Source organism: Silurus meridionalis, chromosome 11 (assembly GCF_014805685.1).
Source record: "Silurus meridionalis isolate SWU-2019-XX chromosome 11, ASM1480568v1, whole genome shotgun sequence".
In the NCBI taxonomy this organism is placed as follows: Eukaryota; Metazoa; Chordata; class Actinopteri; order Siluriformes; family Siluridae; genus Silurus; species Silurus meridionalis.
Genome location: NC_060894.1, coordinates 18,812,127 through 19,100,484, shown reverse-complemented (window position 1 = coordinate 19,100,484; position 288,358 = coordinate 18,812,127). Strand labels below are relative to the sequence as shown.

The following is a 288,358-nucleotide window of genomic DNA, read 5'->3' as shown; positions in this document are numbered from 1 at the left end:
AAGCCCTGGAGGCCATGCTAGCAGAATTGCAATCCCAGATCCAGGAGGTACACGTCTCCTCTTAAATATTGAATTTTTCTAGCAAGTAATGTAATTTTGGTCAAAAGCTCCTGCTAATGGTACTTTCACCTCTGTATTTAGCTGGAGGCAGGACTGGTCTCTGCTAAGAAGCAGCTGGGAGATGAGACTCTCTTGAGAGTGGATGTGGAGAACCGCTGCCAGAGCCTGGTGGAGGAGCTTGACTTCCGCAAAAACATGTTTGAAGAGGTAAACGGCACAATCCCCATTTATTGAATTTAGTTCTAAGGTTTAAAGAGGCTTTTTTTCCTTCCTTAATTTTTCACATTTGTATCATTACTTCTAGTTTAATATGTACTAGAAATTTTGCCTTCATATTTAGTCAAAACCAAGAATCAAAATAGTTATGACTTTCATTGTAATTCCACACTTGTGCACTTTGATATTCATTTGGTTTGTAATGTACTGTTGAGGTTAAGTATGAATAGTAAAGTAGAAGCAGCCAGGTTGCACATGGTCCTGGACATGTTCGATGGTGCAGGCGGATTACGTCGACAAAGTGAATTAAAAGGAGTTAACAGATTGTTACTGCCCCCGCGTTGTATTGTTAAAAGCTACCTGATAAAGCTGTCTGAATGATTGCTCTTATCGGCTCGATCATGAAACGCATCAGAACACGTCAAAAAAACCCAAACTGTATCGTGGATGATGTGGTTCATGATCATGGGTGGGACACATTCTTTTGCTTGTGTAGTCACTTTCTACAGAACGTGGGTTTGAATTTCTTGTGAATTCCTACTGGGGAATTTTTTCCTATAATGAAAAGAAACAGAAATTTTTCAGAATAAGATATTTTAGTTTCACTTGCAGCGAGCACCAAAATGAATAACAGTGATTTGTAAATATGCACAAATAGGATTCTACATTCTGCTCTTGTGTGCACTGCTTTAATTAAATACAGAGGCAGGTCTCTAATACAAGGTAAATAAATATTCATGTCTAAACGTGCATGTTTGATATCCATACACAAGGGTTTCGTTCCTTGCCTGACACACATATTAAAATTTTATTGATTTTGTATGTAAAATATGAAAAAACTTGCACACAGCCCTCATTTTATTTGCCTCACTTGCAGGAAATTAAGGACACCCGCCACAGGCATGAGACTCGTATGGTGGAAGTGGACTCCGGTCGCCAGATGGAGTACGAGTTCAAGCTGGCCCAGGCCCTGACCGACATGAGACAGCAACATGACGAACAAGTCAAAATCTACAAGGAAGAGATGGAGCAGACCTACCTCGCAAAGGTGAGTGTAACGTGTAGAGAATTTTTAATAAAACATACAATTAATTGGCTTTCTCAAGCTCTGTAACTATCCATTATGAATTTATTTGGTGTTTTATTCGAGTTGATGTGAATGATTTATCAGAGCAAGTAGCATTGCTTTTTGAATCGTTCCTCCCTGCTTGTGCCATTTACTTCCAACAATTTGTATTGGAGGATTTTTACTTAATCGCTGTGATGCGATCATGTGGCGAGAAGCAGATAGTGAGGCTCGGAAATTTTAGTTGAGCGCAATTAAGGATGTTAAGTGTTGCACAGTTTTTGCTTGCAGCAGAAATATGTGGCAGAAGCATTTCCACTTTAACCTTACACATCTCTGCCAACCCTCCTAATTTGTAAGCATGTAATAAATCTGACCCTATTATGAAAATAATTTAAATTGTTGGTTACTTAAAATTAAATGTTGTGTATTTGTTTTATTATAAAAATAACGATGGAGAGCGCAAGTGTGTTCAAGCATATTTCGTCTGTACATACTGTGAACTAAATTTGCCCCCTGACTACTTTACTTTTTTTTTTCTTCTTCTCGTTTTAACACCTCATCTGCAGTGCCAGTGCTTCACTTCCTTCCAGCCTCTCAGAAGGCACTTTTCGTTCCTCTTTGCGTTAATTTCAAGCTCCGTTTCTTGCAAGCTGGTCGTATTGAGCCATCTCTCGTTTGCGTTTTAGGTGGAGAACATTCGTCTGTCTTCAGAGATGAACAGCAGTTCAGCAAGCATGGCACGGGAAGAGCTCAGGGAGTCTGCTATGAGAGTCGAGAGTCTGGCAGCTCAGCTGGCCAATATGCAGAAGGAGGTAGGATTTCTATAACAAACACGCATACGTGCGCACAGCCTTCCTACTGTTCCTAAAAGGAAGTTCTGTTATATTGATATTACACTACATTATATTTGTAGGACACATTTTGAAATGTTTGGTGTGACAGACGGTCAGCGGGGGGGAATCTAGCAAAGCAAAGTGTGCAGCAGTGTGTCACTCTTTTGCAGCTTGAGTAAACTTCCTGTTTAAAATGTACAGCTGATGCAGATTCTCAGGTCTGTTAGTCTTGTGAGAAGTCTTTCATTACACACTGTCGTTCATTGTTTGACGTTTGAAATATTGGAGGATTTATTTTGGACTTTTTGTTTTAACATTTTTTTCAAACCGTGACACAACTAAACTTTTTTTTTTTTTTAACAAAATGATTTTGAAGCCATGTGCCAGAAGGGCTAAAAATTGCAAAGTGCTTCATTTTCTTCCTCCTTTACAATTTATATTGACACCTGGTTAATAAAATGTCTGTCTAATGTGCTTTAGCACTGTAGGGTTTATTGTACTAGGCAGGAAAGAAAGGCAGCATCTGCACTGTAGGAGGAGTGGAACAGGAGCAGATAAACACGAGAGTGGACAGAAGAGCAGTGTCAAAATGGGAGGTAGATGAAAGATGAAAAGGACAGGAATGTGTTTATAGGCAGGCTAAACATGGTCACTAATCATGGGGGTTTGATTTTATATTCTTTATTGCTCACTTTTTTTATCCACTCGTACTTTGTACTTGCGTGAACAGACTCGAGGCTGGCAGGATCGCATCAGTGAATTGGAGGCTGCTCTGGCTCAAGAGAAGGATCTGAGTCGTAGGATGCTAGCTGAAAAAGAGCGTGAGCTCGCGGAGATCCGGGCCAAGATGCAGCAGCAGCTGGACGAGTATGAACAGCTGCTGGATGTCAAACTGGCCTTAGACATGGAAATCAATGCCTATAGGAAGCTCCTGGAGGGCGAGGAGGAGAGGTAAAACTCTCTTGCGCTTATTCCTTTGGTGCTAGTGTTACTGGCTGAGCTGCAACAAACATGAAAGTTAAGCACTAACGCTCCAACACTTTACTCTTCGGACTTATTCGATTTTTAGATTAAAGCTGTCTCCCAGCCCGTCGTCTCGTGTGACCGTGTCTCGAGCCTCGTCCAGCCGCAGCGTCCGCACTACACGTGGGAAGAGAAAGCGCGTGGACGTGGAGGAGTCCGAGGCCAGCAGCAGTGTCAGCATTGCTCACTCAGCCTCTGCCACTGGGAACGTTTGCATCGATGAGCTCGATGTGGACGGCAAGTTCATCCGGCTGCACAACAACTCCGATCAGGTCCGAGGCCAAGTTGTGTAAACATTACGTTTAAACCGAAATACATTTATGATGCTAATGCAATATAAATGGGATCTTTTTTAGGACCAGGCAATGGTCGGTTTTGAGCTGAAAAGAATTATTGGCGAAACTTCTGCTACCTACAAGTTCACTCCAAAGTATGTCTTAAAGGCTGGACAGAAAGTTGCAGTAAGTGCTTGGCTCTGCCTTTTAACAGTCATGGAGTAGTTATTTTACTAGATGTAGTTTGTGGAGCTGTTTCTGAAACTTCTTAAGTGTAACTGTCTGTTGTAGATCTGGGCATCTAACGCCGGTGTGAGCTCCAACCCACCCACTGATCTCATTTGGAAGAGCCAGAGCTCCTGGGGCACTGGTGAGGACATCAAGGTGGTCCTGACCAACCCAGAGGGAGAAGTAAGAAATGATTGATGGAAAAATTGCCTAGCCACCTTTTGCTTTGTTTGTAACATTAACGTGTGTCCGTGTCATGCTGTTTGCAGGAGGTCGCTGTAAGGTGTACAGTGTTCAAAGCCACAGTAGTGGAGGAAGATGATGGAGTGGAGGAAATTGAAGAAGAACTCTTCCTTCAGCAGGTGAGCTGCACCTTGATGACCTAAGAAAACACGATTTACTCAAGGCCAGATTTATGGGGACATTTTTGCCCAGCTTTGCTTTCTTTTCGGTAGAATTATTTCCTCACAATTTCAGGCTCCCCTGATTCAATCCTGAGCTAATGTTGCTGTCTGGATGAAGTTCTGTCTGCGTGGTTTATTCCCACCTGACAAACACATGCCAGTTGCCTGCAGTAGGATTTGGTTATGCTAAATGGTTGTTAGTGTGTACATTGTGCTCTGTGAAGGGTGTAATTTTCTGAGAGATTTCCCAGGATAGGAGCCAAACCCACAACCCTCACCAGGGCTCAAACGGATGAATGAATGAATTCATTAGGAAATAGGAAATTAAAACAAAAGTTAGAATGTACATATTTTACCTTTACCTGGTCTGTATTGTTAAAAGTCCCCTTGTAGAAAAACCCATCACTCCATGATTAGTGTGATTTTTGCTCTTTTTTTCCCTTTTTGAAATATGGAAATGCACATTTTAGTTTAATTGTTTAATTTAGTGTAAGAAATTTCTATGTCTGAAGAATTTCTAGCCCTACTCTGTGTACTGATCTTTTGCCCTAATGCCCTGACAGGGAGAACTGCCAAGAGAGGGCGCCAAGAGAGGCTGCTCGATCATGTGAGGGCAGTTACACTACACACCACTGATCTCTTCCACTACAGCCAGGTTCAGCTGCCAACTCTACAACAACCTCAGAACTATTTTTGTATCTTTTTTTTTTGTTTGTTTTTTTAAAGATAGGTAAATTGCTTGTAAACCTTTTTTGGTACATTTTTAATTTTTTATTCTTCATGTGAATTAATTAAAAATGCCTCATTTTTTTTTTTCTATGAACCAAAATTGAGCAATCAGTGGAGGACTGTAGAGAGACCGGAAGCTCAGTGACGAGTAGGCAGCTTTTGCGCTATCAGTCCTCCAGGTGCTGTGATTTTTACCTTATTTGTGTATCTTTTTTTTAAATTTTATTTTATTTTTTAAACATAACATTTTAAGGGTCTCTTTATAGAAAAGTTATAATTTTATACTAGTTTTGTAGTTTTTAGCCAGACATGTTGTGTATTATGGAATGTAGATTAAATTCACATATTGAAGGTATAAAACAAATCAGACTGCTGTTTCAAATACAATTTTGAAGAAAGGGCTTTTGAATATTCTCATGTTTACTCAATGACTGATTGAACTGCAAAGTACCACAAGGTGGCAGTGTAAACACTTTCATTGGATTCTTTTGATTCTTGGTTGATCAACATATTCTGTGCTTGTTTTTGTTTTCTCGTACATCCCAGCATGCTCACTTAAACGGGGGGGGGGGGACTTCCTGTCCAATTATGTTTAATTGACCAGTCTATGAGAAGTGGGGGTTAGCATAATTTTCTTGATCTGTACTTTGCCAGCAGTTTGAAAAAATTGGCTATACAATATCTCATTATGAAGAGACACGAAAGCAGTGGGATGAAATTGTCATTTATATCTAATTACCTCTTCAGAATTAGCCTTGGTGGATTGCTTGTCATTTTGTCCATTTGTCCTTATCTAACAATAGTCTTATACCTATGTTTTGATTTTGATCCTAACCTTGAATAAAATTGTGGGTTCTTTTGTCACTTGCATGCTTTTGCTCTTACCTTTTACAGTTTGTAAGACAAAATAAAAATTGTTGTATTTTCTATCCACTCTGGCTCTGCCTTTTTTTTTTTTTTTTTCCATTTTGTTTGGAAGATAGGTTTTTAAGCCTCTCATTTACTCACTTATAATTCATGATGCATAATTATCTAACTGCTGGTTTGAGTAGTTTTTACAGGCTGCTTTTTCATGAGTCATAAAACTCAAATTATGCAGTGTTCGACCTGTAGGTGGTGGAGTTTCGCTTGTCTATGTAAGAACATCACGACAGCCTGTGTGTGAAATTTTCATACCATCCATCAAGAACAAGTGTTCAATGTATATGGAACTGATGCGCCTAACAGATGAAGTAATTTAGATTCTTGCATTGATCAAAACAGGAGCAAGGTGACCACAAGGTCACATTATTAATATTCTAACATTGGCAGGAGAGGCTGAAGAGTTTTCATCCACGATGCTGGTGATATTGCAACTGTCCATAATGTAAGATTGAGATCCTGTTGCTCTTCACCACTAACCGTAGGGTCTTGTGATCCAAGACCAGGCAGTTGCTCAGGAGTATCACGTTTTACTTGTTGATTTTAGAATGCCATCATTTGGATGGTTTCGGTTGTGCTAAATTGCCTTGTTGGAACAAAGTGGTCATGTTTACCTAATTTTTTTAAACTAGTAAGTAATGTTTGTTTGGATTGTTTAATACAAACTTTGCAGAATGTAACTTAATGCCAGGATAGGAGTTCTTTTAAAAGCTTATAGAACGTCTTTGTGCTACGTGTTTTACACTTTATATTAATTATTTTGCAAGATCACTTCTCAAGGACAAATATATGAAGGCCAAACGTCAACCAGTGGGGGGAAGAGTCAAAACATTGCAGTCTGAACAGAGCTGAATACCCTCGCTACTGCTTTTAATGGACAGGACATGTTGCACTGCAGCTGATCTGAGCAGGTGGCACATTCCTGAGTTTAACGAAGGGTGTTTGGTCTCCTTGAGAGTCTCATTAGCGATTTCAAGGCAATACAGGCTTTTTTTGGGGCACAGAACCAGAGCTGATTTCCGAGCTGGTGTTGCGTTTTAATTATGGATAAAATTCATTATCGATCCTTGATGATTAGTTGAAACTGCACTTCTTACAGCAGTTTTGAGCGCATTAACCCTTAAAGTAATGGAGAAGTGTAGTGTTGAAAGCATTAAAATAATAGATTTACATCTTACACTTGCATTCCTGGTAAAAACTTTAACAAGAATTTATTTCAGCACATTAACTACTTGTACCCAAGTACCTAATGCACTTGGTACTGTTTTGAATTGATACTGTACAGCTGAAGAAGAGTAATTATTTATGATGCAACTATCCGATGACACACAGAGGAGGAGGAGTTTTCCTTTTGAGTTCCTCTCAAGGTTTCCTAATGTAGTCTCAGATGTTTTTATTTTATTTTTTTATATAAATTCACCACTGTCTCTGGATCTACAGCTGGATTTCTGTAGTGCCACTTTGTGATAGTGGAAATAATTAAAAAGTGCAGCACAAATTCTAAGTAAAGTAATTGAATTTCTGTGAAGGAAAAAGCAGCAAACTGAAACTGGGTTCATATCCATTAAGAGAGTTAATGTATTTGATGTTTTCTTCCCAGAAATCCCAAGACATCCGTTAAATTTTCTATATTACTCTTCAAAAGTAATTTTGTTGCCCATTTTTCAATTGATTGAACTGAAACTGATAAATTTCTCCGTAACTCTAAAAACACTACAGCTGAAATTCTATTTATAGCCTCAAAAAACCATATTCTAAGACTTATATTAAACATTTTGTAATTTTTTTTACACTTTACATTAAATTAAGTCTTATTAAAAATATATACATTTTCTTTACATGGCAGTTTCTCTGTATTCCTGATAACCTCTGTTTTAAGAGCATCCTGAGGAGAAAACGACCGAAAGTGAACGAGCAGTTTCAGAAATTGTTTATACTGACACATTTTGTATAAAATCTCCTTCCATCTGCTATTATTTAAGCCTATTTGACAGTCTTAAAAAGAAAATGACAGAATATGGTAGTCAGCTTGCCTTGTATGAATTAAAATTAGCAACATGCATAGCTTAGTCATTCCAGAAACTAACGTGATTTTTATTATCCATTTCATCTTCAGCTTCCTTTCTTTATCAGTAACTGCAAGGAAACATGATTCTGGATAAAATTTACATGAAATAGTGGCCTTTTGTGATAGAAGAGTATCTGTGAGAGTGAAAGGGAAAGTTTATAGGACTGTGGTGAGACCTGCGATGTTGTATGGATTAGAGACAGTGGCATTGAGTAAACGACGATGGACAGGATTAGAACGAGTTTATAAGTGGGACTGTGCATGTAGGACGTTTTGGAGAGAAGGTGAGGGGTTGAGATTGAGATGGTTTGGACATGTGCAGAAGAGGGAAATGGGGTATATCGGTAGGAGAATGCTGAGGATGGAGCCACCAGGAAGGAGGAAACGAGGAAGGCCAAGGAGGAGGTTTATGGATGTGGTGAAGGAAAACATGCAGGTAGTTGGTTTGAAAGAGGCAGATGTAGAGGACAGGGGGGTATGGAGACGGATGATCCGCTGTGGCGACCCTAATGGGAGAAGCTTAAAGAAGAAGAAGAAGACATTAAATAGTGGTCTTTTAAGCACTAACATAGTTGCTAATGTTGGTGATCAGCATGTAAAACTCCCATACACAGCTGATTTCAGTTGAAATGTAACTTCTTAATTTATAATGAAGGATTTTTATTTCTTGAATTTAACCTACTGTCTGTGAATGTTACTAATGAAAGGTGATTATCATCAGAACATTTTCTAAACATATTAAACAATGACAAAGAATTTAAGGTTAATTAAAAATGTCTCTTGATAGTCTTTCTCTTTTATTGAGCTTGAGGTACTTCAACACAAATGACAACTTGGAAATAATAATAACTTGTACATTTACAATGGAAAAAGCAGAGAAAGTACCTATATTGCAGATTCCCTGACTCAGAATCCTTATCTAAAACACTACATGTATTTCATTTACAAATTCCAAAGTCTCCTTCTGTGTGAGAAAAAAAAATTATTAAAAAAAAAGAATGACAGTGGGACATTCATAGACATGTCAACACACCAAATATATATTTATATATAATTATGTCAAAGTATGGATCCATAATGTATAAAATAGTCCTTAATGTCCATCCACAGGTAATGTAAGCAACTTGCTACAATAAAGTCCATAGGCAGCTGGTTCCCTTCAAAGCTCTTGAAACACATCCATGGTTCCTTCAGTAGCTTTATTTTTTAGAATTAAACAGCAGTCAGTGTCGTCAGTGTCACTGTTTCTTCTTAGTCTTTGCTCCTTCCTTTTTGAACAATCCTCCTCTTTTAGAGTTCATGTAGTCTGTAAAATGCAGTCACACTATAGATTCTTTGGATGGTCGTTTCACGCTCAGCAGGCCTGTCACTGACGGATTTCCCAGGGAATCCCTGTGCGACTTGGGAAGCAGAAGCACCACCCTTTGATTAGTCTGACGCCATTCATTATACAGACGGCAGTGGTACCGGAGAGACACCTGTAACAGAAGGGCATGAAACGATGTTAGATCTATTACATTGTCTAAGCATGATAAGCCAAAGACTTAATGAGGTCCGTGGTGCTCCATTCTGTACATAAATGATATACATTCTTATTGCATGTATTACCTTTAACACAACCAGCAATCAGCCACTGCAACCATCAGTCTGTAAGTAAACAGCTGCAGCAACCTTTGTTTATTTGCCCATTGGTAAGCACTAATAAGCAAGATCTAATTTCAGAGACATTTGGGCATGCTGGCAGCTTCACATGCGGAAAATTTCTCTCAAGGGCTCTTCAACTATGCTTGAACATCTGATTGCAATCTAAAAATATGGTGTGACAAGATTGACTTGGGATTAAAGAACGACATGGGCTGAACTTTTGTGGGCTGAAAAAATAAGAACTTTTCTTCCTCATGTGGGAGACCAGATGTGAAGATTTTAAATAAAAACTGCCAAAATATACAGGGCATTTTAATCAGCCTTTAAACACCAAGAGTTTTTACTTTATAAGTATAAAACAGTATAGACCTTTAGAGATGTTTTCTAGTTTCCTACCCCCGACTTCAAGAAAAAATTAAGTAAACAGAGTACAATGAAGCCCATACACACACCACAACCTCAACATTTTGTGTAGTATTAACCAGAAAAGAGATAAAGTCCTGGAGTTCTGAGCACAGTTTGCTGATGTCCATGCTTAGACATACCAGATATAACTATTATAAGTATCTACCAAATTTATCAGGTATAACAGGGCAGAAATGATATTACCAAACTATGCAATTTGAATGATGAGGTTTCTTGTAATAAAGAGAAATTTGATACTATAATGTACAAAGACCCAGCCAGACTGAACAGTTAGAGACTGGAATTTTATTTATTATTTTATTTTTTATCTTTATCTGACCAGTTTGTGTGTGCCTATGTCTATGATGGCTTCAGATTCCTGTTTTTAGCCAAGAGGAGTGGGATCTGATGTTTAGTTTTAGTTTATAATTTAAAGTTTTTATTCTACACCACTAGAATTCTCCAGCCAGAGCATTCAGTCCATGGGCTTAGAAAATCGAATTTCCCCATTTTATTTGCAGGCAACTCATGCAAGAAAGGAACAAAACTCAAATCTGCTTTACTGTTGCCTTTTCCTTGTCAACTATAAATTGGCAGAGATTAGCGCCCACTCAAGTGCCAAATTTCTATGCCGAATAAGGGGTCTCATGACAGTAGCTGCTGCTTGCCCACTGGTTTTTATATTAGAATTGATCCCAAACCTTGCAAAACGCAAGAACATTATTCAGTAAAACTTGTCTAAATTGCTCGATTTTAATTGGGGCTAAACCTTCGGGCCAATTAGAGGTAGACACAAAATATCTGATCTAATTCATAAAGTGCTTGATCTATATATTTATTAATTAGGTGCAGTGCAGCTAGCAAAAAATAAATAAAAAATCTAAACGGGATAAAATTATTGCACTTCATGTTCTGCAGATAATACCAATTTCTTGCATCCTCTTTTCCATTTTTGACTGTGTATTTTCCATTAGCACAATCCCATGTGCACAAGTGCAGCCTGGCTGAATTCTTGGCAACAGGAATAAACACCAGCAAAAAAAAAACCCATTCAATGGAGGTACAATGTCCGCAAGCTATAATGTAAATGTGCCATTAAAGGCTTGTGAATTCTCTTATTTACAACACACTTTCTACGATAAGGGTTTTCTTTTCTACTCTTTTCAAAATTGTTTCCACTGGATAAAAGGTCATCACCTTTTATGGCTATAAGTTAAAATGGAAAAAAAAACTTCTCTTAAAGTAAAGTGGACCCAGAGTGATTAGAAGTCATCTTGTTATGTTTTCGAATTATTTACTTGAGTGATGTTCCTCTAAAATAAATAAAGGTACACAGACATACCTTGGGGTACCACCCCACTGGCTTGTGGTTGCACCTTAAAGCCCTAATTTAGACCCTAAGCACTAAAGTGATCTTGAATCTGTTTTGCTGCTAAATTGGCAGATGTCCAAGGTTAACTCTTGGGGACAGGTCTGACTCTTCCACTTTCTCCTTGTCCTCAACTACCCTGATCCAGTGACATATTGCTGCAAGGTCTTTTCATGGAAGTCATTTTTCTTTCAGACACTAATGTGCAATACCCTGTAGGAGTGTGCTTGGCCTGAGATGGCTATTTAATAAGTGGTAGACCCTAGCTACTTAGCGGTTGCAAATGGCCCTTGGCCAAGACCTTATTCTCTTCAGCCAGAACCATGACTTTCTTCTTTTTGTTTTCCTGGTTCAAAAGAATGCTTTTGAGCCTTTGTTTTTTCCTAACATTTCACTGATGACTCAAGGACACAAGGCGACAGGTTTTATTAGAAATAAAGTTTTGCTTCCTTAAAACATTTCATTTCCAGCAATTGTTAATCATTTTTCCTGCACAGGGTCATTGTGGATCTGCTGCCTATCCCAAAAAAATATGGGATGTGAGGCTGGAATACACAGTGCATTCATATTTACACATTCATTCACACTCTTTGGGCAATTGAGACCAACCAATCCAACTACTACTTGGTTTCTGTGAAAGAGCAAACATGGACAGCAACCCAAGTCCAGGAATCAAGGGAAAAACACACTGTGAAATCCAAGCCCTAAATCAACAGGAAATTCTTACATAACTAAACTGTACATGACGTTTTCATTTGCACACGTTTTTGGTCATTTGTTGACTATTCTCACCAGGGTCCAGAAGAGGTAAATGGTGAAGAGAGCTACAGTGAGAGCAATCAGGCCCACAGCCTCCAGTCTACTGGAGAAGTGAAGGTGGTCCACAGCTCCTCGAAGACACAGCCAGCCTGAGATTGTTGCAAGTGGCGTGATGAGCAGGAAACACACCATGTCTCCGAACAGCGTGCGCTTCTCCTGACGGAGCCCGGGATTACGAAGCCACTAGAAATGTTGCAATTGAGACAGTTTGTTAGGAAATATGTAACAGCAAGATCTCTGCAATGGCAAATTGTGTAATATCTCATCAACTGATTCTATAAGATGTTTCATTTCCACACAAAAACATTGGAGGAGGATTATGAATTTTGAATGTCATGTTTCACAGCTAATGCAATATAAAACTATTACCTGAGCTTTCTAAAAATAAAAAAATGAAAGCAGACACTGTCCACTGTCAGAATTACATTTAGAGCCACAGGACTGCATAACTAATCAGACCCTGCACATCACATTGCTCATTCCTGTCAACCTTGTATTTAACTCTCAGCTTGCAACTCACAGTTTGACTCACGTATGCCGTTTTTTTTTATAGTCGTTGTGTTTCAAAATAAGGTTACAGTCTCATCGTTTTGTGTTTGTTTCCATTTGGTTTATTTTCTACTTTTGCATTTAAACTAAAGAAATTATCTTTGGTGCACTTGCATCCACTTTACTCGTTATTACTCGAAACACACCCATTTAAAAGTGCCGTATGATGTTTGCGATGTTTCATTCACGGAGGTCACATTATCATTCAAACCCTCAAATTATCATTTAAAATTAGCGACGTGCTTTTAGCCAGCGAGCGCATGCTGTACTGCACAAAGAAGGATAGTCTCGTCAGAGATTTGTCTAGTTCAGAGAGTCCTAGCTGAGATACATGGCAGCAGTTTGTGCGGTTGGAAAACGATTCCTGCACTTTCCTAAAAGTGTAAAATTAAGAATTTATGCAAAATGCTGCTTCGGGTTGCCTTCTGTCACTGTGGGTGTAATTAGTGCCATGCAAATATGCAGAGACTAGGAAGCAGATGCTTAACAAATAGGCAGAGCAGAGAGCCTGCTGTATTGCAATTATGCATTCTGGTAACCTGACACAGACACGCAGCAGGGAGATGCTAGCGAGCCTCAGCTATTAGTCCTGTGCCTCTCATTTAGGCTTTGCCCACCAGACAATTCTTTTTATTTCGCCTAAATGGAAATGGGGACTTAATGAGCACATTATGCGTTCAAATCGGAGAAAGCTTTTATCTTAGCTTTGGGATCTTTAACACCAGTATGTTAATCAGCATATTAGGCTTCTCATTACACTGGAAATCTTTCTGTGGGAGGCTTGATCATTTACATATTCCCGGAAGTGGGGGCTAGTTGGCATGGCGGGTTCCGAAGTGCTATCGAATATGAATAGATTATTATAATATTATAATAAAAATCAATCTTCACCAAAGTCCTGATGATCCGTGACCCTGCTAGTGAAATGTTTTATGTTGATTTTCAACTTCTATTCTCTCCCTTGCTGTCTCTGCACACAACATCACATTCCATCTGTGCATTACAGAGACTCTAGTCTCACTCTGAAACACATAACAAAGACATGCATTCTTTTCATTCACGCCTCATACTCACACACAAGCAGACGCAGACGCACACATACACAAACACACACTGTGCATTGTAACTAGTGAAACAACTTGCTGGAAAGAATAGCTGGTATTTCTCTCCCTTCATACCCCAGAACACTTTTTTGTCACAGGCAGAGGAAAAGCAGTGTCATCCTGTTAACAACAAATCTACGCAGCCTTTGCAGAAGTGAGAGTGTTACTATAGTGAGCATACCTCGAGGAGAGGTCGTGCCTTGCGCTGCACACTGAACTGGAAATGGCAGAGCTCACAGAAGCTGGTGCTGGAGGCTGAGAGCCAGTGCTCCAAGCAGCTGCGGTGGATGGTGCCCAGCGTTCCTGCACACTCACATGGGGACAGCAGCTCCTCCTGTCCCCCTCCATCATGGCAGATCCTACACATTGGTCTCTCCACTAGAGCACTGCACAGAGAAAGACATGTGGATGCTTTAAACATCAACTATGACCATGTAAATACAGTCGATGAGTGTTTTGTGGTTAACTTGATTTATACCACAGTATCTTTGAATTCTTGATTCTGAAGGTTTAAAAGGTCTTCATTAATTTAACAGCAGCTATGACTGGACCGCTGGCTGCAATTCTAATCATATAAATGAGCACTTAAATTTGTCAATTATTATATCATGAATTATTTAACAAATAAAATTATTGTAAAAGTCCGATCATCAAAAATGTTCGTTAAATCATGGTGTAATTGGTGCTTACTCTGGTGATATTTAAAGAAAGTAATGTGACTAGGCAGAATTCAATTCAATTTTATTTGTATAGCACTGAAAAACAACTATTTAGAGCTGCTATAGTGTAAATGATAACAGGAACAAACTTGTTTTACAAAACATGTGGATATAAACTGTGTAAAAGTGTATTATTGTACACAGCATAATGTCTCAATAGAAATTCAATTAAATTATTTTCCTACTGCAGCTCACTTTGTCAAGTCTTATTCCTCTCTTAACTAGAATTTGCTAGAATTTAAAGAAATGTTTCTATAATACTATAGAAGTAAAAGTATTTTATATAACTCTCATACCTATAAACAGTCAGAATATTAAAAGGACATTTGTGATTTTAAGTTCTTTACACGCACTGAAATCATATATAACAAAAAATCTGGATTCATTCGTCAGATTCACTGCTCCGATAAATCGTAATCCTTTTCCATTTTAGACAATGTTAGATACTCTTACAACACCAATAAGGACAAGTGTGTAAGTGTGTTGTAACTTAAACAGTAAGTGTGAGAGTCATACAAACGCCTACACCCTCAATATCCTCATCAATGACTTTTATTAAAGGACCTAGATGTTGCATTCTCCTTTAATGTCCTGCCATTGAAGATTGTAATGATAATTTTTTTTTTCAATTAATATCTTTTTAAAAGTCTGGCAATCACAGATTTCAGACTTCCTTGAATATTTCATGTAAACCGAGCCATAAGTGTTGCACAAGCCAGTGCACTCATAGTGCCGGTCCAAAGCCCGTATAAATGGGGAGGGTTGCGTTAGGAAGGGCATCCAGCGTATAACGTGTGCCAAATCACATATGTGTATCACAAACCTGAATTCTTTAAATATTTTATGAACTGGAGAACTTATCTGGTTGCTTACTATGGTGATATTTAAAGAAAGTAATTTGACGGCACAATTCAATTTAGATTTATTTGTATAGCGCTTTTAACAATGCACATTGTCCCAAAGCAGCTTTACAGAGATAAATATGTTACAAATAAAAATTTTTAATTAATGAATAAGTCCCTTTAAGTTTATCCTTAATGAGCAAGGCGAGTGGCGACAGTAGCAACAAAAAACTCATTGATATGGTATGAGGAAAAAACCTTGAGAGGACTAGACCCAAAAGAAACCCATCGTCATTTACGTGATACAGAATGTCCATTCATTATAGTTCAGTCATTGTTGATGATATCAACTGTTTACTGATGTGAACGTGAAGGCAAAACTGTTCATGACAACTACAGTCCTGAGTCATTGTAGCAGACTGATTATATTAATTTACAATCAAAATCCATCCTCATAGTTCTTAAGTTTAACACTGCTCGGTAACTTAATGGATCTTTAGATTGTTTTTATGGAACTAGCTTCAGCAACAGTGATTAGTTGAGCGATTAATTTAAAGGAAATCCAGGTAGGGCTTTAGGATGAATCAAGCAGGTTCAGAAAGAAGAAAGGGACATGATCATTGGTACTTTCAGGAACATGTATAACTTGATAAATAGAGGTGGAGAAGGAGGGGAGTCACTTTAAAAAGCAGTCGTATTACTGTTTAAAAAAAACAACGATATTCCCACAGATTAAATGCAATATTTTTACATCGCAAAATGCACAAAAAGTTTTTCATTTGAAGCCCAAAATCGATGATTTTGATTTAAATAAAACCTGAAGTTATAGATTATGTGAAGGTATTGATCTTCACAGCAGCTCAAAAGTCATGTGTACTTCAAAAATGCATTCAGAGTTTGATGTTTGAAAACCAGAAAATATACTTTGTTCTCTACATACTAGTGAAAGTCAGGATTTCTCCGAAACACAGTGAATTTTTTCTTCATCTCTTTTTTTTCCTGTATAATTTGCATAATCTTTGATCATATTTTATCAGTCCGTGTGTAATATTTTCTCTATTCATCACGGTAACTACTGTGCATACGAAATGACAAACATTTAAACCCTTCACAACTGCAGACAGACACAAGGCACATTTATTTTTTATTTTTTTTTATCAGGACTGACCCTTCTCAGCTGTGGCTGATTGAGGACACTGGTGTGTTTGATGCATGTGCTAGGCTTGTTCATCACAAAGCGGCTGTCAGACGTGTTAATCAAAGATCTAAATTTAGAAGCTGTGAGCTTATTTATTGAGCTCTTATGGTCAGATATCTATGGACTCTGAGAGCATGTGCCACTTTGAGATAAAGCTCCCAAAATGTCAACTCTGTTGAAAAACTAAAGAGAGGAAGGCTGTTCAACCATATCATTCCTCACAGAATTTGATCATTTCTATTTAAAACTAGACTCTTTTCTCATGTGGCACCATGATAGTGATTCAAAGTACAATTCCAAAACGGTGTGTTTTTCTCATATGCTGATGGATCATAAAATGCACACTTGTTTTTTTTTTCTTGTGTGTGAGCTTGTACTTTTCCATATCACTGTCACTGTGCCACCAAGGACACATCTTTTGTATGTTCCGTATGTATCTTTCCACTGGAAACATGAATATAGTTTAAAAATACATTATGCTGCATTGGGGACTGACTGGATCTGGATATAACAACGTCCATATTTACTGACTGGTCAGGGTCGATGTGGTTTAAATGAGGCTAATAGTATTTATCGTGATGGTATCACTCAGTGACAAGAAAAGAGTCAGACTGGTACCTGTGTATATTTCTCTGTGAGTTTATAGTACCTATGTTCCTAAAGAAGCAATGCATTTTTTTCATTCTAAAATTACTCGTCATTGTTACCATTTGACATTATTTTCCATAAAATGTACAAATAGCTTTCCATACCTCTGTTTGGCTAATACTGCACTGTTCATAAGTTGTCCATCCTTCAGGGCCATATGTTTCCAGTACTGGGCCTCCTCACTCGATGGATTCGTCTCAGAGTCCATAGCTTTCCCTGGAAGGGCGGGTTCACAGCATTCTGAGCTCTCCACTGGAACAGACTCATGTCCAGTAGAGCTTCGGAGAGGCGTAGTATCTGAATGGTCCATTAACACCTCGGGAAAGTGGCTGCAGCAGCCTGTTGTCATGGCAGCAGACAGATGATGCTGATGTTCTTATAGAGCGTTTCCCATCTGGCTGAAATAGGAGACAAGAGACGGCCTTCACAATCATATTTGGTAAATGCCTTTAATTTGCAAAAATACATTTAAGGTTAAGAGACATTAGACTGAGATTTGATATGCTTGATAAAAAAATATTGTAGGGGTGATCAAGTGTTCATGTATGACGTGACTATGAATAGAGATATACTATTTTTTTTCTGAGGCCTACGTACTTTTCTGTAGAAATAGCAGATTTTAATAAAAATGAGTATGTAATAAAGACGTAAAACAAATTTCAGTTCATTCATTCTACCATGAATGATTTATCCTGGTCAGGGTTATAGTCAAACTAGAATTTATTTCAGGAACACTGTGCACGTGGACGCTTATCTACCTACTCTCATTTTTGGACAGAAAAGAAACCTGGAGGAAACCTATTAGTAATGTGACCCAAAGTGTGAACCCATGACTGGTTGAAGATAGTTGTGTTTAATTACACACACAGCCACAGTCACTTTTCAGAGGGCTTTGTGTCAATTATTACATTGGGAAGTATACGCCCAGTGGCACATATAATCTCTGTCGATATCAGGCTTTTCGCTTTTTCTCATTTTCTTGCCTGCTCTAGTTTACTGATTCCCTAACCGCTGTCTGTTTTTTGGATTTGGTTTTCGATTTGGATTTGCCATATCTCATGTTATTTCTTTAATAACATGACAGCTCTAGGTTTCAGGTTATAGGTTTATATTATAAAGTTATAACTTATAGGTTTATATTATAATATAAAAATAAGAAATAATAGCTAAAGTTGATAATACACAAGATATTTCACTTGACATGATGACTTGCAGTGTAAAGACAACTCAAAATTAGGATTGACCTAAGAATAAAAATGCCTAGTCTACCGAACAGTCTGAGAATGCAGAAAAAACAAATAGATTCATTCAGAAATATGATTACAAGAACACTAATAAACCTATAATACAGCTCAGCAACATGTCTCCGAACAGTACACAAGTGAATCAGGAAACACGGTTTTGCAGTAAAACCAGTACATTAACAGTGGTTTTATTATGTCCCTACTCATTCATGGAGACAGAGTGAGCTCACCACTAAGTTACTGAGTTGCATTGTTGCAAGCTCACATCACACTACAGAGGGTCAACACAAACCCAGTGCTTTGCTCCGGTTTTCCCCACACCATGCAAACAGATGTGAATTCACTACACAGAGCTATCTTTCAGGCCAGTGAAGAAGTCTTAATTCGACTTCTAATAATAACAAGTGGCAAGACAAATGCGCCTTTTCAATAATTTACATTAACTACAGGCTTTTGCAATACTCCGGACAGGCTGGGTGTTAGTAAAAATAACAGCGATGGTGCTACTGGAAGTGAATGCATTGTCGTGACAGGAAAGAGATGTCTTTCACTAGTGCATAGACAATGTACAAATAGTAGGTGGGGCCTTCCTGAAAAAAATCACTGGACAAGGAAAGGTATTTTCCAGCAGCCTATATCCAGAGTAAGTATTTATGCCAAAGCTTCAGTTTAAAATTTAGATCTTACAATGCAATGACAACAAAGTGTTTGTCTGCATGCTGCAGGTGTCATGTATAGGCAAATGTGTTTCTTTTGCATGCTAGGGTTCATTTGACACACAATCCAAAGAGACAAATATAACTTAGAAGAGTTGTAATTCTGTGGTTTGTTTCTTCATTTCAGACGGTTTCGATTTTTCTGGGCCAGAAATTGGTTCCACCTTGGGCAGGACAAGACAAGTTGAAGACAAACAATTTTTTACTTGAACTCATTGTTTCACAACTGTGAACGTGAGTGCTTTTAATAACACCTGCATGTGAACTATTAATGTGAACGTAATACAGTGTAAATTACATTTCAGACATAATATGCTGAAATGTTTTGGAATTATTGCTCAGTGCAATTTGTTCAGAATAAAGCCATATTTCATTGACATACCAACACAAGGTCCTACTGACAGCCTGTAGTGAGTGTAGTAATGATTTGATCAAACTATTACTACAACTGGATTTTCAATCTATGAACACAAAACGAAATGATACACACAGAAAAAAAATTCACAGTAAAATCCTGTAATATGATGATTAAAGGTACGTTCAACAATCTTGCAACATGTAGTTTCACCATAGAAAGGGAATGGTTTCTTAATAGTTTAACTGCAGTTTAAAACCTAGACTCCGAAAATGGGAAGCTGCTGCTTAATAAGACAAAATGAAAAGAAAAAGAGAAATGAGAGAAAGAAAGAAAGACTAGAGAAAATAACATAAAGAGACAAAAAAATCCAAAGTACAAACAAGCCAGATGAGACCACATGAAATATTAGATGTGCAACTGCTCTCTGCCTGTAACAGGGCAACTACAGATACAAACTTAGAGAAACCACAAGAGCAATGCACGCGACTTTTTACCAGTACGAGGACCTCGGAGGAAGTTGCCTTCAAGCAATGTAAAAGAGAGCTGCAGCATCTCAAACATATTGACATATTAAATAAAGTGCAACTGTAGTGCCTTTATACCAGCTTATGCTGTTCCCAGTGATAAAGGAACACCATGCGGGATAACACTCAGCATATAATGGACAGAAAAGATAGATAGATAGATAGATAGATAGATAGATAGATAGATAGATAGATAGATAGATAGATAGATAGATAGATAGATAGATAGATAGATAGATAGATAGATAGACAGACAGACAGACAGACAGACAGACAGACAGATAGATCTAGCACAGCACAGAGAGTAAAAGGTATATTCAAAGCATTTTACATTATAGATGAAGTAAAACGAAATAATGCATATATAGATATAAAAGAATATGTACAAGAATATCTATAAAAAAGAAACAGATGCAATGCATATATATAGTGTACATAAAATGTGATTAGATGAATTAAAGAAGCTGTGTTAAAGTGAACATTGCAACCCGTGTAACAGCAGAAGAGTGAACGGCATCCAAGTGGCAGTGTGTATGGTTGTAAATAATGACAAGTTGACTGCACATTCTTCATGTAATCATTCATGACTAATTCAACAGTGCATTTAGTAATATGTAGAATGCTCAATTTAACCAGTATTACCTATTGAAACAAGCCTATCACGAATACACGATAGTTTAATTTACTATTGAAAAAAAAAAGCTTAAAAGGTTTCGCCATCAGTGTAATCGCATATGCAGTGTAAGTTCACAAGGAAATGACTGACAAATGTATTGCAGTTTTCGACTGGAGGCAGAGCTGAAAAAAATACTCAGAGAATGTGGGAAGTCTGTGTGCTTTAGATAAGATGCTTAACCAACCATGATAAATAGGGAGAAGCCCGTTGGCCTTGAACTATTCCGTCATACATATATATACACACTCTCTCACACCCACTAAGTACTTTTACACCCACGCACGTAAACGCTGACAGTGCAAAAAAAGACGAGCCACTTTAGCAGTGTAGAGCGGTTTGAACTTCTGTACTCTAGTCCATTTATGGTATAATGGTTCATTGATGGTTTTGGTGTATTTAGACAGCTACAGATTTTTTTTCTCCACAAAATACAAATGAATTTCCCCCCACATCTTTTTGCTGCATGGTAAGGCTTTTAAAAGGCTGAGAAGCAAAGAAGAGACAGAGGACTAATGATGTACATAAATGAAGCCCTTTGCCAGGTGAATACAAATTTGAATCCTGACAATGCCATGTTTACCCAGGAGTCCAGGAAAACAAAAGTGGCTGTGGTCTCCTGAAAGAATGATGTTACAGTAAGAGGGCACTTAGTGTTTTCATCTGAGTGTGTGGCTGCTCTATGTTGTAGCATGCTATAGTGGATTCACATATCTTGGAGGAAGCACATGTTGGTTGGTGGCTGCTAAGAGATAAGCAGGAACTATCAAGTATAAAATAAAATTGGGCAAATTACCAATATATGTATAGATTATTTTGTGTTACATCCTGACCAGTATGAGTATCTACTTCGGTTCTTTGTGTCCAGTGACGCATCAAATCTCTTTTAAAATAGCATTATATCTCTTTTAAAATAGCAATATACCAGGAACTATATTTACACTTACCAATTAAGTTCATCAATAGAAATGTCATTATTTACACAGCACAAAAGGAAGGATCGTTTCAGATCAGTCCGAATTGAAAGTCACTGATATGTCACATAACTAACAGTGACACAACAGCCAGGACTGCAACAGTGTGTGCATGATTGTGTGCAAGTGTGGCTGAGTGGGTGTTAGAAGTGCTGTCAGTGTGAATTCCATCCACTGTCATGGCCTGAAGTGTTGTGCAATGCCAGAGTTGTGTGCCTGTCACAGCTGTGAAACTCCTGAGGGCCAGCTGGTCGCACAGAGATGATCCACACTGACAGCAAGCTTCTATCTTTCATCTATATGCTATGTGTCAGCCTCTACCAGCATGGCAGCTCTTGTAAAAGGTTGACACACAAAGGAACGGGCTATTTTCTATGCACATAATACACACGTGGGTGACTAGCTTAAAAAAAGGCAACGAGATGCAAGCGTCAACATTGAATAATTAAAATAATCGTGTTCTATCTGAACGGCTTTAAACTATTCAGTGTCCAAGAACTGACCATCATAATTCAGATATACACATCAAACATATAAATCTTTCACATTTTTCATCTGTTTAAAAGAGTAAGAGAGTAAAAGAGTCCCCGAGGCTGTCCACATTTTTCAATCTTCCCAATACACAACAATGTAGATAGTCTCTGACTGGTTTGAACCACCACCACTATAAACAACATATTTACAACTCAACATATCACTTTGTTAAAACAGCTATGCTAAAAAAAATTATTTAATTGAACCGACATTCATTTCAGGGTCATAGTTTTTATAAAGGAACTCACGCTGAATGCTGACAGGAAATTCATTCCTTTTATGGTCATCTCAATCACTTCTCGTGACCAAACAGCATGTATACTGTAAATTGGCTAGTAACGCTCAAAGTGTACTGTTTTCATGCCATTATTTTGATGTGCAGCCAGATAAGAAAATGTACCTCTTAGTGATTATTCCAAAGTGGCCAATAAGTCTAAGTGAGCAATCAAGGCTGAAATCACTACTCAATTTCCCTTCTATGCAAGTCTCTCAAAATAAAGCAGCAGAGCAGGAGTGACAACATTCTCAAAGCAGTGACTTAAGCTAGGTCATTACTACTTTTGTCTGTACATTCAAAGGTTGACATAAAATCTTTTTCATCTCTGAACACATCTAATGATAGCGCTTTATATAAAAAAAAAAAAGAAGCCATTTTTAATAATGGTTTATTACCAAAAATGTAATTCATGTTTATGTAAATTTTGATCCAATGGTGAGCGTATCACACCTATTTCTGTTTAAATTAAACACAAGATCTCTATCTTACATTCCTGACTCCATACAAGTATGGGAAAGGGAGCGAACAGACTTAAAAATAGCAGCACCCCCCACCCTGAGACAAGTCTTTTCCACAACCCCACTGACCACATCTAATAACTTCAGCCCAGTTCTCAGTGCTGCTCTCAGGACCCTCCTCTTTAGCAAATTAGCCATAATTCCTACCCCATGTAGTGCTTGTTTTAAAATTAGGACATTGCTAAACACCAGGAACATCGAAATACATGATCAGACAAATGTTTAGAAGGGTTTTTATCCCTATAGATTTTTGTTTATAAAAATAAAAATATAGTTACACTAAAAAGAATAATACAAATATAACTTGGTTCAACTGGATGTGTACTTTTTATTACTTCTTTTGAATAAAAACAAGTTGCTTTGAATAAAAAAATCTACTTACCAAAATGTAATGAAATATTTTAACTACAAGACTTTATGAAAATAGCTAATATTAAAATTTTTGACTGGTAATGTATTTTGACTTGCTGTCTTTTGTTATGTTCCACTAGTTACACAGCCATTTTTCAAAGTCATCAGTTCATACCACTGTGAAAACACATGTCATGCAACACAGTTTCCTGTCCACTGATACTCCCACATGAGTAAGGAGACAAACATTACTTGTAGATGTGAAAATGGGTGCCTATATTTAGGTTTAAAAACATGCCCAGACATATTTTTTTGTCTAGTACCCCATTGCCCACATTAATGGCGGTGTAATGCCTTTTTTGGAAAACACTGGCGCTATACTGTCAAAAGCTTGCATTTAAGATTAGTTGAGCTGAGGTGTGGCAGTTGTTCTTGTACGGTTCATCTCTAGCAATTATGCACATACCGGATAAATATAACAACGATGAACATCTAAACCACAAAATGTTTAAAACCCTAAATGGCAGTCTATCATTACTTTCACAGTGTCCATGATGTCTACCAGTCTAATCAATAACCACTGCAAATATCATAGACTAGTATAAGTAATAAAAAAAGTTAAATGAATCTTTTTCTTTTTATGTCAATATAGAATTTGGCACTGTGAACCTCAATGCACAGACGCTGATCTGTATCACATTGTGTGGTTTCTTGCGAATACGGGCTCTGGCAATGTCTGATAAGGGCTCTGGAGAAAAAAATACAAATAAACCAATGAACAAATAAATGTATATGTCATCCGGTGCACTTAGATAAAACAAGAATTCATGTTTAAAAGCAATTTTATGTGTAGCAATTTAATGTATAGCATGAAATTTTTATTCTGGAGAGCAATTGCTGAAATGTCTGCCAATTTGTAGGCCGCCTACAAACACCCACCTACTTAGTTGTCTATAACGACTTCCAGTGCATGATGTTGAACGGATAAAAAATATGGCCGAGATAAAACACATTCATACTAAATACTGGATACCTGCCTGGTTTTATGTTGGAGCAATGTTTTAGAGCTGAAAGCTTGTTAGATCTGGTCTGGGTTCAATTGCTCTCGGATTTTTCTATGAATGTGAACAGAACGCGTACTCAGGTCTGCACATGTTCAGACTTATGTATGTGTTTTAGCAGATGATAATGATTTTTATAATATAATATAATGCTATATTAATTACTATATTATTACATCATTATATATAATTATATTATATTATATTACATTATATTATATTACACACTATTTTAAAAATGGTGAGTCATGTCGTGTTCTCAGTGTGTGTTGGTGATGAGAAAGAAGATGAATCACATAAACCTAAATGCTTCAGGGTTTCATATACTCAAGAGTGTCTGAAACCAGACCCATACAATGCTGCGGGTGACACCACGAATGTTGGCACTCGGATTCAGACAGCAGCAAACATGCCCGTTGTGAAATGCACAGAGGATGGATTTCAAGCCTAGGCCTCCACAACCAAAAAATATCAAAGTGGAAGTAATTCCCAGAAAAGTGGAGGTTATTATAATAAAAAGAGGACGTAAATATAGAATGGATGCTGGTCAGGTGTCCCCAAACATTTGACCAAATAGTATATATAGTTATATAGTATCCTGGGATTAGAGGGGTTAAAGACAAGTGTCAGAAATATTTTAATGATTTAAGCACACGTATCATATTTGTTTATTATTTGTGGTATTATATTACCAGCCCTGAATCCGATAGGTTGAACTTCTACCAGCAACAGGACCTCACAGAAATGAATGCGCTTCATTATTCACAGTTTCCAGCAGACAAGTACTCAAAAAGTACATCTTGAAGGACAAAGTAAGGTTAGGTGAAATTCAAACATTTCTGAAGCTAGGAAAATATTCACAAAGAATTGTATGCCTCCCTTCCTTTCTTGCGCAACGAACTGAATGTACTTCTTTATATTCTTCTGGCGAGGTCATCGCATACTATATTAGCGCATGTGGCATTCCTAGTCTTTTTACAGACTGCTGAAAATAGGTGCTCTTGAATTAGAATCTAAAAGCTGAAAATATACAATAAATTTTAGCATTAAGAAAATATATCATATCATATCCATATATAAAAAGTACATTTTAGATAATGAATTGAAAAAAATTGATGGCACTCTAATTAAAGTTGTTAATGCAACAAGCTAAACTTTAGTTCTTTTTCGTATAGTTTTTGAAAAGGAACCTTTTAAAATAAAACCATTAGCAACAATTTCAGGAATTAGAGATTAACTTTTGACTCTACTACACATTCAGCACTCCAGCATTTTCTACAGTTGAGGGTCTAGAAAAAGACAACTCGGTATTTACAGTTTTTTAAATTTTGTTTGCACTGCGAGCCACGTCCCTGACAGTACGGGCGTTTTTTTCTTGCTTCAGCCTCTGTATGGTACAGTGGTACGTGCCGCTCCGAATGCTTTTGTTCACAGCTCTTTTCAGCCACCGTGATCAATCCGTCCATGACACATCAGTGCGTACCAACACATTATTTTCACAGCAAGTCTATGATTATGCATGACTAGCTGTTTGCAAAAAGGCTCTCGGCTAACCAACAGCAGAAACAGTCTGGAAGGAAAATACAGTATGCCTATTTAAGAAGTCTGGTGTATGGTGGTAGGATGTGCTTGTGTTTCCTTTTTCTCTTTCTTTTTCTCTTTCTTGTCTTTTTTTTTCATTTACAGGAAGTGTGTTCAATCATAGAGAAAAAGAGGAAGATACACCTTACAGGATGAGTGCACACTTGAAAACCAGAATTGTACAACAGCAAATCGCTCAAGTATTTCTTCATCATTTTACATCGACAAAGAAATGTTGGTGAAAAAAAATATACAAAAATAAATAACATAATAACATAACATAATAACTGTACTTAAGTAGATTTTTCTGGTATCATGACTTTACATCAATATTCATTTTTCGGACAACATTGACTCATTACATTTGTACACAAACGTGTACTTTCTACTTTTAAAAACAGGCTCGTTACTTTAGTTTTATTCAATTTGGTGACATGATCAATATTTTTTTTTTTTCTGGCATCACTGGTGCAACACTTCATAGCTTTCACACACCACAGATGTGGTCTAGTTTTAATATAAAGATAACCAGAGCAAGGCAGAAGGCGACAAGAAGTATGGGGTTAGCATGGATGAGACAGAGGGACTCAGACTGAGAACAGAGACATTCCTGATCATCATCATCTTTTCTGCTCTGCTTGTGTTCTATATGGTAGATGTTCAACCTGGATATATTCAAAAAGTAACAAAATTTGAAATTAGTTTTGTATAAATATATTAATTAGGGCTGTCAAAATGCAAATCCATTTTAACGACACTAATTTTATTAACGCGGGATTAATCCAAAGCGCATTTCTGTTTGACCATTTTTTATTAAAAATATAAATAAATTAATACCTTCAGCACAATACATGTTTATTTACAACATCCTTTCTTTACTCAGATATAAAAAAATCAATAAATAACCTCCACTGTTAACATTTTTTACTGATGCGCCAAGTCTAAATCAGCACCAAAAGCCGCCATAGTGCGCACATTCGCAATAAACCCTCTGGGGTCCTCAAACGCACAGGCGCGTTTTGTGGCATTTTGTCCTCATGACGCCAAAACGAACTTGAATTACTCTTTTTTGATCGTACAGATAAGAGCAATACATAATTCGAATATGTAAAGGGTCTACTTTTATTTTTATACACTCATAATAACAACAAAACGCTGTGCTTTTGTAAAATTAAATAGAAAACAGACAGGGGGCGCTCTCTGCCGTTTTGGTTATCTCTCTTATCAGACATAAATAAAACAACCTGAATCTCAGTGAATACTTGCCTCACAGACATAATAAAATAGATGAATAGAAAGCTCAAAATATCTACTTCCAAATGAACCAATTCACATCGAATACAAATATTCTCTGATTATGTAATCCGTATGAAAGTTAGAAGAGGTACAGTTTCTTCGGAATCACCTTATTAACCGTCCGTGTGGAAACATAGCAAAGGTTCCGTTTGAGCCTTAATTACTTTGAAACGTTTACAAGAATATTTTGTATTCTTGCTCTATGTTGAGTTTGGTTTCACTAATAATAATAATACATTTGATTGGAGTATAAAAAATTTGAAATATGTGAGTTAACTCATTACAATTATGCAATTAATCGCGATTAAATATGTAATGAATTGACAACCCTAATATTAATATGATGTAAAGTCCAGTTACCAGTGTGACACTAAAACATGTAGAAATAATGGCTACTTTTTACTTAACTACATGTCAGGGCCCAAACATTTTTACTTTAACTTGGGTAAAAAAGTATGGTCAATTTACCAGAGTCTTTTAAACCATGAGTATCTCTACTTCTACTTGGGTGATGGATGTGTGTATTTTTGCAACCTCTGCTTTGTTACAAAATTTAATGGTTTCATACCATAATCATTAATATTCTTAGTGTATTAATACTTATTAGCATATAGATAATATAAAAAAAGTTCCAGCTTGAGTGATCCATATGTTGCTGCCTTTCACACTTAAATATGTAGAATCATCTAATTGTGAAAAGATTTCATATTTAATGTATTAATGAGGTCCAAATTAAAAAACTTTATGTCAATACCATGCAAACTTCATGAATAAAACTCATGCTTCATTGCACTACTGACAAAGAACATCACAAATTGAGTATTTTAACCAAAACATATCACTGTTGTAATTTTTTAAGAGGGTCAAATAGGTAAAAAGGTGCATTTAACACAAAATACTCTACATGCAGCAGCTACACATGGGACTGTGTAGTGCTTGTGAAATGAACAACTCATAAAGTAAAATAATACTAATTTAATATAAAAAAAAGGTCACACGAAAAGTGCAGCCTACAGCAGAATGCATTGCTCAAATGACAGATTCGTAAAAACTAAGAATTCAGAACAAGTGTTGATTTATAGATAAGAACAAGTATGATTTTTTGTATTGCACACTATTGCTTTACATGGAAAAAAATCTAAATGTCGATTTTTGTTTTAATAAAAAAATCCATGATTACGACAATACAAACAAAAAACTATTTGTACTAAGATTTTCCATTAAACTTATTGTGTAGAGGTATAATTTATATAATTCCTATCAATGTTATTGCACTAATATTGCAATATTCCATTACACACATTCATATATGATTCAGGAAACATAACACTACAGTTTTGCTATTACGTATATTTACATTATACCAGCAAACAGCAAAAGCAGTTTAACATAAACAGTAATAGTGAAACTGATACCACTGCTATTAGATGTTACTCAGTGTTCACACATGCTTTTAAGGCACAGTTTCCATTTAACTATGGCTGGTATTTAATGTTCCTCAGAGCGAAAAAAGAACACAAAATACATGTGTTACAAAGCAGATATCACAATAATTTGAATGCTAATATGCTGAAGAGCATTGTCGGTATTATTTCCCCCAAAAATGCTACATTTGCTTACATAAGTATCATACAGGTTTTATATTTGTGAACGCGTAATAACACCAAAAAACGGTGCATTGTTAACCAAAAAAGCTAATAATATCCTTAACCTGAAAAATGTTTTATTGTGTTTATTAAATTGTACATAAATTATTATTATAACCATATATAATTATTTCTCAATCTCTTTAGTAGAATACAAACACAATACAAAAATGTGTATGCAGTATTAAAAACAGGACAGAGCCAGAAACAAAACAGCTTCTATTGGCTATACTATTTTATAGCAAGTATTTAGTGTGACCTCCACTTACACATGCAAATTAACAGGAATTACATCAATCTATTCAAAATGCCAAAGATCACAGATGCTGAAAAACATAAAATCAGTCTTTTGAATCAGCAAAGCCACTCTTAAAGGTAAATCAACAAACAATTTGGATACTCAAGATATGCTATTCAAGCTAATATAAACAATTGTAAAAAATCACATAAGGCCGAGGACTGGAAGGCCATGAAGATTTTCAAAATCCAATAAGAAATTTATCAAAGTCTTTTCTTTGAGAGCTGAGAAGACGTCCTAAAAGGACCTGCCTCAACACACGTAGTCTGAAGAAGCTTGATCAAAAATGGTCTTTGTGGAAGGGAAGTTTCTAAGAAACCACTTTTTAGGAAGGGGAACAGGGTGAAAAGGCTAAGATATGCTAAAGCTCACAAAGATTTGAATGAAGATCAGTGAAAATGAGTATTATGGAGTGACGAATACAAATTTAAAATGTATAAGGCCATTTTATTAGAATACGTGAGAGGAAGAGTTGAAAAGTGATGGAAGAATAATGCTAATAACTTCGGGTTCAAGATGTGCTTAGTGAAAAAGGATATAATGACTTACGGCTGAAGTGTTTTTTATTGTCATATTATATACTATACTACAGAAATGAAACTCAACATACAGCCATTATAGTCAAAATAGCTGGCAACAAAAGTTAGTACACCCTAAGTGCTAAGAGCTGTATGGCTTTTAACCATGCAAAGTCACATCTCTTATTTATGATGTTCATGTTTTCTTCCTGCTTGAAAGGACCATACAAATTTGTGTATCTTTTATTAGTAGTTAAAATTGGTTGCTTTAAATACAATTCTCTCATACTGACCACTAGACATTAAGCATGGCACCTCATGGTAAAGAACTCTCTGAGGATTTAAAAATATATATATACATTTCAAAAACACTTAGTGATTCTACTCTAGTTATTGAGCTTCATATGGAAATTTGGGTGTGTGTGTGGATGTGCGTGCATGGAAACCACCCATTTTTTAAGTGATCAGAAGGTGTGTCCTATTTCCTAGGTGTGCCCTGATAGATTGATTATTGTTCAAACAATCAGCATCTCTGATTATCTACTCTGTGCACTTCGTTTCTCCTGGGAAGACTGTAATTACCGTTAAACCACTATGAAGACCACAGTGCTGTCTACGGGGGAAAAGCAAGCAATATTAAAACTGTGTAAAGAGCGAAAATGCATTACAGCCTCCTACCAGAGCACTTTTGAACATATTACTGCTGAGTTTGGATCACTTTAGTGTTATGGTTAAAGAGAAGACGTGTAATCGATGCGATTTTATCCATAGAGCTTTAAAGATGTCTGAAATAAAGCACGGTGTTTTATAGGATGTAGTTTGGCAAGCAATTCGATAACATAATATGATGTATTTCTATAGCGATAATCAAAGGAATGTGGTCGTCTACACAACTGTGGTACTCAAAATACGATTCTAATTAGTTTGTGTGAATGATGAGAAGAAAAGGTGTGTTTCCTCGGAGTGTGACAAGTAACACAGTTGCACAATGTTACCATCAGCCCTAGGTTTCCTGGAAGTGATGTTGCTGCGACTTTTTTTTTCACATTAAGCGTTTCACATTAAAAAAAAACACTGTATGGCATGAGTCAAGAGGAAAAACACAAAAAGGAAAATGATCATTACAACACTACAATAAAGCTCATGCAAAATGGACATGCCTCAACATGACTATTTCTGATAATGCCACTTGGAGTTTCCCAACTAGTGTTTGTTTCTCAGGCTGGGCATTTAGGGCACAAGCTCCCTGGTGGTCATGAAGAGATCAAGGAAATGAAGGGAATGCTCAAGCAGCTGACAGAGGCAGTCGCAGGTATGCATGGAGTTTGCTGAACAAATGGGGGACACCAGCAGCTTTTACAAACTTAAGACCGAGGAAGTGCAAGAAGTTTACAGTGTAGTAGTGCACATAGGCTGCAGTTGCATCCTTCTGAGATGCATCATGCATTTATTTGTTTGTTTGTTTGTTTGTTTAAGATATTAAATAGCATATGCATGACTGTCTAGGGAAATGAGGCTCAAAGCCTTTATAATCCACTTTTCCTGAGTTTTCGTTCTTGTTCAGTTCTAAAACATCATCTGCACAAACAAATCGACACACTCCTGTCTTGGGAACATCCATCATCCCGACAAAAATAAATACACCACCACAGCGCATGACCTCGGACGAGCTCGTGACTTACCGTAATAACGGTTTAATTGGCGTCTCCGGTGAGGACCGTGCGGTCTTGTCCTGAGTCGGTAAGACAAAGCGGACTCGGCGGCTCTGTGTGCAGACGCGCAGGACTCGCGCTCCGGCTCGCGCTCAGCTGTTCACTACACGCCTACGATGACACAGTGTGTGACGTCATAAAGCTTCACAACCAATCACCGTCTCCCGAGCAGCTGACAGACACAGTGTGTGTGTGTGTGTGTGTGTGTGTGTGTGTGTGTGTGTGTGTGTGTGTGTGTGTGTGTGAGAGGCCTGCGGGATCTGCTGTGCGTGTTTCGCGTGAGAGGCTGCTTTCAGGTTTCGCAAATAAGTTGGATGTTGTAGGTGTGCTTTCGGTTGATCAAGTTGTTGTTGTTTGAAAGACTATATAAGAAGTGGAAAAGCATGCAGGGGATATACTAAAATTGCCAGCTCAAGTTACACACGATCTTTTCATTTTCCGTACTTCACTTCTGTTTTTAATATATTCATCATTTTAACCTACTACCTCTAATCTACATGCTGCCCTCATCAAAAATTCCTGTCTGTGTTGTGTGTGTGTGTGTGTGAGTTTCTGTGTGTGTGCGAGAAGTTAAAATTAGGTGCAAACTAGTTTCAACTAGTTATCTACTAGTTATATACATTATATATACTATACTAGTTATATAACATGTTTTAGTTATATACCTTATATACACTATACTAGTTATATACATTATATACACTATACTAGTTCTATACATTATATACACTATACTAGTTATATACAAAATTCTAGTTATATACACTATATACAATATACACCGACCAGGCATAACTTTATGACCACCTGCCTAATATGTGTGTTGGTCCCCCTTTTGCTGCCAAAACACTCCTGAAACTTCGAGCATTAACAGCATTAACTTTTTCTGCAATCTGAACTACAGGAGATCTGTAGTATCAGACCACACGGGCCAGCCTTCGCTCCCCACCTGTATCAGTGAGCCGTGGCCACAATTTACAGTACAGACCAAAAGTTTGGACACACCTTCTCATTCAAAGAGTTTTCTTTATTTTCATGACTATGAAAATTGTAGATTCACACTGAAGGCATCAAAACTATGAATTAACACATGTGGAATTATATATGAAATTATATACATAACAAAAAAGTGTAAAACAACTGAAAAATGTCATATTCTAGGTTCTTCAAAGTAGCCACCTTTTGCTTTGATTACTGCTTTGCACACTCTTGGCATTCTCTTGATGAGCTTCAAGAGGTAGTCACCTGAAATGGTCTTCCAACAGTCTTGAAGGAGTTCCCCGAGAGATGCTTGGCACTTGTTGGCCCTTTTGCCTTCACTCTGCGGTCCAGCTCACCCCTAAACCATCTCGATTGGGTTCAGGTCCGGTGACTGTGGAGGCCAGGTCATCTGGTGCAGCACCCCATCACTCTCCTTCTTGGTCAAATAGCCCTTGATGCCTTCAGTGTGACTCTACAATTTTCATAGTCATGAAAATAAAGAAAACTCTTTGAATGAGAAGGTGTGTCCAAACTTTTGGTCTGTACTGTATATACATTATATTCTAGCTATATAGATGGTTGTAGCTCATCTCAGTTACTGATTGGAAGGGTTTAAGCTCTTTGTGCCCCTGAGCAAGGCCCTTAACCATCAGTGCTCTAGCAATGCTGTATCATGGCTGACCCTGCAGTCTGACACCAGTTTCCTAACAGCACTGGGATATGCAAAGAAATATTTTTTTCATATACTAGCGATATGCAATATACTAGTTGTATACACTATAATAGTTATATACATTGCACTAATAATATGCAATATACTAGTTATATACTGTATATCACGGCTACACCAAGCTGCCGCTACTGGGCCTCTAGCAAGGGCCTTAACCCCATAGCTGCTTAACTGTATCACTGGATTAGGGCATCTGCCAAATGCTATAAATGTAAAATGTATATACATTATACTAATTATACAGTTATATACTAGCTGTATGCACTTATAATAGTAGAATTACTATTTTAATAGTATACATCATACAACTTATATACATTATACTAGTTACATACATTAAATGCTTATTGTCTATTATTTTATGTAAAAAAAAAATGTATGTGTATCCATCCATAGTCGCTGAAGGCTGATTCTAAAGTTGTTTTGGGTTGAGCAGAAAATGTGCATCTAAATTTCAGTGTTCCTGTATTACATTTAATGCATTCTTAACATATACTCTACTCCAGAAATGTGTGGACATTCACACCCCCTTATGTGTTCCTTCCCCAAACTGTTGCCAGAAACACACAACTGTATTGTCTTTGTTTTGTATGGTACAGCATTTAAATTTACCTTCACTAAAGCTAAGAGGTATAAAATCTGTTTATAAGCCATGACTTGCTCGGATTGAAGGCTGTTATAATAGAAAAGAAAGAAAAAATCTGGAATTTGGACGTTCAAGTCACATAAGGGTGTTATGATCATGTGTTCACACACTTTTTTTCCATTTACTGTACATTTTTAAATTTCAGTCGTGTGCTTTTTCTTTTGTGGTTGCCATATTTGCACTATGCAAATGCAATAATAAGTGTCAGTTAACTCAAATTATTCACTTTCCTGTGGAATAGAACAGAGTACGAAGCCAGTATAAGAAAAATCTGTATCTGATTGCGTTTTCTCTAAAATGTCTAATTTTAACCTACGTTGTTTGTATATTCTTACAGCATCCAGACACATTCTCACGGTATAAGCTTCATAGAAGTACAGAATCTTGAATTTTTCCTCCCTGCTCAGATAAACTTCTCAAGTTCCATAAAATAGCTACAAGGCAGCATGATATACATATCCACTGCATTGATGCTTGTTGAGGCTGCACATAAAAAAAATTAATGTTAATAAATAACAAACACAAAAACTTCAATGCAATTTCAGTTCCTTATTAGCTCTCATAAATGACATCACATGAAACGCAGGGATGATGAATGTTAAAGACCGAGTCTTTTCGATACTTTTCAGAGACGATTTTCGTAAAGATGGTAAATGAACATGATAGTTACAACTAAAATTATTCACGTTTATAAACCTCAATAAATCATTAGGTGTAAATATTAATCTGCCCTCTCATATTTATATGTAGATATTCATTCATTGATCTTCAGGAACCATTTTATTATTTAACTTGCTAAAACAAACATTTTCTTCCCACTTGACCAACCTTTTCTATGCTTTTTTTTTTTTGTAGAAATTCTAAAATACCCCTCAGAACAAATATACAAATTGAATTATTCCTGAGGCAGCAGTTTAAAATTATATTGTACAAAATGCCTTCTTTCCATAACCTTTCAATCACTACCTGGATACATCTTATGCTTCATTTCTAAACCTTCATGTATACTATTCACATTATTTTACGTATTATGGCGCCTCCTAGTGGCTTTCCTCCCCATTACATATGTAGCAATAAAACCTGTTGTTACAGAGCTGCACAGAATTAGGAGATTTTTCAAATATACAGCACTTCACATACAAACTATCAAATAAATTTAAGATGTTAAATATCAAAATCTGTAAATAAATGCTAATCTGCTTAGCATGATGAATATTTGTATTACTGATAATAGGGATTTTTTTGATTTTGGAATTTAAAATTAGAAATAAACCAAAGGTTTCAAAATGTTTAAAACAAAGAAAACAAATATTTAATATCTAATTAATATTCAAGATTTTTCACTATTTCTACATCTGTAAAAATTTAAATGTTTGATATTGAACTGCTTTGTACTGTACAAAGGTCAGATTTTCCTCAGGTTTAATATCTTCTAATGAAGAGTGTGTTTAGACTGGTGCATAATCAAGAGAGTTATTGATGCATCGGATAGAAAAAAGTGTGCATCGGATACATTCATTTATATCCCGATGCATCGTTTTTAGCATATTTGCATTGGTAAAAATTATTTGTATATACAGTAATTATTAGTAGATAATAATAAGGCCTGTTTATGAAAGGGGAATTCTTTAGAAGTCAGAAGGCACTTAAAGTAAATTGATGATTTGCTATTTGTCCGATCCAAAGAAATAAAAGTGAACTATCTGTACCTTATTAAATTGCATAGCAAATTCTTTCTATTGCATTGAGTGCAATACCGATTAAGATGCTAATTACATTGGCCTCAGTTATGGAGATGCACATCCCTAATTCAGACACATGGCACCCTGAGGGATTTGATCTAAAACAGACCATAAAGTTTTGCACAAACTTGTGGACATACCAGAATATGTACTCTGAATGGTATGTAGTCAATTTTATTTTGTAATGATAACTGTTTTATTAGAAAAAGATGCAAAATAGATGTACATTTTAACTAATACCTTCAGACTTTTCCAGTCTCCAGTCCCACTATATATTGTCCTTTTACTACTTGGTATCTTGTAAGCTCAAAAACCTTTGAAAAAAACATTATGACCACTGTGGGGTATATTTATAGACACATCATATGGATAACAAGTACATGATGACATTATTGGTATTCCTCATCCTTCACCAGTACCCACAACTCACCATTTTAATTTCCATACATATTTATTAATATTCAATTGTACTAAGTTCTCTACAAGCACAAAAACTGAGATAAAACAGTAAAAAAAAGTCACAGTATATTAGTTTTATGTAACTTTGAGTATTTAGACTGTTTTTTTCTCGGATTTGGCCAGTTGCTTTTCCAGGACTGTTGTGTTTACTTGATGCATCATCAAAAACTGTCCATTCAGATGAAACACTGGGATGTCGTACTTATACCGGTCATACCATACACTGTTCTCAGGAAGAGTAATGTCCACCTCCTGCAATACAAACTTAAAAGAAGGCAACAAACAGCGTGAAATTGATATTGACTATATTTATATATTGTCCTACAATGTAAAACTAATGGGGTGAAACTGGCTTTATGGATCAGTGTTATTATCTTACCCTGTGTTTATATGGTTCAAGCATTTCTTTCGCTTCCTCACACAAGGGACATGGATCCTATTAAGGAAAATGGTAATAATGTTGCACTGAATTCTTGTAGAACAAATCAGATACTCTAATCATGAACATGTTGGTTTACCTTTGTGAAAAGAGTTAAAACAGGTAAAACCCTCTGTGAACAGGACGTCCTGATGATCCGTGGAGAAGTCTTTATGTAGCAAAGAAGCTTTGGAAATAGGTTGAGCATGTCTGTAAAATAAATCAGATCCCTTTACAGATCTTTGTGTATTACTCAGGTGAACCCTGCCAATGCAATGCATGTCCATGATGTGATATATAAATATTATATAATACACCAACTAGGCATAGTATTATGACATTATAACATTATAACTGGTACATGAATAATATTGATTATCTCTTCCTCTTAGCACCTGTTAGTAAGTGGGACATCAGACAGCAAGTGAATATTTTGTCCTCCAATTTGATGTTTAATAAGCAGGATAAATTCGGTTTTGTGCTAGTTTGACAATGGCCAAATTGTGACGTCTAGACGACTGGGTAAGAGCATCTCCAAAACTGCAGCTCTTGTGTCATGTTCATTGTCTGCAGTGGTCTGAATCTACCAAAACTGGTCCAAGGTAGGAACATTGGTGAACCGCTGACAGGGTTATGGGTGGCCAAGGCTCATAGATGCATGTGGGGAGCGAAGGCCCATGTAGTCTGATCCAACAGACGAGCTCCTGTAGCTCAAATTGCTGAAGAAGTTAATGCTGTAGATGCTTAACAAGTCAGGACTGTTTTTGCAGCAGAAGAGGGACCAACACAATATTAGGCAGGCGGTCATAATGTTATGTAATGTATAATGGGGACATTTCAACATGGGGCTTGAGACCTTCTTAGAGCAGGAATACATACGTTTAAAACCTGTTAAAACGTTTAGGAAACGTTTTACAAACCATCACTGGTTTATGGAAGGATATGGTGACAGGTCATGGGAATGTTTTCTGAACCACAAAGTGCCAGGAAATCATGCACATTCTTTAACGTTGTGTCTGTAAGGAAACCTCTCCAAGAAACTATATAGGAACTAAATAAGTTCTGATTTTATACCAAAAACAAACATTTTAGCAAACAATAAACGTTACATATGCATCATAAACAGTGCACTCTGCTCCCCCACGTGCATTCACAAACACTTCCGGGTCGAATGAGTTACTTATTTTTTATGACAATATGATATACCATATTTCTTTTTTTTTAAATATATATATATATATAAAACATGCCAATATCTTCAGTGAAAGCCCCGTCTCTGATACTCTTACCTTTAAAACACAGGAACAAGTAGTACAGGAACTGAAAGGCGGGGCTTGCTGCAAAAAAACAGTGCTTCCTGTTAACATTTAGTAGCTCATTGGACAAGAAGGCTGCCAGTCTTAAGCAATAACCATCTAGTGAAAGCTGTGCATCATCAGAATCAGAATCAGACTCAGAAAAATATTTATCTCAAAATACTTTTTATGTAACATATCTATGAAGAGAAACAATGCTTGTAGGCTTAAAAACGTTTTACAATTCCATGTTTGACGCCAAAATGCAGAATAAAATAAAAACTATTCGCTATTTGAACAATAGATGTCGCCATTTCTCTCTTTTCTATCAAACATTTTAGCGCACAGTTCCAGACACTGAAATGATTTGTAAAAACCCTGTAAAGAAACAGTAGTTAAAATGTATAAAAGAGTTGTATTTTTTATTTAATGGCATTTAAATGCATATAAACCCACATCCTTAGCTCGTATATTAACGACAATGTTAGAAAATGTAGATAAAAGTGGTTGTTAGATAAAACATGTTTTTTTGTGTTTTTTTTTTCATAAATTATATTATATATATTAGCTGGAATATAGAATTATGACTTGTTCTGTTTGGAAAAGCTAAACAACACCAGGCTTTTCAGTGTCTGCTCTCCCCCATAGTTCTCCAAGTTTGAAGTGTTTCTCCTCCTCTCCATTGCTATGTTAATGAGAAGAGCTGTTTGGAGCTCCACACTGCACCTCACGCGCTCTGTCCCGTCTCTGGTTTAGAGATGCTCAGTGTCTTTACTGGGAAAAACACGTCCATGTCTCGCCTGAGTAAACCTGCGACCTCCTAACACAACTTCAGCTGAAACCTTTGGAAGTATTTTGAGTTGCATCTGAACTGAGTGTCTTGGTGTTTTTCTTTTTTCTTTTTGAGGAAACTTTCATCTAAAACAAACAACAAACAAAAAACTTGTATCCGAGTGCGCGCGCATCTAAGCGGATCCATGAGTTTGGACCGAGTTGGTACCTGGACATAGAACTGGTGAGATAAATGTTTAAATGTCTTAAGAAAAAGTGGTTTATAGTGAATTTCTGTAATTTGCATGCATCTAATTATGCAGTTTTTACATTAGTCGTTTGTTTGTTTGTTTGTTTGCACTAAATAAGATGTGTGCTTGTTTGATGTTTGAAGAAAGCTTCAATTCTTCAGTCATTTTTGGGAACTATTTAATTAAGTTAATTATAAAATCATAAAAGTTTTAATTGAAAAGTCATCTAGTGTCTATAATGCTATTATTAAAACTATATTATATATTTATGCACCTTTCTTTTTTTTTTGTTTTCATTTGACAAAATCCAAAGTAAGCAAACACAAGAAAAAATCTAAATCTAATAAATGTTTGGTGTAACCACCCTTTGGCTTTCAGTTCTTACACCTGCACACGTTGTACACTTGCACTAAATCAGGAATATGGTGAGATTGGAGTCAGATGTATAATTAACCAATTACATCGACCAGGAGCTAATGATCATCAATTTCATATGTAGGTTGAATCACAGTCATTAACTGAAACAGCTGTGTAGCAGGTTTAAAACCTTGTGAGGAACAGAAATACTACTAAGGTGAGGGTATGGACAGTAACATGTCATGGGATATGCAACATGTCAAGACCGAGCAGAGCAACAAGACACAAAGTAGCTTTACTGCATCAGCAAGGTCTCTTCCAGGCAAAGAATTTAAAGCAGACTGGGGTTTTAAGATTTGCTGTTCAAGCTATTTTGAAAAAGCACAAATAAACGGGCAATGTTGAGGACCGCAGACACAGAAGTTGGCCAAGAAAACTGCAGCTGATGAAAGACGCATCATGCTTACTTTCCTTCAACATCGTAAGATGTCTATAGTGCTGTCAACAAAGAACAGGCAGAAACTAGTGGGACTCAAGTACACCTATTTACTGTACAGAGAATTCTGGCCAGAAGTGGACATCATGGAAGAAGTGCAGCCAAAAAACAACAACCCTGTCATGAAAACAATGCAAAGTGACTTAACTACACACAGAATCGACATCTGAAATATTTGGTTGTAGCAAAAGAGATGTTTGGTGAAGGGCTGAAGAGTGGTACAGTAATGAGTGTCTGCAGGCAACAATGAAGGATGGTGAGGTTTCTTACAAGTTTGGGGTTTTGTTTCTCCAATTGGAGTTGGAGATTTGATCAGGATTAATGGTTTCCACAATGCTGACAAAACTGGCATGTACTTCAGATCATTTAATACCATTAGGCAGACATTGGACCCAAATTTATTCTGCAGAAGGACAACGATCACAAACGTACATCCAATGTCAGTAAGAATTATCTTCAGTGTAGAGATGAACAATGAGTCATGGAAATAATAGTTTTGGCCCCTGATCTCAATGTCATCGAGTCTGAGATTACATTAAGAGACAGAAGATTATGAGGCAGCCTACATCCACAGAAAACTTGTGGTTAGTTCTCCAGGATATTTGGAAGAGCCCACCTGACGAATTCCATCAGAAACTATGCAACTGTGTACCTAGAAGAATTGATGCCGTTTTGCAGGCAAAGTGTGGTCCAAATATTGATTTCTATTGGATTTATCTTCTGTTAAATCATTTTCCGTTTTCTTAATTAAAAAAAAAAAATAAAAATAACACTTGAATGCTTTCTGAATTTCGATTTTTTTTCACAAGAGTTTAATGTTCCTGGTTCTTGGAGGCATCTTAAAGTTTGCATCAGTCACAACCCTGAAGAACTCTTTAAAGATCTTCCAGTAGCCTTTTGTTTTTGCAAATTATTTTAGTGCATCACATGCTGTGATTGTCAGTTGCACTGAAATAATTTTAGTCAAAATTGTGCTTTCTTTCCTTTCTGTATGTGGAACAATGGATTTGCACCAGTGAAGTTTTCTAATAAAAAGAAAAATTGCTATAACAGTATTTCTCTCCTGCGCTAAATAATCATCTTGTTATTAGTCTTGGAGTCTTCTCTTGTTGTTCTTGTTATGAGTACTTTCCACAGTACTGCTCGGTTCCCTCTAGTGAAACCTTTACAAGTATGCATTCAGAGATGTCCTGTTCTAGAACTTGTCACAGATAAATACTGTTGAATTAAAAGCTAAAATGTGTGACACATCAGTGAGTTAAGCAATGCCAGGCAGTCCTCTAGGGCAGGACTGTTTACATGCAGGAAGTTTTGCCAATGTCCTTAGGGCTTGGCTTTAGAAGTGAAAAGCTCCTGCTGTGGTGCGCTTTGTCCCTCTGTGGGATCCTCAGTCATGTGACTGGTTTGAATGGACAAGTGGACTGTCTGTCGACAGGCGAACGCTCATGCTGTTTGATTTGACTTCGGGGTGCAAGACGGAAACATGCTCAAGCTACATTTTAAAGTATATTCTTTCTGTGGCTGTCGAGTAATCAGTGCAGTCATACTTATAATCTAGCTATGAGCAAGTCATCGTTATTTTAAGCATGCACTTTTTTTGGAAACAAACGTGGTGCAATTTTCTAACCAAGTGCATTTAAACAAGTGCGGCAAGATGATCTTTCATCAACGGTTGCTGTGCTCTTTAATCAGTTCGCCTTGCTTACTTTCAGCTTGGATTTTTTTTTTTATCTGTTTTGAAAAAACTGCACTGGATTGTATCGAGTGCAGGACTGAATATGTACAATTTTAAAAACAGATTTGTATTGGATCTGAGGGTAGGAATATTGTTGACTGGATAAAGGGAATCTTGCTTAGAAAGGAATTTGGGAAAATGTACTATATTGACATTATAAATAGCTTAATGCAATGAAAAATATGTTGTGTATGACTTCAGGTATGATTGCAAACAACTGCTTCCTGGGTTTTTTTTTTTACGTACTTAGAAATGCCGGCTGGAATAGGATGTTGTGTTTTTGTTCTAATAATGTGGCCATTTTATTATTGCAGTATGATTGTTTTAGGGAGTGGTACATTGCTCCAGATGGCTGCAATAAAACCAGAAGTATTCTATGGTATAATTAAAGGGCTTCCCATTATGGAGCGTCAGTTTACCATCTTCCTGGAGATAAAAATACGCCAAAACCATTGCAAATGTTATAATTTTGTTTGCTTCTTATTTTAAAGTTGCAGAATTCTACAGAAAATGCTTCTCTCAGCGCTTCATGAAGCACACACTGTTTATGCATCATAAAACAAGTGGAAGGAGCAAGTTATTTGTTCTCTTATCCAGTAAGACAGTGATTCTAAACAGAGAAGAAGTACAGTATTGAAGTATAGTATTAACCAAATACTTCAAATACTTACTACACTTTGGCAAAATGACTAATTTTGAGTCACAGAATAGTTAGCTAGAGACTTATATGTAGTTCTATTGAGTGACTATGGACAGCTGTGAACTGTGAATAGTGTGGAATGCAGTGCATGGCAGCTCAAGCGCTCTCACTTCATTCACACACAGTTTTGGATCTGAAAATTCTGTAGAAATTTTGTTGTCTCTTTAACTTAACAAAGACAGATGTGTTTTGGGAGGGCTCAGTGGGAACGGCTCACAGGGATGTCGTCTGACTGACAGGCACATATTGCTGCATTTACTGGCTGCTTTAGTAAGCGGTGTGGGAAATCAGCAACCTCTAGTGCCATGAGTCTCTCACTGGATAAAAAAATACAAGTTGGTTAGCAAGTTCGAGCTTTGGTGGTTTGATGCTTCACTGATGTTATGGGGAAGAGTTTTAGTCTGTATTTAAGCCAGTCAACCACGCTCCAGTTTTTTCTAAGGGAAAGTCTGAATGATTTCCTCAGCGCTGTCCTCCCAAAACAACAGTGTCTCTCCCAACACAACAGCTTGAAAACTAGCTGAATCTACTCAAACTATTCTGAGGACCAAACTGTAAAAAACGGACACAAGATGGACGATTATGCCATTTTTTTAAAAGTCATTTAAAAGGCTTTTTTCAACTGGTTAATATTTCAGATGTAGACAGACATAAAGAAGGATTCTAACTCTATATCAGAAACAAGATATTTACTCCATAATGCAAAAGTGCAAATATGACCTGTCGTGACCATCTTATGTAATGAAAGTAGTCACTTGTAAACGACTCATTCATAAGTTTTTTATGTGCTTAATTTTTGGATAAAATTGCCAAACCCAAGTGCCCAGAAATATGAGTCCCATACTCTTGTTCAATGGACAAAGGAAATGGTGCGATTGTATTTTTGTCTAGAAAGATGATCCTTGTTTTTTGAGACATTTCTATGGCATCTTACACCCATATAATTTCTCTGATTAGTTCATTGTTTTATTAAAGCTAAGAATTATCCAAAGAATCAGTAAGAAGCTATTTTATTGGCCTTTAATTTCATCGTCTTTGTGTATGTGTGTCTAGAAAAATAGTTAATGCTTCCAGAGTTTATGTCCATAGGGACACTGTAATGGAAAAAAACAGAGATAGGAGGAACATTTCAATGCCTTTGGGTTCGCTCGCAAAACTTTTGCATTCTGCAAAGTTCAATCTTCACTTGTGTGAAAACCACACCTTGAACTAACCACTGACTTTATTTCTTTATACTTGTGTCCAAGCTCCAAAATAACTCTATGATCCTCTCTACTGTATGTGTGTTTGGTTACCACAGCTAGACAGTAAACCAGAAGTACTATTTGTGCAAACATACTGAAAAGAGTACAAAATAGATTTGATATAGATTTGAAATTACATATCTTTGTCATAAAACGCAAGCAATTTGTGAACAAATGGAAAAGCATAAAAATATTTTTTCCTTCCAGCTCATATTGTTTCAATCACCATGTCCCTTCACAGAGTTTGTGATTAGATTACCAGTGGATGCCATCATTCCTTTTTGTATTGTCTCATTCTATAAACCGAATAATAATCAAGATTAAAAAATTATAAAAATATAGTAGGGACCAGGTGTTAGATAGACATCACAGTTCAGTGAAACCTTATGAAAGTGTGCTTGTCCTGAATTAATTAATTAATTACTGTCTGAATATATGAGTTTTGGAGGAGGCTGTTAAATATTGTGTTACAATGTCACCCTGGCAAAAAAGACCCTAATAGACATGTATAACTTGGAGTGAGAAGAAACAAGCTCTCACAGAAGCCACTTACGTGTAAAGTGGATAATCCTGTATTTCCTTAAGGGTATAAGCCATGCTTTATATGGTAGACACAATACTCATTTCAACACACTTACATTGTCTGGAGGCCCTGGACTCCCTCAGTCTGGGGCCAATAGACATCTGCGAGCATAACATTTGGTAAAACCATATCCTCATGCTAGCATCAATAAAGCGCATGTGCATGAAATTTGAGATTGGTTTCAGAGCGGAAGCACAGATCACAGAGCAGAATTAATTCAAATAATCATTTGGAGTATTGTTAAGGTGGGCTGATTGTAGCTGTTGGTTGTAAACCCAAAATTAACACCCGAAAGTTTCAAATGGTTCAGCCAAGTTTGAAAAAAGGAAGATTTGATGGCATTGGAAGGAACGTATCCCATCTCACGACACATGCCTGGGGCACCACCTGTCTCCATAAAAAGTGAACCGAGGACAGTTTGGAGAGAGAGCAGTTTAATGCACCGTTCTGTTGAGTTTTTAATTAGCCCCCTGAGTGGCTTTGCCCATGGACAACCCCCTTCATTGCCTGCATGCTCTGAAAAGCTCAGGCAGAGAGCAGCCTGTGACTTGAAAACTAATTATTTTGGGTGAATTTTTTGGAGCAGAAATGTGGCTCGGGGTTACACCTGCTACTGTTACCAACATGCCGAACAAATGTTTAACAGGACTATTTACGTTGTTGTTTTACCCAGAGCAGATTGCACAGATTCCCACTGGAGTGATGTGTAAACTTTCTAATCAACAGTCCCAATTGTTTTTGATCAATAAACTTTTTTTTAAACCATTGCATCAAGGCTAGTAAAGTATGTAATGGAATCCTCACTCTGTATACAATACAGTTATATACAGTGTGTTTATAGTGTGGTGATGATCAGCTCATACATTACAGCAGGTAAATTTCACTGTGGTCAGCTGTACTTGGGGCATGCTGTTATAGTGAAATAATCAAGGATGTAATGATGCCATATGGCATATGGAAATTTTATGTATGTTTCATATTGGTTATATTTAAAGTTGTGGAAGATTTGCAAAACAAGCTTGTTTCTGTTATCACTCCTATAAGCTAGAAGCACCCATTCCCTCAGTCTCTTTTTTCTCTTTCTTGAAGTTTTTACAACTCGAAAATGTAATCTCCTTGGTCCTTTAACAGATTACAGTTTCAAAGCATTACTGTTACAAATCACTGACAATGGAGACTCCTTCCTTAATTGTTAAATCAACATCTCATGTTAACACTACTAGGATTGTCTTTACTAAATATTAGATTTAGCTTTAGAAAAGTGTGAAAACTCGGGTGAAAGAGCAGCAGTATGAGGGCATTAGTAAAAAAAAAAGGTTATACACCTTTGACAACACATTTGTCAAGGTTTAATAGAAAATCAACACCTTTCATAATAATCAGATTCCAAAATTCAACAGCTCATTTAACAACTTCTGTTGTACAGGTTACATATTTGTGAAATGTAGATGAAGAATTGGTGCCTTTTTTTTCAGGCCTTTGGCTTTTTTTTTTTAGAGTTCTATGCTAGTATGGAATATAAAAATGTTTTGATTGGACCGAACTTTGCCACTGGGCTTTAAATGAGCATTCCTGAATGAATCCTGTAATGTTCGGAGATCTTTAAAACAGATGTGAGAAGGCATTGTTGTATGGGGTGCACCAGCAGCTATACATTGCATTATTTAAAAGATTCCATGCACCGCATGTTTTCTTGTTTCCTGTAGAATGTCTTAAAAAAAAAAAAGAACCGTTAACAATCTAAAGAGCCTTTGAGGAACCTTCGGTTGTTCTTGAGGGTTCTTTGGGCCATTCATGCTTCTATTTTGGAACAGGGCTCCACTTGAAATAAACAACCCTTAATTGTAGGGTTCCACATTAAACAAAGATTCTTCCAGAAGAACCCCTTAGAGTTTACCCTTTTTAAAAAAATATTAGTATTCAAGATACCCAAGAAAATACTGTACAAATACAAGAGAAAACAAAACAGTGTTTGCACCATTAAGGATGTTAAATCTGCCCACTGGCTTGAGCTTGGAAACACTTCAGAGTGTTCTGCTCATAAAATTGACCTTGGGTAGATTTAGGGCTTCAGTTCTGCGTATCTAAGTCCCAAAATCCCTTTCTCCAGGCGACCAGTGTACATGGGCCTTTTCAGACACCACAGCAGCACCCTTGTTTGTGTGACCCCCCAGTTGTTGGAGAGCTTGAGTCTGCAGCTGTGGCCAGCCAGTTAGGTGAAACCAGAGCAGGGCAAGTGCTGTTGCTTCCATTCACGCTGTTGAGAAGAGAACAGTCTTCACTCTTTCTTTTTCACAAGGATGTCTATTAGGCCCACTCAGAGACTCGCGCTGTAAAAACGTTACTACTTTGAAGTGTCACAGGGTCACCGCTATTGTAGTAACATGAAACCAAAGATAAGAGGAAACCTGACTGGTACAGTTTTGCATGCTAAGCAGATACCATGCCCGAGGAACAGTTGTTGTAGTGAATGTGTTTGAAAGTTAATCTAAAATGCTGGGGAAGTTTTACAGAGTCCTTGTTGTACATAGTAATTGATTTTTGGATGACCATTGCCCATTAATTTAGTTAAGTATTCCTTTTCACATGAGACTTCTACATTAGCTTGGAATGCTAGTTTTCTGTTCCTTGCATTGTTGTCCTAAAAGGTTTGGCTAAGGCCTCAGCATGGTAAATGCTCTTTGCTGATTTAAAGCTGAATGAATGCTGTTTTTAAGCAATATACATTATTTATAGGAGCATGATCATAACAACTGACTTCAGCATATTGTAAATGGCTGCAAACATGTAAATCCTGTGCACAACAGTGTGTTGCTAATGATTAGAGTTTAGCATTCAGCTAAGTCTAATGGCTGGTAGTTATGTTTTAATGTAATCAGGGCCCAGGGTCCAAAGGAATAATGATTTTAGGCTTTCTGAATACTATGTTTCATACAATTTAGATTAATTACCTAGTTATGGATTTAAAACCGAAAAATAAACAAACAAATGAATATTGAGTAATTATATCAAAGAATATTTTCAGCCACATTTTGGAATTCTTATTTTCATTCTCTAATTTGATCTCATCCAAGCTGTTTTTCTGCCTCTAGCATAGCCGGGTGAGGTGTGACATGACTGTTGATGTTAGAGTTGCTTTGTCCGAGCTCTATCAGTCCAACAGGCAAAATTTGTTCAGCAGGAGACAGCCGCTTGGTTTCCGCATTGGCATTAGCTGGTAGAGAGCTGGGAGTTTTTTCGAGACAAAACAGTGGCAGTGTCTTAATAACATGTGGCTCGGCTGGCAGCAGAGCAGCCATTTTCAACACAGTCTGCCACACTGTCCTGTCAGTCACAAAAGAATCATGCATCCAACCACATACTTTTACTTGCAAATATATATAAGAATATCATTACTACTGACTTCAACGTGCTGGATATGTTTTTCTATGTTTTGATATCACAATTTAGGAAACCCATAATGAGATGGTGTATTTTAAGACATTTTTGGGGGATCCCACAGCTAGGAAATTCGGGAAAAAGCATGGGAAGTTGGAAGCAACTAAGTCTGTCTCTTCAGAGGTTACTTAACAACAGGGCTTCCTGCCTTTTTTGGGTGAAGTTGTAACCTTCTGGCAGAGACTGTGGTTTTTGTTCACACCGAAAATGCCAGTGCTTTGAAAAGCACAATAAAAATAAAATTCTAGTTCTAATAACAACTGGTTTAGTTCTATAACACATTTTTATACATATACAATTTATATACAACATTAAACAAGTTACAAAACTGTAGTGCAATACATTTAGATATAATTACATATAAATATATTATATTTTAATATAGTAACCTATTAGTAAGGGCTGTAGACAAAGTCTCTTTGACAAACTGTAGTTTCTGAACTAAACCAAATATAATTGAAATTACAAATGGAAATAAACTTCAGGTGCATTTAAAGCATTGCTTGGTGTAAATGGAGGACTCATAACAGAAAAGTTTCCAAACTGACAGTAAATATGGATGTGGAGTGTTGTTTCGTGTCTACTGGTCCACAGGCTTCATTTACGATAAAGGCATAATGCATTTGTATAAGGGCCTCTGCTAAATGCCATACATGTAAATGTAATTTATATCTAAGAATAAAAGTTTGAATTTCAATCATCTGTGCACAGGAGTACAAGGGACCATATTTGACTGTTAGGAATGGCATAATTCTCTTTTTCCTGTCAATCACAGGGACAATAGTTAGGTGTGGGCATCTCTGAGTTCATGTATGCAGAAGGGGGCTGATAGAACTGTCCTCTGTGTCTGTTACATGGCCTTGTGACGTAGAATGAACAGTAGTTGCACGTCTCGAAGGTGACAAAGAGCTGGTTTGTACTTAGGAACTGGTCAAAGTAAAGTGAAGTGGCATCACTAAAACCTTTGCAAGAGGTTAACACGTTATAAATGGACCTTTCAAATGATAGACAGCAAACAAGATTTCAACCCAAAATCAGTGTTAAGCTTTGGGCATCACAATCCCTGAATTTGCATCTGAGTTCTGAATGGCAGAAGGAAGTCCACATGGGAAGTCTAGTATAAATTAGATTAAAGTGTAGTGGTCTGGTGTTAATAATCTTGCAAAACAATACAGGCTGTGTGATGTTATTCTTATAATCAAATAATGATTATTGAGTGTTAATATTGAGTGTTAATAATTTTGAAATCACTGTTTCATAAAAGAAATACACAAAAAAACAACAACCCAGAAAACCCATGTTTAGTACAGTAAGTCCAAATGCTGAAGAAAAAACTGCACTTATTAAATATTTCGTTCATTTTAATTTTTAATTATATACCAGTAATTGTATAGTGGTAATACCTTAAATACTTATACACAGATTCCTCCAGTGTTATACCTGTGTATAAGGAGCATTAAATCCAGTCTTTTTTTAGACAGATAACCTGCAAAAACTTTAAACATGGCAGTCTGGCTCAGGTTCTGGTTCGGGTTTATATTAATAACAAGCAGATGCTTAAAGTTCTTTGCCCTTCAGTACAGAAGTTAAATTCCATAATTCATAGAGGGATTTAAGGTCTTGAATGTTGAATTGATGGAGGGACGCTGCTCTAGCAGAAACCAGATGCTGGTAAAGAATCAAAACATGGAGTCTAAGGAAGAATTACACATGCATAGACTAGATGTGTACTTTTTAATAAAGCAATAGCTAAAAACAAAACTGTTTATTCAGTTTAACTTTTAAATTATAAGAAATGTTTAACCAACATGGCTACCATTCCATATTTCAATGCCATGCAATTCCATCTGGACTGCAGCTAATTGCAACTAATTTCACAATACAATATGGTAATGAGCTGAACCATACACCCTATGCATTATTTAGAAAGCAGACAGTCGGCTTAAGTGTTAAATATCATGGAATGGCCTGCCCAGTCACTGTACCTAAATCCTATTGAACTCTTCTGGGATAAACTGGATTGCAAGGTCAAGTAGAAATATCCAATAGTGAAGAACAACCGTGGCAAGTTGACAATATGGCAATATTTCTATATTTGTTTGGTCAAACTAAATTCTACCCCGAAAATAAGACCAGGTTGTATATTAATTTTTTCTCCAAAAGTTGCTGTAGGGCTTATCTTCAGGAGATGTCTTATATTTCCATGTACAACAATCTACCGGCACTTCATATTGCAACCTGTACTCTGATTGGTCATCTGTTTACTGTACAAAGACATCAAGGTAGCACATCAAGTTTTTATAATATAATATATTTCTATACTGGTGACACATTGGAGCGGATTTGATATTTGCAGTATATGGCAAATGTGCTTTGTTGGTATGTGTGTTTGTGTGTAGAGAACTTTCAGGAACATTCAGCAAATGCTTTTTGTTGGTCTTATGTGTTTTAATGTTTCTTGCTTAAAGGTATTTCCATAACAATGCTCCCCCTCCTGTGGCGCTGTGCCTCTGTCCTACTGGGCCTGTCATGCTTCCTTATGGGAGTGACATCATCGCTGAACCTGGAGGATCCTAATGTCTGCAGCCACTGGGAGAGGTACACCACCCTAATCCAACCCACCCAAACACACCCACAAACACACACGCAAGCACAGACGAAAATATAGACTTTAATGCAGCATGCATAAAAATTACTGCACTAATTACTATCTGTATTGTTGAGTAGGATCTGTAATATGTCAAAAAACTTCACTTACAAAGGAAAACTTGTTTCTATCTATGTGAACCGTGACAAAACTTTGATCTTAGAGCCAAAAAAGCATACAATCTACAGAAAAGAACAGTATGTGACTTGCACACTGTTGTGTTTGGTCAGTGTTTTGCCAAAGGCACAACAGAATTTAACATGCTGAGACTTTTCAAAAATAATTCTTTTCCATCGCACTTGTGACATGGGACTTTTTTGTCATCTGTTCTTGATTATTCAGTGATATATCTGGTTGTTGACATGTTTTTCTTAGTAAGTTTTGAATAGGCCTGGGGAATTTGATTAAAAGAACCCATAAAAATACTGTTCTAGAATAAAGTTAATAATGATCAATCAACATTACATTTAAAGAGAATTAATTAATAGTACATAATGTTTTACCAAAGTTGTGGAATTAGATGTAGATTGCGAACTTTAGATTTTTTTATTTTTTATGATTATGATTTGTTTCTTATAAGTGAGCTTAAAATATTCAAGAAGAAACTACTGTCAACTGTTTGATAATTTCATAGTGTTTAGTGGTTGCTGATCCTGCAGACCCATAGCACAGATCTGTAGGTTTGAATTGCCTTGAATTGCCTGGTCAGTGAAATGTAAAATACTATATGGACAAAGTTATCTGACCGTAAGATTAGAATATGCTACTTGAACATCCAATTCCATATTTTGTCTCCATTTGCTTTTATAATAACCTCCACTCTTCTGGGAAGATGTTCCACTAGATGTGTGCTTGTGGGGATTTGTGATCATTCATCCACAAGGGTGTAAAATCAGGTATTGATGTAAATCCGGTGTGCATTCCAATTGATCCCAAAGGTGTTCAGTAGTATTGAGGTCAGAACTCTATAGAAGGCCACTCAAGATCTGCTGCTCCAATCCATGTAACGCATATCTTCATGGAGCTGGGTTTGTGCACTGGGGAATTGTCATGCTGGAACTGGTTTGGGTCTCCTAGTTCAAGTGAATGGGAAATCAAATTCTACCACATCCAAAAACATTCTCTACCATTATGTTCCTCCAACTATATAGTGACAATTTGGGGAAGAACATACTGTATTGCTCGAAAAGTCAGTTGTCTTTATACTTTCGTCCTGTTACTTGTCCAGGAGTTAGCATGTAGCAGATAATTATATATAGCTAAAAAGAGAAAGTTACACTGCTCAAAGCAAGTAAAGAGAAATAAACCTCTGTTAGCCATAACAAAGAAACAGAGAAACTGACATTTTAGCAATAGCATTAGATTAGCAAGATAACATGATCTAACGTCAAGGTTTTTGTAAGAATGTCCGAATCAGGTAAATTGTCTGAACCTTCATGAAATGTTTGTACCGGTTAAATATTTAGACTTAAGATGTAAGAAATTTGCCTTCAAAACAGACAAGAGGCCACATGCATGCCCTCATACAGTCAAGTCTTCCTCTTTGACACATACGCACAAAGTTTTAATAGGCAGAATACTTCCTCAGCGTGATTAAGGAACGAGTCAAGAATCCATTAATGCAGATTGAAAAAGAACAAAGGTGGAGGCTGCTTTCCCAGATAGATTTACTTTCATTGAGTAATGCGTGGTAACAGCTGCAATGCTCTGAGCAGCCATGAAGAGGGAGGTGGTTCAACAGCGCCTGCAGAGACACAGTGTGAGTGCGAGTGCGGTCTGGGCTCGTTTCCTAACGGATGGTATTTACCGACTCTTAGTCACCACAGTTCAGGCCTGTTGGGGATTTTTTAAAATGTCACAGAAACCAGTAATAGTGAAATAGGCAATCATAAGAATTGAAGTAACTTTCAAACAATTGTAAAACTTAAATACTGTAAAAGTTTGTAGTTTTTTAAACCATCACTGAAGCTTCAGTTTTAAAACATGTGACTTCATAATATCCTCTTTTACATTCATCCAATTGTGCATAAATCAATCCCTGCTGTCAATTCCTGTAAAGGATTTCTTACACAAAAGTGTAATTCTTTTTATTTTATTGTTCCGAAAAATGACCCTTATTATAAAGCAAGTAAATTTTTTATCCAAGAATTCTGTACCTGTCCAATATCCATCATTTAGTTTGTATTTGCTGAGAAATCCTGCAAGTCCATAAGCTCCTGTGTTGAAATTCAAGACGCTATAATACTGTAATATTATATATAAACAGTACATATGCTATTTAAGCAAATAATAGAATTGTGTGTGGGTTTGTCATAAAATTAGGAATACTTGCAAGACGTTATGTTAAATTACAAACACAGGGCCCTTTATCCAATTTACAATTCACATAAACAGTGCCATGAGGCAAAATATGGTTCGGATTCGCAAGGAGTCAAAAATAAGAATCTGACAATAATATGTTAAACAGAGCGGTTTCTGTATCTGACTCAGCAATGTGTAACGTTTCAAAGACTAGGATACAAATGTGAGAATGGATAGAATGATGAGAAAGACACTGAGAGTAAAAAACACGAGTAATTAGTTTAAATGCACTAGTTTATAGCTCTGATCCTTCACCAAAAATAAAAATTACCTAAAATATATATTTCTTTAATCTCTAAAGCATCAGGCAATGTGTTATGAATTCATTTTGTCATCTCTTTCAATGGATGTGGTTGTTGATGTGAAGAAATTGAAACTATTCAGTTTCTATACACTAATACGTTTTTATTATATTTCTTTTTCAAATTTTCACAGATCAGTCAAACATTGTTTTAAGACCACAATGCACTTGTGGCTTCGGTGTTATTAAAATATAGCTTTGGCAACAAATGTAAGTCTTATGACACCACAGTTTAGTCAAATGTCACTAATTTATCCCTCTTCTATTAATATTTGCACTGAATTTAATTGGAGGCCACCCATGTACAGTGAGCAGTGTTTGAAAGCTGAGACATTGCACTGATACCTTCATTATGGCCTATTAACATACTCAACACTTGTGCTAGAGACGACCACACAGGATCATAAACCAGTCGCAGGTTGTGAGGGCTAATATTAACACATGCTTTCTGTATTGTGCTTGTCTTTGCAGTTATTCGGTCACGGTGCAGGAATCGTACGCACACCCGTATGACCAGGTTTATTACACCAGCTGCACTGACATCCTCACATGGTTCAAGTGCACACGGCACAGGTAAGGACGCACTGTGTTACGCATGTAGGAATTACATATAATTACTTTTAGTGATTCAGAATTTAAGTTATTTCATTAAAAACCTGAATGTATTGTTCGCTTATTACTATGTACACCAGCAAATTGTGTACAGTTTTAAAAATAGTTTATTAATATTTACTTGAAATCAAATAAACAGCAGTGCCAATAAAGCTGAGGAATTTAGTGGCACTGTATTTTAACTAATAATACACAATATAGATTCACAATATTTCATTTAAACAGTGCATTAATTACAATGTTTTGCATTAGGTATTTATATATCGTAGCATTTAGAAATTTACCAGTATAGTAATTGAATCTTTCTTTATCATAATAATGATCCAAACTGGTGGATTCAGGGTGAGCTACAAGACGGCATACCGGAGAGGAAACAAGACCATGTATCGTCGCAAGTCTCAATGCTGCCCAGGTTTCTATGAGAGCAAAGAGATCTGTGTTCGTAAGTATTACTCAGTTCTATGTCCTCCTGAATTTTCTTTTCGAAACTGTAACTGCAAAACTTTTTTTTTTTTGGAAATTTGCCTCAAAATGATCCAGGAAACTATCCCAGAAGTAAACCCCAATAAAATTCCTTGCTTAAAAGTTTTCAGTAAATCTTGTAAGAGCTCAGAACTTGTAAACCCTTTGCCATCTTTTCAGTTGAATAAACGTAATTAAAAGGGACAAGGATTACAATTTCACGTTATACATCAGCGTTTTATTGAGAATCACTAACATTTTAATGAAGCATTAAAAAACGTACCTCAAACAAACTTCGGGACCATATCCCAGAGAATTATATCCTAAAAGTAAAAACATCAGGCATCAGATAGCAGCCATTCATTCAAAGATATTAATGAATAATATTTGTAAGTGACTGTAAGCTAAAATCATTTCAAACCACAGCATTGTTTAAATAACCAGCTCCCATCTAATGTGTCATTTTTATAAGTCAGAATGTTTTATTTATATTTTATATTAACAGCCTGATCACATTTCAGTCACCTCAAATGACTTGGTGTGGTGAATAGGGTGAGGGCAGGCAAGAGTAACATTGGCTGGTTGCAGAACAAAAGGCTGATAACTCATCTGATGAATCAGCCTTTACATTACACTTGATGTAAAAAAGAAAAAGGTCATTTTGCTCAGAGGGGCTTTAACAGCTCTGTAAAAGAAGCTCTCACATTTCAAACTTTGGTCATGTTCACGTGGTGGTTTGTCATGACCGTGCTAAGTTTCTAAAATATTCTGTTTTGTCTAATGGGAGACATAATGAAACGATATATATTATCTATATACATTCTAACTCTAATCCCTCTTAACAGAGATTTTGAGTGATTATATTCTTAATCCTAATGAACCAAAATCACAAACTATTGATCCTTATTTTCCTTTCTGTCTATTATTAGATTTATTTTATATGCATTATAATGGAAGTTTATTCCCAAAACTTTGTCGACACCTGATCAGCACAAGCATATGTGCTTAAAGAACATCATATACCAGAATTATTCTCCACTTTGCTGCTCTTAAAACATTCGTCTGAAAATAATTTTCCGCAAGATTTTAAAATAGTAGTGAGAGCGAGGCTTTATGGAGTCTGCTCGAGTTCTTATACACCAAGTTTGGCAAAGCATGTCTTTTATAAACCTTGCTTTGTGTCTTGTCATGCTGGAACATGTTTGGTCCTTTTAGTTTGAGTAAAGTGAAAGCTAATGGTACAGCATACAAAGACATTCTATACAATTCTATACCTTTGCATTTGTGGCTCACATGTGGGTGTAAAGGTCAGGTGTCCACATACTTGTGGCTATATATTGTGCATGCATTTTTTTTTATTTTAATACCGTAAGTGAATGGAATTTCATTTGGTGTTTCCTAAACATGGACAGTGACTCATGAGCTCATAAGCACTAGGCCGTGATTACCGTAACTCATTATTTCCAATGTAATCCATTCTGTAGGCCAGGGTTCATAACACATCCTAGATGTGTCAGCATTAAACACAGAGTTCATTCAAGATCATGGAAATTTTGCTGTAATGTTCTGTAAAGCTGCATGGTGTAATGGATTTGGTTCTGTTCTCACTGTAGATCTATCCTCTGTGCTAAGTAATTCTTGCTCAACTGTGCTCACTGTTTCGCCATCAATGCTATCAAAACACATCAAAAGGTCCTGGTATGCCGGTAACACAGACTCGATCCTTTAATGTTTTCTAAAAGGCTAAAACTCTTTACATTGTGGTTTTGTTTTGATTCTCATCCATGCATGCTCTTTGTCTGAAAGGTAGCCCCTCTGTGTAGCAGGTCATCGTGTTTGTTTTTCCCATTAGTTCATCTTCTCATTGGCTGCATCCATTTGAAGGAATGAAATCTGACCCAAGTTTCTCTTGTTTTTCTCTTTTTTTACCTCTTCCTCCCACGCTGATCCCTTCTTCCCCAGCACACTGTGCTGAGAAATGCGTGCACGGCCGATGCGTGGCCCCCAACACCTGTCAGTGTGAACCCGGGTGGGGAGGAGCCGATTGCTCCAGCGGTAAGTCCTCCAGCTGGAGCTGTCTGTCTTATAACACACCCATACACACGCACATTCAGACACACACACAGAGCTGCTGTGTCAACCTTTCCAAAACATCAGCAAACAAAGGAAGGCACCCAGAGTGACGCCAAAGGGTTTGAGTGTTGTGCCAAGAGTAGCCTCCAAACACTACAATTCTTTTGAACTACTGACCCATTTTTAATACTTTATATGCTTTATAGAAATGTATTTAATAAAATAATACTACTTTATAATTCTTTTAAATGCACAACCTACAGCTGAGTGCAAAAGTTTGCACACCCTTAGGACATCTGTTTTAACTCTGCCAGATTGCTTGGCTAGCGTGCCCATTTCTTCTCACTGCCATTTTCAAATCAAAAACACTCAGGATTGTTGCAAAAATTGTGGTTTTTCTTTTTCATTTTTTAATGACCATTTTTTTTGTTGATTTTACTTTATGAAAAGTGAAATTTCACATTATAGATATTTTTTTTGTATTAAACTACTAAGTATGAGTACAGCTGTGTTTTCCCATCCATGTCACAGTGTTTCTCCAGTTATCCAGTTTAGTATGGAAACAGTAACGTCGTGATAAAGTAGTTCCAGAATATAACTTTCTAAAACCTACTCTCTGATCACTGTGCATTATAGATCTTTAAGGTAATTTCTAGCCTAAAGGTATTAGCCAATATCCATTTGATCTCTGCTGATTTTGTAAAGTCAGACACAATTCCAGTGCCCTCATGGCCAGGTGTGTTGACTGTAGTGGTTTGAAGGTGGCGCAGATGAATTAGATGAGCTCCTCAGTAGCTGCAGTCTGACTTCGCCTTGTGTTACAGGGTCTCAAAAAAAGGTCATTGTTATGTCTGCAGTCTCTCCATGTCCCTCAGGAATCAAACAAGATTTTCAAGTTAGCAATGGGCTGGGATCCTTTGTTAGGAAAGATAGGTGTAAAAGGATACAGGTACAAGTAAAAGGACCAGCTAGTTTGATATATGATTATGGTGTAATGAATCAAAGGAGTGGTAAATAGCATTCATTTTAGAGGGTTTATACATGCCCTTCCAGGGAAGTAAAAAGCAGAGTAGCGCAATCCTGGCTACTCAACCAGTATGGCCATGCTAATTTCATTATCAGACTAGCTGCTGACAGCATCAGCAGGGCTTTGCTCTGGGATTTTAATGTATACCTGTGTAAAGAATACAAACTTACTCAGTCGCTTCCTCAGGTCACATGGTAGTTCTAAATTCGAATTAGTGGTTCATTTGAGAATTATGAACTAGCATCTGAAAACTATCCATCAATTTCAATTTTTATATGTCAACCATGTTTCAATCACTGATGTTTAAACAACTTATTTTGGCTACTTCAAGACACCGCAGAAAATGCTAAAATTTATATATCACAGAATTGTCTAGAAGAGCCTTCCAAGGTCTTAGTCCCACAGCAAATTGTGAACAGACATATTGATTGATGCTAATCTCTCTCTGCTAGCATCATACTCGAGGCTGCAATTGGTGCCAAAGGTGCTTCCACAAAATATTAAGGAAAGGCTGTGAATACTTATGTACATGGGATTTTTTCATTTTTTAATTTTTTATAAATTTGCAAAAATTTCAAACATACTTCTTTCATGTTGTCATTATGGGGTATTGTTTTTAGAATTCTGAATAAAATAATGAATTTAATTAATTTTGGAATAAGGATGTAACATAACAAAATGTGGAAAAAGTGAAGCGTGGTGAATACTTTCCAGATGCACTGTATTTGGGAGATACTGTTTGGGTTTGCAAATGCCATACCAAATGTGTGTGTTTTCTGCCTGATTAAGGACACAAGGACCCCAGAGATGAAGTATTTTGAACACTAGTGTAACTAGTGTTACTCAGGTCAAACTTGATTCTCTGTAATGGTTGGCAATCCAATGGTGTTTACACACTAGATCACAGTATATGACTAATTAGAGGAACACGTCGCTACGTAATTTGCATTCTTTCTATACTTGATAACATGTCATGATTATAGTGACACTAATTGAGCGAGTTCTGTGAAGCTAATTGGTAGGGAGAGTTCCTGCTGTTCTGTAATTGGGTAGCTATTTCAATATGACATTGCAGTGGCTAAAAACGCTATTGTATTTTTGGCTTCATCTGTGCAGCAGTCCCATGGCCTCATCTGATCACTTCTCCAAAGGAAGACTGAAGAAGCAGACATTAAAATGCATTTCATTTCCTGGAAAATGCTTCGATACTCACAGTGCAAGAAACCCTCACTTTACAGGTCACAGGGCCATAACAATGCATCTTAGGATTTAAAAGGTTTAAAAGAAGCGAAGCCGAAATTGCCTACTTTACGTGCACAAAACGATAAAAAAGAAGTAGAAAATAACATAGAGGAAATGCAGAAAATCACCTCAGGGTTCAGTGCTTGTGATAATCTGAACCAGGTCATTTCATGACAACAATGCAAAGCACACTACCATATGGTCCCTCATGTTTTGAAGTCACGCTGCTTTCTTTTATGCACTATTCTCAGGTTTAGCAAATCCTTGTAAGATTGTTTTCTGCTCTAATGATATACATCTACAGTTTCAGGAGGGGAAAAAAAGCAGCGTTCATGTTAAAGAAATGGCTTTACATTAATGCTCAGGGCAGCTGTTGTTAAGGTTAATGTTACAGTCTCACAATCCTTTTTAAATCTCACCACTAGTAATAAAACTAGGGTTTGGTGAACCTGCACACAAGTGCTACTTGGTTTAACACCTGGTCAGCATGTGCATTTTATTCTGCATTAAATTCATTTGAGAAGGAGATCTGATAGGATTCAACATACTGGGTTTGTTCTGTAGAACAGCAACTATTTGTATCTGCTTAGTGCAACATGATGTGGATGTCGGCATTGACAAATATGCATGATCTTTAACAAGATGCCCTTAAAAGAACTAGAAAAACATTTTTTTTGTCAAATCTTGTACATGTGTTTATGTACATTCAAGATAGTAGCAAAGCTCTGGAAGGACTTATTTTGCTAAAAGAGTCACAATATCATGTTCATTACACATCTGTTGAATTCGCGTTTCTAATTGGTCAGAAAGTTTTAGAAGGGTTAGTTAAGCTTCTCTTCCAGCAGCTCTGTCAGTCTTTCCTGCTACATACAAAAGTTTATATTAATGTATTTGTTCTACTACATTATCATATCTACTTTAGGTAAAGGGTATTATTAGATGTATTTAAAGAAGGATTCTCCAGTGTCCAGAGTTCTCTAATCAAAGACCACTGCTGTGCAGCTGGGAATAGTTCGACATCAACAGCCTAAAGATCTATGATGTTACTGATCAACTCAAAAACTATGAGGGTGGATTTGGACTGTAATTAATATCAACAGTCTGCTAGATTGGCTCGGGACCACAGTTTGCATGAATAGTTCTGCATTTATCACTAAACAGTACACCTCAATAATGATGGGACTGTAATGAATGGGCATTTGGTGCCACCCATATCAGGAGGTTCCTCTCAAGGTTTCTTCCTCATGCCATCTCAGTGAATTTTTTCTAGCCACAGTTTTACACTTATAAGAAATAGACATTTACATTCTTTTATACAACTTTATTATTTCTTTATCTTTGTAAAGCTGCTTTGAGGCAAAGTTCATTAAGAGTATGGGCATTAAAAGCATTTAAAGCTGTGAATTATTTCACACATGGGAAAGAGGATGCGTCTTCATTACAGAGGATTTGTTGCGTTTTCAGTTTCTCAGTAACATTGATTAACTACAGGGCAAGTATCGCATTGAGCACTTTGTCTACAAGGATGATTGACATAAGCCAAAAAGAGAAGAAGTATTAATCCCTTCTCTCCATACTTGGCTTGCCATTTGCTGCCTTTCGTTTTTTTTGGCTGCCGTTTCTGCATCTTCATTAAAGTGTGTTTCTGCAGAGTTCAAAAAAGGCTTCTGTGTATGTGTGTGTGGTGTGTGCACACAAGGGTGTGAGATTTCAACACAGACAAAGCACAACTGCTCCCTCGACAACTGGCCGCATCAATTACACCCACTGTTTTTTCTGCAGTAACTGACCCTTTTCCATAAGCGTCATTCTGCTTCATGCTCAGATTGTAAATTTCTCGCGTGAAGCCAGATTGCTGCTGGAATACTGGCCTCTCTGAATAGGCAAAACTGTTTTAATAAATTTGTGTTAAATTTTCTGTCGGGTCTCGGACGTCTTAATTTTAGCGGTTTAAGTTTAAAACTAGTAAAGCACATTTGCTGATAAAAAAAACCTAATTCCTCACACGAACATCTCTGTCTTAATAAATCATCAGTCAGCTGCTCTGGCTTTTCCTATTTACTGTCTAATTGTTTTCGCTTTTGACCCTCGGTGGAGACGTCTTAATAAAGGCAGGAGGCACCTGTGTGGTGTATTATGAGAAACAGATGTCTAGGCGCCCCATAAACACAGGACAAATTAGAAGAACTATCCCTGGTGGAAGCACCCTGCTGACCTCTTATGTACTCCAGTCTAACTGTGGCTGCACAACCCAAACAAATCTCAAAATACCATGTGTTATTTGCGGTAAATCACCATGGTCATTTATTATTCTGTTGGCAGGTTGGGAAAAACAATCATGATGCCTCTTTTTCCGCTGAGGCTGAATTGTAAGGATGTTTGTCTTTTTGAAATATAGAGAAATATAAAAACTTATGCACGTAAATATTATGTATAATTGCTTGAATATCTAATATTGAAATGGTTTGATTTATCAACTACTAATGCGACTGTACATTGTGTGTGTTTTCTGAGGGATTACTTGATTAATGCATTCATGATGACCATGATGAATATAAAATGAATTCATATTTATGTTAATTGATACTTAATAGCATTACTTTTTATGCATTTGATTATAAATCAGTGTTGCGCTGCAATCAGGGTTGCCAGGCATGTGCTTTTTCACCAAATCGGGTTAATTTGAAAACAATCTTGCAGGTTGAAAAAGCAAAGATGAACTAGATTAAACTAGTTAGTGGCTTCTGAGATCTGGTGTTAAAACACAGAAACAATGTATTTAATCTATTTTGACTAGGACTGGGTAAAAACAGAGAAAAACAATATTGCTTGTACTGCAATTCATACATGCATGAACACCACAGTTGCCTTGTTTCCTATGCAAAGAAAGAAAAATATGGCCCACTTTACCAGTAGTGAATATTTTTAGGCTAGATTTTTTTTTGTGTGTGTGTAGTGTTTAAGATGTAGTCTGAGGCCTGGGAGACCTGTGTGCAACATATACAGTATGGTGCTAAATTATTTGTAGTGATTTAGGTCAATTATGTTTAATTTAATAATTATGATTGATATCAGTGAAATCATCCACCTATTACCCAGTTATTAAGAAGTTAAAGTCTGAGGAGAATTCTCAGTTTTAGTATATAAAAAAATTAAAACATTATTATCTCTGTAAAGCTTTACATCCAGGAAAACTCTTCTTTAGTTTTGGCCAATTCTGTTTGTTGTTTGGATTTATATTTATCAGTGAATCATTTGTGTGATTTAACAGTGCAAATACAGGCGCCCTACTCAATACCGGGCACAGATCCATTTGTATCTGTAGTCTTAGCTCTTTTTCCTCTCTAGGGCACAGAGTCCCTTGTTGAGTGGGACAATAGGGGGCTTTTAGTGTGCAGGGTAAAGCACGGTGAGGCCTCCAGGTCCACTGTGTTTAAACTGGGTCAGGTCTTTTACACACGTAGCTTTCAGTAAAAAAGTGTTTTGTGAGTACAGAACCTTCAATGTTTGTTTTTTTTTCCCTGCGGAAGTTCGATAGACTTTTAAGCAGGACTAGAAAGCACTAATGCACGCTAGGCACAGAGCAGCCTAATAGGACATGGAGAGAAATGACTGTAATGAAAACATGGGCAACAAAGAAAATCAGAAAATTAGCAATCCATAGCGACGTATTTTAGATATGATGGCTATAGGGACCAACTCTGTCTCCTTATTAGAAGATAAACCATGTATACAGTTTTCATGTGCGCTGGCTTACGCAAATTGGGACCATGTGAAAATCTGGTGTTTTTTTAGGTTGACTTTCATTGAGCCCCAGCAGACCTTTGCCCAAATCCTAACCTAAACCTAATGGGGGAAAATTGATTTAATACACTTGGCTTTCTTACAAAAACATCTTCTGAGTGGCCTCAAGGAAAAGAAAGGAAAGAATAGAATTCACTTACGCAACTGAAAGCTTTTAAAGTGCTTGCTGAGAAAGTGCAACTGAAACTTACCATATCAACTTTTTGTTCAGTTCCTTATAGATGTAACATTTAGCTTATTTAAGTGGTTTAAATACGATGAACTGCTGTAATATTTTCCATTGAACTGCTAGAACAAATCTATATTGCCAAGTTTAGCTTAGTGCTGTAAAAGGCTCAGGATTGGACAACTGCTAGCTAATCTCAGCAAATACTCCCAAATTTTGTCATGATGTAGATCCTAAAAGCAGAAGGCAGATACAAATGAAGAACTTTAAGCTAGAAACAAAAACATTTACAGAAGAGAAACAAAGAGCTATGATACAGCTAGGAAAAGGGTAGAGAAGTAAAAACAAAACAATAAATACATGGTGTAAGTCACAGGCAACTTCACTTAGCTACTTATGTAGTTGCATAATTAGTTAGTCAGGGTCCTTAGCCAAGCAGGATGGGCGGAGCGATGTCCTCAACTGAGCAAAAGACTAGAGCGACATCTCAGCCGAGCAAGGGTGTGGAGGTCCTTAGTAAGCAGAGTGGGCAAGTAAAATCCTGAATTTAAAAACATTTCAATTGTGCACACTGGAGGTCTGGAGAGGAATATAGTCAGAGACAGGTATGAGAAGGGGTTGTGGTAGTCTGGAGAAAAAACATCCAAGGTTTCCATGACAAATATAATATAGCCCATAGAATGAATCTGGCGATCATAGCAGCAAAAACAAATATGCGAGGAGGTGTTTTAAATTACACGAATAGTTTGCAAACTAATGACTACAGACACTGTTCTGATTCAAAAGAAAAAATAAAGTCAAGATTGGTGCATGTGGGTGTGCAAATAATCTATCAAAGAGTAGCCTATACAGTATATTTTCCAGCTATATATTAATGACAGATGTTAATGGGTGTCTGACAAACAATATAATTAATGTGTTTTTTGTCTGCTTTAGGCTCGTTTCAAGAAGTTCACTCATGTGTAAAAACTAGATTGTGCTCAACAGCATTAGCAATATGTTGCTGTTGTACCACATTCCATAAAAAATACAGCAACATATGTAAAAATCTGAGCATTCCCTTGATTTTTCCAATATACATTGGCATCATCAGTGCGTTATCTGGTGCTCTCTCACTCTTCTAGGATTATAAGGCAGTATTTCTATTTATTATTTGAAGACACTGTTTTTTTGTTGCATTGTCTAGATGTCTAGTCAGGAAAACTCTGAGATAAAAGTCTTCCAAAACCCAAATGAAGTCGTTTCTAACGTCAGCTTGCTTGTGTACTCTGTCATCAAAAGTGTTTATTGACTCCGCAGTGATCTCAATAGCTTCAACAGACACGCCTTCAACCTAAAACCACAAAACTCTAATGAACAGTTGCAGGCTTTCTAAGCTCTCCTAATCCATTTTGTACCCGTTTCCTGGCTTTGCTGGGAAAGAGCGTCTCTGGACAATTTGAAGCAGTTCTAGAATAAATGTGTGGTCTGGGCTATTTAGAGCCTCTCCTGCATGCTGTCTGGACTGATCACATCAGCTGTGGTATTGGGTGGTTTTTAAAGTTTAACAGTTGGACCTCTTAAATCAAACCCAAAATGTGGAAGAAAAGCTTGGTACCAGTTTGGTGATTAGGTTATGCTTTACATTAGTGTTGATAAAGGGATTATTAAATAATGATAGTCTATACATTACTCTGCTGTGCTGCTGTGGATGGTTTCACATGAATATACTAGAAATTTTACCTTTACTGGCTTGTTCATGTTTCGTTTGCTTCCTGAATCCTGTTGTGATTATGCCTATTGTATTAAAGAACTGTCTAAAAGTGATATCTGTGTTTACATTTTTTTCCCCAGTGTAGTTCATGCAATAAAATATCTGCGCTGGACTAAATATTTTAGCAGTCATTTTCAAAAGTCTCACTTCAAGATGCAATACGAAAACACACTGTTCATTGGATATGCTTGATGACCCATACTAGAATGTCATCTCATCTGAAATATGAAATATACTCAAATATTTTAAAAGATTTCGTGCTTTATTGCTCTGTAAAGATCTTAAGCATGGGCAGCTGCTAGCTTACCTCAGCAACACTTTTACTCTGCCCATAAAACAAGGCTGAGTATCAGGGCACAGCGGCGAAAACAGTAACTGTTGGAAATGGAGAGAAAAACACTGTGATTCAGGGATATTTATTTATCTCATAATGCCTAGTGACGTCTTTGCACGGTTTCGATCGTACATGTGAGGACATTAATTCCTGGGTTTGCCATTTCAGTCCCAACTTGTGGTATACATTTCTGATTTAAGTGCAGATTTAATTAAGCCTCAGCACTAAATCTGATGTGGTTAGTATAGGCAGGGCAGCCTGTTATTATGATCTTTATTAGTCTGGTAGTTACGTACTTCACATCACATCATCATAGACTATTTAGTATAAGCCATTCTTTTTAAATGTTTGTTGACCTGCTTTAGGTTTTTTTTTGGCAAATCAAAAAAACAAGTTTTTGACAGTGGAGATGATATACTATAGCTAGTCACGTGTTTAAATTTTTTCCTTTATTTCAATTTCACAGAAACTAGTTTTCTGGGTGGCCAGCTTGGTTAATTGTTGAGTTCAAACTTGAAATTCTATTCTGTGAACTGATTGGTTCCCTTGATGCTGGTGCTGTCTCTGGCTATCTCTCATTAACAGCAGTGTAGCAGAACTTGTTCTTCAAGACCAATTCTATCAACAATTAAAAATAATTTTTGCTATCTTCATCTTGAGAGTTGACATGCCGTTTTTTATGAGGGTTGATGCTGATTTTATGTGTATTTCTGTTCATAAAACATACTGTACAATTCAATCCACACTGATTTGTAGACAAAATACTAACGATGGCTTGCATGGTAAGTGTTAAGACTTATATTCTGAAGACACTGTAAAAGCTGATCCTTGATTATGTTTTTTTATTTCTCAATGCAGCATGTGACACTAGTCACTGGGGTCCTCACTGCAGTAACCGGTGTCAGTGTAAAAACGGAGCACTGTGCAACCCCATCACTGGTGCGTGCATCTGCACAACTGGCCACCGCGGCTGGCGGTGTGAGGAGCGATGCGAGTCAGGCACCTATGGTAACAACTGCCAGCAAAAATGCCAATGCCAAAACAATGCCACTTGCCACCACGTCACAGGGGAGTGCACATGCAGCCCTGGCTATACAGGAGCATTGTAAGTCACAAGCAGGCTGACAAAAATACACCACAAATGTAGAGTACTACTAAGTTACACACTCCTGAACAAAAAGTTTACACAAACATAAATGACAATGTGTTAAATCTTATTTTTATTCATTTGCTGTTTCTGTGTAGTTGTGAGGATCTGTGTCCTCCAGGCAAACACGGGCAGCAGTGTGAGGAGCGTTGTCCCTGCCAGAATGGTGGAGTGTGTCACCACGTAACTGGAGAATGTTCATGCCCTGCAGGCTGGATGGTAGGAACTCACTATTTCTCCTCTTAAAATGTTTTACATAACAACAAAAAAAAACCACTGTTGGAAGAAAATAGTTTGTTATAAACAGGTTTTTATTAATGTGCCTTTGTGCATTCCATAAGGAGGATAATTCAGCACCATCAAATGGTGTTGTAATAATGCACTTTTAATTAATATTCTTACTCATGGAGCAAGTTACATTTAGCTTAACCTAAAGTGGTAAATAATACATTAATTAACAAACATGTACTAACATGTAATTAAGGTAGTCGTCGTTTACACATGAATTCATGTGACTCATGGTGTAGTTAGGTTAGTTCTTGATTAGTATATGCCTTAACTCATCATTAGTTCCTAATAAAGTTTTAGTTTACATGTTACTACATGGTCATTTATGTACTGTTATTGTAAAGTGTTACCAGATAATGTATTAGATATGTCAGTATCTGTCATATTTTGGGCCATTAATTCTTCCTATCGCTTCCGTTTTGACAACTGTGGCCAAATTGCTCCAAAATTCTTTCAAACTGCTGTATAAATGGCTTGGTTGTTTGTGTCCAGGGAACTGTGTGTGGACAGCCCTGTCCTGAGGGTCGCTTTGGTAGGAACTGCTCTCAGGAGTGTCAGTGTCACAATGGCGGAACCTGCTCTTTCTCTACAGGAGAGTGTTTTTGCAGTCCGGGCTACACCGGGGAGCGGTGAGACAAAAGCTTTTTTCAAGCTGCTTTGTGCAAATTTGTGTTTACTCAGCCTTTTTTAGCACAAAAAGTGCCTATTGTGTGAATTAGATCAAAGCCAGACAGTGTTAACCTGCATTTTGTCAACAGGACAATAGGCAAGAGTCAAAACTAGAAAGACAAAAATATATAGACTAGAAAGGATTAAGGCTTGCAATTCATTTACGGCATTAAGCAAACAGTTTATTTTTTATTTAGTAATGAAAGTATTAAATGTGCTAATATGAATAAGCAGGCAGTGTTGACTGAACAATGGAGTTGTTCGATATGGTAATTAGTCTGTGGCTGAATGGGGATCAAGTCAGATACTGTATTGTATGGTCTTGAATGAGGGACAGTAATTACCACTTGCAGCAAGGTCGAATGATAATTAAGTCGTGAAGTCAACTGTTCATAATTTGAACTAAAAATAATACACCAGCCATGCAAACTCAGGATAATCAATGAGTAACACTAAATAAGATTCACATCATTGTATACTAATCGAGTCATTCAAAAACCCTTGTCCCATGTAGCTAAAAACAATTTCTCCTGCTACCATCTATAAAGCAAAACTTTTTCTACTTAAATCCTAAAGAAAATAAATACTAAAATAAATTTATAAATACTAAAGAAACAGTATACTAAAAATATTTAAAGAAAGGAATGCCTTAGCTATTCAAGAGGAAAACATCTTCTCTGTGCTGTGAGTTTTAGCCATGGTTTTATTATTCTTTTAACCAGTGACATATGACAATGGCACAGAGGATGTGTGGAAAAATTCCGTATAATCCAAGGATTTTTCAGACAATTAATTATTTGAATGATCTGATATTTTGTATTATCCTTGAACAAATGCAAAAGCAGTGCATCCAGAGTCTTTGTGAGGTGAATTGCAATAGTTTTTTAGAAGTTTTTTTCTTTTAAAATCAAATGCAAAGCTGCTAAATGCTACAATGCTGTATAGAAATCTATAGATGTGTTTGGATATACAAGTTTTAATCCATAACATGTGAGGAGGATGGGTTTCCTCTTGAGTCTGGTTCCTCTCAAGGTTTCTTCCTTATGCCATCTCAGGAAGTTTTTCCTTGCCACAGTTGCTCATAAGGAACAAACTTACTTACAAAGAACATATTTACTTTTAATCACCACATTATCTGTGTAAAGCTGCTTTGAGACAATGTTCATTGTTAAAAGCGCTATACAAATAAAAATTAATTGAATTGAATGGAATATTAGGCGATGATCCTGACTATAAGCAGCATTATAAGCAAAAAAAGGGGGTTTGGTTTGGTGTAGGAATGATGCCTGAGTTGGGGAGCATTGCCCTGTGCATGTAATTACCAGCATCACAGCGTAGGAACCATATACTTAAGCAAGCCATAGTTCACAGGAATAGCACTACAAGTGCATTTTTATGAGTTAATAAGTGCTTTGGCTAAAACAGATGCCATGAGAAAGTGCTGAAATCAAGCAGGCCCCATCCCACCACACCCATTGGCTGAAAAATAGTAATTGTTTGTGTGAAGCGACAAAAAAAGGGGGTAAAAAATAGAAGTTGCTTTGAACTGCACCTGTATGTTCTTAAAACACTAATATCCAAAGCGTGGTGTTAAAACCAACTTCCTCTGGTTTGACGTTATTCTGTAGGAGGCACCTGACATTGTGATTTATGCAATATTGTGCATGGAACTCAAATCAGTGGGAATCATTGCACGGTTGGACAGCTTCCATGTGTTCCCACACAAGTCCATCCTTTCTGTAGGGTGCCAGCATTTGGGAACAGCTTAGCCAGAGCCCATCTGCACAGCTAATGGAGAAGATAGCCATGTCCAAATGACATGGCTTGAATTTTTTTCCAGCTTGACACACTCATTTATCAAAACCCCTTTATCAGGGCTAGTGTATGCTTCTCCCTATGCATCTAATTATTTATTACTTGTATGGAATGTTCATCCGGAGGAGGGAGTTATCAACAAGTGGGTTCTGATGAGCTCCAGTTCTTTTACAGGCGCCTGTTAGGAGACAGAATTGTTTTGTTTTTAAATGGTATAAGATTGTACCAATTCAGAGTCTATATCTCATGTTGTTGTGACTGGATGTACAGATTGACATTGTATTGTGAAAAAGGATTGTTCTAAAAAGTTCCTGCTCAGGAATAATAATTAAAAAAGACGTTGACGCAATGGCACAATTACTTAATTGATTCTTATAAAGACAACTTTGATTGAAACAGACAACTGGTGAGGACTCTCTTTCTATGTCATATAACTTTAATATCTGGTAAAAGCTTTTAAAGAAATTTGGAAAGCAAACACAAACCAAGCAAATACTGTGTTTATAATATTGCAGATAAAACAGTTGAATTAATACTTACAATATTGTAACAGGATATTTTAAGTGTTTTTTTGTTACTTCATTAATGCAAGTAAGAGAAAGTCAAATATAGTATATTAAGTTATGTATAGTGGAAATGATCACATTTGCATCTCCCTGTATATATTCATTTAGTCATTATGATACCAGCTTTTATCTAAATAAAGTTACAGTTTGGGACCGGACACCTAACATGCTCAGGGAAACAGGAGTAGCATCTTCCAATCAAGACTTTAAACACTGAGTCAACACTTCCTATTTCTGGATGTGATGTTAATATGTATTATGTATATACTATATGCCAGCCTTTGCTTTTATAGCTTCCTTCATCTTTTGAAGGATTCTCATGAACAGAATCAGAACATGTTTTGAATCCTCTTAGTTTCAATAAACAGATCACATTTTTCACATTAATCAGATACATCTAATATAACATAGCCTTGTTCAATTCAAGCCACCAGAGTAAGATTGCATCCTGATGACAATTTCATCAGGTTTCAGATCGCTGTCTTCTTGTAGGACACACTTACAATTTTATTTTAAAACCCCAGAAAAAAATCTTATACAATGAAATCTAGAATGATTGGCAATGGTCTTCCTTCACAAGGACATGCAGGAACAGCAGCAGCAAATGCCCAACATTAACACACAATCAATCAGCGCTCAGTGATCATGTGATTAATAACTGAAGGTGTGTGCCTTGTTCGTGTCTTGGCAGGTGCCAGGATGAATGTCCGATTGGCAAGTATGGTGTGAATTGCCGCCAAACATGCCGCTGTCAAAATGGAGCCAAGTGTTACCACATTAGCGGCGCTTGTCTGTGCGAGCCGGGATACACAGGCGAGATTTGTGAAACCCGCATCTGCCCAAAAGGGATCTACGGCATCAAATGCGACAAAAAGTGCCCGTGCCATTCTCCAAACACCCAAAGGTAAAGGTCTTGAAATGATGTGGTAGGTGTCTAGCTGAGTATTTTTGCATAGTGTTTGTATATATGTCAGTAAAGAGAAAGCTGGCAGCACTTGAAGACACGTGGGAGTCAGTTTTGCGTTTTAATGACAACAAGCAGGAGAAAGTCTGTTTATGTGTTTAGAGACACACACAGTTTCCCATTGTGTTTATGGCCTTTGGATGAGACAGGCTAGCACAGCTGAGTGGCTTCATGTGTCGTGTGTGTGTGGACAGCTGCTTCACTTTCACTCAATACCACGGCTGTTTCAGGTGCCACCAGCTGCCCCGACCAACAGGTACAGGACATGGCCATTAACCACAATTACAACTTATGATGCCAGTGAGGCAAATGTCTATTGAATCCTCATTCCCTATTTGTTTTGAATGGTTTTCCCCACATTTTAACTTTTTTTAGGACATACTTTGTGACATCCTCCACTTTTAAGCACAATAACAGAAATTTTAAGCTCCCCCTGAAATATAGACTTGAACCCACCTGAATACACACTAACAAAACTACATTTGTAGGATTAGTGGAAGATCTATACAGTAGATCAAACTTGTTGTATTTATTATTTATGCTTATGGTATAAATCTGTGCCAAAGGTTCCTTGTGAAATTGTTTTACAGTTAAAAGGTTCACTGTGTACAAAAAATGTGAACTCCTGCTGTAGATGACTGAGGCAGCTGGTAGACATCTCTCTTCAGAGAAATTCCATGATTACTGTCCTCACATTACACACTGCTATTGTGTCCTTATGTAAGAAACTTAACCCGTTCTTGGCACCCCTGGCTGTGGCATGGAGGGTTTTTTTTTGTAAAGCATTTTTTTTGCAGAAAATCTTTATTATTATTGATGCTATTGAAGATTTTGAATGCAAGTCTTATATAGTATATTATGTCTCGATTCACCTTTTGGGAATTCAGGTTAAAAAAACAGAAGAGAAACATAGAAACACTGGAAATTTCAATTAAGCGTTCAAGATTTGTAGAGAAGAAATAAAAATGACCAGTGTATTTTTGGGTTCTGGCCAATCTAATGGGATGTATATCATATTTTATTGTCACCTTTGCTTGTGTGTACTTTATATAAAAGGTTAAGATGAAAAGGTTGATGAAAAGCATATTGTTACTTTCTCCAGCTGCCACCCCGTATCAGGTGAGTGCTCGTGCCAGCCTGGTTGGTCAGGTATCTACTGTAACGAGACGTGTCCCCCAGGCTTCTATGGCGAGGAGTGTCAGCAGGTGTGCCAGTGCCAGAATGGTGCAGACTGCCAAAGTGTGACAGGAGAGTGTATCTGCGCTCCAGGCTTCCAGGTGAACACGCATTTACTTCTGCAGTGTTTCTTTACCCTGTTCAATATTTGTGTTATCGAATTCCTGATACATGATGGTTTCTCGTTTTTGTTAACTTCGTTATCAGGGTGCAGATTGCTCTGTACGCTGTCCACCAGGGATGTACGGAGTAAACTGCTCCTCTGTTTGCACCTGTAAGAACGGAGCCACATGTTCACCAGTAGATGGATCCTGCACATGCAAAGCAGGTACTTCAACCTGATTTGAGAAAGATTCTGTGAAGGACTGTGTTGATGCAGTATTAGACATAGTTTTACAGGCTTCCCAAGTTGCACAACAGAAGCAGATACTATTGTCAGGAGGGTCTTTTGTATCTTGACAATGCCAGAGCAGTCTAGGTCCTGGAAAGACCTAGCCAGATTGACCATACATTCTGTGTAAAGGAATGTCCTTAATCTAACCTAGTGGACGTCTGTGATTTCATGTTTGTGAAAGAGGTCAGATTGCTCATATTCCTTGTCTTTCGTACTACAATTTGAGGCTAGCAGTTAGATGTCTGTGTTGATTTGACAAAGCTAAGAGAAAGCACTGCTTGTGCCATCCTCTCCAGTTGGTAGTTTTATATATAGGATTCTATATATTATTCTGTATTAAACTAGTGGACAGATGTGCAATAGTAAGATTCTCCTTTCTCTAAATTTACTATTGGTAAATTATAGATCTTTTAATATATAAATATATGTAGTTGCTTTTGATGTGCATACATCTAAATTTGCTGGTGTAGAGAACTATCCTAAAGCTCTTCTCTTTAACCCAGGCTGGTATGGAGTTCACTGCTCTATAAATTGCCCCAGTGGCACATGGGGACTCGGTTGTAACCTCACCTGCATGTGTGGAAATGGTGGCGCTTGTAATGCTCTAGACGGTCAGTGTACCTGCACTCCGGGCTGGAGGGGCGAACGATGCGACGCACACTGCCAGGTGAGTTTTCTAAGAAAGTCTGATCACAATGACTTTGCTTGTTGATTGATTTTTTTCATATCATTAAAATCTGTTCTTTGGGTACATTCAAATGGCAACTGGCAAAATACATTTTAGGCATGTTATAAATGAGCTGAGGTTTATATAATGGTGTATAAGGGTATGAACAGCATGTTGCAGAGCTTGGAAAGGTTTATATTCAAGACATTTTTGGAATCTCAGAGCAAACTTAATTTAGAAGTCCTCGAAGTACATTAGGATTTGATTTGAATTCAATTGGATGAATTGTGTACTTTAAAAATCCCGGCATTACAAAGTTAAACCAGGTGTAGTTGTACAACATGTTTAAAGAAGAAGTGGATTTCACAGATTTTAGTGGATTAATCCTGGTGTACATTTTGGTACTTGCTGAAAGAGCACAGTGCTTCTCTATATCATATTTATCAAATTGAGCACATTAGCTTTAAAGAAACTACAACCCCATGATTGCAAATCCCATAAACACAATATAATTTAGAAAACACATCAAATGTTTGAACTGAGGAAATGTTCCATTTTAAAGAAAAAAACAAGGTCATTTTGAATTTGATGGCTGCAACAGGTTTTAAAAAAGTTGAGACAGTGCCTTTGTTCTGCAGCATTCACATCTTCTGTATACATCTGAGAACTGAGGAGACCAGTTGCTAAAGTTTTGTGAGAGGAATTTTGTCCCATATGTGTAATACAGGATTCTAGCTGCTTAACAGTTCTGGGTGTCCTTTGTTGTATTTTTCGTTTCATGATGCACCAAAGTTCAGCACCCGGACTCTTCTACTACAAAGTCATGCTATTGTAATAGATGCAGTATCCAGTTAGCATGGACTTGCTCCAATATTCAAGGCCTTTCATTAAAAAGATCTTTTCTGGATGGAAGCAGTTTTTATTTACATATTACAGTGTCCGTGTCCAATGTTTTTGGTTGTATAACACGTATTTTTTTTCACCCAGCAAAATCCAAACCGTTTCAGTAGTAAGCAGTATTGTTTACATTTTTTTAGGATGGGACATATGGCATGGATTGTCAAGAGCGCTGTGACTGCAGTCATGCTGATGGCTGTCACCCTACAACCGGACACTGCCGCTGTCTTGCAGGCTGGACAGGTGAGTTGTGTTTCTCTGTCTCTGCACATAATACGTCCTGGTATGCTCGGGTAATGACATGAACTTAATACGCCTTTTTCATAGTGTTTATAATAAGCTGATTTTAATTTGGTCAATTATTTTAGGTCATTGGGAAATGATCTTAAACCTTTCTCATCTTTCTTCCGCATCTTTCCTTCTCCTCTTGTAAGTCAGACCTTATTGGTTTTGCATTTTGTTAACCAAGTGTGCTCCATTACGCTTGTTGATGGCCACTTTCCTGTGTCTCTCAGCTCTTAGTGTTAGTTTTCATGGTTTCTACCTTCAGTTCTTACGTAGATGGCATTAATTGTTCTGTTACTGCATCACTAGCTGATTTTATAATGTATATCTTACTGAAACCTTGCTTACTTTTGCTGTAATAATCTTTAATCATCATATAAAAACTTTACTATTGTTTTTCCTCATGTATTTTTTTTTCATCTTATTTTCTCTCAACCCATTTAGTCTCATCACATCATATCCTGTTCTATTCCTGCTATCACTCCTTTGTTCTGTTCTCAGCTCTTTTGTTTTTTCTTTCTTCTCCTTTCTCCTCTACTGTTCTTGCACCACCTCTCTCACTTCTTCCTCTAACATTCGAGTAGCATACTGATGATATTGTGTGTTGCCCTGACCGTTTAAATACATGGGCATTTCTTCAGTGCTACTTCTCGAAAGTTTGTCGCCTGCTTTTTCCCCATTACCTAGCAACACTCTCTGGTCCTCAAAGACGCCTTTGTCCTGAGTCTTGGCCCAGCGCTCCTTTACAATGCTGCTTATCAACAGGAGGGGTGGCCTGGAACACACACACAAATAGAGCAGCAGATATATGATCATTTATTTTCTTTTTCATATCTTAACTTGTTACATTTTTCAGATTAGATGAAATTTATACTTTTGTGGGCAGCACTAAAGTAGACTTGAGGGAAATACAGCATCAATTAGTTTATATATATATATATATATATATATATATATATATATATATATATATATATATATATATATATGTTTTATATATCTTTGTAGTTTATGTGCAAAAGAAAGAGAAGAAAAGTCAGAATCCTGACCCATGGTGCCACAGTATGTGTCATGTTCTCCAGTGGTTTCTCTGTGCTCAGTTTATGCCAACCGTTTATGCTTTCAACATGCCGTTGGAAGGTTACATTGTGTTGGGAAGCTTTTCTTAAAAGTGGCATTGAGGTGTTTAAGTGAGAAATAAAACACAGAAGAGCATGCTGTTCTAGGGGATCTATCAACTGCGGTGTAATATGGTTACTTTAATAACAAATACTTTTTTTTTTTTAATTAATGAAATACAGAATTATTTGTATCCATTTCATTTGATGCCATGAAATGTCTGCAACACTAGCTAGTTCCTGTTATCACTAACATTATAGCAACTCTAAACAGTCATGAACTCATGAACTCATGAAATAAAAACGCAGCAAGAAATGACCAAAATCTCTGTCCTGCAGATTTTCCATGTCAGAAAAATACATAGGAACTGATTTATGAGCCTTGACACAATCTATGAGCACTGACCTTATAGAGTTCTTCCAAAAAAGAAATAGATAGATAGATAGATAGATAGATAGATAGATAGATAGATAGATAGATAGATAGATAGATAGATAGATAGATAGATAGATAGGTAGATAAGAACAATGCAATTGGTCCTATGCTAGTTTCTTTAAACTGATGCACAGGGTACAGAATTGTGTGTATTTGCTTATAGTTAAACTATAGATAGTATGTACACTGTATGATGTGTATATTTGTAAGATTGTCTTGAGTTGGTCCTCTTTGAATCCAGCATGTATATTTTGTAGTTTAGTATTTAGCATGTGAAATAAATACCATATTTATTCACATACCATATGTGTTTTGGGCTTATAGTTAATAGCAATAATAATAACAAATGTGTACTTGCGGTTTGTGTGTCTAATATGGGGTGTGTGTTTCTCTTCTTCTCAGGGATCCACTGTGACAGTGTGTGTGCTGAGGGCCGTTGGGGGCCGAACTGCTCTCTGCCTTGTAACTGTAAGAATGGAGCGTCTTGCTCACCTGACGAAGGGACGTGTGAATGTGCTCCTGGCTTCAGAGGCAACACCTGCCAACGCAGTGAGTATTCTGTGTGTTTAATTGTGGATATAACAATTCTGTATGTATATACTGCCTTTAATTGTTTAGTTGGGCTCAGCTATAGATGTAATGTGTAAGAATCTGACAAAACAAGTTACATTTTGTGATATATATATATATATATATATATATATATATATATATATATATATATATATATATATATACAAACAAAATTATTTAAACATGGCATGGAGATTTGTATGCTTGTACACTAAAAAATACAAATGTGGTTCCTCAAACTGTTAATTTGTTAAAGCACACAGTTGTATAGGACGTCTTTGGACACATTAGGATTTTCCCTTCACTTGAACCTGTTCCGGCATGACCATGCCCCTGTGCATAAAAGCCAGTGACATTTTGCCCTGCGTCCTGAAGTTATCTCAATATTCCTACAGTCTGTTCTCCTGGTTTCTTTGGTCACCGCTGCAGTCAGACATGTCCTCAGTGCGTGCACAGTAACGGCCCGTGTCATCATGTGACCGGCCAGTGCGACTGTTTCCCTGGCTTTAAAGGAGCTCTTTGCAATGAAGGTAAGAAGCATATCGTCAAAGCACGTTTTTTTGCTGTTCATATTAGTATATTTTCATAGTTGTAAAAAGGATCGGACTGCTTTTATTACCACAAAGATTGTATAACTATTGGTTTCATTAATAAAGAAATAGAATATATAACTCACAAATGAATGGTAAATAGAGCCGGTGTAACCAGAGCTGTTGTTTGTCACTTTGTCTCTGCGCAGTGTGTCCCAGTGGCAAGTTTGGAAAGAATTGCGCCTGGACATGCACCTGCACCAACAACGGCACGTGTAACCCCATCGATGGCTCATGCCAGTGTTACCCAGGCTGGATCGGGAGTGATTGCTCACAGCGTGAGTACTGCTCAGGAATTTATTCTTCCTTATGGGTCTGAGAAAAAGTGAAACACTCCTTTGCTATAATAGGGACAGAGAATAGAACTCCATAAGTTCTCCAAGAGCAAGCATACCAAAACATGTCTGCCAATCTCTAACTCTAAAACAAAACCCCTACTTTCCTTGTCTCTTAAAGCAGTTTGTTCTCAGATCCGAAACCAAATCATGTTTTTAGTGGTGCTTATGCAGGTTACTTGATTTATATCATATTGACACATAAAACAGAAAAAAAACATAAATGTATATTACATAAGTGGTATGAACTTGAACTTGACACAAAGAGATGCTTTAATTTGACCTGAAAATGTTCTACCCTTTATGCTTTAAAAGAAAAAGGAAGTCTATGTTGCCCCCTGTTGGTTATACACTGAAAATACATAAACGGTGTTGCATTTATAAAACAGCATTTCATTTTTTTTCTTGGTGTTCATTAAGGCTTACTGATTATTTAATTGGTGCATACACGATCAGTGATAAAAGTTTATATGGTGTGTTTCGTGTTGCAGCTTGTCCTCCTGGTTACTGGGGTCCAAACTGCATCCACACATGTAACTGCCATAATGGAGCATATTGTAGCGCATACGATGGAGAATGCAAGTGTACAGCAGGATGGACCGGCCTTTACTGTACACAGCGTGAGTTTCTCTCTGTTCTTCTCTTGCATTCTTTTTCTTTCTCTCTCTCTTTCTCTGAATATCAGGCACCATCATTTCATCATGCATGAATGTGCAGTGTAGCAAATCAGACTATAATAACCGCCTAATACTCAAATCCAGCTATGCTGAAAACAGTCTATTCAATGTATAACACACAACAACACCCGGCTCATGCATAACTCTTAGAACTAAATCATCATTATGCATTCCTAAATAACTTTCCCTTTAATCACAGCTACACTTCTTAGCAACATTTTGTGGAAACCTCACACATTTTCTAAAATCTCTGGCTTATTTTTTATCCTAAACAATGTCATAGAAGCCTCACAATCAGGCAAGTGATGAAAAGAAAAGTTCAGAGCATCTCTGTGGAAAAAAAACCTGACAGTTTAGTTGATAATCACAAATATTTACATGTGATAGTTTTCCTCAGGATATCCCAAGTTATTTGATTCTGAACTTGGGTTAGTTTCGGTGTGGAGTTTCACATGTTCTCCCAGTGTTTCTCTGCATTTCCTCTGGGTTCTCCGGTTTCCTCCTACCCAGAAGAATATGCAGATATGTAGTATCTGCATACTATATGCAGTATTAGCTGTGTTGCAAAGCCCCTAGTTTGTAATAAGTATACAAATGTGTGTGCTCTTGACCCCATGTGATGGACTGGTTTCCTCATTTGTTTACCTTAAGTTAGATTCAAGCTAATCAGGGACACAATGATCCAGCACTTAACTATCAGTATTTAGGTTTGTACTGACTTTATCATTCGATTCACTGATGCATGTTTTGCAGAAAAAATCTTGTGTTGATAAAACTGCTTGTATGTCTTAAATGCTGCCACAATCACCACAATCACGTTTGCAACGTGTTAACACAACTCCCATTTACTGGACAAATGAGATTGATTCAACTGGTAGAAGCATATTGCTTTATATTTTTTAATTTTATACATCCTCTTCAAAAAGGATGATTAAATCTGGCATCTGGAAATCCTGAAAACCCAGTAACCTGTAATCCTACTGCATAAAACTTACACTTTAAGGCTATTTTTATGCTCCAGCATTGAGTAGAATTATGAAAATGAAGGACCGATATTTGAGAATGACTCAGTTTTCTAATTGTTGCTGCAACAGCAATAAAAGTTTGATGTCTTGATGTTTCAAATATCATCTGGGCCTTAGCCATCCTTCACATGCTCTTTCTCTCTCTGCATGAGGCAGCTTCAACCAAATCAGAAATAAAAAGAGCCTTGAGCATTTCCATTCCGCTTGTGCATCACAGTGTAAATGTGTGTGACAGTCATTTTAGATCTGCAACTGGAGTCTTGTCCTAAGCAAAGTGCACAAGAGGGTATTAACAGGGAGAATTGGTTTATTACAATATGTCTGTCTGGATGAGAGAAATTTCACATATACTTACAGTACTCACTCAACTAACACGGCTCTATGTTTCTCAAAATAACACCACTACTACAATGGAGACTGTTGTGCTTTTAAAATGCCATATCCAGCGCTATAGAATAATGTGATGTAATGCCCTAAATCAGGGGTCCCCAAATCACAGCCCGCAAGCCAAATACGGCCTTCCCCTCTCATTTGGAACGGCCTTCTGAACAATGCCAGAGGCGTATTTTAAAAATGAAAGTTTTTTATATATGTTTTACTAATATCATATCTGTGTTTGATAATAAAAATGAGCTATCGAACTAAAATTTCCCTTAGTTATAAATAGAGATTGAGACACCGATAGTTGATTGCTGGAACTATCAACTATCAGCAAAAATCCACAACTATAGTTTTTCCTGCTTCCGGTAGAGTCCTTACGAGAGCGGCCTCTAGAGGTGAATTACTGAAGCCACGCGCTGTTTATTTTTACACCTGAGACTGCGTGCCGCATGGAGAGCGATATATTATATTTATTATTTATAACTTTTTCATTATATAATTATATTTATTGATGAATATATTCATATTTATTTTTTAGTAAGCAAATATTCATGATTCAGTCCTTTTTTTGTAGCATCTATTTTACAAACTATTGGTTGATTAATCAGTTATCGGCAAGTACGATCCAACCTAGCTATCAGTATCGGTAAAATCCACCACTAGCAGACCTCTAGTTATTAACCTGGTCTAATTATATGTTAGATTCACCCACCAACCATATGCATAATGCAAAGAACATTTTTAATTTCCATAGCAATGAATATGAAAAAATTTGATTATGATAGTAACAATGCTCTTGTGATAGCCTATATATCTCTTGGGTGTCTGTACGGTGCATAACAATAATCAACTTATCTAACATTTGGCTGCATAATAAATACATTTAAAATCATAATAAAATTTCTAAATAATGTAGTCACTTTGGCCCATGTAATTTTATGTTACAGATCGACCCGGCCCTATTAAAGAAATAAAAAATTATGTGGCCCTCAAGGAAAAAAGTTTGGGGACCCCTGGCCTAAATCATACACAACTTACTACATAGACATTTATTTATCTTTGTATTTAGCATTTGCAAATATTTAGCATTTATATATAGTTATAGTTATATATGTTAGTCATTGAAAGTAGTCATGTATACTATGCAATGTCAGCAGTTAGTTTCTTACTGTATTCGGTTTCAGTCTCCAAGTTCATTATGATTGAAGTGGATGTGTACGCATTGCAGGCTGTCCGTTAGGTTTCTATGGTAAAGACTGTTCCCAGAGCTGTCAGTGTCAGAATGGTGCAGACTGTGACCACATCTCTGGGCAGTGCACCTGCCGCAGAGGCTTCATGGGACGACACTGTGAACAAAGTGAGTGAGCAGGGCCTGGATTTACATGCTGGGTGAATAGAGCCAATCACATTTGGTCTAGAATTGGGGTGTCCAAACTATAAGTGTCAGGAAGGGATTTTATCAAATAGGGTTCTTAGTTGGAACACGGGGTGGTACTATTATGTTCAATCAAATCGAAAAATTATACCACTCCAATTTTCCTTTGCCTTTTTTTTCTTGTACACAATTAAACAATGATCTTACTCTTGTATTTTATGCCAACAATTTTAAGCTTCCGCATAAAAAAACAGGTGCATATCTTATGTGCAATTAACCTGTAGTAAACTTTTGACTGAGAAAAATCTGTTGATCAGAAATCTCAAAGAGAGCCATTTAATTCATTTAAGTCATACAATGTAATTTAATATTTAGCATTAAATAATGTTATCCTATAACCTTAATTTAGGCAGACACAAGTACATGTCCTACATAGACTGTCATTCTTTTTTAACACACATTTGAGCAAAAGAGTTAAAAAAATAAAAGATCTTTATTAAGAAAATGAGTCCTGTGAATCTATGAAACAATATTGTGCTTGTTTTTGGATTCATTTACAAATACCTTTAACTTAAGGAGTAATTTAAATGTGTACACATAATTGTTTCTTGACACTGACTGTCATTTCTAATGCAAATCCCACATATGATACAGATGTGGTGTATAGAACCTGAAGTAAACTAGAGTGTTTTTTTTAGCTAGTTATGTAAATTATAAGAACGTTTATTAATAAAAATTAAGTGGAACAATTTTGGGTTTTTTTATATACATTTTTACAGATAGCCTCAGGCCTGTATTTCAATATTTATTTCTCCATCTGGCCCTCTGTTAGAATCGTTTGGACGCCCCTGGTTTTAATGATTCCATTTTCTTTTTTACACCTGAAAACCACATATGTATAACACTGTGATGTGAGGTAATGATGATGAAGTTACCTACTGCATGTGTTTGTGCTGTCAGGATGTCCTCCTGGTACATATGGTTTCGGCTGCCGGCAGGTCTGCGAATGCCTAAATAATTCCACTTGTGATCACATGACCGGGACGTGCTACTGCAATCCAGGCTGGAAGGGATCACGGTGTGACCAAGGTAGGACAGGTTTTTTTTTTATACGCTGGTAAAATGCATTGAGGCTGTTCATGTACTGTTCATGTACAAATGGGAAGGAGAGTCCAGTGATGTGTCAGTTCTGTTTAATGCAAGATGTTTGCGTTTGATTAGAGATGCTATAACTATCTGTTATGTGTTCATGCAAATGTGCAGACTTATTGTGATCTCTCTTGGGATAAATAAATAGAGAAAATTCATAATCAGCAATAGCAGCAAAACACTGACAATGGATCTAGGAATTTAAAATAGAAATATATATATAAGTATAATGCATATTCGATAATGTTTTGCAAGTATGCACTAAAACAGTAGGATCTGCATAGACAAACACATTACAGACTGACACAAAACAGGTGACTACAGTTGGGCAACAAACCAATGACAGGACAGTTGCAGAGAAAGAACGTCTCTAGGTTACGTATGTTACCCTAGTTTCCAGAGGAAACGAGACGCTGCGTCGTAACGCTTTGGGAACGCCCAGCCAGCTCGAAGTTCCCGAATGGGGAACGTCTCTAGGTTACGTATGTAACCCTATATAAAAAACCAAAACAAGCATGAGCAAAATATGTTTGTTAAATGGCGACACAGTAGGGGAATTCATGAGACTAAATTACAAAACAAAAAGCACCAATCAAAACATGTATAAGGACAGAGTTTAATGTAAAGGTGAATTCATTGACTGAGTGCCTTGAAAATGTTCTAAATTCATAGATAAATTGTGATACCCCGGGTGCAAAAGTGTTTAAACATCTGTATCTCTTATGTCCTGTGTACTATTCAACACAAACCAAAATGTTTACTCTAAATCTGTCTCTTGCTTTTAGTTGGTGTAATCATCGTAGGCAACCCTAACAGTCTGACCAGTGCAGCAGTTCCGGTTGATTCCTATCAGTTTGGTGCCATTGCTGGAATCATTGTCCTGGTCCTAATGGTGCTCTGTCTGCTGCTCCTCTTCATCATTTACCGAAAAAAGCAGAAGGGAAAAGAGCCTGCGATGCCTTCTGTCACGTACACCCCTGCTATGCAGGTTAACAGAGACTACATCGTTGCAGGTCAGTGCTCATGTTCAATATCACAGCAGGTTTTGGCGTCTTGTGAATTAAGTCTTAATTCATTAGCTGGATTTCTGGATAAATAAAAGCAGCAAGGTGCTGGCCCAGTACCAGACAAGAAGACTGGGAAAATGGACTGGTTTATAAAGCGGTAGCTAACGAAATGTAATAATCTACTTTGGTGATGCTAGCGCATTAATACAGATTATGGGAAATAAACAATTATATATTATACAAGTCATTTTTAAGCTTCTAACGTAGCACATCATGCCTACAAAAAGTCAGCAAAGCATGATATGTCCTCATTATTATTCGAATCTATCCAGCTTGTGCCTCGGTGTGTGATGTATGCAGTAGCCACAACTTCAAGCAGTAATTACACAGCAGCTAAGTGCACTTAGGCACTTTGTATGTGTATGAACATATACAATGACAAGGTCACAATTTTTTCTTTTTGCTAATTGATCTTACTTATTCAGTGGTAACCTAATAACTAGTGAATTATTGATCACAGGAAAGAAATCAACCTGGGATTTAGCCTGCTATCATTGTTTCTTTGCATAGATAGGAATAATAAATAATCTAATTAGCTTTTCTGGTAACACATCAGGTTTCTTTTGGTTTGAGGGTTTCGTAAAATAACACCTTCTGAAACAGCACATTTTTTTTTTGCATTGATTATCTTCGGATTTTTCCATGTGATAGCGTAGGCATAATGAATTTTCAAAATCTTTTTTTTAGATTCAGTACCGCAGACAAATGAGGTTCCTCCCAACAGTAATTATTTCTCCAACCCCAGCTATCACACCCTGGCCCAGTGCACGAGCCCACCTCATTTCAACAACCTGCCTTATGGAAAAGTAAGTGCTTCAGCTCTGAGAAAGAAATAGAACATTCTGCTCAGCCACAATGTCACAAATAGAGTGATTCACATTTAAACTCTATTTTATTTCACAGGCAAAGAACAACCAATTGTTTGAGAATCTGAAGAATGTGGAGCAGAGAAAGAGACCTCTGATGGAGCACACTGGAACATTGCCCGCTGACTGGAAACAGGGTAGCTGCTTCAATGAGCTCGGTGAGCCAGGAGATTTTCAAAGGGAATGCTTTCCTGAATACTTTTCTGATTCGTTCCCTCGGAAAATGACCGTGACTGCAATACTCGGAAGCTGCTGTATGAGTTACTTTTTTTAAGGATTTACCACAAGTCACAGCCAGAACAGAATGTCTTGCAGACAGGCAGACAGGACCCAGGATAACTGTGTTTTTATCTGCAGAAACAAGCACTGTAAAATAAATTGGTCACTATGATGAATATTCCATCACGTTTTTTAAATATATTTCAATATTATACTCCCTGCATTATGTTCCTGTAAGCTGTAAGCAGGAGTTGTTTGTGTTTTCATTTTTCACTCTCTTAAATTTTCTGTCTTTCTGTTTGTCTCTCATCTTTGTTTAGGAGCGTACGGAGCTGACAGGCGTTACCTAGGAAAATCTCTTCGAGGTAAGATTTGTTTTTTCACATTGTTGAGTGAAGCAAGCATGCCAATATGAATCAGTGTTTGGATGATTAATAAAAATGCAAGTGCCAGAAGAGACATTAAAAGAAACTCTCTTTATTTTATACACATTTTTTTGGTGCAAGAAATTTTGGATCTAGAAGTTGGCGACCCTGGGGCATCAGCAATTGTTTGGGACCAAAGCGACCTCATTTAGAACTCCTTGCCATTGGTTATAATGGAGCAGTGGAGTGGTGTTACCTGTTATAAGACTGTTGATAGTGTGAGTGCTGCACAAAGGGAATTTTGGCATGATTACCTTTAACGATGTTAATGTAACTGCAATGAATGGACGTTTGGTGCCATCCAGATGAGGATGGGTTCTCTTTTGAGTCTGGTTCCTCTCAAGGTTTCTTCCTCATAACATCTCAGGGAGTTTTTCTTTACCGAGGTTGCACTGATTCCAAACAATTGCTGACCTCCCAGGGTCTTTAACTCCTAGTTCCCAAATTTCTGTTTCCCTGCACCACCCTGTATATACAAATGTGGCAAATTTTTAACAACATACTAATGTGAAATGTTCTAATTCCTGGTTGTTCTATTTTGACTTGTTTAAATCTGGTAAAAGGTGTTCCATACCACACCAGCTCCTGTTCTCTAAACTCAGAGAACCCCTATGCCACGATTAAAGACCCTCCGCTCCTGGTGCCCAAGAACACTGAGTGCGGCTACGTGGAGATGAAGTCACCCACGCAGAGAGACGCTCCGTATGCAGAGATACACAACTCCAGTCCTACAAACAAAAACGTATATGAAGTTGGTAAGTGGCCAGATATCAGATTTATCACATTCAAAAAAAGTTTTAAAAGTGGCTGCTGTTTTTGATTTGTCCTACTGAATAAAAGTCTTTATTCTTTAAAGAATGTGAAATATATTTTGCACTTTGTAAGCTTAATACTACCATAGTAAACCTCTAATGTTTTACATTTTTTTATTAAATATAATTAAATATTGTTAGATAAGCATTTTGCTGGTTTAAACCTAAAACCTTGTTTGTCTTATTGTCATTCACAGTGACTTTATGGGAGATATGCCATAATAAATAATAAAACCTAGATTTGTTTTTATTTAACAAGAGCATCAAACCGGTGATGTAATGATGGTCTGTAAAAGGACGTATTTTTATATATAGTGTCAGTGTCAGTGCTTTTACAGTCATGTGCTCCACCATGGGTCTACCAACCATGAGTACCAGAGGACATTTTTACAGAGATGATGAAAATTGAACATTAAAAAGATGATAATCTTAAAATGGTGGATAAAAAGGATATGGGAATGTCTTTTAATATAGTAGCTGCTATAGTGTAAGTAATAACAGGAGCAAAAGTTGAAATAATGATTGTTTTTTCATAAATGATATTAACTTTGAAATTGTCTATAAATTGGTGTAATAAGAGAAGAATTAACACTTGTTGGTATCATCACACCAGCTAAGAGCACGGCCCAGTTTGGACGCTTGTTTAGTAAAGGCTTGTCCTGGGCACAGAAAGAACATTATTCTGCTTGTTCATCACTAATTCTAGCATGTGTGTGAATCTTCTTCTGTGTCCTTTCAGAGCCAACAGTTAGTTCGGTCTATACATCTACCAACAGCAACTGCAACGGACCATTTGGTCAGGACCCATACGACCTACCAAAGAACAGCCACATCCCCTGTCATTACGACCTGCTGCCCACGCGAGACAGCACGCCCTCCCCCAACAAAGAGCTGGAAAATGAATGAGCTCTAAGAGACCTGACCAAAATATACCATTCCCACTCCCTGTAACACACACACACCTTCTGTGGTTCCTTCAGCCTTACTGGTGGTTTATATACACTTTCTGCATATCTCCACATTCGTATACTACTTTACTTTTTATTGTCTTTTTTGTACAGCCCTTTATTTCTTTTTTTGTTTTGTTACTTTTGGGATTCATAATCTTGTCCTTTTCTTTCAGTAGGGAGGGACATTTTTATTCCCTGAACACTTCTTTCATTTAAATGCCATATTGGAAATAAAATGAAGGGGGATTTGCATGAAGGCGGTGATGTTATATAGCAAGTTTACGCAATAACTTTTTGCAAATGAATCATTCCACTAATGAACACATATCACTTAGAAATAGAGAGTGAACCTTGGAATTTATTTTTGTAAAATGAATATAACTGCCGTGAGACTTATTCAGTATTTGGTGTTTAAAAGGAGACTGGATTGTTTTTTCCTTTTGCCCTTTTTTGTGTTTAGAAGAGTAAATAGTACCACCATCTGTGTCGAGAAGTTGTGTTGTTTGTGCAACATGGCGCTATCATTGCTGTTTTAGGAGCTAGGGATGCACTGAGTATATTGTAATTGCTGACTTTGGTATGGGATTTAACAGCCAATCATGTTGCAGCACTGCAATGTGTAGAATCCTGCAGGTCATTTAATGTTCACATCAGAAAAAGGTTCTTGTTAATTTAGACTGTGGGTTGGTTGTTGCTAACCTACAATTTTCACACAATCTTAAAAATGATGTTTTTGGAGATGTTTTGCTAATTTTCAGCCTATCAGTACTGGAGAACCTGTGGAATCTCTCCGTCTCATGGCTACATTGTACACAGGCTGTACATTGTAGCCTTATTGGTTTACAACCTGATTGAACCTGACACTTTATTTAGATTTTTTTCTCACCACAGTTCCTGTCAGCTCAAACCACTCTGGCCTGTGGTTTCCTCTGAAATAACCAACAAGGTGCAACATGGTCATTTCCTGATTGGTTTTGTTTATTTGTTGCACCAGTTCTGAAATACTTAAATGAGCCGATCTTTCAACCAACAACCAGGTCTAAGTTTCTTAGATTTTATCAAAATTCTGAAGCTAAAGCTCTTGGATTGTATCTTCATGCATCTGTATCTGGCAACATAATATGTTATCATTAGATCACTGCATGAATGGTAAATCCTAGGTGTCCCTTAGACAGTCAGGGTATTTTCTGATCCACTGACATTTTATGCCATGAACGTGTAGATATATAGATGCTGACGCACAGATCATGGCTTGGATCGGCATCATTATCAGATCAGTATCTGGTATCAGTATATTTTCACACTCTGATATTGGCATCATATTGAAAAAACACAATGTGGGGTTCAGTGCATCCACATGAGCAGGTATAAGCAGGATTTTATTTTATTTTTTTAATCTTTTACTGTTTTATCCATACTAATTTTAACCAAAGGTCAAAGTGGCATAATTAACACTGTTTCTTCATCTGTATTGACTCTTTTGTATTTATTAGACAACCATCTTTCAGTTCTGTTCCGGTAGCCCTGCATGTGCACAAATCACTAATACTCTGATTACAGTTACATATATAGGTTTTGATCCAAACTGATTTCAAACAATTATGATTTTACATCACATGAAAATTATAAAATTTTTGATTTACATTTATATGTAGAAAATTGACAATGCTTAATACAACCTTAATACAAGATATAAAATGGAGTAAAAATGCTTAAGCTGGACTTTGGCAGTGAAGCTGACGTGTGTCGTTGAAATCAATTCGGGATCAATCTTTTTTTTTTTTTTTTCAATTGTGACATATAACCTTATTATTGGTATTTATAAGTTACGTCAAAATTTGCATTGAACAAATCACAACCAGTCGATAGTCTTAATCTCAACTGAGCCAGACGTTACATTTGTATTATAATAATAATATGCATTTGTATAAATTGTATATAGCTGTTACTTGTAGAAAAAAAGCCATAGGATATAGGACAGATTGGGAAGTGTGTGAAATATACACTCCATACCATGTCTCCATGTTGATTGATTTTTCATGTAAAACTCTGTTAAGTTCAGTCACAATATAAAACGTCTCCCTTTTAAGAATTTAATACAGACATGTGCAAATTTCAATTTCATTATATACAATCCCTGTTAGTGACTAGTACAGGTGTATTTGGCACCTTTTTGTCCTCCATCTCTCTTATGTTATTATAACTCATCTTTTTGGAACGTAAATATTGTTTTGAGGAATATTACAGTTCAATTAAAGTCAGAAGAGCATTTCTAGTCACCCTTTTCTTCACAGTGTTTAGAAAACGATATGTTACGGTTTATTCATAGGGCCGGTGCAGACTTGTGTTAACAGGACAGGACGGTTATATAAGTGTTATGTAAATATATTTTTTATTTTCCTTCATATTGTGTGTTTTTATTAGAAAGAAATGAAATTGCACAGCTGTCAACCTCTTCCCCAAAGAACACCCACGACAATGGTATTTGCCTCCATAGTCCCACTTTTCTTACATGCTTTGTTTTGTATTTTATTTTTTTGTAGTTTGTACGTATTGTACATGCAATTTGGCTTTACAATAAAATGACAGAATGTGTCGCATCATTTACACGTGGTGAATGAGTGATATGCGTTTGGATCAGCGTATTTAAATGATGGATAGAATTTCCACTTAGAAAAAGTTAATGGGTATTTAATAAGAGGTTAATTTTTTACATAGCATTTAACATTACATAGAAAATAGATTTACAAACTTACTTTTTTTTAGAAACAGACATTATATGAAATTGTTAATTGCTATTTATTTTACTTGTGTGAAAATTGCCTTTCATTAAAATACAGTAGATGGACAAAAGTATTGGGACACCCCCAAAGTGTTACCACCAACAACAGGAAGTCTATGGAAAGCATATAGGAAGTAGAATCGAATTTCACTGCAATGAAGATATAGTTTACATGGATTGAAGTTGGAAGATCTTGAGTGGCCTGCTATGGAGCTACGAACTCATCCCTATTGAACACCTTTGGGATGAATGTGAATGCACCCCAGGCCTCCTCACCTCACCTACATCAGTACCTGAGTTTATTAACACTCTTGTAGCTGAATGAACACAAATCTCCATAAGCACAGATTTCGGCGTGTTAGTCCAGATTTGTGCTTATTGGAAACATCTTCCCAAGAGAGATGAGAAAATTATGTGATGTCCACAGACTTCATGAATTATGCATTTCAGTGTATCAAGGATAAATAGGATTCAGCTCAGTTAAGTGATCATACTCTTGTATGTTTCTATTGTCTTGCACTGTTTTGTCCAGCAGGCTGGACAGTGCTAAACTGCTGATTCGTTCAGCAGACCTTAACATCGTCTACAGTCCCGAGCAAGACATTACACGTACTGGGGGCATTGCTAGGACTAATCACTTGAGCCCTGAATATTTTTGAACTGGAACTGAGGAGTTTAGTTCAATTTGAAGTTCAAGTTTTCACAATTAACAATGTCTCAAAACAGCTTTACAGAACCCAAGAATTGAAGTGAATGATATTTATTTATATATCCCTGATGAGCAGCCTGGGACCACTGTGGCAAGGAAATACTACCTTCATGTTATAAGTAAGAAACCATAAGATCAAAGAGACTCAGTAAATGAATACCTGGAAAAATCTTATACTAAATAAACTTTATACACTACATGGTAATGAATATGTTTTTTACAAACTGCTTGATCTGGACATGTTTCCCCACCCTGAGATGGGTCATTTAAGCAGCACTTATGATACCTGTCTGGTATTGTAAGCAGTCCAGAAAATGCTAAATCATTAGACTGTAAACATTAGCATGTTAATTGACTGTTTTGCTCAAGTCAAGATATCCTCTCTAAAGATTTCACCTTCGGAGATATAGAGAAAACAATAAGATGGCTATAAGAATCATATCAGACAAGTAGAAATGTCATCCAGATCAGGAAGTAGAAAAGATACAAGCATTTAAGACAGACAGAAATGACAGAAGAGAAAGAAAGAATGAGGCATACAATAATACTAACATTACGAGAGGAATAAAGAGGAATAACTGTATATACATATGAGAGAGTGAATATAATGATAATAAATTTAACCTCTTTTTTTAACTGTCTAAAACTAAATGAGTTAATAAGAATTGAGAGATGACTATTAATGTACATAAGATTTTTCTGTGCTGCCTTGTGTTTATATATTGCATGGAAATGGTTTCCTGCTGATCATATTCTCCTTGAAAATATCTCCACCAAAATAAATAAATAAATAAAAAACACCAGAACGCCCCTGACCTGAACCAGACATGATGTTCAAACTAAGGATGTTCTGTATAGTGCCAGGTTTGTTTAGGAGATACAGATCTTATTCAGGATATGAAAGAAGGATATGGATCTTCCCTTTCCTGAGGATGCTAAAAATGCTTTGTCAGTTTTTGTTATTAAAAAGTAAAAGCCACTAACACTGTGTTTATTACAGTAAATCCATCATGTCATTGTATGTAATGGTTATAGTTTTAATGTACTAGTTACAGCATTTGTATATCATATTGTTGCATCATAAACTGTAACATATGTCACTTAATCCACACTAGTCCACTAATTGGGCACAAAACTCTGCTTTTTTGTGTCTCTTGCCCTTTACAGCAAGTATTATACTGTATCTTGTCCACGTGTGCACATTATGTTAGACATGTGTAGCTCTGTGTAGTCTCCTGTAGATTTGTGTCGTTTTATGGAGCACCCTGGTACTGAAGAAATGCTGTTCTATTTCTTATGTTTATTTTTTATAGTGCTTTTAACAATGGATATTGTCCCAAAGCAGCTGATTATCCCTAATTAGTAAGACAGTAGCAACAGTGGCACGGAAAAACTCCCTGAGAAGGTATAAGAAAGTAACCTTGAGAAGGTCTAGACACAGAAGGGAAAACATACTCATCTGGGTGGCACCGAATGTCCATTCATTATGATGATGTGAACTCCTACACTGATATGTACAAGGCATACGAAGCTACTCACTTCGGCCAGTGAGGTCCTAATGATCCTTAGAGCTGTGTATGCCCTCCACTGTTCCCTCTGCAAGTCCACAAGCAGTTCTTTTGTCTTGCTGACCTTTAGGAACTGGTTGCTGGCCTGCCACTACTGGAACAGCCTTTCAGATAGTAAACCACAAAGCAGTGCTGTTATTTAAGCAAAAAGTGCAGTAGTAGTGTGTTGCTATTATACTTTCTTTCTTTCTTTCTTTCTTTCTTTCTTTCTTTCTTTCTTTCTTTCTTTCTTTCTTTCTTTCTTTCTTTCTTTCTTTCTTTCTTTCTTTCTTTCTTTCTCTTATTCTTTTCTTACTTTTTTTCTTTCTGTCTTTTGATGATCTTTTCTGTAAATGGATTGTATTTGTTCTCTGTGTGTATATCTCTGTGTGCAACAAGTTTATTACTGTTAATAGATGATAGTTATAGCGATAAAAAGTTCATAATTAAGCAAAGGCAAGTGGGAAATAACAATGTCTGTGTTGCCATTTTTTGCAAAAGTCTGTTCAGGCTGTGATTTATTTATTTGTATTTATTATCAGTTGATTGATTTATTAATTGATTAACACAATTACACCCTGATGCATGTCCTGCTCCTGAACTGTACATCACGCACAACAACAGGAACAATTTTCGGACTAGGAGCTCTTTGTATGTTTTTTTTTTTTTTTTCTTTTGGGCCCTTTTTTAAAAATGTTTTAACCTGGTTATTTTTGCCTGCTCAAATTATTTTTGTTTGTTTGAGGTTTTTGGCTCTTCACATATGTTTTTTTGTTTGTGTTGTTTGGGGATTAATTTTTTTTTTTTTTTTTGGCTCATCATATGATTTACTTCTAGGCTCTTCAAATTTAGCAAATTTTGTTGCTTTTTCCCACTTCATTTGATTTTTTTTGTTGGCTCTTTTTATGACATTTTTGTTTGTTTGTTTGTTTGTTTTTTGCTTTCGTTTGATTTCTATTTGGCTTTCATATGATTTTTGTCTCTTTACTTGATTTTCTGACACTTTATACGTTTTTTGTCTCTTTATTTGATTTCTGAATGACCTGAAGGAGTCAATGATTGCTTTTAATTTTCCCTAGAAAGCAACACGGACACATCCAATCAGATCGCGCGGCTGTCCTGGAAGCCCCGCCTACTCCAACTACAGACGTGGCAATTCCTGACGTCAGAGTAACGCGGCCATTTTGGACGTCGTTTAATCGAGTTTGTCTCTGGAGTTGATTGGATGCAATTTCGCCTTTCCTTGGACATATTGCCTGAAGAAGACTAAAGTGTCGGGTAAGAGCATGGCGTGTTTTAGAAAGTGAGATCATCTACTCTTTCGTTTGAATTGAAGGAAATGTAATCTTGTTAGCTTGCTAGCTTTTTTGAGTAACTCAGCTAACAGGCTAAGCAGTGCCTCTGGTCATGCCTTTGGTTTAAACAGCTAGCTTTCTAAACAAATTAACATCACGCATAACAAAAAAACAAATTTAAATTGTCTAAACAAATGCTATTCTACACACATGCATAAGAGCCTGGCATGGCTGTGTTCCAATCGGCTCTCTGGTTAGACCCGTAGTTCACTATGTAGGCTGTATTAAAAGCGTTATCTCAGGCTGCACGTGACCCCTCTGTATAGTGATCATAGAGGTATTTGAGACTCAGCCTGTGAGAATGAGGAGAAACCCTCAGCAGAATGGGAATGCCTTTATTTTAGCTGCATTACTATCCCCTGAGAGTTACTGAATACGTGGCAGCACGACCATAATTACATCATAAACAAACAGTAGCCAGTGACTGACTCACTGATGTGTAGGGGAAAGTGAACTCATGAAAAAAAACAGTGTCAAAGCAGGTGCTCCTTCACTTGAAAGATCTATTGCTTGGCTACAGAAATGCATCTGCCCTGACTATTCCTGACTATTAGCATTGGAATAAAACACTTTGAGTGTGTAGGTGATTTTCCAGGGTATGTGCATGTGATTGCTTAATTGGTTGAGACGATAACACAATGAAGGAGCATCTTCCAAACTTGGAGCGTATGTCAGGTCCATAGCAGGGCAACACCAAGGCATCTGCCCAATCCAACATGTTTGAGTATGTAGGTTATATTTCAGGGTTTGTGCATGTCATACTCCTGAATTGTACCTCACTAAAACTAACTAAAAGTCTCTACAGCAATAACAGTTTCCCAACTACAAGCTTATGCAGATTGACAACGTTCCTCCAGAACCCTGGTGCTACACTAAACAACAACAGAGCTACAACACAACACAAAGTGCAAACAGTGCAGACGAAAAACAGTGCAGACAGACAACACAAGTCAAAACACATAACCCAAGATAGCGCCGATTGATTGATTGATTGTGACAATCACACAATAAAGCATGTCGTGCTCATCAATTGCACTTCACCCACTAAGAAATCTCTACAACAGCTTATAGATCTGATGGTGTACAATTCACATCCACGTACAATTCATAATTAAAATTTTCGGAGATCTCGGATGTGTATCGTCTGCCTGCCGCAACTCGAACTCAAAATCAAGTCACTTAGAAGTCAAGTCGGCTTTTAGCGCCTTTCCAACCATATAGATTACTGTATAGAGTGGAACGAAACGACGTTCCTCTAGGACCAAAATGCAACACAAAACAACATAAATGAACAAAAAGTAACACAAAACTAACTGGGGCATGACAAAGTGCACAATAACAACAAGAACAGCATGAGACAGTGAGACATTAAACACAGTGACACTGCAGCATCGTCCATAGTATTGTGCAGATTTGTGTTTTTGCAGATGGATTTGTCCATATAATAATAAATACTCTATATGTAAACACTGATTTTATGGCTTCTGCCATTTCAGTGTCACACAAAGATACCTAGTAAATGAATAACTAGAGAAATCTTGTCTAATATATTGTATCTGATTGAAATGACGACAAAAAAAACCATTTTTATTTATTTACTGTCATTCTCCATGTGCTTATCGGCTACATTGGCTTAGTTTAGGGTCTGTTACCCTTTTCTTCATCTCTCACGAATTTAGCAAAACTAGTACAGACCCAAGCGTAAAAGATATAACACACGACTTTTGGATTTTTCACACTTGGGTCTGTACTAGTTTTGCTAAATTCGTATGCTCACCAAAGCAAGAATATCTACCGCATCTTTCGAAGCATATTCATTATAATGTCTTTAAGAAATTATAATTCTTTATTAGATGAGTTAAAATCCTATGTGACCTCTTTTCTTAATTTTTTAACTGTGGATTTTACCTGAGCGGCGTTAAATTCTCTTAAACAAGCATAAGTCATACAGTATATTCCCCAAATATATATTTGAAAAGTGGCAGGCAGAATGTCACCACACTGGCAGCAAGTAATTGATATTGGACTGCAATATGTTTATCACTTGATGCATTGCATAATAATTCAACTGACTTTTCAAGTGGTTGACTGGAGGTCAGAAAACATTGTGCTTAATAAATGCACACTATCGAGGAAAAACGGTCAGCAGCTATTATTTAACACATCAGTTCAGGAGAGAAGTCCACATTAGCGTATTTAGGCAGCAGTACTGTATTCCGGCCGGCTGCCTTTTTCAGTGGATATGTACTAGGGGGTGTAACGGTACACAAAATTCATGGTTCATATGTACATCGTTTTTTAAGTCATGGTTCAGTTCCATTTCATTACAGTTAAAGTGCAAACCATAAAAATTGCTTGTCTTTTTTTTGTATTTTTATTAAGGCATTATATTATTATTAAAATTTGATTTTTGATTTGAATTTAATCATCAATAGTACATTTTTACAACAATTTTAAATAAAATGCCCGCTTGGTTAAAAAATGTATAACAGTATTATAATATATTTATTATATTGACTAAATTGACACATTTAAATGTATTAAATAAAATGTAATAAATTGAAAAATCTAATTCAGTATTTACTTTTTAGACCCTATTTGAAAGTGGCAGCGAAACAAAATTTGAGTTTTACGATGCGCTACAAATCAAAACATTTATACATTTTTAATTTTTTTTAAATTCTATTTTAATATATAGATTTTTTTAATTAAAGCCCTAGCATTGTGTTTTGAAGTTTAATAATATTTTTTAACAAACTTGCGGTCCACCACTTAATACGTGCCTGAGGGATTTTGAACATTTTCCAGCTCGTCAAAAGGATTTACATTTATGGCATTTGGCAGACGTCCTTATCTAGAGCGACTTACAACTGAGCAGGGGGAGTCTTAGGGGCCTTGCTCAAGGGCCCACCAGTGGCAGCTTGGTGGTGGTGGGATTTGAACTTGTGAACTTCCGATCCAAAGTGACCGAACTGAAAGCCCTGTTCCTAAACTGTTTGGTACGAATACGTGTACCATCCTGATATGTACCATAACTGATCATTTCCAAGAATTATTATAGACTAAAGAAATATTGCAGACGTACACTGGTGAGGAAGCGCAGTCGATCAGATCCTTTACGTTTCATGTTACTGCCTTGGAATTAATCAGGTAATTAACACCCAAGATAACCTATCAGTGTTCACTAGCTAAAGTATTTAATACGTGCTGTTAGGTAATATGTGCTGTATTAAGTAGCTGTGCCCTTTTTCACGAAGCATGCAAGAGTTGCAAAATGAATATCCACTCAGTCTGAATTCACATCACCTTTCTACTTTCTGTGGAAAAATACCCTGCACAAGCAGAATCTGGCACATGTTCAGAAAAAGCTTGTATGTAAAAATCTATAATGATTGCCAAGTAATGGTAGCACTCGGTACTCAAATGCCTCACTGTTATAAAAACATAGACTTCAATTATATTCACTAGATGAACTGATCCTGTGGAGCAAAAACCTGGATCTCCTGTCTGCTCGTACGATCCATAGTGACGGTGTAGGTGTGCAAATTTGTAATTGAAACCTGCTTTTTTTTCCCTCAGGCAAGATTAAAAGAAGATGATGGAAGAGAGTGGAATAGAAACCACGCCACCCAGCACTCCTCCACCACCCCTTACTGCTGCTGTCGCCATCAGTCCGCCTCCTCTGACAATAGGTATGACAACAGCCTTTATCACATGAAGTAAAATGAGACATGATTTTATAACTATATTAAGTTTAATATTAAGATTGTGCATACATCTATGATGTATGCTCATTTTGTCCACCCAGGAATAATTGGGCATCTTGAGTGTTGCTTAAAGCTGTTTGTGGGCAACGTTGAAGGCTACATTGATTTCCAAAATAACGGCTATTTTTATACTTCCTAGCATTTATTTTTTTCATTATCATAGGGACGTTATTAAATGTGGGGACATTATCAAATGTGTAATAACACAATCAGGAGGATTCGGGGTGGGAAACCACTTGTTTCAAATTCGCTTGTCGTTTAGTCTGCTTTGATCTGGCAACCCTGGCCATAGCGTAATTTTCACCTACATGCTATTATATATGGTGCAGTCATAATATTAGGGTGTAATGATGTGGAAATTGGCGCTCCATGCATTATACATCTAATGCAGTTGCACAGATTAAACACCTGAGGTCCCGAACTGAACAGCCCATAGGGTGGAAATAGACCATGAGCATTATGGTCAGGTGAAGACGTTCACTCAAGGTAAACTAGCATCTGCACTGTGTCCACAAACTTTTGGCGAAAAGTGTATGAGCAAGTTAATGCTGGGTATTTATATATCCTCACTGTCCTTTTAAAAACCCTGTAAAAATATACCATAACAGTAGCTCGCCAGCATGGCGGTCTGTGATTAAAAGGTTTTTGAGTTACTTATTAGATGGCAGGCCTAAATTCTGTCCCGCTTTGCTTTAGATAGACTCATTAGCTGCTATAAACGTTAACGCTGATGTATTCCTGAGGAACGCTGTTATCTGAGAGTGATTAATGGATGTCCAGCCCTGCAGGAGTCCTGGAGAGCAGCAGATCACACTAATGGATGCTTGTCTGCAGGCTCCTACAGAAAATTAATTAGTTAACTAACTTTGAGGAGACCTTTATAGCTGCACGACTTCTCCAGAGTAGTTCCGACACTGGGCAAAAATATTATCAGCTGGTGTCAGTCACCGCTTTGAGATTCACTTTCACTGTGATTCAAACCCATGTGTAAAAAATTAGGGTCTTCACAAATGTGAGTTCTGATTGTTAGGTCGTGAATTTAAATCGCAACAATACCAGGCTGCCAGTGTTGGGCCTTTGAGCAGAGCCCTTTAACCATCAACTGATCAGCTTTATAAATGTATAAGGCCATCTGGCAAATTCTGTAAATACTCTGTTAAATGCCAGAGGAAGAGGTGCAGAGACCCAGAAATTAAATAAATGAGTCTACAGAAAGTTCAAGTTCGGTCTAATATCACTACCAATAGTAGGGATGAAAAGTACATCCTGATAACCGATTAATCACCCGATAGTTTTAAAAATGGATACTGGAGGAAAAAAAAACCCCCACTCCATATATGATAATACTGAACTGAATTGTACTGAAACAAAATGTAACAGTCCAAATAAATCAAAATAGTTACAAAATAAATAAAAAAAGAAACAATTCAAATATACGCCATGGTTCATTATTTCTAGATAGAGATACTGTACAACGCAACCCGGAAAAATTATCAGTGCGTGTTTTTGTCGAAAGTTCTATTTCATACAAAATTACTTCTGGAATGTACATGTGGGCAGAAGCACTAAGCTGAACGAACCAGGATCTTTTTTTTTCCATATTCAATTTGTCTATGTTTTCTTACCAAACATAGGTCGCAACTTTGGCAAATATTTTTGTAGTGGTCTTAGGCCCTACCCACTCCTAGGCTTAGACATATATATGATGTGAACATCCACTGAAATCAGATTTCTATATTCTGTATTACTTAAAATGTTTTGTACTCTTTTCAGGTCTTTCGGGCCCACTGACCCTTCCCAGCACCATAGGCATCTCCAGCTTTGCCCCAGGAGGCTTCTCCACACCAGCACCCCCAACTGCAGTGACCTCCACCCTACCACCCATTCAGTCCACCCCTCCTCCTCCATTCTCTCTTAACCCCATGAAGCCACTTTCCACAGCATCTCCAGTCCCCGCACCTTCTCTGGGTGTGGGTATGACCTTCAGCAGTCCATATACCTCCCCTACAGCTCCGCCTCCTCCAGGCCCGGTGCTGTCTGCTCCACCAATGGGGCCACCCACCACCGGTTTCACTGCTCATGCAGGATACGATATCACGCGCGGACATGCCGGCCGTGCTCCACAGACTCCACTGATGCCCAGCTTCTCCAGTGCGCCACCCATGCCAGGTAGGGGCGTTGCATTAGTGTATTACAGAGTGCAGAAGTGATTGTCACGCAATCAGACTGCTATAATAAGAGTCTGGTATGAAAAAAGTCACACTATATGCACACACAGGAAACTGAAACCCCTCACAGAGATTTGATTTTAGTAAACAAGTACTAAGAGGTTGAATTATATTTAGTGATCTAAGTTAGTGGGATATAAGGGTCTCTATGAAGGGGCTTTGTATTAAAGTAATGTTTCTCTTTCTGTTGTTGACCTGTCTTTAGGTGTGGTTACAAACCCAATGATGCAACAGCCAGTGATGTCCGGTGGTTTAGACGTTGTGTCTCCGATTACTTTCCCAGAAGATCATGACGATCCCAGAGTTACACAAGAGAACATGTCCGGAGGTGGAATTTGGGGCTTTATCAAGGTAAACAAACAAAACCTGCTTTAAAACATACATTAAAAAAACTTCTTTCCGTGGATGTTCACGTGATCTTTGTTTTAGAGTTGTTAAGCCTATGAAGGGCTTTGACACTGGACTCCTGCTATTCTATGGCTATATATTAGTATACATTGATTGTAGTATGTACAAAAAGAAGTGTTACTGTGGAAAAATTGTGAATTCTTTTTTTTTTTTTATCGTTTCAACACTCCTTTATTTTCCAGTGTGCGCTTAACCATTTTCTGGTTGAATGGATTTGAGACAGTAACACCATCAATGCCTTAGGCAGACTCATTTTCATAGGCTTAATCAGTTTGCATATTGCTGTATGATGCTGTTTACAGCTACTAGGTTAGAAATATCTCCATCTCATCTGTATCTCTCTGTTTTAGGGTGTAGCTGGTAACCCTATGGTGAAGACGGTCCTGGACAAAACTAAGCACTCTGTCGAGTCTATGATCACCACATTAGACCCAGGGATGGCTCCATACATTAGTACGTACAGCTCAGTTATAGAGGTCGACTGATAATGGATTTTACCGATAGCTAGGTTGGACTGTACTTGCCGATAACCCGATTAATCTAGCTTTCAAATAGATACTGGGGGAAAAAAAAGCTCCATGTAAAATAGCACTAAAATTAAAAAAAAAAAAAAAAAACAGTACTGAATTATGAAAATGCAAAATGAAATGAATATATTAATTATATTAATACAAATTGAGAAAAATAAGACATGCATTCAAACTGTTAACAAAAATTATTACTCCAAACAAATAAAAACAGCTGCATCCAAATTCGCCTCTAGAGGCCGCTCTCATACTGTACAACGCAACCCAGAAAACCTATCGGTATGGACTTTTGCAGATAGTTCAATCAATTATTGGTACAGATAAAATTGTTCGACCCCTATTAAGTAATGCAACATTTATTGGATGTGATTCATGTTACAGAATCAGGAGGTGATGTGGACATTGTGGTGACCTCTGATAAGGAAGTGAAGGTAGGAGCAGTGCGGGATGCCTTCCAGGAGGTGTTTGGCATGGCTATGGTGACTGGGGAGGCATGCCAATCTAACATTGCTCCTCAGCCAGTGGGCTACGCAGCAGGAGTCAAGGTGAGATGCGTCCATATTTGAAGTTTATTTGGTATCATCTCAGAATTTTAGCATTTTCTTAGCAGGACAATCGAAATGGAACACAATCTAGCAAAAAACGGTCTTAATTAAATATCTAGATCAATGTTTATTGTATTATTATTTTAGCCATCACTTTTTAAAGCTGTTCACATTTATTTATTTTTGTCTCATAAATGTGTTTTTCTTCATCTCTGCAGGGGGCTCAGGAGCGCATCAACAGTCTTCGGCGTACCGCCGTAATCCACGAGAAACAGCCTGTGGTCTCAGTGGAGAACTTTATAGCAGAGCTCTTTCCAGACAAGTGAGCAGAACGCACCCATCCTTTTCACACAGTCGACTTCTTTGTCTTTGTTCTCTACATCTGTCCTTTAGAGTGACTTTGGACCTCCCAGTGACATTGCAGCATACATTGTAATTTTTGTCCGGCCGTCCTGCGTGAAACAGTCTCTCAAGGTGACAATTTATAAGCCAAATTAGCTGTCAACCTTGCCGAAATTGTATTTATCACTGACGCTGGTTACGAAGACGTTTATAAATTCAAAGGTGTCAAGTCTGCAATTATTTAAAAAAATAGCCTGTCTCAAAGCTTTGGTTAAAATGATGCCTCTTTGAATCAGGTCCAAGAATGTGGGGAGAGCAGTAGGAAGTTGTATTGAGAGTGCCTGCTGTCGTTCTGATGTGTATGGAGAATACTAACGTGCAGAACAAGTCTGTGGGTGGCATTTATAAATAAAAATAAATAAATAAAATAATAGAGAGAGATGCAGTAAGCAAGGCCAAGATGCACTGCTCTGATCTGGCCTCTCTCTATCATCATACTTCAGATGCTGGCCACACCAATTTGGCAAGGTTGACTTGCTTAAATCAGAGAACTCCTGGGACACTTACCGGTTCTCAAAGCCCAGGTATTGCTGCTGTGTAATGGTGTAATGGTGAATCCCACATTTTCTGAGGGGCTAATATTTAATTAAAGTTAGTCAACAAACCCATTATCTTTATCTACAAAGTTCTGATACTGGTTTCTGTTTTATATGCCTTATTTACTTAGTCCTTTAAATGTTATATAACCGTCCTTCTCTTCTCTAGGTGGTTCGACATTGGCTGTCTAATTCTGGACGACCCTGGCAATGGCATCCACATCGAAACTTTCACACAGACCACTCCTGTATCTCTGGAACATGTACAGCAGGTACACAGCATTACTTATGCAGCCTGCGTCCTTTGTCTGCAACACACGCGGTCTCGAAACTCTCTGATGCACTATAAACATGTAGATGTAAATATGGAGGGTTAGTGATGTTGCCCTCCAGCTGTGTTCCTGACAGCCTTAGCCGAGCCTTAGTAATTGGAATTGTATCGTTCATTTGATGTGCCGTGTAACTTTGTGTCACGCATCCTGATTGTAAATCCACCTGTCATTCTGTCCACTGATGCAGCAATTAAAACAACTCTCAATCACGGCAAGCCCCAAATCCCTCCAGGGGAGCGTTGGTGAATGTTAATAGACTAAACAGAATCTTATTATTCCTATTTCGGCTGCTCCCGTTAGGTGTCACCATAGCGGCTCATCCGTCTCCATACTACTCTGTCCTCTACATCTGGCTCTTTCCAAACCAATTACCTGCATGTCTTCTCTCACCACATCCATAAACCTCCTTTTTTGGTCTTCCTCTTTTTCTCCTCCGTGGCAGCTCCGTTGCTCCATTTTATTGTGAGTATCTCTGTAGTGTTAATGTGCTCTTCTCACATTGTGTACTGCTCTTCTACAGGCTCAGTCTCTCACTCCTCCTGATTACAGTCTCCGCTGGTCTGGCCTGCTCGTGACCGTAGGCGAGGTGCTAGAGAGGAACATGCCCAATATTAGCCGCACGGACTGGCACCAGGCCTTCACAGGCATGTCCAGGAGGCAGATGATCTACAGCGCTGCGAAAGCTTTGGCTGGCACATACAAACTGCAGCTGGGCCCCAGGATGGCATAAGAGCATCTAAACAGCCACTTTGCTCTCAGAACACAGCCATTGGCTTTCAGAAAAACATGGCACTCTTCTGAGAGTCTCAGTTAAAAAATGAGTCATTGCATTCAATAAGCTTGCATGGGAATTCTGAAAAGGGCCCCTGTTTTTTTTTTTTTGTTTGTTTTTTTTTTTTTGTTTGTTTTTTTTTTATAAATAATAATGCACATGTATAAAAACAAGGTTATCAATGTTACAATAGCGGATTAAGAATTCTCTACATGCTACATTTTATTAGACCCTGGCCTGCGTCGTATGCAGTTCTCTCTGAGCTTCTATATAATTATAGATAGGAACAAAGGAACTTAGTGAGACCAATACTGAGGCATTAAGCTCTAAAGAAAATAGTTTTAAATCAGGAGGTCAAATACCAGATACTGGTACCAGTTTCTTAATACCTGAGAAAGTATTCAATTTGGGATTACAGCAGTTTTGCTGATTCTTTCTTTGAAATTTTCGTGAACTACTAATCGAACAAGGACTGGGGGGGAAGTGATTCTGGGGTTTACAGTAGACTGTAGATTGTGTTAGTGCAGGCTATCCAACATTGTTAATAGATTATTCTGTCATTTATCATTTATTTTATACAATTATTATTAATTATTATTGGCTTTAATTATCATCTGTCTGATTAATTTCTGTAAGCCGATGCCAGTAAAGGCATAAAAATTTTATTTCCCAGCAAGAAAAACAAGGGCTTGGACTATATCAAGCCTTGGATCTGTTTTCTAAGAGTTGTTTCCAGTCGATATTTTTCATACTTTGCTTTAATTCAGGAGCCAATCCACTGCTATATACATGCATTGATTTGCATTTTGCTAAAAGTTGTATTTATTTAAATACGAGTACTGGCTACTGTTACGAAACATCGATTATCTTTACATTTTGTAGAAGTTTGTACCGTATCATCACCATACAGTCCGTCCATTTTTTTTTTTTTAAATTAATCGATTGAACTCAGGATTGTATTTAGCCCATTTTAATGCACAAAACTGTGCAATGTATATAGAGTACATATTGATTTTTATTTTTATTTTTTAACCAAAGGACATAAAAACCGCTTCAGCACAAGTGCTTTTAATGAAAAATACATTTCACTTTTCCAAAAAATGTTGACTCTTTTCTGCTTCTGGTTCAGATTTGTTCATTACGTTTTTGGAAATGCCTAAATCATTTTGGGATATTCTTTTATAGAATAAAATTGATTCTAACCTGAAGGGAGGATATTGTAACATTTGTGCAAACTGTGTGCTTGGAAATGCGTTTTAAAGTCTGTCTTTTAAAAAAAAAAAGATTAATTACACTTTTCTTGAAATGCATGATCTCATTGTTTAATGTTTTGGCATCATTAACATTGATATTCATGTTTTATAGAAAAAAAAGCCTGTGGTTTCAAATTTCAAACAGAACCAAATTTAAAGATCTTTGATTTTTTTATTTTATTTTTTGTTGTATTATTTGAAGGGTCATTTTATTATTCAAATTTCAGATTCCAGTGAAAATATGAAAAAAGCATTAAGAGTGATACAGAAGCCTGTGGGGAAAACAAACTCTGTGTATGACCTCTGAAAAGTTTTTTAAAAGGTGTTTGTTTTGGGGGGGGTTTTAATGTGTAGTTGTGTACTGCTCTTTATCAAGGCCAAAATCACTGTAAGTGTGTGATGAGATCATTAGAGCTGAGCATGGAATGAATTGGAAGAACAGATACTGCCTTTACCATAATGCCATGTCTTTTCTTTTTCCTAAAACACCTTTGGATACTTGTCTTTTTGACTTCCATTAATTGTACTTTCTAACAATGCCTTCTGTCTGCAAAACAGTAAAGGTGTTTTCAGTAAACGTGTCTTATGTGGTTACTTTATTGGATTTTCTTTTAGCAATGAAGCAAAGACATGCATCAGGTCAGCATCATCTATGAATTATATTTACTTTGCAATGTGTTTCTGCACCAATGTCACCATCCATATATATATATATATATATATATATATATATATATATATAATATACAGTACAGACCAAAAGTTTGGACACACCTTCTCATTCAAAGAGTTTTCTTTATTTTCATGACTATGAAAATTGTAGAGTCACACTGAAGGCATCAAGGGCTATTTGACCAAGAAGGAGAGTGATGGGGTGCTGCGCCAGATGACCTGGCCTCCACAGTCACCGGACCTGAACCCAATCGAGATGGTTTAGGGGTGAGCTGGACCGCAGAGTGAAGGCAAAGGGCCATCAAGTGCCAAGCATCTCTCGGGAACTCCTTCAAGACTGTTGGAAGACCATTTCAGGTGACTACCTCTTGAAGCTCATCAAGAGAATGCCAAGAGTGTGCAAAGCAGTAATCAAAGCAAAAGGTGGCTACTTTGAAGAACCTAGAATATGACATTTTGACAAGTTGTTTCACACTTTTTTGTTATGTATATAATTCCACGTGTTAATTCATAGTTTTGATGCCTTCAGTGTGAATCTACAATTTTCATAGTCATGAAAATAAAGAAAACTCTTTGAATGAGAAGGTGTGTCCAAACTTTTGGTCTGTACTGTGTGTGTGTGTGTGTGTATATATATATATATATATATATATATATATATATATATATATATATATATATATATATATAAAATATAATTTCATGGTTTTCAAATGCTTATATGGCAAATACTTGGGATTTGTGATCCTTTTGCAAGCTGAACATCCACCATAGTCTGGAAAATTTTCCCCCCTCTAGGATTACCCAGGATTTGGCTCCACCCATCTCTTTTTAGTTTCCAAGCATCCCCACAGCATTGCACTTCCACCACCATGCTTCACTTAGGCCTGTTTTTTTTTTCTTCATGCTGATGAACAGATTTTTGCCAATGCCAACAGGTTGGTGTTATAAAATCAGAGAACCAAGATTTCTGATTATTCATCAAGCCTTTTAGTGAACACCTAATTTGACTTCTTATGGTTTTTAAACAAAAAAATCTATTTATCTATTATTCTTCTAAACACTTTTTAATAAAGCTTATTTTCTGGAATGTCCAGTGATTAAGGGTCTGAATTATCAACGGTCAGATTTACTGTATTTCTATAAGGCTATGGCCGTGAAAGCATTAAATATCAAGTCCCTGAAAGAAAAACATGATCTTGGACTATATTAAGGCCTAAATCTGTTTTCTAATAGTTGTTTTCGGTCAATATTTTTCATACTTTGCTTTAATTCATGAGCTAAATTCAGTCTTATGTATATGTATTCATTTGCATTTTGCCAATAGTGGTGTTTTATCAGCCATAACAATATAGAAAAAAAAATCTTTAACATTCATTGAAGTTTTGTTTCCCTCTGCACAGCTTCTCTTGTCTGAGCTGTTAATCTTAATATAATTGGTTAAATTGTATAGAGTCATGGCCTATAACCCCAGCGATGTCAATTATATTTCCATATTGAAATGCTATAAAATATGTTCAAGAGGGTGAATATCTGTCACATTTCCAGTTCCATACCCTTTTAAACCCACTTCACATTTAAAGCGCAATCTCCAGTGAGCTGTAAAAGTCAGGAAGAACCAGGCCTGATGATTGGATTGAGTTGAAAAATGTTCTACTCTTTCATGCCTGCTTCTGCCTGCAAATAAGAGAGGTTTCAGTGCTTTCAATTATTTTTAGTACTTTTATTATAATCATTGTTTTTATAAGACAGCTAAAAAGTCTATTAAAAGCCTTTAATTTCCCGTGTTTTCAGCATTGCATTTTCTTTTTACCTGTATAATGTCTTCTGGCGCAGGACATATTTCAGCTACTTTGCAGGCTGTGCCTAAAATGGTCTGCAGTGCAATAGAGATCGAAATTGCAAAGCTGTTTTTTATAAATTGTAGCGCTAGAATAGCTTCCCTATATGAACTGCGAATTGCTCCGATGATCTGTTTTAGAAAAACCAAATCACTTGGAGTCATTATGTGAGTGGCATTTCTAATCAGAGTTCCTGCTATGCTTAAAGCCTCGTGGGTAATGGAGATAATGAATGATGTTTAGTTCACACCTCAAAACGTTTTCCCGATTTAGGTCAATGTTTTAACTGGGACACTCTAGCAGAGGATTTATTCTTTTTGTTCCCTTTTGCAGATGTTTTTATGTAGTTGGGAGTCATTCCAACACTGAAATGCAAAAGGTCACATTACTTCGCTTTATACCTGTAAATAATGGCACTTTTTTTCCCCCCCCCCAGGTGTTTGGTTAGTTCCAGAAAGTAGAAACAGTTTTGGGTTGATCTTTAAATTTATTTGTTTGATTTATTTATTTTTTTATCCAAAAACATCTTAAAGGCATAGTAATGTAACCAAACACTCTTCCAATATTTGGAATACACTACATTATTTTATTTTATTTTATTTTTATTTTTTTTTAAAGCTCACCAGGGAATCCTTTTCAAAATAGAGGTGTGTATTGGGACTGGGATCCCACTGGACTCTTCCCATGCAGGTTTTTTAATTTCATGCGTGTATGAGCAGGCAATCAGATATAAAGCTCAAAAGACAATCAGACCAAAATGCATTTACAGCATTCATTCATTTATGCTTATTTTTAATTATTTAATAGCCTACTTTGGGGAAATGGAACTAACTAAATTGATTAGAAAATATTGCAGGGAGATAGCAAGCAAAAAAGAATTGCTCTAGCTCATCTGAATAGCTCGTATAGCTCATTGAGATGCTCTTGATCTCTTGTTGAGAACAATTATGAAATGAATCCTGTTTGTATAAACTCACAGTCCATCTCATGTACATCTGCACATTTAATTATCCAAGCATGCGGCAGCAGAACAATGCAAAAACATCATACATATTCAAGTAAACAGCTTAAGTTGATGTTTACATCATGCCCTTATAAGATGGTTTGAGTATTACAGAAACTTTTATTCTTCTGGGAATATAATGTACTACAGTTACTAGAGCTCACACAGAATAGGGTTAAAAATAAAAACCCAAAAAGAACAGTGTGAGTTGAAACTTATTGCTGATTATTGGTTACGAGCTGCCAGGAAGGATATTGTAACTCGGTCCCTCTTTACAACTGTGGTGAGCAGAAAAGCATCTCACTATGCTCAAAATGTCAAACCTTGAGGTGAATAGGTGACAATAGCAAAATACCACATCAAGTTTATTTCCCGTTGGACAAGAACACGAGTCTGAGGCTATCGGGGAACCGATTAACTAAAACTGAATAGCTGGACATAAAGGAACAGCTTTTTATATAATTTTATAAAGCTGCGCTATATTGGCAAATTGCGGTATATTGCGGATACCTGGTCATAAGTACGGGATGTGCTTTTTGAGCATCGCATTGCACATTTAGTCCCAATTTGCTCTTATAATTCCCTCTGATCTTCTGGAAAGATGTTCTCAATTTTGGAGTGTGCTTGTGGAGATTTGTGCTCATTCAGACACAAGGGTGTTATTAAAGTCAGGTACTGATGAAGGTGAGCTGAGGAGGCCTGGGGTGCAGTTAGCCTTCACATCTTCTACTCTAACCCATGAAAAGCACATCCTCATGTGTTTTGTGCAGAGGGACATTGTTATGCTGGAACAGGTTTGGGTCTCCTAGTTCAAGTAAATTAGAAAATGTCATGCTACTGCATCCAAAGACATCTGATACAATTGTTTGCCTTCAGCTTTGCGATAACAGTTTGGGAAAGAACCGCATATGGCTGGAAAATTCACATATCCCAAGACTTCATAGTGTGGATTGGAATAGGAATGGATGATGTAGCTGAGGTTGAGGAACTATCAGACTGTCTGAGCCAGTATTCACACACCTTATTGAAATTTTTGGCAAAATTTCCTCACAGTTTCCCAGTGTTCCCTGAATCATAATTGATTTAATAAAGAATTTTAGAAAAAAAAAAAAAAAAAGAAAAGTAAAAGGGTTCCCAGGTTAAGGCCACACCCATTTTGTAAATTCAGATACAGATACTGATACAGACATTGGCACTGCAATAAAACACTAAGACTGTGACAGACTGGCAGTGCTGGAAGTTGTAGCAGCCTAAAGCCCAAGTAGCCCAACAAAACCACATGTCCATTGGTTTCAATTTGCTGCAAGGAATTTTATGAGTAGTTTTCAGCGATGTCTTTCTACATTTCATTTTAATCTATTATCAAATCTGCACTTCCTATAAAATGACTCCCAGCTTTCAATAGTGTTTCTGCTCAGTGTTCACTCTGATCCACTGTGGAACAAATGATGAATTTTCTTTTAAATGAGGGATTTGAAATAGCCGAAGCCTTTAAAACCTTTGTTAAGATCCATACAATTATTTATGCCTATCCATAAATCCGTCGAGGAGGATTTTAGAAAGTTAGCTGCTCAGGAAAGCTGAACGATCTTCACTTTGGCTAACTCAGCCCTTTCTTTTTAATTGATTTTCTTTTAAATATTTAATGTTCCAGACTTGATACACTTTTATTTGGGGCTGTTCTGCAGGTCCTGTCCGGTCTCTATTAAGCCGGGGCCTTTTACAAGTTCAATTTAATGCCAAGCATCATTTAATACATGTGGTCAAACATCCTGCCAAGCAGCTGAATAAAACAAAGCGAGTCATGAATCATGCACCAAAGCAAATGGAAGTCTTGTCCTTTGTCCACCTGTCCACGTTTAGCAATATTAAAGAAAACAGTTGAAGGACAGAGCATTAAAGCATTTGCACACAACTTAAGGCAACTCGTAGATCTAATCTGATGCAATCGAACGATACACAGATGCAGAGAAACATGGAGAGAAGTAGCTACAGCATCTTTAAAACTAATGTCAGAAAAGATTCACAGATGTCCAGAAAGCATTTGGACATTAAGGAATTTGTGCCTTATGAAGATGTGGTAAAAAAAATGAAGGGTATATATAAATACACACTTGTATATTTTGACTTTTAATCACTTCCTTTCCCCTGGAGAAACCTCTACTTTTTCCCTCTCACATTTCAAAATAGTTTCCTCTATTCCATCTGTAATATTTTTAGAAATTTTAAGGTGACATTTATGCAAAAATGCTTCAAGCAGCTGATTAAAATTCCTGACAAATTTAAACTATAATAGATGTGTCAAGTTGGGTGAATGATCCCTTGATGTAAACCGATCAGGCATAACATTAAAAGCACCTGCCTAATATTGTGTAGGTCCCCCTGGTAGCTCCAAAACAGCTCCAACCACTCGAGGCATGGACTCCACATAACCTCTGAAGGTGTGCTGTAGTATCTGGCACCAAGGCTTTAGCAGCAGATCCTGTAAGTTGGGGTGATGGAACTTCATAAATGAGACTTGTTTCTTTCGGCAAATACCACAGATGCTCAATTGGACTGATATCTGGACAATGTCCGGACACAGTGAACCCTTTGTCATGTTCCTCATACTATTTCTGAACTATTGTCCAGTGTGTTAGATCACATTATCCTGATGTAACAAGCCACTGAGAATAGGAAATAGTGTTGTCATTTGGTCTGCAGCAGTGTTGAAGTATGTGTAAGTAAGTGTCAAATTAACATCCACATGGATACCTGGACCCAAGTTTTCCCAATAGAACATTGCTCAAAGCATTGCATTGCCTCCACCAGATTTCTTTCCATAGTGCATAGTGGTGCCATTTCTTCCACAGGTTAAGTCGAAGTCCCCAATTTCCCAAGTCAGCCACATGAGGTAAAAGAAAATGTAATGCATCACACCAGGTCACATTCTTCCTTAGATCCATGTTCATTTACGTACTATTTCTATTCTTCTGTCACTTCTGGGATTCACAGAAATTAAGGCCAAACACAAAACGAGTTCATGACCTCAGCCTTTCAATACATCAAACTGGACAGGCAATTTTGTCCTTAAATAAAATTAAAGAATTTGCTTAGCATCATGGACTTTGCATCCAAAGTTTCTGAATCGTAAAATAATGTAGTTCAGATACACCATGACTTATCAGTGTTGCTTTAGTTTGCTCACCTTGGTGCATAATATAAAAACGGAAGTTGTAAAGTAATAAAAGCAAGCATTAAATTAGGTGCTAAAGAGAATTCTAGGATAAGCAGGCATGAGAGAAAAATGCTGTCGATTCCATGGGCAAACTGCAGCATATCAGGTCTGTAGAAAAATCAATGCATATAACATTGTCAGTCATAGCAATGCTGCCTCACAGCTTCAGCTTCAGAATTTATTCCTGACCTCTGGTTTGTTTCCTCCATGTTATCTGGTTTAACAGGGGCGGTAGTAGCTTACTGGTTAAGGCATTGTACTTTGGATCTGAAGGTTGTGAGTTCAAATCCCAGCGGCACCAAGCTGCCACCCCAGGAGCAAGGTCCTTAACCCCATAGCTGGTCAGTTGTATAAATAAGATTAATTGTAAGTCACTCTGGATAAGGATGTCTGCCAAATGCCATAAATTTACTTACTCTCTAAAAACATGCCAGTAGGTGAATAGACCTGATCATAGCCATGATTAGAATATAGTACATACTGAAGATACTTAAATGAATGTAACATCTTCTCCACTGCATATCTGCACATATCTGTTAATGATGTATGCCAATTTCTCCTACCCAGAACAACTTCTGTTCCCAAAACTATTCACAGTGGGCAAGATCTTAGTTTTTTGATCAAAAGGTTGTAAGTTCAAATCCCAGCATCACCAATCTGCCATTGCAGGGCCCTTGGTCCTTTGGCCTCAAGTTGTTCAGTATATAAATAGGCATTTGTATTAAAATAAATACATAAAACAAGATTATAATAAGTCGCTCTGGATAAAGGGTTTACATGTAAATATTACTTACATGCATACTAACATTAGACTGCTAAACTCAAGCCCACACATCCCATAATAGATTGGTTCTGATATTGGAGGATTGCACCAACAGCACTAACATTAATTGTGCAGAAGAAAGATCTGGCAATTTTATTTAATATTCCGCCACTACATACCCACAAAGTTTCCATGTGTCCGGACCCTAGCATGGTAATCCGCTAGCATGCATCTTAAAGGCTAACGAAGTATCAATTTTCCTAAAATACAATAAGTCTTTTTTAAAGCATGGCTTTTTCTCACCTGATTGTAAACAAGTTTACTTTTGCCCACAGTTTCCAAATACTTATCTTCTCTACTGCAGTAAATGAGACCTTAGGGGCAATACTGAAAGAGTTGTGGACTTTGAATCATATTCACCTGTCTGTCACTGAAATCCCTGAAGTGTAAGCTGTGTGTATTGACTGATTCAAAGAAAAGTCCAAGCTCCAGGTGAGACTTTGGGTCTCTGAAGGAACTAAGCACTTTCAGCATCTTTTCACTCAGCTCAGTGAAGGTCAAACTAAAAACTAGTTCTGAAATTTCAAATATAGATATTTTGCTCTGACATCCCATTTCCTTTCATGTCCTGTTCACAGATAAACAGTTTTTGCCACACAGGAATAGTGCTGGTGCCAGTTGAGAAGTAGAATTTATATATCTTTAATATACTTGTGTTTATTTCATGTGAACATTTCAAAGTGCAATTGATGTACACTCTGAACATACAGCTGTATAATATACAGTAGATTAGGGCTGCAAGATAGCATATATATATATATATATATATATATATATATATATATATATATATATATATATATATAGAGAGAGAGAGAGAGAGAGAGAGAGAGAGAGAGAGAGAGCTAATAAATATAATATATATAGCTAATAAATATGATAGCTAGTAAATAGCTAATGTCATATTTAAGCAAATATACAACCTAAATAACAGTTACATAAATTTTTCTTTATATATATATATATATATATATATATATATATATATATATATATATATATATATATATATATATATATATATTATTTTTTTTTTTTACATTTTTAAGATGTTTTGTTTCTGTAGATATTGAATAAACGTGATATAAATTTACAATTTTAAAGCTTTTTCTTTTGCATTTCAATTCTGAGAACATTTCTAGCAAAACGTAAACAAGACAAGGTTAGACAGCTTTCGGCTTTAAAATGACTGACTGGATATTTTATTGTCATGTCGGTTGTTTGTGAAAATCTCAGGAGACCAAAAGTTTCTGAAATATTTAAATCAGTCAAAACATAATTTCCCCCAATTCTGATGTTTGATATGAAGGTTAGCTGAAGTTCTTGGCATGTCTGTGCATAAATGTATGAAGTGCACTAACTTATTCATATTAAAGGTGTACAGATGTTCAGGTGTACAGTTCCCATAACATTGGGCCAGTCAGAAAAAATGCTGTATTATATTGATTTTTGCTATTTTACAACTGTCTTAATGTATCACAGTATGACAATCCACTATCTCTGCTAGAGGGATTGCACACATTATGCCACTAAATGTTAACTTTCTTGACCCGAATTTTCCCTTTTTGTTCAACACTAAACATGAAAATCTGTCCAAACTGATAAAATTTAACATTATAGGTGAATCTGTGTGGATATTGATGCAATATTAAGATTTTTTTCAGAGGAGGATCATTGACCATTAGTTCTGCATAGTGGACCTGTGCTTAACATTGCCATGGAAACAAGCTCAAGAGCTGAGCTGCTTGCACACACACATAAACACACACAGCTCTGCAGTGTCCTCAAGCAGTGGTTCCCTCAAACACTTAAATTATACAGACAACCCACTGCTATTTTTTTTGTTGTGTTGTCATATAATGCTTATGTGACAAATTCAGTTTGAGGTTCAGACCACATGTACAATTATGGATCCTATGCTTGATGCAGTTTTCTTATTGAATTTTAATGAATAGGAATAAGAATGACAAAATGCAGACAGAAAATGACCCATCACACATCTCTCAGCTCAACTCCTAAGCCTTTAAGCATGATCACTTACCCGGAGATAAGTTGCTCTTATCTGGGGATGTCAGGAAGACTAAGCGTTTATGAAACTAAACGCCTCAACTAAATCCATCCCTACACCTTTTTAACACGAAAGGATGCCTTAAAGATGCTGATATGACTTGCTGATATTCGTGTAGCCATCAAAGATAAGTCCAAAACCCTATGTGGATTGAGGTTTATAGCTGTAATCACTATGTTGGGTAAGACATGTCAAACTCAAGGCCCCCGAGCCACTTTTTGGCCCACCAATACATTATATCCAGTCATGAGGTAATAATATATTTCTATTATAACTTTGACTCTATGGGCGCTGTACAGTTTCTACGCTTCATCCCTGAAACGATGCCCTGTTTCTACCTACGAATACTCTGCATGTTTGGAAGCACATATCTGTGTGAGCATCTTTTCTCAATTATAAAACTGAACGAAAGCAGGAGTCATCTCAATGATGCACCCCTTTCCTCTATCCTGAGAAGTTGCCCCAGCACAAACATTGACAGACAGCCAAGAAACGATGCCAAGCATTTCATTCAGGCAAATGTGCATTAGAGCAGAATGTACGGTTACAGTACGTAAGGTTTTTATTTTCGCACTTTATTCTGTATCCTGTCTGTCTTGTTGATCATTAAATCTTGACAGTTTTGAGCCCACTACATAAACCCAGCATTGAAATCTGGACCCCTCTATGATTGAATTTGACGCCAAATGTGTTATACTGTTTATTTTTTATTTTTTTTGGATTCTGATTGGATGAGAATCAGAATCATCGTTATTGCCAAGTATCATGGTTAAACTAAACTAAACAGTTTGTGAAGGGTATGTAAAGTGGGGCAAATAATAATGTTAAATGAGGCAGTGCAAGTCCATGGTGCATGGTTGCAATATAGTAGTCCAAATATTGGAGTCCTATATTGTCCTGTAGCATAAAGTATTTCACTTGAATAAAGAGGTTCAAACCTGTTCCAGAATGAGAGTGCCCCAGTGCCCAAATCGAGATTTTGTATAAGAACTCGAGTGTCCAATTTAATGCAGCTCGAAGCTCAATCACACTGGTCATTTTTGACATAATTTGGAACAATTGACACACAAGACCTTTTCATTCAAGTTCAGCGCCTGCCCTCAGCGCCTGTAGTGGAAAGCTTCTTCAGAAGAGTGGACCTTATTTGAATAGTATTGGGAAGCTAAATCTGAAAAAGGATACTACTATAGCACATATGGATGTGTTGGTCATGTGTTTACCAGCTTTTGGGCATATAGTGTATTTCATTACATTAATGTTAGATAATTTGAGAAATTTAACCTCAGTGTGATTCGACAGTCAACCAAGCACTAACATTTTTAGATGGCAAGTATTTTTGTTGAAATTTGAAAATGTTGTTCGTTTTAATTTTGTAGATTTTTCTTTGCTCTTTGCTAAAGTGTATGAGAGCCAAGAGCTTGTCTCATACATACATACATACATACTGTACATACATACATACATACATGTATATGTGAGTAGGCTGCAAAACAATGTACTGCTCTCAGTGGGGTCTTGCTGCATTAATAACATTCTGGACTGAACTGAATGTTAACATGCAGTGTGATGACTAGTCCATGACACAGTTGTTGTGTTGAGCTAAGGAGATTATGCAAAGCAAGACTCACAGGCTAGGCTTCAACAACAACACATGTTTTGTTTGGTTTTATTTTGAAGAAAGGGAGAGGACACATTTACATAAATAAACCCCACAATAAAATCTAATATAAAATAAATGCTATCAATTTTCCTCAATTAAAAAAAAATACATTTCAAAAGCATTTCTGGATGTAGCTCTCCAGATCCAGGGTGATCTTCAGGCCCAGGATGCGACGCTGTGTTTTGTAAACCTCAAATGTGCAGAAACGGTTTTCTCACATTTGCATTTTTGTTTCTTTCTATGAGCCTGAGTGTCTGCGACCAGAAGAATGCATGCATTTGTACATATCCTGATTGTTGGCAAAAAGAGTATGAGAGGGCTTTATTCTGCTTTTTTCTGTTTAACCAGCACACTTTGCCTCTGCTGATTTGATAGAATGAACCGGCTTTAATATCTTCCTGGACTCACAGAACGCCAGGGTGAATCAGCAATATGTCTCTCTCTCTCTCATTGGTAAACCTGCAGGATTCTCATATCATAGAAAACACTGTGAGTATGTGTGTGTTGGTGAGAGAGACTCTCGCCAAAATGTTGCATGCACAGCAACTTTTTACAAGCTTTAGAAACAAATATGACTGTATAAGAAGACGGATTACGGCCTAACAGGCTCTAATTCCAAGTAATTTTTATCTGTGTATAAAATGCAAATACAGTCATGAGCAAAGTCCCTTTTCCTTATAATCTTTAAAAATGTGTTATCAAATCGCACTGGAAATAGATGCTGAAATCGATTTTGGAAAGAGCACATTTGAACAAGGAGAGGAAACAAGTTTCTAGTCAAACTTTCTTTCTTCAAGATACTTCCTTCTTCAAGATTCCCTTCATACACAGCACGTCATGTTTGCAGAGAAAAGCTATTTGTTTGGTGGGGGTGAACCTATCAGTCTCACCTACAGATGAAGGAAGCAAACACCTTTTTTCTGTCAGTATACTGCTGTGGTGTACAATCCCAGTGGTGGTAATTTAGCTAGCAGCTACTTCTCGACGTTTCTGAGAATCAGATATGTCTAGCAGGCATCCTCCACCATCTCAACCTGTCAAATAAACCTCCGTGAGCACAAAGAGATGTTGAAGCGGTGTCTTTGGTTATAATATTTTGACCTTTATCCATAAACTATTGTAAATATACAACAGATTTCCAATTTCAGAGCTTTTTTTAATGCTGCAATGACAAAAACAATGAACCATAATTTTGTCATGGCACTGAGGAAAATTCATGGTAGTAATTAGGCTCGTCTTGTATTCATTCGTTAATGCAATGCTCAAAATAATGACCAATCTTCTATCCACTATATTGACTGGTGTTATATAAAGTTGAGATCCACTGGGTTTTTTAAAGCATTTTTAAAATATTTATTCGGTGGCTGGCGATGCATTTCACACTTAGGCCTTCAGTGGTGTCCTACCTAAATCAATACCAATACTGTACCTCTTAATATCATCATTATGACACCACGGCTGTAGAAACCATCAATATTATACAGAAACGCAGTATAACAGAGAGCTGTGTCACAGACAAGTATCTAATACAACGAGAATGAAAATGGGTTTGTTTATATGATCGTTTTTCTTGTTTATTTTTTGCTTCTAATCAGGTGTCCTGATGTACTTATATTAATTACACTACAGCTGCCAAGCTATTTACCGGAATGGGTAAGGATGGCTGTGGCTTACAAATTTTTGTTGCATTGAAAGATTACCTGGATTGTATATAATTACAAAAAAGTTCTTCAAGGGCAATGAACCATCAGCAGCTTTGAAAATAATTGACATGAACAGCCACTACTTAAAGTTTCTTTTTTTTTTGTGATAGAATTTTGGGCATTGGATTTATAGTATGGGAGACGTTTAAGTCAGACTGAGGGAAGACATGCACAAGGCTGACACTATTTTGGTATTCTACTTGGAAATAATTTAGTTTTAATATCTAAATATAGACATAAAAAAACGATGAAAAACATAGATAGATTTGATGCTGAAAATGTTGAATATTTACTTTCTTTCTGCACGTCAACGATCTCCATAGAAAAGATAAAGAGATGGACTACGACTCACCCTTACTGGGATCATTAAAGCATGTAAATGTAATTAATTGCAGTAAATATTTTCCGCAGTGAGATCCACTGTTTGCTATGCTTTGCTTGCTGGTTGGTTTTTTTTTAAGATATGAATGTGTGTCCTAATCTGTTTGAGCTTGGGTGCTTCCTTTAATGTGTTATAACTTTCTTTCATGCTTCATGCACTTAGTCACTTTCTTCTCTCTCTCTCTCTCTCTCTCTCTCTCTCTCTCTCTCTCTCTCTCTCTCTCTCATGAGTGGACAGAGAGGATGAGCTGATGCTAATCTCAGGGTGGTGTACAGGGCTTTGAACTCCTGTGGAGGATACCCAAGGTCACAGCCCGTCCCTGCAGATAGGATTTTCCATTGGCAGCAGCAGGCGAGGAGGAGATACTCACATGACCTAATGCAGTCAGCTCCTGATGGACCCTGACACTTTAAAGCAAACATGGCTGAAAAAACACCACTGCTCTTACAGGTCTAAACACATTATTACTGAAAAACACTAAGCGCAAATACACATAGACGATCACCAGAAAGTGTATATTTATTACATTCTGTGTAAATAGAAATACTATTCTAGTAATTATTCCATTATTATAATACATTTATGTTTGCTTTCCCTCGTGAACATGATTAATTGAATGTGTAGCCTTCTGGGAAAACACACTGGACGCCTCTGTGGCCAAACAGGCAAAAACACAAGCATAAATTTCACCTCTACAATGTGCAAATGTCCTTTTATGATCTCACCTTGGCAATCTAACGGCAAAGAGCGAGTTATGGAAGGATCAAGTAAACAATCAGAATAATCAAAACAGTCCGTTTACTTTAATACGTCTAAAGCCTTGTTGGCTGTTTGATTTCCTCACAAAGTCTATATTATGCTTTGATCAAGATGTTGCACATAAAATAAACCGGATCACTTGGGCTCTCAAGAAATTCATGCTCCTGTACAGCAGTCGGAAACGATTGGATTTTTTCTTCTTTTCATTTTGAAGGTCATCACATGTTAAAATGATTTAACTTTAATGCTGAGTGAAAGACCTGTAAAACAAGCATATTTCGTTCAGGAACTTCTGTAGTTTTCAAAACAATGTATTGTGGAAAATGCCAAGGTTTTAGCATATGAAGGGTTTTTCCAAGGCCACAATGAAAAAAACAAACCAATTTTAAGACAGAAAGATAATTAAAGTGAAAGAGAAATACTACCAAATATGGAACCTACAATTTTAGTGGAGAGGTGGTAGCTCAGTGGTTAAACCTTCTAACATCAATGGGATACGCATAGACATGTCACAAGTATAAAGCAACTTTCTTCATTTCCTGTCACATTTTCAAATCTTCTGTACCCTGTAATTATTTTTGAATCTTTTGCTTTTGTTTACTGAGAGTATAACTTTTAAACATTTGTATTATATTGATTCTGGTTAATTTTTTTAGTTTGAACCTGAGAATACTGCAAAGTTACTCAGTCGCAAATCAATTTTCTTATGGCTTTTATTTTAAGTAAATTACATACAAATTCTCTCACCAACTCTACAACATACACACACACACACACACACACACACACACACACACACACACACACACACACACCCCAGCTCACTGTGCTCTATCTTTCCTTTATTTGAATGTTTTAAAATAACTGGCATGATGATCTAACACATGAAATATTGTAAAGTAAATGTTCGTGTTGGACCTGGGTGAAGGTGACCTTCACTGGTAATTCTAATTATCACCATGAAGCAGCTTCTGTAGCATGTGATTGCTTCTACTCAATCATAACATAATTTGTTGACTCAATTGGTTGAAATTCCTAAATCTCCTCATTTACATTAGTCAAGTCTAATAAAAAAAAAAAGTCAGTAGGTCACAATACAAAGAGATCAACAATGAAATAGCTGATGTATTGGTTTCATATTTAGTACCTCATATAACTCCCAACACACACATTATAAATCAATATAAAATGCTTTGTAATTTATTTTGACATTTTTACCAATACCCCTGGGAGATTCAGGGAGTGTGTTACTTGATAATGTTCAGAAATGCAAAGAGAAGAATAACAGTACTGTAGACCCCATTAATTCACCGCATACCTCCTTGGACCTTCTGCTCAGAATATTAGAAATCAGGTTTAATAATAAGTCTTTAATATTTAATATGCACACACAAGCTACAGCAGGGGAGTGTATGGAGTAATGCTTTGATGCGGGCTTTTTAATCTTGAGTGCTTTAATATGAAGGAAAGAAACAAGACATAGAGGGAAGAAACATTTGCAAAGTCTATTCTTAGAACTTTTCAAATATGGAGAAAGGATTTCCTCGGGTGACACCTGAATGTTTAAAAACAACGTGGAAAAAAATCCCAACAACCATAAACAGCATATTGAAAGGCTGGATTTTAAAATATCATGAAATATCATTCGCACATTATAGCATGTGTTCAATATCATTTATAGACACATGAGTGCACACCAGAGATAGCAAAAGTAAATACGTCCTTCAGTCAAGTAGAAGTACAGATACTTATGTTTTAAAAGACTCTGGTAAAAGTTGTAGTACTGACTACATTTTTTCACTCAAGTAAAGTAAAATTAAGTTAAAATCAAGTACTTAAGTAAAAAGTAGTCATTACTGCTACCTGTTTTAGTTTCATGCCTGTAACTAGACCTGACATCATTAAAATTTTTGTTACCTAATGAATGTATCCAGGCAGAACAACCACCATATAGAACACAAGCAGAGAAAAGATGATGATGATCAGGAATGTCTCTGTTCTCATCCACGTTAACCCCAGACTTCTTGTTGCCTTCTGTTTTGCATGTTGTTAGGCTAGCGTAGTATAGCCTCCATCTGTGGTGTGTGATACCCAGGAAATGATGCACCAGTTATAGGTTGAAAAAGCTGATGAAAAAGCCATTGCCTAGAAATAGTTTGATGGTCTGAAATCGGCGCAATGAGAAGAAAAAATATTGATCACTTCACCAAATAGATTAAAACCAAAGTAAAGAGCCTGGTTTGAAAATGTTAGTACACATATTTGTGTAAAACATTTTATGAGTAAAAGTAAAAAGTTGTAAGAATAAGCAATGAAGTAAAGTACTGAGAAAAATCTACTTAAGTACAGTAACGAAGTATTTGTTACTTCCTGTGTCTGCTGCACACTGGGCGTTAAACCAAGACAAAAGCCACCTCTCTAGCACAGGAAACACATAGAGTCCCTTCATCAGTAATTCACAACATGATTTGCCCAAACATTCATCCAGGTGCATTCACGAAAGTACTGTTTCAACTTTGTCGGATGAACTTATGAGCCGACATAAATCTTGATCTGTCTGTGGATTTCTCTTATTTTAGCCTGTAGGTATAAACATACATTTTTTTGTGCTCCTGCAAACCATTTATATTTTCTTTGGATGTCTTTTAGGGTTATTATCTTCTTTAAAGCTTCATCTTTCAGACAAGGTGTAACCTTGTGGCAGAGGCACATAGTTAAGTTCAGGATGCCATTACTCTTCATAAGTTGGGCTCACAGGTCCAATTACTGACAAATCTTCAGCTTCTTAGATTTCTATATTTCTATCGGTTTTTGTTTTGACATATTGTAATTACTGCTATTTAAACTGCAGATAAATCTTCACTACTTCCTTGGCTGGATCAGTGACAAGGCGAGTATCATTGTCATCTCACAGCAAGGATAACCAAGGAGTGGCTCTGTAAGAAGCATATCAAGGTTCTGGCGTGGCCTAGCCAGTCTCCAGACCTAAACCCAATAGGGAATCTTTGGAGGGAGCTCAAATTCAGTGTTTCTCAGCGACAGGCCAGATACCTGACTGATCTAAAGAAGATCTGTGTGGAGGAGTGGGCCAAAATCCCTCCTGCAGTGTGTGCAAACCTGGTGAAAAACTGCAGGAAACGTTTGACCTCTGTAATTGCAAACAAAGGCTACTGTACCAAATATTAACATTGACTTTCTCAGGTGTTCAAATACTTATTTGCAGCTGTACCATACAAATAAATAGTTAAAAAATCATACATTGTGATTTCTGGATTTTTTTTTTTAGATTATGTCTCTCACAGTGGACATGCACCTACGATGACAATTTCAGACCCTCCATGATTTCTAAGTGGGAGAACTTGCAAAATAGCAGGGTGTTCAAATACTTATTTTCCTCACTGTATATATATATATATATATATATATATATATATATATATATATATATATATATATATATATATATATATATATATACAGTGAGGAAAATAAGTATTTGTAAATTACTTTTTTACTTAGAAATGCCTCACAATTTACTGTGTTTCATACTGTCTTCATTCTACATGTCATATAATATCAGTCTTAATATTCAATTACTTTTTTACAAATTTCCATGATCACCCTCTTGCATTGGAGGGATGCAACCTAGACTCATTTATCCTAACTGGCAGGGAAAAACTTTTTACTCAAAGCTGTACGATAGCATCCGAACTTATATTCATTTAAGTAAATGTCTTGGACTGAGTCGCATGTAGCTTTATAAAAAGGGAGATTTCACAGGCTGGTGGCTGCACATTTAAATTCTGTTACCATAATCACAACTCCAGCATGTGGCACTGAGACAGAATTCCCCCGAGGTTTAGATATACAGCAACTAGGACATCACTGGAAAGCAGAAACAGATCAGTGACTGATGCCATACAGTTGCTGTATAGACAAATTTTAAGGTTTTTCAATTCAGAAAAAAAATGTATATAGAGAGTTCTAAAATCAGATCTTCTCTGTAAAAATTTGCATCATCATTGAGTGACAATCACATGAAAACACATCGAACTTTAGGACTCATTAGTAATGTTCCTTCGATTTACATTCAACCATATATTTTATCGTTAACTGCTTAATTCTAATCAGATTTTCAGTGGATATGAAGGTTTGGGAACATTGAGCACACCTTGGAGGTTAGTCCATGATACACACAAAATACTGCCAATTCATATGCATGTTTTGGTAGGTCTGAGGAAATCCACAACGACACCAAGAGTCTTCTTCTATTTTTTAATCTCCCATTAGGGTGTCACCTCAGCAGATCATTCGTCTCCAGACCACCCTGTCCTCTACATCTGCCTCTTTCAAATTAACCTTCTACATGTCACCACATCCATAAACCTTCTCCTCTGCCTTCCTCTTTTCTCCTGCTGTCTGGCTCCATCCTTAGCATTCTTCTATCAATATACCCCATGTCCCTCCTCTGCACTTGACCAAACCATCTCAATCTAGCACAAGGACACCAAGAGAGCATGAAGCTAAAGTCCACAGACTGTAACCTGAGCTCATTGATGTAGCTGGGAACCTTGGAGATGTGGCAATGTTACCTGCTGCATGACAGTGCTGACCAGATCTTACTGAACCTAAAAATAGATCAGTAAACCCATAGAGGCTGATATGCCTGCTAGAAAGTCATGCCAAAACAGATGGCATGAAGGCCAAAATTCACTTTCAGTTATGAGCCTCAGTGTCAATACAGCAGACCGGCATGCTTGCAGCAAAATTATTTCAGTTTGTGCTGCATCCTGCTGACTTTCCACTCAAGCCCCAAGTCTACTGCACAGAGGGGAGGAAATTAAATCATTGGCTCTACTGCATGGATGAATACCACCTGCTTTCTTGCATTGCATCTGATGGCATTCTGTGAAAAAAGCACAAGGGAAACCCAAGCCTGACAAACTACACCTGACATCTGACAACCTGAGCAACCAATGAGCTCCCAGCAGTGGTCCAGTCATGCAGAGGGAGAAACAAAGCGTGATACCAGGGTAGAGTCAATTTCCAATATTATGATGTTCATAAAAATTACTGATATGATCAGCGTTGTGGTCCACATCACAGGCCCAAGTTGTCTGGTGTCAGTTTTGGCACTTCATAATGGACTGCCTTAGCTTTTGTTTTCGTATCTAATTTCTGCATATTGGCTGCAAGACAGTCATTGACCCAATTTCCTGTACTGGGAAAAAAGACCGTTTAACTCACTCGCTCACAAATAATGCTTTAAATATGTGACTTTATGATGCGACTATAATTCTAATTACAGTCAAACTATAATTTTTGAACGATGAGACGGATTTACTTCCTATTATTGGAGCAATGCAGTGTAATGCATTCTAAATTATTATAAATAGCATGACCATAATAATAAATAATGATGTTTTCTTCAAAGATTTCTCTTGTCCATGATATCATCCCTGATAACACATTAGGGCAAATTCTTTCCTCTAGAAAAAGAGCGGTTTGCAATAAGATTGGAATGTATATATAGAAAAGGAAAAACTCTCTTAGATGTTATGGGGAAGAAACCTTGAGAGGAACCAGACTCAAAAGGGGAACCCATCCTCATTTGGGTGATATCCTATATATATATATATATATATATATATATATATATATAATTATTTATTTATTTATTTTTTATTTTTTGACAAAAATTGGAAAGATCATGTCCTAAAAAAACTATTAACAAGATTTTATTTACTACATTCTTATGCCAGCTTGTTAGGAAGTTAGGGTTGATGTTCATGGTTCAGTGCTCACCATTTGAACAGTGAATTCCTGGTGGTGGTAGTGGTGGTGGAGCTTGAACCGTGCGACATTGTGATCAGTCACCCAGAGCTTTAAACTTTTAAGAGTGACCTGGAAATACAGCTTAGATGGGTAGCAGTTAAATGCACCAATGAAAAGGGTCGACTTTTAGCCTTTTTGGGAAGGAATAAGAGGAAATCACAAAACCCTGAAATAAACCCACATGGACAAGAGAAGAAGATGCATAGCTGGAAATTCACAACTCATCTACAGGGTTGTTGTTTTTTTATATCAGGTGTGTCAATGATTCTCAGATCCTTTTAAGATGTTTTTTTTTTTTATTGTCCTTTATATTGAATCACTGCACCCTACCTCCCAGCATGCATTACAAACTGATACAGCCTGGTGCATATAGGTTTCATATCAAGGGAATCGTTTGGGGTAAAAAGAAATGGCATTTTGGTAACCCCAGGGACTCCCTTATCTGGGGTAATATCCTTATTGTTCATCATGTTTAATTTACGATTCATATTTCAATTACATTTCAACAAGTAGTATGTGTATGAACTGGGATTTATGCGATCATGGATTAAAAAAAGCTCCTTGCCCTTTACATACCAGGTAATAAAAACACGTAAGTGGGGAAACCCAGGGTTTTTTCTCATCTCCAGAAAATCCCGCGCCGTCATTCGCGTCTTCATTCATGCACACCCCCCCTACACAAACACACACCCCTACACACACACAAACGGCAGAGACGCGACTGCGCTCTTGCGCGCACACGCACACACGCGCGCACACACACTTATACACGAGCACGCTTCTTGCGGTCGTGTGAAACGCGCGCGTGTGTGTGTGCGCGCGTGTGCGTGAGTGTGTTTCTTCTTTACGCCAAGATTTTGTAGTGAAGCAGCGGCAGCGGCAGAAGCAGAAGCAGCACGTCGCTCTCGCACCGTCCGCTCTCACACCGTTCACTGCCTCGCCCCCGCTCCTGCGTCTCTCGTGCGGCGGAGCTGAAGGCGCGAGGTGACGGTAGAATGGGCAAACCGCTCCGGCTTCCACTGTAACTCTGGAAATGGAGCCCACATTCCCGCGGGGAGACAAAGGTACGAACACTGGCGCTATCTATCTTTCTCTCTCCCTCACACACACACACACACACACCCCGTATAGCAGCCGGCGCGAGGAACGCCACCGCGCGCGCGTTCCAGACAGCGCACGCGACAGATGCGTCTCCAGCGGCGGACTCTCAGCCCCGTGCATGCACTTGTTGAGTGAACGTGTGCATAATGAACGTGAAAGCGCAAGGTTACTGCAGTAGGTGCACTCAGAGAGGAAGAAATGCTTTGGGATGCAGTGCTACCATTAAACCGTTCTTAAATTATGCTGCAAATGGCGACTGGAGAGAGGAGGAAAGAAAAGAATAGAAATAAAGTATAATAGAGCATGCACTCCTTTTTTTTTTTACAAGCTGTGGTGTTGGTTTCAAAACGCGTTTCTACTAATGCACGAATGCACCAGCCTGCATTATCCCAGAACAACTGCACGAAACCCAGCACCGGTTATTCGACGATTAATCGACGGCATTACATCATGACCAGTCAAGATGCATCCTGGGATCGTTCATACATTCTGGATCAATCCGACTGGTTTCCTGCAGTGAAGCTTTTGCCTTCTTGTTCAGTATAAAGGCGTGAACCTGCAGTTCAGTTCATGTATATTTTTTTAGTTTTTTTTTTTTTTGTATCCCTATGCCCAGCAAAACTAATCCTTAACAACAACTTATACTTCAGGACCAGGTAGAACACATTTCTCAACTTTGGGTGATTTATTGGTACTTGGTTCATTATTATAAACCCCTCTGCATACTGCTTATTTCACAACTCAGCAAATCATCTCATGCAAAAACAATGTTTGCAGCCACTGCAGGTGATGCTATTTGTTGCATGCAAAGTCTGTATATGGATAAGCACACATTCAGGCTTCAGAGCCTGTAGATGAGGTTGTGTGTCTTGTATTATAATACCTGCTGTTTAAAAATACAAACACTATTTTGTGTTATGAGTGAATATTTTATATATGAGGAAATATTACTTAAATTTTTAAAAATTGCACCTCATTTTATACATGCAACACCATATACCACTGTGATTTTGCTGAGCACATAATATGAATCGACTTTTGTTGCAGTAACAGGTATAACACGCATATCACGTAATCCATATTGCACCGCAACGGCACTTTATTGCATGCAGTACTGCTGACAACACCCCTTAATGTGCATCATCATCACTATAAATATACATTTGGACTGCCAGAGCATCTCCAGGAAATTTTCAGCATGGACTAGACAAGACAGATGATGAGTAGAGTCAAAAAAAAAGTGATATGCTGTCATTTGTTATATGTGCATCCAAAATGTCAGCCTTTCAGCTCATGGCATGGCCTCGAGCAATCGAAGTGTTAACTGAACCATCACTATTTTTTCTCTGTCTGATTTTGACCTTGACATTCTGCTTTCAAAGCATCTTTTTTTTTTCGTACACCCACTGTCCATACATCGATATGACATTTTTTGGCCAGTGGCAGATTTTCTTTGCCGTGGTATTGAGTTTTATAAGGTTTTGAAACTTGTGACGTGTTCGCTTTTGGCTCAGAAACGATTACTGGGTGTCTGTAGTCAAATCATCAGCGAGTAATAACTTGAATTGCAGAGTCGTGTTATTTGTTTCGAATCGCAAAAATACGACATCAGCAAAAAAATAAAGTTGTTTTTCTTTTTCGACTTGCAACGCTGTCAGTTGTAATGAAAACCTGCTCTGAAATTGTGTGTGCACAACAGCTCCCATGTCTAGGATCTTTTAGGTAAAACCGAAGCCAGCATAATTACACCGTCTGCCAATTTCTGACACGTCCAAGCTCCCACTGATTTGCATAAAGTTGGCAGTCAGGGGCCGCACGTAATGAGCTCACCTTCTTGCCGTTTCTATACAATAATGAAGCATCAAAATAAAGCATGTCCCTCACTCACTGCACCCCGAACGCACTGAAGTGCCGGACAATTCATTTGTCTGCCTCTTTCTTCCATATCATGTGTGAGCACCCACGCAATGCAGCAAGCTTTACATTCGCATACCAGTCCTGTGGAGGAAATTAGAATCCACCAATATGCTTTTCTTCTGGGTTTCTGATACATGCAATCATTTATGATTCATTTTTAGCGAATTGAAACTATTGTTTTGTTTTGTTTTTGTTTCTTTTATTACTTTGACCATTAATAACAAGATTTATTTTAGGGTTGCCATATACAATATTTTGAAATACTTAGACACATACACAAGATATACTGATGGTGTGTATATTATGTCTACATAATTGGAAAAACTGCAATGCCACTATTTTTTCCAACAAAAAAAAAAATTAAGTCATCGAAATTTGGTATGTGTAAGACAGAGTTTGACGTCTCATAAAGACACTCGGACACATTAAATAAACCCAAAACCTCAAAAACAAGAATAAAAACAGCGCAACTCGTACATGTATCAGTATTTTATTTGCCTTTGATTTGCATTATTTGCCTACATATAGTGTAGCACAGTATCCTAAGACTCCCAGCTGTCCTAATATTCATTAAAGTCCAAAATCCGTCATACACTTAAACAGCCTGTTCTCTGTGTTGGAAGTGTACATTTTTCTAACAAATGCTTAGATTCAAGGTGACCATGAAATGTATCTGCTGTTCCCACCTCGTTGGCCCATTCTTCAGAGAGTGGGCTCCGCATGGAACCGGGTATTTGTGGCGCGGCTCACCGTGCATGCTGTGCAGCTTAACACTAACTAGACATATGGGGTGATAAATGGAAAGCATGTTGAGAAACTGCCTTCAGATGACAGTTTCCAGTTTCTAACAAAAACGTCTTATTATGCAATGCCAGTTTTAGATATAGATTAAAAGTAAAAATTATTGATATTGAGGTTTTTTAAATAATTGTCAAGTCAAGTTTATTTCTATAGCGCTTTTCACAACAGACATTGTGTCAGCAGCTTTACAGAAATTAACAGTTAAGGTGAATGGTGTGTGTTTATCCCTGATGAGCAGCCGTGGCGTCTGTGGCAAGGAAAACTCTCTTAGATGTTATGAGGAAGAAACCTTGAGAGGAACCAGACTCAAAAGGGGAACCCATCTTTATTTGGGGTACATTGTCAGCTGTCCGTAAAATAATCGCCCTTCAGTTGTTAAAAATAAAAAAGTGTATGTCTTTGTCAAAAGACACGCTCTCATTTTTCAACTTTTTACCCTCTGCATATGTTGAATGTGGTGGTCTTTGTAATCACCACTACCCAAACCTGGGTTTGTCCACTGTATTGCAAAAGTACAGATTCGTATTTATTGCTGATATAATCAACAAACATATGCACTGTAAAATGTGATGTACTGATTAGGAATTATTAGGAATAATAGCATAAGTATAGTATTTGACATTAAACAGCATTTAATGCTTTTTTGATTACAAAGTTAGGACAGTGTAGGACAGTGATACATGCAGATAACATACGTAGTTAAAATATGGATATAAATCATTATGGGTCATTTTGCAGCAATATAAAATATTATATATTCTAACATATTACAATATACAGTTCAATCAAATGAGCAATGTAATAGAATCTATTAAACACGTTGTAGTCAAAATAGTAGTTTACTTTAGTAATTATTGAAGAACTATATGAGACTGTCTGACTGATTACTAACAATAAGTAAGAAACGTATTATAAATTATAAAGAATTTCCAAGAAACTTATTCGGAACAGAGGGGCAGTTGCTGAATTCTGTCTAAATATTAAATACAATCGGATTATAAAATAGATTTAATGCTACAACCTTTTAGAATCAGTGATGGACAGTAACGAAGTTAATGTAATTCAATAATGTACTTAAGTAGCTTTTTCGCGTATCTGTACTTTACTGAAGTATTTCTATTTGGGGAGATTTTTACATTAATTTCACTACATTTTAAAGTCAAATATCTTCTTTTTCACTTAACTACATTTTGTGAAATCAGTCATTTATTAGTCGTTTTATTTATGAGCGGTTAAAACTGGACTGGTTAAACACGCAGCAAGCCAGCAAGCGCTCTGTTTTGTGTTGTTTTGTTTGCTGCTTGGTGCATCTACTCAGCACGAGCCTACAGTTCAGCGTCAGTTCAACAGCAAGCAGAACATTTCGAGAGGAATAAATGATGGAAGAAACTCCTGACTCTAATTTGCCACTTTATTTGCACACTTTTTTTTGAAGTAGTTGGAAAAAAAGGTTTTGGGCTCATTTTAATATATATCAATCAGTGTTTGACATTAATATAAGTCTATTAGATCGGTGAGCTGAGAACTGAGTTGATTATGCAAAGAGTCTTGTGACAAAAATGATAATAGGAGGATTATTGCTGTTATAAATCATAGTACTTTGGATACTTAAATATATTTGGGGGCAAATACTTTTGTACTTTTACTCAAGTGGAAGTTTAAATGGAGCACTTTTACGTTTACTGGAGTTATATTTTACCTATTGTATCTCTACTTTAACTCAAGTACATGGTTTGTTAAGTGCATGGTTGCCCCACAGGTGCTCAATACAGTTCAGGTCTGGAGACATACGTAGTCACTCCATTACCTTCACCTTTAGCTTCCTCAGCAAGGCGGTCATGTTGGTGGTGTGTTTGGGGTCATTATTATGCTGGAAAGCTGTCTTTGGCCCAGTTTCTGAAGAAAGGGCATCATGTTTGGCTTCAGAATGTCACTGTACATGTTGGAATCCATGTTTCCCTCAATGAACCGTCAGCACTCATGCAGCCCCAGACCATGATGCTACCACCACCATGCATGACTGTAAGCAAGACACTCGCTTTCTTGGTGTTAGTCCACACATGCTGAACACCATCTGAGCCAAACAAGTTTATGTTAGTCTCATCAGACCACAGGATATGGTTCCATTAATTAATGCTCTTGGACAGGTTGTCTTCAGCAAACTGTTTGCAGACTTCCTTGTGAGCCAGCTTCAGAAGAGGCTTCTTTCTGGGACAACAGCCATGCAAACTGACTTGTGCAGTGTGCAGTGTATGGTCTTGCTTCTGCAACCTCTAAAGCAATGCTGCAGCACTCATACATCGTTTTTTTTAAAACCAGTTTCTGCCCCTGATGCACAGCTTGAGGACTCAACATATTTGATGGACCCAAGGGATCAAAAAACAAAAAGAAAGAAATAATAATATAATATAATATAATATAATATAATATAATATAATATAATATAATAATAATAACTTAGAATCAAAAGTGAAGTCATCCTCGTGTGGGTTTCTCCAGTTGCATGCTAAAGAGTCAAACAGTACTTAGCCTGGACAGTCTTTATTATTACAAGTCTAATCAAGGACGAGACGTGCTGTGCTGCTTCAGAGCTCTGCAGATGCATCACTCTTGATTGCTGCTTTAAATCATTGGCACAAAATCCTTCCCTCAATGCTGTACTTTTATTTTTATTACCGTGCCACAATACAGTTTTACAATGCAACCCTTCTTGTTGATTGATTGTTATTCATGCATCATGCTTCTCTTTTTGTGCCCATTTGTGTATCTTGATACAAATCAGAGGTTGTACATGCAATGAATACATTTATTTGTGCTTATACAGGATTCATTGTTGGTACCTTGTGAAACAGCGGAAATGAGAACGATGATAATACACTATGGACCTGGAACATACTGGTTCACAAGATACAAGACATAAGCACTAATAAATTCCAGCTACATAATGCAGTGGACTCATGCACAAGAAGAAGAGAAACTCGAGTAGAGATAGATGATCCTGAAAAGACCCAATGTAGACCTTCAGTTTAGACTCTGTCAAGGACTGCTACTTAGCCTTCTGGGGTTCTCCATTGATAATCTGGCTCGCTCTTTTTCTATCTTTCTTCTTTTTTTGCTTTAGGAGTGGTGGCTGATCCATTAGTTCAGGGCTGGACATGGATGTTTCACTTGCTGTATTAAGTACAAAAATACTGTATTCTATATATACAGATGGTCCCCGAGTTACAATGGTTCGACTTACAATTAGATTTTACGATGGAGAGAGCGATACGTCAAAATTGTAAAAAAAATTACATTCAGGCAGCAGCGTACGATGAACTAAACTTTATTACAAAAATAGACAAATAAATAAACAAGCAATGCTGAATCAAAAATGTGCTAAATGAAATGAAATTAATATAAATATATTAATTATATTAATAAAAATTGAGGAGAATAAAATACATGCACTCAAAATAACAGTGGTGGGCCGTGCATTTGGTACCTGGGCCTTGTGGGGACTTACCCGATTTAATCCACCTCTTAATACCAGCACTATCACATCGCGATTATAGAAGCCATCAATACTATACAAAAACGCAATATAACAACACGTGGCATTACAGAGAGAGAGGCATTTCACATATGGAGCGTGAATACCATTTTACTAAAGCAAGAAACCCAGTTAAGACTCCAAACCTCTACACTACAACCACAACTGTGCACCTACATCATATGGAGCAGTTCAGAATCAATATTTGTCTAATAACATGACAAAAACATTAAAATTTTAATAAAATACAACCTACTCACCAGAGATGTAGACTCGTAATTTCCACCGCTCCTCAGAGGCTGTTATCCAGTGGTGCCGCTCGTATTCACTGGTCTGGAAGTGGTGAACAAACCCTTTCCCAGGCTGAGACAAGCTAGCTAGCTTCGGGGTTGGCCGATCCTCCTCAAAATGTCTAGCTTTCCTTTAAAATGGATTTTTTAAGTATGTCCGAGACCAAATCAATTTATTTTCCTCTGTAGGCATAGAAAAGTCTAACTCAGATGTATTAATGTGTGCAGAGCTACAGATGTGTTTTGCCAGTCGAACTTGACTGTAACAGTTTCCCTCTGACGAACCAATTAGAGGATGGAAAAATGCTAATGCTATTCTGGCCTTCATATTAGCCCGTGAGGCGATGGCTAATATTCTCTATGGCCAAAGAGCCAGCAGCATTAGCTTTGAAGGCCTTGGGTAGATTAGATTGACATGGCAGCACATAAAAGCTGAAATCTGATTGGACAAAAAAATCTAACATCCACATACACGTACTGGAAGCAGTGCAGCAAAGAGAAACACTACGAAATAAAGAGAATAAACTGTTGGGAATAAATTAATACAATTTCATGGAACATATATTAGAATATAGGTTGTAAATGTAGGTCAGTGCTTCTGATAGTGTTTAAGGGAGCAGAGAGAGCCTTGCTGGTCCTGACTGCCTGCCACTGCAAAATAAATAAAAACAGTTACATCCAAAATGAGTAAAAAAAAAACACGTCAAATAAACAGCACGTGGCGTCAGTGATTCGCCTCTAGAGGTCGCTCTTGTACTGTAGAAAAACAGAAAAACTGTTTTGGATAGTTCCAGCAGGCAACTATCATTGGCGATTAATTGGCAAAAAAACGATAAATTAGTCAACCTCTAGTTAATAATGATGTGACTTTTTAAAGTTCTTTGCTCTAGTCATTGTCTGACCCACAAGAGAAAGGTGATGTCGGGTGAGCTGACGGAGTGATGAGCAGATCCATGATGATTCCAGTTTGCTCTGCAAAGTATTTGGGTCTTCCTGTGTCCTCGTTCTTATAAACCAAAATTATATGTATGCAAGCAGGTGGTCAGAATGGATTCCCACATGATTTTTGTTACACATAAATTAAATTAAAAAAAATCCTAAAATGATTTAGTGAGGATAGTTAATTAGATGTTGTTAGTTTTAGAGTAAGTCTCTGTCCCCTTGTCAGCTTTAATAGTTTTTATTTGTGAAACGTATTGGTAATATTAAAAAGCCTCACATTAGTGTCTATTATTACATAATCTTTTTTATTTCTGATTGTATTTATTTTTCATAATATATATATTTTTATATAATGGCTAAAACAATGATTATGTGGCTGATGCAGTATATGTGACTCTGTCTGATGAAATATTCTGTAAAATATACACACTATTATCTATAAAGGAGTAAATGTAGCATCTAAGACCTTGAATATAAAAAATTCAAAGCCACAAATGTGGAAATCGGTAAGAACAAATTATAACAAGCAGCTGTTTTGATCCAAGTACATTTTGTTATTGAGGCTAATTAGTTTAAACATGTAGCAAGTTTATTGGTTAAGTATCGGTTATTTTGCCTTGAGTTGTTCCTTGATTCTTTTAACCAAGATAGTGGCTATTTTAGTAAATTTCTTTTTCTACTTCCAGCTGCTCCCATTAGGGGTCGCCACAGCGGATCATCCGTTTCCATACCCCCTGTCCTCTACATCTGCCTCTTTCAAACAAACTACCTGCATGTCTTCCCTCACCACATCCATAAACCTCCTTTTTGGTCTTCCTCTTTTCCTCCTTCCTGGTGGCTCCATCCTCAGCATTCTCCTACTGATACACCCCATGTCCCTCCTCTGCACATGTCCAAACAATCTCAATCATGCCTCCCTCACCTTCTCTCCAAAACATCCTACATGCCACTGTCTCTAAACCATACAACATCGCAGGTCTCACCGCAGATACCATTCTATCACAAATCCTGGCTATTTAAGTAAACACAGTAATGAAAATGATATTAGTGGTCCAACAAATGTTTTTTTAATCAGCTCCTTAATCTCAACTTCATGCATTCTAAATTCTGTAGAAATCATCACTGTTTGTTTTGAGTGACCAGTGAAAATGTATTTTGACAGATATAAGCAGATACAAAGCTCACAATCATTTAGTTTTCATAGGTATTAGTGATCAAAAATGGGAACTGTAACAAGTGCTATTAGAGTGCAAAAGTGTTCATTGGTGCCCCATGATTGGGGGGTGAAGCAGTGGAATAACAGTTAACCACAGGGTAATACTTAAAGAATATACATAAAGAAAAAAAAAACTAATACAAGTCTTCAAAAATGTAATAAAAGGTCTATGTCTATGTATGGTACAGACAAAGCATTGTAAGGTCAAGAAGCTGCACTTCAGCACAAGGCGATTTAGAGGATTTTTAGGGAAAGTTTACCTGAAGACAAGTGTAGACAAGAGCAAGAAAGAGAGAGATGAAGATTCTGGAGGGGATAAATCTGTGTACATCAGAAAAAAAGGTAAAATTCTTGTTTTTCTTTTTTTACAGCTGAGAAACAGAAGAAGAATATTTCCCTTTTTTCAAAACTTAATTTGTCTGTGCTGACTTGAGGTCTGTGTGTTTTTATTTAGTTATTTATTTATTTGGGATGGTGTTTCAGTGCCACGTAAAATAAAAAAAATAAAAAAAATCGAAGATCGCAAGATAAAAAACGTAGTAATACGAGAATAAAGTCGTAGTATTTTGAGGAAAAAAGTCATACCAACACGAGAATAAGGTTGGAGACGTCGAGTGCACCGTGTTCAACTCCTTCAGGGTGGATTTGTTTTATCATAATCCTCATAATCGCTTAAGAAACAACATCGTTGAATAGCACGCAGATTTAACCATCGATATCCTTGGAGTCGAACCACTGGTCACCGTTTCAGACTGTACCAAAGAGGCGATTTCTCAATGTCTGTCTGATTTTTTTCTTCTAAATAAATTTAATTTCCTACAGAAACGCTGCAGTGTCCATTTACTTTATTATAACAGATTATAACTCTGTGCTAAAGCTCGAAAAGACAAAGATTTTGTTTAAATCCTAACCTAAAGTGGGATTTAACCAAATCTTTCACATCCATTTTATGCAAAACAGCATATTGCTACGACTTTTATTCTCAAAATAATTTGATTTTATTCTCGTAATTTTGACCTTGTTCTTAAAATATTTCGACTTTATTCTTGTTATTTGACTTTATTCTCAAAATATTTCGACTTCATTTTTGTGACCACTTTATCCTTAAAATATTTCGACTTTATTTTAAAATGTCATGCTACTGCATCAAAAGACATCTGATCCAATTGTGTGCCTTCAGCTTTGCAGTTTGCAGAACCACGTATTGCTGGGAAACACAGGTGTCCCAATACTTTTGTCCTTATTGTGTATGTGACAAAACTTGAATCTTAAAAATCTGTTGAAGATCATTGGGTTACTTTGTATGGCTTCAAATGTTTCTTGATCAAAGATGAAGGCTGTACATGAAACACTTTTGCTCTGAATCAACAGTAATATTCTGCACAATTTTACAATAATTTGCATTGACTTCCACACTGAACACACTCTTGAGCATCACTCGAGAAGTAACTTTGCATACTGCACTGGAATGAAACGAAAATTCCCGTTTTTTATCTTATTCTGCGGCGAAGGCTTGTCGCACCGCAGTGCATGTATCCTGTACTGCTAAAGTGATGGAGTGTTTGTATAGCTGTCATGTCTTTGATGAAATCAGGGCTCTGTCTGCTCCGTGCCTCATGCAGCAGACTGCAGGGTGTGCAGAGGAAAAACCACTGGAATATCACGCCGAACATCAGCCTGACTGATGCCTTTATTTAGCAACAACCTGCACCAGATGAAATTACACACTACGTGCTTTTACACTTTGTTTGGGGTATACTGTCACAGAAACGTCTTCTTTAAAAGGAAAAAACAACTTTTATTCAAGGGATAACCTGAAATTTAATACCCAGATTCGCTCGGAGTGTGTGTGCTGTTTTCTCAGCCGCTTTGTAGAGTTACATGACACATTGCCGTGGGCCCATTTTATTTTCCCGGCTTTGTACTTGTGACAGTATTTAGACGAGCCCAGGTAAGGGAGCTAATTATTATCGCAGATACTGCTCCAGTGTCATTTTACACAACACACTGTTATTTATATTTTACAGAACCTGTATCACCTGTATCAAGTTTGTAGTTTTTATGCTTCAGTTTTTTTTTTACAGCCAGTTCCTTGAATTGGTATTGTAATGGTATTAAAATGAATTTGATGTAAGATATTTTTGATTGATTCCTGGTATTTGGGGAAAATAACACCTTTGCCTTACAGGTAACAGGTCACCTTCTATAATTTCCCTGTATTATTCTTCATCCATTCTCAACTCTGACCAGATTTCCAGTCCCTACTGATTAAAAAAACAAGCATCCTGAGAAAGTATGCCTCCACGACCATGCATCACTACGTAGATGATGTATTTGGGAAGTGGTAGCTCACTGGTTAAAGCTCTGGATTACTGGCCCCAGTATCATCAAGCTGCTAGTTCTGGGCCCCTGAACAAGGCCCTTAACCCTCAGTTCTCCAGGGGCGCTGAAACCTGGCTGACCCTAGGCTCTGACCCCCAGCTTCCAAACATCGCCAAATATACGAAAAAGAATTTCACTGCGCTGTAAAGTGCATGTGGCAAGAATTTCTTTTTTTTCTTATTTCACTTTTTCTTATTTTCCTCTCATGAAAATATAGTAAATGTTCAGTAATTCCTGATCAGTCCTGATGGTGGTGTTTATTTTAAGGTCCTGATTATAGTTGTGTTATTGTCGTTCTCTGACTCAATACTCAATGAAAATATATTCAGTGGCACAGCAGCACAGCGGCTTTCATCACCGCCAAACAGCTCCAGCATCTTGTTCGATAGTTTTTAAAATGAATACTGGATAAAAAACGAACAAAAGTTACACTCTATGTAAAATAGTGCCGAAAAAATAAAATATTGAACAGTAATGAATAATGAAAATGTGAAAAAGCTAATAAATATGAATATATTCATTAATAAATATATAATAATACAATCATAAATTATAAATATAGTATATCGCTCTCCGTGCATCACGCAGTCTCACGTGTAAAAAAACAAACAGCAGGTGACAGCAATAAATACAGCAAACCGAGAAACAACTTTTATTATCAAATAGATATGATAACATACATTTTCTAAATATGTCTCTGGCACAGATTAAATAAATAAACATGTACACACACATTGAACATGAACACATTGTGTGTGCATGTTAATTTGTGTGTGTTTGTGAGTGTGTATCATGCCCTGTGTTAAATTGGTGAATTATTTAGGGTGTCCTCATGATAGTCTCTGAATCTATTGCCCAAGATAAAGTATGTACAGAAAACGAGCCAACAAACAATGAATAAATGAGACTTCAAAAGAATGAAAATAAGACAGATTTCTTAAGACAGGCTTTTTTTCTGTCAGGTTGAACCAACGGCGCTGCACCATTAAGCACTTCACTTAAATTGAAAGTATATTCCAACCACAGTTGGACGAAACACGGTCGGATGCATGAGACGATCATTTTCACAAAAAAGTGCTTTATTTGAGAATCATAGCATCTGTGTGTATGTGTGTGTAGATGAGGTCCATGTGGAGGAGCCGGTCCGTATGCGTGCCGTGAGGATGCGTGGTGAGGGGCTACTGTGGGACGACCCTCTGCACTTCTCGTGGCTGATGGAGGCCGAGTCTTTCACATCGTCAGTGCAGGCAGGTGGCCCCGTGCCCGGCACAGCCATGACACTCGAGCAGAAGACCACCTTCGCCTTTGTCATCTTCCTCTTCGTCTTTCTCTGTATGCTGATCGTGCGCTGCTTTCGTATCCTCCTGGACCCCTACCGCAGCATGCCCACCTCCACCTGGGCAGATGGCCTCGACGGCCTTGAGAAGGGCCAGTTTGATTACACGCTAGCATAGGGGAGACACACACACACACTTAAATTAGATACACTTACTTAAATGAACCACAAACAACCTTAAAGTGAATACAGGCAAACATCATTTGATGTATATTACACATGTAGCTAAAAATACTATATACACACACTTCAGTAAAGAAATTTATGTGACACGATATGAAGTTAAAGAATTTAGATGCATGGTTAGTAAAACGTCAAGCTTGATCAAATTAGAAAAAAAAAACGTTGCATCACACACACATATGTGCACACACAGGGTGTTTTGTGAAAGGAGCAGTCAGGGATTGTGGGTGCTGCCAGTGAGCAGTTGTGGACCAGCGTGTGCCCCTCTGTGCCAGTCTGTGCCTCTGTAAGCCTGGTGACACTCATACAGGGTAACCCAAGCGCTGCTCCTTCAGCTTCCGGCAAACACCCAGCACCGGTTTCCTCCTCTCACCGACACGACACCATGGATATCTGCACTGTTGTATACTGCCAAGTAAACATCTTTAGATGATATGTCCTTTTGAAGACCCTTTATAAGCACTTCAGAAATACTACATAGGTTATTGCTCTTGACTATTAAAGTGAGCCTTAAGGTATGCACTGTTATCATCGATGCAGCTTGTCCGAATTAGCTGTTAGGATGTGTTTGTGCAGTGCTTATGGCTTCTTCAAGGGCCACTTTATTCAAATTATGCCACTTTTTCTAACACGGGCAAGTCATTGGAAAATATTCGATCTAGACGCTCTAGATGGCATGTGTGGGTTTGTTTGTTGTGGCCCCCATTAGAACGTTACAGACAATTGGAGTCCTGTACGGATCTAAAAAAAACATAATTTAAAAAGTGATCGAACAGTCAGCATATACTGCCTCATTAGCACAAGATCTTGGATTTAGATCGGTTCCATTTTAATAACCGATCCGCCATGATTAACTTCGTCAGCCTTTCCATTCGAAGCCGTAGCCGCTGGAGCCATAATCGCTAATTTGCCTTGAGAAAGATTCATCGCTAAAAGCAAATGATGAGGAAAAAGGCCACTTTTTAGAAATGCCTCCTTAGTCATTCATGTGGTGATAAAAAAAAATGTCTTGTCACTTTTGTCACACAGAATCTGGCTGAATTGCACTGGAGTCGTTCTCCTTTTTTAGAGCCTTTAGCCTCTTCATCCATCAGGCTGCCAAATGATGTTCCTTTGCACTTTTATGTTTCATGTCTCACCACTGTGACTGATCCAATGAGAATTTAAGAGCACTTAAGAAGTGAGTTGAACTGAACTGCCAGTGACTTTGATTGTGACTGCCACTGTTTTGCATGCACAAAGCCTCATAGGATCGCGTAAGAGAAGCTCGAGAGCACGGAGTAGTGCAACTGGGACTCGACCGATGTTTCCAATGCAAACGATACTCTCCGTTAAGATGAGTTCACTGTGAGGATCGTAACGACTTCTCTGTGAATAACCTTGTGTCTGAGCAATCACTATGTTCTAATAAGTTAGTAAGTAAGTAAGTAAGTAAAGAAATAGACTCTAGGAAACCAATTTGAAAATCCCTCAAAACTGTGAGGATATTTAGACCTAAATACTGTTAGAGTAAGAATTAAATAAAAGAGAGGTTATAGACGTTCACTAGCGTATTACTGATGAAGCTGAATAGTGTGGATTCAGACACATGGTACATAAAACCACACCTGTATTTGTCTTATTGAGAGCTGAAAATAAACTCTTAAAATAAATTATAAAAATCAATAAATGACTCCTTTTTTGATTGTTTTTGTTTTTTTTCTGCTTGTTGTGAGTCTTGTATAATTCATTGTATATGTGTAATGTAGACATTTCAGTGTGATTTCAAGTTTCACTGTGGATTCAGTGAGTTTTCAAGATTCTTTTTTTTTTTTACACATGATTAAGTTCCATAATTATTTGTTCAATCATTCATTTATTCCCGTAACTTTACGTAAATTCCCATACCAATGATACATTAGGCTGATTTGTATCAACCATGGTTTTTTTTTACAATATATTGTCCACCATTAAGATGCAAAAACTGAGGACATTTAATGACCCTCCACATACAAAAACACACAAAAACAAAATCAATAAGAACCAATCTCTAACCATTTAAGTTTGCTACAGCTTTCATTTTCCTTTCAGGATGATGAAACACACAAGGCTCCTGCTTCATTTTTTTAATCAATAACCTCAACTACAAATCTGGTCTCCTGAGAGGTTTAGAGGTCAGTGCTTCTGTGGTGCATTAAGGAGAAACGGTGACAATATTGTATGTCCTCCAGCAAAGACAAATGTATATATTATATACAAGATATTAGAAAATGATATGGAATTCAAATTAATTTTGAATTTCATACAATTCTTTTTATTGTCTTGTATGCTATGATAGAAGTGAGCCAATAAATGGGATTATTTCATATTTATAATGATTGCTTTTAGAAAACATTTCAAACACACATGTCTTAAAAATGTTTCATTAGATAATATTTCAAATTACATTTAATACGAATTGGTATTGGTATCGATATCGACGATATATGTCTTGAAAGCCCTTAGTATCGGATCGAAATTAGAATAGGTATCGCCCAAATAAAAACAATGTAAACACTCACTTTGGCCAGCAGATGGCAGCAGAACACAACATTGCAGTGGCAACATTGCAATGTTTCTCCTCAAGAACTCAAATTTTGATTTTCATTTGAACTCATCGATTTTCCCGTTGCCATTATATCTATATCTATATCACAACAGACATTGTCTCAAAGCAGCTTTACAGAATTTAACAGTCAAGGTGAACGGTGTGTATTTATCCCTGATGAGCAGCCATGGCGACTGTGGCAAGGAAAAACTCCCTTAGATGTTATGAGGAAGAAACCTTGAGAGGAACCAGACTCAAAAGGGGAACCCATCCTCATTTGTGTGACATCAAGAGTGTGATTATAATCTTTAAACAATACAGAACACTGAAGAGTGAGAACTAATATGAGTACTGGAGTTTAAGATGTTCTTTCTAACAGCCTTTTACAGTCATTGTGGTTATAAAACTAGGAGCTACTGAGCAACTAAATATATATAATATAAAATAGCTCAACATTTGTGATCATCATAGATCGAACACCAGCTTCTCCATGACAGAGCCCTTAAACACTCAAGGAGGTCCAATGTCTAAACTCCACATGAAGTGGGATCTAATTGGCACTGGTACGTCTCAAGATGGTTCCCGGATGTTTGCGAGTTCGGCATCTACTTATTTAAAGGTCCACAATCTTCATGAGGTGGGACGTGACTGGGGCTGGAGCAACCTCAGGATGCCTCGGGATGGGGAGAGAAAGAGAAGCAGTGGAGAGGAATTAGCGTAGCTGCTGTTCATGATATTAACAGCACAAGTTGATAATGTGCATGTGATCAGATGTTCTGGAGCACAAGGATATGATATGTGATGTGTGTTATGTGAAGGCTTTGCTAAAAAGATACGTTTTTAATCTGCACTTAAACTGGGAGAGTGTGTCTGAGCCCCGAACACTGTCAGGAAGACTATTCCAAAGTTTAAATATCGTCGTTATTAGGTCAGTTTTCCTCGAATAAAATGTCGGCGGATGTTAGTTTGCACCACTATAGTCTAAATAAAGCATTTAATAAGAACAACAAATATTTACCCACTCAATCAACATGACAGATGAACTAAGTTCATTGCTTTAGCCAAGTCATGCAGCATAACCAAATATTAACATAATTACTGCACATAAGCACACAGTTCGATTAAAATTGTCTAAAAATACTAAGGAGGACAAAGTGTATAAAAAAAACAAAACATTTTGATAGAAACAAGACAATATTGTGCTCCACAGATTCATTAGTCTACTTGCTGACTAATTCTGTTGTTGGTTAGAGTAGCCCATGATTGCTGGAAATATAGTAAAACACTTTTTTTTGCTTTCTTGAATTTAATAAGACATAAATACAGCTTGTAATATTCACAAATGTAGTGACTCGTGTTCCAAAATGACTCTCTGAAAGCCCAGCATCATCTCTGCTTGCTGAAAAAGCTGAGGAAGGCTCAGTTCTCACCATCCATTCTCACAACGTTCTACAGAAACCCCATCCTAAGCATCCTAAGCAGCTGCATCACTCCCTGTTTTGGAAATTGCAAGTGATAGTGAAGACGGCTGAGAAGATCATCAGGGCCTCTATTTCCGTTATCGTTTACATTTACACCGCACTCTGCATCTATAAAGACACTAGCATTGTGGCTGATCACACACACTCCTCACACACACTCTTCAATCTCCTGCCGTGTGGAAAAAGATACTGAATTCTATTCTTGCCCTCACATCCAGACTGTGTAAGAGTTTCTTCCTGCAGGCTATTTGACTATTAATACAAAAGGGACTGGACTGACACAAAACACACACACACACACACACACACACACACACACACACACACACACAGTAATAGGGGAATGTTGTTTTGTTTCACTGTGTACTTTACTGTATGGTTGGAATGAAAATAAAATAAAAGTTGACTTGACTTGACTTAAAGCACTGACACCTTACACTCCTTCCATAAATGTAAAATAAATATATCCTCAGAGAAATCTTCACCACATCAACGACCTGTCTGGGTTAAAGAACACCACATTTATTATCAGTTATGTAGATCGTTCGCCATACATGTGATTTTAATGTTGCTATAGAAACTACTGGCACTTTTGTAAGACCTGCTGACACTTAATCAACACCTTTTGACTATTCAGGCTGGGCAGACATGTGGTATAGGAATATGCAAGGTAGGGAATGTGTTATAGGGTAGAGTTGCCAAAAATGTTCATGTCTATTTAATATTTTTGTAATTTTATATATTGTAGGTTCCTGCCACCTGGAGCTACTCAGCAACAAGAGAGAAAAAACGATGTTCTTTTCAGCTAATGCCTTTGAGAAGAACTGCAGTGTCGATAAAAAGGTGGGTTTGATGTTAAAATAAATAAATAAAAGTCTCCAACTGACTATTATTAACTCCATAAACAATGACTAACAGTGCGGACTGACCTGCAGCATGAAGATTCTAGCAAGTGAGAGTTTAAAGCACTGAAGACTGTGTGTTACAGTTAGAAGATAAGTTACAGAAACCAGCTGACATTTGTTATGATTAATGCTGATACCAGCCTTATGGAACTAAATGGATCTGCAGAGATTCACTCCAAACAATATTTAGATTGAGCTCAAACTACAGCTAAGCATAACTAATATAACTAAACATGTTTTATCGTAAGACAATAATATACAGCTATAAGGTTGTTGATTTTTTGCTGTTGCGTAACTGCATTGTTAAAATATCGATTACAAATAAATTGTTACACAATGCTATTGCATGTGTGGGCAAAAGCAAAACCTGGCCAACTAGTTGCACATGCCTGACAAGTATCGGCAATTCAGCTGAAGTATCTGCAAAACTAGAACCTTATGTTTCCTTGAAAACTTTTGGTGGGCATATCAGGAGTGTCACCTTCTAATATTATGATGGTAGACAGACAGACAGACAGACAGACAGACAGACAGACAGACATATCTATCTATAGATAGATAGATAGATAGATAGATAGATAGATAGATAGATAGATAGATAGATAGATAGATAGATAAATACTCTGTTGAATCGGACCACACGGACCAGCCTTCTTTCCCCACGTGCATCAATGAGCCTCGGCTGCCCATGACCCTGTCGCCGGTTCACCACTGTTCCTTCCTTGGAGCACTTTTGATAGATGATGACCAGTGCAGACCAGGAACATCCCACAAGAGTTGCAGTTTTGGAGATGATCTGACCCAGTCGTCTAGCCGTCTCAATTTGGTCCTTGTCAAACTCACTCAAATCCTTACGTTTGCCCATTTTTCCTGCTTTTAACACATCAACCTTGAGGACAAAATGTTTACTTGCTGCCTAATAAATCCCACCCACTAACAGGTGCTATGATAAAGAGATAATCAGTGTTATTCACTTCACCTCTCATAATGTTCTAAGGTCATAATGTCATGGCTGATCAGTGTATACACCACATATCTAGTGTAAGGCTAAACCAAGTAAAAGTACATTTTGTTTTCATATAAGTGGTAATAAATGGAAAATGTCATAAATAGGTTGAAGAAAATGTTACCTGATAAATTGTTTGTTTTTCCCTCTTCTAACACAAAAAGGCTGGATTTTATTAAACAAAACCTCTAGTACAGAACAAATTATTACATAATGTAAAAGGTTTATGAGCAGAAAATGTTTGCAACATCAAGATTAATCAGCGTTACCTCAGTTTATAGTTACAAGTGTAGCTTAAATTTGTATAACAGAGTAGATCAGTTTACATCACATGCAGTCACATGCAGTGACAATTCATACCTGAAGGGATTTCATTGTTTAAACATTCCCTTTCCTTTAAGTTCTTGCAAAGAAAATGTTACTAATATGTTATGTCGCCCATCATACATACTAAATATGAAAATACATAAAAGAAAAAACAAATAAGCTCCCAAGTGCAGATTTACTGATTTTATTACAAAAGACCGGACTCATCATGTCCTTTATATAACCCCTATACAGATGCATTGAGAAGAGCTAATATCGCAGGTAGTTATCCTTTTTAAAAAGAATTCTCAGTAACCTATTTGAAATGAAAAACATCTCAGGGCCGTGCCATGCTCCTGTGGTTCTAATTGGATGCCATGATGGTGGTAATGACTTCTCAGATTGGACAAAATACATTCCATACAGAAAAGTAAGCATTGGCATTCTTTTTGTGTTTCTTGGAACTTTCAAACTTTCAAGCATTCACCATCTCGCCATTGAAACTTTCTCAGTCATGGTCAAAGTAACAGCTTGTGTCTAAAATGAAGCGATAAATGAATTTCTACTGCAGAGGCTTTGGTGGGTGTTCCAAATGTAACTTTTTCAGGGGGTTAACACACATCGAGCGCAGCTGATAATATACATTTAAAAGTTTCACTGATTAGATTTTTCCATATCTAACTGCAACAGACTCGTGTCTTTTCGTTTGCTTTAATAACACTGTATTGGCTGCCAGCTTCTGTGGAGAGAAACAGGATTAACTGACTGGGGTGAGCGAGCTAGCTAGAGTTTAAAGATATCAATGTGATGCTGATAAAGTAAGGGAAGTTTATAGGCTAATCTGGTGAATAAGATACAAGAAGACATGATGTCATTTTTCTATATTGTTATCAGGTTCTAACATAAATGATAAATCAGACAAATGACTGATTGTAAATACCACCACTGCTTTTACAGTCATGTGGTCTCCGAATGGATTACATTATAGTTTAGAAAAATGTGTTGAATTTATCAATCCAATTGTACAGTTAATGATGCAGATTTATTTAACAAACACTAAAAATGTGAAAAATGGCAAAATGTATGTACACAACTGACTGTCACGATGTGGTTTAAGTCTGACAATGGCCATTTCCATGAAGTCCATAAAGACATGGTTTGCCAAAGTTTGAGTAGAAGAACTGGCATGGCCTGCACAGATTCCTGATCTTAACCTTCACTCAGGATCAACCAGAACACTGACTGAACCAAAGGCCATTTCCTCACTAGCTCACTAATTTGGATATTTGGTGCCTCCCAGATGAGGATGGGTTTCCTTTTGAGTCTGGTTCCTCTCAAAGTTTATTCCTCATAACATCTCAGGGAATTTTTCTTTGCCACAGTCACCACTGGCTCGCTCATTATGGATAAACTTACAATTACAAGGAACAAGCTCATACTGTCTGTTCTTTAATTACCGTTTTGTCTCTGTAATTCTACTTTGAGACAATATCCATTGTTAAAAGCACTATACAAATAAAAATGAATTTTTTTTTTTTTTTTTTTTTTGATAAATTGCTCAATTAGTCTTTTTCAGCCTTCAACATAAGACTGCAAAGCTAAACCATGTCAATCTTGAACCCAGCGTCAACTGAAATGAAGCAAATTGGGGTATTTAAAGGGCAGTTTGAGAGCATTCATGTTGAACAAATGGCTCCTGAACAGTTTCTTGGCTGGAGATTAACAAATAGCTTATATGTTTCAGTGAGTACCTCTGAAGCATTTTGAAAGCATTACAGTATTTCCTCTATGGTCAAAGATCTGGTCAAAACAAACAGTGAGTGCCAAGTAGCTTTTAACGAAAGCTTGTGATGCCTTTTACGCCAATTTCTCGCCCAGTTGGGTGACAGAATAGGTGTTTAAAGGCAATCCAAAACAACGCCCCTCTAAACTTCACACAAAACACATTGCTATTAACTAAAATGTACCGATGTCATACTGAATGTGGTTTTTACGTAAACAATACTTAAAATTACATAAAAAATACATTTTTTGGTTAGTAAAGCAAACAACTGCTCATGACTGTTGTAAAATAAGGGATAATAGGAACTAACGTGTCTAATAGACGCATTAACATTAAACATACCGAAACATTAAACAAACCGAAATATACCACAGGATGACAATTTTTCTATATACTTTCCAAATATTATGAAGGTTTAAAAATAATTTCCTAGTAGAGAAAAGTGTGTTTAATGTCCAGCTGTTTGATTTAAATTTTGACATTTTGGGTGCCAATATTTTTGGTATGAACTGTAGCAAATTTCCCTTCGTTCCAGGCAACAATTAAATGTAACAGTTTAGATTATTTTTTTATTTTCATAACCCTGTTCTATAAACTCTGTTCAAAAATAATGACACCCATTACATGTTTGACAGCTCATCATCAATATTACACATCTGTCGGCAATACAAATGCAATGTATAAAGTAAAATGCAAAATTTATGACTGGTTCCCATTTATATAACTTTTTCAACGTTTACGAGACATCACATGTGCTGAAGAACAAAAAACACACATTTCAACCTGCTTCTTCAGGAAAATATTCAAAACACTTTGTATCATTTTCATGTGGTTCGATGAATTTGATGTAATTAGTTTTCACATCAGTGTCTTTTTTTCTCTTCTGAGAACTAACAGTTATGGTCAATTTGTAGGACATTGGGGCATGTTTGTCTTCTTCACACTGTGTCAATTCATCTAAGACCTACAAATATGACACATAGTCCTCAGTTTACACTGTCCCTTAAATTTAACATGTTCAGTTTGCCAAAGACAAAGGGACACACTGTAAATCTTGATAATCTACTCGAAGCGTAAGTAGTTTTGTGGAATAAAATTAAACTACACTGATCCCAGAATGGTACTTTGACAATAGCCAGACATGCAGCTGTAAGATAATAGTATCACAATTAAACTAAACTCACTATCTGGTGGACAAAACACAAAGTGATACTTCTGTGTCTGCTTGACCTCATTGGTTGAAACAACTAGGTTTGACCTTCGTTTTTCACTACTTGTGATTTTGTTCTATAATCTCCTCCACATGGCTGTCCAGAAAAGAATATCCACCGACACTGCTCCTGATCAATCGTTCAGTCAGATTACATCAGTGGAAACACATTTGAACCCGAGACAGCATTGTCTTTGCCGGAGTTCAGTGGAGTGGAGAGTGTTAGTTTTTTTTAAAGAGCAGTTTGTGTGCATTCATGTGGCATAAGTGGCTATTGAGCCGTTCCTACATTAACCAAATGATTGTGCAAACCGCATTCTGGCTACATTTCAATATGTCTACATTTCTACACAAATGTCTAAGAGATGTTTTAGAAGCATCTATCAACCTTTAATTATAGTTTAAAAAAATATTAAGATTAATTTACATGCATGGACTATTAGTCAGTACACTATTGCTATATATTACAGGCTTCAAATTTTCATTTTGATCCCTGTCTTGCACTTTTTATGCACTTTTTAACATTTGTTTATGTTTCCCCTGCTTCTTCTACTTCTTTTGGCTGCTCCCTTTAGGGGTCGCCACAGCGGATCATCCGTCTCTATACCACTCTGTCCTCTACATCTGCCTTTTTGAAACCAACTACCTGCATGTTTTCTTTCAGCCAACAGTAGCCCAATTCCCACCGGTACCCTGTTGGCTAGCAATACCTGTGGCGGTCGTTGTTAACCCGGGCCTCGACCGATCCGGTATGAATTTTTAATTCGTGATCTGCAGATTTGATTTGGTACACGTTTTACGCTGGATGCCCTTCCTAACGCAACCCTCCCCATTTATCCGGGCACGGGACCGGCACTAAGAGTACACTGGCTTGTGCAACTCTAATGGCTGTGTTTATGTGTTTCCCCTGCTCTAACACACTTATTTCAACTCATGAAAATCTATTAAGTAGATGATTGGTTAAATCAGGGGTAGTTAAAGCAAGGAAAACTACAGAATCCAGGACAACGAGGTCTCCAAGACCAGGATGGGGAATGAGGGTGATATTTTTGCAGCTCTATTTGACCCATTACACAAAATTAAAGGATAGTATTCTGCAGAAAATGTTTTTTATTTTTTTTAACATAACCTAGTGGTCTAGTGGTAAGGATGCGGCGCTCTCACCGCTGCGGCTCGGGTTCGATCCCCGGTCAGGGAACCAACCCCAGCCATTAGGGTTGCACAAGCCTTAGTGCCGGTCCCAAGCCCGGATAAATGGGGAGGGTTGCGTTAGGAAGGGCATCCAGCATAAAAACATGTGCCAAATCAAACATGCGGATGGTCCGCTGTGGCGACCACTAATGGGAAAAGCCGAAAGAAAGTTTTAACATAACCTATAAGGAAGATCTATTTGTTAGAAAGAACATGTGATGATTTAGGTTCTACACTACACCTGGGGATAATCCAGCGCCCATGAGTACATAGATTCTGCTTTTACAGGCTAAAAGGGGACAAGAATTTAACAAACCTTTTGTGGGCTGTTTTGGGGTTGGAACATGCAATATTTCTTGTATTTCCACATTCTTTTCATGCAAAAGTACAAATAGCGGGGCAAAAATCAAGTTCTAACCAAAAAAAAGGTGTTTGGGCTGTAAAACTATTTACTTCTGAGTCACTGGTTGTACGACTGATGAAAATTCTTTTGGGCAGAACATAAAGAGATCATCTCAGTTACTCTGCTGGAAAGCTAATAAATGTGGGAAAGAGTAAAAGCCAGGAAATGACTTGCATTTTCACTGTGGTGAAGCTTTGTTGATGTGAACTCCTATCTTTTTAGCCCTCATCGTCTCGGGTCAAAACACCGAGCTGGCCTCTCTCTTCCACAATTGCTCAAAGGAGCCTTTAACAAACTTTGCTTTGTTTGCTGAAATCTGAAAGCTCTGAGCACCTGTACAGTGGAGTTCAGTTGGAAGCTGGTGGGAGTAGATATAATATAAGATCTGAAGAAAAAATCACACAAAATCAGGTTGAGCCAGTGATGAGGGAATGATGTTGGGTTGTAAATAGCATGTGCTGTGGCATGTGAGACTAGATTGAGGTCCAGGCAGATATGTGCTCAGACTGCATTGGAGACAAGCTGTGACTACTGACTAAAGGGTGAAAATGACTTTCTGAAAATGTGTTGGAAGTGAGAAGTGAGAACGGCAGCTTCAGCCAGCCACATAGACTGGCCATTTTTCTTTTGACCACAGCCCACTGAATAGTTGTTTTAAATAATTGTTTTATATATATATATATATACTCGAGTCAAAAACCTAAAAGTTTGGACCCAATTGTAGATTGCCCTCAGCAGTGCTCTTGATCTAATTTTCCTCAGTCTTAATCTTATGTTTCTTTCTTAACTTTCCTAAATTGTAAATGCTCACTTAAACAATTACATTTGAATAAAAACTGATTGTTTTATCTAAAGGCTACATAAATACATCAAATCTAAAAAAGAAATGTGCAACAATACCATCTTTATTGGAAACAAAATTAAACTATACCCCTTTAACAAAATACATTTGATGCAATAAAAATAGATTTAAGACGAAATTTTATACTTTCATTCACTGGTTTTGATGGTCGGGGGAGGGGGGTGAGTGGTCTGGGAGGGAGAAAGTGAAGTAGGAAAAGAGCAGAAAAAAAGACTGGAGGGGGGGCGGCAATGGAAAGAGAGTAAGAGAAAGGGGCCCTACTGACCTCACTCAAAAACAGGGAAGGAGAGAGGGAGTGAGAAAGAGTGAGAGAGAGAGAGAGAGAGAGAGAGAGAGAGAGAGAGAGAGAGAGAGAGGGAGAAGAAACTTCTGACTCTTGGAAAAGTCTAACCACCAGATAATTCATCCAAACCAACCTGGAGAAACAAGACAAATCAGATCTACTCAGTAAATGATGCATATAAATGAAAACATTAATGGTATAAATGTTGGGCTTTATTATGATTGAAAAAATGTTTTTTTTAATGAAATTACATACTCATAAAAATAGATTTAATAGATTTTAACAGTAGATAACAATAGATAGATAACAGTAAGAGCATTGCGAGGTTATTTTCCATACCCTGCCACAGCAGGAGGAATAACTTGACTTTAAAGAAATCTACCTGAATAGAACACACAATCACTGGCCTTCAGTAATCTGTTCTTAGGATCATCATATTCTTTAAATGAAAACATGTGATCAGATTTGTTTCTTATCATGTTATCAGCGTAAGTCACTTTTATTGCATTATGGAAAGTATAGAGAACACAATTCCTAGAAAGAAAATGGAAAAATGGATAGCGTCTTGAAAATGACCGAAGCCGCATTAACCCTGACGAGCACGATTATGACCGCAACATCCTTGTCTTTCATTATATAATGAAGAGAACCTATTGTTTTCTCGAAAACTGAAAAGGTAACGGAGTAGGCTTTCAGGAAATGGCCTTAGAAGATGTTATCAGGAAGTTTCACAAAGATTAAACAGGACACTGTATATAAAAGTACAAAATCTCATGAGGAAAGATTCGAAACATGAGACGGCTCTGGCAACTTTCTAGGTCATTAAAGGTCAAATTACAGGGTTATTACAGGTCGTTTAAATGTTTAAATGGGTTTAAATGCCATTCTCTGCGAGAAAAGAACAGAGTAGAACCCAAATTAACTTGGAAACTCCTTCACACCCCAGACCTCATTCACAACATGTTCTTACTGAACATCCTTTCAACCCACCAAACTGTTTGAGTTTATAGTATACAGCTGTAGTACAGTAATAATAGTGTATTATCCCACTCGACAGTCTCACCCATTAAGAAGATTACGGTTCCTCTTTGTCTTATCCTTGCACCCATCCTCTCTTTCTTGCTGGTCTGATAAAACTGGTTAATACACCTTTATTCCTAACAGCCTTTTACATTTACTGGAGTTTTATTTATTTATTTATTTTCAATCCTCGTTTTCTGTTACTGTATGTAGAGTCACATGGATCTGCATAGGTTATCTCTGGGTTCTTCAGTTTCCTTCCATCTCTGGAAAACTTGTTGGTAAGCATCTCTATAATAGTGACTCTAAATCACGCCTAAGTGTGAAGGAGTGTGTGAATGCGTATGCATGATGTCACGTGATAGACTAAAGGGCCCTCTGTGGTATTCCCACTTAACACACAGGCTTCAGATCCACTCCAACCCTGAAAATAATCAAGTTGTGACTGAAGATGAATTGATGAACTAATGTTTGACTTTATTTGCTTATATTGTTGGATTAAGACTACATGTGTCATGGATGGTCGATATCAAAATTAATAAATTATAAAACAGAGTTAAAATGACAATAGAACAAAGAAAAAGGATTGTGGTGCCAAAGAAGAAAAATTTTTTATTCAGCAGAAATGAAATCAGTATACAATAATTATATTCGATGTTCTGCAACCAGGTGTAACATCTTTTTGTTGTGGAACTATTGTCTCAGCGTCCGCCAATATCTCTGAATATCTAGCTTATTTTTAATTTAATAAAATAATGGTGGCAAAACCCATCCATCACTATTCTTTGTGGTTTATTCAGTGGTGGACAGTAACAAATTAAAAGTAAATCGTTACTGTACTTAAGTAGCTTTTCGTGTATTTGTACTTTTCTTGAAGTATTTCCATTTGGGGAGACTTTTACTTTAACTTCTCTACATTTCAGAGTCAAATATCTTCCTTTTTACTCAAATACATTTTGCCAAATCAGTCGTTCTGTTTTATTTATTAGGATAAAAACTTAACGGTCAAACACGCAGCAAACAACCAATCAGGGTCGAGGGTGCACTCTGTTTTAAACTCGTTTTGATTGGCGCTCGGTGGTGTCTAATTATTACCAACATACAGTTCAGCATCAGTTCAACAGCAAGCAGAATATTTTAAAAGGAAGAAAATCCAGACTCGTCTTTTTCCAGACTTGACAGTAGTCGAAAATAATGTTTTGTGCTTGTCATTTTAAGAAATATCAATCAGTGTTTGACTCATTAATATCATTTTTATTAATAAATTGCTGTGCTAAGAGCTGATATGGCAAAAGTACACACATCCCTCACTCCAGTAGAAGTACAGACACTCATGTTTTCATGGTGTGGTAAAAGTTGATGAACTGACTAAATTTTTCACTCAAGTTTGAGTAAAGAAGTTTGGGTTTTTGTCATGTACGCAAGTAAACAATTAGCCATTACTACTACCTGTTTTATTATTAACAATAATATTAACAATGACAATGACAACAAAGAGGTTCATGGGCTGAAAACAATGAGATGAAAAAATATTGATCATGTCACCAAATTGATTAAAACTAAAGTAACAAGCCGGATTTTAAAATGCTAGAAGTAGATAGTACACGTGTTTGTGTTAAAAATTAAATGAATGAAAGTAGAACGTCCAAAAAACAAAAAGTTTTGATACCAGAAAAATCTACTTATGCACAGTAACAAAGTATTTGTACTTCATTACTTCCCATTTCTGGCTATGAGTAACATTAGAGTCTTTTTACATAAACTGAGATGATTAAGCAAAGAGTCAAAAAATGATAATAAGACATTATAGACATAATAAATCATAGTATTTTAAATACTTAAGTACATTTGAAGGCAAATTATTAAAATTTTTTTGTACTTTTACTCATGTGAAAGTTTAAAGGGAGCACTTTTACTGGAGTCATATTTTACCGAGTGTATCTCTACGTCACCTCAAGTACATCATTTCATCTACCACTGGATTTATTCATGGTCCATGCTGTGACCTGTTCATCACTTTGAAGCACGGGAACCACCTCAAGCTTTTATATGCTCTACAGATTTATTTAATACTCTCGACAAATCATCTCCTTGAAAGCAAAGAGCCGGTGCAAGAAGTTCAGAGGAGGTGCGGTGCATATACCGATTTGTAATACATGTTAGAAACACATAATAATGAAAGATGTTTACATGGGAAGTGCTTCCACAGCAATAAGGGTATAAAACAGAGTTCTCTTTATCTCAGGCATGGGGTGATGTATGCAAATATAGAGCACTTCCTTGACTAGTTGACTTCCCCATTTGTCTCCTGTGGAACTGGTCTGTATATTAGACATAGGGTTTGGTTTCCTGATATCACCAAGTGACAGAGAGAAAGAGCAGGAAATCTGTAAAGACTGCTTGAAGATCTCTCCTTGAAGACGCTACTCACTGCTGTAGTCTCCACCCTGAACAAGCTTCGCTCTCGTGCTTGTGTTAACAGAAATCTCGCGAGATCTTCTCGCATCATGGTTTGGATCCCGCCCCTGAAGCGATGCCCTACTGCAGACAGTGTGTGTGTGAGTGTGTGTGTGTGTATATAGCTGCGAAAAGAGGCGCTGAAACGAGAGGAGGAGTTGCGGCAAGGTCGCTCCAGCATCACATGTGAACTAGCTAGAGCTCTCACTAACACACACCTAGCCACCATCATAACCATCATAACGGACCTCCTCCTGCATCTCAGCCTGACTTTCTAATCGCCCTGGAGCTCGGCTGGTCTCGACCTGAAAGCCGATGCCTCGTGTGACCGGTCATCTCTATTTGCATCCGCGTGTGTGAAGTCGCAGACGCCCTGTCTGAAGATCCGTCAAGCGGAAACCCAACAAGTCTTTTTTTTATTCTTCCGTCTTGTTTTGGGTTCGCAGCGTGCGAGACCTGAAGCCAAGAGCAGCGTGGTGGCATCACCGCATTTTTTTTCGCCGGGCCCGTTAACGTCAGAGAGCGACTCGCGCTTTCCAGGTTGGCCATGTCTGAGCTTTCCAGCCCGTCTCAGGCGCCGGCAGGAGCCCCGCACCAGGACACCGACTTCCTCTGTTTGAGCGGCGACAAAGCACCGGCCGGTCCGACCCCGAGTCAGAGTCGCTTTCAGGTCGACCTGGTGGCCGAGGCGGCTGGGAGCGATCAAACCAGCGCCTCTTCTCCTAAGGATGAGGAGGAGAAGGATGAGGAGAAGGGCGGCAGGGTGCCGAGCGCGGCGGCGGTGGAGGAGGAGGCGAAAGGCCGCTTCCGCGTGGTGAACTTCGCGGACGCGAGCGCGGCCACGAGTCCGGACGCGGCGCCCGGCGACGGCCTGCAGAACGGCGACACGGCGCTGAGCGAGGGCAGCGTGCACTCCTCCACCGGCCAGCAGCACTACCACTACGACACGCACACCAACACCTACTACCTGCGCACGTTCGGCCACAACACCATCGACGCCGTGCCCAAGATCGACTTCTACCGTCAGACTGCGGCACCCCTGGGCGAGAAGCTCATCCGACCCACCCTGTCTGAACTGCACGATGAGCTGGATAAGGTAAGACATGACTCTGGAGACTCCTCGAACATCTCACTGAAGAGGGCAGGGTACGAGCCGACCTTGTAAGTATAGTCTAGAGATGCACGGTTGCCAGATTGCACTGACTTAACTTAGCATTTGGATAAAATACGTGAACTGTTTTACAACAACCAATCTGGCAACCTAAATACATTTTTACATTATATGTAGCAAAATGTTTTTCGACACCAAACCATTACAGCGTAACTGTTGCCATTCCCACAAAGTTTACACATTTTCCATTACTGGAATAAAAATGCTTGAAGCAGTTCCAGTGCACAGACCGAGCTCCATGATGACATGGTTGATCATGGTTGGAGTGAAGAACAGGAGTGTCCTGCTCAGATTAAACTGGATATAAATCCTCATAGCCACACTCCAAAAAAGTGGAAAGTGGTGGTTTTAGATGTTACAACACTGGGATAAAATACTTGAATGGGATGTTTAGAGTAAAGGGGATTTTTACTTCTCACATGTACATTACATCACGGTGATATTCTTTGCTCGCACAAGCGAGCGTTGTTAGAAAGTTGGGGTCAGTGCTCAAGGTCAGCCAAGACCCCTGGAGCACAGAGGGTTAAAGACCTTGCCCAAGAGGCCAAGAGTGGCAGATTGGTGATACTAGGGCTTAAACCTCCAACCATCCAATCAGTAACCCAAAGCCTTAACCACTATGCTACTTTCCAGTTATGGTGTTGACCGCCAAGTGTCCACAAACTTTTGACCATCCAGTGTAAATTGAGATTGCTTTATTGGCATTGTGATTTCCAACTTTTGACAAATTATGAAGAAAACAAATGAAACAATGGTAATTAATTTTCTGAAACTATAAATACACTAAAAAATAAAACGTATAAAAGCCTATACATCTGATGGGTATTTACACTTTTTTGTTTTGTTTTTGTTTCGTCACATGGTATTAATTTGAGAGTTGTTGAGAGAATGATGTTTAGTAAAAATAATTTTGCTCATAATTTGAAGTTTTCTCGTTTGAGTTGATTTTCCTTTAACCATACATGTAATATTTATTTTATTTGTGAAAAAAGTATAAAAAAAAAAGATTTAAGGGGAGCTCTTTGTATCGACTGTGGGTGCAGAATCAGTTCCACTAGAATGAGACATAAAAAAATATATAACAGTCTCATATTTCACGTCATTCAGACTCGTTATGAAATCTTCGGTTTCGTTTGTGGATTTTCAATGCCTTCAAGTTGTAAAGTCCTCGTCCCTGATGAACAAGCTGCATATATTTTGGCACCTATTTTTTTTTCCATTTCAGTTGTAGTGTATCTTGTATGACTTAACACAATGCCAGGGGCATATGATTTATTATTAATATTATTATTTTTTTTAACAAAACCACTTAGAAGTCTGGCATGCAAAGCATGTGCCTGATTTTCTGAATCCCCACATGCAGCGTTGTTGCACGCAGGCGTGAAATTTAAAGACATCTTGTCAGTAATTAGCTTGCTTACCTTTTTACTAGGCACTGGGATTTATTTGCACAGTAATAAAGGATAAAAAGTTCATTTGAGAGCTTCGTAAGTGCACTGGGCTGAGTGCGAATGACATAAGTATTAGAAGTTCATCTACACTTGCGCTTGTTGCTTTATGCAGCTTGTAAGCTGGCAGATTTAATAGGTTTAAAGAGAGAACATACGTCCCATTGTTTGAATATTAGTGCTCTGGTTCTTGTTTTAGTTTTGTAAGCGTGCCAGTTTAGGATTTTAGATTGTCGAATGCTTTTTGGAAGGTAAAAGTAATGACCGAAAGTCATGCAATGTTGACATTCCAGTTGAAGTTTTGTTTTTTGCGGTTGACGTGAGGAAGAATAATTCGACATGCCTGTCTGCATATCTGACTGTCTTTTAGTTGTTTTTTTTTCTCTTTGCTCTGCTCCTCATTAGAGAATCCAATAAACCCCACCTGCCCCCGAAATGATACAATTGCTGGACTATTGCCGTGAAATACCTACTGTGCCCTTAGTACATAATGTGGGTGTGAAATCTTTTTGGTGTGACTGTTCAGTGGCATTTTGAGGGCCAGAGCACGCCTGTGCTTGATGAGCTTACCGTGCCTGATGAGCATACCATGTGGTCATCACGTGTAGCATAATTAACACAAAATAGGGCACACGTGGGTGTGACTGACCAGTCAATACCGTCGTAGCATTGCTCTCTCTTTCGATCATTATGACCCATCACTTCTTTTTTTCTTTTGGTGTGATTTGATGCGTAAAATGCCTTAATTCCACGTGCTTGTAAATTACACGCACTTCTGTGACTTTTATCCTGTATGTTAATCGGAAACGATAAAAAGCATTGTTTGGATTTATTGAGGGCATGCTTGACAAGGTTGATAAAGTCTATATAATCGTACAAATCCGTCATTCCGTGTTGTACCCAAACTGCTGGCTGTTGGACATCTTTTTCATTACATCCCGCTGAGCTCTATTCACAGTTCAGCGCTAATTTGCCAACGATCTCCTCTCCAGGGCCTGAATCCGGTCCGTGTCATTTGGTCGGTGTCAGTTCGGCTCAAACTCACTCGATCAATCGTTGTGTAACTCGCTGCTTGAATCTTTACTACAGGCCGAATCGCTGTGTAGATGGAACCATATTTTCCTACTGTACTCATTGACCGGATGCGTCTGAGCTACGAATCTATGACGTAATGGAAGGTCTTCTAGCCCCGAGTGGGTCTTAAACACACATCAATGCATGTGCCAATACCGTTAACTGGGACGGATGATCACTGGTCATTAATGTTTACCTGCTTGTGGCTTAGATTTCCCATAACTCTTATGGTGTATTGTGACGTTTTTGTTGATGTGATTATATGGTTGTTTTGTATGTGTGACGGCTCGTCGTGAGGAGGAACTGCGTGAGGTGCTGCGTGATATTGACCAACCAGAGGGAAACCCTGACAGAGCAGCTTTATTCACTGCGGCGCGGCCGAGTAGAAGCGAATCGTGCTGAAATATTGATGCCGTCGCTGCTGAGAGAAAAGACTGATTTCTTTTTCTTTTTTTAATATTTTTTTTTTTTTATGGTAAATGTCACGAGCACAGAGTGGGTTTATGAAGTTGCTAAGACTCTCTAACAAGGCCTGTACATAGACAAAAAATCACCCGAAATCATAATATGCAAAAGTGCCAATCAACTTTAACACTGAGGTATTTATGCTAACGTCACGTAAACAGAGTAAACTCCTGTGTGTATATTTTCATGGGTCTGTTAGTAATTGGACAATTAGCTGCTTGGTCGGCTCCGTCTGTGCATCGTCTGCTCATGCAAAAGGCTGGTCTGAAATGTATTCTACAATTTGGCTTCATTTGGTGAGGGGGCACTTAATTTTGCTCTGGTATGCAACTCTGCTTGTACTTGACCAGTCTTTGTTGGAGTATGTGTTAATGGGATTCATAAATGCTGAAATAATTGTTTAAAAAAGGCTTCAAACACACACTTCTGAATTTAGTCACTCGCTGCACTACTCACATTGACCGAGGTGGGATAGTTATTGCTAGGTGGATTAATTAGCACACACTAATAAGGAAATTCTTATGAATCCAAGCGAAATAACTCCGGTTACAATACATTACCTAACCGTTAAGCAGATCAAGGTTTTAATATCTGAGAACCAAGTCTCTTAGCCGAAACCAACAAGGGTTCAAACTGCTACATTCCAAACATGTTAGAGGGCAATGATTATATATAGATACGTTTCTGTGATTATATTCATGCACGTAACCAGCCTAACTAACCCTTACATTCAATAGTTAATCAGCACCCAGTCAAGAGCAAAATCTAATACACTATACTTTTACTAGCTCAATGGATTCGCTTGTCATTGTATTCTTTTTAGAAACATCCAATAGACTAAACAATGTAGAAGTTCATTACTCATATTTACCAGTTAGCCTCAATGCACTGGGCAAAATCCAAATGAACTCCAAATATCAGTTGTAAAACTGAGTGTGCAAACGTCTTGTTGCATGTCGTTAATGTGTGTTTATATTGTTAAGTGAAATTCCAGTTGAGCAGCGTGTTCTAATAGATTACTCGCCCCCCGACTGCGTCACGGCCCAAAATAGGCCACAAGTCTTCCCCAGCTTACAGACTGTCTGGGCCTAGAACTCCATAACTTTGCTTTATATATTATGGCGTTATGGATATTTTTGTGTCGCCTTTGAGTTTTTCCTCATTATGCTGTTGTTGACTGTTGAATTCTCAAATGTCTGTGGTTTGGGTTGTGGTGCAGCAAATTCTCCATTATTTGAAGATTTCAGGTAATAGATTAGTTATAAAGACGGTTATATTTCTATTTACAGAAGTTGTTTGCTCTACAGCCCTGCCCAATACGTCGATCGGGAAATTCCAATGGTAGTATAGTAATCGCATGCCATTTAAAAAAAAAAAACCCAAAAAAAAACCAAAGCCTGAGACTCTATTCAGTGCAAGTCATTAGAGTATATATTTACTATACTTTAAAAAAATATATACAGTATTTAGCTTTTTTTAATGTAGGTAGCTAATTTTGACCACTGGGCGTTTTGACTGTGTGCTGATGAGATTAGGCACTGAAGGATACATTTAAGCAGAATCTGTTTTTGGAAGGTTTGGATCATAAGGGTATCCACAGCAGCATGAGATGATTGACAAGTGCAGAAGCTTCAAGTAGAATTAGTACATCAGGAGAAATAAGGCAGATTTCTATGCTGTGAGGGGCTTTAAGAGTAGTGCTGCGCTGCCTGCCAAGCTACCTGAAATAAACAAACATCGCAGTGTCTGAATTTTGCCTCACATTTTGCCAAGCTGGACACGGTACAGATTACTAGGTTCCAGGGAAAAACTCCAGCGGTCCACAGGTGCAAAACAATTTCAGCAACAGCCTAAGCTAAAATCTAAGCAATCAAAGAGCGAATCAGAGAACAACAACAAAATAATAATGAAAACAAAAATAAGGTCTCCTCAGAAAAACCTCTAAATATAAAGTTACTTGTGTTTCTTGTAGTAAGGAGTCATTCTTCTCAGCTATCAGGCATCCTGCAGCATTTACTTGGCAAAGCGTATTGAATATGAAATAGGAATTCCCAGTCTCTTTCAGACTGACGTTTACTGTAGCCAGCAGCAGTGAGCATCTGAAGATCCATTTTTTTCTATTTTGAGGTAATATAACTATGCATTTGTGAGTTTTTCAGGAACATTTTGGACCGTCACTAAAAAAAACCCTCTACAGCATGTTTCTGGACGAATAAAACACTCGTTCACTTTATATTTTTTTTCCATTTTTTGACCTGGTTTTTGGTCATGTTGCTGAGGTGCCATCTGAGCTTCATTGGATTTTACAGATGAATTCCTTCTACTGAGGAGAACGACATGATGTGAAACCTGACACAACCACATGACCACACACGTACTTATGCCCAGCTGGGTTATGTAGTGTTGAATGAGGAAGGGCTGGATGGATAGTTCCTTTTTTTTTTTTTTCTCTACCTATAATAGTTGAGCAAAAAAGGGTCACATGATGCACAGGGGTTGAAAGGTTGGATCAATTTTAGAAAACTTTCCATGGGATCATCCGGGGAATTTTGGAAATATTTTAAGCTGGTAACATACCAGGAATTTATGGAAAATATTTAGAATTTTGTGAAATTGATATAAACTGTATCATATGCTAACATAAATCTAAACATTTTGTTTTTGTCTTAACCTGACATGCATGCAAACCAATACAGCTTTAAAAAATGACAACTTTTGGCTTTTATTTCATACTTTTTATATAGTATAATTGTGCTGCACAATAGCTTACACACAGCACAAGGAAGTTTTTAAATCTAAATTTATGGAATATTTATGAAATTTGAGTAAATAATCGCCAAGATGTACAATTTTTGACATTATTTCACGTGCTGGATTAAAAAAAAAATCTCTTTGTATTGAGAAATGCCTCAATAGCCATGCAGTAAGTGTGCTGTGAGAGAAATTGAACTGAAATTGCATTAAATCTGTTTGTTTTAACCAAGAATCTCTTTTCAAGAATTTTTTTCCCAAATACATTTTAGTTCCCTGTTACAGGCGAGCCAGCGATTTTGTTAATTGCCATAAATTCTCATTAATCCCCATGGAAAGTTTCCATGCAACCCTACTCAAAAGAGCTTTTATAGACAGAACACAAGATTGTTATACATGTAAGGGTTATTGTTAAGCAGTGAAATGTTTATGGTAGCAAAAAAAAAACGTGTGTAGTAGTGTTTAAGATCACAAACACATTGAAAAAAAAAATACTATGAAAAGCTTTCTGAAATAGTGTGCGATTCTTATGTTGCTTATTGCTTGACTAAACAGACTGTTCCAACTTTCATTTGAACTACATCTATTCAGTTACTGCTTAATTTCCTCATGATTATACCACACAAAGCACAAGCGTCTCATAAAGAAGCTCCTCTTTCCTTCTTGTGGAGGAAGGGAGGACGGTTCATGTTACTAGGTAGATGGCACGCTAAGTTTTGGCGGTATGATGGCGATGATGATGAGATCCAACCTGAAAAAAGTGGCGGGTGCAGTTTAAGAACATAACTAGTACTGTTTTATTTGCATAGGGATTTTAAACTATAGATACAGTCATGAAGCATGCTTGGAGGAATCCATGTATAGATTGTGATCACGTGTGTGTGTGTGTGTGTGTGTGTGTGTGGTGGCTTTGAAGACTTTGAACATATGTTGAAATAATAATATTGTGTCCTAGAACAGGACATTATTTATGTCTACAGCAGCAGTTTCTTGGGTATCCAGGTGAAATTATATACCAAAAGTTTGAAAAACGGGCGGAAAGTGTTTTCAGGAAGTTCGGATTATCATGGTATCCATGTTGGAAGCGTGCACACAGCAGGAAAGGAGTCACAAGTGCAGCAGCTCCAAGCAGAATTCGAGCATTCGGATTCGTCAGGCACATTTCTGTGGTGTGAGGACCTCAAACAGTAGAATTGTTGCGCTGCCAGCTGTACTGATAGAGTATCTCGTTCACAACATCTGGCACATTTCACTTCTGCGCTGTTACTTTGGGGAGTGCTGAAGATAGATTACTCAGAAATCACTGCCCAGAGACTGTCATGATTGTTTTCTAATTTTAACCGTTGTAATGTTACTATTTCTCATTGTTTTCGCAGTAACTGTGTGTGCATTAATGTATGATTATTTATTATATGTAATGTAATTAGATTTCTTTTTCTTGGTGCTGGGATTGTTACAGTGAATTAGTCTGGAGGCCTGAGGAATCTAAACGTTAATTTTATTTCACCGCGGTTAATTCCAAACGCAACTGAAACCATGAATCAAAGCAAGCCCACCAAAACCACATGATTTACAAATAGAAGTTACTCAAGACCACACGTGTGACATCGATTTAATGTAACAGACACTATATAAATAAAAGTATTAGGACTTCCCCAAACTTTTACCACAAAGTTAGATCCTCGCAGTTGTATAAAATGTATTTGGATGCACTTGCGCTTAATTTTCCCTTCACTTCATAAGGAGACCCCAAACCTGTTCCAGCATTACAATGTGCACAAAGCAAACTCTATGAAGATATGCTTTTAAATGGTTCGGAAGATCTTCAGTGGCCTGCTATAGAGCTCTAACCCTATTAAACACCTTTTGGGATAAATGTGAACGCTGACCACACCCCAGGCCTCCTCACCTCACCTACATCAGTACCTGCCTTTTTTTTTTTTTTTTTTTTGGACTGAATGAGCACAAATCTCTCACATTCCAAAATCTAGTGGAACACCTTCCCAGGAGAGTGGAGGTTCTTATAACAGCAACCTGGGACTAAATGTAAACTGGGATGCTCAGAAAGCATAAAACAATCTTACTGTCAGGTGTCCATTAACTTTTGCTCGACAACAAAATGGAAGAAAAGACATAAAAAATAATTCTGTAAGTTCACTTGCAGATATTATCGAACTATTAATACGTGAGGATCAGCTGATGTCAATACTGATGATTGTAATAGTTTTTGAAACCGCTGATGTTTAAATGATGTGTTTTGTAACCGAAGCAGGAGAAACAGGAAAGCCGTTAGTAATTCTATACTAATAGTTCCAATTATTTCTGTTTAATTAAATACCAAAAAGAAAAATGGGTCAAGTTCAAATTGGATTTGGTGCCAAATTCATTGCAAATGCAAGCGTATATTTATATTCCTTATATTTTATATAGCAGAGAGGAAGCAAAATTCTATTTCAAATGTAATATGCAAAATAGCAATAAAATATTCAAAATGGCAATGTATCTCTGTATTTAAATTTACAATTTTCCATTACTGTACATGCAAAGTTTGTTGCAACGGGAATATGAAATAAAAAAAAATTGTATAAATTAGGAAGACTTGCGCCGAGCAATTCGTGTCTCCATATCGATGCCAGTCTCTTGGGCAGTTAAGAAGAAAGCAGTGCACAGCAGGCAGAACACCCCGGTCTCCAGCGAGACCAAGCTGGATAAATATCACGTGTTTAAAGATGCATCACACACGGGCTGAGGTTAAATGTAGCGAAGCAGCTTTAGGGATGATTACTTGGGGTTTTCCGTTTGGGAAACGTTAGCGTATGCGTACAAGCAGGTGGGCGTTCGACTGTCCTGCTCTTACAACAGCAGTTGTGCAACAGATGGTGTAGTTTATGTTGAGACTCTATCCCAAGCAGTTGGAAAACGCTTGTTGATGTGGAGACGTCAGCAGTACGTCCCTTGATGTCTGAACGTCAACATCGAGCCAGCTGGAGCTGCAATTTGATTTCAGGATATAATTTTAGGAGCAGCAGGACCACTCCGAAAAAGCCTTCGTAACGAGCGAAGATTAACACCGGATCCTGCCTGATCTAATAAGCAGAATCCAGAAGCCAATCATTAAATGGTGGCTGGAGGTGACATGCAAAGACTGTTGACACTTTAGGGTTTGCAGAACAGCTGTCTGTAGTGACACATACTGTCTGCTGCCTGTCACTTTAGCATTCTGAAGGGCCCCAGGCAAAATCGGTCCTCCTATGCTGCATGTGTTCGGGGGGAAAATCTGTGCTGATCTACTTGGATGTTCATGAGTATAATAAAGATCTAGAATGACACCAGAGATGACTTTTGCTGTGAAATTCTGAGGCGTCAATAGTTTAGACTTCTTTCATTGATCTGTTGTTTAGTTTCTTTTGAACAGTTTCCTGTATTCCCCACACTTCCGTTTGACTGACTGCTCCTAATGAGCAAATGGGATTAAATCTGGATTCAATTTACCTCAGAAATGCAAACTCAGGATTATGTCATTTTGTTGACTTCAGTGTTCAGGAGGGGACTAAACAAACCATACAAACCATGAACACGTCAATGTCTGTCTTTTGTTAGCATCAAACTAGCCAGTTAACTGTGATGAATGAGGTATATTTTCTCCTCAGAGCAACATATGGTATAGTCAATGATCTAGATTTAGCAACCCAATATCAGTGTTTATTTATCTGTCGCAGGTGCGAGTATACAGCATTCAACACCTTTTAAGGGGGAAAAAAGCTGCTTAATTTACGTTCATTCATGTGCCTCAGTTTGGGTTTGAGGAGGTTATCTCAAGTTTCTAAATGGGAGATTTTCCTAGTAGGAGGTAGTAAGAAATTATGACTTGGAATCTGTAGTTGAATGCAGCGTAAGCCCTTGCTTTATTCCCATCACTAAACAAAGCATTTCGGTGGAGTTGTAATCCTATAGCCTGTCCTTTTCCCTGACCTCCTCCTCTGAACACTGATCGGCTTCTGGAGCGCTAACCTTCATGATTTGTCGTCCCCAGTCTGTGTAAACTTCTCTATTGCTAGCTGGCTGAGGTGGAGCTGGCGATAGCAGAGCTGAGGATTTCGAGGTTTTCGTTGGGAGTGACGAGGATGGACCGGATTAGAAATGAGTTTATTAGAGGGACATCGCATGTAGGATGTTTTGGTGAGGTAGGTGAGATTGAGATGGTTTGAACATGTGCAGAGGAGGGACATGGGGTATATCGGTAGGAGAATGCTGAGGATGGAGCCACCAGGAAGGAGGAAAAGTGGAAGGCTAAAGAGGAGGTTTATGGATGTGGTGAGGATGATCCGCTGTGGAGACCCCTAAAAGGAGAAGCCGAAAGAAGAAGCAGCAGCAGCTGGCTGAGCCAAAAACCTGTCTGTTGTCTTTTTCTATAAATGTTATTGGAGACTTGCTAGCACTGACAATGTGGCAGGATATAACCAATAAGTTCTCACAGGAACTATGTGAGTAGAAACCCAATTATCAGGCGTCCTTATTTACCTTTGAGTGGGATTTCCTCCACCCTGCTCGTTTCATGTTCGTGATTTTAATAGGCTTTCGTTGTTGGCTCCACTGTGTAATCTTTTGTACTGCATTTTCTGAATATTTTGTTAAGATTGCTGTGTTGAATTTCACAGGAGTTCTAAAATGTTCCTGAAGTGGGGAGAAAATAAAGCGTCATGTGGACGGGTTTATCAGAAAAGGAAGCAAGAGCGTAATCGGTGTAGACTTGTAAGGTTTTATCTCTTTAACGCTAATGTTTCCTGAGTAAATAGTGACTGCTGCAGAATGCGTAGTGTGGAAGCCATTGAGCTCGGGCAACTCAGGGAAGGGCCTGTAAATGCAGCTGATCATAGCTCCACTCCACATGCTTCACTATTTATCTTTCTCCTTCCTCCCCCCACCCAGGCCGTGTTGGCTTTAGGAGAGCGTGTGTGCAAACTGCCATCAGAAGCAGGAAGGCCACAGGAATCCTTTTTCTCTTGTCATGTTTGAGAGAGACTGAGACTTTGCTGCCATCTCTACATGAAGCTGGTATAATATAAACACTTTCGCATTATAAAAGGTTCTCTAAAGCTTGTTTCTCATGCTGAGCCTTTCCCTAAGATCAGTTTTGTACGCTCTCACAGAGTCTGACGAAGAAAAAAAAAAGACAAATGAAAGAAACTTCGTTCAACAAATCTTTTAGTAAATGTAAATGTCACGGAAGTTGCGAAATTCGTTAAATTTAAATAAAACGCATCTGAGTAATCTGTATAGAAGTTTGTGGTGCCTTTTTGTGTAATTTTATTCAGAACCTCTTTTAGGAAAGAAACTGCTCCGGTTTATCATCTATGCAGGATGTATAGATGCTCCTACAAATGATTTAGCAATGCATTTGGTTTTTACGGTTGTACCAGGACTTTTGAGTTTATAAATTTAAAGAACACATTTCAAGGAGTTAAAACTGCATTCATATTTTGAATAGTCCCCTGCTCCATTTATACACTTATTCCAGCATTTAACTAACACCTGGAAAGATTTGCCAGAATCCCTGAACCATTCTAGGACAGTAGAATGAACTAGAACAGGGGTCACCAAAGTGGTGCCCGTGGGCCTTTTCCAAAAATAGCTGTTTTTTACTTTGTTAAATCATTGCTGATGATTGTTGATAAATCATCAATAATAATAGCTCTCAAGTAGCTCTCAGTTTCAAAAAGGTTGGTGACCCCTGAACTAAAAGTTGTAGTAGAAATGAAGGTTGCATGTGCTGCTCATTCCACAGGAACCTCTGCAAGTTCTAAAGCACCTCGAAGCTGACGGAGATCTCATTCGAGATTGTGTATGCTAAAAGGCAGCACTTTTGATTAATTCCTCCTCTCATTCAGCTCTGGGAAATGAACTTGTCCGATTGTTCCACTCGAGCACAGATCTCTAGCCTTGTGTTACCGGCTGGATTTTTGGCTTTCTAATCGTTTCGAGGTAGGGGATTGATCATGAGTGTGTAGCCAGTGATGAGTGAGCTCGCAGGAACAATGCGAAGCTTTGTTGCTTGGAAAGGAAGCTCGATTATCTTGGAGATATGAGCTCGTATTGCATGGATATTTTACCCCCAAGCGGTATTTCCATTCTTACAGCATTTTTCTGTGTACAATACAAAATGCGCGAATTTTCCAAATATGAAATTTTATTCGAAAAAACGTGTTTAAATAAATGACCTCTAGAATTGTGTATACTGTGACGGAATGGTCCAGAGTGGTCGAAAGAAAGTCCCCCCACACACACCTACTGCCTTTTACAATGCTATGGACATTCGCAGCCTATCAGGTGATTGTTGTTAACAATGATTCTTTCCCAACATAAACACACTTTCCACAAATTGTCTGCTTGTACACATGGCTGGGTGTTTACATACGTGTGTGTGTGTCTGCTGCCCTTTTGTTCGCTGTGACCTCAGGGCTGGCCTGATGCGCTCGGTCTTAATGCAGTCACGCTAGATTGTGCTAGCAGCCATGGGTGAGGCCTCCGAGGTTATACAGAGGTTCCAGTGCTTTCTCTGTGTGTGTGTGTGTGTGTGTGTGTGTACATGTCTAGCTGGCTTACTGCTATGTTTCTATTTTAGCTGGTTGAACCATATTTGAGTTCAGTAACATGGAAGATTGTGCTATAGAGGATTCGTTATTCCAATTAATTATACAACCTGTACACCGTGTCGTAGGTTTAATTGCACTTTTAATGGACAAGTGAAATATTAAAAACGCTGGTATTCGGCTCAGTCCCTTGTTTTATTTTTCCAGAGACTTAATATTAATATCAAATAAACAAGAATTTTGGGTAATTACAATATTATAATTATTATTATTTTCTAATGCAGAACATTTGCATATTTTGACAACTCAACACTTCCACTACGAGCTGTTCTTGAGCCTTTCTGGTAGAAGTGTCGCAGTGCACAGAATTCACAGTTCGATTCATTCGTACCTCGGTTTTTAAGTCACGTTTCGCTTCAATTATGGTACAGTTAAGGGGAAGCAATGCAAAACATAAATTTACTTTTTGACTTTTTTTTTTTTTTTTTTTACTACTTTTTTTTGTCATTTATTATTAACATTTGCGACTATAGTTAAATAAAAAAATATATTTTTATAAAACTAAAATAGAATAAATCTAATTAATGCAATTTATCTATTGTTTATTCCCTTGGTACCTGTAACTGTCAGGAATTTCTCATTTTGGAGAAATTCTTGAAGCTGTGCATTAAACGTAAAATAATCCATAACACGTGTCATAAAAATGTTTGCGCAGACGGAAAGTGGCAGCTGTTTTCTACGTGCGCAGTTCAAATCGCACTTCCGGGATGGATCAAGTAGTCAGAGTGACAAATTTGTGGTCCGCCGCTTAATGTTTGTGAGGGAACTCGGATTTTAACTATGTTCTGAAGGTAAAGCAAAGATTGCATTTGGTGTGAATGTGTGCACTGTTACACCCCTGCTTCCAGGTGACTGTTATCGTAAGCAGAGGAAAACAAATCTTGCATTGCACCTCGGTCGATGTGTGTAGTGCAGCAGGGGGTGAGATTCAAACCAAGTAGTGCTGCAGGATTATTTTAGGTTCATGTGTTACACCATGCAATGAAATTCCTATTCTCCTAGCAACCGCACACACAATGTATACAGAACATGAGTGTGTTTTGGTGAGGGCAGCGATGTGCAATTCCCTGAGATCGTGTTCGTTTCGGATGCCTTCCACCTTAATCGAGCGAAGATGATCGCACGAATACGGCTTGTGCGTTAGAACTGGAAATGATTGTTGCATTAAAAGAAAAACAAAGATAAAAGCTTAACACCGTTGTTTTGTTCAGGCATATTCCACTAACAGGTCGTTAACAGATGTGTAAAGTCTTGTGGTCTTATTTCTTTTTCAGAGGGGTGTGTGTGTTTGTGTTTGTGTGTTAATAAATAAACACGCACAGGAAGAAGGTAAATCGGAGTAAAACGGCACCACAGATGTCCACACAGACGGAAGGAAGAAAACGAGTGCGATCCAACTGATACTGTGAACAGCTCGCCCGTGTAGAGGCACTCAACCCCGGACAGAATCGTGGTGTTTCGTTAACCTGCCCTGGCTAAAGCCAAAGAGCTGAGGACTGAGGCCGCTGACTTCCCATATCAGGTTATCGTGAACAAAGTGGGTTTCAGGAGGCGCTGGCTGCTTGTGCAATCCGCAAACCAAATTGCTTTTTCCGAACAAAAACCTCTTTGAGTTTTGAGGGAGGAACCGCTCTCCACCTATACTTCTCTCCGAGGTGAACTATTCACGTACACTCGTATGTTTATGAAAATGTGCTGAGGGGCTTCTGTTGGCTGCTGCCGACGGAGCTTGAGAAAGTGCTCTTTTCCTGTTTAGAGACTAATCTGGCGCTCACTCTGGTGCAGTCAGAAATAAAACGCAACCTGGCAGAGCAGCTTCTGCAGACGGCCAAACAGGACTGAGCTGCATTTTTATTTCCACTGCGGATTAAAAGTTGCAAAATGTTGGAATCAATTGAAAAGTTGGGTTGTTGTTGTTCGTTCCTGCTGAGAGGCATGTTGAAACATCTCAGAGTAGCAAAACCAAATTGAGTTTTCCGGAAGAACTATGATTTGTTATTAAACGTCCTTTTTGTTGAAAATACGAAAGAATTTGCGATTTCTGAGGTTTATTGGATATGGATTTTATCCTGCTTGTGATTTTTACATTATTAAAAGTGGATTGGTGTACGGGGTGTGTGTATATAGAGGTAGATCTGCAGTAAAATGTAAAAATAAATCAAAACTTTTACAATTGTCTAATGACCACATGGTCGACATTTCCACTGTTGATCTGCTGAAATTGTTTTAATGTGCCTGAGAATAGAATGATGAAGGATAGCGAGAATTGGGGTAAAGGTTTTTTTTTTTCAAGTACATCAGCGACATCCTCCAATAAATAGACTTAATCGATATTAAATTATACTAATATTAAATATTATACACTTCTGTTAGTCAAACGTTCATATTAATGAACTCAAAGCATTCTCCAGTTTCTCTGACAGAAAGCAAGAATGTGCCACATGTGTAGATGAAAAAGTGGGCGGGGCTTTTAGTAAATGTGCTAATTTTGTGTTACTGTAAGCACCTCAATGCACTCCAGAATCATCTAATATTAATCGTCTGTTTTTAATGAAGTGTAAGACAATTTACTTTTTTTTTTTTTTTTTTTTTTTTACTAATTTGATAATCCGAGCGCTTTATCAAAAACTCTTCTAAATTCATACCACAAACACAACAGTGCTGTGAAATGCGGAAGTGTTATTCTGCTGGGTTTATTCTTTCTGATGTATTAGGGAACAATTTATGGTCAAGCGCTCATATACACCCACATTTTGTCTTTCAGCATTTATTTTTATTGGCAAAAAGCCAAACTGATGTTAATGTTAGAGGTAAATTTTCTGTTGGGTCTTAGTTGAGGCTGAAGCAGAACCTCATCAAGATGGCCATCAAACTGGTTATTACTCAGACGTTGTAACATGTTTACAGGCAGAAAATCCTTTTAACGCCCAGCCCTTCTAATACTTTATCTGACATTGTCTTGGAGTCTAAACAGAGAAAGTGACCTCTAAACAGACACATTACTGATACGTAACATCTCGAAATACACACTTCCACAATGCAGGAAGGCAAATCAGACTTTCTATCATTTGTGTAATGATAAAGAGCAGTTATAGTATTTTTATAATAACCGACTTTTTGTTGCATATAAGATAAACCTTTATTTGCCCCACATTCTGGAAATTTCCGTCACGGCAGCAAAGAAACAAAATGTGCAAATGAAGCAGAAACACAGTACAAATATATTTACAGTACAGACCAAAAGTTTGGACACACCTTCTCATTCAAAGAGTTTTCTTTATTTTCATGACTATGAAAATTGTAGATTCACACTGAAGGCATCAAAACTATGAATTAACACATGTGGAATTATATATGGAATTATATACATAACAAAAAAGTGTGAAACAACTGAAAAATGTCATATTCTAGGTTCTTTAAAGTAGCCACCTTTTGCTTTGATTACTGCTTTGCACACTCTTGGCATTCTCTTGATGAGCTTCAAGAGGTAGTCACCTGAAATGGTCTTCCAACAGTCTTGAAGGAGTTCCCCGAGAGATCCTTGGCACTTGTTGGCCCTTTTGCCTTCACTCTGTGGTCCAGCTCACCCCTAAACCATCTCGATTGGGTTCAGGTCCGGTGACTGTGGAGGCCAGGTCATCTGGCGCAGCACCCCATCACTCTCCTTCTTGGTCAAATAGCCCTTGATGCCTTCAGTGTGACTCTACAATTTTCATAGTCATGAAAATAAAGAAAACTCTTTGAATGAGAAGGTGTGTCCAAACTTTTGGTCTGTACTGTGTGTATATATATATATATATATATATATATATATATATATATATATATATATATATATATAATATATATATGTACTGTGTTTCTGCTTCATTTGCACATTTTGTTTCTTTGTGGTGGCTGGTTCACTGGGAGCAGATCTGATTGTAAGATCTAATAGCAGGAAGAAAAGCCCTTCAGTATCGTTCTTTCAGACACTTAGGATGTACCAGTCTGTCACTGAAGGAGCTGCTCAGAGATACAACTCGTGTGTGTGTGTGTGTGTGTGTGTGTGTGAGAGAGAGAGAGAGAGAGAGAGAGAGAGAGAGAGAGAGAGAGAGAGAGAGAGAGAGAGAGAGAGAGAGAAAGAAGAAAAAATTTGTCTCTCTTCTCTGAGGAGGCTATGCAGCAGTGATTTAGTCTACTCTATGAAGGGTGTTTAGGCTGATTCAAAATATAAATATTGAAGTTTTGTCTGTAATGATATACACATTGTGGTAAAATCCACAACAGAAAACACCACATATGGCGGGAAAAAGTCAGGTGTTCCAAAGTTGGAGTTACAATTGTAAAGGAAGTCTTTTGGATACGGTAACAGTTTCCACTTGAATTAGGAGACCCAAACCTGTTCCAGCATGACATTCATCACTAAACCAGCTTCATGCAGATATACTTTACATGGATTGGAATACTATCTGAACCCCTGGCCGTCTCACCTACATCAGTACTTGACTTTACCAACACGCTTGAGGTTGACAAGTACATCTCCACAAGCTAGATTAGATAACACGAGTAGTGGGCTACAAAACGCTGACAAACTGAAACCTGGTTTTCTTTTGCTTCTTCCTTTACAGATGCTAAACACGGAACCAGATTCTTAGAAATAAGAGGAAATGCGTAATAAAAGAGCTGCTGCATTTTTAGCACAAATATGAACACTTTTCACAGTTAAGTGAACTCAGACGCTAGAATCGTTTAAGAGTGGATTTAAACTATTGCTGTTCAACTTCTGGATTTCTGAAATGTATGCGGCCACTGATTACGAGTATTAAAAAACCATCATTCAGATTTAATTCATAAATTGTTTGTTTTGAAGCATTATGAATATCAGACCGATTATGGGTTTTAAAAAGAAAAACACAAAGTACCTATGATTTTATGCTTCACAGACCCAGCTGACTAGTTGTTTGTGCTAATCTCCTAAACATCCTGTGCGTAAATGCTGAACCGCTTTTTATAAAGACGAAAACTCATTTCCTTTGTGCAGGAGTTTGCCTCAGTAAGGTGTGCTCTTTAGTCGTTCAGAGAACATGTACTCTGTGCTCGCCGCCTGAAAGAGAGGTCTCTCTGGTTTATATCGTGCAGTGACATAACAGTCAGCACTTGTATTCACTAAATCTTATACCAGTTCCTTTTTTTCACGAGCGTACAGGCAATGTAAATGGCACGGAGCGTGATATTAAAAGTGAAAGGAATGTGAGTAGTATAATAGACTGCTACACACCGTTCTGATCGGTCCCAAGGCTACTTGTGGCGAGTCTTTTTTTTTTTTTTAAGCTTGGTTCCCACTCGGCAAGTTTCGCTCTCATTCATCAGACACGTTGAGACTAATGTGAAAGTTGTCTTGTGCATTAAGCATTAAGCATGATGGCTTGCTCTTTGCTGGATCTACATTGTTTTAATGCACTGGTTTTCAGTTCCACATTGGGGCACCACACACTGTTACCAGAGTACAACTTGGTATACCAGCCTTATATTATAAAAGGAAGCCAGATGTGCCTAAACGTATGTGGAGACATGGCCGTCACCTGCTTGTTGAAAATCTTATTCCAGATGTTGTTCCCCGTTTCTAATAGATTAAAGCTCAAGCAGCTGCTGTTTGACCAAAATTCTCGCATCTCACAGTGTAAACAGGCCCGACAACCCCCCCTTTTCAAGTATAGCTGTAATTTGGTGATTGATGGCAGTGTGACTTTTTTACGACCTTAAATGAGCCAAGGCGCAAGTAAACTATTTGTGGTAGTTGGTAACAGGAGTCATGCCATGTTTTCGGGAGGGTTTTTAAGCCACAGTGTTATTTAAACAAACCTGGAGATAAATTCATGCGTAATTCACAGAACGCAGTTAAGAGAAATGCGTTTTAATCAGTATTGTGGAGAGGAAAAGTCAACAGTGTAATAACCTGAACAAACCACAACACGTGGCAAGTGCCTGGCAAATATAAAACCCTTGAGGAGTTTCAGGTAAAAGGTGGATGTTGTATGATTATCAGTGAAACACAAAAGGTCCAGGTTTTACAATTGAATGAAGGTGAATGAAATGAAAACTAGAATAAATATCTTACACAAAGTTTTCAGGTTAAACCTGGAGCTTAGAATGTCTAAAGGCCGGAAAGGTTTGACAGAATATCCATTGAATTGTTACCTATATTATTTATTCATTTATGAATTATTTTTTTTAATTGACAAGCAAAGATTGATTGACTTGAAAAATTTAACTGTAAAATTATAAACTATATCAAAGAACCGTCTCATTCCAGAGCTGCTTTTTAGGATAATAAATGGTTTTGGAAAATCCCATATAACTATTGGTGAGCTCTTTCAAAATAGTGAGACAACTTGTGCTTATTTGTGACCTTTCCAGCAGAGTTTTATTTTATTAATCGTACATCTTTGATCAGATAGACCAGCAAATTCCGCTTATCTTCTGCGACTCCTTTGCCTTCTGCTTTACATCCTCTTCATTTGTAGCTTTTACATGTTTACTCTGTATTATAGGTTCCCATAACAAATTCAATAGCAAAATTGTTTGTGCGTGCATGTGTGTGCGTGTGTGCGTGCATGTGTGTGCGTGTGTGTGCGCGTGTGTGCGTGTGCGTCTCTATATATACAGAGACACACGCGCACGCGCACACACACATACACCATTTATATACATTAAACTGTTTGAATATGGATATATATACACACATATATATTTATTTTATATATTATTTTTCTCTTTCAATCTCAGAAAAGTGACCCAGTGATATAGGCACAGATTTTGTGAGTTGTTATGGAGTCAGATTTTGTCATCTTTTTGTCAAAAAATAGCTTCCAGCTACCACTCATTACCTGCTGAGAAAAGAGGTGTATAATAAGAGAGCAAACACGGGTAAGTGTTACATCACAGTTTTGGTGAAATTATAATACTTGTTCGTTCAGAACACGATGTGCCACTCATTAGTGCCATCAGTCGTCCTGCTGAACACCTTCAGATTTAACTTCTTTTATGATCATTACATGAGAGCAGAATTGGCTGCTTGGTTTGAAGGCCACACTTTTTTTTTTTTTTTTTTTTTTTCCTTTAAGTTCCCCTTTTTTTCCCCCACCTAGCTATTCATGATGCACAGCAGATTACTGTGATCTCTCAAGACACTGCCAGTCAATGCCACACTACGCGTGAAGCCGTTCTATTTCAGTCTTCGTTCTTTGTGTAGCCTCTGCTATAGCGTGTGAGCCTCAGTAACGCTTGTGCTTATGCTCGTTAACACTTGGCGTGATTGCTGAAATGCCTGGCTGTGGCGTCTGGTAGAATATGCTGGACTGGACTTGTGCAATATGAGAGAAATGTTCACACTGTGATGTACATTATGGTGCATTCTTGTGTTTGTGGAGTATAATAAAGCTGTTCCATCCTGGTGAGAGTAGGACCATTCTCTCGCTCTCAGCACACTGATCTATTAATGGAATGAAGTTAATGAGTTAAACACGGTATCTAATAAATTATAAAAAATCGGTCCGGATTTTTACCAACAGTAAATCAACTATTTGGCAAAACAATGAATCAGTCGACCTCTATCTTACATATTCTCATGTTCGCCTTCTTTCCAGAATGCAGAATTTATTGATCTTGAAATGTGACTGATTTGTGCACTTAAATTTGTCCATGATTATATACCAGTAATCAATACCCACACTACAGGATTTACCCAGAAGATACCATCATGCACTTTTTCATCTGAAAACTGACACTAGTTTAAATCTTTCAGGCAGAATATTCTCAGGTTTGGCCCAGGCATAGTGCAAGAGCTTTAAGCTTTCACAAAGGCACACTTGTGTGTTCTTCTCAGTCATGTTGCATGTGCGTAAATGTTATTCCCAATGTAGAGAGGCCTAGCCTTCTCTAATTAACTGCTACTTAATTCCTGGAAGATTGTACCGAGATCCCCACAGACTACTTATTTTCACTCGACATTCTGCAGTTGGTTACAACCTCCAGCCAAAGTTTCACCTTCAGGTCTTTCTAAGTCTGTTGCCCATGTTGTACAGTGCTGTTGCTGCTGCTGCTGCTTTCCCCTCCTCACCTGGTACCATGGCAGAGTGTTGACAGGCTCCAAAGCCATAACAAAGCAGCTCTTTCTTTCTGCTTCCCTCCTTCTTAATAGTCTAGTGTCCCTGGTGTAAGGGGAGCCTGGCAGGGCTGTTAATGACGTTATGTATGCAGGTACAGAGCTCGTGTAGACAGATGGCTCAGGTGGTGATGCGCCCCAGTGCCCCAGCCTAATGCTGGAGCACATGCCAAAGACTGCATACTTTATAATTTATTACTGCTTTTGTTTCCATAACGCCCCAATCCACAGACCTGTTCGCTCTTCTCAATGATTGAAAACAGTATTTCTTCTGGTAAATAGTTGGTAAGAGTAATCTAAAAGGAAAATCACCATCACCTGACCTTAACAAAAAGACATCATCTGGTCTTTGTGGTCTTCAACTGGCCAGTTTTGGTGAGCTTGTGCACACTAGCTGCAGATGTTTTACACTGACCAGGCAGTCTGTTATGTTATACCATTATAAAGAGTGAAGTGAATAACACTGATTATTTCTACATCATGGCCCCTGTTAGTGGGTGGGATTTATTAGGCAGCAAGTGAACATTTTGTCCTCAAAGTTTACATTTACGGCCTTTAGCCGACGCCCTTGTCCCGAGCGACGTACAAAAGTGCTTTTCTCGATCAGTAAATAAATATACACCGGTACGCTAGATTACAAACTTACAAAATAATTGTGGTTTTTTTTTTAAGCAAAGCAAACCGGGAAATGTGTTAGTTTAACCGCTGCAGGGAGAGGTAGATCTTCACCCGTCGCTTAAAGATAGCCAGAGACTCCACTGTTGGACATCTAGGGGAAGTTAATTCCACCACCTCGGTGCCAGAACAGAGAAGAGCCTTGAAAACGAAACAAAATAAAAAAGCATCAGTGTTTTGCATTTGATACGAGCAGAAACCGGAAGTTGGTGGAGCGCAGCAGTGTTTGAGCAGGAAAAATGGGCTAGTGTAAGTATTTGAGTGAGTTTTCTGCTCACCATGGATGTCAAGAGTGGCTAAATAAATTGTACATACAATTGTAATCGTATCCTTTCTGTCAGTTTCCATCAGTCTGGCCTTTTTACTCTGACATTAATTTTTTACAAGTAAGCTATTTCTACCTGCAAAATTCCAGGATGCTTTACATCACAATTTTATTCATTTAATAATTCACTTAACTCAACTATTCTTTTTTTTTTTTTAAACTGACTGTAAAAGTTTTTTTTCGGCCCATCTGTCAGCATGCAATCTTGCATTGAATCAAGTTTCTATTTCTGCTTTGTAGTCAAGCCCAGAAAATATGTGCAATAATTGAATTTGGACCAGAATTTTGAAAAACTGTGTAACTGTGTTTGTCCTGCTACCTTTTCAAAAATACAAGCACAGCCCTTTTCCAGATTCATCACAAAACTTTAACACTTTGATTCCAGGCTATAAAATAAAATACAATTTTGATTAAAGAAAAAAAACTAAAGCCAGGCTTTTGGGTGCATCTGATTTGAACATGTTCAAAGTGAGCTCAATCAAATAAAACTGTTGGATCGATGATGTCCAGTCTCGCGTTCATTGATTTTTGCAGCAGCTTATGAAGAAGAAGCATTAGCAAAAGACAATCTGGCACTTTGTGTTTTCTGTTTCATGAATGCTAAGGTTTATGTGCACCGTTGCATCCTGCATACCCGGAAGAAAATATGTAGCCCTGATTTATATTGAAGAAATATCAGACCTCAGAATGTCTAGTGTGATCATGTTTTCTCAAACACCCACATCCCATAAATGCGTGTCTTTTATCAAAGGTCCTTCATATCTGCAATTAATAACAGCTTTCATCAGTTTTAATAATGGCTTAAGTGTTTAATGTGAATCAGCAAGACTGGAAAAGAGCTGTTATGCTATACTTTTGGAGCTTTGGTTATGTTGCACTCTGGTTTGCCCTTTACACCCGTGGTTCCCAACCTATTTTTTGCAGGAGACCCCTATTTTAACATCGAAGATTTTTAATGACGACCATAACCCCCATGTGATGAATGCAAAAATGGCAGAATACTATTAGCTGCAACTATTCATAAGGATTTTTTTCCAACAAAAGGTTTCCATATTTTTTTTTTATAAACTTGAACAAATAACAGTAGAATTAACATTTTATTATTTTAATGTAAAATATTAAACAAATGCATCCATTTCACTTATTACCTTCAAAACGTATAAGGGGTCACAAGGACAGACTTTTCTTTTCAGGCTTTGCTATTTACCTGTTGAACAAACGGAAGCAAATTAAAATCCATGAACATGAATTTCATTTAATCAGAGTATGAATCTATTCTTTTTATTTTTTATTTTTTTGTATTTTAAAAAAACTAAAAAACATACTGCTTTTTGTACACAACAACAAATATTTTTGTTTAATTATTTATCATGGTGTTATAAATGAAAAATGAATGAATAATAAAAATACAAACAAATCGAGAGAGCTCTTGGTGACCCTCCGGGTTGGGAACCAATTCTTTAAACCGCACACTGGTATTGAACCATGGCAACAAATCCCAATACATCCTCAAGGCCATTGTGGCATGTTTGCATCATCCACAAATCAGTAGCCATGTTTCCATTTACCTCTTTGTTTATTCAATGGAAATTCTGAAATAACACAAACTGCTGAATCAACAATTTTTGAGAAAAGATTGCTTTTTTTTTTTTTACTCTGGGATGATGCTCTGGTGGCAGTAGCCCAATAAATAAGACTTTTTTGTCAGTTCAGTGCTCGTTTTGTTGTCCAAAGGATTTTACGAGACAACAAAACAAATTCAGCTTTACAGGGTGTAAATGTACAAGTAGTGTCTCCTTCAGTGTGGTTGCTACGAGACCTGTTTTATGAGTAGCACTGGGCCATCATGACTTGCATACTGTAGTGCCCCCAAAGGGACTGGAAGCTCAGCAGCCGACGTCAAAGCATTGTCCCTACACAGGAGGGAGTCTTCCTGTGTTTGACCTTCCGCAGATCCAAGGACAGATATTGCCGTGTGTGTGTATGTGTGTGTGTGTGTGTGCGCGTGTTGGACAGAAGTGGCAACGGGTGGAAGGAATGAGACAGAGGAAGCAGCGAGAGAATGAGAAGAATTTCGAGAGTTATTTTTGGAAACGAGTTTGACAGTAGTTTTATTATGGGCTGTATATAAACCCAACCAATCTCTTTTTGTGAGCTGAATTCCCGTCTCGGGGGGAATTCTTCAATAAAATACCTTTTGGTATAAGAGTAGGCTTAATCCGATCTGGGGAATATGCTTGATATGGTTATGAGAATGGTTCTCCCCACCCCAGTGACCACAAGCTCGTTCAAATAAAAAAATATACAATTAATTGGTAATTTCCTTATGCATTTACAACAACAAAAAAAAAAGAGTTTTTTCTATATGGCAGCCCGGAAAAACTATTGGTATGGATTTTTGCCCATAGTTCCAGCAATCGACTATCAATGCTGATTAATCGGCAAAACCAACTAATCGTTCGACCTCTAGTCATTATCGTTCACATCACCCTGTAATGTATTCTAATAAATACAATGGTTTAGGACTAAAGTTTGCATGAACAGTTTAGCATTAAGCGCAGATCACTGAAAGGCACACCCCAACAATGGACAATTCGGCGAAACCTCATGCCATCTCTGAGTTTTTCCTTGACCCTTGATGCCACTGGCTCTCCATTAGGAATAAACTAAGTTATAACGAACAAACTTATAGGCACTAGACATGTACATTGTATAACTTTATAATTACTTCATCTTGAACATGCTACACAGCTAAAAACAAATTGAATTGATCTTAGTTGGTGCTTTTTATTAACATATTAACGGATGAATCATGTAACCCACTTAAATGTAAACCCAAATCATGCAAACGGCATCTCATACACTTTAATAATAAACCAAATGGCCTTTCTTTTCCTGCAAATTTTTCAAAAGGGTCCCACAGGTTCCAGTTATGACGTGTACCAAAAACCACTGCATAATGCTAGGTTATAATGCTACCTATGTCACCTCTATCTGTGTAGTTGTAAGCTCATATCTCATGCCTTGTAGTTAATAATACACCCCTTTCTTGTTTCAGGAGCCGTTTGAGGATGGATTTGCCAACGGCGACGAGCTGACTCCTGCTGAAGAGGCTGCAGCCAAAGAGGCAACCGAGCCCAAAGGAGTTGTGAAATTTGGATGGGTCAAAGGAGTGCTGGTAAATTGCTTTATATATCATCTTCCAAGAGTCTGTAAAAAAAAAACAAAGCAAAACAAAAATCAAGAGCTGAAAAAAAAAAGGCTTTAATGTTTTGATCGCTTTTCTTTCCAAAGTCTACTCGTGTGCTCCATGATTTGTCAGTATACATCGATCATGCATGACATTATAACATAACATTATGAGCGGTGAAATAAAAAAAAACTTTACTACTATCTCATCATCATAGCACATGTTAGTGGGTGGGATTTATTTGGCAGCAAGTGAACATGTTGTCATTAAGGCACATGGGGAGCGAAAACTGGTCCGTGTGGTCCGATTCAACAGACGAGCTCCTGTAGCTCAAATAGCTGAAGACCTTAATGCTGTTAATGATCGACGGGTCAGAACTGTTTTAACAGCAACGAGGGGAACCAACACTGTTAGGCAGGTGGTCAAAAAGTTATGCCTGATTGCTGTATTTCACTCTCTCGATAGAAGTATCCTAGATCGTGTGTAGGTGTAGATCAGCTGCTCTCACCGCTGCTCATTTCGAAGCAAGAGATATGAATGAGCGCGAGTCGCACTCCACTCCGGATTTACGAGCCCATGGTGGGAATTGTACAGCTCATTAGTCCCACTTGTTCCATCTTGCCCATAGCTGATGCTAGAGGTTTGCGTTATTGTTATTTTAAACTCTAATCGTTCAGCAAGGTGGCGCTTTTTGGGAATCTTCACACGACGTTTGTTCTGGTACATGGGGGGAGACTAAGAACGAGAGGTGACTCCGAATCGAGTCAACAATGGAAATATATAAAATAATATAAAATGTATTTTATTTTTTTGAGCATGCGAGACGGATATTTGGATCTAGATAATTTCGTCATGTAGTTATTATTAGCTATTTGATTTTATGTGCACGTGGCAAAGGTTTGTTCGTTGATACTTACTTCCTTTTGCAGTATTAATGACTAAGGAATAGTGTTTTATGAGCACATGTTCAGCGCCACATATTCCCACAGCCAGTGTTTAATTCTGACTACAGTGGAACTAAAACAAACCAAATGGCAACGAAAGAAATAAAATAAATTCCACATGGAAAAGCGATTAATAGGTTTGAAAGCAGTCTAAGTAGCCCTGCTTTGAAAAAATCCTTTGTTTATGAACGAGAGAGGAGAGTATGCTTTCAGCTAAAGCTCTAAGTGCAAGAATAATCTCTGGGCTTTGTCACTTTTTTGGGAGACACACGTCCAGGCCATGCTTCCTTGTGCTAATAATACTCATCATATTCATTTCCACCTACTCACTCGAACACAAAAGCCAGATAACAGAACAAGGTGATGGAAAAAAAGCAAAAAAAACAAAAAGTATTCGGTGCATCACAGGGTGTTCATGTCATTATCTGATATCCGCCATCATTCCATTCTAAGCCTAACACCTCACACATCAGTGTGGAGTGTAAATGACACATTTTCAGGTGTTTTGGGGGGCTTTGGGGCTTTGCTCAGTTGTCTGCATCAAAACCTAATCGCCATCCTTCCTCTGCGCAGGTCCGCTGCATGTTGAACATTTGGGGTGTGATGCTCTTCATCCGCATGACATGGATCGTGGGCCAGGCTGGAATTGGTAGGTTCTCGCTGTCTCCGTGCAGCCTATGTGAATTAGATTCGCGTCTTAATTCACACGACCGCCACGGCCTTCCATCACCCTGTGTCCGTTCAACATTCCCACGCTGAACGGCGCTGCAAGGTGGAACCTGCAGCTGAATGTCAAAACACAAAGCCGTTTTCCAGAAATCGTTCCAAGCGCTGACTCTTGGAAGGTGTGACTCATCAGACGCTGTGCAAATGTGTTTGATGGAGAGCAGGAACGAAAAACGCTAACACAGGCCCAATTCCCATTGAAGATCTAGATCATGATTTGAGGGTTGTACTTGTATTAGTCTGTTTTGTATACTGTATGGACAAAGGTTTGTGGACACCTGGGCATAAGAACGGTGTGTCCTTTTTGAACATCTCATTTCAGATTTAGTCCCCATTTAGTGCGGCGAGGAGACCTGGGGTGAAGTGTTCCAATTCATCCCAAAGGGGTCCAATAGGCTTGAGGTCAGAGCTTTATAACGGGCCACTCCATCCCATGTTAAGCAGATCTTCATGGAGTTTGTTTTGTGCACAGAGGCATTGTCATGCTGGAACAGGTTTGGATCTCCTAGTTCAAGTGAATGGAAAATTTAATTCCAACGCATCCAAACACATCGAACACAATAGTGTACCTCCAAGTTTGTGTTAACAGTTTGGGGAAGAACCCCATATGGCTGGAAAGTCAGGGGTCATGAAAATTGTGTGTCTGTGTAGTGTAATTTTAATTTAAATAGTATTTGAGTTTGGTGAAGATCCACATATGGCTGGAGATGTATGGTGTCCAAATACTTTTGTCCATAATATGTATATACTCCAGTTAAAAACACAATCTTATTCCTTTTATTTAGCCAGTTGAAAATCTCTTGAAAAATCTTAAAAAAATGTCAAACTTTTTTCCAAAGGGCTCTCCCTCAAGATGCTAGTTTGACTTTATCTTTTGTCTTCTCGCAGTGTGCTCCTGCATCATTATCGCCATGGCGACCATCGTGACCTCCATCACCGGGTGTTCCACCTCGGCCATAGCGACCAACGGTTTTGTTCGAGGAGGTATCCTGACTCACGTTGCTTCTTTCACACACATTTGACATGATGTACAAAGCTGGAGTGCAAAGACCTTCTCACTTTCTTTCGTTATATGAATTTTCACTTGGAGAGAAACTGTCACGATCGTCTAATCCATTCTCAGTGAGGCTCTGAACACCGAGTAATCACTCAGAAGCACTGAGAGTTTTTATAGTGTTCTTATACTGTAGTGGATCATGTTCCAAGATCATTTCCGAGCAGATTTTATTGTGCGCACAATTTATTAGTTTGCTGTGTGTGTGTGTGTGTGTGTGTGTGTGTGTGTGTGTGTGTGTGTGTGTGTGTGTGTGTGTGTGTGTGTGTGTGTGTGTGTGTGTGTGTGTGTGTGTGTGTGTGTGTGTGTGCATGTGCATGCGTCAGTCTTCTTTTATTTGTATATATTAATACTAGCATTTTTCCTGGCTCCCGTAGGCCACTTCTACATCACTAAACTTGCTCTTGCTCACAGAAACCAGTCACCGGATTGGGTTTTTGCACTTGAAGTCCGTCTGTATATTTTATATATATTTATCTTATTTTTTTTTCTTCACCGAAAGTGGGTTAAAGTGTGAAAGCAGCCCAGGAAATATTCATTATTTATATGTGAAAATTAATTCCTAGCACTCTTGCGGATATTATTTACATTCTAGATTTTTGCCAGTTACAGTATATTATATTATAGTAAAGTGTTTGTCAAGTCTAGCCCATAGTTGGCCGAAAGCTCGCCACATCTTCCTAATCCGATAAATTTCATTATCGCTGGAATTCTTTACCTTTATTCTACCAGCATGTCATCATGTCCTCCAGGTAGGTCAGGATATTGCATAAGCACAAACGTGGGTGTCTTAGCTCATGTACGATATTAAGATCCTGCCTTTGTAGCTGATGTGTCCTTCAGACATCATGCGCACCAGGTCATAGCGCTCTGAATAACGCCGCCGCTGTGATGACGGACGAAGCCGGGGTCAAGCTTACGTGTACTTTGTGGCATGTGATAAAGATATTTTCATAAGGCAGCGTATCAATTGAGGAAGTGTTCAGGCTTGGAGAAAAGGAGGAGGAGGAGAAAAGTGTACTGGGCAGGCGGCGCAAGGTGAAATACGAGACTGGGAGCGAGTCACGGCTGAGTCTGGCCAACACTGCACTAATGGAGAGATCATGAGAAGGGCATAGTGACCTCTGGTATACCTGACCACACTGTAGACTATTCATAACGGAGATACGCATAACGGCTGCTTTTAATGTAATGTATCTATATCTGATTTCGGGGAATACGCTATGATTCGTTAGTAGTGTTTTCAGAGGATTTCAGTTGATTTATACAGAATAAGTGATCATCATACAAGCTATCGTTGTATTAGTCTCCAAGATGCGACTCTTTACCATATATGCATGTTTATCATACAACACATGAACGTCCACATTTCAATCTCATTCCACATTTAGACCCCATTTTTTTGTTTTAATAACCTCCACTCTTCTGGGAAGAAGTCAAGAGGATTTTATTGTTATTTCTTCCATACACAGTGGTACACAGTACACGGTGAAAATGAGACGTTTCTCCAGAACCCTGGTGCTGCACTAAACAACATAGAGCTACAACACACAACATAAAGCTACACAACGTGCATCAAGTGCAACCGAGTGCAAGCAGTGCAGACAGACAACACAAGACAGTGTGGGACAATACACGTAACACAAGATAGCGGCAACCAGTAAACCTACGGTATACTCTGAATATACAGTACTGTGCAAAGAGGACTATAAAAGACTATTCTACTAGATTTCGTTGTATGCTGGTGGAGGTTTTTGCTCATTTAGGCATAAGTGTTAGTAAAGTCAGGTGCTGATGAAGGTGAGGTGATGAGGCCTGGGGTGCAGCCAGCTTTCACATTTATCCCCAAGGTGTTCAATAGGGTTGGGTTTCAAGCTCTAAAGCAGGTATCTCAAGATCTTCCATACACTGACAACCCATGTAAAGCATATCTTTATAAAGCTGGCTTTGTGCACAGGGATATTGTCCTGCTCAAAACAGGTCTGGGTCCCCTAGTTGAAGTGAAGGAAAATGTTATTGCTACTGCACCTAAAGACCACATATAGCTGGGGAAAGTCCAGAGTCCCAATCCTCTTTGTTCCTATAGTGTACTTGAACATGACCATCACAACTTTGAGGACAATTCCTAGGTAAATTCACAGGTACACAACTTACCCAAAACTCTCATCTAAGCACAGATTTTATTGTTCAGCATTTTAAGCATTTGAAGGCATGGATGCATTTTGGTTTCAGGAAACAGGAAAGGTACCTGGTTGACTTTATATGAAAACATGCTAAAAAGCATGGGGTTATGACCATGTCAGTTTAGACAGCATGTACTGTATATATTCTAGGGTTGTTATTATTAATAAAACATCCTTTTGTTATGTTTTGTGTGTGCCATCCAGACCGAATGACTTCAAATACCTAAAATCAGATGTATGACATATTCTAGTGCACTTTCGTCTAGTAGTTTCCATTATGAGATTATAATAAACAAAGTTCATTAAACCTAAACCTATTTAAGATTTGAAACCATTTGTACTCAATTCAAGCTTGAAACAGGCTTGTTCCATCTTTTATTAAAAAAAAGAAACTACATTTTGTGAATAAATTAGGAAACCTACCAGAAAATAGGATTCACTCTCTTCTGTTTAGTTTGATGTAATATAAGATTTACTCAAACAATTTGTACATTTTCAAGATATTGTATTTTTTTGTTGTTGTTTTTTTTTAGTGTAGATAAAATACAAATCTCTGGAAGTATTCCAAAAAAAAGCCCCCTTGAATGTAGTGCAATCTAAATAGGGCTTGAAATGAAATTTAGGATGAACTTCAGCACCATTTAGGTTTGGAAAGCTGTACATCGTTACTGAAGAATAATTGCTGTTTTAATCTTAATATGGCCGAAACATTGGTTCACTTGCCTTTACACCGTTGTCCTTTGAAGATTAGGCAAAGATTCACTGTTGTTCCAGATTTTCTGTTGGCATGAGGCATAAATCTGTTCTGTTTTTTTTTTCTTGCATACTCAGCAGTACTATTAATATATATACCATGACCCTCACCTCATGCCTCTGCCTGTAAATTACTTACCATGACTTGCCTAGAGTATAAAGGAAGCACATGGATTTTCATTTGTGGGAAAACACAATGGGGTATTACCAAACGTTTTCTGTGGAAAACGATTCCAATCTGCTCAGTGACTTTTTTTTGTTTTTGTTGAACGTTTGCTTTCAGCGTGGAAGCGTAATCATATCGTAGCTAGGGAGATTTATATTTTCTAAGATTACAGCACAATCTGTCCACACATCAGGTCAGGTTTTGTATGCACAGGACTAGTTTCAGTTTCAAGTCAGGACAAAAAAAACCTAACTGATGCTGATAGTGTTTTGTCTAGAAATGTTCGCTATGCAGGATATTAAAAACCTTAGCGAAGTTGAAGGACGATAGCAGAGTTGGGGTTTAATCAAATTTAGCAGTCACTCTAATCATAGTTTATATGCCCTGATAGCTGCTGGCGCTTGCAGAGGAGATATTTTCTCAACCTGCACCATAAAAGAATAACAACACATTTTTTTTGGGTATTCCAGAAATTTCTTTTGGGGGCTTCTCCATTGGATTATGGCCTGATCTATGTGCCAAGTCATTATGCTATTATTATTTTAATTCAGAAATGTATCTTAAAAACTTTTCCAAAGACACAGTGCTCAATAACTCGAAGCGTTTCATGCAAATGTTTTCAAATTTTTTATTGATTTTTTTTCTCCTGCAGGAGGGGCATATTATTTGATATCGCGAAGTTTAGGCCCCGAGTTTGGTGGATCCATTGGCCTCATTTTTGCGTTCGCCAACGCTGTGGCAGTGGCTATGTACGTCGTTGGCTTTGCCGAGACTGTCGTTGAGCTGCTTCATGTAAGACACTGTTTTTTATAATTTTGTATTTTTTAATGCTGTACTGTTTAAATGGTATGTATGAAGCTCATTTCCACATTTCCAAATGATTAAAAGTTCCTCTCAAGGTTTCTTCCTCATACCATCTAAGGTAGTTTTTCCGTGCCACAGTCGGCCCAGGCTTGCGCATTGGGGATAAATACGCATAGTTCACTTATTTTCATTTTAGTTCTATAATTTTTACACTCTGTAAAGCTGCTTTGAGACGATGTCCATTGGGAAAATAATATAGAAATAAACTTTAGTTGATTGGAATATTTCATTTTTGATGTGTAAAGCTTTCTGGCACTACAGAGGGGGTCATGCAACCCGATTGGCTGAAAAAAGGTCAGATTTGCGGGAACAAAGTTGGAATTGCGAGCGGAAAAAGTCTGAATGTGTAAAATTTGTACATATTTAAAACTGTAAAAGAGGGATAACCGATTGACCAGTCTGTTATTAATTAATCTAATCCTGTCACAGGCGTCTAATCTAATCATGCTCGATCAGATCAACGACATCCGAATTGTAGGAATCATCACTGTCATTATCCTCCTCGGAATCTCTGTGGCAGGAATGGAATGGGAGGCCAAGGTGATGCATTTTATTATTTGTATTTATGATCCACTTATTACTCATTTTATTAATACAAAAGCTTAACATTATGCATTTTTTTTGTTTTTGTTCCCAGGCTCAGATCTTCCTGCTGGTCATCTTAATCACTGCCATCTTCAACTACTTTATTGGTTCATTTATACCATTAGATTTTAAGAAAGAGCAAGGATTCTTCGGCTATGACTGTACGGTCGTATCTTTTATACAAACGCAGCTCTAAATAATTCACAGAGGGTTTTTTTTCCCCTCTTGACATGTTATTTTATTGTCCTCTTTAGCCGGCATCCTGGTGGAAAATTTATTACCAGACTTTCGAGGAGAAACTTTCTTTTCAGTGTTTGCGATCTTCTTCCCTGCGGCTACTGGCATTCTGGCTGGTGCCAACATCTCAGGAGATCTTGCGGTGAGGCTGAAAAATTACTAGATAAAATAAGAGCTCTGGCTAAAGACCCAGCCGTGTATTTGAATTATTTATGTCTGTTTTGTTCATTTAGGATCCTCAAATGGCAATCCCAAGGGGAACCCTTTTAGCCATACTTATTACAGGCATCGTGTATGTGGGAGTTGCTGTAAGCGCAGGTAAATGGCATTGAGATGAGCTTGTGTTCTACTGTTTCTACATGTTTGATAGGGAAAAAAAAATATATATATATATATATATATATATATTGACCACTTTTATAAAAAATATAAAAATAAATAAATGTAAAAGTTATAAAAAATTTAATTACAGAATTAAAACCTTTAACGCAACACACATTTATTAATGATGTCCTTTCTGTAGACAGATATTAAAATATATTTTAATCACTAAACATTTGTTTTACTAATGCGTCAAGTTTTAAATCAAGCACCAAAATCCGTCATGAAGCACACATCCGGCAATTAAAACAGTCCGTGTAGAAACATGGCACAAAATTCCTTTTGTTGTCCTAATAATTTACGTTTGATTTACTTTTTACAATAATATTTTGTCCTCATGCTCTATGTTTAGTCTGGTTTCACTAATAATAAACATTTGAACAGTATTAATTTTAGGTACATTTAAAACGGATAAAAATGTGCGATTAAGTTGCGATTAATGCATGTTAACTCATGACAGACATGCGATGCATCACGATTAAACACTATAATCGATTGACTGCTCTCATAAATATCATATATACTGTACATAAAATCTGTGTACATATATTAGGGATGTGCACCTCCATATCTGAGGCCGATGAGATTCTAATCTCGATTAATAGCCAATAATACAATACATTTAAAGATGCATATGAAGCAGCTACCGATGCAATGTGATATGATTCACCCCTTTTAGGATGCATTGCGGTCCGATTTGATTTAACACAATACGAACGATTTTATGCAATGGAAAAAATATGATTCTATGCAATTCAATATTGTACAGACAGTTCGCTTTTATTCCTTTGGTTGAGACAGACAGCAAATCATCAATTTGAGCCTTTTCACTTCTAACACATTTTTCTTTCACAAACACGCCTTTTATAGTCTCAAAAAAAAAAAAAAAAAAGAAAAAAAAAAAGATGAAATAAACCTAGATGTTCTTTTTCGGTTTTGTCTCTAGAAAGACGCAGCTCTACCTCTGCCATGTTAATCTGTATTCTATGTGACTCTCAGGACACTCCTCGGTCTCCGTAGTGTTGTGATACGTCATATTCACGTAGCAGCAGTGCTGCTGAGAGAACGCGCTTGAGAAACAGTTTAACGAGGAGAAATCAATTTACATGTCAAAATATTGGCCACGTTCTAAATAATAAAAATATAGCACTTACTAATAATTATATATAAATAAATATTATTGTATATATATCTATGTATGTTAAAAACTATATATATATTAGTTTTAAATGTATAATATTAATATATATTTTGTATGTAATAATTACTTTTTTATATATATACATATAGAAATGCCTTATGACAGTCTATTGTCTATTGAAATCTACAATTTCTGAAATGTTTGTATCTCTAGCAATTGTCATTTTTCTCTCTCGTCTTATCACGAGCATTGTTTATTTTCTTCACCAGGAGCCTGCATTGTGAGAGATGCCACTGGAATCCCTGCAAACGGCACTTTAATGCAAAATTGCACTGAAGCGGAATGCAGGTTTGGTTTTGACTTCTCCTCCTGCAAGCCTGTTAACCGAACAGAGTCCACCTGTAAGTATGGACTCCACAATAACTTTCAGGTAAGATTATGGCAAGTATTTATATATACTTATATACTTATATATATATATCTTATACAAAAGCTTTCGAAACAAAGTAAAAATAATACCTTGCTTTTTCCCTGTTAAAGATAATGAGCGTGGTGTCTGGTTTCGGCCCCCTCATCACAGCCGGGATTTTCTCTGCAACCCTTTCCTCTGCCTTGGCCTCTCTGGTCAGCGCCCCCAAAGTGTTCCAGGTGGGTGTCTAACATCCCTGCTGCTAAACTCACATACTGTAAAAGATTTTATTCTTTATCTAAATAAATACAGCGCAATGAAAACAAAACTGTTCTCGTTTTTGCCGTGTAAAAGTGATCTTTTTGAAGTAAAGTCTGTTCGAGGACATTGTTGAACACTTCGAGATCTGCTTAGCGTAATTTGCCTTAAACTTGACACAAAGTTGGCAAAATTCTAGAGATAAAATTTATCCGGCTGCAAAGGTCACATCAGCGGCAAGACAGGGACGGAAGTGTCCTTTTTTCGTAAATGCTGTGTTGCATCACAGCCTGACAGACTTGCCATCAGCACAGGATGTTCATCTGCTCAGTATCACAGTGTAACATCACGATGTAAAGTCCGTACTCCTGTGACTCGAAGCAGACACGAACATCAGTTAATATTCCAAAGCGACACATTATCACAATTTGTGCAAGAAGAAATCAACAAGTTTGTATTTGAGCTACATTTAGGAAAATGTAGGGATTTGTGAAAACCCAGTGGTTTAGATTCTGACAGTAGTTTGATTGGTGGATTTTTCTCTGTTAGTATTGTACTTTTTTACTAGACTTTTCTAGATACTTTTACTTTTGATGCTTTTTTTTTACTAGAAACAGAAATGAAAACTGGTCATTACAGTTATTTCTCTCTGTCATGATGGAAATTTTAGCAGCAAAATGTTTATGAAATATTCTGTTACTTTACACAGAATTTCTCTAAATCTTGCTTTTTTTTTTTTTTTAAACAATAAATAAATAAAAGTAAAAAATTCCTCGAGTAAATATCTGTATTTCAAGCAACTGTATAATAAATAAATAAAAAATCCACTGGCATTCATCTGTTGGCTCAAACGTTTTTGTTAGGCTTCTTGATGCATCTGTTTGTTTTCTGCATCTTTTTTTATTTCTTTACTTTTGCATAACACAATTTGATGCTTTTGTTTTTTTCAGGCTTTATGCAAAGACAACATTTACCCTGGCATTGCTGGTTTTGGGAAAGGCTACGGCAAGAACAACGAACCCCTGCGTGGCTACTTCCTCACGTTCGGCATCGCCCTGGCATTCATCCTTATTGGTAGGCAGAGAATTGAGACTTGGGTTGCCCAAATATATAAAAATATCTTTTAAAACTGTCTCTTTTTGTTTCCAGCTGAGCTGAACATCATCGCACCAATCATTTCAAACTTCTTCCTGGCATCCTACGCCCTTATTAATTTCTCAGTGTTCCACGCTTCTTTGGCAAACTCTCCAGGTAAGGTTTATTAACATGCGTTATTAACATGTCTCCAATTTATCTTTCAGATCAATGAGAAGTATTGTGTATGTGTCTATGTGTGTGTGTGTGTGTGTGTGTGTGTGTGTGTGTGTGTGTGTGTGTGTGTGTGTGTGTGTGTATAATTTATTTATTTATTATGATGCAGGACTTCTGTATGTATTATTTGGTGTAATATCAGAAGAAGAATTAAATTAAATTAGAGCTATGAGTGATTTAGATTCTCAGAGATCCATTACAAAAGCCACATTTACAGTGATCTCCACTAATATTGTCACCCCTGGAAAAGAAAATGTGCAAATAAGGCTGTAAAAATTCTTCGTTTTGATTGTACACAATAATGTTCTCCTCTACAAAAAAAACCCCGACAGAATTTTGTTAAATATCTGTGCCACGATTCACAGCTGCCTCTGCTTATATTTAACAAGGTTGCCAGTATTGGTGGATAACACTGCATAAAATAAAGTCAACAGGTGTTAACATTTTATTTATAAAGGTCTCAGGCATTTTGCATATTTTGTTACTTCCTGTTATTATAATTTCGGATGTAGCTGTACCGTGAAAATAATAAAAACAATATGATTTGCTCAGCTCCGAAACCCATATTTTATTCACAATAAAACATAAACATATCTAATGAATGTAATTTAAATGCATGTTTATGCAAAGCTGATTGGATTACAAAAAGTATGTCATTTTTAATTTCACGCACAAATATGAAATATTTTTGAACATTAATCGTTTTTCATCCTTACCGTATATATTTATATTGTCATATTATAATAGTGTCATCATGCACACGTCAGAATTTCCGTAGTCGTGTCGACTGATATCTCTACCTCTATCTTTTATCATAAACTGAAACTGTGACAGTATTTTATCTCTAATTTATTATAATGACTGCTTTTTGCTGTAGAGTTTAAATAGCTTTAATGGTAACATAGACAAGGTTATCATAGTAGTACTATAATGTTTGTCAGCAAATGTTGTATTTGTGTTTTCAAGCACATTTTAAGTACACATTTATTCTTTGTGTAAAGAGGTTTGCTCTTCCTCCAATACCAAAGCTCTAGAAGACAACCAGGTATATATCTTTAATCTAAATCTGACGTTTATGTATCCAGTTTCATGAACATAAAGGGTACAATTTATTGACACAGCATAAATGATAGAACTGTCTTTCTTTCAGTTATTAATAAAATAGATTTTGTTGTCCAACCACATTGTACCCTTTATGTAATGTATCTTTGGGTAGCCTTATTGTGTAACAGTTGAGCTGTGTAATTGCTTGACCTTACTAAAAATCCCATTAGCCTAGTACTAGCTCCTTGTCAAAGAATCCCATTTATTTATTGTAACCGCTCTCATATGTATTCTAACTGATGCTAACTCATTTTAATCCAAATCCGTATTCATGCTTATGCAAACTGTGGCACTGATACATTATACTGTCTGTTTGTTTGAAAAGTTAATAAAAAATATAATGTGCCATTAAAAATGTTTTAGGACAGGAGGTCTTCAAGCCAGGTATAAATTTCTTCAATTTTATGCCTACAATGTGCACCTTGTTTAATTAATCAGCGTCCTCAATAACAAACATCTTGCGTGTGGATGTTAATTGATTAGTCAACACACGTTTCAGTGCACGAGGAAACTCCTTCGAGGGGGAAGCCGTCTGAAATTGGTTTGACATGATGGAAGTACTTGAGCAACTGAAAATTTTCATCACCGATGTTTAGTAACGGTGCACTGACGACCTGAAGAGCGACCAAATTGTTGTATTTTATGCCGTAACTTATTACAGAATCTACAGAAAGAAATGCCAGAATATGTAACTGTACATAGTAATATATAGTCCGAGGTGGCAAAAGTACACACATCCTTAGTACAGATACTCGGGTTTTAAAGACTTTGGTAAAACTTGATGTACTGACTAAACTTATTTACTCAAATGCCTTCAAACGTACTTAAGTATCCAAAGTGCTATGATTTTATTACGGCTATAATTTTCCTATTATCATTTTTTGTCCCAAGACTTTTCCTTAATCAACTCAGTTTATGTGAAAAGACTCTGTTACTCTTAACACACCAATCTATTACTAGTATTATATTAATGAGTCAAACACTGATATCTATTAAAATTATCATGAGCCCAAAACCTCCTTTTCAACTACTCAAAAAAAATCGCGCAAATAAGTCCACAGGTGTTGTGGCGAGTTCGAGTGTGGAGTTTCTTCCATCGTTTATTCCTCTCGAAATGTTCTGTTGAACTGACACTGAACTGTATGTTGGTGATGAGTAGATACACCAAGCTTCAATCAAAACAAGTTAAAAACGGAGCATGCGCTCGACCCTGAATAAATAAAAAGAAACATCTTATTTCGATATTTAACTTTGAAATGTAGTGAAGTTGAAGTCTCCACAAATGGAAATACTTCAGTAAAGTACAGATACTAGAAAACGATGCTTAAGTACAGTAACGAATACATTCACTACATTACTGTCCAACACTAACTACAATAGCTGTATATGTATTATTATATTGTAATAACATTTAACTTCGTTACATTTACATTACTACAATTGTTCACTTATTATCTGTATTATTATATTGTACTGTTATCCTATTTTTTATATGTACGTAGTGATTTTCTACACGTGTACAAATATACAGGTCTATATATGTATGTTACTTATTTATGGTTATTTACGGTCATTTACTGTTTACATTTTAATAGTGAGTTCTTGTTATGCAGTTATACATTTGTAGATATACATGTATTTATTTATCATCACTGTATAGTTGGTTATATATTTATACTGTCATACAGTTATATAGATATGCAGATGTGTAGTTTCCAAGTATAAAGTTACAGATGCACAGATTGTGCAGTTATTTGGATATACAGATGTGTAGTTTTCAAGTATAAAGTTACAGATGCACAGATTGTGCAGTTATTTGGATATACAGATGTGTAGTTTCCATGTATATAGTTACAGATGCACAGATTGTGCAGTTAATTGGATATACAGATGTGTAGTTTCCATGTATATAGTTACAGATGCACAGATTGTGCAGTTAATTGGATATACAGATGTGTAGTTTTCATGTATATAGTTACAGATGCACAGATTGTGCAGTTATTTGGATATACAGATGTAGTTTTCATGTATATAGTTACAGATGCACAGATTGTGCAGTTAATTGGATATACAGATGTGTAGTTTCCATGTATATAGTTACAGATGCACAGATTGTGCAGTTAATTGGATATACAGATGTGTAGTTTTCATGTATATAGTTACAGATGCACAGATTGTGCAGTTATTTGGATATACAGATGTAGTTTTCATGTATATAGTTACAGATGCACAGATTGTGCAGTTATTTGGATATACAGATGTGTAGTTTTCATGTATATAGTTACAGATGCACAGATTGTGCAGTTAATTGGATATACAGATGTGTAGTTTCCATGTATATAGTTACAGATGCACAGATTGTGCAGTTAATTGGATATACAGATGTGTAGTTTTCATGTATATAGTTACAGATGCACAGATTGTGCAGTTAATTGGATATACAGATGTGTAGTTTTCATGTATATAGTTACAGATGCACAGATTGTGCAGTTAATTGGATATACAGATGTGTAGTTTTCATGTATATAGTTACAGATGCACAGATTGTGCAGTTATTTGGATATACAGATGTGTAGTTTTCATGTATATAGTTACAGATGCACAGATTGTGCAGTTATTTGGATATACAGATGTGTAGTTGTCATGTATATAGTTACAGATGCACAGATTGTGCAGTTATTTGGATATACATTTTATACACGTATAAAATCGCAGGGATATGATTGTGTGTACTGCACAATTCAAGTAATACGGATCATGGATTTTATTTGTGAATGGTGGTTTTAGTGATCCCTTAAAACTACCACAGGATGAAAGATTCAGGGGTCCGCTGGGACACTCGGAACACTCAGGCATTATTAGACTGAACATGCTCGAGCACATTACAAAGTAATAGTTGATTTATATAAAGGCCAGATGCATTTGCAAGTCAGTAAATGGTGACTGGTGTGTATGTTGGGCAGGGTGGAGGCCCAGCTTTAAGTACTACAACATGTGGGTGTCTCTGGCTGGAGCTGTGCTGTGCTGCGTAGTTATGTTCGTCATCAACTGGTGGGCTGCGCTCCTGACCAACGTCATCGTCTTATCCCTCTACATCTATGTCAACTACAAGAAGCCAGGTCAGTGTAACTAGTCATTTTCCTCCATTTGCTGAAGAAGCAGTATACTGAATCCTGTGCATTAATTTGACCTTTTTTTTTTTTTCTTCCCCAAATTCTGAACTGAAAATGTGAGATTTTACAAGAAGAGCATAATTTTTATTATCTGAAAATAAGCATTTTTTTTTTAATATCAAATGTGCATAAGCACAGTTTTTTTTTTTTTCCCTTTCAAACTACATATTGATGCGCAAGGCTCCTTTTTTCTCTGCTTATACGGGTGTCATTGTGATCTGCTGCATCTCAATGCAGCACCACAGCACTTTCTCATACACACACACACACTGCAGTGGAGTTGATGTGCTATTTTTGGTTGTAGATGCAGTCTGAGGAAGGAGAGAATTTCATTGTAGGCATTGCATTTTTATAATCTTCTTCAGGATGTATAAATAAATAAAAAGGCTAAAAAAAAAAATTAGGGTAAAAAAAAAATGAATGAATATTTACATAAGTTAATGAATGGATAGAAATACAAATAAATTCAGTCACCTTCCACTTTATTAGGAACACTTGATTATTCATGCAGTTATTCAATCAGCAGCAGTGCAATGCCAAGAGCTCTATTACATATATATATATATATATATATATATATATATATATATATATATATATATATATATATATATATATTTTATTATGGATGTGCATCTCCATTACTGAAGCCGGTGTGTGTGTGTGTGTGTGTTTGTGTGTGTGTTTGTGTGTATAATATGTACATATTAGTTGTGGGTGTTTGTTGTGTATGGACACACCTTATTGCTAAGTGAGAACTTTGATTTTATTGTTCAGAGCCAACGAGAACGATATAACACTCAACTTCTGACTCCTCATGACAAAATAAACGGGTGTTTTTAAATTCGATGCTGAGCACACGAACCGATTAAACCAAGAATATCTAACCCAACGAAAGCAATAGCGAACAGCTAAGCGTGTGTGATGCATCATTAGGAATTTGCGTGTGTGTGGCGTCATTGAGGCTGAAATTAATTGGTTTGGTCGCCTGTAAAGCCCATTATCTGTAATTGCAGTTTGAATTTCGACTGACTGACATTGGATCCGACGCGTATTTCAAGCAAAAATGTTCAGACTTAAAAAATATGAGTTTGACCAAAAAACTATTTTGGAATTATGGTTATAGTTTGGTTCTCAAAAAAATGATGAAATAAAAAGTTCCAGCCACTGTTACCACAAAATCTGAGGCACACAATTGTATAGGATTGCTTTGGATGCAGTAATATGAAATTGTTGTATCAATTGTATCTAAAGAAACCCAAACCTGTTCCAGCACGACGATGCCCCATGGTTATAAATGGGTTGGAGTAGAAGGTGAGGTGGTAGCGCATTGGACACTGGATTGAAAGTTCAAATCCGAGTACCACAAAGCTGCCACTGCCGGGACCTCAAACAAGGCCTTTAATCCTCAACTGCTCAGGTTTAAGCCACTCTGAATAAAAGCGTCTGCTAAGTGTTATAAATGTTAATGTTAATCTTGAGTGGTCTGCTATAGCGCACTGACCTCAACCCTATTGAACACCTTTGGGATGAATTGGAATGCCGACTTCCATCTTTTGGGAGCATCTGTTATTATAACAGTAAATAGGGACTGAATGTGAACTGAGAAACCACAGGAATCATATGCTCAGGTATCCACAACTTTTGTCCATATAGTGTATGATAGAATCATGAGTGTAGTTACTTCCTGTAAAGGTCATAAGAAACCGGAGAGGCAGAACTCTGAGGAATTATAATATTATATAATAGTATTTACCCATTGTAGCTATAATAAATATGAATATAAAATTGCCAGTTTAAACCATGAATCATGTCTGCTAGTTACACAAAACATTTCCGTAGTGATCGTCAGTCTCGTTTTATCTGTTATTCTCCAAAGCGTACAATCCAATGCCGAAAAAAAATCTTTTTGTAATAGAGATAAACAATTTAACGCCACAGACTTTTTCAAGGTAATCTTCTACATTCCTAGTGTTTCTATGGTGAGGGAACAGTCTGGGCTGTTTGTTTTATTATTTTTTATAACACTTGATGTGTGAGAGATGCCCACGCTTTGTAGAGTTGCTCTGCCTGGTGCAGATGATCATAGGAGGAAGGACAGGAGTTTGGCGCCTGCCCTGTACCACTTGCTGTGGCGGTGTGAGGGTCACCTGTCCTCTGGGTCACCAGCATGCTGAGGCCACAGATGCTCAGAAGTACCATGCGGCGCACACGTGTGTGTGTGTGCGTGTGTGTGTGTTTGTGTGTGCGCACATGCGGTTGCCAAGTGCGTGCGTGTACGTGTGGTCTGGCGCAGTGGAAAAGGTCACTAATGCGAAAGTCCACCAGCACACACACACGCACACACACACTGCTCTGTAAAAAAATGAAAGAACAGGTGTCTTGCTGTCAAACAGGCCCAAACATTCAATGTGTTCCATTTGCAGATGTGAACTGGGGCTCTTCTACCCAGGCGCTGACCTACCACCAGGCGCTCACGCACAGCCTGCAGCTCTGCGGCGTCGCCGACCACATCAAAACCTTCAGGTACAAACATTCTGTCGTTTCGACGTCCTTATAAACGATCCTTAAAAAAACCCAATGTGTATGATGTAATTTTCTGCTTGATTGAATTCACTATTCCAGGAGTTTGTGAAGGTCCATTTCCCTGCTTGTTGCCTGATTAGGTTTTAACGATCGCAGGTTGCCCGCACATGTGCAGAGCTTCTTAGTGTTTGCAGGTGTGTAGTCAAGCTGGGCTCGCTTTGTAGATTGTTGATTCTGGGTCTAGTATTTATTTATTTATTTTTTATCAAAGTCTGCAGCCATCCTGTCTGCTCGCTGTGTTGGTCACTATTTATAGCTTGAACTTTTTAATGACTTCCAGTGCAGAGATTTTATACTGGTGCTACTGGTATATGAAAGGCCATTCAGAAACGTTTTCTTTTTGCTTTAAAAGCCACAACGTGCCCTGTGTTTCAGCTTCTCTGCATTTATACACAAATATAGTAAGGCTAAAGAAAATTCTGACAGTCATATTCCCATGGGAGCGATAAATAAGGGGGGCCTCTTGGGTTATCAGTGAAATCTTGAGCACTGTGGTAAAACTATTAGAGGCCTAACATGCAGTTTTACTATATTAAATGTAGGGGTGACTCCAAATAGTTTACGATTCAATGCTGGGGGGGCGGGGGTACCTGGTTCTTGATTTGCCTACATATGAAATGCAAATCCTGTCTGCAGTTATGATATTTTTTGTTTATTGATCCAGAATGTGTTTATATATTTTCTTCTATATCTCTGTGAGATGTTCTGGTTATACTTTCAGTCAACTATAAGCAAGACTGGACTATTCTGACTTGATTATGTCAATCTTTAGACCCTAATTAATAGTTGTGTTTATTAGGCTTAATCTGATTAAAGAATTGGTGCTTAATTTTTGCCTGACTGTTAGTTGACCACGGTTTATTTCTAGACGTGTGATGAGCATCTGTATGTGAGAACTGCATGTGGTTTAACTTTATTAAACCACACAGGTAAGTAGTAGTGTATATATATATATATATATATATATATATATATATATATATATATATATATATATATATATATATATATATATGTATATGTATATGTGTATATATATATATATATATATATATATATATATATATATATATATATATATATATATATATATACACACATGGGCAAGAGATTGGAAGGATATCATCTAACAGGTGATACAGTTCTCTCTAACATTTCAAATGTGGAGAGTGTTAAGGCCATAGCATGTGATTTACATCATACTCATTCTCAGCAGTTCCCATAGATGGGGGTAAGTTCAACCACATTCTAAACAGGATCGAGATGTTTCATCTGGCTCATACCTGGATGTTTGTATTCTCTAAGGAAACAGCGGAACCGGGACAGGAAAATGCCTTCCTCAAAATATCCCACTTCATAAACCTCATAAATAACAACAAAACTCATAAATCAATATTTTATTCTCAATAGAATATAGAAAACGTATCAAATGCTGAAACGGTGGAAAAATAAGGTGATTAGCCTGTAACACGTCTCAAAAAGTGGACAGGGCCATGTTTACCAATGGGTAGCATTCACTCTAACAACAGTCCATATATATAATATTTCTGGGAACTGGAGACCAGTTGCTAGAGTCTTGGGAGAGGAATGTTGTCCCATTTTATTAAAGTATTCTATCTGTTCATCAGTCCTGGGGGTTCTTTGTTGTATGTCCCATTTTTTTGGAATTGGGGTTGTATTGGGGTTCCATTCATACTTATTGATGTCTTTTGTTAGGTTGAAATACTTCACGAATATCATTAAGCAATAGAATACTCATTTTAAACAGGGTTCTCTGATTATATTCAACCAGGAATTAGATGTTGGATTAAATTAGAGCTGTGCTGTAAAGGCATGTGTGAGGCTGCTCCCTTTAGTTCTCCTGTAGATGAACAATTATGTTGAATGTACAGTTTAGTTCAAGTATCATAAGACTTTTTATAATACGGCCCAATAATCAAACTACACCCTATATGCTCTTAGAGTAACCAGATTACATTTTCCCCAAGATGATCTTTTAACACACATGAAACCTAATTTCTGCCAGAGGTAGTCACCTTCACTCATCAGGTCCTGAAGCCTGCCTGATACATGCATTTCTTCTTATTCAATTTTGTGTTCGGGCACATTTTGGTGGATTATTACAGAATGACCGTAATCTCATTAACATTAAGGCAGTGATCAGCTAGCCGACACCATCAGAGCTGAAATAGAGGAAACTTTAACCAGCATGTGGCCTGTTATTGTTCCCAAGGCAATAAGTCTGTAGAGGATTAGGACTCTTTGATTTTGCCACTATAATCAAACCAGTTATAATCAAACTAAAGTAGCCTTTGCTTATCCATAATCCCTTCTTCTTACAGTATGTCCTTTTGAAGTGCAGTAATCTGAATTTCTCAAATTCTATTCCTGACCTATGATCTTTAGAGGTCATGTGGAGGTCAAAATGGTCTAACTGTTACGCACATAGTGTAGTGCTGGAACTGTTATTGTAATGGTTATGGTTATTATAATACTGTCAAATAATTATTTTTTTCACCATGAGCCTTGCATGTTTTGATGTAGTATTGGGCCCATTCATGGGGCATTTTCCAGCACATATTTTCCCAGTTTTTTTGGTTATTACGCCTTAATAGATATGGTGCCACAATCAGGCCGAAGTGGCTCCAATGAATATTATCCAAATGATCACATTAGTTACATGTTCACACTGGGCGACAGATATTGGCCACTGGATTTTTATTTTAAATAACACAGTAAAATGAAAGTAAAATAAGAAATTCAAATAAGAAATACATACACATTAATTGAAATGGAATAAAATTTGCAGCAGCAGTGAAGCAGATGGCAGAAAAGTCAGACTACAATGATTTTTGTGCCACACTTATATAATTTATAACTTGTTATAAGCTTAAATAATATAAAGTAATACAAGCTATTGCACATGTAACAATTATTATTATTATTTTATCGTCTATATCTATATTGTGGAGCAGCTGTTACTGTTATATATATATATATATACATACACAGAAAGGGAAATTTAAGCCATATCAGAAATGCATTTGTTTGTTGACACTAACATTTCTGTCTTAAGGACCATGTCAAATTTCATACAATATCCATCAAATATGTTCCTCTATTCATGCCAAACTTGCTGTCTTTTTTATTTTTATTTTTTACTTCATCAGGCCGCTCGAGAACGTTGTAGTGAAAGTGGTCAGAAAATGATTAGGCTGATGCAGTGCTTGATGCGTGGTTCCATGCTGTGAGGGTTGTCTGACATTTGATGTCTAATTACCACTAAATTGGTGAGGAAGTCATAAGGAAATCACGCCGACTCTCAGGCAACAACAGAAAAGTATCCACCCTTATCAGTTTCAATTCTGCCAAGGCCACAGCTACCACTGGCCAGGATTCCAAAGAAGCAGAAATCAAACTTGGACTGTCTTTGACATGATATCCATGAGAGGTAGGAAATCGTTAATGAAGGCCATGGACCAAGTTTGGTAGGCAGAAATCGTACTCTGTGTTGTCAGTTCTCACATTCTATCAAGATAAATGTTTTATTTTGACACACAGCAGTTTTTAGATTCATTAGCAAAAAAATGCACAAAATTAATGACCTTATTTGGTGCCTCTTAATGGCGTTGAGCAGCAGAAAGGCATGGATCAATAGCATGTGCTAATTAGGATCCCAAAGGCTGGCGCTTGTGATTATAATTGCTTTATTGGTTTGGATGTTTGTAGCATTGCCTCGTCAGTGGCGAAGAAGTTGCATTTACAGTACACAAGCTGTAAGGCTTTCAAATGAGAAATCCACAAGCAGGGTCTCATGAACATTCACTTGTTTTGATTTCCCAGGCCGCAGTGTTTGGTGATGACCGGAGCCCCCAACTCTCGGCCTGCTCTCCTCCATCTGGTTCATGCCTTCACCAAGAACGTTGGCTTGTTGATGTGTGGCCATGTGCGCACCGTAAGTTCCTGAACTTCCCTTCCTGAGAACAGATATTTCTATTGAACATGCTGGACCAAAGGTGTGCTCAATACCAAGTTGCGTGCAAGTTACAAGTTTTCCGATGATAAATGTTCAGCTATTTATGTCGATTTTAAATATGAAATGTTCCACACAGTAGTTGTTTGTTTGTACATTTATAATAGCCCTACAAGGATCAATAAAGTTTCCATTATCCCAGTGCTGGGAACAGGAATGATGCAAGAGTTAGACCTGAAAAGCACTTTACAGCCATTCTCTTGCCAGAGCCTGTAGACCACAGTAATCAAAAACACAGTTTCCCCCCCACAGCTGGACCCAAAAGAACATGGCACCCTTGCGCTGGCTCACATCACTCAATCTTCCATTACTAAACCAAACACTGGGCAAGCTGTCAATTTTCCTGGCACTTATTACAGACAAATCGGACTCAGTCGGTCATAAATGTACCGCTGCATTTATTATTCTGCCCATATCATGTCATGGGAGCCATTTATAAAAAATAAGAGACCTAGTTGGTGTTTGGTGATTACCACAGCAGAAAGCCTTGTGCAATCATGTCATTTCAGTGAGCCGTTCTTTCTGTTCTTGCCATCAGAGTTCTCGGAGACCCAATTTTAAGGAGCTGAACAATGACACGTTGCGGTACCAGCGCTGGCTTCTCAACAACACCAAAGCTTTTTACACACCTGTCATAGCAGAGGACCTCCGGCTGGGCACCCAGTACCTCCTGCAGGTGCGAGTTTGTCTGACAGAGATGCTTATCCGCTGCTTTTATGTTCTTGTTTTTAGTTTGTTATTAGTGTGTGTGTGTGTGTGTGTGTGTGTGTGTGTGTGTGTGTGTGTGTGTGTGTGTGTGTGTGTGTGTGTGTCTTAGTCTGTGTTGTGGTTCTAAGGTAACATGACTCTGTTTGTTAGGCTGCTGGACTGGGGAGACTGAGACCCAACACACTGGTGCTTGGCTTCAAGAACGACTGGCAGAATGCTGATATGAGGGATACAGAGACCTACATCAATATGCTACAGTGAGCCAACAGTTTGTTAAATTTGCTGCATACCCTGTATATACTGTTTAATCTCTATCTCTCTCTATCAAACAAAATCCCGATCCCTCTTAAATCCATGTCCATGCTGTAACATGTCCTTCACCATAACCTGCTCCATCTTGTTCGTTTGCGCATGCAGCCGCAATGTTTCTGCTAATTGTTCCGACCTGGTGGAAAAATACAGTTCTAATGTAAACTGGTGGTAAAACTGATTTGGTTGCTGCCTGACTTCCTCCCACGAGACACGAACAACCTAACAATCGCTTTTCTATGTGTTTTAGCGATGCGTTTGACTTCCAGTATGGAGTTGTCATTCTCAGACTGAGGGAAGGGCTGGATATTTCCCATATTCAAGGCCAAGGTACAGTGCAGATCATATCTTCTGTTGTTATGCTTAGTGCTAGAGATAGTTTGATAGAGAAATAGCTAGAGAGAGGGTTAGCTAGAGGTATAGAGGGAAAGATTGATAGAGGGAGGGATGGATGGATAGATGAACAGATGGATGGATACCTAGATTGGCATTATGTTAGATGGATGGATAGTTAGATAGAACTTTGTCATTGCATAGTGCAGGTACACAGCAACGAAGTGCAGATAAATGAATACCGTCCTAATTATGCAAAATGTAATTTAAATCTACATACAGGGTTTTAGCTCATTTTTATTTATAGATTTTCATCTGAAAAAAACAATTTACCCATTTACACTGCTTTTCATAACCACTAGCACATGTCCTGTTTGAATGATAAAGCCATGTGTTGTGTGTAAATTTCAAGCGCTGCGTAATCCAATGCGACTGTAAAGACAGCCGGCTTTTGTTTAGGTGAACGAAAGTGAGATTGTAATGAGGCGTGTTTTTTTTTTTTTTTTTTTTTTATAAAATAACACAACAATCTGTTAACCGTTTCCACCGAAATTCCTAACGTGGTTAGTTTGACTGCATGAAAACATTAAACACACGACTCACTGAGACTTTGATCATGCCTTTGTGCCTAAAGATGATACCTCGGGAATGAAGGACGTGGTGGTGTCCATCGACATGAGCAAAGACTCTGATGGCGACTCGTCCAAGTTTTCATCTAAGACCACCAGTGTTCAGAACAGTCCTGCTGTCCAGAAAGGTCAGTGCTGTCTACTTTTTTTGTAGGGGATTTCTCCACATAAAATTCCTTTGTATTAATGAATTATAAAGTTATAAATTTCCTTGAATTCAAATGGCTGTTATTTACACTTCGTAAACAATTAATAACCCTTTCTTCCCCCTCAAGCGCTTTTTTCAGTTGCTAAGATTTTTTTTGTACACTAAAGCTTTTCACAGAGGAAGTGGTGTGCCCCAGACCCCTGTGATCTTGACTGTCCATCTGGGACCATGTGTTCCTGTTACATACATATACACACATGCAAACAAACACATACACAAACACACACACACATCTCCCACAGCTGGGTGACAAACAAACCGGTAACTCATTCCCACAAACTGGAAGGATGGGAAAAACAGTGGAACCACAGTATTTCTGTAGGATGTCACGAGAAGTCTCATCTAAGCTTAGAAACATAATAAATCCCCAGATTTCGTCATAGTTGGATGGGATGGAACCCCAAGCAGGGGTCAAGGGGAAGAATGGGGGGGGATGGGGAGAGGTGGCTGCCATTTCTCATAAGTCAAGCGAATGCTTGAATGGGCACCATATGAAAATGTGGCCCAGCTGATTACACGTTTGACAGTGCGGCTGTCTCTCTCAGGTCTTCAGAGACGAGGCGGATTCTAATGGTTAAGCAGCCGGGTGTGTGTGTGTGTACATCCAGATATAAAGTGCCCCATCATTTTATTTCGACTGAAGGAGAAACAGCAGCTCAAGATAACAGCAGGAGGGGAAATGTGATGCAGAGGCATGTGGTGACGTCACGACAGGCTGTAGAGTCGACCAATCAGCAGCGCTGACTCATGCACCCTGTCACACACTGCACAGTATTGAAGTCAAATGCAACACGCAAAATATATATATAATACACACACACACACACTCCTCCACATACTTCTTTTTGTTTCTTTTCCCCCACCACTTCTCTTTTTTTACACCCTCCTTTATTCCCCTTTTATACAACTCAAATTCTCTCTTTATCCCACTGTTATTCATTTATTCTTTCTCTCTCCACTTTTCTTTCTGCCATTTTTATTATCCTTCCTTCTTTATCCGCTTTCCTTCTTTCTTTCCTTGTCCTCTTTTTTTTCTTTCTTTTCTCATCAACTCTCCTTCCTTGTCCACTTTCACAGGAGTCAAATCTGGCAAAGAGGGTGTGTGTGTGTGGAAGTGAGCTTGTGTAGATTGTTCTCCAACAATCATCATGCACAAGTTGGTGAATAGTTTTTCAGGGTTGAGCTCATTGAATGCTCGTTGCAGCCTCGTCATACGTCAAACTTTCACGCAAAATTTCACGTTTGCTTTTTTGCTCTGCTGTCCATGACGAAATCGCAGACGTGGTAAAGCGCGCGGTCAGAATAGCACCAGATACCACCTCGTAATCTTCAAGAAACCAGAGGTGAAAAGTACAGGAGTTGTTCATGTGTAGACTTGTGTTTGTTTTGTATTCTGTTTCCAACATTCATTCCTCAGAATTTCCTCCTGAGAACGAGAGAATTCGGCGTGTAATTATCAGATAGTCTCGCAGACATGCTTCAATTTTTCTCTCGGTGTGTGTGTGTGTGTGTGTGTGTGTGTGTGTGTGTGTTTTCATGACAGACCTGTTGCTTATGTGTGTAAAAACGATGTACATGGTGTTCATGTGACTTTTCCACTTACAGAGACGTCTATTTCTGATGCAATGTTTATAGAACAGACGTCTCATTGTAGCTCACTGTTTGACGCATGTGTTTTCCATCACGACAACAGCGAATATTAAACCTCCTCTTTTTTTTTCTCCCCCATCCCTTTTTTTTTTTTTTTTGCTTTTTATCCAGAAGATGATGAGGACGGCAAAGCTCCTACACAGCCCCTGTTGAAAAAAGGCAGGCAGTGCATCTTGGGTTTTGTTCAATCACTCTTTCGTTTTCTGCCTATTGCTTCTAGTGTCTTCTGCCTGTCAGATAAGAATAACTTCCTTTTCTTCAGTGTTCATGTTGTCTCTCCTCTTCCTTCTCCTGCTGGCTTCTATTCCTGTATAGCACCATGCACTCCATCATAGATGGAAAACCTGTGTGTGTCTGTGTGTGTCTGTGTGTGTCTGTGTGTGTCTGTGTGTGTCTGTGTGTGTGTGTGTGTGTGTGTGTGTGTGTGTGTGTGTGTGTGTGTGTGCTCTAATAAAGTCGTTCCTTCTCTCCCGGATTCCTTCTGCTGCATCTTGCTGCTAAATCTGCTTCCGATAAAACTCCTTTACAGTACATGTATGTGCTGTGACTGATAGCAGAATGCGCTGCTTTTTCTTCTTTTCTTTTTCTTTAACTGGAGATCAGCGTAGTGTTTGCTTGGAGGTGTGTAACTGGGCTTTCTTCTGGGACTTCTGGGACTCGAAATAATAAAAAAAACCCTACAATTTCCTCGTTTCTCTTTTGATCTGCATCAGCCTGCAGTCACATTTAATATAGAAGAGCTGTAGTGTTGCTTCCTTACTGCTTGAGCGCTTCGCTAAAGTATTATTATTTTTTATTTTTAGATAAAGCGAGTCCTACGACGCCCCTGAATGTGGCTGATCAGAAGCTGCTGGAGGCCAGTCAGCAGTTCCAGAAGAAGCAGGGGAAAGGAACGGTGGACGTCTGGTGGCTGTTTGATGATGGCGGTGCGTCGCGGCGTCATTACTCGACCCTAGGGTGCACCTGGAGATCCACTGAATTAAAACTGTCCTCCTTTTGCCCCTGCAGGTCTCACGCTGCTCATCCCGTACCTCCTCACCAACAAGAAGAAGTGGAAGGATTGTAAGATACGAGTGTTTATCGGGGGCAAGATCAACCGGATCGATCATGATCGCAGATCGTTAGTATCGTATTGCTTTTTTTTTTTGTGTTACTCATTTATTTGTAAGCCAATACAAAGCAAGTGGAGATTTGGGCTCATTCAGTCACACGGGTGTTAAAATCTGGTACTGATGTAGGTGAGGTGAGGAGTCCTGGGGTGCAGTCAGTGTTCTGTAGGGTTGAGGTCAGAGCTCTGTAGCGCTCTCATTTATGACTTTATAATAATTAAATATAACATATTACTTTATGTGTAACTAATGCACTTATATCTTCAAAGTTCAAGTTCAGTGAAAGTCAAATTAGAAAATGTCTGATTTATTGTAAAATAAAGTTTAAGGCCTAATACAGCTATTCCGTGGCCTATATATATAATATATTCTGTTGTTTTTTCCCCTCATCCTGCTAGGATCATTTTGTTCACCACATTGGCCAACCTGCTCAGGGCAGACTAATGGTCTTCCAGCCTGAGCCTGAACTGAGCTACACCATTATGCTGTTTTCTCTTTGGATAAAAGCTGTTTACACACAGCATGTCTGCACTAGATTTCTCACTCTCGCTCCCATTGCTGAAGCGGGCTCTAAACCCACGTGCCGGCTTTGTCCAACGCAAATGTTTCCCATTGTCCTCTGCAGCTGCTTGCCGCTCCTTTGTTTGCTATATTTAGCGACGTGCAGGCGCTTGCTGCTTTCACAGCGTGCCGCGGGAAGCGTTTAGGCCGCTCGCTTCCAATCAACCGTGTGCCGTCTATAAAACTGAAATTCTCTGTTTGTTGTTTTATATATATTTTAAGATATTGGTGAGCAATTAATGCTGGGAAATAGGTTGGAAATCATGACTTGAACCTTTTCATTGTAGAAACGTCCATTTCGGTTTCGCATTTTGCATATTATTTATCGCCCTGGATAGACTGAGATCAGATTTAGTTTGAGAACCGAGCCATCATTTCTTCAAAAAATGACACCTGCTATAAGATCTCTGCTTATCATTACTCATATCAGGGCTTTCAGACTCATATTACTTTATCCAGCTGCTTTTCTTGTTGTCCAGAGGAAATTGCTCTCCAGGGAAAGTTCTCCAGCTGATCTCACTCAAGGCTTCAGATATTTTTTTGAACCAATTTCGATTTCAAATCCACAGCCAGCCACGACATTTAGTGTTTAAAAGCTCGAGATTTACCAGTATTATATTTACGTCTGAATCGAAGTTTGTAACATGCTTTTGTGTTTTGCTTTGTTTAGCATGGCCACGCTGCTCAGCAAGTTCAGGATAGATTTCTCTGATATCACAGTCCTCGGAGACATCAACACAAAACCCAAGACTGAGAGGTAGGACCACAGCTTCCTGTCCTGTTCACCACGCTGCACTCTCATTTCTAATTATGCACATGTACTTGGAGATCCTCATGACTCAACCCTCCATTTGGACAGAGAGGTGTAGCTGTTACTCGGCTCTCTGGTACTCTGCCCCTCCTGAGTAGCACTGAATTCATATGAATTTAAAATGTAAGGTTATTACCCCATACCCCACCTCTCTGATGCACCTGCTTTGAACTTGTTTATCTGCCCTTAATAAGGGTTCTTGCAGTGTGTGTTAAGACAGTTCCTGTCAACTTCCTCCGGCCGGTTGCAGTTCAAATTAAGTTCATAGGGAACTACTGGTGTGTTTCTTTGGTATGGTTCCATGGGATTGTGCCCCATCATTCTGGCTGAACACGGCATCATGGAATGTAGGAGCGTTTGCTATTTGGGATTCATGTCCGTCCAGGACACAACACAAAGTCCCAGTCTAGTGAAGGATTTTATTAAATTATTTTTGTCCAGATAAATAAATTGGATAAAAATACATAAAACCTAATCGTAAGGTAACTGATGAACAAATCACTCTTTGGATGTCCAGCTGTAAATTCTGCATGAGAAAAATACAAATGAGACTAAAAATCCTGTTGAGTGTGTGTGTGTGTGTGTGTGTGTGTGTGTGTGTGCTTTACATGTCTAAAGGGCAGTTGTAATTCAGTGGTTAAGGCTCTTAAGGTTGGGGTCTCAGCACCGCCAAGCCGCTATTATTGGGCCCTTGAGCACGGCCCTTATCCCAGTCTGCTCCAGGGGCAACGTACCATAGCTGACCATGTGCTCTGACCCTGGATTGGTAGCTCAGGCCACGTCCACACTGATCTGTTTTCTTTAGAAAATGCATATTTCTCTCTCCTTTGTGTCCTCCCTGCACACACAGACGCCGTTTTCAGCCAAAACTTCAACTTTTCGAAAACGTTCTCCAAAGTAAATTTGAAAAGAATTTAGAATTTCGCCACAGCGTTCCAGAGAGCCGGAAAGTAACGAATCGGCAGGCGGAAATGACGCGTGTCGAGGCGTCTTACGTTTTGCTCGTGCGCAGTACAGGGGACGTAAACGTTTTCAGATGTTTCTGTGTGGATGAGCAACTTTTGGGAAACTATTGATAGTAAAAGTGAAGACGTGGAACTTTTTTAAACAAAAAGGCCGTTTTCAAGTTGATCAGGATTGGTGTAGATGAAGCCTCAGTGGTTAAGGCGCTGGGTTACTGATCGGAAGGTCGGTCGAGCAAAGCCCTTAACCCTCTGTGCTCCAGGGGTGCTGTGGGGATCATGGCTGACTCTGTGCTCTGACCCCAGCTTTCTAACATCGCTGGGAAATGCGAAGAAAGAATTTTACTGTGCTGTAAAAAAAGTGCATATGATGCGTATAAAACACCTTTAACACTGGAAGGTTTTGCTATTGAGAAGCACCTTCCCTCTAAATGCTCCTCAGACCGAATACCTGTTCAGATATTGTTCATTTTCTTGTTACCGTAACTGAGAAATCAGCCTTTGAGTTATAACTCAATGAATTATATTATTATTATTATTATTATCATATCTGCATATTTTATCATTTACACTCCATCATTAACAGTCACCACTCAGTATCAGTTCTCTATCATTTCCGATATATTTCTTTTCAAATACGTGAACGAAAAACATTGTGCTTGTGTATTTGGCAGGGTGGAAGACTTTTCTCAGATGATCGAGCCCTATAAGCTGAGAGAAGACGACATGGAGCAGGAGGCAGCGGAGAAGCTGAAAGCCGACGAGCCCTGGAGAATCACGGATAACGAGCTGGAGCTTTACAAGGCCAAGGTAGGGGACGATTACACAACCTTCATGCGGCACACATGCTGGAACATGCACGTCCTTCTTATTCATGTTCTACACACATCTTAATTCTGATAATGAATAGCCAGTTTTTCCACAAAGTCTAATCGGTGAGATATTCCGGATTCTACAAAACATCTGCTTCATACAATAATCTAAAAAACTCTTATACTCTTCAATTAAGCTTCCACAAACTACAGCCCCGACTGGCCCTCTGAACAATTCATTTGAAATTAGTTTTACTATTATCATATCTGTTCAATATAGCGTTCCATCGGTGCTACTGCATGCGAGCAATCGAGAAAAGTTAGAGACAACAAAATGGTCAAATGTTTCGGGAAGCAGGGAATCAAAAGTGGACACGTGATTCTTTTTTTTTTTTTCGACGCAAAAATATTACTTATCTGAAGACTCATTTAAACTGTTCAAAGAAAACAATCTGCACAATCCTGCTGGTCTCTCCTGCGCAATAATCCTGCTGGTCTCTCCTGCGCCATAATCCTGCTGGTCTCTCCTGCGCAATAATCCTGCTGGTGTCTCCGGCACATTTTCTGTTACAGAGCGACCCGGCCCCCATTTAAAGAAAGGAAAAATAATGTGACCCTCACAGAAAATCAGTGTTTCAGCGAAGTCTTAAAAAAGAAAAAAAAAAAAGAAAAAAAAGGAAAATTATTAAATCCTAATTTTAGGCCTTTTAAACAGGTGGGAATTTTCCTGATGTTCACGTGACGTCGCCTCTAACGCTCACTGAAATGCTCCCGCATCTAATGTTTTTGTTTCAGTTCCTTTTGCTGGTCCAAATATCATTCACTGTATCACAACTACAAATGAGACCAACATGCAACAGCCAATTAGCTTTCTGTTATTTATTAATTTATTATTTATTATAAGGGTCCCTGGTGGTCTAGTGGTTAGGATGCGGCGCTCTCACCGCTGTGGCCCGGGTCCGATCTCCGGTCAGGGAACCAACCCCAGCCACTTTCAGTGCCGGTCCCAAGCCCGGATAAATGGGGAGGGTTGCATTAGGAAGGGCATCCAGCATAAAAACATGTGCCAAATCAAACATGTGGATGATCCGCTGTAGCGACCCCTAATGGAAGAAGCCGAAAGAAAAGTTTATTCAGCTATGAAGAAGTGCAAGTTTGATGATACCTGGCTTGAAGGAAGAAAAAAAAAAAAAAGAATCTAGGGCTCGGTTAAGGGCGGTTCCTAACAACGTGCGTGTGTGTGTTTGGTTCTGTGATATCGGCCTTAAATTTTATTCTTAATTCGTACAAACAGTGTTGTAATTACACTCGTGTACAGCAGGGGGGCTGTTATGAGAGTTGGAGTAAGATGAGCCATTATTTACTACATATAGGTTTGTAGGTAAAATACGGGTGTGTGCACCGCTTGTAATCCGACACCAGTGTTTCATTGTAACCCCTGTGTCTCTGTGTGTGTGTGTGTGTGTGTGTGTGTGTGTGTGTGTGTGTGTGTGTGTGTGTGTGTGTGTGTGTTGTGTGTGTGCACAGAGTAATCGTCAAATCAGACTAAACGAGCTGTTGAAGGAGCACTCAAGCACAGCCAACCTTATTGTCATGTAAGTAAAGCTGAGTCAATGTGTGTGTGTGTGTGTGTGTTTGTGTGTGCTTATTTATTTAATTATTTTTTTAACCCTGCTGAAATCAATAGATAGGGTATAGATAATTTCCTGCAAATAATCATACACAAAATAAAAAAATACTCAATTTCGGCTGCATGTGATCACGTTTGGATGTTTGTTTTTATTTGACTGACAATTTTCTCTTATTTATTTATTTCATTATTGTTTCGGTCCAACAGGAGCATGCCCTTGGCCAGAAAAGGAGCAGTGTCCAGCGCCCTGTACATGTCCTGGTTGGACACTCTTTCCAAGGACCTCCCTCCTATTCTTTTGGTTCGTGGCAACCATCAGAGCGTCCTGACGTTCTACTCTTAAAGCGCTCCGATTATCACCGATCCCATAAAAGCACACGAAAAGCCGACAATTAACACAAACGCGCGCACGCACACACACCGACACGATGACGGTAGATTACCTGGGACTCTCGGGTAAAAGCGTGATGGACGAATGGACGATACAGAGACTGAGAGCATCTTCTTTGACAAACTCTTCATGTTTTGTAGCTCAGTGACGTCTGCCACTGAGACTGAAAATGAGAATTTGGGAAATGCTTCTAACCAGATGAGAACCTGAGAATGATTAAAGGCCATCGTTATTTTTTTTTTCGTTTGTTTGTGTTTGGCTCACAGGTATCTGAGCAGAAACTACATAATGTTCTGATCACCATTTAGAATCATTTAGAATCTTCACAGTAAATTGTGAGTGTATATATGACCTTTTATTTGCTTTTTTGAAGCAGCAATAATCATCCTGGGTTAGTTTTTCTTTACTTGGGAGAAAAAAACATCTTTTGCAACACCTTTTATAGCCTTATACAGTAGATGTGCCTTTTCCCATTCAGTCAAATTCTAGAATTAAAATTTGCCCTGATGTTTACTCGAGTAAATCTAGATTTATTGTACCTTTCGATTTGGGTGTATGAAATGATTACATTTTTTTACACTAGTGGACTGGTGTTGCCATTGGTTTCCTCTCCTTAGCAGAAAACGAAGCGTCTTGGTTCTTTTCCGCTAAGGGTTTACATTTATTTTTCCTCCCCAAGTTGCCTTTTATTCTTTCTTTCTTTCTTTTTCATATTTCAGGTCTTCCTTTAAACTGTGAACGGGTGTTAGTATTCCTAGTGTAGTTCCCTCTACTGATCCTGGCATGAATTCGAATGTAGGGCTGAAGGACGCTCTAAACTGAACACTGTAGAACTCGATCCTCCAAAGGGCAGATGAATAAGGGGACACGTTCTTGTCTGAACGAAAGTCGTCCCAAAATAGCGGGACATCAAAAGCTGCTATTTAGTGATGGGACACACGAAGAACAATCAACCAAATAAACGGTGACCTCTTCAACATGCATTTTACCCGATTCCACAAATCTGCAGGTTCTGCTCTAGAGGATGCTTTGCCTTAAATAGCAGATGTAATGATTTTTAACTTCTATCTTATAAGCCATACTGGCTGGTTAATGGATTAGCAGGTAAATGCATATTGTAGACAGATCAATAGATGCATGAAAACAGAATGTGTAATGTCAACTCTCATCCCCCCCAAACCACTCCCCCCCCCCCCCCCCCCGAGAGACCAGCATGTTTTGCATACAGTCCAGAGACGTAGCAACAGTCTGAGGCTTTTCAGCGAACTACATCAATTTCCTTCTCATAACCTGGACATGAACCAACTCCCCCATTAATCCTACAGCGTAAAGTTAATGGACTGTTACAGCATCATTTTTTGTTGTTGTTGTTGTTTGTTTATTAGCATAACTTTAGGGTCTTCCCTGTCCTGCATAGTATAAATATCAAGGCCTGGTTAAAGCCATTCTACAGTTTTCAGAATGTATTGAAAAGTCACGTGAGGTCATTCGAAACGTCGTTCACGTCTCTGCGTTGATGTTGCAATGGGACTTGCATGGGATGCAGAAGTTCCTCTATGCAGGTGAACCATGAGTGTTACTCATATCCCAGTCATTTCTCATGAAGCGACTCCAAACTCAGGATTGGATTTCCCCCTCTCTCCCACCATTAATGTTTCATTCTAGATTATTTTTTCTTTTGTCAAAACAAAGATGGACCGTAGCGATTCCAATTCCGTAACCACAATTCAATCCGGTGGGACGTTTTCAAGTAAAAAGGAATTGACTGGAAAGAAATTGCCTTACGACAACTACGTTCCGTTCGCTAGACGAACATCTTCGCCTCCTTCCTGCACTTATTGTAGTCTTCATAATAATGTGACGTGTCGCTTTTAATGTCAATTGAATGTAAACACTAATGCTGAGAAACAAGCAGGTCTGTGTTCTGTCCACACGATTTAAAGTATTTAGGCTTTTTTTTTTCTTTCTATCGAGCTTTTCTCTACAGAGCCACACGACATGCTCAATGGTGTGACGTCCTTCGTTGGGCACTTTGTACTATAAATACCTACAAGACTGCATTTCGAGAACATGTGCAACACCATGTGAGAAAAAACGCCATGCACAACTAAAATGACTATACTCGTATTTAAAACTCGCTCTATATATACTCTAGTGTGTAAACAGAATTTGTATTTAGTACGTGTGACACGTGTACAATGTACCAATCACCTACTGTGTGTTTGTACATAAGTGTGCTAAATGTATACCTACACAGAGCTGTGGCAGTAGTGGCTACTGTACCATGGGATAACACAGGGCACTTATGTGCCTTTTCACTGGTGTTGTGTGCTAGAACTTCCAGGTCAACCGTGTGTGTGTGTGTGTGTGTGTGTATGTATGTGTGTGTGTGTGTGTGTGCGCGCGCGCACGTGTTACTCAAGTTGCTGCATTTCTATCAACCTACTGGCCCATGTGTAGCCAAAGCCCAGTTACTCTCCCTCCAAAAGAGCTGGGAGCAATGACAACCGATAAACAGCAGAGGTCAGCATTGTAGCTCCCAAGTCTAGTTCACACTGTATTTCTTTACTAACTTGTAAATACATTTTAGCCTAACCAGATGAATGAAAGGGAGTAATGGAGTAAATATGGCAAACAATTAAACCGGAGAAATAAATATTTATTTTAGTTTAGATTTCTCCTTTTTTTTTTTTTTTTTTTTTTGGTTTAAATTAATTGCATATTGATTTTTTTTTTTCTTTTGTTTTTTTTAAAACCGTTTTTTTTTTTTGTCTGGATTTCTATCTTTTCTATGCCTTTTGAAGAAGAGCTTTGGCAAGTGAGTAAACGAGCTCAAGTGAAAAGGGTGGATTTAATGGATCTCAGTTGGAAGAGTAATGTTTTGATATATATTGTACTGTTAATTGTCATAAATGATTTTTCTAACATTTTAACATTTAAGGTTACCGATACTTTGTACATCTTTATTGCAATAAATAAAACAAAAAAAACAACTGTAAACAAAGAGTAAAACATTTCTGTATTTTATGCTGCATTTTATAATCATCGTTTGTTCATTTACATCGTGGAACAACACTGCCATCGTGTGTTACAATGAGGAACTTTTCTGTTCAAGGCTCATGTAGTAATATAGTGTCAGCTATAGAGGGCGCATGAGGACTAAATGAGACCGTGCAAGTTTTGTGGGTTCCAAGTCTGAGTTAATGACTAAATAAAATGTCACATTGGACTGAATGGTGAAATAAATGTCGAACAGTCAAAAGAAAATTGTTCAAACATTTTATTTATAAATGTACAATTTTTTTTCTATAAATAGTCATGTATTCATATGTGATTATGAGGGTATTAGGAAAGGGGCTGTAGGAAATGGAAATTAATTAAGGGACGACAAAAAAATATAAATGAAATGAAACATTTGCATATTTGTGGATTTTCTCACACTACCCATTCATTTGTAAAGCAATTCCTATATCCCGTTATTTAAAGAGTTTACATTATCAGTATATTTTTATTTTTATTTAAAAATGCCATTTCTTTTACAGAATAAACTCAAATTTAACTCTTTAAGCTTTTTAAAGATATTTTCTACACAGCTTCTAAACATAAAAAAAAATATTCACTCAACAGAATTTACACTAAATCCTGCTTTCGATATTGTAATATTCCTGCCTGCAATTTAAAATGCTGAATTCACTTGCTTCTGTATCCTAATTGAATCTGGGACAGTACTGAACTAAACTCTAAACTCTAAAACCACAGAATACTGTTCACTTTTGTCTTCTAATAAAATATAATAATAAACAAACTTGTTTTATTCAATCTTCTTTTTTGGTCTTAATTATGCATAACGTCCTCTGCCTTGTAAATCCCCCTTCCCCCCCCCCCATACAAGTGAAAATAATTAAGAATATTTTAATATCTTTTTACTAGGTTTAAACATAAACCCGTGCATATGATCTCAAATGCACATATATTTTTCAATTATTATTACATTTCATTTATAATTTTTTTATTTTACATATAGCATCAGTTATTCCTTGGGATTATTACTATTTTATATGTCAATTCAAGAATTGATACTTAACTTAACTTTGGAGTTAATTAGCTTAATCTCAAAGGAAAACGTGAGAAGCAGATCGGATTTTATAGGGTATTCTTGAAGCTGCTGCTATTTTGACACACACCAGTGTGCATGTGCTGATGGAAGGTTTGCAGGTAGACTGGATAAAGAATGGTGATGTTCTAAGATGCTTTTCTCCTTAACACTGTTTTACAGAGCAGTGATTTGGGTTTGACCACGAACGCATGAATTAAGTCTGGACATTCTCCTTGTTTTTCACACTTTTCTGCGTAAAACATTTTTGTGAATTTATCAGTCGTTCCTTAAATCCTCAATCCAGGCCATCTGGCACCAACAGCCATGTTATTATCAGTAGCTGAGATCCCTGTTCTAATTGTGGATCTGACTGTCAGTAATAGTGGACGGATAGTCACTTTCCATTCCAGTTGCTTTTACGTTGTTGAATAAATGCAAAAAAATAAAATAAATAAAAAAGGTAGTACTATTGCAAAATGTAATAAAGGATTGTGCCCCCCCCAACCACCCCCAACAGTATATACAGTATTAAAGACTAAAAAGTGAACTCTGTATGAAAAAATATCATATTGTATTTCAATGTTACAGTATATAAACAGAACAATCTTGATTGATTTTTTTGTTGTTGAAATTTTTATCATTTTGCTTATAATATTAATCAGCAATTATACATTTATTCAATACTTTTGTTAGCCAAATAAACGTAAAAAATTATTATAAATACAAAATCAGTTTCAAAGAAAAGCTACCTATAATTACATTAATCAATATACACTTTGAGTGTTTAACTAGTAAAAACACAACTACCTTTGGGAAGTCAGGACTATATTTAATGGGTTACTGTATATTACATTAAAATCTATTATGTGCTATTTTATAAGAATTGCCATTAATTGGTGTTAAAGTGTGATTTAGGCTGCACAAGAATGATTGGAATGAGAGCATGTACAAAGCTATGGCTCCTCATATAGGGAAGATGTGACCCGTAATTAGAGCTAATTCGTGTTTTCTAATAGCACCATGAAATCCCCTGATAATAAAACTTATACACTTGAGTAAAATGTAAAACACTGATCTATCAAACCCACTGCTGGAGAATTCTCCCAGAGAAGAGCTGCTGGTTTTTTGGTGAGTTCGGCACAGTGTTGCGTTACTGTAATATAATGTGCAGCTTCATGTGCAGGTTCTGCCCTAGTTCACCTGAGAGGTAGTCTCTGTCCCTGTTGTCCTCTAACTGCAGCAGCTCTGCATGATCATAGAGTGGAGAGCTGCTGATCATCAAATTATAAAACCCTGGAAACGCTTTCTCAGGCATGCAGTGCAGGTAGCTGAGCTCTTCGAGCTGCCTGAGTTGGAAGATGTCGTCCTGATTGCCCCCTGTGATGTTATACGTGACGTGATAAACGAGGGGTTTGAGGGCAGGCACCAGCTCCAGGATGTGGTGGTTGTGGGTGCAGAGGGATATGTTGATTACCAGTAGCAAAGGCTGATCCATGTCCACACTGTCCAGGTCTACTGGAGCTTCCTGCACAGATTAAAAATGAGGTAAAGTAAAGTAAAGTGTGTCGATTTCAAAATCTCAGTTGAAAATAAATCAGTATTGAGCACAATTGCCTTATAGACTAAACCAGGGTCTAAAATGCCTTTAAGGCGATGGACAACGTTGCACATGTCCGCGTTAGTTTGGCTAAACAAAAAAAAAAAAAAATCAGTTTAGTGAACCAATGAGGGAGGTGTTTAGCTTAGTGGTTAAGGCATGGGACTTTAAATCCGAAGGTCACAAGTTCAATTCCAAGCCACACCAAGCAGCCACTCCTGGGCCCCTGAGCAAGAGCAATGAGATAAATGTAAGTCGCTCTGGATAAGTGCATCTGCCAAATACCATAAATGTAGTGACAATTACACGCTAAAAATGTTTTCTTAAATGGAGGTATTGCGATTTTTTTTTTATTAAAATGTTGATTCAAAGACCCAATTAGATACATTGTCATTGTACCAATGGCCGAATAATCAATAGGCAATATTGTCTGACCACATGATGGCGCTCACTTGTGAGACGTGAGAAACATCAACAGCACGTGTATCAATGAACTTTGGCCGTCCATGACCCTGTCACCACTGTTCCTTCCTTGGACCACACATTTGATAGATACTGACCACTGCTGACCAGGAACAGCCCACAAGAGCTGCAGTTTTGGAGATGCTCAGTCGTCTAACCATCACAATTTGGCCCTTGGCAAATTTGCGCAAAACCTTACGTTTGCCCATTTTTCCTGCTTCTAACATATCAACTTTAAGGATGACAAAATGTTGATTTGCTGCCTAATATATCCCACCCACTAACAGGTGTTAGGATAAAGAGATAATCAGTGTTATTCACTTCACCACTTATAATATTATAATGTCATAATTTCATGCCTGCTTGCTGTATGTCAAATTTGTATCATATGCCCATATTTGTGTTGCCCACAATTGAAATAACCAATAGTTCAAAGGCTGATTTTAATGTACAACACTGATCCTAAATCCATTAAACATGCCAGGCTTCAATCTTCAACAAAAACATCAGAAAATAAATTAAGATATGAAATATAGATATTATATACAGCATCTGCGGTATAATTCTAATTTCTTTTACCTCCTCAGACTGGTCGATGGTGTGTCTCTTCCGGATTCCTCTATTATTTGGTCTGTTCACATTGCAATTATAACAGCCTTCAGGAGAGAGATTGTTATCTTCCACTGTTCCTGCTGCACTGGCAGATCCAAGAGGATGCTTTCCAAAGCCCAGACTGGACACACAGTGCCTGTACACACCCACCCAAACATCCTCAGTATCACCAGCATTAAAAATTAACCATCAGTATCAGTAACCACATAGTAAGTGTTAGTGTATGCTTGAAAAAGTGTGTAATTTTAATGTCTAAAAGTAAAATAAAGTAAAATAACTCGAAAGTATTTGCCCTGTACATGTGGTATACTAGTAATATCACCCCGAGCCCAGATGTCCCCAGATGCCACATGTCCTCCTCACCCTTGGCCAACTCTGTAGTACCCAGGAGGACAGCTGCATTTGTAGCCTCCCTGGGTGTTGGAGCAGCCATAGTTGCAGGGGTTTTTAAAGGAGGAGCACTCATTCACATCTTGGCAGCTGCTGGAGAGCTGCTCGAAGTTGAATCCAGGTGGACAGGCGCACTTGAAGCTGCCCAACGTGTTGTAACACGACGCCGTGCCACAGGTGCCGCGAGTGGAGCACTCATTATCATCTATAATACAGACACTTGGTTTCTTTTTGACTGTCAATAATAGTCATTACATACTCTAAATTGTTTCAGTAACTGATATTTTGTGCAATTTATTTTTGTGAAAAATGCCGTCACTATCCTATAGATGGTGCTGTTGCTCCTCCTAATTACAAACATATAACATCGAGAACAACATCACTGATGGCAAGATACTCATCTGAAGCACACAGCTATAAGGAATACTATAATACACACATATACACAGAAGAAAAAACACAATGGATCTTCACTTTATTGTGATACTCACCAACACACTGGTTCCACTGGTGGTGCTGGGTGTAGCCTTTGGGGCAACTGCACCGGTAACCCCCTAAAAAGTTGTCACAACCGTACTGACATCTGTGATTACTGTCACACTCATTAACATCTAGAAAAAAAGGCCAAATAGAAGATATTAAACAACAACAACAATACAAAATAACCAGCTCTGCATTGTAGAGGTCATTTAGGCTTGTTTTTGTTCTTATATTCATCTATGGTTTCTGTTATACTATATTTAAGAATATGGCAACCAAATTAATTAGAAGGTACTGGCAAAATAATTTGCAGGATCATTCTAACATCCTGCCAATGTGAGCACGCTTTCGAATGTTATATTTAAATTCTGCTGTATGCATGAACGCACGCATACCGCAACAGAGATTAAATGTTACACGTAAATCCACATAATCCACTTTACCCATTTCTACACGCCATCAGTCTTTCATATTATAACCCAACATTTTATTGCACAGCTGTAATAATGTGGACTCGTTTTAGCCTGTGATGTGGTACAAGTGCTTCCTTTCCTGCTTCACAGATGTCCTGTGGTATTCTAACAGCTTCATAGAAACGTAGTGAGGAACCAAAACCTTCTCTGGGAACACAAAAGAGCCTTTTTAGATTCTAGAGCCACTGCAAGCATGGATCCATTGGTGGAGTGAAATATTAATGGGAACCTGATTTGGCTTGAAGATAGTTGGCATTGTGACAGTACAGCGGTTTCTGATATACTTAAAGAGGACTGAGGGTCTGTTACCGCTGAACAGTTCATTCTTCATCCCACACATTTCACAGAACGCAACAGACGTAGCTGCAATCTTGGCTAATATGTGAAACAGCAGGTAAATGCTTCATGGCTCATTTCATCAAGGTGAAATCAAATAAATTCAGGTCTTCTCAGTGACTTATTACAAAATAATAATAATAATTATTATTATGATTAATAATTTACACTGGATCTGTTTCAGAACAGAGTATGAAACAGATAAAAAACTCTCCTGGACTGAGTAGATTAACAATCATGAGATGCTGACAGAAGAATATATGATTCAGAAAAGATACTTATGGTTTTTAACTATATGTATTTAAGTTTACACCACAAACCTATATTTTTTAAATAAAGTATAGAATATGATAAATATTATATCAGCAACATTTCTTTGCCAGATTACTGATGAGTTAAGAAAGAAAAGTCATCAGTAGAAAGTTAATGAAATAAAACTGAAAGCTTTGACTTTTATTTGACACTTTAAACATTCAAAGTCTTTCAAAGTTTAGCTTTTCATATAAACTGTTTAGCTCCTGAAATGCTTTTGCTGAAATCCTCTGTCACATGCTTTTAATGTGTTTAGTTGGACACAGTTTTAGGTCTCAGGGTTCATGAGTATGAAAAGCTCTCCAACCCAATGTGACTGCACAGATGTTTAACACTTCCGATCACATGAGCAACAGTTTGTCGTACTGACCTGTTCTCGTTAATGTGGTTCACATAGCTGTCTATTTCGAAAACACAATTACTTGGACTGACGTAAATGAATAAAATCCTATAGCCATAAAACCTTTACTAAGGTGAATTAATTCTTTGAATCCACAGAAAATGGGTATTCTGTGCAGTAAAAGACATGATATTTGGACAGTTATGACAGTACTTATACAGATAAATGAGTATATTACCCTCCCACCTTGATAACTGTGGAGTCAAGAGGTTCATGTGTGCATGGAAAAAAAAACACAGTTTATCACATTACTAAGCAAGTGAGTAATTGAATGCTAATCATTTTCATTCTTTGGCAGGAGTGAAGCCACATGTGAGGAAGCCTATGATAATCAAAAGAGGAATGCGTGCACATCGAAGCATAACTCATCCCTTTGTGAGGAACTGACTCTATTCCAGTATTGTAAACGTATATGTTAATATAACTACAAATAAATTAAATATGTTTACAAACTGTGCAGAAATCTAATATTCAGTGTGCAAGTTGAACGAAATGCTTGAACATGTATGAGGTGGTATTAAGAAAGTTTCAAGACTAGCTCTGTTTATAAGAAAGTACTTTATTTATCTCTGTTTACACACTATTACCTTCAAAATAATCTCCTTGTGCAGCAATACAGAGCTTTCAGGGTTCCTGCCACTTGTGTCCTGAAAGTCTTCTTTTCGAAACATGTCAAGAACCTTCTGTGATACGCGCTGGATCTACGCCATGGTGTTAAAATAGCCACCTTTGAAGTGGATCTTCATCTTCAAGAAGATGGCAAAGTCCTCAGGAGCATGTGGACAGTGCCAGATTTGCCTAGTTTCACGCATAATTTCACGTTTGCACAGCTTCCCATGTACACAGGATGACGTCTTTTGGCACACTGAATGTCAGTGCTCCCTGTGACTGTGCATGCAGCCTTGTGTCTCTAAACGGTTTAATACCACCTCGTATAATGTAACATGAAAATGGTTTAATAAATGCCAATATCAAACTCTGTATGTAGACTGATAATTTATTTGTATATGTATACCATGTAAAGGTTTTGCAAAATACACAAGCTAGTCCGGCATTTGTGGTAATAACAGTGCAGCATTGTCTTTCTTTACCATGACGTCTATTATATGGAAGACAGAAGTGAGAAAGAGTCCAATAATATCTGAATCAAGCTATTGTAATTGTGCTTCATTAAAAAAAACAATTTTGATTTATGCTAATAATTGCCTGCTTTAATGCACTTACAATAATACAATACAAAAACGTGTTCAACAAGCGTTAGTGCAGCAGAACATTCTTGAATTGCAGCATCTTAGCTAGGTTATGGGAAGTTTTTATCAGCTAATAGAATTGCTCAGTGTTGGACTTTAACGAAGTAAATGTTATTCGTTACTGCACTGATGTAGCTTTTCACTTATCGGTACTTTACTGAAGTATTTCCATTTGTGGAGACTTTTACTTTAACTTCACTCTATTTCAAATCTTACGTTTTACTCCTTTTTACTCAATTTTGCGAAATCACTTTTTTATTATTTATAAGCGGATTAAAACGTAACTGGTCAGTCTCGCATCGCAGCAAGCCACCAATTAGGGTCACGTGCTCCGTTTTCATCTTGTGTTGTTTGCTGCTTTTTGGTATCTATTTATCACGAGCACACAGTTCAGTGTCAGTTTAACAGCAAGCAGAACATTTTACGAGTAATAAATGATGGAAGAAACTCCTGACTCTAACTTTCCACAACACTCGTGACCTTACTTGTGCTATTTTTTTTAAGTAGTTGAAAGAAGGTTTTGGGCTCATTATAATTTTAATAAAATTACTCTTTAATATCATTAGATTGGTGTGCCAAGAGTAACATTAGTGTCTTTCCATATAAACTGAGGCAAGGAGCCTTGTGACAAAAATGATACTAGTAACATTATAGCCATAATAAATCATAGTACTTTGGCTACTTAAGTACATTTAAAGGCAAATACTTTCATACTTTTAATCAAGTGAAAATTTAAGGTGAGCATTTTTACTGGAGTCATAATTTACACAGTGCATTGTCCAACACTGGTATTGCTGGGGTTTGCTGGGGTTATCTCAGTAACTACTGTATAATGACAGCATTCTTCTCCCTTTCTTTGACTAAAGCATGTACTCAATGAGTTCACTCTATAGTGCATACACACAATACCACTTCCACTCACATTACAATTTTACCTTCACAGTGCAGGCCTGTAGAGTCCAGGTTAAACCCCTGCTGACATTCACAGCTGAAGCTGCCTGGAGAGTTCTGGCAAATGCCCTTAGCTCCACACAGACTGGGCTCTGCAGCACACTCATTATTATCTGGTACGAGGAAATACACAACACTAAAGCACATAAATCGCAATCCTTACATATTTCTGCATAGTTATACACATATTTGTTTTTGTTTGTTCCATGCTTACCCATACAGGCAGTGTGGTGTTGTGTAAATCCTGCAGGACATTTGCAAGCGAAGCCTCCGATGGTGTTAATACACATAAACTGGCAGTTGTGCCTCTTTAACAGGCATTCATCCAAATCTTGAAAGCATAAGGATGAAATTATTAACCAGTTCATCATCTCGCTCTTAAATGATACATTTAATCCTGATTTGATCTGATATTCCTGTTCTGCATTTCTGATCTATTGCGAATGCATAAAATGCAAAACATACCTGACATCATAGATTTATTTATGTAATAAATATATATAATGTTACCGTCGCCGAACACTCCCTGTACTGACACTATTCTGGGAGAATTCTGGTTCACTTCCACAGAAAACAGCTTGAACTCTTTGACTGTTGTTTTTTTACTTTACCCATTCATTTCTTAGCAAGGGGTTGTTTAATGGCATTAAATTTGTGGATTATATTACTTGTCCATTTAAAAATAAGCTAGTTGTAAAACAATTTACTCTAGACGCCAATGTCTGCATGCAATATCTGTGCTTTAACTTCGGTTTGGAAACAGATGGCCATTATTATGCTTTCATTATCAACAAAATGGTTTTATGACCCAAAACCTTTACTCTAAATGAATGAGACATAAGTTCTTCAGTGTTTAGTTCTAAATGTTGTATAATTAAGTCCCTGGTGACACTGAGATATTACAAGCTGTGTTGATATCAAAGGTTATACTGGACACTATATTAATAACACACAATACATGTAAGGCCTTGCAACAGCATAGAGGAACGTCCTCTGTTATAAGACAGAAGGCCAGATTTGGTACAATGATTACTGTGATGATGACTGCTCTGTCATCACGCTGCAATAAAATGCAATCATATCTCAACTGTTGCCAGTAAGAACGCTGTTATGCAATTATTGGGGTGAAGGACAGACAGGATGTGTTGTCTAGTCACGAGTGGCCCACCATTATGGGACTTTAATTTGAGAACGTTTTTGGCAAGATTTTCACCTTTACATGTTCTGCCATCCTCTTGCAAGATATAGCCACGTGGACAGGAGCACATATAGCTGCCCTCTGTGTTCTTGCAGATGAAGTTGCATGGCTTTGGAGACATTGCGCACTCATCCAAGTCTTAAAATAAAAAGATAAAAAAATTTGATAAGGCACTTTAAGACTGAATATAATTGTCTCCTTACTTGTACTCTGATATTACAATAAAACTGAACCTATATTTCAGAAGATATTAAAATCGGAGAGTTTCTAAAGAGTCTTACCAACACAAGCTGTGCCTGTAATGGTGGCTGTGTAGCCTGGACTACAGTGGCACTTAAACGAACCAATAGTGTTGATACACTGGCCATTCTTACATATGTTTGGTATGACCTTACACTCATCGATATCTGTGGATAAAAAAGTGTACCATTAGCTTTCAAGAAGTTCAGAGGTTATATTTAATAAGATCAGCTGCATTAAGTCATGAGGGTAATCTTAAGGTCAGTGGTGGACATTACTGAAGTAAATGTAATTTGTTACTCGCTTAAGCTTTTTTTGCATATCTGTACTTTACTGAAATATAAAGGTTTTGGGCTCATGATCATTTTAATAGATATCAATCAGTGTTTGACTCATTAATATCATTCTATTGATAGTTTGTGCTGAGAGTAACATTAGTCTTTCACAAAAAGTTGATTAAGCAGAGAATCTTGTGACAAAGATGATAATAGGAACATTATAGCCATAATAAATCACAGTACTTTGGACGCTTAAGTACATTTGTATTTTTACTCAAGTGAAAGTTTAAATTGGGCACTTTTACTTTTACTGGAGTCATATTTTACCTACTGTATCTCTACTTTAACTTAAGTACATGGTTTGTGTACTTCATTCACCACTGTTTTAAGGTTTAGTGACGATAAATTCAAACACACTTCACATCTGAGTAACACTTTTGCACTAAAGATATATATAAAGGAGTAAAGTGAAAATATTGGTGTGTACATAACGCGTACATTTCACTGCAAGTTGTATTCTGAATATAATTGTTTTTGTGACAAATAAAAATCTTGAATCCGAATGATTGTTTTTACGATATGTAAATAAACAAATCTATAAATCTTAAGCATACCTGTGCCATCTGTGGCATAACCTGGCCCATGTGGACACAGTTTTCTGTACTTGAGCGTGCCTGGCAAAGGACAAAGTTCACACTGGTTCCCCCAGCCACGCCCACCATCACAGCAGCACTGGGATTTGGTGCTGGGTATTCTGCTGCTGGAAGACATCTGGCACATGGTCTGCAGCACCTCAGTGAAACAGAAGCCTTGTCTGTAGTCTATGGTAAGATATTACGATGTGATTTTAATGTGTAATAACATGATTTGGATAATTTGTATTTAATTGTAAAGGGTTTAATAATAACTTTCTGCTCTTTAAAGAAAAAAAAAAAAAAAACAGAAAAAGCTTACCAAGGCACTGAGTGCGTGTTGAGTCAGGCTGGAAGCCTTCTCCACATTCACACACGTAACTGCCTATAGTGTTCACGCAGTGGCCATTCTCGCAAATACCTGGCTTAGTGCGACACTCATTCTCATCTAGTGGAAGAGACAAAAAAACCTTCAAGGTCAAATGAAATGCATGCGTATTTAAGTATGTCAAGTTGAAGTATGCAAATAGTATTAATGTCACTTAACAGATGAGAAACAAGAGTTCTGACCATGACACACTTCGTCATCCATCTTGCGCACCGTTCCAGGAGGACACATGCACATGAAGGTTCCAATGAGGTTTTTACAGTTCATACCCCAGGTGTCACAGTCATGTAAACCTTCTGCACACTCATCCAGGTCTGCAGCACAAAAGCAAGAAGTAAGAAAACACCGTATTTTTTACTTCTCAATTGAATATTTAAATGAAATATTTTCCAAAATTTCAAAATGCAAAACACTCTAATCATTTTAATCTCATATGACCATCATTTTGTGTTATTCTCCTACCCTGACACATTCTCCCATCATTACGGAGTGTGTAGCCAGATGGACAGGAGCACTCGTATCCTCCGAATGTATTAATGCATCGGAAGGCACAAAGCAAAGGGTTTTGCCTACATTCGTTTATATCTGTAGCATAAAGATAAACAGTCGGACTCGCAATTGAATGTCGTGGAACGTAATCATTTCCCAAAAGATGAAAAAAACAGAATAAAAAGAATATCACCTTCACATGTCATAGTGGGCCCTGGCTCGAATCCTTCCTCACAGTTGCACTCAAAGCTACCCATCATGTTAGTGCAAGTACCGTTTCCACATGGGTTCCCCACTGCACACTCATCAACGTCTGCATGAACAATTAAATCCAGGTGTTTGTTCCGATTATTAACTTTGCACTAGAGTTATAAAGATTTTTTAATGTAACAAAATCTATAGACATGAAAAACGGGTAAAATATGCACCAAATCACATGCCATATGTTAAACGTCATAAATGGAATTTAAATGTATTATTATTCTGTGTCCACTATTGTCCAGTCTTTAGTTTGTCATCCTATCTGTGTTTAGCTGTACTGTGTTACTGTAGTCTTTGGAGGGTCAGTGTTAGTCCGTGTGATCCGATCCAACAGATGAGCTCCTAAAGCTCAAATTGCTGAAGAACTTAATGCTGTTAATGATCGACAGGTCAGAACTGTTGTGGCAGCAAAAGTGGACCAACACAATATAAGGCAGGTGGTCATAACGATATGCCTGATTAGTGTAGTTCTCTTGACTAATTTTTGATGATAAACTTCCTTGTTTAAAGCCTGTTTGCCTGAGATCTGATCTTTAAACTGACTCTTTGATTCTTAACACTTGAGTCTCCACTCATTACACGTGACAGTAGTTGCAGTAAATAATGAGCTTAGAGAAAATGCACGCCAATGTTTTCTCACCAATACAATGTATTCCAGTGTAATTGAGTGTGTAGCCTGTAGAACACTCGCAGCGGAAGGAGCCATCAGTGTTGATGCAGTGGCCGTTGTGACAAATGCCTGGGTTCTCCACGCATTCATTCATATCTGCCATTATTATCCAGTGGATACAGGGGGAAAAATGGAAACAGTTTCAGTTCCAACGGTTGCAAACTAATGTCATCATGTGATATACTTGCTAGGCATTTTGATACCATACCACTATTCTATTCCATTCTCCCTGTTATAAATACTGCCAAATTTGTCTTCAGCACTGCAAAACATTCTTTCTGATGCCAAGTTAAGAATCATCTATGTCACTGCAAACCTGCATTTTTATTTGCTGAAGTCAGGGTCAGATAAATAGCTGCCAAGAACCACACTAATTAATATGTATAGAGATACATTATACATATATATATCTAATTTATAGAAGTAAATTCAAAATGTTCTACATTTTCTAGTAGATAAATAGATTTTGCACATCATATAATTTCATGTTTAAATCATTACTATTTTAGTTTTAAATATTTTAGAGCCAGAAAAACTACTGAAAACAAAAATAAATTTACATGCCTGATAATTACAAACCCCCATGTACCTTAACCAGTTTTGATGTGCCGTATAAGTAATGTCCATCAGGTTAGGCTAGCTCTGACATTGTTACAAAGACTGGCAAAAATGTTGACTAAAAAATAACCCTCTAATTACCTGGGCTTAACAGTTTCACACAAAAGAAAACCATTAAGGTACATTTGTTTTTAGAAACCGTGTGAATATTTTGGAGTCAGAGCAACAATTTTAGCTTGATTAAAACCCTTTAAGGCTGATTTAGAAATGGTCACTTTCTTACCAATGATTGTATCCCCAATCCCTGGAATGATTCCATAACCAAAAGGACACAGGTCCTGAAATCCAGCTATAATAGAAAAAAATTTAATATACAGATACTATATCATTTGTGAAATTAATAAGAACCAGATCTGTGTAAAAATAAAAAGGCACCATCATGTTCTTTGGGGCAGAGTTCACAGGGGTAGCCCCAGCCCTCATTGGACATGGTGCTACAACAGCACTTGTCTTTGGTGGTGTTGAAAGGCTGAGGGCTGGTGCACTTTCCATTCTCAAAGCGGGTGAAGCAAAAGCTCTCTCTTGTGTCTAAAAAAAGGAAAGATTAGAGATAATAGATTGTTTATCGAAGTTAAACATAAAATAATATACTCTAGCTCAAAAGCTCTTGTGTTCAATTGCATATTTTGTGCAGCATATCTATAAAGTAAACGGTAGATAAAATTCGTGTGTTTAAAATCGGGTTTTACCATTTTCATAAAACACTGTTGTCACGTTGACATTTGTTTAAATCAGACTGATTTACCATAACAGCGACGTCCACTTTCCGAGAGAACAAAGCCTGGTTTGCACACACAGTGGAAGCTGCCAGGGTTGTTGTAACATGAGCCAAACAGACAGATGTTGGGGTCCTCCTCACACTCATTCTCATCTGTTAGGGTTAGAAGGTAGTGAAGATAGTCATCACAACCAAATAGAGAGCTATTTAGATTACTGTCTTACAAAAAAGCTTCCCTCTGAGAAAGCAAAAAACACAGGGGTTTACACAAGTTAAATGAACTTATATAGTCATGAGATCATCTGATTACAAGTTGTTGGCAAGGGATGGATATAGCAGTGCCAGAGTGGGATATAAAACACAATAATGTAAATAAACAATAAAAACTCATACAAACAATCATTAAAAAAATCAAGAACAGTTTTAAATCACCAGTAAAAGAAACATTTGATAAAAGGAATCATCAACTGCTGTTTAAAACACAGTATTTGGTCCTGTAGCTCATACTTTTACATATGGTTTGGACATGTGCAGAGGAGGGACATGGGGGTATATCGGTAGGAGAATGCTGAGGATGGAGCCACCAGGGAGGAGGAAATGAGGAAGGCCAAGGTGGAGGTTTATGGATGTGGTGAGGGAAGACATGCAGGTAGTTGGTTTGAAAGAGGCAGATGTAGAGGACAGGAAGGTGTATGGAGACGGATGATCCGCTGTGGCGACCCCCAAATGAGAGAAGCCACAAGAAGAAGAAGAAGAAGAAAAAGAAGAAAAAGAAAATACTTTTACATCATTTTAAAACCTGAATAAAAATAGACAAAAATGAACACAACATAGAGTAAAACATGTTCCACACAAAATGCTGTGTTAAAAGGAGGGCACGTACCTACACACTGATTGTTCTGTACAATGTAACCAGGCGGACAGATACAGCGAAAAGAGCCATCCAAATTCTGGCATGTTCCGGGAGCACATATTCCCGGTAGCATTAAACACTCATTCACATCTGTAAGTATTGCAAATGAGAGCGGGAAAATGATTTTAAGATATACAAGTGTAAAAAAAATCATTGAGAAAAATAACATACCAATGCAGTTCTTCCCATCATTGGTTAGATCATATCCATCCTCACACAGGCAATGGAAGGAGCCAATGCTGTTTAGGCAATGCCCGTTTCTGCACAGCTGACTGTATGCTGCTGAACATTCGTTGATATCTAAACAAAGATAACACAACAGACAAACATAGAACATTCAAAATTTGCTGTCGTTTACTGACTTTTTTATTTTTTATTTTATGAAGATGTCATTAAGGCCCAACACTCTCCTACCTGCATGTGCTGCCTGTGAGTGACTTTTTACCACTGCTGCCTCATTTTTGCGACATGATACTGTATTACTGTATCCTTTTTTTTGGCCAACTTGCATGTTGAAGATGCTGTTGTGTTGATCTTATTTGTATTAATGTATTGTAATGTAATGTTGAGGTGTACTATTTGATTTGTATTTTATTGAAAAACCTCACAAATCAACTTTTTTTTAATAATGTGTCTTGGGGTTGTGTAGCCTACAATCAATATGAGTAAAATACTCAAATTCTGTTAAAATCCTATACTCTAAACATTTGACACGTCATATTGAATTTGGTGACTTTTAATTTGTAATGGAGGAAGTTTTGCAGTAAGGCATCTATACTTTTTCTCAACTATGATTTTCAGGTTCTCTTTACACTTCTGCTTCTGCATGCAACATCTTGTTAAAATTAACAGTACAAACTCCTGTTTTGTTCTACAAATGTATTAACAAACAACAACCAACAAACACAGAATTCTTCAGAAGAACTGCATTTAGATAGAAAATTAAAGTAGTTACCTGTGCACTGGTTGTTTAGAGTGAGCTCAAAGCCTGGATGGCATAGGCAGTTGTAGGATCCCACAGTATTCTTACATGTGCCATTTCTACAGGGCTGACGCACACACTCATCGATGTCTGTAGGAGGAAATATAGATGTATAATAAACCATAAAGCATTTTGGGCACTACTTTTACTTTCCTACTTTAATTTTTATTCATTTATTAGGTAATTGTATATATTATATGCAATATAATTTTATATATAATAAATACAATTACCTAATGTGTTTTATGTATAAATTATACACAACATTTTTGCAAAGTACACCTCGAAGGTGAGTGGGATTATAAATAACTATATACACAAAGGGTGAGAAATTGTCATAATTCAATTTTATCCAAAATAACTTTAAATGAATTGATTTATGTATAAAAATATACATGCATACACCGACCAGGCATAACTTTATGGTCACCAATCAGGCATAACATTATGACCACCTGTCTAATGTTGTGTTCGTCCCCCTTTTGCTGCCAAAACAGTTCTTACCCGTAGAGCATTAACAGCATTAACTTCTTCAGCAATTTGAGATACAGGAGCTCGTCTGTTGGATCGGACCACAAGGATCAGCCTTGGCTTAACGAGCCTTGGCTGCCCATGACCCTGTCGCTGGTTCACCACTGTTCCTTTTGATAGATACTGACCACTGCAGACCAGGAACATCCCACAAGAGTTGTCTAGTCATCACAATTTGGCCACTGTCAAACCCCTTTAAATCCTTAGGCTTGACAAAATGTTCACTTGCTGCCTAATATATCCCACCCACTAACAAGTGCCATGATGGAGATAATCAGTGTTCACTGTTTTTGTAAAGTCATAACGCTATGCCTGTTATTCTCAGTTTCGATCAAAGCATAGTTACTGTGGCTATAACAATTGCTGCAGCACTATAAATCATATATTATGTAGTGGATTTGCTTTACCCATGCACATCTTGCCGTTGGGGGTGGCCATAAAGCCGACATGGCATGTACACATATAGCCACCTTGGATGTCCACACACTTGCCATGACTGCAAAGGTTGGGAGTTTCCAAACACTCATTTCGGTCTGCACATGTGGAGCAGAAGATACAGTAGAACAAATGTTCCCAAAGAACACACTGGGCAAAAATAGTGCTGGCATGCCAGAAGTGACAAATACAAACAATGTTAGAAAATACAAGCAATAATCTGCTCTTATGCCTGTCCCTATAATTTAGTTCTTCTTATTTTATTCTGACGGTGACAATTTAAACAAAATATAATTCCATATACAGTATATGCTTAAACATTTTGAAGAGCTTGTAAAAATAATACAACCTACAGTCCTACATGGTGAATAAAATGAATAATTATACTACACGTGATCCATTTTAAGACCTTTATCTCACCTATACAGGCTCCAATGGGTGAAAGTTTGAAGCCATCTGAGCATTCACAGCGATAGCTGCCAGGGCTGTTAATACAGTCTGCATTCCTCTGGCACAAGATTTCTGAACCACTGCACTCGTCGTTGTCTGCAGTTCACATACACATATACGTATAAACTGTGGTGACTGGCAAAACAATTGGCAATCCATTTAACATTTCCCATTATCAGAGTTTGACACTGTGGATACGTCTGCCATGCCTGTCATTATGAAGATTTTCTGACAGTTGTTTTTATAGTTCAGGCTGAATTCTGCTCATTTCCTACTAAAGAGTGCTAACCAGCTGGCATCGTGTTGTACACAAAAGCTCCCCTTTTAAGGCCGAGCCCATGGTTGCTGCATACAACTTGGAGACTGTTAAAAGAGGAAATTGATCACATTCCCCTAAGCGAGGGCCAACATCCCTGTGAGATCTGTGTGAGTGCTGGAGAAGAGAGGATAATGGGTGGAGGCATGTACGCTTAAGTTAAATACTGTCTGGAGTTTGAAGTGAAGCCGACCCAGTCCGAGGATTGGTACAGATACAGACTGTGAACTAATATTTGTAGAAGAGGAAAAGAAAGAAAGAAAGAAAGAAAGAAAGAAAGAAAGAAAGAAAGAAAGAAAGAAAGAAAGAAAGAAAGAGAAATGCGAAACATTACAGCTGTAGTACTGCAGAATATAGATACAGTGCATCTGGAAAATATTTACATCACTTTTTGTTATGTACATTCCACATTTTGTTATGTTACAGCCTTATTTCATGGATTAAACTCAATATTTTCCTCAAAATTATACGAACAATACCCTGTAATGACAACGTAAGAGGGGTTTGTTTAATAATGACATGCAAACGCATTGACAGGCTTTGCTTAATACTTTGTTAAAGCACCTTTGGCACCAATTACAGCCTCAAGTCTTTTTGGGTATGATGCTACACGCATAGCACACCTATTTTTATGCAGTTTCTTCAATTCCTATTTGCAGAACCTCTCAAGCTCCATCAGATTGGATAGGGATGGGTGCACATAGAGATTCACAGAGTCGTCCCGTAACCACTCCTTTGTTATCTTGGCTGTGTGCTTATGATCGGACAACGGAAGATGAACCGTCGCCCCAGTCTGAGGTCCATAGAACTCTGGAGAAGGTTTTCATCAAGGATGCCTCTGTACATTGCTGCATTTATACAATCATATCCAATCAACTGATTTTACCACATATGGACTTCAATTAAGTTGTAGAAACATCTCAATGATAATCAGTGGAAACAGGATGCACCTGACCTAAATTTTGCAGTGAATATTTATGTACATGTAATTAATCTTTTTTTTTTTTTTTTTTTTATAAATTTGATTTAAACATTTTTCATTAGATTTAGTTTAAATTCCAGATTCTAAACAAATGTTCTTTTACGCTGTCATTATAGGGTATTGTTTGTAGAATTTTGAGGAAAATAATTATTTAATCCATTTTGGAATAAGGCTGTAACAACAAAAGGCGGAAAAAAGTGAAGCGCTGTGAATACTTTCCGGATGCACTGTACACATATTCAATGAATATCAACAGCAAAATTAGTGCTGTTATATTTTAGGGATGATGAGGAATCACCTTCGCAAATAAGAAGCAAATCATTGTAGCTGAATCCTCTTGGACATTCACAGTGAAAACTTCCAATATGGTTGATGCATACACCATTGGTACAGATCCCTGGAATCTCCTGACACTCATCAATATCTGAATATTAAATAAACGAATACAATCAGTCAGTTTCTACAAATTCTTGCAAACATTGCACAAACATTGTTCTACTATAAAAGATCATTAAAAAAAGCCTTACCAACAGGTTTTCCAGTTTCAATGTTAATTTCAAACCCTGGTGAAATATTTCCACAAAGAGTGTGAAAGCCCTCTGAAGGAAGAAACAGAGATGAGTTTTAATCTTGTGCATGCACCATATTAAGTCGTCTGCTGCACTGGGTGTGAGTGTGTGTGCGGGGTTGGACTCAGCAAACTGACCAGTGCCTGGTATGGGACATTTCTGACAGGGTTTGTTCCAGGCTTTGCCCATGTTATATCCACAGCAGCAGATGCGATGTGTAATGTTGAAGGCCAGCTCACTGTCACATGTCGTGCCATTGTAGTTGCGAAAGCAGAGGCTTTTCCTCATGTCTAGTGAACATAACATCAATCAGTCTCACGTACTTGCGAGCAGAATAGAGGACACATTTTTATAGAAATAGAAATATACCTCATGATGTTTTCTACATACCCATGCACTTGTTGCCTCCATTAACCTGCATGTAATCCTGAGGACACACACATGTGTAGTTGCCCAGTATGTTATAGCACGTGCCTGGACCACAAATCCCAGGATTCACCAAACATTCATCAATATCTGAAGATAAAAGATAAGTGACAATAACATAATTAATGCATATTCCTTGTATTAATCCATCATAGCTTCTTTTAATTAATATACCTCTAAAGTAAGTTTTGGTCTCTTTGTACAGTGTTTAATGTTTTTTCCAGATTTGATTGATTTAAGTTCTATGTATTGCTGCTAGCAAAAATAATCACAGGAAACAAAAACTAGTTTTAAATTTAAATGAACACATGCAGTATATGAATTATAAAAATGTATTTAGTCTTGAATTAGTATTGTGTAATTAGCTCAGCCTTAGACAATAGACAGTTATTCCCACACCTAAATATATATATATTCCTTACGACTACTTTTATCTGGAAATGAAATGTTCTCAGAATAGTCTGTATCACCTGATTGGTGAAATCTCATTAAAACAACAGATATTAGTAAGATATAACTATGAGTAAGTAAGCAGATATTGATAAGTAGTAATCAAAAGCATTCTCACCCTCACAAATACGGCTGTCTGCATTGAGGTGGTAGCCATTTGGGCAGTCACACTGGAAGCTGCCAAACGTGTTGATGCAGTCTCCACCTTGGCAAAGACCAGGAAGCTCCTGGCACTCATCTATGTCTGAACAACAACCAGTTAACATCCTTAAGTCCTTGTTAACATGAAATCAAATAACACATAATACCTGTTTGAATAGTTTAATGATAAATACATAGGAAATGGCAAATTTTAATAAATAGTAGTAGTAGTAGTAGTAGTAGTAGTAGTAGTAGTAGTAGTAATAGTGGTAATATTAGAGTTGTAGTACCAGCAATAGTAGTAGTAGTATTAATATTAGTAGTAAAAGTAATAGTAATAGTAATACTAGTAGCAGGAGTAGTAGTAGTAAAAGTAATAGCAGTACTATAAGTAATAGTAGTAGCAGTAGTAGTAATAGTAGAAGTAGAAATAGTAGTAGTAATAATAATACTAGTAGTAGTAGTAATAGTAATAGTAGTAGCAGGAGTAGTAGTAGAAGGCGTAGTAGTAGTAGTAGTAGTAGTAGTAGTAGTAGTAGTAAAAGTAAAAGCAGTACTATAAGTAATAGTAGTAATAGTATTAACAGTAGTAGCAGTAGTAGTAATAGTAGTAGCAGGAGTAGTAGTAGTAGTAGTAGTAAAAGTAATAGCAGAACTATTAGCATGTAAAAGTGGTAGTAAGAGGAGTAGTAGTAGTAATAGTAATAGTAAAACTAGTAATAGTAGTAGTAATAGTAGTAAAATAAGTGGTAGTAGTGATCGTAGTAGTTGAAGTAGTAGTATAATATTAGTAGTAGTAGTAGTAGTAGTAGTAAACGTAGTAGTGGTGGTAAAAGAAGTAATAGTAATGATTGTAGTTGTGTTAGTTGTAATAGTACTTTTTAAGCAAAAAACATTTTAAGCAACTAATCCAATAAATGTGAAACATCACTGTAACAAGATATATTAATGAGAGTTTAATTAAAACCATGGTAGATTGAGCTTATATTTAAGTAGGTGATTAACTATCTAAAGAAATCATATCGTTGTCAAAAATTATAATATATACTGTAGTGCTTGTGTTCATTTTAAAATTACCCTCCAGTATAATCGTCACTAGGTTGGGCCTGAATCCCTCTCCTCCTGGACACAGGGTGTTATAGTCCGCTAAAAACACAGAGCACGGTGCATAAATAAGGTGTCACATTTCATTAATATCCTTAATACACATATAAGGAAATCTACATCATATCGGATTGAGTACTCACAGGAGTTAGCAGGGGGGCAGAATTCACAGGGGTTTCCCCAGGCTCTGCCCAGGGAGCAGCAGCAGGCTGAGCGACTAACACCAATGCCCACCTCCACACTACAAGCCAGGCCAGCGCGCCCACGGTTCAGCACATCGAGGAAGCAGGTCCCTACACGTGGGTCTAACAGCGGAAGACAATATGAAAAAGATATTAACATTACAGCACAAGAATCTAAAGTTTATCTAGCAATAGATATGCAGTACGAACCCACACAGCCGACCCCAGTTGGGTTAAGTTCATAGTCTGTAGGGCAGTTACATTCATAAGATCCTGGTGTGTTCACACAGTAGCCATTCACACAGTTGATAGGGTCCAAGCACTCATCAACATCTGTACAGAAACACAAAATTAGAGATCACAGGCCAAATCTGAAATGGAGAAGACATTTATCATGAAATTTGGGTGTGTAAGTAGGACGTACCTGTGCAGTTGCCCCCGGATCGGTCTAACTCGTAGCCTTCTTCACAGATGCAGCGGAACATGCCCGGGAGGTTTTTACATGTACCAAACACACAGAGCTGCTGAAAGGCACATTCATCGATATCTGCAAAACAGGATATAGGAGCTCCATCTACATTCGTACTAATGCTCTTAGTAATTGTGAAAGTCATGGAAGGGTTATAATATACTTTACTTTGTGTTTGTAATACATCCAGCTACCTGTTCATTAGTTTTATAAAACGGAAGTCCGAAGAGGCCATGCGTTTTTTTTTCTTACTTGTTTTCTCGTGATCTTGACATAACAAATTCTTTCCTACTAATGCGTACTTAACTTCTCTGTGTATTCGGCATAAGAGTTTATATATATTTATTTATATTATTATATATTTATATATGATTTCATGCAAAATTTGAGCAGAGACCTTCTAGCTCACAAGCATTTTGTACACAAGTCAGTTATATCTACATTCTAGAACAGAGACAGTAAACACCAGAATAATGTCCCAAATCTGCCATGTGTGTGTAGAATGCACAACCTTGGCAAGCTCTGCTGTCAGGGGTTGCAGCAAAGCCCATCTCACAGTCACAGCGATAGTCTCCAGGGATGTTTAGACACTGGCCATTTTCACATACATCAGCATTCTCAGTGCACTCGTCTATGTCTGCATAACGTTACAGAAAACCCATAGTGGCATCAGGCCTGACTATAATCTTATAATTATAGTGCAACATAATTATGTTAATTATAATATAATTAACATCATTATAATTATAATATATGATAGAATTGTAGGTATCTGGTATGTTACAGTTTTAAAATACTCTGTTTTTTTTTAACCCTTACCTAAACATCTTAAACCATCTCCTTTAAAACCCTCTGAACAGGCACAGTGGTATGAGCCAGGTGTGTTCATACAGTTAGCATCAGGACTGCACTTGTGGGTCTGATTGGTGCATTCATCCACATCTGAAATCAAGTCAAGTCAAGAAGCTTTTATTGTCATTTCAACCATTCTTCCTCTTTATACCTTCTATAATAGTTATGATACTTACCAACACATTTTACCCCATCGCCCACCCAACCCTCATTACATGAGCACTGGAAGCTTCCAGCGGTGTTGACACAGGTGGCATGTATGGCACAGTCATGGGCATTGATCTTACATTCATCAACGTCTAATAAAAGAATAATTGTTTTTAGTGTTTTCTTCTGCATTTACATATTACATGTAAACTATCACAAAGTAAGATAATAAAACAGAATTGCGACACAACAAGTTGTTAATAATTAATTAATGCATTAATAATAATAATAATAATAAAAACATTATTATTTTTCTAACAGAGCCATCTCACCTGTGCAGCCTGACAAACCCTTCTTCACAGAGTAGCCAACCTCACAATGGCAGATAAATGAGCCCTTGGTGTTCTCACACTCTCCAAACATGCAGATGTTGGCATTGAGCTCGCACTCGTTCACATCTGGAGATATCACACAAGCATGCAGTGATCCTCCTTTAAGCATCATGTCAAGACACTTAGCAGAAAAATAGAACCCTGGCTAAATATGGTTGACAGATGGTCAAAAAGACCTAACGCAACATCCAGATTATTGTCGACAGATGAAATTGTTGAAAGTACGTAACGCAGGAATGTAGCGTAAATGGCACTAGAACGCAAAGTTCAAAACATTTACAGCATATGAAAATAATTTTAATTTGTAATATGTATGGGTAATAGCTAGAAGACCTTAATGTATTTTGTAATCAGGAAGAAATAAAAGTACCAGATGACAAATCTATCTATCTATCTATCTATCTATCTATCTATCTATCTATCTATCTATCTATCTATCTATCTATCTATCTATCTATCTATCTATCTATCCATCCATCCATCCATCCATCCATCCATCCATCCATCCATCCATCCATCCATCCATCCATCCATCCATCCATCTATATTCTATAGTATCAACTCTTCAAAGCTCAGGTGCCTACCAATTCTCTTGATCATTGCTGCAATGTTTCTATACCTTGATTAGGGCCCACCTGTGGAAAAGTTTGTTGATTGGACATGATTTGGAAAGGCAAACTCCTCTCTACAGAAGGCTTCACAGCACAACAAACCATGAGGTCAAAGGAACTACCTGCAAGCTCAGAGACATGTTTGTTGTGAGGCTACAAAAATATCCTGCTGCACTGAGATTCCCACGAGCACAGTGGCCTTCATAATTCTCGAATGAAAGAAGTACAACCAGGACTCTTCTAAGAGTCGCTCGTCCAAACTGCAAATGGGAGAGTACAGCCTTATAGAGAGGCCAAATTGATTAGACAGAATCCTCGCCTCAGTGGAAAACTGATGGAAGATGGAATGGAAGACCGCTTCGAGTTTGCCAACAGGCATCACGATTGAACTGTTTGGCTGCAATTCTAAACATTATGTCTGGAGGAAATCATGCACCGCTCATCACCTGCCAGCATCATGCTGTGGGGGTGTTTTTTCAGCAGCAGGGACTGGCCAACTGGTTGGGCTGAGAAAAGCTGAATAGAGCAAATTACAGAGATATCCTCAATAAAAACCTGTTTCAAAATTCTCAGGATTTCAGTCTGGCTGAAGGTTCACCTTTTTACACGACAACAACCCTAAGCACACAACCAAGACAACACAACAAAAGCCGTGACTTTTTTCCTCACATTGAAACTAATTTAAATTACTCTATCTTTTTTGATTGTACAGATAAGAGCAATACATCATTAGAATCAGTTAAAGGTCTACATTATTTTGTATACACTCATAGTAACTCTGTGCTTTTGTACAATAAAGAAAACAGGGGGCGCTCTCTGCCGTCTCTGGTATCTCTCTTCAGAGACACATAAATAAAACAACCTGAATGTAAGTAAATACTTGCCTCACAAACATATACACACACACACACACACACACACACACACACACACACACACACATATATACATAAAAAGCTTAAAATATTTCTAATATAAACCAATTCACATCAAAAACAAATATTCTTTGATTATGTAATCTGTATGAAACCTAGAATAGTGCAGTTTCTCCTGTATCACTTTATTAACCGTCCATGAGGAAACAGCAAAAGTTCTGTTTGGTTTTCAAAATGTGTGTTTAAGTTGCGATTAGGTTAACTTATGACAACCACACGAACACCTTTGTGGCTGACAAACACAAATCCACAAGTCCACAAGCACACTTCAAAATCTAGTGGACTAAATGTGGAACGCGGTGCTCAAAAAGCACATAATTATGACCAGGTGTCTTTAGGCAATATAGTGTACATATGAATGAAATAAATAAAGACATCTGCATATCTACCTACCTATACAAGTTTTTGTGATTAATGAAGACATGTATCCTTCAAAGCAATCACAGTGGTACTCTCCGGGTACATTAGTGCACTGACCACCATCACATATATCAGGCTCTTCTTCACATTCATCCACATCTGGAGGAAGACACAGAAAAAAAGCAACAGCTGGTAACTGGCTCTTTACCTTTCCACTAAGACTGACTGCATTTATGAATGCACCTATATTACCCTTTACATTCCCCTACTATGACTCATGCTTTGAACCCTGCCAGTTATTACCCCCTATATTTCATGCTGGATTACTAAAACAGCAGGTTTAGCGGAGTGATTTCAGAGCGATGGTGATTCCTAAATATACATATGCAATTTCTCTGCTGTAGTACATCAGATTTCACTTTTACACAGTTTAAAAAGACTGATTTTTACAGCACATTAGAACTGTCCTGTGTCATTGCTTTCTCCATGTGATTCTCTTTTTTACCTGTGCAGGTTCTCTGATCAGGCATTAAGGCATACCCCTGAACACAGGCACATGTATAGCTGCCCTCTGAGTTAGTGCAGTGAAAATCACAGCCTCCATTCTCAATAGTGCACTCATCTATATCTGAAACGCAAATCAGGAGAGAAAACAGTCACATACAGCACCTGCCAGTAAAACAATTGTATGCAATTCATTAATTGGTGTATGAGTCCATATAAGACAAAAAAATCTACATAATAATTTACATAATAATTCATAAAAATATACATTCATATATAAGTTAATATACCACAGCTATTTTGTGAGGTACTGAATTTAGGATTATTCACACTTTCACAAAACCTAAATGATTTTGCCAATTCAGGTGACAAAAATAGATTGCATTCCCAACATGGATATACAGTGCTGTACAAATGTCTTAATGTATTTAAACAATTTTTTATCAAGGGTGTTTATTTAATGACTTCTACACTATAAAAACCGAGTAAAATGTTTTTTTATTAATGTTATAAATGATCAAAGTAAAGAATTACATATTGTATATGTACAACCCCAAATCCAAAAAAGTTGGGACACTGTATAAAATGTCAATAAAAATAAAATGCAAAGCTTTGTAAATCTAATAAACCATATTTTTATTCAAAACAGAACATTACCTTACTGATATAATGTAGAATTTAAATACAAAAAATAAATGTCAATTTAAATTTGATGTTTGCAACATGTCTCAAAAATGTTGGGGTAGGGGCAACAAAGGTCTGGAAAATTAAGTTAATTTTTGCAGTTAGAATATGCAACTAACTAGTTTAATTAGCAACAGGTCAGTAACATGGATGTGCATACAAACAGTATCTTAGAGAGGCAGAGTTTTACCAATCTGTAAAAATACTGCTTCTACAAATTGTCAAACAGTTTCAGAATAATGTTCCTTAAAGTAAATGTGAACACTTTGAATATCTTATGAACTACACAAATATACGATATCATAAAAATATTCTGAGAAACTGTAAAATTTGATACCGAAGCATTACTTCCTCCCACACATCAGAATGTTAATACTTTATTTGCTTTTTGCTTCAGTGTAGAAACCTTACCTGTGCACCCTTTTCTGTCTGGGACTGACTGGTATCCGGAAAAGCAAGAGCAATGGTAAGTGCCAGCCACATTTACACACTCCCCATTGGGGCACAGAGTAGCACTTAGTTCACACTCATTAACATCTGGAACATAAATGCACCACACAGAGAAACAAATCATCTACTGTACACAGTTTAAGCAAAGTAGGCACAGTTAAACTTTATATATGTATATATATATTCACACACACACACGAAAGGTTATTAAAAAAACGTCTTATATATATATACATATATGTATATATATATATATGACACTTTTTTAATAACCTTTCTCTTTTAATTATAGATTATAGTTATTAGACTGCAGCTGACTTCATACCTTCGCAAGCCTCCCCATCCTCAGATAACTGATAGCCAGGTAAACACACACATTGGTAACTACCATCTGTGTTCACACAGGAGCCTCCACGACACAGTGCAGGATTCCGTTCACACTCGTCAATATCTGCAGAAACACAGCAAAACTTGCTATAAAGGTGATATACTTCTGTTAAGCCCCAGCCTACTGCATAATATTAACCCACACATGGAAACCATTTACTTCTTCAGTGAGTGTAAGGACAACTGTGGTGCTCACCCATACAGTTCTTCATCATCATGAAGCCGCTCTCATAACCTGGCGAGCAGTCACAATCAAAACTGCCTGGAGTATTCACACACGTCCCATGTTCACACAGGTCAGGGGAGATCTGACACTCCTCAATGTCTATTCTCACACACACAAATCACAAGCACACACACATTAGCCAACCATGGAAACAGTGCTTGAACTTAAACAACATGAACATCAGTATAAACAACACATTTACACATTTAATAACTGGCATTATTTCTCTTAAAATGTAAAAAAAAATTGACATCCCTGGGATATGGTATAAGTAAAATCCTTTTCATCCATTCTATCCTTTTTTTAATATATAATAAATACTTTAATTTTGAAATATTATAAAAAATATACAAATAATTAAGATAAATCATTTAATATTATATAAGTATTAATGAGGTACATGCATATATGCTCATATATGTTTATATACCACTAACAAATTGTGAATTTGGTACAATTACAAGAAAAAGCAACACTTTGGAAAATAAAAGAAATACGTTTTAATTACGTCTTTATATAATTCATTTTTGCTCATTAAATGTGTCAGGTATCAAATCTATTTTTTACTTCCACCAAGTACCTGTGCAGTTACGTCCATCCATATCCAGAGTAAACCCGCTATTGCAGCGACATCTGAAGCTCCCAATTGTGTTCCGGCATATTCCGTATGTACACATACTGGGAAACACTTTACACTCGTTAATGTCTGCCAAAGATGAAATTTTGAACAAGGTATAACAACCAAATTGGCACAAAAAATATATTTGATACTTCTCCACAGGGATATTCCTTGGGTCATTTTTTTTACCTTTATACATCGGTCTGCCTGTAATTATGTCCCCACGGTTTGCAAAGCCAGGTCCTCTCGGACACAGCATTTCATACTCGCGTGTACCAGGCTCAGGACATGCCTCACACTCCTTCCCCCAGGCAGCTCCAACTGTGCAGCAGCATACATCTATCCTGAATCTTCCAGGCACTGGCTGACCACACATGTCCTCGTCATAGGTCAGATAGCAAAGCTCAGAGCGAATGTCTGTGTGAAAAATATATTAAGACTCGCTCCTTTAACAAATACATGTAGTCGATTAAATTATTGAACAAACAAAAGCAGACTAACAAATAAATAAATCACTCAATAAAGAAATAATTAGGAAAAATAATTGCAGAATGGAATACTGATTATATACAACTCTGAATATAATGATTTGCTCCTCTATATTCTGTAGTTCTGAAAATATAAAGCAAAAACATCTCAACATCCAGTAACTGATTACCAACCACATGAACTATTATCGTGCCCTACTTACCTATCAAGGGTGTTAGCATATTCAGGTTATATACTTATTTATGTAAGGAAAGTGAGCAATAACAAAACTCTAATCGGATCTTCTTTCTATATTGGTTTAATGTAATGTTTTCTTATTTCAACAACCCTATTATCTCAAAGTCTATAAGTGAATCTGGCTCACCAATACAGAGACGCCCGGAGCCATCCAGCGTCAGTCCTTCAGGACACTGGCACTTAAAAGAGCCTTGTGTGTTCACGCATCGTCCATTCAGACACACGCCAGGAAACACTTCACATTCATTGACATCTAAGGGAGAGAAATTCAATTCGTTTTGGAATTTTGCTAAACTTAATCATAGTTACCTGAGAAACAGTCTATTGTGTAACTCTTCCCGTTAAATGAAAAAATATTATTATTACTACTAAATAATTAATAGTATTATTTAATATGTATAAAAGTTCAATTTTTTTTACAAAAAACAAAACTAATTTTGTGCTTTTACTTTACCTTCACAAATGGTCCCACTTGGTCGTGTGAAGCCTCTTTGACAAACGAGATCTAGGAATGTAGATTGTTAGAAAGACATCATTAAATAAAAGACAATCTACACAACTAGTATAACTATTTATGTTCTATTCAACAAGTGAGCTAATACAAGATTCATGTCTTTTGATATTCTTTATAATCATTATATTCAAGGTGGTATCAAAAAGTTGTGAGTCATGTGCCGAATGTCCTCCATCAGACGCCTTAAAACCTGGCAGTTGCACTCACTATTGTATCTCTGGCGGCTGGGGATGAGTTCTCGATGCACAATGTCGAAAAAGATGATAAGCATGCACTTGGTTGTGCTGCGGACCTGCCTCGCAAATCTTTTTCTGTCATAGAGGTGATAAGCTCTTCCACTGTGAAGACTGTTGCTTTGATTAAGGATACCCGTACACCCAAGTTTCGTCACCTGTAATGATCCTCGACATAAAGGACGGGTCATCCACGGCACGCTGATGGAGTTTTTGGCAGACTTGGACGTGGTGTTCCTTCTGCTCCTGGGTCAACAGCCTGGGGACGAACTTGGCAAATTGTGGATTGTTCTCTGACAATCATCATGCACAAGTTGGCGGATGCTTTCAACGTTTTCGGGGGTAAACTCTTTGAAGGTCTTTCTGATCTCCCCTCGCCGTCCAGAGATGTTCTTCCGCGCCCGTGACACTCAAAACACCTTGAATGACGCATTGCAGCATTGCCGTAAACTTGTCAAATCATGTCAAAGGTGTTTTTGCCTTGCTTCATAGAGAATTTCATGTTTGTTCTTTCTGTTCTAACTTGCTGTCCATGATGAAATCACAGACGTGGTAACGCATGTTATCAGATTAGCACCAGTTGCACAGCTCCCGATGTACACTGGACGATGTCTTTTGGCACACTGACTTATGATATTTGGTGCTCCCTGTGACTGTGCGTGCAGCCTTGTGCTGCCATCTATTGGCGTGTTACAAAACTAGGCTCGAAACTTTTTGATACGACCTCATATATGCTAATGGGCACAAAGATTGGAAATGTCTTGATAGCAATTACATTGTTTTTTTAACTGCTATAGCCAAGAATGTAGTTCCGGTATGTTTGACCATGACTGTGCTGTCAAAAATGTCAAAGCAACAGAAACACACTGTGGATAGTGGATGATGAGAATTCAAAATACTTTTAAAGAAGAAGGGATACACAATTAGAATTTTGGAAAAACTGACCAACATCAGGCCACACAAGAAGAAAAAATGAGCAGTCAGTGCCTGCAACCATTTCAGTTACAAACAGCGGTGCCAGCATTACTGAATAAATCCAGGCCAAGGACCTGTCAGTTTGCATTCATGCTCAATTTTTTTGATAATCCATAAATTACACCAAAACATTGTGAAGTGCAAATAGATGTATTTATCGATACTGTCACAGCGGGTGACCTACCCCTCTCACAGGGCTCACAGGGACTTCCCCATGCAGCTCCCAGAGTTGCACAGCACTCAGACCTCAATGTGGCGCCATTTATATTCATCTCACAGCGGCCTTCTTGGATGTTCATCCAGCATGTTGCCTTCAAAGAGTCTGTCAAGTAGAAACACTCATTGCCTTGCTAAATATATATTTACCAAATTATCTATTACATAATATAATAATACTACTTATAATAATAATTCTATTATAGGAATACAATCATCAATTATTCAATTTAAATCAAATATTAGTATTAACCAGGACCTGTTGGATAATCTGTAACTACAAAACTTTCTATTATAACAATAATATTTAATAAATAAGTTGCAGAACTGAATAATTGTCCAGAATTTAATGGTTGTGAAAAATCATTAGACAACATTTTTGAATAATTGCAGTCATGGCTACAAAAAGTTCTACATGCAATAACTATGGTTGTCTGGCTGTACACCTGTAAACAATTACCGATGCAAATTAGGCCGGTCCGATCGATCACGCTGCCGGGAGAGCATACGCACGAGAAAGAGCCTGCATTGTTCTTACATGCTCCATTAATACATGGACTGCTCTCGCATTCATTCACATCTGAAACGAAAATGGAAAAAGATACACAGACATTAGCTCTTCGACTAGGTTATTTTATCCATGAGGTATTATGGAGGTTATACAGGTGTTATACAGAGGTTTTTTTTATGTTAAATAATCTAGTACTACTGAGTTATACACTCACCAAGAACTTTTTTTTGGGAACGCATACTTTAGTACATTTGAAGGCAGCTACTTTTGGACTCTTACTCAAGTTTAAATGGAGCACTTTTACTTGTACTGGAGTCATAGTTTATCTACTGTATCTCTACTTTAACTCGAGTACATGGTTTGTGTACTTCATCAGCCACTGGTTTTACACAAAATAGTAGAAAAGGCATTAAAACCATTCACAGTGCCTCACTAAAATGAGTTCTGGAAAGGGGGATGTCATTCCAGTGCAGAAAGAAAAAGACAGCTTCATTATCTGGAGAATGTCACAGTATTTTTTATCTGGAGTTATTTTCTTCTTCTTCTTCTTCTTCTCTCTCTCTCACACTCTCTCTCTCTCTCTCTCTCTCTCTCTCTCTCTCTCTTGCTCTCAGTACAAGAAAATGAACAAAGCAAACAGAACCCAAACAATATGTAAATTCACTAATTTGGATTAGATTTACGGTAAATACCGAGGAAATAGTGAAACACAGATGAATCATACAGTGACTGACTCAAATGCACATGACTCATAAAGAACTGTCTTTGTGATTCAAAAGGTTTTCTGACCCACTTGTAACTATGTGATAAAAATTATCCCCATGTGTGAACAGCTGCTGAGTGAAACATTGTGATAAAAATAGAAAAGGAGTAAGGCAGGAATTTACAAAAGAGTGACAGAGAAACCAGAGGAAGAATCAATGTGTTTTCATTGGCAAATAAAAAGAAGGCTAATGGAAAGTTTTAAGTAGTGCTGTGGGTGTTTCGGAGAAATGTGTAATCTATAGCAACCACTAGAACTATGCATGGTTTCATATTTTTGTTGCTACCAAGCACTTACTCGTCTCGAATGTAATGCAGCTGTTCTGCCTGTGGCTCCAGTATACCTGCCAAAACTTACTTGTACTGCCAATTCACATGCATCTGACTGAATGAGTGAAAGGTTGACTTAATAATACATTAGGGTGTAGTGAAAAGAGGCGGGGGGGGGGGGGGGGGTTGTAATCTGCCATGCTAATGCTTTCACTGAAAAACATTAATAAATGAAAAAAAGATGAGACGCTTAATCTCAGAGTTTCATCACAAGGACAAAAGGAGCACGCTATGCACTAATTGTGAAATTTTCATTTAACTTGTAACTGTGAGGGCCAGATTTTAAAACTTTTGTAAAAACAATTGTCAATTGCCTTATCCTACACAACTATTACTTTGACTTATCTCACATTTACATTGGTAGCACACCGAACAGGCATAACCACTAATCAGGCATAACATTATGACCACCTGCCTGTTACTGTGGACCCCTTTTGCTGCCAAAACAGTCCTGAAGCATCGAGCATTAAATTCTTTAGCAATCTGAGTTACAGTAGCTCGTCTGTGGCCCTCCATGACCCTGTTGCTGGTTCATCAATGTTCCATCCTTGTACCACTCTTGATAGATTCTGACTAGCCATTACAATTTGCCGCTTGTCAATTTGGCCCTATGCTTGCCCATTTTTCCTGCTTTTATCACATCAACTTTGAGGACAAAATGTTCAAAATGTATGATAAAGAGATAATCTGTGTTATTCATTTCATCAGTTATATTGTTATAATGTTGTAATGTAATGCCTGGTCAGTGTACAATGATCTCATTTATACAACTGAGCAATTAATCATCAATTGTTTTCTTCTAAAGAGCTCAACGGGGTCTTCCAAAAGGGCTTTGAACTTGCAAAACATCTGAATTACCACTCTTACTAACTATTAGCTCACTTCATTCTACTGCTCACCTTCTGCCACTGCTGCTGCTGAACGTGTTTTATAAATAAACTAGAATTAATTTAAACTGATAGTAATTGCATAAATGTGTACTGTAAAGCCCTAGTAAGTGCCATTTTAAGTCAAAAGCAACTGCCATCAGCCGGTAGACATAGTGCAAAGCAAAGGAATTTTAGACTCTGATTGAGAAGTCTGATAATAGTAAGATGGACACTAAAATAAGTTTAATCTGAGACCCTTGTCTAGCATTCCTCCTCTAAAGAAGGTCGGCATATGGCCGCATAAACTTACCTTCGCACGTGTCTGTGTCCTGTCTGAAGACATAACCCAGTGGACATGTACAGGTGTAGCTACCTGGAACATTTCTGCACAATCCATTATCACACAGCAATCTGTTCACCAGGCATTCATCAATATCTGCAAAGAGAAAAATATCTCTAACAAATCAATACACTGCTACAGAATGTACAATCCAAATGCACTGGATTAAAATAGGCTGGAAATGAAGCTCTTGAAAACCATAAAAGACAGAACAAAAGTATGTCCTTTCAATTTGAGAGGTGAAAGAAGATGAAAAGTATTTAATCAGTCTACAAAACACGTGGACCAAATGCAATACGATTTACTTTCGAAACATAGTTAAAACCATTATGAACGTATTAATTAGCGGACCGCAAATTCGTTTAGTCTCCGCCTCGCACTTTGAGCACAGTGTCACTGTTTTTGTTCTTTATTTATTATTAAACGTACACAACAATGCCAGGTGTATAAAAAAGAAACTAGAGTTAGCGCAATGTCACTGTAGCTACTCACTCCATACTGGAAATATGATTTGTAGTCCAACAAAGAACAATTTGTAGTGCAGTGTTTTTATGGCAGTCTAGTATTATGGATTCTTTGGCATTTTATGTACAGCTTCAAGTTGAAATTTCTGACAATTCCACATATCGAGAGAATGAATGTATGATGGACGGAAGGGAATGAAGAAATTTGTTATAGTATGCTGAAATAAGTAGAACAGTTAAGTATATCTGTATAATAACCTCCAATATGATAAAATAATTTTCCTAATTTATAAACAGATGAACCCACTGACCAAGACAGGCACGGTTGTTCTGGTCAGTCTCATAGCCTGAGTTGCAGATACAGCGGTAGCTTCCTCTCAGATTCTCACATACTCCATTAGAGCAAATATCAGGATCCAGTGCACACTCATTAATGTCTGTTAAAGAAAACAGCAGCATTTAGCAGACATTCACACTCTGTGAAAATAAACTGGCAGGACCAAATCCATACTGTACAATTCTATTTATTACAGCAGTGAGGATTACCTGTTCCGTCGACTGAAAATCCGATCCCACTTGGACACAAGGCATTGAATCCCGCTAGAAAAGAGAAAAAAAAATCTTATTTGGTCCTCAAATCCAATGAGATGAGAAAAAAAAATTGCAAATAGCAATGGATGCACTAGAATTGAGGGTTGAATCAAAGTAGATGTGAATAAAAATATTTGCTATCTGAGCTAACATAAAACTCCTGTGCAAAATCCCTATGCAAACAAGAACAAAAACCTGAAGTTAGGACTAAATACTATGAATTAAAACACTGATTGACATTTATTCAAACTTTGATGAGCCCAAAACCTAGAAAGGAAACAATTTCCTTTACAACCAAAGGAAATAACAGCATTTGAAAGCAGTTTTCAGGTTTATTTGCATCATTACTCTTAAAATGTTCTGCTTGCTGGTGAAATGTTTGGTCGTGATAGTACACACGTCCAAGCGGCAATCAAAACAAGTTCAAATCAGAGCGTTGCGTATTTGACCAGTTCAGTTTTTATCCATACATAAATCAAAAAGAACGACTGATTTTGCAATAAAAAATTTAGTGAATTTAAAGCCTGTGCAAATGGAAATACTTCAGTACAATACCCGTAGAATAAGGCACATTTTATTATGTAGACGATAAGCATAACTAAGGAGCTTCACAATGCTGTCCTCATTATTTAGGCTCAGACATGAACAGCTGCCTATCTAGACAGCAGCAAAAAAAATAATATGAGGAACATGTGTATTGTATATAAAATGTGTACTGAGACTAAAAATCAAGACAGGTCCTAGGGAATAAAAAAAACCCATCATGACGGTGAGTAGATGTAGAGATGTTTTTTCCAGACAATTATAAAATCATTAAACCTTAAAACATACAGTATTTAGACATGTATGACTTTGTGTGATCTGGTTCCCAGTGTCACTGAGCTATAGAGCAGCCCTGGAGAGATCTAAAGATGGCTTGAGCTTAGCTAATTTACTAATTCCGGCTAAGCAGGATGAGCTCACAAAATAGAAGCAGACCAAAAGCATTACTTGACTGGATGAGTGTTTTTCAGGTTGACAAAGTGTTTTGGGTTATTTCGAATGAAAAGCTTCAGATGTACCCGAGTTCAAGGCAGGGCACGGCTGGCAAGGCTCCCCAAAGCTGTAGTCTGAACTCACACAGCAGCACACTGATTTGGTGACCGCTCCATGGAAAGGGTGAATACACACACCCTTTTTTATAGCTCCGTAGCAGGTGCTGCGCATATGTGTGTCTGGATATGAAAAGATGGAAGAAATTAGGCAATACAGTAGAAAATATTCAATACAGAAAACCTGATTATGGAAAGAAACTATACTTCCACCTGTGCCAATTTCCCTGTTTTAGTCGCAGTTTTTTTTTTCTAAAGCATCGATAAATGAAGATCCCACTGATTCTGCATTATAGTGAGTTGAGTTACATTTTCATTATATATGCAATAATATTCAATTAATAATTAAATCCTATAATGTATATAATAGTAATACAGTGGTCCCCCGGTTAGGTTCTAAGACGAGTTTTGAAAATCCTTGAATTTTGGACTCACCCGTGCAGTCCCTATAGTATCTTAGTGAATTAATCTAGACATTATGTCACTTTAATACAATAGTGTTGTTATTTTATGAAATTTGTTAGTGAAAATTTGTGAGTTCCGAACTGCGAATTGCGGTTGACTGTATAATATGCACGTTAATATTGCAGTAAACAACTTTCTTTCCTGAGATTAAGGATTCCAAGAATGCCTTCAAATTAGGAGAGAGGTAAAGAAAGATAGATAGATAGATAGATAGATAGATAGATAGATAGATAGATAGATAGATAGATAGATAGATAGATAGATAGATAGATAGATAGATAGATAGATAGATAGATAGATAGATGCCTTACCCACACATGAGCGACCATCAGGCCCAACAGCTAATCCTGCCAAACACTCACACCTGTAAGACCCATCTGTGTTTATACACCGCCCATTTATGCAGATACCAGGGTTCAAGCACTCATCAATATCTAGTAGAATGAACACAGAGAAATTATAAACACTCTCAGAAACAAACAAATCAACAACTTCAGCAATCATTTTCATTTATAACCTTTGTGCCCTGAGGATCAGTAATTTAAACCAGGAAGTTAAATGACAACACACCTGTGCAGTAGCGCCCGCTAGGGGCGAGTGTGAAACCAGGTTTGCAGACACATTTAAAGCTGCCATCTTCATTGATGCACATGCCGTTCAAGCACATGTTTGTTATGGAACATTCATCATGGTCTGTAAGAAAAACCACACAAGAAATGTTCTTTAGTGTTTGAAGTGTATGAAGGTTATAAAGAATTTGAAACTTCTGAGATACATAAGGTTATATTTTGATGACCAGATAATGCAGTCACATGAAGTCCTGGGTGATATCGGTACTCATTAGAATCAAAAAGCTTGTTTTCAAAACTAGCTCTGTTCACAAGAAAATCCTTTATTTATCTACACGCTATCTACACGCTTCATCTTCGGGAAGAGGGCGGAGTCCGCAGGAGCCAAATCTGGTGAGTACGCTAGGTCTGGAAGTTAGATCATGTGGATTGTTCTCCAACGATCATCATGCACAAGTTGCCGAATGGTTTTTCAGTGTTTGAGCTCGTTGAAGGTCTGATCTCTTGTCATCTTCCAGTGATGTTCTTCCGCTCTTGAAGCACACTTGCCCACTGAAACACCTCGAAAGACTCGTTGCAGCATCGCCGTATATCTTGTCAAACGTCGCTGTGTCCAATTTGCCCAGTTTCACACAGAATTTCACGTTTGCTCTTTGTTCTAACTTGCTGTTGATGATGAAATAGCAGACATAATAATGCTCGTGGTCGGAATAGCACCAGTTAGCACTGTTAGTCTTGAAACATTTTTGATACAACCTCATATGATAGAATCAGTAGTGAAAAAAAACAAGAAGACATATCGGAAAGTTTTAATTTCACTGCAGAGTTTATGTCTTACCCATACAATTTCTGCCATCTGGTGTTAGCTGGAAGCCTGCGTTGCAGATGCATCGAAAGCTACCTGGCATGTTCAGACAGCGGCCGTTCTGACAAAGCAATCCGTTATGCAGGCATTCATCAGTGTCTGTCAGAAAGCACACAACACCACAGCTTCAATAAGGTGCACTAAGAAAATTGGCTTAAGAGTTTTGAGTTAATTCAAGGTTTACCATTTATTGTAATTATGAGCAAATAAACAAATAGATAAAACAATTTTTGTTCATTTAAGTGCACTATAGAAAAAACCCTTAGAAATATTTATCTCTTAGCTGAAGTTATCTCAATGTGATGTAACCTGTCATTAAAGGCTTTCGTTTTCGGATGGGTGCTATTTAAACTGTTTATATTAAAATGCACTAATCCACCCTAATAAATTAAATCTAGTAAGTGTGCTGCATTATTGAAGACTCACCAATGCAGGCTTGCTTGCCTGGAGGCCTGTGAAAGCCGGTATGACACTTGCAGTAGTAAGAGCCAGCAGTGTTCACACAGTCTCCATTTGCACACGGTCCAGAAGCACATTCATCTACATCTATAAAACACGCACAAAACTCATGACAGATGGAATGATATATTTCACTGATCTACAAATGTAGCTCTTGAGTTTTGTCATTTATATAGCTCAGTAGCCATGTTTACGTGGGCTTTTTTTGTCAATCCGATTAAAATTATTACGATTTAAAGATTCGGTGGGATGTTTACATGAGACGTTATCTAATGTGATAAGGTGTTTGCATGTGCCCGTGCTTTCAATCGAAATTACTTTGTGACATGTGCACATTAGCCTTTGTCCTGTTTTCTGCAAAATGGAGTCCCATTTTTTCTTATGCATGCTATTTTTATGCAAAGTTTTGCTCTTAATAAAGCAAGATTGGGTCTGATGAAGTTCCGTAGGGGAGAGGGTTGTATTGCTGGAGTTTAGTGACCTGGAATGGAAACTAATCTTTCGCCTGAGTCACCGGTCATTCACACGTTTTTTTGTGGGCTGGTAGAAGGATTTATGGCCCCAGAAGAAAAGATTGTGAGAAATCCTATTTCCCTGATTATGAATGTCGTGGTCGTATTATACAAACTCGGAAGCTGTGTGGAATACAGTGTTGTGGTAAATCATTTTGCTTTTTGACGACCTCTTGACGTTGACGCAATGTAAACTGTTCACAAATGTTAATATTTGTTTTATTTATATAATAATAATAAACTGCATTAATAAAAATAGGAAAAGAACTACTATATATTGCGTTTCTTCCCCCAACTGTACCGAAATCCAACCGAACCATGACTTAAAAACTGAGGTAGGTATCAAACCGTGAATTTTGTGTACTGTTACACCACTTATAGATAACAGTGTCTGCTAGAAAGCTTTTAAAATGTAATTGTAATTACCTGAACACTCCATTTGACTGTCCAATTTGTAACCAATGTTACATTCACAGCGGTGACCAAACCCCACTGGGATGCATCGGCCATTAAGACACAAGTTAGGCATCAGTAGGCATTTGTTTGTTGTCTGATTTAAACTAACTGGAAAAGAAACACACAATCTGAAACGTATGCCCATGTAAAGTCTTAACTTGGTATACAAAAATGTATTAATATACAGATTTATTAACCTTAATACAAATCAACATATCTTTACATTATCATAAAAAACATTCCTTTCCTGAACTTTTGCTTACCAACAGGTCCTTGAGGTCTTTGTCCATTGCCATTGCCATGTCCATTAATAGGAATATAAGGAATTTGAGGGATTTGTGGGATTTGAGGAATTTGAGGGACATGAGGGACATGAGGGATTTGTGGGATTTGAGGGACATGAGGGATGTGTGGAAGCTCTGGATATATTGGACCATTCCCATTTGTTGGATAAAGTGGTTGGCCATCATGTCCAAAGGGCTGGTGAGGAACTCTGTCCACTTTAATGCCAGGATCCACATCTGGATATCCTCCCTCTAAACACAACCTGTGGAATTCATCTGAGAGGTACAAAAAGATACAGTCTGAATGATTAACTGTAGCACAAACACTGGCATTAACTTGTATCACATAAAAACACAAAGGTCCTCTAACTGCAGGTCCACAGACTGCATAGTGCAAGGAATGAGCTGAGCATCCATTCACCTATGAACAGGAGAATGTCTATGGACTTCAAGGGGAAAGCTCTTACCAGATCTGCGACTAGGACAAATCTCTGGCACTGTCCCTCTGGCCCAGCAGCGGCCTCTGTCACAACAGCACTGTGCTTTAGTTTGGTGCCCAGACATCTCCTGAGCACAGCGTCCACTCAACACAGCTGCAAAACAGGAGCCTGTGTGCTGGCCTTAAACACACACAGACACACCGTAGTCAATTTAAAAATCTTTTTATTGTCATTTCAACCAAAAATGACCAAAAACCTGGTGCTACATAAAACAACACAGAGCTACATACAGAACACAAGGAGCTAAGGACTAAAGAAAGTTGTCCTCGCCACATAAAGTGCATCATGTGCAAAGTAGTGCAAACAGTGCAAGACAAAAGATGGTGACAGAGACGAAAAAATACACAAAATAGCGCCAGGCAGTAAACCTTCTGTATAATATGCTATACAGTAGAATGTGCAAAAAAGAACTATAAATATGAGTGTACTTGTAAACATATACACAAAATGTTTAGCAGCAACAGCAGCAATTGAGTTTACACAGAATGTAAACAGTTATATTATAATATGAGTGGTGCTGTAGACTTGGATGTGTATGAATTGTATCGAGTATTTGAGTGTGTTTGAATTTGAGTTCATAACAGCTCAATAAAACTGTGTGTATGTGCGCGTGTGTGTGTGTGTGTGTGTGTGTGTGTGTGTGTGTGTGTGTGTGTGTGTGTGTGTGTGTGTGTGTGTTTGCGGATGCAGCGTTTAGTGTAAATGTCCATGATAGAAGGGAGTCTGTGATTTTGATTGGTTGAAAGAATTTTGATTTTGATTCAAGAAATCACAGGTTGATATTAATCAGCATATTCTAATATGTATTGGTTTCTATAGTAACAGTTACACATGGACTTGTATGGCACAAGCTTCACATAAATATAGTTAAGGTGATGTTTAGCATATTTGGAAGAAGTCTGAGGTAAGGCATATTTAAGTACATATTACATGTATATGAAGGCTTGTTCATATTTTAGTAGCCTTGTAAACTGTTATTTTAGTCTTCAAAAGAAAAAAAATTACACTGGTGAGGCCACAATTATTATAGTTGCTCCAAATATTATGTAAGTGAGAAATGCAAACTTGTTACATGGACATTTAGATGGACTTTCAACTAAATAAAATTTTATAATAAATAAATTAAATGTACAATATGACATTATTGAAACCAAAAGTTTCGTATTGGCAGATTGCATCTGTATAAGTGCAATAAAGTGGCTCTTGAAGAAAATAATCAACTAATATAGTCTAATATAGCTTCACTGAAAATAAATCCTAAAAACTTTTTTTTGTGTAAATATGATTATTGTTTAAATATACATATTGCAGGTTGTCACATGACATCAGTTTAAAATTCTGCTCAGTAATTGTAGATATGTTTTTATTCAAGGTGCAGTACTTTTTACTTTGAACTTGCAGTATTTGTATTTAACACATGATAATCATGTGTATCCCATAATAAAAAAGTGTACAGAAGCTACAAAGTTATGCATTTTCATTTTATCTGCTATTATACAACCCTAATTCCTAAAAAAGTTGTCAAATATTGGTTTACTCGATGCACAAATCATTGCATTCTGTTTGTATTTACAGTTTACACACAGTTCCAACTTTTTTAGAATTAGGGTTGTAATAATACAAACTGCAAACAGATTTTGGGAAACACTCCAGAGATTTTTACGGTGATTAAAAATACACTGCAGGAAAGATATGAGACTCCAACATTCAGCCTTTATTTTTATAGCACTTTTTCTCCCTATCTGCTGCCTCTAGGTTTTATCTGATGATGCTCTTCATCACAGCACACATCCATATCTCAGTAGGCACTGAGGTGCAGGGCCGACTCTAATAGCTACAGTGTGGAAGATAGCTGTACTTCATGCAGTATTTAGGTCAGCCGGCCCCTGTGGATGTGCCTCATGGCCTTTGAAATAGAAAATCTTCAGTCTCAAGATTAATACATGCGTCAAATAATAGTGTGCTCCATTTTCAATTTATTACAAAAAAAAAAGATTATATCCAGTGTGTAAGTAACAGTTAGTGTCATAAAGCACTACTGCACAACTACAGTGAAGACCAAACAATTAGAACTTTATATTAAAAATTCATTAGGTCTCTAATGATCATTAGTTTCAAAAGAGTGATTTTGCACTCATTAATGGAGTGCAATTCTAATTTGTTGAGTGTGCAAGCAGAAAACTTTAAAACCTTCTAGATACCAAACATCATCAAGCTCCAGATGCTTTGACTGCTGGTTTATGTCCACATGCATTTGGCAGCTGGAACATCTTGTTTTAGACTAAATTCCTTGAATACATGAGCTCCTCAAAGGCTGCAGGCTTTCTTAAAAACTGCTGCATGTTGGTTACAAACAGAAGTAATTCACAAAACCAATGAAAATCAGAATCCTAAAAAAAAACCTCTTGTGATCCTTTTATGCCCCACAGTCCGCTCCTATCAATAATACACACCAGGTATAAATCTCAGAAGATGCTGTACTGTTCTGCCTCCTCCTATCTTACATTTGAAATAGTTAGCTTTATTGTTCAATGATTTATAATCACACCCTTGATATCACCCAAATGAGAAGTCTGGTTCCTCTCAAGGTTTCTTCCTCATAACATCCCACAGTCGCCACGGCTGCTCATCAGGGATAAATACACATCGTTCACCTTAACTGTTAATTTCTGTAAAGCTGCTTTGAGACAATGTCTGTTGTGAAAAGCGCTATAGATATAAACTTGACTTGACTTGACTTAGCCTACTTTTGAGTTCAAACAATGCTAGCCAAACAAGCACATAGTTTAACTGCAGTGTAATTACTAATCTGGTTTGATTTCAAATACAGCAATTTACGAATGATGTTATGATGATAGTGAATTCTATTATGTTTCTGTCTTTCAGGCAGGAACGATGTGTTGTTTGGAGTAATTGCAGGTTGAGGTCCAGTCACTGGCACTGTATGATTTTCAGTGCATACTTCTGAAACAGAGTATTCACTGCACTTGCCTCAACAAGCACCAAATACAGATATGAAACATTTCACATGACACACAGAAACACAGACAAGATATAAATTCTTGAAAAAGTGAAAGAAATATATGCCAAAATCATAAAAAATTATGTTCACGGTGGTCATGTGAAAAAGAAAATGTGAAAAAAAGTCAATTCTTTTTAATTAAAATTGATGTTTAATACTTTTAAAACCAAATGATTTTTCTTTTTTGGTGGCCCTCAAATAACATCTGTCTGGTTAGTCCTAAACTGTCTTTGTCTCCTGGTTAAAAAATGTAAGTGTTCAGTCATAGCCTACACTCACCAAAGCATCGAGTCTTGTCTGCAGACAGCACAGATCCAGATGGACACACACAGGAGAAACTCCCAACTGAGTTGGTGCACTGTCCTCCTTCGCACACATGTGGAATAGTGGAACATTCATCCACATCTGCAGATAATCGGAGAGAAGATAGTCTTAAACTGTAGGCTATACAATCCCTGATACAACTGGAATCAGAATATGTATAGAGATATGTATATTTATTACATTCTTATATTGGTACTAGGAGAGTAAAATATATAAACCAATGAAATTTTAATTGTAAAGTTGAAAACATATTGTGTCCATTGTGTGTGTGTGTGTGTGTGTGTGTGTGTGTGTGTGTGTGTGTGTGTGTGTGTGTGTGTGTATATATAATGACTCGACATACAGACAAAATAGTCAAAATAGCTGCCAACAAAAGTGAGTACACCCTAAGTGAACATATCAAAACTGTGTTATTTACACACTTTATTGCCAAACGTTTGCAGACACCTGGTCATAATTATGGCATGTGCTACACATTTAGTCCCAATTTGCTCTTAGAATCCCCTCCACTCTTCTGGAAAGATGTTCTAGTGGAAGGAGATCTTCCACTCCAATTAACTCCATTTAAAGTATATCTTCATAGAGCTGGTTTTGTGCACATCTGATACAATTGTGTGCCTTCAGATTTGCAATAACAGTTTGAGAAAAAAGAAACAAATACTTTTGTCCATAACGTGTATATATTTACTTTTACTTATTAACTTTAAGTCTCTATTTACATTTTTATATTCAACGCAAAGAAGTATTTTGTAGTCTGGGAATAAAATGAAACATTGCATGCTCTGAGAATTTGGTCGAGTTTATGAATTGTCACACATATCAGAATAGCAGTGAAGTGAAGCGAGTCCCCACATTTACCTCATGTGAACTGTGGTCTTAGCACTGAACTGTTAGCTGAGTAAACTACAACTAAGCAGCACTTAGATGCAGCAATTCCCATAACTAGAGTACTTCTCAGACAGTAAAGTATCCTACCACGCTGTCTCACCTTGCCGGTATAATGTGGATATTATGTGGATATTATGGGGATATTATGCCATCACAATACTTAAGAATGTAATATTTTTCAATGAATGAATACAAAATAATTCAAACTAAATATCATTCAGTCACCCTGTAATGAAACTAGAATACTAGAAAATCATTACCAGGCAACTATTATTACATTTATTTCACTTAATTTATATCAGTTAGCGTGCTTTAACAGGCAAACACATTGTTTTTCTTTCTGTGACTTCAATAAAAGAATCTAAATTCCATTAAGTGCCACACAGACATGTTTCCATCATCTAAACTCATACTGATAATAATCAACATAATGGCCACAATTTAACAATTTAATTCAAGTCTTTTAACAATTGTTTTAACATTAGTCTCAAAGCAGCTTTACAGAGATAAAGTGGTTATGAAGTTGTATAAATGAGTATATATGTTTATTGCCTATAAGTTTGTGCTTTACAACTGTGAGTTTATCCCTGGTGAGTGACTCAGTGGCGACTGTGGCAAAGAATGAACACACAACTCTTTACATCTGATCCATGGTTATGTTTAATTAGCACTATTAGTCTTTTGCAACAATTTTTGTATATATTTGCATTTATCACTCATTCCATGTTTAAGCTTTTCGCCGCTACTTATATTTTGTTTCATGGTCTTTATGTTTAGTGTGTTTTACTGGAATCTAAATCTGACACCAACTCTACTCCCTGACACAAGAAACACATTGAAAAACCCATACTTGCTTACCCTCACACTTATTTGAGACGTCATTTAACCGATGCCCAGCGGGACACTTGCACTCAAATGATCCTACTGTGTTGATGCAGTTTCCTCCTTGGCACAGACCTGGCACAGCCTGGCATTCATCAACATCTGTACAAAGAATTATAAACAGTGTAAAAAGCATGTTCTATATTTTCACAAATCATGTAATGATAAGAAAGTCATATAGAGCAGTGGTCCCCAACCCTCGGGCCTCTTGGTACCGTGTGTGTCAATTGGTACCGGGCCGCACAGAAAATATACATAACTTACATTATTTCCGTTTTATTTATTATCTGATTCTGAACGGTTTTATTTTGGAAAATTACCGGATTCTCTCCGCCACGTCTGTCTATGACTCACTCTTGATGCATGTCAAGATGTTTGCCTCGGTCACAGGTCTTACCTACATCCGTTAGCTTTTTAAAGGGTCTGCTCTGGTCGCTAACACATAATACATTACCGCTAAATTGAAACCCCCAAGCTAGCAAAATGAAAAAAAAAACAACACAGTGGATTTACGTTTATTATTATATTTAGAAAATACCAGTTTTTATGCCGGTCATATAATTTAATTTTGTTGTATTTGTCCGCCACACCTTAAAGGATATAGAGGATAGTGGAAATTAAATGAACTGAAATAAACACAGACATTTAATACACTACACTGTCAAAAGTTTGCAGACACAGGACATAAGTTTGGTATGTGCTTTTTAAGCATCGCATTCCACATCTAGTCCCAATTTCCCCTTAAAATCCCCTCCACTCTTCTGAGAAGATTCCAATAAATTTTGGAGTGTGCTTGTGGAGATTTGTGCTCATTCAGAGACAAGGGTGTTAGTAAAGTCAGGTACTGATAAGGGTGTGGTGAGGGGGACTTGAAGCAGTTAGCATTCACATTCATCTCAAAAGTGTTCAATAGGGTTGAGGTCAGAGCTCAATAGCAGGAGATCTTCCACTCCAACCCATGCAAAGCACATTTTCATGGAGTTTGCTTTGTGCACAGGGTCATTATCATGCTGAAACAGGTTACGGTTTCATGCATCTGCATTCAAAGAGATATACAATTGTGTGCCTTCAGCTTTGCAATAACAGTTTGGGAAACGACCACATACAACTGGGAAAGTCAGGTGTCCCAATACTTTTGTCCATATAGTGTATTGCTAAGATTTAAAAGACCAATCCAACCCATACACAATATGTTAGACAATAAGACACAATACTGTGCAAGACATTAGCACCATTCATGTCTCACTAATATCCGCCTGAAGCCTACACTCTTTAAATAAGAGTCCCTTATACAGGAACGTGGGTAGACAAGCTGCAGAGAAACTGCCAGCTGGACAGCAGCTGATGAGGATTTCAAGGAGTAGCTTTATTTTAATTGGTCTACAATGAGATGTAAACACCCACAGTGTCTTATTGCCAACCAAAAAAAAAAATCTAATCAGCAGAGACAGGAAAGACATGAAGTCACTGGAAATTACACTAAACACGACTGAAAGATTCAGTGGGAACTGTATTATTGAGAGGTATTTTTAAGCTTCACTTTAGTCTAACCCCTAAACTTGAGATTTACAGTGTTCAGAAATGTGCTGTTCAGACATGCTAAAGCTGTACGTGAAGAAGTCAAATCAAATTAAGTAGTGAAGTTTCTTCATCCTAGTGCTTTTGGAGGATTTAACAGAAATAAGGTGATTTTACTCAGTTTTTGGCTTCTATAACTAAAAAACTGGGTCTGAAACCTATTGTTTTTAACCCTTTTTTCAAAAATGTGATACAGGTCAAATAAAGTTATTCCAGATGGGCCTGTGGTGCCCATGTTGGTGTTGCAACTTGGCAAAGGAAAAAAGCATCTCGTGCAGAGCCTATGCTAAATTGTTACAGTATGCAGAGCATCCACTTTGAAACCAAAGCCAAGATGTATATGGGGGTATCAAAACGTCCTGGCTTTTCATTGGAGGAAATCCTTGAAAAGCATTACACACACAAATGTGACACTCACAATTCCGAAAAGCTTCTTTCCTACAGGCCCTGGGATGGGGGCGAACACTTTGAAGGCAGATACTGGACAAATCGTGTGATTGTTCTATATCAGGTGCTGTGTGAGGGGGTGACTGCAGTGAATACTCCTCCTTCATTCCAGCACAACTGGAGCCTCCTCCAGTTGTGCACAATCACAGGGGGGTCACAAAGCCTAGCCTGTGCTTCTGCTTCGAGTGCAGGCTACCACACAGGAAGACCACTTCTCCCAAATCAAGTGAAGATTTAAAGTTAACCAGAAATAGTCTATGTCTATGTATATAGTACATCAATTTACTGTAAAACATTGCATCCAAATGCATAAACAACGTTCCTCGTTCTGTATACGTTGAGATCACGTGTTTTCACTGTATTGATAACGCTCTATCCTGAGTTGAGCTTCTTTCTATGCTATGCTTCCTGTACTCAAAAAAAATTCTCTGTGCTGCTCATTTTAAGAATCTGGGATCTGAATGAATTTGATAAGATGACATGCACAATACCACACCACCTACAGTCAAGTGTATAGATTAACCTGATTAAACAGCTGGATTTGAATGATATCTGTGAGATAAATACTGACCTTGGCAGGCTCCAGTGCGGATGTTGGGGATGAAGCCTCTACGGCAGGGTTGTGGTTGAGCAGGGCATTCCTCGCACGGGTGACCCCAGGCTCGGCCAACGGTGGCACAGCACAGCGTCTTAGTGCACACAATGCCACTGACCTGGCTCTGGCACATTTTGTTGACAACCTGGGAGAAGCATGGACCTGTTCTGTAATCTGGAAAGAAGAGCAAATTGGTTTGCCAACACCTAGTCATAAGTATGGTATGTTCTTTTTGAGCATCACATTCCACATTTAGTCCCAAAATAATTCCCTCCAATCTTCCGGAAAGATGTTCCATTTGATTTTCGAATGTGCTTGTGGATATTTGTGTTCATCAGCCACAAAGGTGTTAGTAAAGTCAGGTACTGATGTAGGTGAGGAGGCCTGGGGTGCAGTCAGTGTTCCAATTCATCCCAGTGGTGTTTTGTAGGGTTGAGATCAGAGCTCTATAGCAGGCCACTCAAGATCTTCCTCTCGAAACCATGTAAAGCATATCTGAGGCAAGCTATAGTGCACAGGAGCAATGTCCTGCTGAAACAGGTTTGAGTTTCTAAGTTCAAATGATTGCTAAATTTTATTATAACGCATCCAAAGACGCCCTGTACTATTGTGTGCCTCCAGCTTTGTCATAACAGTTTTAAGAAGAACCACAACTGGTTGGAAAGGTCAAATTTTTTTTAATATAGTGTATTTAACACATATATTGATCAGTGCATTAACTTCAGACTACGAGTCCATAGTGTTTACTGCTCTGAGTATTAAAAAAAAGAACATATGTGTTTAAATATAAGATTTTCAACAATAATTTCTGTAAAACCGTGTACAAACAACTTTCCCCAGGCATGACACGGTCATCTAACAGTACATAAATGTGACCAGAGTGTTTGATTGCAGGGGATTCCTTCACATCCATCATTGTTACTCTTTAGGTTTCCTCTTTAAGGTCTGGCATAAACACACAGTGCCTTTAAGCTCTTTCTCGTCTGCATGTAGTCACGTTTACAGATGACAAGTAAAGGGGACATACAGCTGTGCTGGGATACATCAACAGTCCAAGCGCTGAAACTATAAGACTGCTTTTATACTGTTTTATAAACATTTACAGAAAAAGCTTGGAAACCAAGACAGGAAGCCATTTAGAAAGAGAAACATCTGCCAGAAAGACTGTTTTCACTGATTAATACGAATTATGGGTTTGCATTTGGTAGCATGCATTTCAGAATGAAAACTGCAGACATACACTAATGATTTATTGTTATTTGGAGAATTTGGATATAAAAAGCTCATCCTGTAGAGATGCCTAGTGCTGATCAATCCGATTCCAATGCTCCTTTTTTAATCTTGCTTTTGGAATTTTCTAGGGGGTCCACTTCATTCTCTTTGAATTATCTACTTACGTTTGAACTTACCACTATCAACCTTGAACCAAATCCAAAAGTGTTGATGACGGCTGACCTTTTACACCGTTATACAAGCAGATTTCCCTCAAGCTGTTGCGTTTGTTCTTTCTTGTAGAATTATCCGGCGCAAAACTGAGACACGGCAAGAAGCATATGATCTACATTAGGAAGGAGTTTGACCAGAAGATTCACCCATTTTGGCAATTTCATGCACCTGAAAGCAAGTCTATGCCTCATGCACTCAAAGAGTTTTAGCACATCCTAAGAGCACATTCTGCATCCTTTTCTGTTTGTTGAAAAGCATTTTTATTTTTCAGAATATGTGAAGGCAGTAATTATTTAAAATGTGGGTTTTTTCTTCACTATTTTCATTAAAAAGGATGAAGTTTACGTAATGGTTTGCATATTGTTTGACCTCCTGAATCTTGTCCAAAGTTTCATAAAATAATTCTTAATTTACTCATTTAAGCAGGGGTCCCCAAACTTTGACCTGCAGGCCAAATACGGTTCGCCCCCACATTTGTAACGGGCCTCTGAACAATGCTAGAAACATATTTTAAAAAATTAATTTTTAAATGTATGTTTTACTCATATCATACCTGTATTTGGCAATAAAGGTTGGTTTTAAAAAAAAAATTCCCTTAGTTATTAACATAGCCTAATTATTCGTTAGATTCACCCAAAAAACAACAGAATGGTACATTCATTATTACACAACACGCAATAGCTATAAATAAGAAAAAAATGTCATTATGATAGTAATATTCTCATTTGATAGGCTGTATCTGTATCTGTTGAAAAGTAATGCTCATTTGTCTGTACGGTGCATAACAAAATAATAACCAAATCTAGCATTAGAAGGCATAATAAATATCTTTAAAAGCAAGGAAAATCCCCCATTAAAGCAAGGAAAAGTTATGTGGCCCTCAGAAAAAAAACCTTTTGCACTCTGCAATTCTGCATCATAATTAGCCCTATATTTAACTCACACAAATAAAGGCAACATGCAGTTTAAATGCAAGTGTAAACAAAATATGTTCTCAAAATCAAACATTAAATCTTATATTTTATCAGTACAATATGTATATAAGATATAAAGCACTCTAGTACTTATACACAGGACTCTAGCATAACTTGTGTTTAAAATTCTGAATTCAACGTATTTCTAATTAAAATCAGAACTTTTTATATTTCATTTGTTTTACCCAATAATCAGTTCCAGGAAGAAAAAAAGTTATTGACATGTTCAATAATCAAGAACCATTTTAACCTCTACCACATTTTCGAACAGTTTATTTTCTCTTTTTTTTGTTCGCAAACTTTCTAACTCTCACACACATGAAGGTGTGTATGTGGTCTACAGGAAAAGCCAGCGGTGATTGTAGCCTGGTGTTTGAATCAACAAGTGACTTGAAAAGCATTCCTGTTTTTTGATTACAGGGGCTTTGATGACAGACACTGAAAGAGGTCAGAAGCCCTGTACAACACTAAAACCATTTTATTCCTCTTCAACCTGCCAGGCAAAGACACTTATTATCTGACCCCAAAAACAGACATCCTCTACATGTGGGGTAATACACAGTGCACTTGCCTGGACAGGATTGGCATAGTCAGTTATTAATAGTGTAGCAGGAGGTTTTTGTGGTTTGGGTGCTTTACATGGTTTTACCTGCCTGACCGAGCACTTCAGAGCATGGAAAAAAAAGATATTGGTTTTCCCACCGTCACCCTGAACTGTAAAATTCAACACTGCCTAGTTCACTAACATCTGCTTTCACTCACCACACACTTCTGATGTCTTTCCCAGACATACACACTCACACAGAAGGAACAGACAAACATAAATGCGATTTTCACAAACTGGTACAAACTGTGTTGGGAAAGGTTAGTGACAACACCTGTGTATCATCCGAATTAAATATAATTAAGTCATTAATATATATATATATATATATATATATATATATATATATATATATATATATATATATATATATATATATATATATATATACAATAAAAAAGTGTATTGCATTAATTCTTTCATATTAACAATTAATAATTATTTTTTATTTAATTTAAAATACAAAAAAAATTATAAATATTATTTTATATATTATTTAACCATGCAGGCATTTTATTTAAAATTGTAAAAAAAAAATAATAATAATAATAATTATTATTATTATTTTATATATATATATATATATATATATATATATATATATATATATATATATATATATATATATATATATATATGAATGACAAATGTCTATAATAATAATCTGTGTTAAAAAACATTTTTTATATATATGATTTTAATAGGTATAAACTACACATTTATTCCTGTCCCCCTCTAAAAGTATTGGAACAGCAACTTGAATTTTATCTTTTTTTTCTGTTTGCTAAACACTAAAACATTTGGGTCTGCCATTAAAAAGATTTATATGAGTGAATAATAATAAATGTCTTATTTATACAACTGAACAGTTGAAACTCAAAACCTTGCCCAAGGGCCCAACACGGGGCAGTTTCATCAGATTGGAAGTTCATGAGTTCAAATTCTAGTAACACCCAGCTTTTCATTTCCTGATCTACCTGATATATGTTACAAAACCTTGAAACAGGGCACTAGTCATTTTCCAAGTGGTACTCCTCCTAATATAAGCTCTGGGTTTCACTTGTGAAAACTACATTTGTTATTAAAAAAGTATACACATAAAAATCAAAAGGTCTATGAGAAATAAAATCAAGCCATTTTGACACTGAGAAAAGCAGAAAAATTGATACAAGCATGTGCACAAGCATTTGTCATAGTGACACAACAATTTGGTATGTCCTGAAAAAGAAGGGAACCGCTAGTGTACTGATAACCACACATCAAAAAAGGTCAGCCAGAATAAACAGCAGCAGTTGTTACCAGAAACACTGTAAGAGCTGTGAAGAAAAAGCTAATAAACAACAACCTCCATACAGCAGGGGTAAGGCACTCATCGTCACAATCCACTGACATTAAAAGCAGAAATATAAAGGCCATAGCACAAGATGCAAAGCACTCAGTCATAAAAAAAATGGAAGCTTTTGTCATGGCTGCTTTTAGAAAGTTAGCTAATTTTAATTATTTATTAAATTCACTAATCATTGATGATGATTCACCATGCAAAGACCTGAAACACACTGCCAACACAACAAAGAACTTATTTGAAGGGAAAATGTGGAAGTCAGGTTTAGTCAGGCCAATTCAATCACCAAATCTTAACCAAAAGAATAATTGTTTCAAAACAATCAAAAATTCAAGCATCAAAACAATATGCAGATTCTTATACACATCATATATTTCATTCTGTCTATAGTAAAAACTAACAAGGAAAAGGAAATTGACAGAATACTAGCTCAAGAATGATAAAAGAGTATAAACTTGTGGAAAGGGCAAAAGACTAGATATGAATTTGTGTAGTGCACAAAGGAAACCTTTTTCTCTCCCCGCCAGTCATATGCAGCATATTATACACAGTTCAAAACAGTGTAGTAGAAACAGGGAAACAGATGAGAAAATGTTTGCCTGTGTTTACCTCTTTCACACTGTGGACCTGTGAAACCATACACACATGCACACCGGTTGGGCCCAATGCAGCGCCCTCCATTCTGGCACTTCTTTTCACACACCGCTGTAAAACAACCACAAAGGCATTATCGTAAATCTGAAAAAAATATATATGCATTACAAAATATATTAAAATTTGTATAATTGTATTGTAATTGTAAAAGCAGTAATAGTATCCAGTGTCACTAAGTGCACATCAACTGCTGTGTGTATATATATGTGTGTGTGTGTGTGTGTGTGTGTGTGTGTGTGTGTGTGTGTGTGTGTGTGTGTGTGTGTAAACTCTTCCCATAGTAAAATGTTTTACTTTATACACTTCTGGAAACTGAAGGCATTCCTGAACTGAAATATGTTTCTCCTGTGTGGATCCCAACCACTACAAACACTAAAACCGCTAAAACCGCATTTTAAAGTCTAGCTCTAGCATAAATGGGGTAAATGATTAACTTCCACTAAAGAGGCCCTTCCCAGTTAAGTTCAAATCACACTACCTGATAGCAGTTATTATACAATTAATATAAAACACAAAATAATAACTAAATCTATCTTTCCAAGGTTAAACATAGCCTACAGACACACAGCTTATTCAGATGTCCAGCCTTTCTGGTAGTCACTGTATTTTTTATTTCAATACCTTTTGCTTTATTTAAAAATGGACTTTGAAATTTGTTATAAGAAAAGTGCTAAGTATCATCCTTCCCACACAATAAATGCAATTTTGCTTTTCCTATTATAGTGCCTTATTTGACATTATATGAAGTTAAATCATTTAACATTGAAAAATCATATGCAAAATTTGACTGAAATTTAGTGATTTAAAGATATAAAAAAGTGCAGCCCTTTAACTTCTCCTCAATATTTTTCAATAAAATTAGATGTTAAGGGTCAATTTTAGTGTGATTTACACCAGTAAAAGCTACCTTCAGAAAACAAAATCAGGTAACACCTAGTATGTCCTGAAAGTCTAACAACTAAACACATTTACTGCTCATGAGTTATCCAAAAGTCCAACCCATCCTTTGCCCTTTTTAATAATAATCTATCTTTGTTGAATTTATTACAAAATAAGCACCAGATAACATATGTTTTTTCCTTCAAATTTTTTTTTCCTTTCCTTCTTTCCTTTACACTTGACACAGAGAACTTTATGAACATAGGCCTGTTGGGTAGCAGGGTGATTTATACCAGTTCAAAATCTAAAATAAAAGAAAAATACGGATGACACTGCATGACTGTACTAACTGGTTTGGAGAAAGTAAATTAGAACTAGTCTTAATTACAACTGCAGACACCTTATGTGCTTTTTAAACATCCCCTGCCAGGTGTAGTTCCCCTTTGTTACTTTAATAACCTTCACTCATCTGGCTTTCCACTAGAATTTGGAGCATGGCTGTAAAGATTTATGCTCATAAGTGATGTCAGGCACTGTTCTTAATGAGAAGGCCTGGGGCCACAGTTAGTATTATAGTTCATCCACAAGGTGTTCACTGGGATTGAGTTTAGGGCTCTTTGCAGGAAATTCAATCTAATCTTAAACCATGCTGGAACATGTTTGGGACCCTTACTACCAGTGTAAGGACATCTTAATGCTACAGCATGCAAAGTCTTACTATACAACTGTGTGCTTTGGTACAATTCACAAATGTGATGGCCATGTAGAGAAATCTGAGAAATAACAATAAATCCTAGACTATCAATGGTAGCAAAAACATCAAGAAGTACAGTATGTATCCTTAAATGTACTCACGCTGCCCACAGTAGTTTCCTGTGTAACCCTTCTGACACTGGCAGTGATCTGCCTCGCACACACCACCATTCATACACTTGATGCTACATTGCTGAGCTGCAGCACAGGAAGAAAAAGAAACACTGTAAACTTGAGAAAACCCATGTGATGCTGTATACAAATCTGTCTGCACCCTCCTAAAACTCCACGAGTTCATGCTCCCAGAGGTACGGAGTTAGATTGAGCAAACTTTGCTGCTGCCAGGATTATAAAACCGTTCAAGGAAAATCATTGAACAACTTTCCATACAAGACCTTAACCAAAAAAAAATCACAAATTTACTCAGAATAAAGAACTGATTTAGGAAGATTTACATGATTTGGCAGTACAAGAAGCAGCAATTTGACCAGTGGGGCATGTGCACATGTTGGGTCGAGAACAGAAGCCTTCTCCACAGCTGTTCCGGCATATGGCTGTAGTGGAAATAGGAAGTGACAGTGTTAGTACAGTAACTCACTGAAGCACCAAAAACGTATCACAATAAACACGTAAATAAATCACAGCAGTTCAAGCAGGGCTTGAATGTTTAACTAATCTTTTTCCATATTAAATCTTGCACTGTGACTGTACAGGTGATTAGTTGTGATCTGCCATATCTTTCCATTTTTGACTAATTAATGAGCATCTGCAAACTGATTATAGAAAGATGTTTGTTGAACTCAAAATAGGGATATGTGACTAATAAAATCGCTGATTGCATTTCGAAGCTTGTGTTATGAATAATTAACAACTTTTTGGTATAGAAGAACTTTCTGTTTCCAAGTAGCCTGTATTTTTTTTCTCAGTGTTTTGATCCTTTTATGGCTTGTTACTTGAACAAATAAATACTGGTGCATGTATCAGTTCGTGTAGGTTTGTAAATTCAATTTGGAAATTAATACCTTGAATTGTTTGAAATGAAGAATAACTATGCTGATTAGCAAATTAATATTTCTGTTGTTTAAAAAATGTTGGCGAGTTCATAAACAATGTAAAAATACGTTTATGAGTCCCTGTCTAAAACGTTTTGAGGAAGAGTGCTTACTACACTTTGAACTGCTCCAGAATCAGTCAGAAAGCTCCATTAAACAGCTTCAAGTAAAAGTCCTTATTTCTGCGCTTCTGACTAGCACTAGCTGAAGAGACAGTTTATGGTGTGTAACATCTGGTGCATAACTCACGCACGATACACTGGTTGCCCCCAGGCAAAGTCTTCCAGCCTGGACAGCAGTAGGAGTGCAAACGAGATCCACACACATTTGGCCTGTAGAAAAATCCTAATATTATAGTTGAATATAATATTGTTATTATACTACAATAATGATACAGTTAGGACCCCACTTAAAAAAGGGTGTCTCTCCTAAATTTGTAAAAGTTAGAATGTGTCATACTTCTGTAATACTTTTTATATTCCCATTAGGCTTGTCTGAGTCATATCATTTTAAAACATATTAACCAGGCTCCATCTGCCCTGTGATTATACACCCCAATTCACTGTGTAAAATGTAAATATAATTTTAATATATTGTCCAGTTTGTGTCTGATACAAGATTCTAGCTGTTCAACAGTGCTGGGTCTTTTTTGTCGTATTTTTCGCTTTAGGATGAGCCAAATATTTTCAGTAGGTAAAAAGCCTGGACTGCAGGAAATCCAGTTTAGCACCCAAACTCTTCTACTACGAAGTTATGCTATTGTAAAAGATACAATATGCACTTTAGTATTGTCTTGCTGAAATATTCAAGGCCTTCCCTGAAACAGATTTTGTCTGGATGTAAGCATATGTTGCTCTAAAACCAGTATATTTCACCCCCTTACCATCAGAGATGCAGGACACTGAATGAACACTGCTGGATGGTCCCTCCCATCTTTAGTCCGGAGGACGCTACGTCCATTGTTTCCAAAATGATTTTTGAATTTTGATTTGTTTGACCACAGAACAGTTTTCTGCTTTGTTTCAATCCATTTTACATGAGCTTTGGCCCACAAAAGACAGCAGCGTTTACCCACGCATCAATTTCTATTACAGAATAATGCCTGTTTTTAATGCAGTGCTGCCTGAGGGGCCAAAGATCACGGGCATCGGATATTGATTTTCACCCTTGTTTCATGTGCATTCGTCCGTTAGAGTTTTCTCCAGATTCTTTTTTTATTGCAGATGATGATATATTGAAAGTGCCTCTCTAAGATACTCTTTTTAGACCTAATCATTTTACTGACTGGTTGCCAATAATTCTAATTAGCTGTAAAATGTTCCTCCAGCTGGTCCATATTAGTAACACTTACTTTCCAGCCTGTTGTTGCCCCATCACAAATTTTTCAGACTTGTTGCAGACATCAAATTCAAAATGACCTCAATCTTTTTGAATGGTCCATTTCTTCAGTTTGAACATTTGATATGTTTTCTATGTTCTATTTTGAATAAAATATGGGTTTATGAAATTTGCAAATCATTGCATTCTGTTTTAATTTACATTTTACACAGCGTCCCAACTTTTTTTATACTTGTGGTTGTAGACTTCTATGTGCTTTATGTTGGATGACTACTTAAATAGAATGAGAGGACAAATTATAACCATAAAGGGAAAAAACAAACAGTTTTAAATCCCTCATTATAAATGCTCACGATGTAAACATCAGAAATTCACAAATATCCAGAAGTCAAATAGAAAGATTGCTATAATTAGTCCTGCAACGTCTTACTGTTTACCGCCAAGAGCCAACAGTGAGTATTTAGTCACCTACCATACAAAAGAAAATCCAGTAATGAATCTGAAATGACTTCAAGATGAAAAAAGAAAACAGGCCTCACTACTAGCCAGTGTTTATTTCCGTATACACACAGCTGCTGCAACAAATAAGGCAAAGTGAATCCAAATGTGTTAGAGTACTAATCAGTGTAATAGCGTGACTGCTCGCAAACTCAAGACAGATTTCTTCTTACTACCACTTCTGTTCCACAGGATTAAGAGGCAGTAATACATCACTATAGGCTTGGATAGAAAGGTACAACACCTTTGAGTTCCTCCATTCAAACACGGTTAACTTTAACTGCTTCACAGACATTGAGTTCGACTGGTGACAGTTCGAGACTTCCAGTCCAATGTCTTACCTGTGTTGACTTGCCTCATGTCTCACATACTAAAGAAATAAGCCTGAGACCCGCATTTACACTACAGTTGAAATCCTTAATCAAATTGGTCAGAAGGTGTTAATTAACCCCTTTATGGCATAGTTTTGCCCTCAACAAACAAATCTTTTTGGTATATTTATTCCATCTTTAATTTATATATACCGCTTTACCGCTGTTTGAATCTCACGTCCACGGTTTATCACGGAATTGCGTTTGCACATAACTAATTTGTTCGGCTGATTTTCAACGCCTCTCACGGATGGCACGATAGACCAAAAAACTTATAGGCAATTGTTTTTATGGAGTTTTATGTTGAAATAAAAAAATGTATTAATAAAAATATCATTATTAATTATAAAATGAAGTAAAATGTTAATACAGTACAGTACTGTATACATAAAATAGGATTTTTGGGGTGGCGTCCGTTTATCGTGTTTTTTTGTTTATCGCGGGTGATTTTGGAAAGTGACCACCACGATAAATAATTAATTATTATTATTTTATTATTATTTTTAAAATGTTGGTTTGCTCGTTGGTATAGTGGTGGAGTAATCCTTTCTTAAATCACAGCCACATAAGCGCATGTTCTAGAACATTATCTTTGTTGCAATTAAATTTTTTTTATGGTCAGTTTTATAAATGTTTATTTTATGAATTTTCATGATCAAAAAACAAATAAAAATATCCTATAAATGTTCATAGGGTGTAAAGTGTTGCTATATGAAGCTGTTGTTGGTTATTTATGGAAAGAGGTCATTAAGTTTCTGCCACAGTCTCCAGGGCAGAGCACTTTCCTGTTTATCAGGAAAATATATTTTTGCTTTGGCACTGAAATTGTCTCACAAGTGTTCAGCTGTGTTTAATGTAACTATAACATTTCGAGACACTATAGAACACTTAGAAAAGTCATGTTACATAAAACTATCTTGCTTCAGGTTGGGCCTTTGTTTATTTTCCTAAAAAAGCACAGTCATGTTATTATAATGCTATTTTTATTAGGAGGGCAATTAGGCTAATTATTTAGCTAATTCATTAGTTCATTAGTTTTAATAATGAAGGTAGAGGTTCTTAAAAAAGATGGATGGAGATTTGAAATGCAGTTTTGAAGAAAGACAGTCTAGAGTTAATTTCAATTTGATCAGTGGCTGAGAAATAACTGAGAGACTGTGAGAGAGAGAGAGAGAGAGAGAGAGAGAGAGAGAGAGAGACTGAGGTTGGGTAAGGTTGGGTCATTGATTATTTTCCTACAACAGCACATTCTAGAGGTGTTAGTGAGACCAGCAGGGGGTGCTCACCCTGTGGTCTGTGTGGGTCCTAACACCCCAGTATAGTGACGGGGACACTATACTGTCAAAAAAAAGCACCGTCCTTCGGATGAGACGTTAAACCGAGGTCCTGACTCTCTGTGGTCATAAAAAAATCCCAGGATGTCTTTCGAAAAACGAGTAGGGGTGTGCCCCGGCATCCTGGGCAAAAAAAACTTGCCCGCTGGCCTACTAATCATCCCCTCATATTAATTGGCTATATCACTCTATCTCCTCTCCACTAATATGCTGGTGTGTGGTGGGCGTTCTGGCGCAATATGGCTGCCGTCGCATCATCCAGGTGGATGCTGCACATTGGTGGTGGTTGAGGAGAATCCCCTTTCATATGTAAAGCGCTTTGAGTGCTGCAGAAAAGCGCTATATAAATGTAATGTGTAATGTAATGTAATGTAATGTAATGTAATTCTGTCATTTTGTTATTATACTGTTATCATCATAATCATTATTATTATGATCATTATTATTATTAGTAGTAGTAGTACTGTATACTGTTGGTATTTCTATTATACTGTCAATTAGGCAAATCATTATTTACATTTATGGATGTATTTTTTGGAATGCAGTTTTGAGGAAAACAATTCAAACCTCATCGCAACAAGATCACTGGCTGATAACGAGAGAAGAGAGACTGAGATAGAAAGACTGAGTAGAGAGAAAAAGAGACTGAGGCTGGATCAGGTTTAGTTGTTGATTTTCTGTCATATTTTTATTATTATTATTACTATAATTATTATTATTATTATTATTATTATTAATAATAATACAACACCAATTCTAAAAAAGGTAAGAGACTGTGTAAAATTGTCAAATTAATTAGGTTAATTCATAACAGGTCATTAAGATGATTAGGTATAAATAGTGTATCTTAGAGGGGCAGAGTTTTTTAGAAGTAAACCAATCACCAATCTGTGAAAGACTGTGGCTCCAAATTGTGGAACAATTCCAGAATGATGTTCCTCAACATAGAACTGTAAAACTGTGGAATATCTCATCATTTACAGTACATAATAGTATCAAAAGTTTAAACAAATCTGGAAAAGAATCTGTGTAAGGCACAAGGGCGAAAATCAATATTGGATGCCCGTGATTTTCGGGCCCTCAGGCAGCACTGCATTTAAGACAGACATGATACTTTAATAAAAATCACTGCATGGCCTCAATAACACCTCTAAAAATCATTGGCTTTGAACACAGTTTGCCATTTCATCCACATAAGCAGGTTAAATCTCTATCACGCAAAGAAGAGGACATGCGTGAACATGATCCAAAAAACGTCACATCCTCTCTGGGCCAAAGTTCATTTGGACATTTGGATCATCATTGGACAAATCGAATTTATTTTATTTCTTTTTGGAAACAATGGACAAAAGTATCTTCTGACTAAAGTGGAAAGACACCATCCAGCATGTTATCAGCACTCGGTTCTATAAGCCACATCGCTGATGGTATGGGAGTGCATTAGTGGGCAACTTGCACATTTGGAAATGCTTTTTTCAATGATAAATGGTACATATACAGGTTTTAGAGCAACAAATGCTTCCATGAAGCCTTGCATATTTGAGCAAGACCATGCTAACTGCATACTGCATCTATTACAATAGCATGACTTTGTAGTAGAAGAGTCCGGGTGCTGAACTGGCCTGCCTGCAGTCTAGACCTTTCACCATTTGCAAACATTTAGTGTGTCATGAAACAAAAAACACAACAAAGAAGACCAAGAACTGTTGAGCAGCTAGAATCCTGTATAAGACACATATGGGACAACATTCCTTTGTAAAAACTGGTCCCCTCAGTTGACAGATGTACAGTATACATCCAGAAGCTACACATGGTTCTGTCCCAACTTTTTGAGAGCCATCAAATGCAAAATGACCTTGTTTTTTATTTATTTTTTTGTGTGTGTGTGAATAGAATAGAGATTTATGAGATTTGCAAATCATTGCATTATATTTTTATTTACATTTTGCACATTGTCCCAACTTTTTTGGAATTAGAGTTGTATTATTATTATTATTATTATCATTATTATTATTATTATTATTATTATTATTATTATTATTATTATTATTATTATAGTGTTGTTGTTAGGGGTTAATCAGGCAAATCAATATTTTAAACTAGGATGATGGAGGTTCTTTAAAAAGATGAATGAATTTTCCTGGAATGCAGTTTTAAAGAAAGACAGTCCAATCCTAATTCCAACTATATCACTGACTGAGAAGAATAAAAAAAAGTCATTCACATGTTACTCAAACTGTTTAAATCAGATGAATGATATGAATATTATGAAGAGCCGCTCACCCTCTGAGGGACTCCTGCTTTCCGCGTCTCCTCACTCGGCTCTCGGAGCTGCGCTCCACCTGAAACGCGCTCCTCCCGGGCATCTCTCCGGCTAAATTCCCCACCAGAGCGCAAAGCAGAGCCATGCAACCAGCAAAACATCTCAAATTCCTCTTCCAACTCATCCTAAATATCCTCCCAGAGCTCTCACCTTCACTCAGGAGATAAGTATTATTATTATAATCACCGCGCCAAAATAACCACGAGAGGGTCGCTAGGCTTTATTCATAGCAGCTACAAGAAGTTCCAGCTCCTCTTCAGTAGTTCCTTTGGAAGAAGTATGAAACAATCCCGAACAAACATCCTATAAAGGAAGATTGTAAATTGTAAATATTAAATTGACGCCTGTTTTATGGAGTTAGTTCCAGACATTAGCAGTGAAGTTCCTCGGTGCGTTGCGCCTCCTGTCTCGCGCTACTCTGGGGATCCAGGCGTGAGGGTGGTGTCCGCGTGCAGCCCACAGGTCGGCGCGAGAGCAGGTACAGAGAGAGAGAGAGAGAGAGAGAGACAGAGAGAGAGATTGAAAGAATGAGAGAGACTGAGAGAAAGACTGAGATACAGAGAGACTGAAAGGAGAATGAGATAGAGAGATTGAGAAAGAGACAGAGAGAGACTGACTTTCAGTGAAAGGCTGCGAGAGAATGAGATAGAGAGACTGAAAGACTGAGACAGAGAAAGGCTGAGGAACTGGGAGACTGAGAAAGAAAGAGACTTAGAGAATGAGAGAGAGAGATGAAAACTGAGAGAATGAGAGAGCGAGAGAACAAGATAGATAGACTGAAAGAGTCTAAGAGAATAATAGAGAGACTGGGAGTGATTGAGATCAAGAGACTGAGAAAGAATGAGATAGGAGAACTGAAAGACTGAGAGAGACACTGAAAGAGACTGAGAAAATAAGTGAGAGACTAATAGAGACGGAATGAGACAGAGGGACTGAAAGACTCAGCGAGAGAGAAAATGAGATAGAAATACTGAAAAAGTGAAAAAGACTAAGAGAGTAATAGAGACTAATAGAGACTGAAAGATAAAGACTGAGATAATGAAAGCAAGAGACTGAGAGAGACCATGTTTACTGCAGAACTGGGACCACCAGTCTACCGTCAAGACATCTAAAGTAAAGCTTTTACCTGTTTATCAGTGATGACATCCAACATTTTTGTATTTAAAACTTTTCATTAATCTCTATTCATTCCCCTCAAATCACCTTCTAGCCCATGCATCATACACCATAATACACCCCAAAAAGCTGAAATGCCCCGTCCTTGACATCCTTTGTACCTTATACAGTTCACATGGAAACATGGATGGAGCCGGTAAGGATTAAGGGATGTGCTCAAGGGCCCAGGAGTGGCAGCTTGGTTGAGCTGGGATTCGAACTCACAACCTTTTGAGCAGAAGTTCAACATACCAACAAAGCTAGTTTTGGCAGCATAACTAAAAGGGATGTTCTGCTTCAGAATATCACAGTTCATGTTGGAATCCATGTTTTCTCTCAATAAACCACAGCTTCCCAGTACCAATAGCACTCATGCAGTCCCAGACCATGATGCTACCACCACCATGCTTGACTGTAGACAAGACACAATTATCTTGGTGCTCCTCACCAGGGCGTCACCACACATGCTGGACACGATCTGAGGCAAACGAGTTCATCTTAGTCTCATCAGACCACAGGACATAGATCCACTAACTCATGCTCTTGGACAGGTTGTATTTAGCAAACAGTTTGCAGGCTTTCTTGTGAGCCGGCTTCGGAAGGAAGACATCCATGCAATCCGATTTGTTGCAGTGTGCAGCGTATGGTCTGAGCACTGACAAGTGGACCTTCCACTTCTGCAACCTCTAAAGCAATGCTGCAGCACTCATACGTTTTTTAAGCCTCCTGACGCACAGCACAAGGATTTTTAAATCGACCCTTGCGAGGCATGTTCTGAGTGCAACCCCTCTTGGAAAACCTCTGTATGACCCTGGACACAGCACTGTAACTCAGATTCAGGGTGTTACTGATCTTCTTATAGCCTAGGCCATTTTTTTGGAGAGCAACAATTCAAATTCTTAGAGAGTTCTTTGCCATGTTGAACATTGTTGAGAATTGTATTTAAAGCAACACATTTGAACTGCTCTAATACAAGATCCAAAAATTGGTATGGTCCTGTCAAGCAGTCTAAAACATGAACATAATGAATAGGACAGGCGTGTACTCACGTTTGTTGTCTTGCTATTTTGACAATAATGGCTGTATGTTGAGGGACAGTAAATCTGTACTGCTATACAACCTGCACATTGACTAAAATATATCCAAGTTTAATTTCTATAGTATCGTCCCTTAAGAAGATTTACTTAAAAGCCTCTTGACTTGACTTGACGTAAGTGGTTGCTGAAATGAAGGACCACAATTTATTGGATTATTTGTAACATTTATAATTGTATAACACAAGCTTTCTCTGCCAAGATCACTTAATTGATTTTTGGGTGGGGAGGTTCCTGTGGAGGTCCCATTTCTTTTTATAGGTGGCATAAAAATAAGCTTTCTACTTTTAAGCTTTCTATAGCTATCACACTATGTATCTGAACATTAATATATGTATGCACTGCTGTAACCCATGCACTCCTTTTAAAGTCATATCTAAAAAAAATAATTCAATGTCCTGTCATACATTACATGTAAGACAGGAAGTATGTAAATTGTATTTGGTGTGGCAGAGGTTCATCTATAATTTCCTCATCTGTCACTAAACCCTCTCTGATGCCCTACGGCATTATGCTGATAACATAATAAGTTGTATCCTGTTTGCCAAAATGGTGCAGGGTGTCTTTAAAGGTCAAAAATAAAAATCAGTTTAACACATCTCAGTTTAAGGCTTAGAGAGATCTGTACATCTCTGCTGACCTCTAGTGAGGGAAATACAACCAGTAGCTCAGATTCCAGGCAAATGAGAGTAGAAGGCAGAATAAGGTTGCACAAAGTACCGAATGTGTAGTGCCCAGTAATTGTAGGAACCTCGTTTTTATTTTTTAGTATTTACCGAAACAAACATTTTCCCTCATTTATAAAGTGTCACTCTTGCACTTTTACTTCATAGCATTTTTTTCACATTTACCTTCACATGCAGACCCTTAAGTTCTCCAGCCCATATTTCACTCTGCTCTCACTCCCCTGTCTACTAATCCACATTGTCTCATTGTATATACACATCACAATCATTCTGCCTTTTTCAAAGTCTTGCTAATGCCCCAGTGAACATTACTAATTTAATCGGAGTCTGTTTGTCTTTTAAGTAATTTTTTGTCTTTTGCTTGATTCCTACAATTTTTGCCAATTTTCCAGAGTTACGATCTCTGCCTGAACTATACTCTATGTATTAATAATACACTTGGAATAATAGTTAAAATATGTATGGTTCTAATTCTATTATAAAAATGTTTATACAAAACATCTGAACTATTCTAATTGTAGAAAACAAGCGCATATAATAGCATCATTCCTTCTAAACAGTATATAGTTATATCACAACATATACTATATATTTCATATAGTAATAAAATGAGTTCCAGCACATATATACAAAGTAAAACAAATTTGTCAGACAGTGTTGTTAAGCATAACATCAACTGAAATGTTAAATCAAAGCAGGAAAACAACATTGCTGACTTCAAAAAAAGTAATAAATCGCATTTAATTTATGCTTCAAAAGTTCCATCTTTTCCCTCCAGCAACCACCTGTATATCAGCAATAAGATTTCAACACTATTTTCAAATGTTTTAAAAACCTCAGTAGGCAAAAATGTGAACTCCTGAAGACGTGGTGTAGAAATGATTTTCCATTGGCTTTGACGTGGAATATTCTCGAGATCATTCACAGTGTTCAACATTAATCACGAAATGAAAAAATACTTTAAAACACAATGCTTTTGAGAAATTTCCAGTGTTTTCCTCCAAGGTCCATGTTAAAATATGATTTAAAAAATACATATTAAAAAGGATATAAGCTCTCAAATGCAAACCTGGACCCAAAAAAATATAAAACCAGTGATTAATGTGCTGTGTTGCGGATCAGTCCAAACTCAGATGCGCATTCCTTCACTTGTGTGAACTGTAAATGATGGGTTTAGAGTCGTATCTTGCCCGACACGATGTCGTCGTACACACTTTGAGAGAGGGGAATGTAGGTTTTCTTAGAGTTATCCAGGAAGTAAAGGGGAGCTTGGACAACCTGAAGACAGAAACCTTCCTCCACTAGCTTTTTCTTTTGCTGCTTAAAGGTCTCTGTGACGTCCAAATAAGTCTGTGAGTAAAAAAAGGAATGCAGGAGATCAAGAAACAGATGTCTCCATCAAAAGCCATAAAACAATAACTCAGTCTAGCTACAGTAAGAACAAGATAGTGTAAAGTTGGAGAACGATGTTGTCATTGTTTGCAGTTAAGCACAATATGATAATTAAAGATACACCATGCAACATTACTTTAATAGGCATTAATCTTTATACTTTTCTTACCTGGACTCTCAGAAACCATGGCCAGGAATATGCTGGAAGGTTCTCTACTAAATGATTGTACAGACTTTCCCCATCCAAGTCACGGCCTTCCTTTAGGACCACAGCTGCCATCCCTGCTCTTCCCTCGTGGCCTGAGTATGAACAAGAACTATTCATGTAGATTCATAAAATATGCTGCACACACTTTTCCATTTCTAGTTGGTACTCAAACACCGATCTGCAAGATACCTTTGATACTAAGTATGAATATGCATTTTTTTCTGGAGTACAACCTATAACCTATTTTCAATTGGCTTCATTAAAGCATATAGAAAAATGTATTAGATTCAATGAATCTTTATCTGTATAGTGCTTTTAACAGTGGACATTGTCTCACAGTTATAATTGTAAGTTTGTTCTTAAGGAGCGAGCCAGTGGCGACTGTGGTAAGGAAAAACTCCCTGAGATGGCATGAAGAAAAAACCTTGAGAGGAACCAGACTAAAAAGGGAACCCATCCTCATCTGGGTGGCACCAAATGTCCATCTTATACAGTTCCATCATTGTTGAGGTGTACAGTCGTAGGAGATTTAATGCAACCTGTGTTCCTGAGTTATTGTAGTAGACTGTAGATAATCATTCTTGTGTTGCTCAGTGAGTTCATGGATCTGTTGATGTAAAACCAACCAAAGTGGTCTCCAATTGTAAAGAACTCCATCCAGAGGTAAAACATCTGGATGAAAATGTATTTATTTGGATGAATAAAACACAAAAGTTTTGCACTTTCTTCCAAATAAATGAAATAATGGATAATTAATGGATAATTGCATCTGGATTTGTACCAAAGAACAACTTCTATGATCATCCCCAGATACTATTCACAATGTGTTCATTTCCTCACACTTAGTACTGATTGTTTTTTTTGCTTAACAACACGTACACTGTAGAGATTAATAATCCCATCATACAGTGCCATTTAAATGAGTCTGGTTGCTTTCATGTCCTCACAAGCAGCCTTGTGATTCTTAAACCTCACTTGTCACCACCTTTGGATTGCTTGTCACAGTTTCCATCGGGATTCCTGAAGATCTGCGTTTGTGGTAACGTCTATTGTAAAAGTATTGGACATTGTTTTGAATTCCCTTGTATTCTACTCCCCTATTGCATATTGGAAAATAGTAAGTTTTTTTCCTACATCCTCTATTATATACTAAAAACCTACAATTAACAAGCTTTTTTAAGAAGTTGGATTGTAAAGCCTACATCTGACCCCCCCTTAAGGAATTTATTTTAAATTGTAAAAATGAGCCATTAAATTGTATGCTAGCCTGAATGAAATTCACAGGAACAAAAATAGTCTTATAATTATAAGGTCAAGGAGGACTTTCAAAAACCTGGCACTGTGACACCGTAGACGTTGACATCCTGCAGGAACTCCAAACAACCTAAAACCTCAGAAACCTCAGTGGTGGCTACGTTCTCTCCTTTCCATCTGTAAAGCAAATAGAGAACATACATAAATGAATATTGCTTTTTTTTAAAGGATGTGTAATAAAATATAAATAAAATGCAGCTAATAAAAAAAAAACTATTTTTATTGCCATTCATTTTAATGATTCATATTATTCAATTATTATTATGAATAATATTATTATTATTAGTTATTATCATTATCAGCATCATCAGCAATAATTTGTGCAAAATAAGCAAAAGTCCTGTATCTGTAATGATTTTGAATCCTTAGGTTAGTTTGTAACCCTAATTTGAAACACTAGATGGCGATATTTGTTAACATGATTGATTACTCTGGACTGGAGACTGCCTGCAAATGGCACAACACCTCAATTCTCAAAAATGTTGACACTGTGCAAAATCTAAATAAAAGCAGGATGTATAAATAATAAATAATAATATTTATTTAATAAATAATTAATATTTTACCCACAGTAGAACATAGAAAACATTAAATGTACCATTTTAAGGAAAAAAATCAGGTAATTTAGAATTTGATGGCTACAACAAATGAACAAAGGTGACTACTTGCTGGAGTTTTGAGTAAAGATGTTGTTCTGTTTGTGTCTAAAATAAGGATTCTAGCTGCTCAACAGTCCTTGGTCTTCTTTGTTGTATTTTTTATTTCATGACATACCAAATGTTTTCAAATAGTGAAGAGTCTGGACTGCAGGCAGGTCAGTTTAGCATCAAGACACTTCTACTACAAAGCTATACTATTGTAATAGATGCAGTACACTGTATGCTCTCCAAAGAATTTTTTCTACTTTGCCTCAATCCATACAAATTTTTTCTTGACAATGTGCACACTTAATAGAGCTTTAACCCTGACCTGTTGCCAATTAAACTAACTGGTTGTAATATGTTTTCCCAGCTGTTTCTTTTTGGTAACTCTTCCTTTTCTAGTCTTTTCCTGCCCCATCCCAACTTTTTCTGAAATGTGTTAAACTCAAAATTACCTTATACTTTCCTGTAAAGGGGTACATTTACGGTGGTATGTTTTAACATCTGAAATGTCGGAAAACGATCCACATGATTACACTTATGCACCTATTCTGAAGGTGTGTATACCTAGATAAATAAAATATTTTTTCCTCTTAATAGAGCTAGTCTCGAAACTTTGATACCACATTGTATAGTGTACATGGAGTCACTTGGTGTTAGTGATTTAGGCTTTTAAATAGAGAACCTCAAAAAGCAAAAGTTTGGAATCACCACAAATTTTTTTCTCTTTATTTAAGGTCTCATTCCCCAGAGATCTTTGTTTGCAATGTTATTGCAGCAAAAAAGAAGAAGGATCTCAGAACTACCCAAAAACCCTCTTGACAACTACTATTATCTGCACCTAGAACATTAAAAATAGTTTCTATTTAACTAATTAATTGTAGATTTCCACTCAGAAAAAAAACCCCAATAAGACGCTTCCTCTCGAGGACCAGCCTGGTCTACGTTCAATGACTCTTGAGCCAAGCTTTTACACATTAGCACAGTGTTTTGCTATGACCTGCCAAACCTAAGCAAGACAAATGCCCCTTTGTGCCCTAATGCTTCTTGGTATCCTCAGTGAAGGGCCTAAGCGTTTGACCTGATGGCATGCTTGCTAATGTGACTATTGTTCTCCCATCTCTCTGTCATGGTAGCTGTTTCTCCATTAACATGCCCCAGTCAGAAATCTCCCAGCCAGCCTTGGAGTTGATCTCATTTTCTCTACTCTAAAGTACACTATTCTCTATTGATAAGCCATCACCAGAACTGGCTTTGCTATTGGAGCCTTGCATCACTTCTGGCATTTTCATGAATGAACGCTGCCTAGTTTTTGGCTCGGCCCTTTCGAAGCGCTGCCAGTGTTTATTAGTCTCGGCCACGGTTTCCACTCGAGCGAAAGGGGTTGGGAGGTGCTCTGTCCTGAGCATTCTCAGCAGGGTGATTTCATTCACATGAAGACTAGAATCAGGGATTGTGTACACAAGGGCCAATAGCCTTACAAATGCAGCAGGGTGTTAGCATTTACATTGACGCCCATTTTGATGAATGGCTGCACATTAATCTTAAGCGAAGAAAAGCCATTCGAATGCTAAATCTTAAATGACACAATATAATGGAGCATAGGGAGAAATGGTTCAAGGATTTTTTTTTATGCAAGAGTCTTATAGTCTTGTAATTGAATTTTTTTTTTTAAGCGCAGAGGCCTAGATCTTATGGCTTTTAGAAACTGTAGCCAACTAGACTGCCACACAAATGATAGACCATGCAGTTAAATATTCAACAGTGTAATACCTGAATGTGTCTCCTATCCGGTCTTTGAAGTAGACAAAGTTTCTGTGATCCTGAAGCATCAAGTCTCCTGTGTTGAAATATACATCCCCCTCTTTAAACACATCTCTCAGCAGCTTCTTTTCAGACATGGTTTTGTTTCCCGCGTAGCCAAGAAAAGGGTTGGTGAAAGACAGCGGGGCAACCAGCAAACCAACTTCACCTGAAACAACAGAATCATATGACTGACTCAACATCCCCTTATTACAAAATCTAACGAATACAGACCTATAGACAAATCAAACGACCTACAACTGTTGTATAAGACAAATGATAAAACAGCTCTGTTAAATTCTTAAATCTGTCTAGCGAAAAAATTAATTGTATACAACAGCAGTCAGACCGACACTAGTGCTTGCTTATATAATTTCTATAGCAAAAGTTTTCTCAAATAAACTGTAGAAATTCTTCAAATAATATTTCACAAATAATAAAGATTTTTTTTTAATATAGGTCATTTAATTATTTTATTATTATTTATTATTTATTATGATAATTTTTAAAACCTATTTCTATGCTTGAAATCGCTTTGAGACTTTCAAAGGCGCTATATAAAATAAAGATTAGTATTATTATTTTTATTTCATTTCTTTTAACATTTACGGAACAAGTCTCTTGTTTTAGCACTTTGTCCCCATCAGCAAGTAAATACTGACAAGTCGCTGCAGTATGAAAATATTCAAACACTTTAAATACTTTGTTATTGTACTTAAGTGGATTTTTCTGGTATCAGTACTTTACTATCTTTTTTAGGCAACTTTTTACTCTCACGCATTCATTTATTTTATACTTTCTTACATTTTCATCAACACATCAACCTATTTCTTGTCATTGCCCATGTTTTTTTTATTTTATTTACCACTGGTGTATCATTTCCTGGCACCACAGACATAGGCTAGGCTATGAAGCTAACAATGAGCAGGGCAGAGGGCAACAAGAAGTCTGGGGCTAATGTGGATGAGACAGAGGGAGTCAGTGATGTAAACATGACTGAAAAAAGAGACATTCCTCATCATCATCATCATCTTTTCAGATAACAAAATTTGAAATTCTTTTGTATGAATATGACGTGAGGTCCAATTAGCAGCGTGACACTAAAACAGGTAGTAGTAACTACTTTTTACTGAAGTACGTCAGAGCGCAAACCTTTTTTCTTTAACTTGAGTGAAAAACAGTAGTCAGTACTTCAACTTTTACCAGTCGTTTTAAACATGGAGTATCTGTACTTCTACCTAGGTAAAGGATGTGTGTCCTTTTTTATTTTATTATTTTATTTTATTTTATTTTATTGCAAGCCTGATCATCATTTATAAATTATAACATTTATAAAAGGTGGTCATTTGTAAATACTTTGTAACTATCAGTGTGAAGTTTATCAGAGCAGAGTAGATTCTGCTGAAGATTTGAAGAAAGTTCAAGAGAAAAACCAAAAAAAGTCCTGTTTATTGCAGCTATAATAATAGTGAGAGCAGGAACTATCTTGTCTCCTGGATGATTCCACAACATTATCTAAAAAACATTAAAATTCCAAAAAATACATTAATAATTTGAGCATGACAATCGTAAAATGTTTTAAATGAAATAACACTTCTTTTGTTATATCAAAAAGTCCCATAAGGGTGTCAAAGGTCAAAGTGGCACTCTGCTTGAGCTTCGTGTCGCATTACACTCCCAGCACGCATTATTTCCATATAATGGCACAATTTGTTATACTGTAAATAACATTAACTTCTCACCTTTGTTCACTTTCAAGCAGCGTCCTTTATCTGTTCGGATAGGTTCGTATGTGTCTGGGTCACATTTCAAAAATTCGAACGGTAGATGACGCTGCAATGCAAAAAATCAATAAAACAATGTTAAACAGTCAGTAATATACAGGCAAAGGGTATATGTTATACCTGATTTAAAAAATTTGAGTGAATCCACAGAATACAATTAATAATTGTAAATTGTGAAATGTTCCTCCAGCTGTTTCTTTTTAGTAACACTTACATTTCCAGTCTTTCTTTACCCCGTCCCTATTTTGAACCATGTTGCGGTCATCAAATTCAAAATTACCTAATTTTTGAAATGGTCCATTTCCTCAGTTTAAAGATTTTTCTTTTATATGTTTTCAATGTTCTACTGTGAATAAAACTACGAGATGTGCAAACCATTGCATTCTGTTTTTATATACATGTTACACAGCGTTCCAACTTTTTTTAGACTTGGAGTTATAAATCAATACTATAATTTATACTAAGCACTTGCCAGAGCTTTAAAAAAAATCTTTTTATATTTAAAGACATTTCCAGGAAAACTTGCTCAACCTCAAAGTCTGAAAATCGAAATTAACCTTGTTGAAATAACTGGCTCGCCCGATGGGTCCAATTTCAGTGGTGTAGTTAACGAAGCCAATGCTGGCCTCGGTCAATCCGTACCCCTCGCAAATCCGGATTTTCCCAAAGCGCCTAGAAAACTCCTTCCAGACGTCTGCTCTAAGGCCACTCCCTGCAGCAATGCGTACTTTATGTGCCATCTCCTCGGGAGTCTGTGTACAGTTAAACCAGATTAGCGAGGAGGAACGGGTGCAATCGGCGCATGCTATTGTACAGCAAAAGATGTAGCTCACTGTATTGACATAAAGAAAAGTGAACTGGTGAATAAAAACCTTGGGTTGATTGATCAAGTATCGACAGAGCTCTCCGATATACTGGAACACAGTAACATCATACTTGATGCAGTCCTTCCAGAACTGCTTGGCAGAAAACTTCTTCTTTAAAACACACGTAGCTCCTGTGACCAAATGTGAAAGCTGAGGAGGTTTTGTAACATTAAAGGAAATCTCCACCCTGAACATGCAAATACTTTCAATCATTATTAGAATTTTTTATAGCACAAAAATATTAGTTTACAATTTAATTCTGAGTTTACAAATTTCCCATGTTTGTAAATTTTCATTCTGGTAAAAAAATTTTTTTACATTACCCACAATGATTCTGGGTCACTATTTATTCAGTTCCTCCACATTCCGATTTCAAAATAATCTTTACATTTGAATACATATACACTTATGTACAGATATGGAATATTTGGGCTATATTATCATTAGTAAATACAGTTTATGATGTTAATCTTTAAAATGATTTATATATAAACTATATGAGACACACACGAAAGTACGTGAGCCATTCAACACATTTATTGGTGTTTCCCTTTTGGCTACACATTTGGTTGCATCCTGCACTGTAAAGTCTCTGCTGGTGTTCATTTTCCAAATCTGACATATAAAGAAAACCCCGAATTGGTCTAATAGCAGTGCAAATGCGGTTCCGTGGTGCAAACTAGACAAACTAAATAAATAATTAATAACACTTTTTATATAAAGTCATACAGTTCAGGTTTTTTTTTTCCTACCACATGAAATTATTTTCACAGCCTTTCCCAAAGTTAAAGATGAAAACTTCCAGGAATTGTGCATGTTATAAATACATGCATCTCCTGAGGGCAACATGGCTAGGTATTTCCTGTAGGCTTTAAATGAGACACCCCATAAACTTACCCACACTATTATATCCCTTTTGCTCTGCTTGAACAGTCATTTGAACATAGATTAGGTTAGTGAATCTATATAATGCGGTACTTTTGTGCGAGGTGTAGGTGTTATTATACATATCATTAATCTTATATTAATATCAAGTCAGAATCTTCAGTATAGTTATTATATTGCAGTAAATAATATATTTCATTTTCTCACACGGTCGACCTGAAATTCCATACCTAGATCGATGCATCCTCCAATACCGAGCAGAGACGCGGCCATATGGTAGAGTGGCAAGGTGAGATAGATGGTATCGTTTTTATTCACACCACACAAGCGGAAGAAGGCCATGCTCATCACCGCCTTGATGTGACTGACCCGAGCAGCTTTTGGAAGCCCTATGTTAAAGAAGACAAATTATACTGTTAAAGGAACAATTTAATATCTTGAACATTTTCACTAAGAGTATTTGATACACAAATTGCTTAATTATGGATGATGTCATCTTTTAAAGGAAGCTGGTTGTAAAAAGTTCACAGAATGATTCTTGATGGAACTCCAGGATCCTAGACAAACATTACAGAAGAAAAGTCTAGTTGAGGCTATCATGCTGACTTTGTGTAAGTTCTAGTGTTTTTATGAAGTTAGTTCATAAAATGAAAATAGATACCAGTATGGTTTAGGTCAAACCCAGTTCAGATTTAAATCCAAATACAGACAGATATTTGAGAAACACTAAACAGAGGTTTTTTGAAAAACCTCTTGTGTCTGTAATTTCTCTCTACAAACATGGTCTTCAACAGAATCCCTTCAATTACTGACAAAATAAAAGATCAACATAAACATTCACTGGTTTTTGCTTCATTGCTGATTAGTACGTCCAGCTATTAAACTTGTGCCACTGGATTCCCTGAAGAACACATTTGTAAAGAAAACACACAAAAACAGTAAGCAGTTATAAGCCAACGTGTCATGTAAACAGTACACACTAAAGAGGGAAGGTTTTTTTTTTGGTTTAGGGTGGACTCCACTATCCGGCAATTTTTCAGCATGTCCAAAAACATTTCAGCATGCGAAATTCCACAAACCCAAACCACCACAAGACTTTTCCCCCCACCCAGGAACATATACGCAAAGCAGCTGAGCAGTACCTGTGGTGCCTGAGGTGAAGATGAACAGGAAGTTGGATGTGAGATTTGACGGAAAGTCGATTTGGGGTTTTTCGTCAGAGGCCTGATCGACTTTGTCCAGCAAAGTGCCGATGCCTTGACGTGAACAAGTCTTTTCAGTCACCCACACGCTAATGTTATTATCTGATAGAGCTGGCAGGACATCATCTAAAAACTGGATCAAATCTATTGGGAAAAAAATTAAACATTGTATATACACATACATACACACGTTTATTTTTATATAATTCTAGGTTGCAATTCAAGTGGTTCTACTGTAAAACTATATATTTCTGCAGGCTGGTGGAAAATGTATGTCTCTGGAGAACCTCAAGACTAAGGTTCTCAAGACAGATGGACATGTGCCAAACAAATGCTGTGTTTCTGTTGCAAAAGCATGTTGTTTCAGCACACATTTTGGCATGTGCTGTTCTACAAGATCCAACAAGATCCGCAGGCTAAATAGCACTGACTATAAAGACCTGTGGGGAAAAAGGAAATTAAACTGTGGTCTATCCTCTGTGCTGTGCTACGTGGTAGATCACAGCTCCCTACCTCCCTCCCTGATGGCTCTCTGGACCCTATATATTATAAGCTGCATAACATTAGAGAAGGTAGAGAAGATCAGATTCTCTGACTGACAGCTGGTCAAGAACATCTGTGCAATATTGTGAACTATTTCAGAGTGTAATACCAGATCCCACGATGAGAAATCTCGCCCCACAGCTTTGCAGGCAGTGCAGAAAAGATCTAGATTTGATGTTGGAGTTGAGGAAGGCCACCTCGCAGCCCAGCTCACTCAACCCGAACCAGGCGCACAGAAAGTCGGGCTCGTTGCTCATCCAAAGCGCGACAATGTCACCGTGTTTCACACCGACCTCGCCCCGGAAAACATTCGCAAACTTGTTGCTCCTAAGGTGCACCTCCATGTAAGTGAGAACCTCGTTCTCGAAAACGATGAACGGCTTCCCAGGATTTTGTTTCGCCTGCTCGACGAAGCGGTCGAGATAGGTGAGAACCCCGCGCTTCATCTTCGCCATCGTCGCCTTCCCGACCTTTCGGACCTTCAAGTAATACATCAAGTCAGTCCAGAAGTACGGGTGAAACAGTCTCTGGTAGAACAACGCACCAGCAACTCCGGCGAAAAGACTCCAAATTGGAAATTCCCATGAAACCATCTTGATGAAGCACACAAGGCTGTGGAGCACAACGAGTTGATCATCCGCTCTTCACTGCGCTGGAATATCCCTATATTTAAATACCATCTTGAGCTACGGCGCATGCGCACTGCCTACTTCAGCCTGTTCAGTTTTGCAGTGACTTGCTGCAACTTCTGACCTGTCAACTCAAAAATTCACTATGCCTAGTCTGCATTCTGTCAACAGTGAAACTGGGCCTGCAAAATATTTGTAGTACAATAAAATACAATTGAATACAATATTTCATCTTTCCAGACAAATACCTATAGCTAAAGGGTGTCTTTAATAATCTATAATAGTTATATCATGCATAGAATCCAAAATACACCTACATAATGTCAATCATGATAAATTATCATTTGGAAAAGGTCCTAAACTAAATGATCAGGGACTCAAACCCCTGACCTTCCAAATACTGAACTGCTACCTCCCTATAATAATAATAATAATAATAATAATAATAATAATAATAATAATAATAATAACTCACCCTCTATTCCATTCCACAATATTCTTACAAAAATAAATTGCATTACCTACAGCTAAAAGTTTTTTTTTTTTTTTTGTATAATTTATCATAATTAAATCATGCATATCCACCTACATAATGTCAATCATACTAAAGTATCATTTGGACAACATTTTTTACTAAATGATAAAGTCAAATGTAAATTTTTCTCCTTATTTCCAGTAACCATTCATTTACAGGAAAAATGGAAAAGCCCCCTAAAAGTGCACTATATCTGTTCTCCTTTTAGGTGTTTATCCCAAAACCAGCATGCTGATTTCTTTGTTATTTGCCCCAGAATAAGTGATAAAAAAGGATAATGACCCAGCATTTTTGTGTACTGCTTATCTTAAAGCGTCCACAGGCCTGTCAGGCGTAAGAGAGATGTGTGATAAGGCGATACCCCTGTCCTGGTGCACGCATCATACTCGTGTATGATACATGGATTCTCAAATACTTTTTGTATTCAAATTAAAACAGCTTTAAACCCTTTGGCTCATGGAATCGATTTATTTTTATTACAGAAAAGTAATGTATTTTACACACA

At 37.4% G+C, this 288,358-nt stretch overlaps 9 protein-coding genes across 14 annotated transcripts in view; 5 read left to right on the top strand and 4 right to left on the bottom strand.

The window, feature by feature from the left end:
• Positions 1-5,766, top strand: part of lmnb1 (lamin B1) — a 12,779-nt gene extending 7,013 nt beyond the window's left edge. For all 3 annotated transcript variants that reach the window (XM_046861813.1, XM_046861815.1, XM_046861814.1), the window contains exons 3-12: positions 1-47; positions 142-267; positions 1,154-1,324; positions 2,032-2,157; positions 2,909-3,129; positions 3,248-3,473; positions 3,558-3,662; positions 3,768-3,887; positions 3,974-4,066; positions 4,672-5,766. The exon at positions 1-47 is cut by the window's left edge and continues 110 nt beyond it. In XM_046861813.1, the coding sequence (XP_046717769.1) occupies positions 1-47; positions 142-267; positions 1,154-1,324; positions 2,032-2,157; positions 2,909-3,129; positions 3,248-3,473; positions 3,558-3,662; positions 3,768-3,887; positions 3,974-4,066; positions 4,672-4,719 (1,283 nt within the window). In that variant the 3' untranslated portion in view covers positions 4,720-5,766. The remainder of the gene's footprint in view (positions 48-141; positions 268-1,153; positions 1,325-2,031; positions 2,158-2,908; positions 3,130-3,247; positions 3,474-3,557; positions 3,663-3,767; positions 3,888-3,973; positions 4,067-4,671) is intronic.
• A 2,840-nt stretch (positions 5,767-8,606) lies between these two features.
• Positions 8,607-31,525, bottom strand: LOC124393904 (E3 ubiquitin-protein ligase MARCHF3-like). Its single transcript, XM_046861957.1, has 5 exons — positions 31,374-31,525; positions 17,227-17,520; positions 13,897-14,101; positions 12,037-12,246; positions 8,607-9,304 (listed from the first exon to the last, which is right to left on the bottom strand). The coding sequence occupies exons 2-5, from the start codon at positions 17,469-17,471 to the stop codon at positions 9,146-9,148; spliced, it is 819 nt and encodes a 272-aa protein (XP_046717913.1). The 5' UTR covers positions 17,472-17,520; positions 31,374-31,525; the 3' UTR covers positions 8,607-9,145.
• Positions 31,526-35,934: 4,409 nt separating this feature from the next.
• On the bottom strand, positions 35,935-37,782 carry c11h5orf63 (chromosome 11 C5orf63 homolog). The gene is made up of 4 exons (XM_046861601.1): positions 37,669-37,782; positions 36,480-36,589; positions 36,341-36,397; positions 35,935-36,225 (listed from the first exon to the last, which is right to left on the bottom strand). The coding sequence occupies exons 2-4, from the start codon at positions 36,585-36,587 to the stop codon at positions 36,055-36,057; spliced, it is 336 nt and encodes a 111-aa protein (XP_046717557.1). The 5' UTR covers positions 36,588-36,589; positions 37,669-37,782; the 3' UTR covers positions 35,935-36,054.
• A 606-nt stretch (positions 37,783-38,388) lies between these two features.
• megf10 (multiple EGF-like-domains 10) lies at positions 38,389-85,379 on the top strand. The gene is made up of 25 exons (XM_046861922.1): positions 38,389-38,689; positions 49,718-49,847; positions 53,030-53,131; positions 53,512-53,612; positions 55,595-55,687; positions 64,890-65,136; positions 65,277-65,397; positions 65,959-66,095; positions 69,208-69,420; positions 70,583-70,757; positions 70,864-70,984; positions 71,554-71,717; positions 72,755-72,857; positions 74,856-75,002; positions 75,422-75,556; positions 75,766-75,894; positions 76,443-76,571; positions 79,263-79,391; positions 80,370-80,498; positions 81,344-81,571; positions 82,313-82,431; positions 82,529-82,649; positions 83,031-83,075; positions 83,699-83,890; positions 84,687-85,379. The coding sequence occupies exons 2-25, from the start codon at positions 49,732-49,734 to the stop codon at positions 84,851-84,853; spliced, it is 3,363 nt and encodes a 1,120-aa protein (XP_046717878.1). The 5' UTR covers positions 38,389-38,689; positions 49,718-49,731; the 3' UTR covers positions 84,854-85,379.
• A 5,711-nt stretch (positions 85,380-91,090) lies between these two features.
• Positions 91,091-102,637, top strand: prrc1 (proline-rich coiled-coil 1). The gene is made up of 9 exons (XM_046862046.1): positions 91,091-91,213; positions 94,870-94,982; positions 96,831-97,226; positions 97,491-97,636; positions 98,044-98,146; positions 98,602-98,765; positions 98,984-99,087; positions 99,873-99,975; positions 100,556-102,637. The coding sequence occupies exons 2-9, from the start codon at positions 94,886-94,888 to the stop codon at positions 100,763-100,765; spliced, it is 1,323 nt and encodes a 440-aa protein (XP_046718002.1). The 5' UTR covers positions 91,091-91,213; positions 94,870-94,885; the 3' UTR covers positions 100,766-102,637.
• Positions 102,638-122,718: 20,081 nt separating this feature from the next.
• Positions 122,719-137,386, top strand: LOC124393577 (cortexin-3). Its single transcript, XM_046861494.1, has 2 exons — positions 122,719-123,087; positions 135,324-137,386. The coding sequence occupies exons 1-2, from the start codon at positions 123,057-123,059 to the stop codon at positions 135,656-135,658; spliced, it is 366 nt and encodes a 121-aa protein (XP_046717450.1). The 5' UTR covers positions 122,719-123,056; the 3' UTR covers positions 135,659-137,386.
• Positions 137,387-150,630: 13,244 nt separating this feature from the next.
• slc12a2 (solute carrier family 12 member 2) lies at positions 150,631-209,350 on the top strand. 3 transcript variants are annotated; one of them, XM_046861888.1, is made up of 27 exons: positions 150,631-152,292; positions 176,960-177,079; positions 178,609-178,684; positions 179,650-179,745; positions 183,570-183,709; positions 184,211-184,321; positions 184,419-184,527; positions 184,621-184,745; positions 184,837-184,921; positions 186,395-186,555; positions 186,666-186,773; positions 187,743-187,866; positions 187,942-188,043; positions 192,171-192,326; positions 194,807-194,906; positions 198,810-198,921; positions 199,538-199,675; positions 199,858-199,964; positions 200,267-200,346; positions 200,984-201,106; positions 202,951-202,995; positions 203,640-203,762; positions 203,845-203,956; positions 205,177-205,263; positions 206,954-207,089; positions 208,619-208,686; positions 208,929-209,350. In XM_046861888.1, the coding sequence occupies exons 1-27, from the start codon at positions 151,744-151,746 to the stop codon at positions 209,062-209,064; spliced, it is 3,429 nt and encodes a 1,142-aa protein (XP_046717844.1). In that variant the 5' UTR covers positions 150,631-151,743; the 3' UTR covers positions 209,065-209,350. The 3 variants fall into 3 exon arrangements, with proteins under 3 accessions (XP_046717844.1, XP_046717845.1, XP_046717843.1); XM_046861887.1 differs by having other exon boundaries at positions 150,632-152,292; positions 202,948-202,995; XM_046861889.1 differs by lacking the exon at positions 202,951-202,995.
• A 3,027-nt stretch (positions 209,351-212,377) lies between these two features.
• LOC124393846 (fibrillin-2-like) lies at positions 212,378-273,556 on the bottom strand. 2 transcript variants are annotated; one of them, XM_046861886.1, is made up of 65 exons: positions 273,077-273,556; positions 267,502-267,584; positions 266,656-266,754; positions 266,303-266,398; positions 264,524-264,619; positions 259,525-259,722; positions 256,905-257,030; positions 255,114-255,239; positions 251,780-251,932; positions 251,292-251,588; positions 250,999-251,136; positions 250,028-250,147; positions 249,575-249,700; positions 248,738-248,860; positions 248,479-248,601; positions 247,673-247,825; positions 246,567-246,620; positions 246,332-246,457; positions 245,527-245,652; positions 243,205-243,324; positions 242,713-242,850; positions 241,261-241,311; positions 240,934-241,059; positions 240,270-240,497; positions 240,042-240,167; positions 239,432-239,560; positions 239,174-239,299; positions 238,810-238,935; positions 237,716-237,838; positions 237,244-237,369; positions 235,245-235,370; positions 234,942-235,064; positions 234,733-234,855; positions 234,425-234,550; positions 233,869-233,991; positions 233,655-233,777; positions 233,406-233,567; positions 233,236-233,304; positions 232,136-232,261; positions 231,532-231,657; positions 231,279-231,431; positions 231,100-231,171; positions 230,871-230,996; positions 229,245-229,370; positions 228,797-228,922; positions 227,832-227,948; positions 227,048-227,176; positions 226,847-226,966; positions 225,991-226,116; positions 225,621-225,773; positions 225,469-225,534; positions 224,598-224,723; positions 223,890-224,009; positions 223,670-223,792; positions 223,390-223,521; positions 223,142-223,267; positions 222,802-223,008; positions 221,951-222,076; positions 221,685-221,807; positions 220,686-220,802; positions 220,456-220,584; positions 216,761-216,880; positions 216,243-216,474; positions 215,847-216,015; positions 212,378-214,733 (listed from the first exon to the last, which is right to left on the bottom strand). In XM_046861886.1, the coding sequence occupies exons 1-65, from the start codon at positions 273,238-273,240 to the stop codon at positions 214,359-214,361; spliced, it is 8,712 nt and encodes a 2,903-aa protein (XP_046717842.1). In that variant the 5' UTR covers positions 273,241-273,556; the 3' UTR covers positions 212,378-214,358. The 2 variants fall into 2 exon arrangements, 1 of the variants encoding a protein (XP_046717842.1); XR_006927392.1 differs by lacking the exons at positions 212,378-214,733; positions 215,847-216,015; positions 216,243-216,474; ... (3 more) ...; positions 221,685-221,807; positions 221,951-222,076 and having other exon boundaries at positions 222,877-223,008; positions 223,367-223,521.
• A 3,207-nt stretch (positions 273,557-276,763) lies between these two features.
• On the bottom strand, positions 276,764-287,376 carry LOC124393987 (long-chain fatty acid transport protein 6). The gene is made up of 10 exons (XM_046862083.1): positions 286,799-287,376; positions 286,087-286,290; positions 285,175-285,333; positions 284,066-284,190; positions 283,751-283,945; positions 283,152-283,242; positions 281,380-281,578; positions 278,985-279,082; positions 277,613-277,743; positions 276,764-277,401 (listed from the first exon to the last, which is right to left on the bottom strand). Exons 1-10 carry the CDS (start codon positions 287,280-287,282, stop codon positions 277,225-277,227), a joined length of 1,863 nt encoding a protein of 620 aa, XP_046718039.1. The 5' UTR covers positions 287,283-287,376; the 3' UTR covers positions 276,764-277,224.
• Between the last annotated feature and the right edge of the window lie 982 nt (positions 287,377-288,358).

Excerpts from the sequence above, each read along its gene's own strand:
- LOC124393904 (XM_046861957.1), bottom strand. The coding sequence starts at position 17,471 with ATGACAACAGGCTGCTGCAGCCACTTTCCCGAGGTGTTAATGGACCAT. Across the intron at positions 14,102-17,226 it reads GCAGTATTAGCCAAACAGAG|TGCTCTAGTGGAGAGACCAA; the intron begins GTATGGAAAGCT and ends TTCTCTGTGCAG. Across the intron at positions 12,247-13,896 it reads AGGCACGACCTCTCCTCGAG|TGGCTTCGTAATCCCGGGCT; the intron begins GTATGCTCACTA and ends CAACATTTCTAG.
- c11h5orf63 (XM_046861601.1), bottom strand. The coding sequence starts at position 36,587 with ATGCTCAACCTATTTCCAAAGCTTCTTTGCTACATAAAGACTTCTCCA. Across the intron at positions 36,398-36,479 it reads TTTTAACTCTTTTCACAAAG|GATCCATGTCCCTTGTGTGA; the intron begins GTAAACCAACAT and ends TTTCCTTAATAG. Across the intron at positions 36,226-36,340 it reads TTGAACCATATAAACACAGG|TTTGTATTGCAGGAGGTGGA; the intron begins GTAAGATAATAA and ends CCTTCTTTTAAG.
- megf10 (XM_046861922.1), top strand. The coding sequence starts at position 49,732 with ATGCTCCCCCTCCTGTGGCGCTGTGCCTCTGTCCTACTGGGCCTGTCA. Across the intron at positions 65,137-65,276 it reads CCTGGCTATACAGGAGCATT|TTGTGAGGATCTGTGTCCTC; the intron begins GTAAGTCACAAG and ends GTTTCTGTGTAG. Across the intron at positions 70,758-70,863 it reads TCTGCGCTCCAGGCTTCCAG|GGTGCAGATTGCTCTGTACG; the intron begins GTGAACACGCAT and ends CTTCGTTATCAG.
- prrc1 (XM_046862046.1), top strand. The coding sequence starts at position 94,886 with ATGATGGAAGAGAGTGGAATAGAAACCACGCCACCCAGCACTCCTCCA. Across the intron at positions 94,983-96,830 it reads TCCGCCTCCTCTGACAATAG|GTCTTTCGGGCCCACTGACC; the intron begins GTATGACAACAG and ends TACTCTTTTCAG. Across the intron at positions 99,976-100,555 it reads CTCTGGAACATGTACAGCAG|GCTCAGTCTCTCACTCCTCC; the intron begins GTACACAGCATT and ends GCTCTTCTACAG.
- LOC124393577 (XM_046861494.1), top strand. The coding sequence starts at position 123,057 with ATGGAGCCCACATTCCCGCGGGGAGACAAAG. Across the intron at positions 123,088-135,323 it reads ATTCCCGCGGGGAGACAAAG|ATGAGGTCCATGTGGAGGAG; the intron begins GTACGAACACTG and ends ATGTGTGTGTAG.
- slc12a2 (XM_046861887.1), top strand. The coding sequence starts at position 151,744 with ATGTCTGAGCTTTCCAGCCCGTCTCAGGCGCCGGCAGGAGCCCCGCAC. Across the intron at positions 183,710-184,210 it reads CTGTCGTTGAGCTGCTTCAT|GCGTCTAATCTAATCATGCT; the intron begins GTAAGACACTGT and ends ATCCTGTCACAG. Across the intron at positions 207,090-208,618 it reads TGGAGCTTTACAAGGCCAAG|AGTAATCGTCAAATCAGACT; the intron begins GTAGGGGACGAT and ends GTGTGTGCACAG.
- LOC124393846 (XM_046861886.1), bottom strand. The coding sequence starts at position 273,240 with ATGAGTTGGAAGAGGAATTTGAGATGTTTTGCTGGTTGCATGGCTCTG. Across the intron at positions 241,312-242,712 it reads CTGTGAGCCCTGTGAGAGGG|ATCTCGTTTGTCAAAGAGGC; the intron begins GTAGGTCACCCG and ends CTACATTCCTAG. Across the intron at positions 239,300-239,431 it reads GATGATGAAGAACTGTATGG|ATATTGACGAGTGTGAACGG; the intron begins GTGAGCACCACA and ends GTGTTTCTGCAG.
- LOC124393987 (XM_046862083.1), bottom strand. The coding sequence starts at position 287,282 with ATGGTTTCATGGGAATTTCCAATTTGGAGTCTTTTCGCCGGAGTTGCT. Across the intron at positions 286,291-286,798 it reads ATTTCTCATCGTGGGATCTG|ATTTGATCCAGTTTTTAGAT; the intron begins GTATTACACTCT and ends TTTTCCCAATAG. Across the intron at positions 281,579-283,151 it reads CTGCTTGAAAGTGAACAAAG|GTGAAGTTGGTTTGCTGGTT; the intron begins GTGAGAAGTTAA and ends CTGTTGTTTCAG.